Below are 212,673 nucleotides of genomic sequence, written 5' to 3'. Positions count from 1 at the left end.
TTTTTTGAGTTGTTTTGATCGGAATAGAAACTGTCAGTAGATTTTGTTCTAACAAAAAATAAATAGGGTGGCGCAACAGTCCGTTGAGAACTTGGGCCTAGTGACTTACAACTCTCAACCATTCCCGTGTGCGAGTAATGTTGTTAGGAATGGAGGGGATTTACAGTTTATATGCCGAATCCGAACGGCTAATTTGAGAAAGCACTTTTTCGTGACAAGAGTTACTCTTTGGGAATTTGTCAATTAATCGCAAGAGGCAGTACCCGTGAAAAGACTTTTAGATGGCATAGGCAGGGATCGAACCCAAGAACTCTGGCAGGACAGTCCAACGCACTAACTATCATGCCGCGGGTACTACAGATTATGTTCTTGATTCATATAAAACTCTAAGAGTTGTCGACAAAAGATTCCAATCATTTCAAAAGAAAGGTCTCGATGTGTAAAACAAAGACCACCAAATCTGTCTGCCTGTATCCGTGGAGAAGATGGTAACAATTGCACTGAGAGGAGTGAGAAAATTGACCCTAGTCAAGTCATTTGCAAACATTTCATACTTTGCACGTAGATAGATCTTGGTTATCTCATGTCAAATGTCGAACAGACAGTTGTTTTGGACTGTACAAAAGTAGTGACAGAAGCATTCAAAGATTTGAAGAAATGACCCAGTTCAATTTATTTGATAAACATTAAGACTGCCACGTTAACGTCTTAAGACCCGTTTGCGTTTTCAAATCCAAGAAGATAGAAGTTTGTCAATTGACGAAACCATTGGCAGGTAAAAGTTTACTTGTTACGATTAGTATGCCAGCATTTGCCAAACGTGGTAGAATTGGTTGTACTGTACCATTCTTGGCGAGTTCATCTGCTTTACAATTTCCTGGAATGTCTCTTTCGACCGGCAGGTGAATATTAAACTGTGTGCCGCCTCCATTAGAGGTGATCGATAGTTATGGACTATTATAGAGATTGTAGAGCAAGAGTCCAGAGATTTGATTAAGCCAAGACAATACTTTTTTATCGCCAAAAGTTCCACCTGGAACAATGATTGGAAAGGTGGAATGAGAGACTTAATTTCAGTCGTTCAGAGTACACACCTCTATTAATACGCATCTAAAAGGCATAAAAGTCGGCACCTAGAGGGCAATTTTTGAACTCCAATATTTCTTGATCTAGACACCTAGATGGCTGAAATTTCAAGATTGTGATCTAGGAATCATTCCCTTTCCATTGGTGTGCATATCTTTGAATAAGACCAACTCTACAACAAGTTATGGGCAAAAATCCATGTTCAAACTTTAAATGCGAATATCTCGCTTAATACGCATCTAAAAGGCATAAAAGTCGGCACCTAGAGGACAATTTTTAAACTCCAATATTCAAAAAGAAAAAGAAAAGAATAAAATATTAACCCCTTCTTTTATTTTTGATCTATCTACACAAAAGTAGACTGACTCGTCTTCCAGGAATGCGAAGCGATCAGCTTTGATGAACGTTGGACTTTATTAATTTTGTCGAGGTTAATAGCTTTTGCTAAAGCAGTCCACCATACTGCCACACCATAAATTGAAATCGGCTTGATTACGGATGTGTGTAACCAATGCTTGATTCGGGATTATAAGCCCCATTTATTACCATTAGCATTTTTGCAAGTAAAGAGAGTTAAAATAGCTATTTTGAATTTTATATTATAGTATTTAGGATTATGTCTAAATAATTGTTCCAAATATTATATTATTTTTATAAAACATTTCTTTTACGACATTTCATTAAATATTGTCACATTTGTATTTTTGCAAATAATTGATCAAAATACTGAGCCACATACCATGGCAGAATTATGTTAAGCTTTTATTCAAAAGTGAATGCGTTCTGCTTAACATTTATTAAATTTAAATAGGAAGTTATTATAATGGGTCCGATTTGTCAAAGTGAACATTTTGACATTTCTCGACGTTAAGGTAGAAATAAAAGATTTTTTAGAAAGATGTCTGTGCGTACCAGAAGATATATCTACTTCAAATACATTTTGTAATACAGATAAAGAGGCAGAAAGATCCAGAAAGGGCTCTCCAGAAAATTGTGTTGGTGGTTTCTTACCAAAGCAGTTTAAAAAAAGGTGAACATTATGGTTTAACCTAAATACCTCAGGAACCAATGACGCTAGAGTATTGAATTAAATTCTGTATTATATATTGTAACGTGATACTAAACACGTATTTTTTTGAAAAAAACCCAATTAACGATTTTTTTTTATAAATCAAAAAACTGAAAAAAACAAATTTGTCACCTCCAAAAATTAAAATAAAACATTGAGAAAAATCGAATTGACAGTTTTTTTTACAAAAAAGAAACCTTAACAAAAAAATTAATAAAAGTTGGTAAAAGTTTACTTACGATTCAAATAGCTTTTCTAAACTTTGAGATATTGGCTTTAGTCTATTTTTATTTTTTAATATTGTTGTCAACATTCAGTAAAATTTTGAGAAAAATCGAATCAATAGTTTCTTTTACAAAAAAAACTAAAAAACTTAAAAGAAGATTTAACAAATGTTAACAAAAATTAAATGTATAAATTGATTTTTGACTCAAATTTTTTTTAAAAATTTGATATTATGGCTTCCAACTAATTTTTACTCCTACAAAATATTGTTTTCACCATTGGGAAAATTAAAAAAAATCAAATTGGCAGTTTTTTTTACAAAAAAAATAAAAACCTAAACAAAAAAATTAATAAAAGTTGGGAAAAATTGATTTTCGACTCATATATCTCTATGTAACTTTGAAATATTGGTTTTAATCTACTTTTATCTCCGAAGAAATATTGTTTTCAACATTCAGTAAATTTTTGAAAAAAAATCTAATTTACGATTCTGTTTACAAAAAATAAAAACCTCACAAAAAACAATACAAAAACTTGGTAAAGTTTCACTTCAAAATTAAAAATATTGTCTTCAAATTCTTTTTACGTCAGAAAAAATATTGTTTTCGATATTCAGTAGTTTTTTTTTTAAATCCAACAGCCCGGTTTTCCATAAAAAAATAAAACCTACAAAAAATATTACAAAATTTGGTAAAAATTGATTGCGGTTCTTGATGTCTCTCAAATCAATTTCATTCATCCAATTTGTAAAAATTTAAGAAATGCTATTTAACAAACTAAAATATTTCTTTATATGAAAAATACTGTTGGTAATTTTAAAATGTTAAGAATAATCTAACTAACAACTTTTTTAACCCGACACGAAAACCTACAAACTTTTAGGCAAGACAAATCGACAGACGGGATGAGAAGTTATCAGTGTGGGTCGCATACCAGCCTCTTTTTTAAATATAGATTAGTTTGGTATACTATCACAAGTATGACTGCCAAAAGCCATACTTATATGAAATGACGCTAACATTGAAAAACCTATTGAGTGCAATTTTTCAAGGTACAGGTAGTCTTTCTTCAAAACCTCGAGGCTTTGATTTTGATATGGCTTAGAAGAGTTTGAAAATCACTGCATTATTTTGTCACTATCTTTCAGTCTTTAAGTTTTATATAGCATTATAGTTTTGTGCAATAAAGTTAAGTTTAGATTTTAACAAATATTTTTAAGTTCAACCACTACTATTTTTTGAAAATGTTTTCTGTTTATTTTCTGTAAAACAAAGTCTATATGAAGTCAATTCCTTTCTTGTTTTTGGGATGTGAAAAAGGTTTTACTTTCCATTATAGTTTTGAATCTATGGACATTTAAACGTCGAGAAATGTCAAAATTTTAAAATGTCAAAATGTAACAGAATACAAATATCGCAATTAAAAAACTGACAATCGCAAGTTGATAATGCTTAGATTCTCATTCAGAAAGCGTTTTTTGTATATTGTGCAAGTTATAATAAAAACCTTACACTGATTTCCCAAATAGGGTACTGCATTAACATTTCACAACATTTCATAGCTCCATCGTGTTTACGTCAACTTTGTCAGTTAAATATAATTTACTTTTTCTCTTTAATATTCAAAATCTGCAACATTTTCCAAAGTCAATGATTGACTTTGGAATAAAAATCGTAACTAGGTCTCTTGGTATTTCTTTTTCAATTTTTTTTTTAAACAAAAAAAAATCAAATAAAAGAATTGTTTATTCCGTTTTTTTCTGTGTTTCTATTGCTATTTTTTTATTGTTATTCCAAAACTCAATCCATCTCTAATCTGAAGTAGTTTTGTGTGCAGCTAGTAAACTGTTTACAAAAGCACCATCCATCCATCGATTTTATTCAAGGAGGGAAGAATTTGGAATACAACAACAAAAAATGGAAAAAATTGGTAAATTAACTTATTTGGTATGCAAGAGCTTTGCTCTGTCATTGCTGTCGCTCGTTGTGGCCAAGCCAATAGAACTAAATATATGAGCGCTAGTGAGTTGGTTGGTGAAATGGTGAGTGACTGCGAGACGCAGCAGTGAGTCAGTCGGTGAATAGGTTTTTGGCGAGGCGCACTCCCAAGCCCAAGTTTCAAACAGCATTACGTGGTTTTATTTGCATTTTGCGTTTCACGGATGTAAAAATACACCGCACTATGCCCTAACACCATCACTAACCCAGGGAAGAGACGAAGCGACGACACGGTGACGGAACCGACTCACGGGGAGAAAAGCATAGACGAGCGTGTAGCAGATATGTTGTGGATGTGATATGTTGTGTTGTGTTGCAGGGAGAACACTTTCCACTTTTTTTTCATTTAAATATATTTATTTTGTGGAACACTTCTTGTCGACGAAAAATTTCAATTTCCCAATACCGTATGTGCTGCATACTGAGTAACGAGCGCTGAAACACATTTCCTGCAACGTTTTTCAATTTCACTTATGTGTGTTGGGATTGGGATGGTTGTGGGTTGGTTGTTCCGTGTTGGGTGAAGTGAAAAGCGAGGATGAAAAATGAAATCCGCAAACGAGAAAGAGAGGGGCAACAGCAAGAGTGTGTGTATATGATGCCTTTTACCCTTAAGCATTCAAAAGCCAGATCGCACCAAATTGGCTCTGGGTCAGTGAAATGATATTAAATGTTGTCAACGTAAACAAAGCTCTTATGCCAAAAAAGAAAATCGGAAAAAATAAAACGAAACAATGACAATACCATAGTTGGTTGTTGAAAAATGGAAGAGATAGTTTTAACCTTCGCTTTCAGGCAAAAATTGGCTTAAGCTCTTTGGTGCTTTCTGGCGTAATTCAGTGAAATTATTGAAAGTGGTTTATTTATTGAAATAACTGTGAAGCTGATGATCTCTGATATGGTCCATAGGTCCTATATGCACAACACATATTATATTTAAGTGCACTAGGAGTATTCAATGTTTTTCTTTTTTTTTGTTCAAGGAATTTTCCGTTAAAAAATAAATACAAATTTTATAGAGTTTACTTTCATAAGTGAATTAATTTCTACGTATTGATTTTTTAATTTGTTTTTCACTTCAATTTTGAGGTCACGTTGTAATCCGCTATGTTGTTCTTACTTTGTGGGTTGTATAATAACCTATGATATAATTTATTCAGAAACCTGAAAGTGAAGTTTTTTAAAGCTTCACTTACTAAATTTACACAAGGCTTGGGCTTGCCACGAGGCTGGACTACAAACTACTCTACAAAATTAAAAATATCAGTCATAACTTAATCTCATGTAACCGAGACTCGTCTTGGGCTCATGGTTTTTTTTTTTGAAAAATAGTTAAATTTTTCGCATTTTTTGCTTTATTATTAAACTGCTAAATTTCTTTTATAAGCATTTTTTATAATGGGGTTCTTGAATACCCTTCTTATGCCAAATACACAGTGAAAGCCTTAAAAGAGGATTTATAGGATGTGTCTTAATACATTTATTGTTTCGATTTTTCTTTGTTATGAAAGAGTGTGTTACTGTATTCCACATTCACGTAGTACGGCTAAAGATCCATTCTCTGTTGACAGTACGAATGAAAATGGTCCGGAGAGTATAGTGGTGAGCATTCTTGGGAGCACTAATATTTTTATTTGTTAAGTAGAGAAATGTGGCTATTTCACTAGAGCACAATCAGTTAAAATAATCCTAAGATTGGCGAAGAGACATAACGATGCTGCTTAAGAAACAATCCCGTCCTCCCGACTTAGACGAAGTAAAGATTGCCATATCTAAGCTGAAGTCTACCAAAGACGCTGGAGCAGATGGCTAGATTGCCATGCTCTTTAAAGCAGCTGGAGATAAGTTGGTTAGGAGCATGCACCAACTTATCTATTAGATATGGTCGGAAGAAAGCATGTCCGATGAATGGAACTTCAGTATTGTTTTCCCGATCCTGAAAAAAGGAGACCCTCTAAACTGCACCAACTATAGATGAATCAGTCTACTTAACATCGCCTATAAAATCTTCTCTGCCGTAATATGTGAACGTCTAAAGCCCATCGTCAACAACCTGATAGGTCCTTATCAGTGTGGTTTGAGACCAGGAAAGTCCACAGCCGGTCAATTATTCACATTATGGCGGATCCTGGAAAAATCCCAAGAACACCAAATCGTCACCCACCATCTTTTCATCGATTTCAAGGCCTCATATGACAGCATCTACAGGGACGAGCTGTAAAGAACCATGTCTAGTCTTAGCGTCCCTGCCGAACTCGTCCGTTTGTGAAGGATGACCGGACCATGAAGAATTCACGCTGCTCGATAAAGGTTGGAAATAATAGAACCTTTCGATGTTAAAAAAGGTTTTAGACAAGGTGATACGCTGTCACGCGATTTTTTTCTTTGGGCTTAGAAAGCAATTGAGTCATAAAGTCATTTCTCGAAAGACCAAAGTGTCGATATAAAAGACACTTAACATTCCCGTCCTGCTATACGGTGCAAAAGCATGGACTATGACAAAAGTGGATGAAAGCACCTTAGGTCGGTTCGAGAGAAGAGAGTTCTTCGTGTCATCTACGGTTCCGTATGCATCGTAGGGGAGTGGAGGAGAAGGTGGAACGACGAGCTGTACGGGCTGTACATTGACCGACGTAGACTTAGCCAGAAGGTAAAAGTCCAACGACTAAGATGGCTGGGTCACGTAGAGCGCATGGAAACCAATGCTCCGGCCCGGAAAGTCTTCGAATCCACAACCACAGGACAGCGCGGACAAGTGGACCTCACCCAACTTGGCGCGAAACTAGAGACATCTAGCTAGGGACCGAGTTAGGTGGAGAAGTTTTTTGGGTTAGGCCCTAGTTCACACAGGACTGTAGACCCACCTTAATGTTTTAAGCAATCGCGGTTATAAAACAGTTTTCAATTGAAAAATGTCAAAAGATAACTTTTTTTAAAGTGACAGTAGGACAAACAGCTAGCTATTCAAAATGAAACCTCTTATTGGTTTATTTAATTGGTAGCCTGGTCTGATCTATGTTTCTTTTCGTTAATTGTGTTTAAGAATTTATGTTTTAAACATTATGTTAATTTTTTAAAAAATTTAAGAAATTGTAAATAAACAGGATTGCCATTGTTTTTTTGTAAAAATTTCACATTTTATAATTTGGAGTATGAAATACAGACATCACACAGAATATTAATAGTACTCAGAAGCCCACAAATATTACAACGAGCCTAACTTCGGCCGTACTATCAGATGCAGAGATTTGTTCTTTTGCGGAACTATTTCAATGTTGAGTGCATTAGTGTATTTCCTGTTATATTTAGTTATTCAAAACCAATGTTCATCGACATCTCCTTTTAAAACTCCCTTTTTATTTCCAAATGTTCCCAATGTGTCTGGGGAATATGCAAGGCCTTGACCATATAAAGGGCTATTACCATATAATGTAACTAAAATTTAAAAAAATGATGTGTTGAATCTTAAAAAACGAATAGAATCACGACCGTTCTTTCGAGTAGAGACTGAGAAAATACCGAAACGATACCTAGGCACTTCCCATCTCTAGCTCTATATAATTATATTTCTTCAAAATATAAAGTACGTTAGGTTTTTAAATTGTATACTTTATCAAATACCTTGTTAAATACGCACATTATTCAAGAGCCAATATGTACTACGAAATACCATTTCAAAGCCATGTGAGATGTGTAAGCCGCCGCCGTACCGTAACAGTTGGAGTGCACACTCTTTTGTGGATTTAAGGAAATCGACCACAGACATCATTCACCTGACGTAATGTGTCTTGGAACCGTTTTGTTGATTGTTTTGTTATTTCAATAGAGAATCAAAAGATTAACAGTTAAAGCCCTCATCTCATCAGTAACGGCTTTTGAGGCTCCACGCAACGAAAAGTGCGCTTCAAATTGCATCATTCTACGAGTATGAATGTTCTTTGTACGGGCATTGAAAGAAAGTCGATTGAATCAGAATTTGTTATCCGATTGGCAGCCTCCAGACTATTCAGAGGAAGGCATAGCTGCGTTTGAACAATAAACAATTGAGAGAAAACTATTCGCTTCGACCTCTGGAATGAGTGTCGGTGATATACCTAGCATACCACTAGTTCGGCCCATCATTCTCACATTATACACGCATTAACCCTGCCTTCCCTTTTTTTTCTTACACCAAAAAGTTCAAGTGTGCGCAACTCCATTAAACCTATACCTAGAGAAGATGCAATGTTAAGAAAAGAACGACTCTGACACCACTCTTCCTATTTTCAAGGCGCGTTTCCATAGAATGGCGATCTTCAGAATAAACACACAACGTGTATTCGGTCTTTCGTGTCGTGATGATGGATGCATTTTTAAAGCCGCTATAAGTTAATCTTGGGTGTGATGCTGCACTGAGCGGCTGGCGGCAAGGCGTCGATGTGCTTTTAGTTCATTTAACACGTTTCAGACTGGCCATATAGTATGTTGTACCTACTTCAAGTGTCTGGAGTCTGGATGTGCTCTGTGCAATTGAAGTGGAGATTTATTTATTTATTTCCATTAAATGTCGACTTGGAGTCTTGTATGGTGATACTGCGAGCTCTTGGTCATCGTCATCGTTGATGTACAGGAAGACGGCAAGATGCTGGTTGATTGAGAATGTGGATTCTTCGAGAACAAGTACGAAGATATGTAAATACCGATGTAAGAGTTTTTTTTTTATCAAGGTGACCATATTTGAAAAATGCGTACATTGATTTTGTTCAACGAAAACAGTCTAAAAAAGTCGTTTATAATGTAAACAGAATAAAAAGCCCTTGTTAAGTCTATTAAAAGGCAATCCATTAATGGTTCTGAATTGACTGGCTAAAAAATGTTGGAAGGGATTGCTTGGATTTCTAAGAACATTGTATAAGTCTGTAAGGATCTGTTAAGCAGCTTTTTAAAAGTAGCTGGTAAGGCAGTTTGAAACCGATAATAAAGCGACTTAGAGCCGCTGACAATGAAGTTAGAGGAATAAAAAAAAGTTAAAAAGATGGTTAAAATTCGTTTATAAGCCGGCTAAAAGAAGTGGATAATCCTGAATATTGTTGCACCCAATTCCTCTTGCAAAAAAAAAAAGTAATTTGATTCGTACATTTTATCAAATAAACATTTTATTTAGACCGAAGCTAATAAATTAGTATATTTTGGCGTTCAAAATCATGTCAAGTATACTGGATGGGAACTTCAGTGGTTACTTGAGCTACATCTCTAAACCAAAGTATTTTCAGTTTCAAAATATAGCAGGTATTGACTTTGGTGAACATACGTTTGTTGGAAAACAGGGAAGTCCTGTCACTGATTATTAACTTGCTGGAGAGAAATGGAATTCTGTGATTACTGATTTCGAGGTGGAGCAAGTACCTTTTTGGGATCATATGCCAATTGTCATCCATTTTAGCATTGAGGGAACGGATAGTGAGTGAACAGGAACCTAAAATTGATGCCCAAACTACATTGGAATCATTCAAATGCAATTAAGTACAAGAATTGGTTAGATATAAATCTGATTAGAGACGAAAATTGTAATTTGGGAAAAATTGAAGATTGCATAAAGAAAGCGGCTCTAATACCAAAACACTACGATGGAAGGAGAATATTTAAACAACCTTGGTTTGATTCGGAGTGCATGAAGGCAAGAAAATTAACTAATACTTGGCTAAATAGCTATAGAAAAGACAACAATGAGTCTACTAGACTACGCGACCTCCAACTAAACAGAGAAAATGGAAAGTACTATGTAAGGAGAAAAAAATAATCTGCTATGAAAACGAGGCAAAAAGTTTAGTAAGTTGTAAGAGCATGAGTGGATTTTGGAAAAAAATACATAAAATAAATGGCAAGGTATATGTTATTAATAATAATCTACATTGTGAGGCGTTAAGAATACACTTTACCGAGCTTGGAAATCATTTACCTACCTCCACTGATATGATACAATTTGCGCAGCAGGAGGAAATATATGCAGCTCTCAATGGACTCAAGGATGGAAAGGCCGCTAGATCAGATAGAATACCTGCAGAATTCTATAAATATGGAACAGAGAATATGTTAAACAAAATAATGGTAATCTACAATTACATCATAGATACCAGCCTTATACCGCAAGAATTCAAAGAATTTTTCCAATCCATAAAAAAAGGTAATACAATGGACCTTGCAAACTATAGAGAAATTATTTTCTTAAATACATCCTGCAAAATATTAACATCAATTTTGCATAGTGGACTTAAAATGTGGATAGACGAACACAAGCTCTTGAAGGAATTTCAAGCTGCTTCGGACAAGGATATTCCAATATTGATAACATCTTTGTATTACGAAGTATCGCTGACTTCTATTTGGAAAGAAACAAAAAGCTGTAAGTTTTCTTTGTCTATTTTAAGGCAGCTTTCGATACGATTCACGGCAATGGATTGATATACAAAATGCTTGGATTAGGAATGTCATAAAAGTTCGGACGGGTGCTTCAGAATCTTTAACTGGAAACAAAGGATGCAGTATGGGATGGAGAAAATATTTTGACAAGGTTTGAAACGAAGACAGGGGTAAGGCAAGGTTGTATGCTGAGTCCAAGCTTATTTGCACTCTTAATTGATTATATAACGGATTGTCTTTCAGGAGGAGTAGAATATGCTGGTATTCTCATGAAGGCTCTCCTTTTTGCGGATGACTTAGTGTTGTTTGCGTACTCAGCAGAATCGCTACAACTCATGACTAATAAACTAGGTATCTATTGTAAAACTTGGAGATTAGTCGAAGATAATGGTTTTTCGAAAAGGTAGAGGAAGAGAAAGCAATCATGAACGGTGGACTCACAATAATGAAAAAATAGAGGTGGTTAAAGAATATCAATATATTGGCATCAATATAAACAATAAAAACAGCATTAAAAAACATTTTACCGATAAATTGAAAAAATCGAAAACAACGTAAAATGTTGCATGGAAAAACATCTTCAGTAATAAGCATATAGCTCACAGCAGTAAATACGAAGTATTTGAATCGTTAGCAGAGTCAAGATTAATGTATGCAAGTGTGGGATAGCACAAAATATAAAAGGATATTACGATTACCACCAAATGCCCCGAACTACTTGTTATACTGGTAACAGGAATTTCTCCATTGTTTATTAAAACAATGAAATTGAATGTGGACTACATATGTAAGGACCTTCTGATTTCAGATGTGCGTCTCCTAAAAGAAAGAGATAGAGTGGCTAGAGCTAGCTGAAGTAGAAGGTATAAATCTGGCACCGGAAGACTTTCTTAGAAACCCCTTCTGTACCAATTAATTGCTGCAGTAGAAGATCGATATAGACTGAGGTTCACATCCGAATCAAAAGAATCCATCTACAGAATGTTTACAGCAGTCTGGACTACAATCAAAAGAATTACTTCCGAGATGCCCTATCAACGGATTTAGAGGAAAACTGCTCAATCTAAATATCATTCCCCATAGAGATAGTTTACCTTTGGATTATGCAATATGGGTGAGAAGGAAAACATTTTTCATTTCATGGGTAGATGTCCAGTGTTACGAGAAACAAGTAGACATGTCTTTGGAAGCGATGTTTTATCGGAAGAGCTGATCACACATCAACTAAATGAAGTAGATGCTCCCTTGTTATATAAATATTGTAAAATCGCATTAGAATATAGAAACAGAATTATAAACGAACATTTTTAAAGATTGTTAAAAGACATATGCATATGTTTAACATTTGAAAAATAAATGTAATCTTAATCTATTGCATTTGTTCAAAATTTCTAACAAGAGATTAGAATCAAACGCGACATTTCGATAGTAAAGAACATGACAAAAGACAAAAAGTTGGACCGATTCCGACAGTCCGCTTTTCTGTTCTAGCTTTTACCATTCTTTGAAAGATCACAAATAACTGGGGCCCTACTATGCAACTCGATTCTACTTTTGATTCTATTCGAAAGTCATTTCCGATTCTACTTTCGAGTGGTACTATCTATGAAAATAGAATCGGATGCCGGTAATACCAAGTATTTCCCACAAAATCTTCTGTGAATAAAAGTCAATTAAGATTCGTGAACAAAATCAATCAAAACAATAATAAAAACAAATACAATTGGACAGTGTCGCAATTTGGTTAGATTCTGAAGAAAATCCGGAACGAATTGAACAAATAGAAAAAAGCGAATTAGAGACAATTCCAACATAATGGAGCTTAGCGAGAAAAGGTTTACCCATATTGAGCATCTATTTGAACGCATTTTTAATTCAATCTACATTATTTCAGCTTTGTTAAAAATTACCGCCTTTCAAAAGATGCATTCATGTTTTTATTGAACCAAATTCCAACGTACCTTAGTATACGCCAAAGGCAAACTTCTGTTCCCAATATGATCAAGGTATCAGCTACACTGAAGTTTTTGGCAACAGGAGGTTACCAAAATCAAATCGGTGGAGACAAGCGTGCGGGACTTTCTCAACAGACCATGTCCAAAGTCATATCTGAGGTTTTAACTTCAATCGAAAGAGTAATTTGTCCTCTGCTTATCAACTTTAAAATGACAGAGGAAGGGAAAAGGAAGTCAAAACGCCATTTTTGGGAAAAATCGCAAATTCCTGGTGTGATTGGTGTTGTCGATGGAACGCATATACAATATATAATTGACCATTATCTCAAACTGCGACACTTTAGTGTTTCGAATTTTAGATGATGCCCTGGAACAAAAAACATATAAATTATACATACATATTACTTTGTTTATGAAATATTTGAGAATTATTAATTTAAAACTTTTATTTACTTACATTCTGAAAAAAAAACTTGCTCGATCGACCTTTTCGCAAGCACATTTGATGCAGAACGATTATTTCCGAATTCTCAAGATTTTGACATTAACTTTAGCCAAACGTAGTACCAAATTTGTTCTAAAAAAAAACGACTTGGCACTACTAGAGCTGTTCGAGTTTCGTTTTCAGAACTTGCTTATAGAATGACAGAGTTCCGATTTTGCGAATTCGAACAGTTTTACTTTACAATGAGAATTTGAATTATGAGAATTCTATGCCACAACGTTAATACGTTTAAAATAACAATTTTTAATTTTATTTTTAATCCATACTTCTCTTTTATTTTATACCGATTTTACCATCAGAAAAAGTTATTAAATTTAAAAGTGACTTAGTCTTGAATTTATTGCTTCCTATTATTTTAAAGTCAAGGAAAGGGAAGAGAAACTTAAAGAAATAAGCAAGAGATGTGTGACCTTCAAACAGTTTTTTTTTTTTAATAAAATCTGACTTTGCATAGCTAAGTTCATTGTACAACTTAACGAAAAGATGCATTGACAAACGTGATAAAATTTAACGTTAATATTTTATTCAATTATTTTTGAAATGGCGAATTTCCACTAGCACAGTCACACTATCCCATCAAATAAACTAGAAATGCGTAATCTCACGTTATAAAACGAAGAATCCAGAATCAATTTGTCTGTACAGGTATAGTTGAAGGCATAGCTATAACAAGGCTTACAGTATCTCTACTTCCACTTCTCTTCTTTTCACGTCGCGTCGCACGTCGTCGTCGTGGTACATAGTAGATGTATCTTTAAATTATTGTGGTTGAAGATAACTATCATTAATTCTATGCTGTTACACACCGCAAATTCGAACGTGATATACACCATAAGCTAAATTGCTGCCGAGTGTTAAGTGTTAAATAAATCCCATCTGTAAAATCGATTGCGCTATGACGTTAATGGTAAAATAGAAAGAAAAGCAACAACAAAAAACTAACTAGCAGCTAAATCTTTAGAGAAAAAAAAACCACCACATTCAGATGCATCAGGCATCTGAAAATCTATATCTGAGGCATCAGGAAGCACATCTTCTTGAGTCATTGCTTCTTATTTTTATTGAATCTTATGGACAATGTATTGGTTTGTTGAATTTTTCAAAGAAGACTAATAGCTGAAGTAGAAGGCTAATAGCTGTTGAAAGTTCGAAAATCAACTATTATGATCGAATTTCAGATGAAAGGTCAATTGGAATGGAGCTAAAGGTCACGCCAATATTTAAAATAAAAAAGAGGCTGGGATGCGACCCACACTGATAACTTCCCATCCCGTCTGTCGATTTGTCTTGCTTAAAAGTTTGTCTTTATGTACTCGTATCAATTTTTACCAAATTTGCGTACTCTTTTTGTAGATTTTATTTTTTATATGAAAAAACGGACTGTTGGATTTTTATATTAAAATTACTGAATATCGAAAACAATATTATCTGTGAAATAAAATAAGTTTCAAGCCAATATTTATAAGTTTTGAAAAGCTATTTGAGCCGAAAGTAATTTTTTACCAAGTTTTAGTATTGTTTTTATTTTAGAGTTTTATTTTTTGTAAAAAAACTGTTAATTCGATTTTTTAAAAATTTTACCAACAATATTTCTTATGAGATAAAATTACTTTAAAGCCAATACTTAAAATTTTTAAAGAGATATTTGAGTCGAAAATCAATTTTTACCAACTTTTATACATTTTTTTTAGGTTTTTATTTTTTGTAAAAAAACTGTCAATTCGATTTTTTCAAACTTTAATTGAATGTTGAAAGCAAGATTTTTTGAAAGATAAAAGTAAATTAAAGCCAATATCTCAAAGTTTTGAAGAGATATTTGAGTCGAAAATCAATTTTTACCAACTTTTATAATTTTTTTTTTAGGTTTTTATTTTTTGTAAGAAAACTGTCAATTCGATTTTTTTCAAACTTTAACTGAATGTTGACAACAAGATTTTTTAAAAGATAAAAGTAAATAAAAGCCAATATCTCAAAGTTTTGAAAAGATATTTGAGTCGAAAATCAATTTTTACCAACTTTTATAAATTTTTTTTTTTAGGTTTTTATTTTATGTAAAAAAACTGTCAATTCGATTTTTTTCAAACTTTAACTGAATGTTGACAACAAGATTTTTTGAAAGATAAAAGTAAATTAAAGCCAATATCTCAAAGTTTTGAAAAGATATTTGAGTCGAAAATGAATTTTTACCAACTTTTATAAATTTTTTGTTAAGGTTTTTTATTTTTTGTAAAAAAAACCGTCAATTCGATTTTTTTCAAACTTTAATTGTATGTTGACAACAATATTTTTTGCAAGATAAAAGTAAATCAAAGCCAATATCTCAAAGTTTTGAAAAGATATTCGAGTCGAAAATCAATTTTTACCAACTTTTATAAATTTTTTTTTTAGGTTTTTATTTTTTGTAAAAAAAACTGTCAATTAGATTTTTCTCAAAATTTTATCAGATGTCAAAAACATTATTCTTCGTTGCACAAAATTGTTTTAGAGATAAAATCATATTTTAGTCGTAAAATTTTGGAGGTGACAAATTTTTTTTTTCAGTTTTATTGATTTAAAAAAAAACCGTTATATTGATTTTTTTCAAAAAATATACCTTTTAGGTATCACGTTACAATCTATTATATAAAATTTAATTCAAGTCTCTAGCGTTTTTGGTTCGTAAGATATTTAGGGTTAACCAAAATTTTCATCATTTTTTCAAACTGCTATAGTAAAAAAACCACCCACGCAATTTTCTTGAGAGCCCTTTCTGCATCTTTCTGCCTTATTATCTGTATAACAAAATTTATTTGAAGTCGATATCTCTTCTGGTTCTTGAGCTATGGACAACGAAAAAAACGTCGCGAACGTACGGACGTACGGACGTACGGACGTACGGACGTACAAACGTACGTACACACGCACGCACAGACATCTTTCTAAAAATCTTTTATTTCGACTCTAGGGACCTTGAAACGTCGAGAAATGTCAAAATTTTCAATTTGACAAATCGGACCCATTACAATAACTTCCTATGGGAAGTTAATAAATCATGTGTCGAAATAGTCAGTAGAGAACTAGGGCCTATTAGTGACTTTAAACTCTCATTCATTCCTGTCAACGAGTCATTTCAAAAATGGAGGCGACCTACAGTTTTATGCCAAATCCAAACGGCAAATTGGAGGAGGCACGTTTCATGAACCAAATACCTCTGGTTTAACAGTCCTACGCACTAACTACCACGCCCTTCTTACAAACTTTTTTTAGCTCTCGGTCAATTGACAAGCTGCTCAGGAACATCTCTTGTCATGGAAGAAGAACTTACATCAGTATAGTTAAGTAATTTGAGTGTGGCAAACATTTGTAGGTCCCCTATAATTGAACTCAAAATTAAAAAGTTCCCATTATGAACAAGATCGTAAGACTCCTAACTATTAAACATCATCATTTTTATCTTTTAAACATTAAATTCATAGATGTGGCGAGCGAGTGAACAGCCAGCGTCATTGGTGAACGATATTGTTTTGCATGCGGTTAAAGCTTAGTGATGATGATGATGATGATGGTCGTCATCGGTTTGGATTTGGTCTGAAAATCTTGAACTGTTTAACCTTGTTTCGGATTTGTTCTTTCTTCTTCTCTCGTTTTTTTCTGTGTCTTCTTTTCTTCCTCCTTTTTTTTTGAAATGGGAACAGTGTTGTTGAAGAGAGGTAAAAGTTTGGTTGGATAAAGTGATAACAACCAAATCTGGGTAATTGTGGATTTTAGTTTCTGATATTTTGTGGTCGGACGTGATAGGAATTTCCCTTGAATTGGATTAAATTACAAACACGACACAATTAGTGATTTTCTATACAAATAAGTATGTCAAATAATACTATTGATTTATTTATACAACTAGCATAGCTGAATAAGGAATTTTTGGTGGAAGTTGTATTTTGATGTTTTTTAAAGGTCATTTGGATGTCATTTAAATTTCAGATTGAATTCAATTTAGTTGGAATTGGTTAAATTTTGAAAGGAAAAGAATGTTACACGAGTATCCCAGATGTTTTGTTTTATTTGAAAGAGCATTTACAAAATTCAGGAAAAATAAATTAAAATCACGAATAAAAATAATTGTTACATATAATTTTGGTATTTTTAGTATAAATTGTGTAATTGAAGCATGAAGAAATGCTACAGCTTTATTTTTACCAGGAATTTTAAATTTACTAGTTTTGTATTTCATGCATAAAATTTCATAGGAAGCATGATATTTTCATCGACATTTTTGAAATAGTATTCACGTCGTTTATTCTTGAAACCTTTTTAAGGTATTCTTTGAAAAACCTCTATTTTGTATATCGTTACATTTGACAAAATATAAAAGTATGAATTGTGGCCCTATTGTGTTTGGGTTTGGTGTAATAGTTTCATGATATGCATTTTAGTTCGGTTCTGAAATTTTCTAATAAACAAAAGCATTCAAAATTGTATCCAAATTGATTATTTTTTTAATTAATGTTAGAAATTTTAATTATTTCATTAATTGTTTTAGAGACAAAACCACTCTGAAAATTATGTAAAAAATGTACAGATTATAAAGTACCACAAAGGCTAGTGACTAACAACTCTTAACCAATACTGTGTTCGAGTATCGTTAGGAATAAAATTCCTCAGGGTGCGGACAATTCATTTGAGAAGCACTTTTAAGTGATAAGAATGATTATTATTGCGAATTCTCAAAAAGGGATTAAACCCAGAACCCTTGCATGATAGTTCTACGCTCTTGCTATTATATCAATGAAAAAATAGATATAGAGGAATTGAAAACAAAATTTCCTCAACAACTGAAACATATTCTGAATTGTTTAACCAAATTTTCAATATAATCAATATTAACTTAAGGTGTTCGTAGAGTTGGGGGGGGGGGATTTAATTTAAATAAGTTTCTAATATCACTTCATATTTGTTACACGATGCTAAGCTTTTCAACAATATGTACAGTGACGAACAAAGTGGACACATGTTTGGAGTCATTTAAAAATCTGGCTCAAATGTGCAAAAATTAAACCACTTTTTCCCTTTATATCATTTATTTTTAACTGACTAACTTTATTTTTTTATTAATATCCGAATCTTAGAAAACTAGACAGCGTTAAAAAGAAGAATTTTAGTTCTTTTTAAAATTTAAAACTAATATTAAAATAAAAAAAGAAGCTGGGATGCGACCCACACTGATAACTTCCCATCCCGTCTGTCGATTTGTCTTGCTTAAAAGTTTGTCTATATGTGCTAGTATCGATTTTACCAAATTTGCATACTATTTTTTATAGATTTTATTTTTATGAAAAAACGAACTGTTGGGTTTTTATATAAAAATCACTGTATATTGACAAGAAAATTTTCTGTCAAATTAAAATAAGTTTGAAGCCATTATTTTGAATTTTTGAAAAGCTATTTGAGTCGAAAGTAAATGTTTACCAAGTTTTAGTATTGTTTTTTTTTAGAGTTTTATTTTTTGTAAAAAAACCGTCAATTCGATTTTCTTCAAAATTCTATCGAATGTTGAAAACAATATTTTCTATAAGATAAAATTAGTTTGAAGCCAATATTTTATAGATTTGAAAAGATATTTGAGTCGAAAATCAATTTTTACCAACTTTTGTTAATTTTTTTTTAGGTATTTAATTTTTTGTACAAAAACTATCAATTCGATTTTTTTCAAAATTTTACTAAATGTTAACAACAATATTTTTTGAAAGATAAAAGTAGTAAAAAGCCAATATCTACAATTTTTGAAAAGATATTTGAGTCGAAAATCAATTTTTACCAACTTTTGTAAATTTTTTTTAAGGTTTTTATTTTTTGTAAAAAAACTGTCAATTCGATTTTTCTCAACATCTTTCAGAATGCTTAAAACAATATTTCTTATAAGATAAAATAAGTTTAAAGTCTAACTTTCAAGTTTTTGAATAGATATTTGAATCCATATTCAATTTTTACCAAATTTTGTTAATTTTTGTTCGGTTTTTAATTTTTTATAAAAAAAACTGTGAATTCGATTTTGTTCAAAATTTTACTGAATGTTGACAACAATATTTTTTGAAAGACAAAAGTAAATTAAAGCCAATATCTCAAAGTTTTGAAAAGATATTTGAGTCGAAAATCAATTTTTACCAACTTTTATTAATTTTTTTTTAGGTTTTTATTTTTTTAAAAAAAAACTGTCAATTCGATTTTTCTCAAAATTTTATTGAATGTTGAAAACAATATTTCTTATAAGATAAAATAAGCTGGAAACCTTAATTTTAAGTTTTTTAAAAGATATTTGAATCGATATTTAATTTTTACGAACTTTGAGTAATGTTTTTTTTAGATTTTTATTTTTTATAAAAAAAACTGTCAATTCGATTTTTCTGAAAATTTTATCACATTTTTAAAACATTATTCTCCGTTGCTCAAAATTGTTTTGGAGATGACATCATATGTTAGTCGTTAAATTTAGGAGGTGACAAATTTTTTTTTTCAGTTTTTTTGATTTAGAAAAAAAACCGTTAGATAGATTTTTTTCAAAAAATATACTTCTTTGAGATCACGTTACAGTCTATTATATAAAATTTAATTCAAGTCTCTAGCGTTTTTGGTTCATAAGATATTAAGGGTTAACCAAAATTTTCACCTTTTTTTTAAACTGCTATGGTAAACGCAATTTTCTTGAGAGCCCTTTCTGCATCTTTCTGCCTTATTATCTGTATAACAAAATTTATTTGAAGTCGTTATCTCTTCTGGTTCTTGAGCTATGGACGACGAAAAAAACGTCGCGAACGTACGGACGTGAGGACGTACGGACGTACGAACGTACGTACACACGCACGCACAGACATCTTTCTAAAAAATTTTTATTTCGACTCTAGGGACTCTGAAACGTCAAAAAATGTCAAAATTTTCAATTTGACAAATCGGACCCATTACAATAACTTCCTATGGGAAGTTAAAAAGAGGCTAGGATGCAACCTCCACTGATAACTTGTCATCATGTCTGTCGATTTGTCTTGCTTAAAAGTTTGTAGGTTTCCGCGTTAGGTTAAAAAAGTTGTCAGTCGAGTTTTTCTTAAAAAAAATTAAAATTACCAACAATATTTTTCATATACCTAATGAAATAGTTTGATTTCGAAATTATTATTTTGTTAACGAGATTTTTAGTCAAAAACGAATTTTTAAAAATTTAAGTAGCATTTTTAAAATTTTTACAAATTGGATAAATGAAATTAATTTGAGAGATAAAAAAATCTGAACATTAATTTTTAGAAAAGGTACTTACTATTTTTACCAACATTTTTTATTTTTTGTTTAGTTTTTATTTTTTTTTTTGGTAAAAACTGGCAATTCGATTTTTCTCAAAATTGACCGAATGTCGTTTTCTAACTTTAAAAGACGTTTAAGACAGTGTTTGGAATTCAGATTGTTTTAAATACTTTGAATTGTAATCTTTGTTATGTACTGAATAAATTGAGTTAACATTCACAAAATTTTGGAAGCTTTGAATGGTTTAAAAGATCTTCTCCAGATTGATATTTTGTACATATTATCAACCTAAATTTATTAGCGCAATTTTTTAAACATTTAAAATAACCGCTCTCAGTCATTTTTAAAATCGCAATCGATTATAAAAATGGATTTTACAATGATGGTTGATCTTTATACTATAACGTCTCTATCTTTTTTAAAGTATGATTTACTTATTTGAAGTCTGCTATTTTCCAAGAAAAAATTAAAGACAAATGTTTTTTGAAATTGAAAAGATGATTTTGAGCTATCACGAAAACTGTCATAGCTTGAATTTCTGGTGCTTGCTTCAAATTACTTTTACCACCAACAAAAAATCCACACTCTCTGATTCAATAGACCGACAATGAGCTATATACATGGTTATCTATTTTGCGGTTTTAAAAGTAAACGTAAATAAAACACTTACAAAATATATTTTTTCTTTTTTATTGTATAACTTGAATGTGACATTACGAATGAAATACTGCATCAAATAAATGACCACCGCGTGAATTGTGGCAAGAATGGATTCTTTTTAGATAATTTTTGACAACTTTTTGATAAATATTAATCAAAACTTGTCGAATGTTGGTTTTTAAGTGCTCAAGGTTTACCTGCAATCTTTCTTTTTCAATCGCATGATCTTCTTTTTGCCAGTTGATATCGCCACGACGAGATATTGCAATAAATCCATATTCAATCAAGTTTTGTGGCATGGGGCACCGTCTTGTTGAAACAACTTATTCTTCAAGTCGTATTATTCAATAGCAGGCAAAAAAAAGTCCGTCATCATATGACCTATGCATATATGCTTCGAATTGACGTTGAGAGTCGTTCCATCGTTGTTTTCGAAGAAGTAAAGTGAGGCACCAAACAGTGACTTTTTATGGATATAATGGATTCTCTTAAATTACTTGAAGATTTAACCCTAAATACGAACATTTTTATTATTAATATACCCACCGAGTGAGAAATTTGCTTTATCGCTGAAGAAAACTTTTTTAGAAAAACCACCGTCCGCCGCCTGTTTTTCAAGCACCTATTCGAAGTATCTACGAAAGTTTTGAATGGTCAGCTGACTTCAGTTAATGTGCGAGCTGGACTTTATATGGATGTAGTTGTAGATCAAAATGCAAAATACACCATAATGTGTCGAAGGACAGTCCTAATTCCTGAGCACGATTCGCGCGCGACGACGGGGAATCGACAAATTCAGGTCTTCGGCATCACTTTCACTTACAGCAGCAATATTTTCAGTTGTTTCGTGAATATCAAACTTTCAATTGACAAAATAAAAATTTGTCTAACAACTTAATTTGACAGATGTCGAATTACAGCCCTATATTTTTAAAAGCGGAAAATAGATTACCCGGAACAATATTTGGACAAACTTGCGTTCAGCCGACAAAAACAAAATGTTGGACTTCTATTTTGTGCTAAATCACCGGCTGATATGAACCGGATACCTCTCGATCTGCAATGAATTGCTCTATTACAGCTCACAAAGACCCATAGAAATACTCTAAGCCATGTTAAGAACATTTATTAGCAAAATGAGCTGTACAAAGTGTTTAAAATTAAAACCTTTTCAAAAAAGACTTTTTAAAAACGAGGCTGGGTGCGACCCACACTGATAACTTCCCGTTCCGTCCGCCGATTTGTCTTACTTAAAAGTTTTTAGGTTTTCGTGTCGGGTTAAAAAAGTTATCAGTTGAATTATTCTTAAATATTTTAAAATTACCAACAATATTTTGTATTTAAAGAAATAGTTTAGTTTGAAAATCTAGTTTTGTTAAATAGAATTTTAGTCGAAAACAAATTTTTACCAATTTTAGTAGCATTTCTTAAATTATTACAAATTGGATGAATGAAATTAATTTGAAAGATATCAAAAACCGACCATCAATTTTTACCAAAATTGCGTACTATTTTTTGTAGATTTTATTTTTTATGAAAAACGGACTGTTGGATTTTTGAAACAACTACTGAATAACGAAAACAATATTTTCTGTGAAATAAAAAAAGCTTGAAGACAATATTTTTAATTCTTGAAAAGCTGTTTGAGTCGAAAGTAAATATTTACCACGTTTTAGAACTGTTTTTTTTGTTAGGTTTTATTTTTTGTAAAAAAACTGTAAATTCGATTTTTCTTTCAAAATATTACTGAATATTGACAACAATATTTTTTAGAAGCAAAAATTAGTTGGAAGCCAGTATATCAAATTTTTGAAAAGATATTTGAGTCGAAATCTCTTCTGCTTCTTGAGGTATGGACGACGGAAAAAGCTGTTTCAACGTACGAACGTGCGTACACACGCATGCAGAGACATCTTTCTAAAAATCTTTTATTTCGATACTAGGGAGCTAGGAACGTCGAGAAATGTCAAAATTTTTAATTCGACAAATCAGCACCCATTAATATAACTTCCTATGGGAAGTTAATAACGAAGCAAGTCATTACTCTAAAAATTATATGAGAAACAAAGTTTAATTTGAAAGTTAAAATTTTGTTAAGTTTATTATTTTAAATTAAATATTGAAGAAATCAAAAGTTTTTATAAATCAGTCTACGACTAACTGAAATTGAAAATGAGTTTTTATATTAAATGAAAATCTAAGTAAATCAACATTTCTTTTCAACTTCATGGGGAAATTTGGTGGTAGAATATCTCTTTATCTGTTTTAATTAAAATCATATCAAATCTATTTTTTCAGCATGATACAGATGTCTTCCACAAAAGACTAGACTACAAAATAAAAACTAGATAGGTTTCACTGATTGATGACTTTGAACCCAACATATTTGGCTTTCAGGTTAAGGTACGTACTACATATATTTGTATATTAAAAATTTCTTATGAGATTTTAATTATATTATTATTATCTTTCTGTCTTCAAAAAAAAAAATAACTTAATAAAAGTAGGTAAATATGCTATGGACATAGACACCAATTATTATATTTTTTTCTCAACTTTATTATACCTTCATGTGTGTGTATTATAGAATATAGACAAAGATATATATATGTTTGTGGTTATTTTAAATTTCACCTAATTACCTACTCTATAATTAGAAAGGGACTTAGCCTTTATTCCCGTGCATCATAATATCTATACAAAAGAATAGTGTCATGAATCATGATGCAAGTTGATATGCATGCATATATTTTAATGCTGGTTAGAAGTTATAATCACGACGCATATATGCCTTCTAGCCATACCTACTTTGAGATTGTATGCCTTATACTTAGTGGCTGCATTTATATACATTATGTTTTATTTTGTATAAGATTAATAATATAGGTAGTTAGCAACTTCCTTCTAGAGGCTAATATTTGTAGGAAATCGTCTTTTTGATCACTTTCGAAAATTAAATTCAAATGCAAAATATGAATTTGGCTCTGGGAAGTGTTGCACTAGATGAGAAAAAAGAGGCTAAAAACAAGAACCTGATATATTAAGCTGTTTTCTGTTGTGATGTTCAAGACGGTGATATTTGTGTTAAACATGGTTTTCAGCCTTATTTTAGATGAAAAATAGTCAAATTGTGCCACTTCATAGGTTACAACGAACTATAACTCTCTGTGGTCATTAACGTGGGAGTTTTCTGAACCCCATAAGTATTTGTTTGCGTAGTCGTCGAGATAGGAATGTGCTTCGTCAGAAAATATGATGTTTCTTCCAAAATCGTTGTGAAACTCAAGCAAAAATATTCAACAAAAAATATAGCATTCCTATTTTGCATTCAGATATAAGAAGATTTAACTCAATTAAGTAAAAATCGGGTAAAAATAACCAAGCATACGATTAAGAATCTTACCTCTTTAAAATGTACTAGTAAATAAGTAAATAAGAAAAAGCAAACTCTGCAATAATCAACCAATTCAATTTGCCAATTTTACACAATTTAATTATTTGATTTTAGCCAATCGTCTTGTTGATATCAACCAATGAGCTTGTATAATTTTTAAGCTTTCGGAGATAAAATAACAAACATATTTGCAAAATTAGCTGATCAACTAACTTGAATTTCAACAACCTACTCTGCTGTATTTAAACAACAAAAAATGTTAAAATAAGACAACGTGCCTTTTTTAATCTATTCGGTTTAATTTAACCATTAATCTCTGTTGAAATTAGCCAACCTGATTACTTAATATTAACCAACCTCAACGGTTTATTTTTTTAGTACCCGTGGTATGATGGTTAGAGCGTAGGACTGTCCTGGCAGAGATCTTGAGTTCAATCTCTGCTATACCATCTACAGTTTTTGTCAAGGGTACTGCCACTAGCGAGGAATTGACAAAAATCCTCTAAGAGCATTTCTTGTCATGAAAACGGCATTCTCAAACTAGCCGTTCGGATTCGGCTCAAAACTGTAGGTGCCTTTTATCTCTGCAAACAGTACTCGCACACAGGAATGGTTGGGAGTGGTAAGTCACTAAGAACTATTGCGCCAACAAATGTTTTTATTTTTAATCGGGTTTATTTAAACATACTAATTATTTACTATGTAAGATATGGTCGGAAGAAAAAATGCCTGATGAATGGAACCTCAGTATTGTCTGCCCTATCCTGAATAAAGGAGACCCTCTGAACTGCACCAACTATAGAGGAATCAGTCTACTTAGCATCGCTTACAAAATCTTCTCAGCCGTAATATGTGAACGTCTAAAGCCCATCGTCAACAACCTAATAGGTCTTTATCAGTGGGGTTTTAGTCCAGGAAAGCCCACAGTCGATCAAATATTCACATTACGGCAGATCCTGGAAAAAAATCCAAGAACACCAAATCGACCCCCACCATCTTTTCATCGATTTCAAGGCCGCATATGACAGCATCTACAGGGACGAGCTATATAGAGCCATGTCTAGTTTTGGCATTCCTGCAAAGCTCGTGCAGGATGACCATGGAGATGTCAAAAAAGGTTTTAGACAAGGTGATGCGCTGTCATGTGATTTTTTTAACATGTTACTTGAAAAAATAGTGCAGAGCTCACACGTCAACACTAGAGGCACTATCTTTCAAAAGTCTGTCCTCAATCTTCCACCTTCTAAACTCAACATCACTTTGGCCAAAAAGGATCATAATACACGAACTCGAGAATAAACAAAATAATGATATAAAGTCGTCATCCTTTAACCCTTTTCAAGAGACCCGGACAATGCATTATTATCGAAGAGGCAGATTCAACAAGTTTTGATTTATTACCAAAACGTCAATGGCCTAAGGACAAAGATCAATTGATTAAAAATTAAAATAATTAACAATCTACAACATGACATAATTACTCTTACAGAAACATGGCTAAATAATTCCTTCATAGATACCGAACTCTTTGACTCAACTTACCAAGTTTTTAGACGAGATAGGCACCAATCGAGCGACTCGGAGACAGTCGGTGGTGGAATACTATTAGCGGTAAAAAACTAAATTGTATGCACTTTGGTTGCTACTTTTGATCTTTCTGACGTCGAAATGCTATGTATTGAAATAAATTTGGAAACAGGTTATCTCTTTATCATCTCAGTATACATACCTCCAAGATCTACCAGTTTAGTCTATGAAAATTGCATGCATTTAACCTAATGATGAACTGCTCATCGTAGATGATTTCAATCTTCCGAACCTCAGCTGGACAAAATCATCAGATTTCAACTATTTTACACCTATCAGTCCAACGAGCACCAATAAGTTCACAATTATTGATGGTTAAGCTTCTTGTGGACTTGTTCAATTTAATGGGGTTGCCAATCAATACAACAAATATTTGAACCTAATATTTTTCTCCGACACGATAAATACTGACGTAGCTGTATCTCCAGCCGATGTTAAACTAGTAGAAGAAGACCGTCACCATCCAGCTTTAAATATATCACTGAATATAAATGTGTGCAATATCCCTAATACATCAAATGAAAAACTTGAATTCAATTTTAAAAAATGTAACTTTAATGAACTAACTAACTTATTGTGTAATGTTAACTGGAATCAACTGCTCCTAAATCGTAATATTGATTACATGTGTCTAAATTTGCATAGTATTATTTTTAACTGTTTTTATGAAACTACGTCAAAACGGAAATCTCGCTATAAATCTAAAACTCCACGATGGTTTGACACTCAATTAAAAAACTTAAAAAATAAAAGAAATAAGGCATGGCTAACATTTAGTAAGACTAGAGTAGAAGAAGACTTCAGGTTTTACTCCGAACTTAAAAATATTTGTATTGACTACTCCAATATTCTATACTCTGACTATATTATAAAAATTGAAAATGAATTGAAACAGACCCCAAAAAACTTCAGGGATTTCGTTAAAAGTAAAAGAAAAACTGACGGCTACCCAAACTCTATGTCTTTTAATATCACAACAAGTCATGACTCCCAAATAATTTCAAATATGTTTGCTAATTTCTTCAAATATGCTTTCGACGTGCCTCGTTCTTTTCAAATTCCCGATTCGTTCTTTCCAGCCCAAAATTATCCACACCTTAACTCAATTGACTTGACAATATGTGAGGATTCAATTGTTCGTTGTGTTTCAGAACTTGATGGCTGTTTTCACCCTGGCCCTGATGGAGTACCATCATGTGTTTTAAAAAAATGTGTGTCTCATTTATCGTACCCTCTGTTTGTTTTGTTCAACGAATCTCTTAGAAGCTCAATTTTTCCACTATTATGGAAAAGTGCATTTATAACTCTGAATAATTAAAAAGGGTCTAAGATTGAAATAACGAATTACCGGCCAATTACCAAACTTTCCGTTATTTCCAAACTATTTCAGTCCATTATCTGTAAGATGTTATCCTTTAATTGTAATTCAATTCTATTTGAAAATCAACATAGTTTCGTCCAGAACAAATCAACAATTACAAAACTACTTCATGTCACTTCTTTCTGCCTTGACTCCTTCGAAGATTGTAAGCAAGTAGATTGCGTATTCACAGATTTCAGTAAAGCCTTTGAGAAATTGTGGCACAAGACTTTAGTCCATAAACTTAAGGCCTTAGGGTTTAACGACAAATTCTTGAAGTGGATCTCGTCTTATCTTAAGAACAGAAGTTATAGCGTTATATTCAGAAATGAACTCTCCAACCAATTTTACGTCAACTCTGGTGTTCCACAGGGTAGCCATTTAGGTCCTTTATTATTTATATTATATATAAATGACATAACATCCGTTATAAAAAACTCCTCCGTTTTAATATACGCTGATGACATTAAAATGTTCAAATCTATTAGTTCAATTAATGACTGCTCACAGCTTCAAGAAGATCTTCATAGTTTTAGGGAATGGTGCAATACAAACCGACGTTTATTGAATATTGATAAATGTAAAACTATGTGTTTTACACGCAAAAAAAAAAAACAATTATAGATTAAAACAATTTATTAGATTCTTTCTCCCTTTGTAAGGTTTCCGTTTTCTCTGATTTATGTGTTATTCTTGACAGTATATTAACGTTCTGTGACCATTATAACTTTACAGTTTAAAAAGCTAACAAGATTCTAGGTTTTATTAAACGTTTTTCTCGTGACTTTCATGACCCCTACGTCTTAAAACTTCTTTATGTATCATTTGTCAGGCCAATACTTGAATACTTGTTATATGTCCATATTTACAGACTTGAAAGTATCCAAAAAAGATTTATGCGTTTTTGTCTTCGTTTTCTTCCGTTTTCCCAAATATTCACACCACCTCCTTATTCTCAGAGACTTTTGCTAATAAACCTCCCTACACTTTCACAACATAGACAATATCTCCAATTTTGTTTTATTTTAAAATTAATTAATGGTTCTATTATATCCGCAACAGCTCTGAATCGTCTAAATTTTAGCTATAGCCCAACTAGCATAAGAAGACAGATACCTTTATGTCCGATCTTTAGCAGAACTAACTATGGTATGAATAGCCCTTTAAATCAATTGATTTCAGTCTTTAATAAATTTTATAATTTAATTTTATCTGTTAATGACAATGTTAAAAGTAAACAATTTAAAGAAAGCTTTTTTAATATGTTATAGTATTTATTTATGTCTATATTAATTTAAATTTTAAATTAAAAATTATGTAAATAGCTATAAGTTTATATTAACGTTAGATAATTAACGGATTAAATAAATAGTTATCTTTCAAAAGTCTGTCCAATTCCAAGCATATGCTGATTGACATAATCAGAAGAATTCAGCGTGATGTCAATGGAGCTTTTGTGAGTATTGAGGCAGGGGCTGCAAAAATCGGTTTTGTGTTCACTTAACGGAGCACAGTGTCGCTATATAAGGCCCTTATCATCCCCGTCCTGCTATACGGTGCAGAAGCATGGACCATGACAAAAGCGGATGAAAGCACCTTGATTCCTTTCGAGAGAAAAGTTTTTCGTGTGATGTACGGTCACGTATGCATCGAAGGGAAGTGGAGGAAAAGATGGAACGACGAGCTGTAAGAGCTTTACAGCGACGTAGACTTAGCCAGAAAGGTAAAAGTCCAACGACTTAGATAGCTGGGTCACTAAGAGCGCATTAAACCAACGTAGTAGAAGAACATCTGGTGTGGGCACAAGTGGAAAGTGACCTCATTCCACTTAAAGCGCGAAACTGCAGATATCTAGCTGAGGACCGAGCTAGATGGAGAAGTTAGTTTGGTGAGGCGCTACTTCACACAGGACTGTAACGCCACCTTAACCAAACCTTACTTATTTAATACTATCCAACCTAATTGTTTTAATTTCAAAAAACATATTTGTTGATATTAGAAAATCTTTTAACCAACGTTCATTTTTGAAATTACCTAAATTAATCATTTTCATATTAACAAACCTATAAAATAAATTGTGTGGCGCAACAGTCCGTTTAAGAACTAGGGCCTATTGACTGACGTGTACGAGTACTGTTGTCAGGGATGGAAGGGACCTATAATTTAAAGCCGAATCCGAACGGCAAATTTGAAAAAGCACTTTTTATGACAAGAATTGCTCTTGGAGAATTTGTCAATTCCACGCAAGAGGCAGTACCCGTGAAAAAAAACTTTAGGTGGCATAGGCAGGGATCGAACGCAAGACCTCTCGCATGACAGACCAATGCACATAACCACGGGTACTACAAACCTACTCGGTTTAATTTAACCAACTTTCTCTGTTAAAGTTAGCCAACCTAATTACAAGCTCCTCTAGGTTTTAACTGTTAAGTGATTTTAATTGGATAATACGAGTGCTTAAAACAGAATTTACTTAAGGCTAGTACGTGGAATATTGACGTTTAGTTAGTGTTCGTAAATTAATACCCTTTTCTATTTACACGGTACTATACCAAGATGGGAATCAAGAGTGTTGTCCACCAGAATACCAGTTTTATGACCTTTTGACTGCAGTAACAGTAAGAGCTTTGTTATGGCCAAAATATCTTTAAAAAAAACGCACTGTTCGGGACACACAGCATAGTGTTACGATCCTGTATAAAAGAATATAGATACATTAGAAAAGGGACTTTTACCCTTTTGTTTTTATTTTCTTCCCTTTTTCTTTCTATTGTCTTGGCGATAAAACAATAAAAGCTACTATAATATAAATAAAAATATCATAATGCAAAAAGAAAGAGGTTTGTTATACTATGAAATATTAATGGCCATATCTCCTTTACCCTTTTCTTGGGTCTTCCTGAATTCCTTATACTTTATATTAATTAGGAAAAGAATTAAACGAAGCAAAAATGCTTTTTTTCTAAAAAATCAAAAAAAAATCAAACTTTTTGTCTTAAATAATTGAAATAACTGAGTTTTTAAGTCCTCCTTTTTTATCCTCTCTCTCTTTTTCTTTAAAAACATCGTAGTTAAATTTTTAAGTAATAAATTCCAATGAATCTTTTTTTCATTTAAGTTATAAAAGGATAAAACATTCTTTTCCAAAATTAATGCAAAAGTTTGTTTAATATAATTGCTTAAGTATTTAAGATGAAATTATTAAAACTTTTCCAATAACTATAAACAAATCGTTCTTTTCTTTTGTGCTGTGTTTATGCTATAATCAAAATAGGAATGCAATAAAATAAGTAAAGTACCTAATTTTGGATTTCATTCGAAATCAAAATCATTTCCAAAATAATTACTTTCGCGCTTGAATTCTTTTATGCATCATAAAATCATTTAACGCCATCGATGTCACATCAAAATTTATCGTTATCGTGGTCTATATACATATAATAAAAACATCCGGAACTTTAATCATTAGACTGACAACTTTATGCGCAACATTCAAGATGGATAGTTTTATAACTAACTAAACACGATTTACTCGTATGTATAGTGTTAGGTAGTTTGTCAATCTTTTTTGAAGATAAAATCTGAAAGCCTCTTAGGATAGAATTTTGTGCCATCAAAAGAGACGTATTTCTGTCTTTTGCTATAACTATTTTGTGTTGCCAAAGTCATTTACTTGGAATGGAAATTGCTAAAGTGACTAAAAGTCATTTAAGCAGCTTAAGTCATATAAAGCTTTTCTTTCTTTGCCTTCATCTGTTCTTATAGACATGGACAGTGCTAGACTAACTGACCTACAAAAATGAAGAATAATTTAGCGAAATTATGACAGTGACGTCAATATTTTGTGTGTGAAATGATAATAAAAGTAGTGTTTAGTATCAAGGCCTCATGTTAGGTTGGGGTAAATAAAAAAAATCCATATGAGGAACTTAAGTGGTATAAGTTCATAAAATTAAACAATAACCAAATAAAAAAAGAAAAGTTATAGTTGCAATCAGGGTTGCCAAAGAAAAATTGTAGGAAAGCATTCAAAGAAGTTTAGTATGTGTTTTTTTTTTTAAGTTCTGATTCATGTTGTAAGTCTTCAAAAATAAGTCTATGACTACATTTTTCAATTCTAAAGGAAGATAAAAAGAAAGGAATGAGAGAAAAAAGTAATTGAATTTTTAAGAATTTGGCCCAAATTTAATTGCAACTGAATTACTAAAAATTTCGTAAGCAGCCTTGTTACTGAACTCAATGCATTTTGTGGTTTTAAGACAAATATTAGGGGTTTGGTTTTTCTTATCAAGTTTGTGGAATGGAAAATGTTTGTCGGATATCTTGAGAACGAAAAACGACACTGACTTCGAACAGTTTTCTTGTTCAGGATGAAGACTGGTGTTCGATAGCTTAGTAGAAAAAAAAATATTAGAAATTTATTTAAAATTATTTTAATATAACAAAAAGTTAGAAAATATGTATAAATATATGTAATTATGAGGAAGAGAACTTATCCCGATGCGGTACGCAGCCAAAGTGAAAGAGATTAAGGACAACTTGCTCTTGGGTTAAGCTAGAGGCAGTGCCATTAGTTTCGTTAAGATTTACAATATTAGTTTTGGAAATAATTGTAATAGATTTTAAACAACTGGGATGCGACTCATCTTTTTTTTAAGCTATTTTCATTTAAAAAAAAGTAACAATAGAAATTAAGGTCGTTTTCTTTTTAAATATTGGTCACAAATAAAAAAGAGTGCTTTTTCGAAGAAGTATTCAGTTTTGAAATGAAATAAACTAAAAAATGATTTTTAACTTCCAATAGAAAGTTATTGTAATGGGTCCGATTTGTCAAATTGTTGACGTTTCAAGCTCCCTAGAGTCGAAATAAAAGATTTTTAGAAAGATGTCTGTGCGTGCGTGTTCGCGACGTTTTTTTCGTCTTCCATAGCTCAAGAACCAAAAGAGATATCGACTTCAAATAAATTTTGTTACACAGGTAATAAGGCAGAAAGATGCAGAAAGGGCTGTCAAGAAAATTGCGTGGGTGGTTTTTTTTACCATAGCAGTTTGAAAAAAAGGTGACAATTTTGGTTAATCCTAAATATCTTACGAACCAAAAACGCTAGAGACTTGAATTAAATTTTAAATAAAAAATATTGTAACGTGATATCAAAGAAATATATTTTTTGAAAAAAAACCATCTAACGGTTTTTTTATAAATCAAAAAAAATGAAAAAAAAAATTTGTCACCACCAAAATGTACGACTTAAATATGATTTCATCTCCAAAACAATTTTGTGCAACGAAGAATAATGTTTTTGACATCTGATAAAATTTTGAGAAAAATCGAATTGACAGTTTTTTTAATACAAAATAAAAATCTAAAAAAACATTACTCAAAGTTGGTAAATATTGAATATCGATTCAAATATCTTTTCAAAAATTTGGGATAGTAGCTTCTTACTAATTTTTACTTATAAAAAATATTGATTTCAACATTAGGACAAATTTTGAGGAAAATCGAATTGATGGTTTTTTTACAAAAAATAAAAACCTAAAAAAAGATGTACAATAGTTGGTAAAAATTGATTTTCGACTCAAATATCTTTTCAAAACTTTGAAATATTGGCTTCAAACTTATTTTATTTCACAGAAAATATTGTTTTCGATATTCAGTAATTTTTATATAAAAATCCATCAGGCCGTTTTTTCATAAAAAATAAAATCTAGACAAACTTTTAAACATGACAAATCGACAGACGGGATGAGAAGTTATCAGTGTGGGTCGCATCCCAGCCTCTTTTTTAAATTGAAGTGGAATTTACTTTATTTGAAAGTTTATCTTCTGGTATTATAATTGAAATACGATATCTTTCAAAGGAGAGATAGGCGTTGGCTCTGACATAGTCCTTTCTGGAAGTATAATTTTTAAAATTTGTCTTTCAACATTTTTGGTCGTATAATGCATTGAATTTTGTCCTTAAAATAGTCACTCGTTTTGTGCTTCTTGACGTACATTACCAATTTTACATATCCCCACAAAAAAATATAGCGGCGCTAATTCGCACGATCTTGGAGGCCAATTCATAGGTCTGTAACAAAAAACTATGAGGCTAAGAAAGTGTTCCTGCTATAAATAAATTGTGGAACAAGCTGTGTGTGTATTGTAAAACAACAAATCTTGCATATAATGATTGTTCATTTGATAAAAAAAAGTCAGCATTAATAATTTACGATTGCAATTATTTTTATCATTCATTGAATTCCACTTAAAGATTGCATTTATTAACTTTCTTCCCATAGGAAGTAATTATAATGGGTCCAATTTGTCGAATTACAAATTTTGACATTTCTCGACGTTTTCCTAGAGTCTTACAAAGTAGGACATAAGTCTTATAAAGTTTTGCAGCCTTTAAATAAATTAATTTTAAATAAAATTTGAATTTTTAATAGAAAAAAAAAGAGAAAAACAAAAAAAGATAAAAAAAGAGAGGGTCTATTTACAAATATATAATTTAAATATGAAAATGTAAAAAAGAAAAAGAAAAATGAGAAAGATAAGGTCTTACTTAATAAATATTATCAAAGATTTCCCGAATAATTGAAAACTAATGATTTAAACCTATTCGCGATTCTTGTACTTCTCAACGCAGTGGGCAGGGAGTTCCAAAGGCATGTAACATGGACAAAAAATTGAAGCTTAGTAGTGAGATATTTAAATCGAATTTGTATAAGGACAAAAGGCCTTTAGGAACTAGGGAAGTTCAGCCTGTTATGTAGATAATCTGGTTGCTGAGTTTGAATGATTTCATGCAGATATCTCACTGATTGGACGTTTAGTAAACTGTCAAGACTACAGCCAGATACACTCGTACGTTGTGCAAAGTTCGATATGTGATCATATCGTCTCAGATTATAGACGTAGCGGTTAATGTTATTATATGCAACATTTAATTTGCGGCTAGTGGCAGAGTCCAGGTAGTAAAAGAGTTTTGGCAAGTAGCAAATTAGTTTAAGTAGGGATGAAACTTCGAATGAACTGAAGAGCACGAAGACAACCATAGACTTTTCCAATTGAACTATTGAGGTGGTCGTTCCATGTAAGGGTAAGATTGAAAATTATCAATAAATTTCTGGCAGTACTGACATAGTCAATGACTTCGCCTTCAAGCTTTGAGGGGTTTAGGACCGAAAAATCAAAGGTTTTGCGATAATCGAAAGAGCTGTTGATTTGAGAGGATTTAAGGATTTTTGGACCATTGTAGAATGAGGAGCTGGTCCTCATTCATTAAATCTACGGCATACATTTTTTGCTACAAAAGGTCGACATATAAGAAGCTGTACATTATCAGCATAAAGATGAATCAGATAATTTTTAACAACATGTGGAAGCTCGTTTACATAAAATGAGAAGAGGATTGGTCCGAGGATATTTCCCTGAGGAACTCCAACTAAGACATTGAGAAAGGAAGAAGAATGTTCACTTGTCACCACGCATTGTTGTCTTCCGCTAATGTACGAATGAACAAGTTTACAGGTTTCGAAGGAAAAACAAAATTTTCACCGCAGCCTTTTACAAAGAATTGGATGGCTAACAGCCTTTAAAAAGTCTAAAAGCGGTAGCAGGGTCATATAATCATTGTCTATTGCGATTCTTATTTCATCAGTCACGAAGGCTGATTTGCACAGCTGCGCTTTGAACGAAAACCAGATTGGAAGGAACTTAACATGTTGTTAATTGTTAGATATTTTTGTATCAGCTTCAAAATAGTCTTTACGAACGCCTTTGAAAGAAACAGAAGAATAGCAATTGGCCGATATTTTGTAGAAGAAACTGTTTGCTATTTAGGGACGGGAATAATTTTGGCCTTCTTCCATTCTAATGGAAACTTGGAGGTGGTTAGTATACTATAAAATAAATTACTTATATAGCAGAGTAAATATGGTAGTAACAGTCTAAAGAACTTAGTTTCCATTAAATCCAGGCCTGTAGCGTTTGATTTGATGTATAATATTGCCTCCACAATATCTTCTTCTTGTATTCCAATAAAGTTGACCAGTTAATTCCTGCTCAATAGGAGAATCAATAGCTGAAATTATATCCAGGGACGGAGGTGAGTTGGCGAATTTTGAATTAAGAGCATCACAATCAATGTCGTCAGCTAACCACTTACATGATTTCCCTATGCAGAGTCGAAATAAAATATTTTTAGATGGATGACTGTGCGTGCGTGTGAACGTACGTTCGTACTACCGTACGTTCGCGATGTTTTTTTCGTCGCCCAAAGCTCAAGAACTGAAGAGATATCTACTTCAAATAAATTTAGTTATAAGGATAATAAAGTGATAATAAGTGCAGAAAGATGCAAAAAGGGCTCTCAAAAATTTGAGTGGGTGGTTTTTTTTACAATAGCAGTTTTAAAAAAAGATGAACATTTTGGTTAACCCTAAATATCTCATAAGCCAATGACCCTCTAGACTTGAATACTATTTTATATAATATATTGTAACGTGATACCAAACAAGTATATTATTGGAAAAACTCCAATTAACGATTTTTGTATATATCACAAACACTGAAAAAAAATGTTTCATACGAATACAAACTGATTTTATCTCAAAACAATTTTGTGCAACGAAAAATAAAGTTTTTAACATCTGGTAAGATTTTGAGAAAAATCGAATTTTCAGTTTTTTTTATAAAAAATAAAAACCAAAACCATTACTCAAAGTTGGTAAAAATTGATTTTCGACTGAAATATCTTTTCAAAAATTTGAGATTATTGCTTCCAACTTATTTTAACTTATAAGAAATATTGTTTTCAACTTTCAGAAAAAAATTTTTTTTAAAAAATCGAATTGACAGTGTTCTTACAAAAAATAAAAACCTAAACAAACAAATTATTAAAAATTGGTAAAAATTGATTTTCGACTTAAATATCTTTTCAAAACTTTGAAATATTGGCTCAAAAGAAATTTGATCTTATAAGAAATATTGTTGTCAACATTTAATTTAATTTTTAGAAAAATCGAATTGACAGTTTCTTAACAAAAAATAAATGCCTAAAAACAATTTACAAAAGTTGGTTAACATTGATTTCTCAAATATGTTTCCAAAACTTTAAGATATAAGCTTCAAATAATTTTATTTTATAAAAAGAATTGTTTTCAACATTCAGTAATTTGTTTAATAAAAATCTAACAGTCAGTTTTTTCACACAAAATTAAAATATACAAAAAATAGTACGCAGAGTTGGTAAAAATTGATGTTCAGTATCTTTCTCTCGATATTTCGTGAATAATAGAAAACATTGGTGTCAAATTAATTTCATTCATTCAATTTGTATTTGTTTATATTAGATATAAAAACTTTAAAGAAATGCTCCTAAATATGTTAAAAATTGGTTTTCGAATAAAAATCTCGTTAACCAAAATAGATTTTGAAATCAAACTATTTCATTGCATGCAAGCATTTTTAATTTTTCTAAGCAAGATAAATCGACAGAAGGGACGGGAAGTTATCAGTGTGGATCGCATCACAGCCTATTTTTTTTAAAATGGTTTAACTTCAAATTGAGTAATCGAAAATTCTTTCTTAAGAAACTGTTTGTTAAATTGTTTCTCAGATCGTAAAAACGTTCTTAATCGTATTTCCAACAAAATATTTTAAAGCTTGCACGGTTCCATTTTATGAAAAGAAGAATGTTTTAATTATCAAATTTTAAATGATGAGAGCTGCCAAAATAGCTGTTTTTTAAAAGTGAATCCCTTTATTGGAATACCCTTTTTGAAAATTATGAGTTGTCAAATGTAAGCGCAAGTTATGTTGTTACTATTAATCAAGCCACTGTGACTTATTCGTTTGCAATTTCGAAAGTATAGAGGTCTTGAAATTATTAACCATACACCATAACTGGGCATTCAATATTAGACCTTGTACCTACCTATCTTAGCCATTGCACTTAATATCATTGATCAAATCCAGTTTCACGTTATTTGCACTAAACTTGCCATAGTTAATACAAAACTTAATATTGATCATTGCTATAGTCCATAATAACCCGTTCTTAATAACTACATTATTTATTTATTTTATTTTTATTTGTAAAATGAATAAGCAACTATTCTCCCGTTAATCTAGTGCACCTACAGAATAAGTTCGACAACAAGAAACCCACACAAATTCAACACCTAAAAGTACCATACCCATACCTTACCTACCAACCTACCAACCTAACCTTCCTAAATGCAGAGACACTCTAAGCTCAAGAAGTCCGAATCTTAAGTTAAGTCAAAATAAAAGAAAACAAAATGCCACCGGAATGCTAACAATCATAACAATCTTGTCATCGTATAACCTCCAGCTCGAACCAAACCATAATAACTAAAGTATGGCTGTGGGACGGACAAAAAGTCGAGAACACACAGATTATGTGGCACGCCAAAAGCAACAAGTCCATAATAATTTTTGTAACCTACTGTTTTGAGTGGAATTAATTGACTTGAGTCATGTGGTGTCGTTGAGGTACAATATCTTTTACTCAAATCAGCTTTTCTTTGAGTGTGATTTCTACGACGATCGTAGCCGGCAAAATTAATGTTACAACAGGTTGAAGATACCGACTTCCATCAGATGAATGGAATCTTCTGCTTCGTGTGGCGGCTTACAGCTATAAGCCCCTTCCTCTGCTGTTCATCCAGAAGGTGCACACTTCAAGCAAATCAGCTCACAAAGAGGAAGGCAAAAAGAGAAAGAAGCCATCAGTTCAGAAGTCCATTGAGACCCTCTTGCCCGATGGTAACGCGGCATAATGGACTTTTTGGCCGAAGACGAAGAAAAAAAACGAAGAAAAATATAGCGCACTGACTGAGGTGTAGTGTAGACTATAGACTGTTTTGGTGGCAACGAGCGGAGCGGTGCGGAGGTAGATGTTGGCGTCTTCTGGTTGTAGATCTTGTAGCCACCAGCGCAGAGTAACGAAGTACGCAGCACTTGGTTATTTCTATCAAGCAGCAAGCCACACTCCAAACAGCGAACGGAACGACACTTTCTTGAGGAAAAGACGGTTTAAGTCTTTAAAGTTACAAGAACTCTGATTCAGTTTAAGATTGTCTCTCAAAAGAAAAGGTAGATACTTATAGATGCATTAAGTTGCTTCCCAAAAGATACTTTTTATTCAACTTACAAGTTTTTTTTGGTAACATTATATCCTTCTTAAAAAATACAAAAAGAATAATAACGCCAGGAAAGGAATAAGGAAGTGAGTAGGTTTTTTTTTTGGTACAAGCTTAAGGAAAAAATAAGTTCCTAGTTTGTTTTCTTTGATGCAAAAGATACGTCAACGACAAATATCGCGTATGTAAGATCAATCGAGTGAAGAAAAACAAATTTTCCATTTTTAAGCAGATAGACGTGAAGCGGGTGAAGTGAATTTTAAATCGAGTACCATACTACCAACATCTTCAGCCAGACTTCGACTGTGTTCGAATTCGCTAAGGACGAACGTAACGTCGAACAAGAAAAAATGTCCTGATTCGACTTTTGCCATTATCTTCAGTGTGTGGAATCGATTTCTTGTTTGTTCTCATTTCTTTTTTTTTTAAAAAAGTTCTTTTTGGTGTGTTTATTTTTGTTTCACTCGGGTGAATATTTTCGAAAAGAGTGCGAAGTGAAAAGAAGTGCAGAACAGCACATGCATGGTTTCAAGTGCAATTTTTCTTCAGCACGCACGATTTTATGAATAAAGAATATTGTAATTGAATTCGAGAACGTAAAAGGCAAAGAATAAAAGTGTTCAAAGTGATTTTTTAAGTCTTTTTTTGTTTTTGTTTTTTCGTTGGAGTGTTTACAAAGTACCTGTAAGGAGTTGAAGATTTACAAAGAGTTCCCTTATTTGGATCGCTGGTTTTTGCACAAAGTGGTAAGTTGAGACTTAATTTTTTTGTGTTATTGTTGGTTTTGGTTGGGCTAATGGCTATGGGTTAGGGACTGTCATAAGTTCGTCTTGATTTTAAAAGGAGGAGGAGAATGATTGAATTTATGATGATTGGTTTTATGGGGAAGTGTTAATTATTTCGCTGCGTGATATATGGAATTTGTGTAAGGTATAATTTTATTTTTTAAATCGAAGTAATTGGCTTGATTTTTTTTCTTGATGAAGAATCAAATGATATAAGAAAATCAATCCGATAAGTAAATACCGATGGCAAAGGAGTCAGAAAATGTTCAAATTTAGGAATTGTATTCCTTTGGTAGGTGATTTTAATGGGGTTTATTATTTTGTTCATAACCATTTTTCTAAAGAATATGTATATAGATTTATTATATAAATGCTTTAATAAAATGAATGGATATAAGCTAGGGAAATCAGTTTTGAGAGTATAAACAGGTACCGTTTTCGACAATTCATTTTAAAAGATCGATTAAAAAATATGTTCGAAATACATATGCATATAAGCATAACAAGTATTTAATAGTTAGACCAGATATTGCCTCGATTTATGTCAAAATTCACGTCAAGCTAGCTGAACTTTCTTTATATTTATCTAGAAATAGTTTTTAGAGCGATCAATGAACAGTCAATTGGTCAATTGATTTTACTTTAAATGTTTGCAATTGGACAGCTTAGTAAATATCTTAAAATATTGTGATTTTAATCCCAAATATTGGATGCATGATTTTGTTTATCCATAAAGGATCGGAGCAGTTTTTTTTTTATGTTTTTGAGTATTAAAAACCAGATCAACATTGAATAATTATTTTTAAAATAGACTAAACAATCTGGTTATTTTTTCGGAATCTTTTTATCAGATTTTTTTTTAATTTTTGATTAGAAAAATTATATATTTTTGAGTTTTCGGATTTAAAAGCATAATTGTTATTTAGATGAATGTTGATTAATTCTAAAAAGCTAAGCAATTAATACTTCATTTTAAAATAAGGGCACATTATAAAGCAACATTTTGAACAGAACAATCTTTTAAAGAAATTTATTGAAAACGCTTGGAAATCAGAAATAAACTTAAGACAAAACTTATAAATTCAGTTAACCAGACAAACAAACCAAATATTTTAATGAATTTTAATATTTAAAAGATGATACAAAATATAAACATAAAAGAGACTCAGGTGTGACAGATACTGATAACTTCAAATCCTGTCTGTCGATTTGTCTTGCTTAAAAGTTTGTAGGTTTTGGTGTTGGGTTAAAAAAGTTGGCAGTTAAATTATTCTTAAAAAAATTTAAAATTACCAACAATAATTTTCATATAAGGAACTAGTTTAGTTTGAAAATCTAGTTTTGTTAAACACATTTTTAGTCTAAAACAAATGTTTACCAATTTTAGTAGCATTTCTTAAATTTTTACAAATTGGATGAATGAAATTAGTTTGAGAGATATCAAGAACCAAATTTCAATTTTTACAAAATTTGCCTACTATTTCTTGTAGATTTAATTTTTTTATGAAAAAACGGACTGTTGGACTTTAATAAAAAACTACTGAATATTGAAAACAATAAAAACCCAACGACAACAAAAAACACTAAAACTTGGTAAAAATTTACATACGACTCAAACAGCTTTTAAAAATTAAAAATATTGTCTTCAAACTCTTTTCATTTCACAGAAAATGATTTTTTTTAAATTTTACTGAATGTTTACAACGATATGTTTTAAAAGATGAAAGCAGTTGACAGCCAATATTTTAAAGTTTTGCAAGATGTTTGAGCTGAAAATCAATGTTTACCAACTTTTGTTAAATTTTCATTTAAATTTTTATTTTCAATAGTAAAACTGTCAATTCGATTTTTATCAAAAATTTTACTGAACGTTGACAACAATACTTTTTAAAAGATAAAAGTAGTTTAAATTCAATATCTCAAAGTTTTAAAAAGATATTTGAGGCGAAAATCAATTTATACCAACTTTAATTAATTTTTTTGTTTAGGTTTCTATATTTTGTAAAAAAAATGCCAATTCGATTGTTGTCAAAATTCGAATTACTGTTGAAAACAATATTTCGTATAAGATGAAATAAGTTTAAAGCCAGAATCTCAAGTTTTTGTAAAGATATTTGAGTCGAGTAGTACCCGTGGCATGATGGTTAGTGTGTTGGACTGTTATGCAAGGGGTCTTGGGTTCAATCCCTGCCTGTGCCACCTTAATTTAAAAAAAAAAAAATAATTTTCGCGGGTACTGCCTCTTGCGAGGAATTGACAAATCCTTCAAGAGTAATATTCTTGTCATGAAAAAGTGCTTTCTCAAACTAGCCGTTCGGATTCGGCATAAAAATTGTAGGTCCCCTCCATTCCTGACAACATTACTCGCACACAGGAATGGTTGAGAGTTGTAAGTCACTAGGCCCTGGTTCACGGACTGTTGCGCCACCCCATTTGATTTGATTTTGATTTGAGTCGAAATTCAATTCAATTTTTACCAACTTTTAGTAATGTTTTTTTAGGATTATATTTTTTATAAAAAAAAAACTGTCAAATCGTTTTTTCTCAAAATTGTCAATTTTCAAAAACATTATTCTTCGTTGCACAATATTGTTTTGGAGATGAAATCATATCTTAGTCGTGAAATTTTCGAGGTGACAATTTTTTGTTCATTTAATTGTATTTTTTTTAAATATACTTGTTTAGTATCACGTTAGAATACATGATATTAAAATTAATTCAAGTCAATAGCGTTTCTGGTTCATGAGATATTTAGAGTCAACCAAAATGTGTGCAATTTTTTTAAACTTATATCGTGAAAAAAACCTCCCATGCACTTTTCTTTCTGCATCTTTCTTCCTTATTATCTGTGTAACAAAATTTGTCTTGTTCTTCAGCTATGGACGACGACAAAAACGTAGCGGACGTACGTACACACGCACGCACAGACATTTTTCTAAAAATCTATTATTTCGACTCTAGGGACCTTGAAACGTCGAGTAATGTCAAAATTTTCAATTTGACAAATCGGATCCATTACAATAATTTCCTATGTGGAAACCGTCACATAAGTTTATAAGGTGATACTTTAAATTTTAAAATTGTATTGAATTGATCTTGTATTCCTATTTTCGAATGGATTTTCAAATGAAACATTTAAAATTAAATCTCAAAAACAAAAACATGTGCACGGTTTCTTTAAAAAAATTGTTAAACTTTACTATACTTAATACTCGGCTATAGGAAAACGTATAAACATCAATACTGAAAAAGTTAAAATAAAATCGTAGGTTCTGAAGTTTTAAGTTCTTTAATTTAGAATGTAACTAAGTTTTATAATCTTTTCACTATTTCTTAAATTATAATAAAAAGTTGAAAGTATGTAAAAGGTTTAGTAAATAAATATTACACAGCATTTCTTAACCGAAATCCAAAGTATGTATATATTTACAGCCCTAGATCACAGAAAAAGGAGGGGTTCTAAAAGTCTTTAAACGCACCTTGTTTTTTCTTACAAAACCTTTTAAGTGTAAAGGTGCAGGTAGGTAGAGTATCTTTAAAAAGAAACTAAATATTAAGTGTTTGCTACACTAAAATCAGTGTAAATTGTATGTAATCTACAAATAAAATACCGTTTAGTCTAATTAAAGAAACTTGTTTACAAATGATACTGGGCACCTATTTACAATTGAAAGCAAAGTTAGATATTTTGGTCATGAAAAGAAACACACACCATTTGTTTAATTGGCTTGAAATACAAATTTAAATTGTGCCTCATAAAACAAAACAAAGAAGGAATAGTATTGAGTATAGGGAAACTTCTGAAGAGCCCAACCATTATATCGGGGAGAAAGGCATATGTGAACACTTTTATGCTGGTTTATATTTATTTTCATTTTCATTATTTTAAATCATATTTATTTAAACTAATCTTACAATAGGAAGTCTTCTTAAATAAAAATATAAAACACAGCTAGATTACAAATCTTTTGGTTTCAAGCTACACAGATAGTGTATCAGAGCATAATGGGCATTTTTTAATTATTGTTTCGACAGTAAAAAAAGAACAAAATTATTATTACATAATTAACGTTTTGAAAGAAATGATTTGAACTTTTTAAAATCTTAAAAAATCAATTTTCAAATTTTACCCAATTTAAAAAAAACTTAGTTAGTCACTTGACTGCAACAATTTGACAAAAATCACAAAAATTACCCTCACAAATTCAATATTGTCAAATTTTGTATTTGATTATCAAAAAATAGTTTTCTATTACTAATTTGAATAACTCAAAAATAGTTTTCAAAAGGCAGCAGTTTCAATATTATACTTATGACCTTTTTTAAGTAAAGTAATTTTTGAAGAGAAAATTTTTTTGAAAAAATCTAATTCATAACTTAAACATAGTCACTAATTGACTTCTGTTTTAACAACAATAATATGAACACTTCTGAACAAAAAATAGAGGGTAGGGAGGGCCTTGTACTGGAAGCCTCACATTTTGTAAAAAAAACATTCAATTGAATTTTTCTTACCAAAAGCTAACATCAACATTTTGCTTCAGTTGAAATTAGTTTAAAGTCAATACCTTTATTTTTTCTCAAGTTATTCGGGTCAAAAATAAATGTCTACTAATTTTTAGTATTTTTCTTTAGGTTTTATATTTTTTGCAATAAAAAAAAACTGACAATTTTATTGTCTTCGAAATTTCACCAGATTTTTAAATTATTATTCTTCGTTTCAAGAAATTATAGTTCAGTTAATAAAGGTTTTCAACTAAAACAAATTCCAACAGTTTTGAAACTTGGAACACTTACTAACTGATGTCTGGTGATAAACCAAAACAAAAGTCCCCAAGAATCCGACGTGAGCTCTAGCGGTGGTTAAGAAATCTCGAAAACTATTTGTCGTATCAAAAATTGTTGTTTAACAAAATTAAAGCTTATTAAATTTTATGAAAAAAAGCTTCGAGCAATTTGTTCGTATCACATATAGTTTATTAAATAACTCCAGCGGCAGTGAAGAGAAACATACGTTTTTTTCCGGTTTTTCGGGTTTATCTTGAAAACTATTTGTCACATTGAAAAATAATCCTCTACAAAATTAAATTTCCTAGAGAAATATGATACTAATTTGTTTGTACGTTTTAGTTCGTAAAATAACTCGATCGGCATTCAAGGAAAACAAACATGTGATGATTTTTTCAAACACGTTTTTGACGATTGTGAACTTAGATAAGACGATAATATTCGGCTATTTATTCCTAACATATGGCCCCATGCGGTAAAAAGTGGGTACAAATTTGGGCTCTAAGGTGGTATTTATAATCATTTTCAAAACATAATGGCAAACGCTTTAACATTATGAAAGGTAAATTTTTCTGTACAACATTAAATTATAGGCGATTTATTAGTTCTTAAAAAACACACACCCAAAAAAAACATCCTATATTTAAAAGTAGTTAAGCACGCTTTTTCATACATTTTCGTTCAAAATCGGTCAATAAGGTTCTTTAATTTCCACCATCATTGGTTTCATAGGTGCATAGGTTTTTTTTGTACCTATGTTCAAGTTTGATATTTCAATGAGGCTATCTGTTAGCTATTCATTCATAAATGCCTGGCGGTAAAAGAAACATTCTCGAAACCAAGCACAAAGTACCTACCTGTATCGCACATAAAAAAGAAGTAACTTTTTTGAAAAGAACTCCTTATTCATATGTCAAATAGAACGTTTTCTGTCAAAGACGATATTCAACTCCATCAATAGTCGTTTGAGAGTATAGTTCTTGAAGAATGTGTTACAGCTACTAATTGAAAAGTCCCTTATGCGAACTTCTCTATACATAAAGAACCTCTCTATATCCAACAACCATTACTGAAGTAGTTCTATAGAGATAGGCAGGCATACAGTATAGGTATATGAATCACTCTGACTCTTTTAAGAACTCAACAAGTAGGGTGCGCTAGTTAGAACCCTGTTTGAAAAAATACAAAAAATATCTATCTGCCATCAGATTTGCTAGAGCAAATATTTTCCTTTCTTCGAACAAAACTTGCCAAAGCCATAAAGGTAAATCCAGAATGGTATGGCGCCCGCCCTCCCCTCCTCAAGCTCTCTGGTTGGTGATGTCGCCTGTGTATAGATGTTCTTCTAGATGGGTTAATATTATTCTAAAAGAAATCAAAATGTGCATCAACAAACAGGTGCTGACTCTAGGTAGGTCTAGATTTGTACCTATCTATGAGAAGAGTATATATAGTAACAAGAAAAGCGGGAACGAAATGAGGAAAGGAAAACAGGAGCCAAGCCGGGTTCTGGTTACTGGTTACAGGTTGGTTACTGGTTGGGTTGTTTCAAGTGGACAGAGAGTCTATTAAGAAAAACATAATCACCTGCGCCAAAGGCAGTTACACCATAGAAATGGAAACGGCTATCGTCGGTCGTCTCGTTGGAGTCAGAGTCAGAATCGTCGTCAAGCCAAGCCAAGCCAAACCAAGCCATGCCAAGACGATGTAAACATCATGACACAGCCATCGGGTTCGGGTTTTGTGTTATGTCGAAGTTGTTGTGTCGTTTTATGTGCAAATGCGGATGAGGAGATGTGGATTTGGAGTTGAGAGTCGGGAAAAGGTATGATGCTGGGAACTGGGATTGGGATTGGGTTTGGGTTCGAGAAAAAAAGTGTGGATTTTCGCTTTGAGCTATTTTTCTATCTTTTTTCAAAACGCTTTTTTTTCTTCTTGTTCTTGCTTTGTGATGATATTTCATGTTGCTCATTCCATTTTTCTCCATCATTCTCCTGGCTTCCTCGTTTGTAATCAAGCGAAACAAGTTTCTGGGTCTTTGCACTTGTTCGTCTCATGCTGAGTTGTTTTTGTTGTTGTTGTTGTTGTTGTTTTGGTGTTAATACTTTAAGCAACAGCAACAGCATTCACAAGCCTCAAAGTCTATTTAAGTTCTCTATGAGGTCACATGCTATTAAATTATTTCAAAGGCAATAAGGAAGTTTTCAGATAAGATTAAACAATTGCAGATTGAAAATTTGTGGTTTTAAATTTAAGGGCTTCAAATATTTTATATACGTACACATATTTAATATATATATATATTTTTCATATTAGAAGACGAAGAAGAAATGTATGTACATACATATAAAGGTTAGACAAGAAAAAGAAGACCTATACAAAAGGTATAATATCTTGATTGAAGTTTAATTGAAATTGGGGTAAAACAATGCGGAAATTCAAATTGATTTTACCTTTTAACCCTCTATCAACCATCAATAACACCAAAGGTTCAGGTAGACAGGTAGGTAAAGGTAGGTAAAGCTAACACATGATATGTTGTTGAGTTTTGGACTTGGTATATGATTGCTTTTCTCTGTATCTCGATATTGACGACTTATTGGTTTGTGTCTGTATAATATAGTTTTGTGTTCAAAAATATGTTTGATAAGAATTCCAAGAACTAGGTGTAGCACTATAAATGCAAAAAGATGCATTTTGTTTGGAAAAAAGGAATACATATATGTTTTCGGAAGAAAATTTGAATTGAAATCAAAATCAGTTTCGAAAATCGAACAAATTTTTGATGTAAGTCAGAAAAGGGGGTTATTGGTTTTAAATTCCTTTTGGCGCCATATTGGTCTCAACTTTGTACTTATACATAAATGTACGCATGGAGAAGAACGGGGGCAGGATTGACTACTTAAACTTCAAATACTCTTAGAATTCTAACAAGAGTAAAATGAACCTCCGAGTTCATTTCACAATGATATAAAACCAAACACTTATAATTAACAAAAAGAATAGAATAGTTTCCCGATTGTTGCCCTTTCCCAAAAAGGGTTAAAAATATGATTTTCCGACGAAAATCGTTGTTTAATTCAAGTTTCCCTAAAACGCCAACAAAAAATATGATTTTTCGAACAAAATGATTGTATATTATTTAATTATTATTATTGTTACTATTCCTTCATTTCATTAAAAAAAATTGCTTACAATCTTCAAGAAAATAACATTTGCTTTAATAAAATAAATATTTTGTAGCTTTGCATTAGATTTCTTGTTTTAAAAATAATATAATTTTTTGTTTTACATTCGCTCAAACAGAAAAAATAAATGATATTTTGATAACTATTGGTTTTTGCCTTTTAATTTACGCATTTGTAAAATCATATTATAAATTGTCTTAGAAATTTGTAAATTAATAATTTTAGGAGAACAAAGTTTAAAAAAAAATAAAGGGGTGAAAAGCTTCATCGATAATTTAAAGCATGGTTACAGAATATGAAGAGATTTGTCCACCCAACAGATCCGTTCATTACAGCAAACATTTGTTCGCTAGAGAGGAAACTATGTTAAAAAGCCTTCGAATTTCTTGTAGTATCGGACAAATAGCTATGAAATGGTAAATATCGTCACGCTCATTTCTGTTACAATAATTGGAATGGAGAGGTAGATCGGACCGATGCGGAATATAATTCAAGTTCAATATTTTAACCCTTGTTCTGAAAATTGTACCTATAGCTCTTTTAGAAAGTCTATTATTGAAATAATTTGTCGCATTAGTATTTAAAGAGTGGCTTAGATTTCTATATATTTCTCTTGTTGACGATGATGATGCTCTATTTAGGTGTTGAAGATATCCATTTTCATAAACTTTTGCGATAACATTCGAAAAGATATCTTGCCAGTTATCTATGTTAAACTAATTCAGTTCAAGAAAAACATTAAGCAATCATCCATTCTTTAAATGGCGCAAAAGAACCTTAATGACAAAAATATGTGAGGATTCGAACTTGGTTTACTCATCACTCTTGTTAAAAAATCTGCCTGCAATTTCCAATTTTTAACATAAAGCGGCGCAATGCCAGACTCAACATGAATTGCATAGGTTCTAGTCAAATTAGGTTACCGAAATAATCTTTTGAAAAAGAGGCGTTGTAACATCTCAAATTCTTCAAAATAGGTGTGACCAAAAACTTGAATACCGTAAGACAAGCAAGTGTTAATGGTTGCTCTTAAAACTCGGTATTTAGATCCTACGTCTATGTTTTTGTTTATTGAAGCCATCGTTAGCAGACATCAACACTCCTTGATATTTGAATTACTGTACTGTTTCAATAGGTTTGTTGTTAAGGAACCACCTTTCTTTTCTCAACCTTTTACAACTCCGTGCCTCAAATATCATTATCTTTCTTTTTTCTGAGTTTATTTTAAGGTCCCAGATATTGCAGTACGTTTGGAACTTATTGATTTGTAGCTGGAGAGAAGATGGGTTATCTGCTAGTATAACCTAGTCATCGACGTAAAGAAGCACTTTTATGCGAATATCAGATAAAACAAGCTCCATCGGGTAAATTATCTAAAATATCATCAATGTAGAGAGCGATCAAGATTGGGCTGAGGATACATCCTTGGGGAACACCTGCAGTCGTTTGAAACCAATTTGAAACTTTGGCTGTATCCTAAAGTGTAGCATAAGTCTTACATACAAAATTTTCGTAGATATTTAGAAACTTTCTAGATATAGGGTATCAAATGCAGCTCTTAAGTCGATAAGGCAACGATACATCTTCTTTTTTCTTTGGATAAATTTGTTAGCAATACTCGATAAAGCAAAACTATGGTCAATCGTTGAAAAACCTTCACGAAACCCAGCTTGAAACATACTTAAGCGATTGTTTGATTCTACTGAATTCACGAGTCTTTTGTATAAGATTCTAGCAAATACTTTTCTAATGGAGTTTAACATTGAAATACCTCTGTTATTCTCAGGTAAGCTAGCATTAGTTTTCCTTAATATTGAAAATATAACAGATTTAAAAGCTCGTGGGAACGTAAACAGAATCGTACAATTTATTGTAAAAAGAAAGAAGATTGATTGAAAAATAATTGCATAATTCAAATTTCTCCAAGACAGTAAGTCCGAAACGACAACGAGGTGGATGTTCGAGCGATTTCAGTTGCTGTGTCTATTGGACATTTTTTTACTGAATAATCCGAGATCTTTGTCCAGAGTTCTCCTTCCTCCAAAAATCGCTATGCATATAGGTTAAAAATGACTCACTTTGAAAATAAGTTTTTAATATTTCCATCAACTCTTTCCCTTAAGGTTTCGAGTAGGCAACAGCTGTCCGTGTAAAATAGAGCTACGATTTAAAAAGATACCACAAATAATCCAAGCACTGTTATTTTCGTAGATCTCGTGTAAACTTTGATCTTCACAAATGAAATTTTTGAAATCTCCATTGCAAGACCTTCCATGAGCTTTGTTATTGAATGTATTTTTTCAAACTTAAGAAACCAAAAAATCTATTTACCTTGATACTCTAATCAAAAAGAATTTCAAAATCTTTGTTCTCACAAAAAAAAACATTATGCCATTTCCGAAAGACTTCGTATGTCTTTTTTTTTTGTAAAGTGGCCTGACACCTGATTCATAATTGATAGATGAATCAAGCTTCTTCTTACTTAAGGTTCCATTAAATTCTTTTCACAATTTTGCATTAGTTCAATTAAAAAAATGTCTCATTCAACAGAGACATCGCATATCTTTGGATTTTTAACACTAAGATACTTTAATATATGTAACTTGTTGGAATATATATTTTCTGCGCGCCATCAGTATTGCAATAAGTAGGTGTAACAGAAGGTATATGTACATATACCTAAGGTAGGCAACTATAATGTCAAAATTGGTTGCATTGTAAGGAAAAGGTGTAATATCTTTACCCGGCTTACCATCTGCCACTTACTAGTTTACCACCCTCAAACTTAATAAGCTGTCGAGCATTATTCAATCATTTATAATTATGTGTGCATTCACTTTACCGAATAAGATGCTGCTTGAGTAAATGGGAGCATACCAAGAGCCTTCTAGGTAGATAGGTTAGGTATACAGAAGTATTCACTGTAACGGCACCAAGAAGCAAAAACAATGGCGGCGCGGTGTCGTCGTTGTCGTCATTATGGCGTTGGCGGGCGCTGCACCGTTCATCGTTTGAAGTACTTCATAAGTCATCGAGGTATTCCATGTTACAGTGAGTGCAAAAGATTCTCCATCTCTATCTCCATCTTCAAGCAGTAAAATGCAGTAACTCTTCAGCTTTCAACAGTCGAAGACGAAAACGAAGATGAAGCGGTAAATGACGGTGATGTTGTATACAAGATGAGAACATTAATTATTTGTTTTGTTTACCTTCTTTGACGAACCAAAGATATGGTAGGCAGGAACAGAGGTCTATTATACTTATCTATCTATCTTTCATCCATCACTTTGGTGCGCTGCGCCATTGTACAGATATTTGTGTGTGCATTTGTGTTTTGCCATATCTATAAAAGTATCTAAGAGTCGAGTACTATGCGCTAACCGTATTACTGCATAAATGTAGGTTGTGCAATAATTATGGATCACTTAATCTTTGCGGTAGCGAAAAAGCAAAGCAGCTCTTCGAAAAGGAATTTTGATTAATTGCTATGCGCCTTTAACAACTATGATTCAATAGTAGGTATGTAGGTAGGTAAGGAGTCTTTTATTTTTTCTACGCTTGGATATACCTTCCCTATACCTAAACTAGTTGTAGCGGTGATTTTGCTTCTGCTATTCTGCAGCAAACTCATCTCATTGACCAAGATTTATATACTTTGACCTCATTTATTAGAGAAGACGAAGAAGTAAGAAAAAAAAATATAAATCAGTCTTTTAGATACTTTGAGATAGTCACGTTTACTTTTTTGAGTAAGTATCTTCTAGATATCTATTGAAAGAAAAAATCTTGTCTCGTAGATTTATAGATTTTTGTGTTCAAAATAAATTTGCCCATTTAGGTAGTTCTTTTTTTCTTTCGTTGGTATTGGTAATGATGTCAATGTTGAAATTTTAGTATAATCCTACCTGTTGTTATAGAATATAAAAACCGTCTGTCAATTTAGAGAAAAGAATCATAATCCTTTGTTGTACGTGACATGGAAAATATTTAAAATACAAAACAAAATATTCCAAGAATGAGTATACGCCACAGTGAACGAAAAACAAACAAAGAAAATAAACTCACTGTGGATGGAAATATATTACTACAAGATACGAGATGATGGGCAAAAAGGTAAAGAAGAGGTTGCTGCTGATAAAAATTTAAGGTAGTTGCGGCTAAAATTCAGTATTTAAAATAAGTCAGAATTCTGTTTACCAAATTTGCCAAAAAGAGGTTTTATTTTGAATAGCGGGCTATTTGAGCAGATGCTACTTTGAAAGGCATCGTTTTTTGACATTCGAGAAGTAAAAACTACGCCGTTAATAAAAATGAAACCACATACTCTTTAAAAACAAATTTGAATTGTTAGAATTCATTAAAAATGTGGGGACATTTTTGCAAGACTAAAGAACTTTTTTTTTCGTAGAAAAAGTACTCAAGCGTGCAGTATTGACAAAAACAATATTGATTTTTGAGAGAATATCAAAATGTCCTTCGGTGAGAAGGATGAGACGTTGTCGCACAGGTCGTGTATTGTCATTCTTGTTTTGTCTAGGCTTTAGCATTCATGGAGGAAGTGTATGAGCTGATATCCAATCTGATAATGTTGAAGCACAATGAGTTATGACCCGGATACATATCATTATGGATAATTGAAACCTGCCACACTCAAAAGGTATTTTGTTTTTCCTTTGGGAATATTTGCCCTTGTGACAATTTGAGAATGGCAAAAAAGGTGCTTTGGTGCTTCAGAAGATGCTTTGAAAGACTCTGCAGTACTTAGAGTGCTTTTTTGAACTTTTCGGGACTGTTCTGTAAATAAAATCGATACATGATTTGTTATTATGATGGTGTTTTAATTCCATATTTAAAAAGTAGGGTTTTTGTAAGGGAAACTAGGTTTAAACCTATTTAAAGCTTTTAATATCCTGTTTGAGTTGCTTGAGACGTGGTGCACTTTTGGACACAAATTCTTTCACGAATATATCAAGTGGGAGGAATTTCTCCGAGGCATCAGTTGGTGTGGTTGTCATGGCACTAGTAGTACTTATTTTATGCTAGTCTCAGAATTTTTGTCATATTTTTAAGATTCGTGTGTCAATATTGGCCTTACAATGGCATAATGTTATTTGGGGCTTTTATTAAACCTCGTGTTTTTAAATTTCAAAATGAAACTGCTTCCTTGAAACACTGTTCATAAATCTTCTCTTTTGTCAAAAAAGCAATATTATTTAATATTTTTATTTATTTCTAATACACAAAACGTTTATTTTTTAGTTTCAATAGTTTTCACATTTTTTCAGTACCATTTTTCGACAGTTTTTAAAAGCAATATTTTCAAAATGTTAAGCTAGAATATCTTAAATATGGTAAAATTAATTTTAAGTAATTTCTTTCTGCGTTAAAATTCGTACAAGTTTGTTTTTTGGAAATAACGGTAGGAACTAATGAACTAAACGGTTAAAGGGTTTTCTGCTGCTAATTTAATTAAATTATTTTGGAGTTATTGTAATAAAACTTGTCGTGTGACTTAATTTGATTTTTTTTGCTTGATTGTTAAGTTCGACGAATAGCAGCCCAATTAAAACATTAATTTTCTAACTGAGTGTCAAATGTGAAATACCTATTGAGAATGCATCCTTTAAATATAAACAACACCTGCTTTGTTTTTAATGATTATTTGAATAAATTTAATTAAAAAATTCATATGATTCCATCGAGCAACAACTTCGTTCGTTTTTTGTCATTGGCGCAATAAATTCGAGTTAAAAGATTATTTTTTTATAAATAATTTCAGCTAAGCTAACGCAAAACAAAATACATTTTATAATAGATTCCACCCCCACCCATTTGTCCATTATTAGAATATTATATTGTTGTCTAGAATTAAAAAAAAAATATAGAAGTAAAATATTCTAAAATCACCATCGTTTGACCCAATCGTGCATTTTATTATTTTATTAACCGGCATCAGCTGCCAGACCACAATATTTGCATCCAAAAATGTATATACGTATATATTTATCTACTTTATATACGTATTGGCAATTTAGATATATAAAGAGTACAAAATGCCATTTATTTAGTCCCATTTGTGTTCTCATAAATTCTAGATTGTGGTTATCAAAAATGTGTGGTCTATTTGATAAATTGATTATAGATAGAAAAAGTTTAAAAGAAAATTTATCTGCATTTTGAAATAAAATGCCATCTATGTATGTTCATATATTCTATATTATGTTCTACATTTGCCCTCTTATAGCATTTTAAAAGAGTGTATATGTATATGTATATGTGTGTCACATAAATTTGTGTGTAATTCAATACATAAAGCTCAAATGGCTGTAATTAGAAGTACATTATCAAATACCAATTTGTTTTTTTATTTTTTTGTGAAAAATAGGCCATAAGTTCAAAAACATAATACCCGTGTTTTTTTGGCATTCCATAAATAGTATAGTAGAAAATTCCCAAAAAAAACCATCGGCAGCAGTGATATTTTTGGATTTAAAAATTGGTACAAGTGAAAGAAGACCTGTCAGAATATTAATAAACAAAACACAAATAGAAGAAAGTTTTGTAAAAATCAAAAGTTAAAATTAATTTCAGAAAAAAAAAAACTAACTAAAACTAATAAAATGGACAAAGAATAAATGTCAAAAAAAACACCTGGAAGTTGAGATTCTATAAAAAAAGTTTAGTTAACAATTGCTTCAAGGAGGGGGTTTGTTCGTAGACTACTACATTCAATTCTTCGTCAGTTCTTTTTATACCTGAATCGAGTTGAAATGAGCTTAAATTTGTAAAGAAAATCCTTTGTAGCTTATTCTTATATGGTGGCGCACTGTTCAGTTCTTCATTGTTTAACACGAATCAAACTACTTCATTTCCACATCATAAGAAACATCGAAACACCATTTGCATTTTAGAAAATGCTGTCAAACTTAATCATTTTTAAATTCTATTGTTCGGTGGGGACACCAAAAAGACTAATTAATTCTAAACTGAGACAAAACTTTGGTGGAAACATAGCAAAACTTGATTATCTTTTCTATCGTATTCTCTTGCAAAATAAGCCCAGTTAGTCTATTTTTACTAACAATACTAAATAATATCAACAGTAACACATTGATTTTTTTTCCCCAATGGAAAACACATGATTCCAAATGCACAGCTACTCAACGAACACAGCCATTGAGATACAAATGCAATATCAATCGTACAAACATTTGAGAACGGACATACATATGTAAAATCCATTCGAGACTCGTGTAAATGTCAAACATACATCCGTAGTTAGATTGTACTTTAACTTTTATCGGTAGTATTCATACTGCAGATATTGTTTTTGTAATTCGTGTAAAATCCTACCTTACTATTGATAGATTTTCCAACAAAACACCGGTAATGACAAACTACTTTAATTTAAGGAAAAGAGTGAAATATTATTTCTGATGATGCTGAATTTTATTTCATCATTTTTCTATAAGATCACGTTTTCTTAAATGTTCCTATTTGAAAATGTCAACTAAATAAAAAAATATGTTTTTAAGGCTAGGCTAAGGTAAGATAGTTCTTAAAAAAGTATGTTACGATGTTTTCACAAAGTACACGTTCTTGTCTTCTAAATATAGTTTAAGTTTTTTTTAGTGTATCACTTAGTTTTGGAAATTTCTCATTAGTTATAACATGATTAATGAGTCTTTATTTGACACTATCTGAATCTTTGAAAAACCTTAATTGTAATTTTTGTATGGTTTTGAATAATTGATCTTAGAATTAATTTTAAATGTTTATTCTGAATCTAGATAGCAGTTGTATGTGCTCAAACTTATCTGTTTTAACACTCGTTTTGTTCAATATATTCCATACACTTGCTCTTATACCGTTTTGCGTTTTGCTGCTAAAAACATTTAAAGCATAAACGCTCAGGGTTTTTCTCAAAACTAATATATAGCAGGTGAAGGCTTACAACATATGAGGTTTATTGTAAAATAAATAAGAGACTGTACATTTTTAAAAGGAATGTTGAAATAAAGGATTGAAAATAAATATGTAAATTTAAATAACCCCAAAAAGCTTCATACAAATGTGTCTAATTATTAAAGGTAGTATCTAAAAACCTTGACATAAGAAATTGATTTTGAAAGATTCAAACTAATCCACCAAAACTTTTCTTGCGAGCTTCTAACCTTTTTGATCGGTTTTATGGAATAAATGTTCTTTTGAAGTCTGAAATACATTTCGAGATAAAACCTCTAATACGAATTTTTCCATGCATACTAAAATTAAAATATTTGAAAAACCATGACACTGAAATAGATAACGTAGATGAAGATATCAACATCGATATTATTTCCGCAGACTAGCAAAAAAAAACTTTTAAGAAATTTAAAAAATTAATATTTCAGTTAGTATTTCAAATATCTTAAGATCAAATAATGCTAATGAGGTGAATTACGTTTTATTCTACACATAGTAAAGTTGGACAGAATTGATAAGCAGCTTAGATTTTATATTTGACTTTCACTGGAAATGCAATGGAAATTGCAATTTTTAAATTCTCTTTTATTGACATCGATTTAATGTTTTTATTCATTTTTAAGTTATCTACATTCAAATGATTTCAATTCGACTGAATTAAGTTGGTGTGATTTTTCAAGGACGACAAATGAAAATTATTTGAGAACAGAAGTAATTTCAGTGATGTAAAATTAAGGTTCACTAATACATATATAAAGTCGACTTAATTTGCGGAAAGTTAAAGCTTCTACTTCATATTTAAAAAATGATGCGACACATACTGATAAATTCCCATCCCGTCTGTCTTGATTCGTCTTGATGAAAAGTTTGTAGGTTTTCGTGTAGGGTTAAAAAAATTGTCAGTTGAATTATTCTTAAATATTTTAAAATTACCAACAATATTTTTTTATATTAAGTAAAAATTTTGGTTAACCCTAAACATCTTACGAACCAAAAACGCTAGAGACTTGAATTAAGTATATTTCTTGAAAAAAATCAAAAAAATGAAAAAAAAAAAATATTTGTCACCACAAAATTTTACGACTAAAACATGATTTCATCTCTAAAAGAATTTTGTGCAACGAAGAATAATGTTTTTGACATTTGATTTAATTTTGAGAAAAATCAAATTGACAGTTTTTTTTATAAAAAATAAAAATCTAAAAAAAATATTACTCAAAGTTGGTAATAATTGAATATCGATTCAAATATCTTATCAAAAACTTGAAATTTAGGTTTCAAACTTATTTTATTTTATAAGAAATATTGTTTTCAACATTCTGAAAAATGTTGCGAAAAATCGAATCGACAGTTAAAAAAAAAAATAAAAACCTAAAAAAGAAATTAATAAAAGTTGGTACAAATTAATTTTCGACTCAAATATGTTTTCAAAAATTTGAATTATTGAAGCCAATTTTATCTTATAAGAAATATTGTTTTTAATATTCAATAAAATTTTGAAAAAAATCTAATTGACAGTATTTTTACAAAAAATAAAAGTCTAATGAAAAACAATACTAAAACTTGGTAAAAATTTACTTTCGACTCAATTAGCTTTTCAAAAATTAAAAATATTGGCTTCAAACTTATTTTATTCACAGAAAATATTGTTTAAGATATTCATCAATTTTTATACAAAAATCCAACAGTCTGTTGTTTCATAAAAAATAAAACCTACAAAAAATAGTACGCAAATTTGGTAAAAATTGATACGAGTACATATAGACAAACTTTTAAGCAAGACAAATCGACAGAAAAGATGGGAAGTTATCAGTGTGGGTCGCATCCCAGCCTCTTTTTAAAAACGTTTTGCTCCGCACACACATCTTTCCAAATTCTTTTATTTCGACTCTAGGGACCTCGAGATATGTTAAAATTTTCAATTTGACAAATCGGCCACATTTTAAAATAACTTCCTATGGGAAGTAGTAAGAGACAAAATACAAAAAATGATTTTAGAACCCTGACGACAATTTCATCCGGTTTTCAATAAAGGTGTCAATTTTATTTCACTCGATTTCGGAAATCTGGCTGATAAATTCGTAAGAAATCAACGGACATTTCATTTTGCCTAACAAACATTTAAAAAAAATATCTTTGCCCGAAAATTTCCAAAATATATTTTTTAATGATAGGTAAAGTGATTTTTTGACATCTGGAAATTCTTAAACTATCAATTGATAGAATTTTTTTACAAAAAAAATGCAAACAAATTGTGGCAAAAATTAGAAAAAAAAACTAATTTTTGAATATAATTTCTTGTGAACGGACAATGATATTGACTCCAAATTTGTCTTTATGTAGAAAAGGGTGTTATAAAAGTTTGGTAAAATTTTTAAACAAAATTAATTGAATATAATTTTCCTACCAAAAAAAGTATAAACCTTTATAAGACACTTTTTATATCTATGAAGAAATAATATTTAAAGTTTTTTTGTTAAATTATTAAATTTCTTCACCAAACGAAACGAAACCATGCGATATAATTTATCGTATGTATTTTGCTGTAATAATTTGAATTAAAAAAAAAAACAAAATTTAAAATAGTATGGTAACCTTCCATAAAAGTAATTTGTGTGTTCAATGAGTGGAAAATCATAATTTTCGTGATGTTTTAAGAGAAGATTTTAACATCACGTTGCCTACATGATATGTTTTTACGAGTATAAGTCTTTCTTTCGTTACAATTAAGGGAATTAATGTTTTCATTGATTTTTGGTTGTTTAATATGTTTGAAGGTCTCTTCAAGTAATTAAAACTGCATTATATGATATACAAATATAATATTTAACCCGTATATGATATGCATATGAGTATAAGTCTAGTGTATGCTTACGTCAGTTTAATTATGATTTTACTTTGTACAAAGTTTTTGACCTCGAGTAAAATATTTTTAATTGTACTTATAATATTTCATTTCCAGATAAATATTTACATATTCATACATTTAAGATGAAAAATTTAAGAGATATAATAGGCAGAGTTAAATTTTGCATTCCATATTCTCAAAATCAATTATATGCATTTTTGTTTTCTAATTTGGGTAAATTGGCTTTTGTTAATTCTGTGCTTATTATTACTCTGAGAAAACTTGGCTTGAAATTTAATTTTTGTCTGCAAGTTTACATCCAAAATGAAAAAAGAATGTCTAAAGGATTAGAAAGATGTAAGATGAACCACCCATAGTTTTCCTCTTACTTCAGAATCGATAGCCTCAGAATATTGAGAATATTAGTATCTTTTTGAGGATATTGTTATATACTGAAGGAATATAAATTTTAACAAATATATTCAATACACAATAAGATCTCGCCATGAGACGAAAAAAATCTTGGTCTCGGCTCATGAAGTCGAGACGAAATTAGTAGATAAATATCTGCAAGATATTTAAGATAGGGCTGAGATGAGATTATTTGGACTTTAACTCAAAGCGCTCAATGTTAATAATAAAATGCGTTTTCAGAACAAACTTTTCCAGATTTAAGTCTTATCTCATATATATTTACAAAGCTTTTATTCGTCCATAACTTGAGTATAACTCTCATATTTGGGCTTGTGCTCCAACTCCAATAACGTACTTGAGTCTTCTGGATAGAATTGAACAAAAAGAGCTCCAAAAATAATTGGAGATCGTTCTCTTACCAAGACATTTGCTTCTCTTGCCTGTCATTGCTTTATCGTTATTTTTATAAAAAATGCGCTATTAAAAAAGTCAGATGTATTGCTCCCATTAACAATTCAACCGTAATACCCGTACTGCTAGGAATGCCCATAACTTTACCCTTGAGCCTAATTTTGGACGTACTGTTAAGTACAGAGAATACTTTACCAGGGTCACTATTTCCAATATTTACAATGTGTAGACATTCAAAACTAATGTGGTTTCGGTTTCTCCTTTCTAATCCTATCCACCTTTCTTAATTGCTCGCACTATGTTTAATTATTACAAGGGTATTCATAACCCCTTTAGTGCGCGCAGTATTATTTAATTGTTGCTTGTAACTGAAAGTTAACACCAATATTTTTTAGGATGAAACAAGTTTGAAATCAGAATCTTTAATTGTTCAAGACATTCGAATCCAAAATCAATTTTAACCAATTTTAAGTTCTATGTCTCTAGGTTTTTATTCTTACTTAAAATTACTCTTATTACTAATACCAGATGAAACTACTATGTCAAACAAGTTAAAAACTGTCATTTTGATAATTTCATTTCTGAGTCAAGAAATGAAAAATCAGTAATACTCAAATTTGTATAAAAAAGCTTGAAATCGACTCATGTTCTCCATAATAATATCAATCTGGGTTACCACAAGAAATGTCAGTTGTTCAAGATTGATCCAAAAAAGGTTTATGTGTATTTAAAGAACGGCAATACAAAACCCGAAATTCTTGTAGTTACTCGTATGTTGATATTTTTGGTTAACAGGAAACATTAAATAAGAACTTTTTTCATAATTTAGAGCTGTTGCGATGTTATTGTTCTAGAAATATTGTTTAAACTAAGCATTCATAAACTTTGAACTTGGAGTGTGTATATGTAATAATTTAAGTTCTCATTACTATGTCATGGCTGCCTACTTTTGAACAAAAGAAAAATTAGATCTGTTTTTAAAATTCTTATAAATGGTTTTGGTGCGATTCCTAATAATTTGTCCCACACCAGGAACTCTTTCAACGATAAATTAAAAATTGTCAATAAAAGACTTAGGACCATAGCTAAACATGGATATAGTTCAATTATATTTAAAGTGGTAAAGATAATTGTTGTATGATTTAGATGACCTTCTTTCATTAATTTTAAAAATAATATTTTTTAACTTTAACTTGCAATTAAATAATTATTTTTAGTACAATGATTAAGAGGTTTTAAGAAAATAGCTCATTTTAATTGAATAAACAAAGAAAAACGAAAACAACAAGGTTATACCAATATCTTTTAAACAGCTTCATTGCAACTTGGTCTTGATTATATTTGTAATCCGAACCTGCTTTAATTTCAATACTGGTGGAGTAAAATGTTAATTTAACCAATTTTTCCGTGTTTCGATTTACCCATTACCAACCTACCTATATCAATAGGTCAACCCACAATCTAGTAGTGGGTGAGTATAAAATATAACACAATAAAAATATCTCACCAAGGTTATCTGTCTCAAGAAGTGAGTATAGAATTTCTGTAACATAATCAAAACTTGCAGCTGGTTCAGGTCTCTAAATATCCAACAAAAAACTTGTATAGTATTGTTAATAGAAACATTGGTATAAATTACAATAGACAATGTGAATTAAATATGGGATTGGCTACAAGAAAAACTAAAATGCTGTCTTTCTTGGTCTTAACTTTTATTTGATTGTTACAAGAAATTGTTTATAACTATTTATAAAGAAAATACTTTAAAAGTAAACCAAGTCAAGTCGATATGGATTAGTATTTTATTAAGTCTCACCTAATGGCTGCCAATTCATATTTTTAATTAATCATGATTGTTAGGTGTATAATATAATTATATTTAAAACTAAATATATATTGGTTGGTCTTTCTAACCTATACCAATTTTGCTCGCTATTTGTTCTGTAAGTCAAGTTGAGTCTCTTTCTATTTTGTCTTTCAAGATATTGATTTTCTATCCTCTGCTTTTTCAAAATCGTTGCGATAAGAAGGTGTTGATTTATGTTTAGTTACATTTAGAATTGAAAGAATACTTTGTAAAAAGTTCTGATTAGCTTAGCAATTTTTAGGCATATAGTAAGTGAAATTTTTCATATCAGCTCTTTGACTGTTCGTAATTCAAGCTGTAAGACGATGTTATAATTTTTAACAAAAGTAAACAATTGGGTTTCGAAAATTGTAAGTAAATGGTCGAGTAGAAAAAACTTTTGACTTGTTCCTTACTTCTGACAGTGATACGTGCACTATTATTGTTCTATCTCCTTAAGTCACATCAGATCACTGTGTTGTTTCAGATAATTTCTAGTGTCAAAACCAGCTAGTTAAAGAAAGAGCTCATAAGAAGCCAAAATACGAGAAATTCAACTGGGATGATCTCGGTAATTATTTCGGGATCTTTAACTTGTCACTATGCTCCCTTGATTTTGACGTTGACTCTAATGCTGGATCATAAAGTTTATTATTTTAGAATTGAGAGTTTCTATCCCAAACGGGGTTAAAAGCATCAGACCTAAGCAAAACGCTTGGTTCAATTGGAGCTTCAAGTTTTGATTGCTTTAAAGCTGAACAAACAGAAGAAAAGCGGAACAAGTTCAACCAAACCATCACAATTTCCTGCAATGCATATATTCGACGCAACAAATTTATACATAATAATAAATAACTAAGGTGGCGCAACAATCCATGAGGAATCATGGTCTAATGACTTAAGACTCTCAACCATTCCTGTGCGCGAGTAATGTTGTCAGAGATGCAAGGGACTTACAGTTTATATGCCGAATCCGAACGGCTAATTTGAGAAAGCACTTTTTCATGACAAGAATTACTAAACTCCTCGCAAGAGACAGTACCCGTGAAAAAAGTTAGGTGGCACAGGCAGGGATTGAACCCAAGATTCCTTGCATGACAGTCCACGCTACGTACATATATGACCAAAATTATGATAAGAAATATTGCAATCTCCCAAAGGCAGTAAATATTTGTGGTTATTTGTAAAAAAAATAAGAGGAATTCTTCTTCTTCTCGGTTCCTTTGCTTTTTGTCAATAACACTAACGTTGTGTTAAGAAAGGTAATCTTTTCACTAGGAAGTTTGTCGTCAGTTCAACGCTGCTGGGGAATTCTGTGACTCCACTTGTACTTAAGGGCGTAAGTTATTGTATTATTAACACTCATTATGCAGCTTGTATCCTAAAAGATTGCGACATTAAACAATCTGCTAAAGAGGTGTTATTGAACGCTGGAAAAACCACAGCGTAAGCTTTTTCATTCATATATTCCCCATGTCTCGGATTCAAAACGGTATTTGTCCAGGCCCAAAAAAGTCAATTCTCCTCCCTCCTCTAATTATCAAATGATTGAACTAAAGTCCCTTCTTTTTCAAAGTCATGGAAATACTGCTTAATTTGCAGCTCAACAAAAATTCGAATATCGAAAGTGTTTTGTGACCGGCAGTAGCATTCGTAGCAATAGGTTCTCTGGTGATCTCACGGATTTGTAGAAAATAAGATTTTTCCGGTTGATATTTCAAAAGCATTTTATAGTGTTTGACATCCAAGCCTCTTATCGAATGTGCATGCATTTGATTTAAATGAATACCTCTATCGTTGGAATATAGATAACCTTTCAGACCGTTCAATATAAGTAGTATTATTTTTTAGAATATACCTGATGTGCCTCAGGGTTCTGCCTTGTCTCCGACACTCTTTTTATTAAAACAGATATCCTTTCTGCAGCTCCATAAACAATTAATTATCTAGCTCTTCATATTCATTTTATGACTCACATTCTTTCTTCTTTTGATGCAGAACTACAGCAACAAAATATAGAAGTTAGGTGTTTCATGCCACTAGCAAAATCATCAGTGAAACTAAATATGTCAACACTCTCAGTATCTACATTAACAACCACTTATTGTAGAACGATCACAAAAGCTATGCCACCAATATTAATAAATAAGATGATAAGAAATTTGTCTTTCCCTTTGAATTGGCTACAATTTAAAAACCCATCTCCCATCTTTGGGATGATTTTGAAGAAAGAAAATGAAGAGCTTTTAAAATGATTGCAGACAGAAATATCATTAAATTCAATAACGTCACTAGAATATAGTCGTAAAGTTTTTTATCTCACCTTTTTTACCGTTATTTTAACGAAGTATACTCTAGTGAAATAGCCGTAATATTCGCGCTTCTAGAGATGCCTATCAATTTACCCTTAGCATTATAAAGAATACAGATTCTTTCATTAGCCGTACTACGCGAATGTGGAATAAATTACTACACTCTATCTTTTCAATGCATTGCAATGTTCAAGAATTCAAAACCAATGTACGCCGACAACTCCTTTCTTCCTATATTCTTAATACTCACACTGTGTCTCTGTTATATTAAAGGTATTTTAAGCCTTTTACATATTATGCGCTAGTTAAAAAAAAAATAGATTGACCTTTTTTTTTCATTTCGATGTCTGCAATATTTCTCGAAAATGTATTGTTTGTTTTCAATTTATTGTTTAATGATATCGTATCACCAACTAAAGTTTTTCAAAATTAGAACTTTTTTGTAAGTTTAAATTACATCTGTCAAAAAGTCTATAGGATCCATCATTTAATTTAATTTCAAAACAGTATCAATATTGATTTATTCTTTGAATTTTACATTTCATTTTCAATTCAAAAATTTACAAAAAAAAAAATTGTGAAAACGTGAAGAGCTAACATAGTTTGTTCAATAATATCATCCACATTGTACCTTTCTCATTTTCAAGTTGGGTTCATTTTCAAAGTAAAATAAAAATAGTGTGAAAAATGAATTACATAAAATGATTTTAATTAAATATTGATGTAACAACACTATTGCTTAAATTGGCAATTAGTATCAAATTTTCTTTTTCGTTTTTTTTTTAACATCACCCTTGCCTTGTTTTTCATATCAATTCATTTACATATAGGAGAAAAGTGGTGGAAAACATTTTTCAATATTGCATGGTTAGAAGTTGAATGACTGAATACGTGTATGATAAATATGAAATTCATTAAAAGGTGTAAAAAAGCACATATGCATATTAGTTTATGATGAATTTTATGAAGTAGTAAAAAGTCAATTGATAGACAATTATTAAAAAATACAATTTTCGGGAAAAATCGCATACGTATTTCAAGAACAATTATTGATTCATATTTATTGACCTTGGTAGACATAGAATATAGGTCAAAAAACAGATTTAATTGAAAGTGTGCAATTTTTAAGTAATTTGATCGAAGTGAAATTTTCAGTAAAAAGCTCTTCCCCTGATTCATTCTTTGTGATTAGTTGTTTGTTCAGGGTATAAGTGTTTTCTCTAATAAATACTTTCAAAATGCCTGTTTTACAAATTCAACCACAATAATAAATATCTATAGCTTTGGAGACATCTTTTGCATATCATTTTGTCAATCAATTCTTTTTGGGTTAACGAACTTTTTTTTTTGTATATACGATGTTCATAGGTAAATTTTGGCAACTTATCAGAAAATGACCATGAAAGTAAAAGAGAAAATTAATTTTTATGTCTTCGAGGCCTTTAAAAACCCAACCCTAAAATTTAATTCTTCATTAGGAAGACGTATATTGATTTCTTTAAAAATACAAAATCTTCAAAAACAAGGCCAATGAAATGGAAATCAAATAATATCAAGTATTGACTGATGAAAGTCCACGCAAATTTAAAATTTGACATGGCTAGCGGGCAGATAAGATCGATTATCATATGAATACCAGAAAGACTTAAATATTACAACTTTTGTTTTGTTTATAATGACATCAACATAAGTTGTCAGTGAAAGTATATTTAACATATTTGAAAACCTCAATTTGGTTGTACATTAGGTCGTGTTCTTATATTAAATGCAAGAGATAGCTTCTAGGTTGATGAATGTATCGTATGGTTTTAAATTTACACGTATTGACCTGACTTTTGTGTTTTATGTCTTAACTAGTTAGATGGTAAAATAATAGATAGTAATTGTAACGCATATGAGAAAAAAAAAAGAAATCACGACTGATTTTTTTTAATTGTATTTTTGTATTTCTTTTTTTTTATTAGTTAAAAGAAAAACGTGATCTTTCTTAACCTTATAACTTACATGCAAGAATTTAAGCCTTGAAAATTGTTTCACTTTCTGGGATTTACCAATCAATCTTGTCTTTGTGCGCGTGTCATTCTGAAATGTCAAGAAAAAAGAAAAAAAAATTATAGATACTAAAAATAGAACAACGTTAAGGTAGGTTAAGTGTTTTTATATGTAAGTTATGAATAGTTAATTTTTTTAAATCAATCTTTTACTGGTTTCAAAATAAAATAAAAATGAGTAGAAAGAGTTCCAAAAAGTAGGGTTTGTGATAAATCCTGTGATGATTTGGGCGTCATAAGATCAACTTATTTGAAGATAAGCTTAGATTTAATATTTTAAAAAGTTTTATATAGCCTTAGGTTAAATTTTATGTAAGATGTTATTACGTTTTAAAAATTTGGTATGAATTTGTAACTGATATTTTTTGTGTAGAATGTCTTCATTCAAAATGTTAAAAAAAAATGACGGTTCTTATCATAAAATAATAAGAAATGAACAAAACATACTTATGTAAAAAATGGTAAAATTAATTTAAACCTCAATCACCTCGAAAAAACCCACTACCGATTATGAAACGATCTCTACCACCAAAACGAAAGTACCGCCTTTCACGCTAACTCGACTTAACATTCAAATCCTATCATTGCCTTCCAGTGCAAAATATTTGGGAGTTATATTCGACTCTAAACTAAACTAGAAACTAAATATTGAAGTACGGGTTTAGAAGGCCTGTGTTGCCTTCTACACCTGCAGCAAAACTTTCGGAAAAAAGTGGGGACTACAGTCGAAGATGATTTTATGGACGTACACAGCCGTAGTACGTCCAATCTTGACATATGGGTCGATTGTGTGGTGGCCTGCTCTTAGCAAAGCCTATAATATTAAGAAGCTAAAGAAGGTTCAGAGAACAGCTTGCGTTTGCACCATAGGGGCCATGCGTACTTGTCCAACAGACGCCTTAAACATAGTTTCCTGCAGCGCTATTAGGCTAAAGGAATCAAACAGCTGGTTGTCAAAACCTTATGGTCACAGCAACATAACGAAATTGATTCCCTCAGATATTATCTCGGTAAACACTGACTACTGCACTCCTACTTTGAGCCTTAAGAGTAAGGGTTTTAAGGTTATTTTCCTATCCAGAGAAGATTGGGAGGATGATATCGTTTCAATAGGTTTCGACACAACCATCTTTACTGACGGCTCAAAGATGGAGTGCGAAGTTGGTTCTGGGATCTTTTCTGAGTCCCTAAATGTAGCTAAATCCTTTAGGCTTCCTGACTTTGCTAGCGTTTTTCAGGCTGAACTGCTGGCAATAAGGGAGGCATGTAAGATACTTAAACAAAACCCAAACCAAAACCGAAATGCGAAAAGCCAATAACTCGGCCACATCCTCATCTTAATTGGTCCAGCAACGTCGCAATGAGCTTGCGAGCCTGAATATTAACCTCAGGGTCACCCTGATCTGGGTTCCGGGCCATAGTGGTATCGTAGGAAATGAACGGGCTGACGAGCTAGCCAGGCAAGGATCGGCCCTTCATAGCTCACTTGCGGAAATGGTTAACATTTCTCTTGGCGCTATGAAGAGTAAAATCTTTTCTTTCTACTAAACTAAATCAAACGGAAGGTTTGCATTATAGCTAGGAAAATATGGCCCACCTATAATAAAACCCGTACAAACTATCTTCTATGCAGGCCAAGGCAAGACATAGCCAGGATTGTTGCGGTTTGTACCGGACATTGGTCTATAGGAGTTCATGCGGAAAAGTTGGGTATCTCTAACTACACCTTTTGCCGTAGTTGTAGTGACCAAAGAGAAAGTGAAACGATAATCCATTTCCTCTGCAAATCTCCTTCTTGGCAAACACTAGAATGAAATATTTTGGAAAAGCATTCTTTCACGAACTTGATGAGCTATCTGAGACAAATATTAGAGACCTAATCTTTTTTCTCAATGCGACAAAATAGCTCTAACATAATCGCTACAAAGCTTCTCTATAAATCTTTTCCTTTCTATTATAGGTCAAACGAGTTTTTGGTATCAAAATGGCGCACTACAGCGCTAATTTGGATTGCCTTGAGATCGCCATTTCTACCTACCTACCTATGAAACGATCTCATAAATTCAAAAATTCTTTCAGATGTTTGGGTTATCTGAGAAGATGCAAGAATTGTTTTTCTCCTTCTGATTTGAATATGTGCATACGTTCAAAACCTGAATAAATTTTCCATCTCTGGGCTGGTGCTCCAGAAACTTACTCACGCATTTTATAGCATTCAACGAAGAACTTTTAAATAGATTGGCAAAATTAACATCATTAAGTCAAACACATCGCTTAAACATTGTCGAAGAGTGTCCTTCTTTGTTCACGTTATTTTTCTGAAATCTAGTTTAACCTTAATACTTCGAGATCTAAGAGAGTTTATGAATTTAAACATGAGCCCAACTTCGGCCGTAGTGTGAAGTAGAGAGATTCAGTTTTTTGCCGTACTTAACGAATTTGAAATGCTTTGCACACTTTATCTTTCCATGTCATTGGAATTTTCAATTCAATTCAAAACGAACTTACACCGAAACCACCTTTCTAACCATTCCTTCTTTTCCTTCTGATTACACTGTATCTTTAGCATATCAAAGTATTCAAACTCCTTGGCAACAAGCTCTCTAATCGAAAATGCGTGCTTTTAGTATTGATGAATCTTTTCTTCGTTAGATTAGAAATTACCTTTCTAACCGTTGTATTGGATGGTTTAATGGATGGATGGTTTAAAGTCTGAAATTTATAAAATAAATGCTGGTGTTCCCCAGGGTTCCGTTTTGTTTCCGACTCTTTTCCTCATATTCATAACGACCTCTAGTCTGCCACTTCTATAGTCCATTGAACTGTTTCGCTGACGACAGTACCCTCAGTTTTCCATATTAGTTGCTAGATTCTCATTCTTGTCCTTCAGATGCGGAACTTCAACGGCAGCCTATGATAAGCTTATTAAAATCTGATCTCGACAGCATTGTACAATGGGGAATACAAAACTTTGAAGAATTTAATGCTTCAAAAACTCAATGCTGTCTTTTGTCGTCAAAGTGTAACCCACCCCCAATGCCACTAAATATGAGTGGCACTTGCATCCAGGAAACTAATCAACTTTCAGTACTTGGTATGTTTATCACATATTCGATATTGCAAAAAATGCTGCCAGGTTCTTAGGATTTCTCCGACGGTGCAAGAAATTGTTCACCACTTCTGATCTGGCTGTAATTTATAAAGCCATTATTTGCCCAAATCTTGGATATAACCCGCATATTTGGGCAGGTGTTCCTAAAACAAGTTTAAGTATTTTGGACAGGATCCAAAAAAAAGCTTTGAAAATGATAGGCGATAAAACTATAACCGAAACAATTACACGTCACTCGAACACCGGTTCAATGCCTTTCGTTGTTCTACCAATATTTTTAAAAACAATGTTCTTTCGAATTAGCCATTTGCATTCCCCCCCTCCAAAAACTCAGATGTAATGCTCGTACTTCTAGGAATGCACATCAGTTTAACCTTGAGTTTAATTTCAGACGAACTGTGTATCGAGGGTCTTTTTTAAGCGCACATCGAGAATGTGAGATGCTTTACCCAACTCTGTTCTTCCCTATCATTTTGATATTCAAAACTTTAAGATTAATGTCCATAGGTATCTGCTTTTTAATCCATTTAATATTTGTCTAAAGCTGGCACTGTGTTTAAACTTTAAACATGTTAAGGGTATTAATAACCCCTTGAGTGGCCGTTCATTAGATATGTATGTATATACATATAAAAAGAGAAAACAACTTAAAATACAAGATTTTTCAAATTAGAGGTTTCATTTTTTATTGATTGAGGTCTTGAATCGATTGTTATAGAAATGTTCGTTCTTGTCGTCGTAAAGAAAAACACTTCTACGTGAATTAACACCGTAAACTTTTTTTTGTAAAGCTGTGACTTATTGAAGATGAAGAGACTGTCAAACGACCTTTTTTTTCGGCCCTTAAATGAAATAATTCTGTTTGTTTCGCTTTATGATAATTTTGCAATAAAAATGAAAAACATTTAAATAAATTTCAAGGAACTCATCAGCAGAGATAAGATTTTTAACTTTAGTAGCCTTAAGACTTAAGTTCTTATGCAAAACAACAATATAAAGCCGTTTGTGAATGGCCTATTGCAAAGATCAACGAAGAATCGATAAACCTTAAACAAAAGCTTTAATTTTTCCATCAGTTTCAATATCACCATTTGACAAGGTGTTTTAAACTTTTATTATAGTGATTTAACTAAATTGACAAGTAACTGAAAGCTTATCACCATTAATGTAGTGAATTTTCATAATTTCAGAGAATTGTTTAAAATGAAATCTCGTATTGAAAACCTTTTATAGTACCTGCTAGAAAATGTTCCACCGTGAACCCTGAATCGCTTAATGCAAAAATGTTGGACACTGTCACAATCTAAACATGTCCAGAGACAAGTTTCATGTTTTATTCGTTCCTTTATTTAACATAATTGTATTCAATAAATTCTAACATTGTTTTGCGTTAGTAAGAAACGAAATTTTTGGAAAAGTTCATTAAATTTGTAACAAGAAATTAAATAATAAGTCTTTGTGTATGATATTCTGTGTTTTGTAGAAGTCATGTGAGCCTGGTGTGTCATTAATATGATTTATGATTGCTAACACTTTGTTTTATAAATTCTTAGAAGGGTTGTGTCTTTCAAGTTTTAAGCTACTCGCATCAAAGATCCTTTGTATATATTTATGACCTATTTTTGTCATTCTCATGTCATACAAGAAATTTTCAAAATTACATAAAACCTTTCTTTTGAATAAATGTATTTTATGATTGGTATCTCTGATTTTTCATATCCTTTTAATAAGTGCCTAGATTTGTTAATTGCCTTTAAGATTTAATTTATCATTGCGCCTGATAGAAGAACCGAGAAGATGTACAGATCTTAAGAAATGATGATAAGAACATATTTATAAAGAAAATTCTCAGGATTTATGTCATATAATATCACAGAGTGACGACGTTAAAGATGTTTACAAAGAAATGGAAAATTACAACACGTTTTGTAGGAAAAATGATTCTTTAATTTAATCAATAACTACAAATTTTACTCCATCTTAAAAAAGCAAACATCATTTAAAAAGGTGTATATAACCACTTTTCCTAGAAACTCCGCTCCTTATTAAGAACTTCGTTAACTGATAATCAATCCATTTTATATCCACCATAAGTCAAGTGAAAATAAGTGAATGTATTTTTCCAGATCTTGTGATGGCTGAAATAATAAAAGTCACTTGTTCGTAAATAAAAATATTTCCTGCCTTCTACTGCTGGTTTGTTTCCCTGTCCCTTTACCATCACCTATCAGGATTTCAATTTTTATTTCGAATACGATATTTTAATTCGATTGTATTTGTGACGGATAAAAATTAAATTTTCCCGTCATTTTCGTATACAGAGAGACAGTCAGACAGATAGACAGACAGACAGATATATAAATACAAAAATATCCTGTTCTTTTTCACAAGCTTTGTTGGCGAGGATGAGCATGAGGACAACGCAACACTAGACCAAAATTCGAATGCATAATATAAAATTAAATGAAAGGTTTAACGGCTCTTTAAAATCTCATTCATCTGCCAATATAAAGTAGGTAGACATTTATATATGTAAAAATTAGACTGATTCAAAAAACTATAGAAAAAATTGATTTTCGGATGGAGCTTGGTTGATAGTATTAAAGTCCAAATTTAAGCTCGATTGAGATAGAGATCGCTCATGGCATTTTTCAATTTTCTAAACAAATGGAAAATTAGCTTTTGACATCTTTCCTCCTTTGTTGCATGATAAAAGAAGTCTATATGCTTTAACCATGAATATTAATTTTTCTTTTTATTTATTTATTTATTCCTCTTTTAAGTAACAATACTTTATGGAGACTACATTAAAATGAAACATTATATTTACAAATTGACAATGGTAAAACATAGTGTTACCATAAATTCAATCAAAAAATCAATTAAAAACTCAAATTCGTCAAAAGCAATACAAGAAGCAATTATTGGATTATGTTTCCCATAATTTCTGCTATTAAAAGGAACATGTAGAAAATTACCATTTCTAAGACGCAAATTCCGAGATGGAACATACGTATTAAACTGATACAACAAAAATGAACAATTTATGTTAGAGTTGAGCACATCGTAAGCAAAGAGTACTGAATCCAATTGTCTTCTAGATACTAAAGGTTTTATGTCAATTAAAGCACATCTAGTCTCATAAGGAGGCATATTTGAATAATTATAAAGCTTTCGTGAAGAACATTTTGTAAATCTGTTCTGAACCTTTTCAATCCTTAAAATTCTTGATTGAGTAAAGGAATTTCATATTATGCAACAATATTCAAGTAAAGGTCTTACAAGGGATACAAAAAGAGTTTTTAAAGTATAAGAATCTCCAAATGTCTTAGAAGTTCTTGAAATAAATCCCTACATGGCGTAAGATTTTGAAATAACATTATCAATTTGGAGAGAAAAATTCATATTCGAGTCAAAAATAACAGCAAGATCTTCTTGATTTGTTAACATCATTAAGAATTGGTTATCAATATTGTAATGAGAACATATCGGATCCTTTATTTCAGCAAAAGTAACATTTATAATACACCACTTGGTAATATTATCAATATCCAATTAAATTTTACTATCATCTAATGAAGAACTTACATAACTAAAAATCTTGAGACCACCAGCACCTAACAGACATCTAAAACTTTTAATACAATTCGGTAAATCATTGATAAAAAAGAGGCTGGGATGCGACCCACACTGATAACTCCCCATCCCGTCTGTCGATTTGTCTTGCTATTTGTACTCGTAACAATTTTTATCAAATTTGCGTACTATTTTTTGTAGATTTTATTTGTTTTTAAAAAAAACGGACTGTTGGATTTTTATATAAAAATTACTGAATATCGAAAACAATATTTTCTGTGACATTAAATAAGTTTGGAGCTTATGTTTTTAATTTTTGAAAAGCCATTTTAGTCGAGAGTAAATTTTTACCAAGTTTTAGTATTGTTTTTTTTTTTTAGAGATTTATTTTTTCAAAAAAACTGTCACTTCGAATTTTTTCAAAATTTTATCGAATGTTGAAAACAATATTTCTTATAAGATAAAATTAGTTTGAAGCAAATATTTTAAATTTTTGAAAAGATTTTTGAGTCGAAAATCAATTTTAACCAACTTTTATACATTTTTTTTAGGTTTGAATTTTTTGTAAAAAAAACTTTCAATTCGATTTTTCTCAAAATTTGCCTTAATGTTAAAAACAATATTTATTTTAAGTAAAAATTAGTTAAAAACTATTATCTCAAATTCTTGAAAAGATATTTGAGTCGAAAATATTTCTTATCAACTTTTGTTAGTTTTTTTTCGGTTTTTAATTTTTTGTAAAAAAAACTTTCAATTCGATTTCTTTTTTTAATTTTAGTGAATGTTGACAACAATATTTTTTGAAAGATAAAAGTAAATCAAAGCCAAAATCTCAAAGTTTTGAAAAGATATTTGAGTCGAAAATCAATTTTTCCCAACTTTTATTATTTTTTTTTTTCTCAAAATTTTATCAGATGTCAAAAACATTATTCTTCGTTGCACAATATTGTTTTGGAGATGAAATCATATTTTAGTCGTAAAATTTTGTAGGTGATTTATAAAAAAACCATTAAATGGATTTTTTTCAAAAAAATATACTTCTTTGATATCACGTTACAATATATTATATAAAATTTAATTCAAGTCTCTAGCGTTTTTGGTTCGTCAGATATTTAGGGTTAACCAAACTTGTCACCTTTTTTTCAAACTGCTATGGTAAAAAACCACCCACGGAATTTTCTTGAGAGCCCTTTCTGCATCTTTCTGCTTTATTATCTGTATAACAAAATTTATTTGAAATCGATATCTCTTCTGGTTCTTGAGCTATGGACATCGAAAAAAACGTAGCAAACATACGGATGTACAGACGTACGGACGTACGAACGTACGTTCACAGGTACGCACAGACATCTTTCTAAAATCTTTTATTTTGACTCTAAGCAAAAGCTTCGTGGGTAACACAACTAATATTGTTAAACTTTTGAAATATGATCAAATAAAAAAAAAAAAAAAAGGACCTTGAAACGTAGAGAAATGTCAAAATTTTCAATTTGACAAATCGAACCCATTACAATAACTTCCTATGGTAAGTTAATAAAATTAAAACGAGTGGACCAAGATGACAACCTTGTGGTACACCGCAAACATTTTGTATTTCATTGGAAAGAACATCACCAATTTTAACATATTGTCTTCGTCCAACCAAATAGCTTCTGATCCATTTTAGAAGATTCGAGTGGAAGCCAAGCAATTCAAGTTTTTGCAAGAGAACATTATGTTGTACTTGTACCCTATCAAACGCCTTGGAAAAATCGGTGTAGATTGCATCCACTTGAGTACGCAAACAACCAAGACAGTAGTTTGTAAAAGTTATTAAATTTGTGAAAAATTTGGTTTTGAACTAAACTGGGAATTTGGGAATTGGCTATATTAGGTCTATAACTTTCCACAGATGCTTTACATCCAGATTTATACAAAGGAGTTATCAGAGAATGTTTCAATGTATCTAAAAATACTTCTTGTTTCAAGGACAAATTAAAAATAAAGCAGAGTGGGGTTTTATGTTTATATTTACAAAATTTCAAAACTAAATGTGGAATATTGTCCGGTGCGTCAGAGAAACTATTATCAAGCGACGATAAGGCATTTAATACAGCAACTGTCGATAAAGAAAGGTCACCAACATTAATGTTAGAATTGAAACTAAGTGCTTCATTATAATAAAAACCTAAATCAGAAACGTTCGATTGGAAAAATAAAGCAAAGTTATTACAAATATCTTCTAAATTTTCAGAAAAAATACCATTGCAAGAAAATACTGGAAGAAATGCCAATTGATTTTCTTTTAGTATTTAGAAATGACCAAAAACACTTTGAATTAGTTTTTACATATTTTCGACTCAAGAGACCAAATTTAAAGGAATAAAATTAGCCCCAACATCATCTAATATGTTGCGAAACATAGCAAAAGCCATCTCTAAATTACTGCATTTATAGATTATTTGGCAATTTACGCTTTCAAAATATTGGTTCATAGAAACAAAATCAGTATTTTTAAGATAATATTCATGAGCTTTAACATTGGATTCAATTAAAACAGAAAAATTAAATTTAATGTCAAGTGATTTATGATGAACACTTTTTTCACCTAAAAGGAAACTAGCCTCATCTAATTGAGCCTCTAAATTCTTATCAATAAAAATTAGATCTTAAATTCCACCAATAATAGACATTTAAATTGACCTAACAAGATGTCTTAAGCAGTTTTCTACTCGTTTGAATGTTTTTAACGTTTTATTTAAAGCTAAGTAATTTTTCAACTTTTTGGATTACCAGTTAGGTAAGTATTTATGTTAAGATCTTTTTTAAAATCAATTCAATTTTCCTTAAAAAAGGTCACCCTATGATTTAAATATAACAAGTTCTTATGTAATGCAACAAAGAACCAAAAAATCCATCCAAGAGCTACCATTAACTTTGCATGGAAAATAGAGAACCGCCATGAGCAACCTCTGAAAGTCGATTTTATAAACTTAAATTTTGACTGGAGGATGATTTTACCATTTAACTAACTTTTACTAAATTTTTGTTTATTTTTGAATCAATCTAATGTACATATGTATTTAAATGTATGTACATTTTACTACGCACATATGTACATACACATAGTATATTACGGTACTTCGCTCACATTCATGACTTAAAGCACAAAAAAAGGGTCTGTTGCCGGTTTATCTATTTATTTTTCTTCTTTCTCATCCGGCCATGTGAATTGAGAATATGGCGTGTGCATATGCTCGGCTTCAGATGTTCGCATTAAGGAACGATGACGATGGAGGCTTGGAGGCTTCGAGCTTGATGGGTACCTTATACCTATTCCGAGGAACAAGAACAAACCATCCGAGCCCGAGCTCGATGCTCGATCCCAACCCATTGCGAGTGAGCGAGCAAGCGAACGAGGTCCTTTGAAATTTAAATTCTTTTATTTATTCAAAATCAAAATGTTTGCGCTTCCTCTTTCCCTTTGGTTTTGATGGTTTTGGTTTAGTTTGGCTTGGATATGAGATATGTATGTACCTACAACGACAAGGACGAAACGACACACTTTGGTTCCTCTCTCGCGACATACAAAACACAGTACACACATCAGCAATTTCCATCCAATTGGCTCCTTATTTATGTACGTATGTCGTCCTTACAAAAAAGCGAGATAAAATTTATTTCTTCGTTGTCGTATTCGTATAGTGTTGTAGTCGTTTGTTGATGGTGTACAAAGGATCCCTTTTGCTTTAAGAACCACACAAACTCGTACTAAAATTAGGCCTTTGATAGAGACCAACCCAACATTATCCTAGAATGAACCTAGAAATAAAAATAAAAACACAAAACGAAACGAAAGCAAACCAACAAGACTAAAAAAGGAGCACAGAAAAAAGAGGATCCATCCTTTTTGAGTGCGTGTACTACACACTTGAATATGAGTTATTATGATAATTCATTGCGGTGTAAGGATTTCATATTATACTCATATGGATGTGTCCTTGTGTATATGCATGTATGTTGTGTAGGTGAGTGGTATATGCTCATTCACACAACATATAGACAGACAAGCAGACAGACGGTTGAAAAGATGATTAAAGCGAATATTTACCATCCCCATACCTCCTTGTGGAACGCAACTTGTCGATATTTTCAACTATAAACCAACCATATAAGGACTCAACAGGAACATACGAAGGTTATATATAGGTTTAGGCTTTGGTATATATACTTTAACAGGATGTGTAATGTGTATTCCTTTCCATTCACCCTAACCCACCACAATCAAAATTAAATTCTAGGAATCTATTTATAATGTCACAGCTGGGCTTGTTAAAGGACATACCATATACATTTATTATAGACGAGATACGAATGATGATGCTCGGAAGATTATGAGTAAATTTTACATGGAAATTAAATTCTGATTTTCCTTCTGTGCCTAGGTCCTATAGGTATAAGTTCATAGGTAGAAAACGTACGGCAGGTATAAATTATATATTAATGTCTGTTGTATGTTATTTAAGTGCATACCTAGTATTTATAATTTTATTGACAAAAAAGAATACAAACAGAATGGAATTATTATTAAAAAGTACCTAATGGGATCTTATTATTATCAATATGCTAATGTATTGTGGAAAAGGTTACAAAATGAGAACAAATATCAGATTTGATGAAATGGAAATGAAAGGACTTAGGACCTGTAGACGTACACATGTGGGTTTAAAAAATTATGAATTTAACTTTTGAATAAGTCTTGGTCTGAAAGGTCAACTGATATAGAGCTTAATTATACTGACATTAAAATTTTTTAATACCACACAATTATTATCACCATTTTTGTATTTCTTTAGTTAATAGTAATTTCTTGCGATTAAATATCCCATGGTTTTTATTTAAAGTTTAAACATCATTCTTAACTTTTTAATTCTAAGAATTTTCTTTTCACTCTCAATTTATTTGGTATACTTTTTGATAGTATTTTGAAATGTTTAGTTTTAAAAGTGGATATTTTTCGAAGACACCAGTTGAGAATATATTTTTTTTTGTTCAAACAAAATTACAAATTTGTTGTAGATTTTTTAATTGAAAAGCTTTTTATGAGACGTTTTAAATTTTTAACTTCCCATAAGAAGTTATTGTAATGGGTCCGATTTGCCAAATTGAAAATTTTGACATTTCTCGACGTTTCAAGGTTCCTAGAGTTAAAATAAATAGTCCGTACGTTCACGACGTTTTTTTTTGTCGTCCATAGCTCAAGAACCAGAAGAGATATCGACTTCAAATAGATGTTGTTATACAGATAATAAGGCAGAAAGACGCAGAAAGGGCTCTCGAAAAAATTGCGTTTAAGGTTTTTTCACATAGCAGTTTAAAAAAAATGAACATTTTGATTTACCCTAAATATCTGAAAACGCTAGAGACTTCAATTAAATTGTAAGTACTATATTGTAACGTGATACCAAACGTAAATGTTTTTTGCAAAAAATCCATTTAACGGTTTTTTTTACAAATCAAAAAAACTGAACAAAATTGTCACCTCGAAAATTTTACGAACACAAAATGATTTGATCTCCGAAAAAAATGTTGTGCAACAAAAAATAAAGTTTTAAACATCTGATAAAATTTTGAAAAAAATAGAATTTACAGTTTTTCTTACAAAAAATGATATTCGACTCAAATATCTTTTCAAAACTTTGAGAAATTGGCTTTAAACTACTTTTATTAAAAAAGATAGAAATTGAATTTCAACTCAATTATCTTTTCAAAAATTTCAGATTATGGCTTAAATTTAATTTCAGCTTATAAGAAATATTGTTTTTAAAATTCGGAAAAATTGTGAGAAAAATAGAATGACAATTTTTTACAAAAAATAAAAACCTAACAAAAAAACAAAACTAAAACTTGGTAAAAATTTACTCTCGACTCAAATAGCTTTTTAAAATTAAAAATATTGTCTTCAAACTTATTTTATTTCACAGAAAATATTGTTTTTGATTTTCAGTAATTTTTTTTTATAAAAATCCAGCAGTCCGTCTTTTTCATAAAAAAATAAAATCTACAAAAAATAGAACGCAAATTCAGTAAAAATTGATGTTCGGTTCTTGATATCCCTGAAATTAATTTCATTAATCCGATTTGTAAAAAATTAAGAAAAGCTACTAAAATTGATAAACATTTGTTTTTGACTTAAAATCTATTTAACAAAACTAGATTTTCAAACTAAACTATTTCCTTATATGAAAAATATTGTTGGTAATTTTGAAATATTTAAGAATAATTCAACTGACAACTTTTTTAAGCAAGACAAATCGACAAACGCAATGGAAAGTTATCAGTGTGGGTCGCATGCCAGTCTTTTTTTTTAATGAAACTCAAATAAATTAACATTAAAATGGTACAAAAATTGTTTTGAGTTAACACAAAACTTCTTAAACATACATTTTTGATTTAATACTTTTCAAAGTTTTTTAAAATGACAATTTAGCTTATAAAACAAAACATCATTTAAGGACACTGATTGGAAATATTAATGATGTTGAAAACATATTTAATTAGTAAATTATGTTGTTTGTTAATGCTCATAACTTCTTCTTAATAGGTCTTAGCGTATTTCGAAAATAACCGTGCTGTATCATAAATATCGGAGAAAATAGGAATAAATTCTTTAAAATGATGAACTGTCGAAAAGCTTGCTGATGGTCTAGAGATTTATAACTTGTCAACTCTGCATTCGAAATTCATGAAACAAGTCTAATTTTTTGACAAAACTGAACTTAATCACCACTCAACACCTTTAAATTAAATTTCCTCGACTTCTTAGTCCTATGAAAGTTTTGAAGGCCATATCAATGAGGCAGTCCAAAATTCAACTTTTTGAACAATTTTCTAAGTGACATTTCCGAAATTTGTTTCCTTAAACGTATTATCGAATTAACTACTCTTGTGAATACTAATCTAATATAAACGTGTACCAACTTTTTACTTGCTAAATAATTATCACCATCTATATCATCAAAGCCAATTTAAAATTAACCTTTACAAAGTTTAAAGCTAATATTTCATTGATATTTTTTGTGTCTTTTCTTTCTAGGTAAGTCCAAATTAATCTACCTAAACTTTATTGTTGTAAGTATAGTGGCTAGTAAAAAGCATAAAATTTAATTCTGTTAAAAAATAGGCAGTGCCGTTTACTTGAAATTAATAAGTACATAAATGTTTTTGTGTAAAAGTTAATACGAAGATTAAAAATAAATTATTTATCAAAAGTTTTGCACAAATTCAATCTAGAGGCATAAAATGGAAATATAATTTTGTATTTAATTTTTAAATCCAATTGCAACCTTTAGTTTAATTTCATCACTATCATTAGTAGACTATCAATATTCAGAATTCTTATTTCTTGTATCCTTCTATTTTTACTGTCAACAAAAAATATTTATGTTTCTTAATCGTTAGTTCTGATTTCTAAATAACCAAAGTTACAAGTTGGGGGAAATTTTCCTACGCTCTCAATGCCCAACTGACTACTCTAACCGCGTTCGAGCTTATCATCGTTTTAACGACCTTTACAATTGTCTCTACTAAGAATATTTACGTTAAACTCAAGGTTACTTTATGAATAATCCCCAAAATATCTTTTAGTTCGTTAATCTCAAAAGAATGTCATATGGGAATGCATCCTTTTTGTCCTTTAATAATAAAACTTTCAATCATAAAATAACTTTGTATAGCTTCACTTTGCATAATTTTTGTTTTTAAAATTCACTCTTCAAGCTTTCTTTTAAACCAGATCCTTCGTATCATCCATGTTTGTCTTGCTAATGGTATCATTGCATAATAAAAAAAAAAACAAATGCCGTCAATTGGAGATTATTTCAGTGTATCCTTTTTATTTTAATAATGTTTCATATGTCTGAAATGTTGTACCACCCGTGACGTGATGGTTAGTGCGTTGGACAGTCATGCCAGAGATCTTGGGTTCGATCCCGGCCTGTGCCATCTTAATTTGCACACAGGAATGGTTGACAGTTGTAAGTCACTAGGCCCTAATTTTCAACGGACTTTATTTTTTATGTGTGAAATGTTATATTTTAATGCATTTTTACTTGTTTGACATTTATCTAAGCTTGCTGGCTTCTGGTAGTTAACACACTTTTTTAAAGTTTAATTACGATGAATTTTGAAAATTAGTGTAAGTTAACTTCATATTATTTCAAGACACTCAGGAACAAAATCGTAACCAGAAAATTGTTCCGAATACTGAAAAACTATCATTAACTTGATAAAATTTCTAACTCTTATTCCCAGAAGAAACCGATTATATGTCTTTTCGGAATTCCAAAAATTTAATGCTGAACGACATCAATTACTTTTCTTATACTCCTCCAAGCAGAATTTTAATTTAATTGTTTTTTCCAAGTAAAACTGAGATTTATTTTCTTGGAAAAACAAGAAGTCTTGGTGCTGTTTCAAGTATATAATATAATGACTCTCGTATTCAAATGAAACATTGTTTCAAAATCAATCAGTAAATGTTTGTAAATCAAAATGAGCTCTGTATCATAAATGTCGGATAAATTTAGACTTAAATTTACACTTATTCTGAACGAAATTAAAAACAAAATCAGTTAACTCTGTCAAGTTAAGAAAATATAAACACTTACAAGTTCTTGCTGCTTCTATAGATTTCCTTAGTGTTTAAATATTGATAAATCAGGAAAAAAGGATACAATACTTGAATACAAAAATCTTTTCAAGTAACTAACGTAATTATTTTATAAAATCAGGAAGACTTAACAATTTATGAAACACTTTCCAAAAAAATTCAATTTATTTATTAAAATCAGTTATAATAAAAAAAAAGGACGACCTTCATGTTATTTTTAGGAGTATCTAACCTATATCGGTGGACGGGTGTGAAAATAAAAAGGGTTCCCATCAAAATGAAAGCGTCCTTCGTTTAGACAATCTGTTATTTTTCTTCTTTTTTTTTTGTATGTGAATTATTAAAATTCTTAATAAACCTTTGGAAAGAGTGCGTCTTTGTGCGAACTTTGAACCCAACACCAGCACGCTAAAATTAAACAGTCCTTTTCTTTATTAAGTGCCAACCTTTTTTTTTTCTTGTGGGTGTATGTGAAAAAAAAGGATTAATTGCACAATGAATTAAAAATACCAACCGTTAGAGGTTTAAGCTTATGGCAGAAGTGGTTAAAACCCAACTACCCAATCCTATTTTTTCGTATTTACTCTTTTCAAAATTGTTATTTGATCAAATACAAAATTCAAAGTAAAATTCCTACTCACAAAAGAGTAAAATGATAGTTACCTAACTCTACCTACCTACCTACCTTTTCGGTTTTAGCTTGTCCTGCCAAATTACAAGCATTTGTGGCTTAAAATGAGCACAGCAGCCGCAGAAAGGTAGTTTAGGTATAACGTATTATACTTATAGCAAGTGGCTCTAAAAGTACCGAGTACCAACCCGACATAGATATAAAAGCCCGTTGAATTGTATTTTTGGATGCAGTATTGTAGGTATACGAATAAAGCTATACCATCTAGGTAATTTCCGTTCACAGTCCGATCCAATTTAACCACAACATTTTAAGCCACTAAACTATCCGCTCCCATCTCATCCCATCCCAGCCCAAGTCCAACTTCCACTTCCACTTCCATCAGTGTAATTTTACTAAACTCCGAAGGGCGACTACGACGCGACCTCTGTGCCAGTTTCAAATTTGAATACCTTTAGCCTGTTCACAAAATAAAGGTAACTCGAACACGATGACGATGCGACGACGATACTAACAGACGGATGAATTCGATGGAAATTCTGTTGATTGCACACATATTTAGCGGAAAATAAAAATAGGAAAAATACAAAACAACATCAACAGAAAAAAAAAAAAGAAAATAGCTGAAAATTCTGGGCGCATAAACGTTTTGGCTTTTGGCCAATAATTTTCAACTCTCTGGATTTTATTGAGGGCGGAATGAATTCAATTCGTATATAACTAGATGGGTATATGGACAAAAAAAAAACTCAAGGAGTTATAGGTTTGTGCTTATTGAATTGAGAGAGGAAGAGAGGGAGCTTTATGTAGCTAGGTATGCATATAAACGAATTATGTTTCCTATGAAGCAACCAGATGAAAGTGGTGGGCATTGTTGACCCTGTTTATAACTTCTTCCTTTTTTTGTTGTTGAAAAAGGTCGTTTATAATGGCAGGAGTTACCCTTTTCCAATAAAAACAAATTATAATATGGAAATTAATTTGTATCAATATTACAAAAAATTTAAATATTGTAAAAATAAAGGGTGTTTTTTAAGAGGACTTCTTTAAGACTTCCAAAAAAATATCTCTCAAATTAGTTAATTTCTCTTTAATTTCAATTTCTCTGAATAAAAATGTTAAAACTTTGCATTCACTCAACATCGCATCGACACAAAATCCTTCAGATGTTCAAGAAGCAGGATTGCATACAACTTGTGTACTTCAATATTTGCCTGCTGCTTTAATGAAGTATTTTTATGAACAATTTTTTACGGCAACAATTTACAACAAATTGTTGTTATAACGATTTTTCTTTCATGTTATTGTTTTTGCTTTACTGCTCTTTTCCTGAAAACAATTCATTCGGGACTTAAAAACCTCAATTTCTTTTCTGATATTTTTGATGTTTCCGAAAACGAAAAAAAGATAGGATTTGTGGGAAAAAATCCGGAGAATATTTTCTTCCTGGATTTTATTTCCAAACAAATATGAAGTAATTTCTTTAGGGGCGAATTAAAGGAGACTTCTTTTTAATACACTTTGGAAAATCCCAAAATAGGGAGCGTTTATTTCCAAAATGTACACTCTGTTCTTCAAAACTTGTAAAAGTTCTTTTATCGTCAAATAATATTTAGCAATGGGGTTCAATTTTGGCTTAAAGCCATATATACAACCAACATTTTTATTCAGAATTTGGGGCCCTGCTCTGTACTATATTCGGAAAATGAAACTTGAACAAAATATTAAGTACTACATCCACTGCAGGTCTAGAATCAACACTCTACCTAAAACTCAAAACTGATCTTTGGAAATCCAGCACCCTTGGTCAAGCGGTGAATCTTCAGAAATAAACGGATAACAAAATATACACTGACTTCTTGACACCCCGTTTAGACTTCTACTCGCTATTTACAACTATCTTTCCCAGTGGAGAGGATTGGCCTATTAACAAACCTCTAAACGCTGAACTGACCAACGGTAGCAGTTTTAACCGACGGCCCCAAGATGGATATAAGTGTTGGTGAAGGTTTTATTTTGCAAGGCATGTGAGTTCCTTATTTCAGCAACGTCTTATAAGCTAAGGATTTGGCAGTTACGAAAGCTTTTAGACAAATCTCAATGACGGCAAAACAACAATAATATATTACCCTGCTCATTGACAGCAAAGAAGCAATAAAAACAATTTCTGACAACGAAATCAAAATCAGTCTTGTAAGTGCCACAAAAAGCTAAGATTTGTAAACAGCATAACTAAAAGCCCTGTTGGGTTTCTGGTCACAATAGTGACCCAACCGTTTAGACACCGCCATGTGATCTAAAACAGGTAATTAAGTGTAAGATTTTGAACCTTGTAAACAAGAGGTGGAACTCATTTGATACCTGTGCTACAACCAGAACACAACGGCCAAAACATAACAAACTTAAAACCAAGAATATTATCCAACTGAGCTAAAAATGGGCCTCTCTTCTCGTGAGCGTTAGCAATTGCGTTTCCATAAGAGGAACATAAGCAGAAACATTTAAAACTTCAACAGAGCTATAAAACGGTTTGACAATTCCTAACCCCTATCGATCCAGTTAACCAACAGTTGGAAAATGTTCCCTTAACAAAACGTCAAATAACGATTGTAACAAAATAACACTGATAGTACGGAAAACATGGCTGATTCTGCGGTGGCAACAGCCAGTGGAGAATGGACACCTTATCTATACACTAGTTTTAGAACAATGGATCTATATTGATCTAAATGTTATGGTACCTTACCTAAACTATCTTGAAAACCTAAGATAAAAGTTTTGACTTAAAGTGCACAAACTAATAAGTAGTTACAAAAAGGACACATGGGCGTATACTCATCCTTTTTGAATTCGAAATTTTGTTTTTGATTTTTTGATAGTTGAACATTTAAATTTGTGTCAATGTTAACATTTTTAATATTTAATAGTTTAAACAATAAATTGTTCGATGGATTGAAATTAACATAAGTTTTTTTTTTCACTTTAATTTAAAAATATCCTACGACAACCCTATTTGTCAAAGACCATTCTCAAAAAGTTTATTTTTTGTCTCCGTTTGTTGGCTGCTTTTCTTTTAAAATCAAATATATAATTTTTTTTTTGTTGGGTTCCTGTTCTATGGCAAAATGGCCAAACAAATTGTGAAAGAAGCGGAAAAAAATTAATAAACGAAAGGAATTGACGTAAACGAGGACATCATGACTACGACTGCCAGTATACCTATACTTACAAATATATATATAGCAAAAATGTCTTTAATTGATTTTAAAAGTTGCCAAAAAGTTTGAAAGTTGTTATTGTTTTTGTTTATTGCATTAAATAGGTACTGAATACAAACTTCTCTATAACCTTTTTGAATAAAAAACAAACAAAAATAATAATAAACGTTATTATTATGGTGAGTTCATATTTAATTTGGCAACTTAAGTAGGTGGTACATATAAATGGATACCATCTTCTGAGGGTGTTATGTAAAAGATATTTCTTGAATATTTTGCTTAACCATAAGATGGAACAGGTCCTTGGCGCAGATCTTTACTTGATATTAAAAACATTAAGGAACTAAAATAAAAATTCTTGTTGTTAGAAATTTAAATCATAACAGACGAGGGGGTTAAAAGGTACTCCATTTATTTCATTTGATTCGGTTCCTTTACTATTTCAAAGTTTAAATTTGGAGCTATAACTTACTCGGGAAGATGTTTTTAAAGTTTTAATTTAACAAGGACTCAAACTTAATTTTCGATGATTTTAAATAGAGGGTTTTTCATTCGTATTTATTTAACAGTCACATTTTTTTCTGATCGAAACTTAAAAAAATTTATATATATAAATTAATAGTTGAGGTTTTCTTTTGCCTTTTTTCCACTTAAAAAATGCACCCTTACTCCATCAGATACTATAGGTATAAACCTACCTTACCTATCTTTGCCATCAGACTCAGACCAGGACCATACTCTGTAAGTAATAATAAGTGAACCAACGAAATCACGATTCAGCAATTTATCGACGGAGATTGTATTGCTTCATTTTTAATTTTGCTGAAACAGAAATGCAGTGTTATAGACCTTTACCACCTCAGTTCTACCTCTGAATCTAGGTAGGTTATGGACTTGTGTATATATAAAGCCATGCACAGTTGTTCTACCGCAAAGTTGACCGTCGTCGTCGTCGTCGTCGTAGTCGTTGGTCATATAGTATTGGAATGGAATGAAATGGAGTGGTGTGGAGATTCTTATTCACATATACATAAAAGCTATGTAACTGATGCAAAGGCGGCAACAGGGAGTACTTCTGAATTTTTATTGGGGTTCAGAGTGCATGAAATTGAACCCAGTTCCAGTTGACTGTAATTCACATCTATACACCAATATACACCATCCTCCAACCTTACACCAGCCTTTACCCAGCTTCATTCTACCACAATATAACTGCTAACGACGACGAACGACTCGACTACGACTATACGACTACAACTGGTCAAGGTAGATGAAACCTTAAATTTATCGCAAAGCTCATATATGTATAAAGGTACCTATGTAGACTCACAGGGTAGATACACAGGTACGTGCACTTGGACCACGGAATGTTTGGTACAGCGAATCTTTTTCCATCAGAGTTGAACTCCCAGATTCTCTACCTCAAAGGTACCTTCGATATAACTATATCAGATTTCTCAGAGGGTTGTTGCATAGAAATAGTTCGTTTACGTATTGTAGCAAATTACCACACTGCTGGTGATAAATCTTTTACGATGAAACTATGGAATTTGAAAATAGTTTATTTTGCACCTTTGCTTTTTTTTCCGATGTTGTTTTTGTTCTTTTGGTGTAGTGTCCCCTGAGATCCATTGAAGTGAAACGAAATTAGGATGTGAGTAATTTATGGTGTCCTTACACTCTCTTGATTAGCTTAAAGTAAAGCTATATATTTTGCCATTTTAATATTAAATCTTGTTCCATGTTATAATATCAATATTTTACTTAGTTAAGGTCATAAACAATATCGGGTATTTTAAATATGAATAAGTTTCGAACATCACATCCATATGCAAAGATTGGAATTGTGAATAATAGAAACCGTCAAAATTTAAGAACCCCTGGTGCTATAAAAAAATCTGTCAGTCTTGAGATCCATACTATTTAATGGAAAGTTTTAAGTACAAATAAAATAAAATATAGAAAAAAAGTAACACCAAAATGTTCGAGTCTTAAAAGAGCTGAGGAATAGTTTTTGGTGTGAAAGAAAACCAGATGATATTGAAGCTGTAGGTCGTCTTAGTGATGGTGATAACAGAAACTATAGTTTGGCAGCATGTAGTGGTAAAAGTAAAGCTTTTCCGAAAATTGAAATAGAGAGAGAAACGATAGTAAAATTATTTTATTACATTTTTGAACAATTTAAAACTCCAAAATTTTTTAAATCTTCTTTTGTAGTAAGACTAAGAATCTCAATAAAATGGTTGTAAATAAGAAATCATTAAAACAGAAAATATTGTGTCTTGAAAGAATATTCAAAATAATCCATAACTAAAAAGGAATATATTCAAAACTGTTTAAAGAACTGAAATTCTATTTGCGTTTAACTTTATTAGTGAATTACTTGCAAGGGGTTTAATTTTCTTATGAATTAAAAAGTTGTTATAACAATAAATTTCTTTCAAGTATTGTTCTTTCCGACATAAATAAAGCTGATTCTAATGTTAAAAAGTAAAATTGTAATAAAAGACCTGTATTAAAGACTTAATTCAATTGAAAAGATTTATTTTTGAAAACTTTTTAGCAAAATCCGAATACGATCCTTTTTTTTGTGATTTGCAGTTTTACTAAAAATGTGGATGAGTAATACAAAAAATATAAAAAAAGTAATGATAGGGTCTTTAAAAAATTTATACTGGTTTAAAGTGTTGGTATTAATTTTATTTAATTATTCTGAACAAGCTCAAAAATTTTGTAATTTGCTAATAAAACACATTTTCCCATACAAAATTAAAAATTAAATAAAAAGACAATCAAGAAAAATGCAATCACACTAACCAATTAAAAAGATAAACATTTTTAGAGAAAAGATTTACACTTTGAAATATTAATTGAAAGGCATTAAAAACTACAGGAGGATGGTAATGAATCAAAACAAGTTAATTTGGGAATGTTTAAATCACGTAACAACTTTAAAACTTCCCCTTAAAAAATATAAGAATGAGTCCAAATCAACATTTTGTAATTCGGTAATGCACAAAGGTAGTATGCATTAGGGCATTACTGCGGTGAATTTAAAAATTTACATAGAAGTATCACAAAATAATAACCGAAAAGTTATTTTAATTAATAATTACATTCAATTTATTGTATAAGATATAATATTATTTTTTATTTACTAAACACTTTTTCTCTTCCTTTTAGGTAAGTACAATGTGGAAACAAATTAATTGATTAAATTGGGAATACAAGTGAGTTGGTTAAAAAAAATGTATTTACTTTTAGATTTTAAACGCAAAGAATAAAAAAAGTATTTAAAACATATTCCTTTAGGTTATAAATAATGCTACCCAAATATAAGTTGAACTTGAGTAAATTTGTTGTTAATTAAAGCTGGTTTTCAAAATCTTTTTATTCGAGAAATAGTAAATACGTAAAATGAAACCATTTGATATTTATTTATTTGTATGTCAGCTGTACATCAAGTTAAACTATAAATAGTACAGGATATAAAACATTGATCTAAGGTACAATTAACAAAAGAAATATTTACAAACGTGTGAGAACAAAATTAACTAAAAGTTAATTAAAATTAATTATACTTTAAAAATGAACTAAAATTAAGAATTAAAGATTTCAGAACAAAAAAAAATCAAAGTCATGTAAATTGAAAGTTATCTGAACCAACACGCAAGGAAAATAAAATTGAAAATGATTCATTTAAAAGTATGTTCAGTTCAAGTTTGAGAAATATTCAAAACAAATTGCTTGAAACTTTCTGTTTTCGATTCTAGACCTCATGTGACTTCTAACAGCATGTACGAAAAATTGCCTGCGCGATGTCAAACACGTAAAGGTGGACGAGTGCAATAAAATGGAATGGCTAGAAACACAAAAATTAAGTCTGTCACATAGATAACTTGGAGTCTTTTAAACAATCAATTTGAAGAGTTAAATACAACAACGATATTTGAAGAAAGCTACCAGATCGCTATTTAAAAGCTGACGAGCTTAAAAAGAGACATGGTCCCTACGTAGGTTAAAAACAAACCGAGCTATTGCATTAAATGCCACCTTTAGTTTGTGAGCTGATTAAAAATCAAGATCAGCAAAAAGCTCACACCGATATGTTATTATAGGTAGGATAAGTGCTTTTAACAGATTTAATTTAATAAAACATTGCAAAATACATATTTTTTTCCTTTTTCACCGAATTGCTAGAAGCCAAAAAATTGTACTAAAAACGAAAAATTAAAAATTTACTGATAATCTTAAAAAGCATTTTGTGTCGAGAGTCAGTGTTGGATGAACCTAAACATTATATTTAAAACAAGTAACATAGCTTTTAGTTTATAGAATTTTAGAATAAAATATTACAAATGCCCTTTGTTTTGACAATGTCTCAATACGCAATGTTGTGTAATTGAATTAAATTTAAGACTTATGATTAAGGTATTTGCTATTTTAGCATTTTACAAATAAACGGTGATTTTTAAGAGCTTGAGAACTTTTTTTTTAAAAAAAACGCATAAAATTTGCAAAATCTCATCGATACTTTATTTGAAACGTTAGATTGGTCCATGACATTTACTTTTTGAAGATAATTTCATTTAAATGTTGACCGCGGCTGCGTCTTAGGTGGTCCATTCGGAAAGTCCAATTTTGGGTTACTTTTTCGAGCATTTCGGCCGGAATATCCCGAATTTCTTCGGAAATGTTGTCTTCCAAAGCTGGAATAGTTGCTGGCTTATTTGTGTAGACTTTAGACTTGACGTAGCCCCACAAAAAATAGTCTAAAGGCGTCAAATCGCATGATCTTGGTGGCCAACTTACCGGTCCATTCCTTGAGATGAATTGTTCTCCGAAGTTTTCCCTCAAAATGGCCATAGAATCGCGAGCTGTGTGGCATGTAGCGCCATCTTGTTGAAACCACATGTCAACCAAGTTCAGTTCTTCCATTTTTGGCAACAAAAAGTTTGTTAGCATTGAACGATAGCGATCGCCATTCACCGTAACGTTGCGTCCAACAGCATCTTTGAAAAAATACGGTCCAATGATTCCACCAGCGTACAAACCACACTAAACAGTGCATTTTTCGGGATGCATGGGCAGTTCTTGAACGGCTTCTGGTTGCTCTTCACTCCAAATGCGGCAATTTTACTTATTTACGTAGCCATTCAACCAGAAACTTGGTCGATTATGTAGACCATAAATCGGACGTAAAGCGCAAAACACATTTCGAACCGAACACTGATTTGATGATGATTTGCAAGCGTTGCTCGTTAGTAAGTCTATTCATGATGAAATGTCAAAGCATACTGAACATCTTTCTCTTTGACACCATGTCTGAAATCCCGCGTGATCTGTCAAATACTTATGCATGAAAATCCTAACCTCAAAAAAATCACCCTTTATTAACATTTTGGGTATAAATTAATCATGTTGTGAAAAATTCCCTTGAGAACTTGAGTCTAGTGACTTACAACTATCACCGATTTCTGTATGCGAGTATTGTTATCAGAGATGAAGAGGACCTTCCGAACGTTCAATTTGAGAAAGAACTTTTCATGACAAGAATTACTCTTGGAGGATTTGTCAATTCCTCGCAAGAGACAGTACTCGTGAAAATTCTCTAGATGGCACAGTTAGGGCTTGAACCCAAGACCTCTGGCATGACAGTCCAACGCACTAACCATTACTCCACGGATACTACAACATTTTCAGCATAATTTAAAAAAAAATTCAGAATCGATAAATTAAACAAATTGGAATAAAAAAAATTGTTGTTGCCGAGTTTTTTTTAAATCAAAAACCAATTTTTAAAAATTATTAGAAGCATTTTTTTAACTACATACATGAATTTAATGGTTTCATCTATTTTCGAGATTTACTAGACGAGTTATTTTTTTGAAAAATTTCGTTAGTTTTAACATTCACCAAATGTCTAAGTGTTAACAACAGTACCCGTGTTTTGTTGGAATATCTATCAATAATATAGTAGGATTTTACACGAATAACAAAAACAATATCCGCAGTATGAATACAACCGATAAAAGTTAATGTCGAATTTTACTACGGATGAGTTTTTCACTGTAAACGAGTCTCGAATGGATGTTATGTGATTCCGTTCTCAAATGTTGTTACGATTGATATTGCATTTGTATCTCGATGGCTGTGTTCGTTAAGTAGTTGTGCATTTGGAATCATGTGGTTTCTATAGGGAAAAAAAAACAATCTGTTATTGCCTATATTATTTAGTATTGTTAATGAAAATGGACTAACTTGGCTTATTTTGCAAGAGAAAACGATGGAAAAGATAATCAAGTTTTGCCATGTTTCCACCAAAGGTTTATCTTACATACACATACACAAACATGCATATAAAGCATTAACGCATTATCTGTAAAACCAACTCCTCCATACGGGTTTTTCTTAACAAATTTTGACCCGACTCGTTTGAAGTCGATTCCAGTATATAAAGAATTGAGGGAACTTCCAGCTCAATTCAACACAACATGTTAATGTGTTATTCTACGAACAAACCCCCTTCTTAAAGTTTTTATTTAATTTCAAACTTTGTTATAAAATCTCAATTTCCAGATATTTTCTTACCATTTCTCCTTAAAAATTGTCCATTTTATGGGCTTTAGTTAGTTTTGTTCGCTGAAGTTAATTTAAACTTTTGATTTTCACAAACATTTCTTCTATTTGTATTTTTTTATTATTATTCTGAGAGGTCTCCTTTCCATTGTACCAATTTTTAAATTTAAAAATCTGGCTACTGCCGATGGGTTTTCTTGGAAATTGTCTACTATACTATTTTTAGAATGCCAAAAAAACACTGCTAATGTTTCTGTATATGAAACAATTAAAAAGAAACAGTTTTTTGGATTGTTGCAAAGGCATTCAGGTCGAAAAAAAATGTTTACCAATTATTAATAATATATTTTTTTGGATTTTTATGTAGTGCAAATTTGTCAATTCGATATTTTTAAAAACTAACTTTGTGTCAAAATCCTTATTCTTCACTTTTCTGTCATATAAAAATTCGAGATGAAAACCTTTCATTTAGTTTGTTATGTTTTATAAGAAAGCCTTAAGTAGACTTTTTCGAGTCTGTACAAAGTTAGAATCAAATATAAATCCAATAGAAGTTTCTGTCTATACTGGTTCATAAAATATTTTTGTTTAACCAATTTTTAACTTTGTTGTAATTGGTACGATTTGTCGAATTAAAAATGTTGACATTACTCGACGTTGCAAGGTCCCTAGAGTCGAAATAAAAGATTTTTGGAAAGATGTCTGTGCTTGCGTGTGTATGTACGTTCGCGACGATTTTCTCATCGTCCATAGATCAAGAACCAGAAGAGATATCGACTTAAAATAATTTTTTTTATACCGATAATAATGCAGAAACGGCACTAAAGAAAATTGCGTGGGTGGTTTTTTTATTATATAAAATTAATTTTTTTTTATAAATCAAAAAAAAAATTAAAACTGAATTTGTCACCTCGAGAATCTTACGACAAATTGGCAGAAGGTGTGGGTCGCATCCCAGCCTTTTTTTATTATTATTCTAAGAGGTCTTCTTACAGTTGTAACAATTTTTAAATACAAAAATCTGGCTACTGCCAATGGGTTTTCTTGGAAATTTTTTACTATTTATAGAATGCAAAAAAAGCACAGGTAATGTTTTTGTATATGAAACAACAAGTTTAAAGTGACTATTTTTTTATTCGAGGTGAAAATGTTTTGTTTAGTTTGTTTGATTTATTATTAAATTGAATAGACATCTGTCGTTACTAGTTCATAAAATATTTTTACGGAACCACTTTTTTCGACTTCTCTACCAACATATGTCATGTTTCATTAAAATCTCCAGTTCAAAGTTTTTAACACATACGATACTTGCTATATACGTTCTATGTGTCGCAAGTAAAAATGATTGTAGTGCACAAATGCGGATTAACAAATACAGCGATTAATTTACAGTAAGGCTAATATTGCAGATATAAATCTGCACAATTTTTTTGATGTTTTTATTTGAAATACCTTCACAAAGAAATTTATTTAATACATAAAGGTTTTTTTTTTTCTTCAAAAAGTTAATCTTTTTTTGATGAGATTTTAGGTCATAGCTAAATGTTGGTACTTAGAGCCACTTAATTTTATATGCGTGAGTCTTATTTCACTTTCTTGCTTTTTACGACTATACTTACCTAGCTAACTAATTTGTACCTATTTACTACTTGCTATATCTTTGTAGACTATTAAACTTATAATCCCCGTATAATTGCTATAGCTGGTAAAGTTTATGACTCAATTAATCCATCCCATATAACCATACTCAAGACATAAACATGATTATTCTTAATCTCTCTCCATTCATAAAAAAAACGAATGTAGGTAGATTGGTCATTGAAAAGCAAAAACTAAATATATTACAAACCAAACAACATCAGACTTACTTGACAACTTATATTTGGCCCAAAACTAAGAGGCAATAAAAAACGAAAAAAAAAACATCTTCGTTCTAAATGAGTGACTAAAAAGTTTAAAAAAAAAGCCACAAAAAGTTCAGAAGTGGGTCAGTGGACATAAGAATTCAGCAATCTGGTATATGTACCTATTTCTTAAGCCGAAACTTACCATACCTAAATGTGGTCGTCTTTCACTTTCCCATTCCTATTTATTTTGTTCTTTTATTTTTTGAAAAAAAAAAATAAAACTTAAATGGGACATTCACAGCTTTGTCTGATATTATAGCACAAAATATGAATATGAAAGCCCTAAGATTCAAAAAATATATAAATAAAAACTTTGAATAGCATAAATTACTTTTATTTTTTGATTCTTTTCTGTTTCACTTGTAACTCAAAGATATTCTTTCTTTATTTCTTTTGGTCAAATGCTTGACAAAGCAGAACCAATTTGTACTACAAAATGAGATCAAAGCAACAAACACCGCACCTGAAAGATATTATTCTGTATAAGATGAATCTTATACCTTAACTACAGTGCTACAAGGCTACAGGGCTACATTTGCTTCTAGTTCCAGTTAGTATAGTATTTTGTTTTGGTTTTGTTTGTTATGAAATAGATCAAGCGTGAATTAGAAAATGAAATTCAGAAAAAAAATATTTATAATAACAAAACGGTACAATGGTTATCAAAGCTAAACAATGGTGTGAATTTCCTAACTAATGTATCTTTTCATACATATCGAACGCCTTGATAGGTTCAGTATTTGAAATTTCTGAATGGTTAAAGGTTTTTTTGGAGAATAAAAGTTAATAAAAGTCTATTCAAAAATCAATAGGGAAAAGTTTAGACAAGCAAATTAATTTCTGAAGAAATGCAAGTAATCAAAGACAAACGTATATTTTTTTAGAATTTAAGAATGGGCTGGTTTGAAAGTTACAAATGATCTTGGTATCGAAAGATTTTCCAATAAGAGATTTAATTTTCAATAGCCCGCTGTTTCCTCAACAAACAAGATAAAAGCTTCACCATTATAAAAAATGGAAAGATATATGATTCAAAACCACATTGTTGCATTGTTAAAATTAACTTTCAAAACTATTGTAAATTTCGCCGTTGTCGGGTCATAGTGTAGCATTTTCTTTTTTGGGCACTGATGAAAGTAAAGTAAGACAAGGAAGTGATAGAAAGAATCTTAAAAGCATGTGTGTCAGTCAAGAACAACTTAGAATATTCCGTTGTAGCCGTAGTATTAACGATAACGCAGGTTTATCGATTACGCACTAATACCTGTAATGGGTATTTCAAAAAGAAAGAAACATTCGTGCAGTACGCCTTAAGAACGAATCTCTGTACTTTAAATTACGACCGAAGTTGGGCTCGAGGGTATAGTGATAAGCATTCCTAGAAGCGAAGAAGAAGTATTACGGTTGAACTGTTTAAAGTGAAGAATGAAACATTCTTTTTACCTAGACATCTAGAGCATAAACCGTTAAAATAACGGTAAAAGAGTGTGAGACAAGAAACACTTCGACTATGTTCAAGCGACATAAATGATCTTATGATGGTAATATTACCAATCAATCTGAATGCTCCACGTTCAATACTTTCCAAGAGACTTAAGTAAATTGCAGGAGCACCAGCCCAGATATGGGAATTATACTCAAGCTTTGGGCATATACAAGTCTTGTATATCAGAGGGGGAGAACAACTTATTGCATCGCATTAGAAAACCCAAACATCTCGCGGCATTTTAGGCGACATCGCGTATATGATCGTTCCACAAAAGGTGGTTGGTGATACACATACCGAAAATATAGAGATGTTTAGTCTCCTCGATGCAAGTAACCTACGGATAATGGCAAGGGGGTATATCTCACTTTAACGATACAAGACAGCATTGGGATACTTTTTTTTTAATTCTCACCATGATAAAGATGGAATTCTTGATGTTAAAAGGACCATGCAGCAGCAATTATGCAAATTCTTCATGAAAAATTTCATGGAGAAAACTTTGTTAATAATGTTATCAATTGCTCATGGCATCAAAATGAAACCTTTCATTGAAAAACTCAATAGTTTGCTTCTGTTTTACGTCTCACAATGCATGCATTCAGATTTTTATTTTTAATTTATCATCAATCAATTTGTGGTGTTATTTTTAAATAGTGGTTCGTCACCATTATGGGCTTTAATTTTCACTCATGGTATTAAAAAAGGATACATTTTGCAAGGCCTAGTGAATTTCATCTATAACAAGAGTGACTTTGCTTCTTTTTTATCTACCCCATTTTAATTCTCAAAACTTTTATTGCTACGATTAAACTGAAGATCATACCTTACTTTAGGTGGAGAATAGGATACAATTGAAACAAAAAACTTTAATTTACTATAAGGTAGCGAAAGACAAATAACATATTGTTGATATGGGATTCCACATTCGTGTAGTACGGTTAAGGAACAAATCTCTTGAATATAAGAAGAAAGATGGGGTCGAAAAACTACGAGTATAAACACTTTTTGCATCGCGTCAGGACACTGACAGATCTTCATAGCAGTCTCCTACATCACACGTTAATACTTACTTTACTTTCGTTGGCGCTACAGCGCATTCTGCTCCTGGGCCTTAAGTTATAACTTATAATTTTCGCCAGCTTACTCGATCTATAGCTTGCTGCCTACAGTTTCCAATACCAAGTGCGTCGGCCTCAACTTGGTCACTCTACCGGAGATGATCTTAAGCGTTGTACACGCAGTTTTTTGACCAGTGGCAAGTCACTGTACAGCTCGTATAACTCCTGATTAACTCTTCTCCGCCAGATGTAACTTTGCCTGTCGACACAAACCGGACCATATATCCTACGCAGAACCATCCTGGGAGAGGGTTCATGCTTCTGCACCATACAGCAAGATTGGGATGATTGAAGTTTTGTACTGTGCCTCTTTGGTATTCCTCAACTGCCAAAGAAACAGCGATTATCAAGTCTAATTCTGCGTTTGATCTCTTCGCTGATGTCATTTGCAGAACCAACAGCAGTGCCCAGATAAACAAATTCGTTTACCACCTCGAAGTTTTAGCTGACAATTGTCACATTTTGACCAAGTCCACGGTGTGAACCAACTCTATTTGACGACAATAAATACTTCGTTTTTTCCTCGTTAATGTCAAGACCCTTTTTCTTCGCCCTAGACTCGACATTAGAAAAGGACCCGTCACTACTCCTTTGGTTCTTCTCATAATGTGGATGTCATCTGCATATCCAAGATGTTGTGAGGATTTTTGCAAGATGGTGCCACTTGTATTGGCGTTGGTGTTGCGCACCACTCTTTCAAGAACAATATTGAAGCGGCTACATGACAGCCCATCAGCTTGTCGAAGTCCTCTGGTGGTTTCCAAGGTTTCGGTCGAGTCTCTTCCAATTTGGATGCAGCAACGAGCATTTTCCAGCGTCATCCTGATAAGTCGTATCAGTTTGGTAGGGATACCAAAACTTAACATGGCACGGTATAGTTCGTTCCTGTCTACACTGTCATAAGCTGCTTTAAAATCAATGAAAAGATGGTGTGTTTCGATGTTATGTTCTTGGGTCTTTTCCAGGATTTGGCGTAGAGTGAGAATTTTGAAATTGGTAAGGGCCAATTAGTTCGTCAATAAATGGCTTCAGGCGTTCCCATAATACGCTGCACAAGATCTTGTACGCTACGTTTAAAAGGCTAATGCCTCTTTAGTTGGCGCAGAGAAGGCGGTCACTTTTTATAGATCGGGTAGATCGTGCTTCAGTTCCACTCGTCGGGCATGCTTTCTTCCGACCAAATTTTAGTAACTAGCTGACGCATGCTCCTTACCAGTTCTGCTCCAGCGTACTTAAAAAGCTCCACCTGCAGACCTTCATCTACGGCCGCTTTGTTCGACTTCAGCCTGGTAATAGCTAGTTTGATCTCATTCTGGTCGGGAGGGTATAACTCCAGATCCAAACCAAATGAAATGAAATGATGATGAATGAATGAATGGTTGAAATAATCTCTCCAGATTTGTAGTATTGTCTGCGTCTCGACTACGGTATTCCCCTAATTATTTTTACAGGCTCCAGGGCGGCTAGTGATTTCCGTTGTTTTCTTTTTGACTTTTCTATAAAAGCTCTGCACCGGCTTCCTGTTAAAACATTACTGGATCCCCTCGACTTCACGCTGCTCATGGGCTGTTTTCTTTCTTCTGAGCAAGCAGTTCTCATCCCTTTGTTTGTCGAAGTAGAACTGGCGGGAAGATCGTGTCCTCCTTTGCTGCCACAACCTGTATGCCTCCACATCACACGTTAAAAGGCAGTTAAATAAACTGAATAGTTTTACTAAAAAATATTTGTTTAGTTTTCATTCTTCAATATTTCTGTTTTTCTTTATTTTTAAAACATTCCTGCTGTCTTTAATCAATTTGCAAACTTTGACATATTTTCCATCTAAACATTTTGAAAAATACGATTCTAAGGAATTAAAGTATTATCCAATAATAATTTTCAGAATATTATATAAAAAAAAATCTACAATTTTACAATTTTTATACCTTCCTAGAATTTAATTCATTTTTACATGAAATTTGATTCCTCTTGGAACCATTTCTATATTCCTAGCCTTAATGTTTTTGTTGCTGATGACTTTTTCTGGGATTTGTGTACGACAAAAAACAAAAACTGAATTTCTTAGGAACTTTCAAATTATTATTCCCATCAAATCCCTAAAAACCGGAGTTGTATTTGTTTTCAGTTTATTTTGTGGTGGCTATTTTCTGTTGAAAACTATGAGCATCCCGTAGTGATTGTTTTGGATTAAAATTTGAACAACAGTTAACAAAATAAATAAAAACTAACATATGGATTCCGTCAAGTCTCGTTCTTGACTTTTTTTGAGTATTGAGTTTCCTGAATTGATTTAGTAATGGAATTGAAATTCCCATAAAGAGATGAGCTTCTATTTTGGTATTAAATTTCAAAGAATATACAAATCGTACATTTATTCGATCAGTTTGAGTTTTTTGAAAATGTTTTAAGTCTAATGCTTTAAGTCTAAAAGCTTGATTTTCCATGAACAATATGACTTCCGGGTTAATACAATACGATGAGACTTCTTTCTTCTTTATGGTACTTTTTTTCTTACCCAAACAAAAGGTCAGGAATCATATCATGATTTTAGAGACATGGAACTCTTTCAATTTACTCGAACATATTCAAGTTCCAAGTAAAAACAGGAAATCATATTAATGTTACTTTTCTATGGGTCTTCCTCTTCATATATATGTATATTTGTACTTACTCGCAGAACCATAAAAGTGTCATGCGAATCTCACCCCCAATTTTATCTCAGAGTTTATACAAAACTTGAAAAGTTAATAAATTTCCCATTCAAAAGAATTCAAATCCAAATCTCAACAAAATGATAAACTTCCTTTTATACTAATAAATTCCCTTCACCCCCAATGCCCTTCCCCATTCTGTTGCCCTTCTATGATTATCATCATCAGCTAACCCGTTTTAAGTTGACCAAAAAAAAAAACGAGGTATAAAGCAGACTTTTGATAACGAGGATGATGATGATGATGAAAGGAAAACCCATCTTCTGACAACTTACCATATAAGGCTTCTTCATACATACATATATATTGTATATGGTATTTTTAATATAAATTCCATCCAAAGGCTATAGATATGGGATTACATATGTATGTACATAAAGGAAAATTGAAGGTGCTTGAACTAACTGAAAAAGAGTCTACAAGCCCTCATATTTTTTTTGTTGGTTGTTGTTGTTGGTGGAGAAGGCTTCTTTCTTTATCCAGCTATATTAAATATAAATATGTTCCCACAGGAGCTGCTATGTTGCGGGTGTATATGTTTAAGAGTTAATGAAAGCTTCTTCGCCTTTATTTTTGGCCCAACACAACCCTTTTTTGTAGGGGTGAAGATAAAGAGTCTGGTGTTGGGTATTGGTTAGGTGGGTCTTAGAATGGTTATAGGGGCGGATACGGATATGCAATAGTGTGGTATTTTTTGACGAAGGGTTTTTGTTTTTTCATGAAGTGCCAGCGTTTCAGGAATAAATGAATGAAATTTTTCGGTAGGAACTGGGTAATAATTTTTTGTACTCATACTTCAGTTGCTTCTGGTAGGTACTCTACTCTTGGCTACGACGACGAAGATGACGGTTTTCGGGTGTAATGAATTAACATGAGGAATTTTATTTTTCGTTTGGATATTACATTTGGAAGTCTGGATGCCAAGTATGAATACATGAATAACTTAGTGTGGTTATTCAACATTTTGAACAGTTTTTTGTTATTTTTTTTTTTTTTCATTCCTTCATTCATTTTGCTGGGCTCATTTCTAAGAAGAAGTAATATGTGCGGAGAACGAGTTATATTTAGAGAAAGTCTTTTCCTAAAATTTGCTGTTTTTTTGGGGTATATTTGCCAAAATTGTATACCCCGGTTGTTTTGAGAAGAGTTTGTCTTTACATATCGTTTCTATATTCTATAGTACTCGTTTGCGAGTATGTATTTGTTTGCCCAAAAAGTATAAGTTGAATTTATTTTAAAGAATAACATTAAACTATACACAACATGCTGAGTATGATGTTGCAAGCCAATTAGATTGCTTAGTTTAGTAGGAAGGTTTATATACATACATATACATAAACCGAACCATCATCATTTCGTGTTGAGTTTTGTGGAAATTTTTGTGAACGAGGTCATGATAGTTTTGGGTCTGATATGCGGCATAAGACCAAAAAGGATAGCTGTTTGAATTTGAAAAACCAAATTAATAAGGACATTTAAGTTGGTTCAACACAAAAAAAAATACAAAACTTTTGAACCTAATTAAATGAAGGTTCTCTGTCAATAATTTATATAATTTATTCATTAAAACAAAAAAAGGTTTTCAAGGAACAAAAATAACTTTTATGATTTTTTTTTCTTTTTGTAATGAATAAGTTTAACATATATAAATTTTAGGGCAACTTAATAGTAGTATGACACTTGGGAATTATTAACCCTAGAAATTTTAAACAAGTCCTTTTCAAAATTGTAGTACTTAAATCTCGGAGTACTTATGCGAGTAAAACTTTCGTCTATAAGGTCGTTAGTTGTTTCTGTATTTCGTAGTTTGGGATTAGTTAAAAGTCAAATGAAATTAATCGAGCAATATTTCGATGTATGTAAGAATAGGAGCTTTGGCAATTCGAAGTGAGAGCATATGATTCTCAGTCTAGGATGAAATGCAGCAAACCTCGAGCAGAAATTTTATTTTATTTTTGTTCATTGCGAAACCAAAAAAATAGAGTTTTGATTGGGGAATTCAATTTAAAATGCTTTTAGAATAGGAAAAGTGCGTATACGTCGTGGTCAACATTTGTATCTAGTGTAATTTAAATCAATATTTAAGAACATTTAAGATTTTAGGGAACCTAATAATGTTTATATGACTAGAACGGTTTGCTTCCCAAACAAATTTTTAAATTTTTAAAGACCTAGTTTTTGGTTTATAGGCTTGAATGATATTTGTCTTAAGTGCTTTAATTTTTTAATGATGGTTGACATACAATTTGTGTTTTACTATTTACCACAAAAAATACAAATTGCATCTTCGTGACGGGCGACTTTGTGGCATGATGTGCTATCCTGGATGAACCAGAGGTAGACCGAATCCATGTCTTCAACCCCAGGTGGTTAAAATGGCTCTGTAATAACCACCGTTGACCGAAATGTGGTTTCCAGCCTTTTTTTTCGGTTGGAAAAATGGTTTTATAATTTCAAAAAAATCCGCACTAAACTGGCAACGTTTTTATGGTTGCAACCAACGGATTCTCAATAACAATAATGTTGGCAATTATAGAGTAGTACACAAGATGAAAATATGACCCGACGGAAAAAATGTTTTTTCGTCCAAGATTTTTGTCCAATTCAGGCTGTTCTAAGGTCTGAGCGTGATAACTAAATAAATAAAATAAATTGAGTGGCGGAACAGTCCGTTTGAGAACAAGGGCCTAGTGACTGACAACTCTCAACCATTCATGTGTGCGATTACTATTGTCAGGGATGGAAAAGACCTACAGTTTTAAGCCGAATCCGAACGGCAAATTTGAGAATGCACTTTTCATGACAAGAAATGAGGTGTTAAAATCTACGGAGAGTTCATAAAGGTGTTTACAAAAGTCTCGATAACCGATTTATTTTGCTTAAATCTTCTTTTTCAAAAGCACTGTAGGGTTCCCAAAGTTCTATTTATAAATAAGTTTTGAATATTTGTGAACGTGGTTCAATCGTAAGGCGAAGGATAGAAACTGAATTTATGTTAATATTAAAATTGGAAAATAGATGTCAATGCCAAAGAACCATTAGATGCAACATCATGTGTTTTTTTTACAATTTATTAAGCTTCCTATAAAAATAAGTTGCAAAAGGCGGCCGCGACAATAATGAAGTACGTGTAAATTTCACTTGCGACACATGGGAACTATATGGCAAGTTTTGCATTCGTACAAAATTTCGACCTCGAGATTTTAATCAAACATGATATTACGATGGTAGAGTAGATGAAAAAAGTGGTTCCCGCGATTCCGTCCGTCTGTACTGTCTGTCTGCCCACGCTTCTTTATGGGTCGATTGAGTTCAAACTTGGAAGTTAAGGTTTTGAGCAGACTCGCGTTAAGCGTTTTTTTTTTTCATTTTTTTAGGATTAAAATTAACAATGGCCCCCATACAACAAATAGAAAATTCGAATTTTTGACCACTTCCTTCAATCGCTTATGGAAGGAAGTGGTCCTGGAAGCTCTCTCAAAATGCTCAAAAAGCCACCCGAGAGCTTAACCCTGACCAACTGCCAATGATCAGCCGATATTGTGCCATCATCATCGCTCCTGTCAATGACAACAACCACGACTTTGCCCTTCGCGACGTCACTGAAACTGGATTGTTGGGGGTGCTGTTGTTATGCAACCGAGGCCGTTTTGGTGTCGGTGCGGCCCCTCAAGAGACCTTTCTTTTTTGGACGTAGAGTCCTTATTGGATCTTGTTGTAGTAAGTATGCTTTTGGCCCATTCGACGCGACGCTAGCGGTTTGCTGTGGTATCTTTTTAGCCCCCGATGATGCACCAGAAGCCTTTAAGATTTTCGCCGCTTGCCACCTTTGTCTATAAAGGCCTTTTTAGAGTTTTGCATTTCTGGAAGTATTCTCTCTAGTAGTGGTAGGGCCATTTTTCACAACCCTGCCACTACTGAAATTAGGTATCGCTACCTTTTTATTTTGTTGCTACCAACAGCAGAGGAGGGTCCATGGTTAGCCACTACTCCCTTCTCTGTGTTGGCCGCAAGAGATACCACAGCAGGCTTTGACACCAAGCTGCCGCCCGGTCCTGAAGAGATACCGGTCTCACATGTGTTTTTATTTTTGTTTTTGTTGTTTGTTCTGTTCATTTTTTGTCCCACGAGACGTGAAGAAAAAAGGTCCATCTGCACAGAGATTCGCATGTACAGATAAGGCTAGTTAATCCGGAGGTCGCCAGGTTTTCGGATACTCCGTTAGGGGCTGGGCTATTTTGAATTGGGCCCCCATCCAGGCTGATCATCGGCATGGGTCGTTTAACACCTTAGATCCAGCCCAATAAAGATGAGAGGTGGTTGGGGAGGAAGAGAAAGGGTGAGGAGTCAGTTGATGTTAATTCATCATTCTGACGTGTAAGGAAAAGATTGGGATTCGGTAACAGCAATTCAGCTAGGTTACCAAGAGTGAGAAGGAGTATAGGAGATAGGACCGTTGCTTTTTCGCCATTACAAACGTGGGAGGTGGGATGGGAGTTGGTGACATAAACGTAGGCTGGAATGCCTTGTTTATGTAGGAATGGATGATTATTTTGGGAAGGTAGAGGGATAAGAACGTCCTTTAGTTTCAGGACTCATCTGGAGAAAATTCTCGAGAATCATTGACCTTACTCAGCTTCTACAACTCGACAAGTTCGACGTTCAGAGTAAAAGACACCTACCTAACTACACAACCAATAAGCAATCGCTTTACAATTTAAACATACACATTTTGCCTCTTTCTTACCTTCAGATAATTTATTTTCCATCCTGGTTTTTCTAATATGAAATTAAAAAAAAGCTTTCAAAAGTAAAAAGCTTTGAATAAACTAGTTGAATGCACACACAATTGTTTTCGTTAAGTATGCTTACAAGTATTTTTCATTTCCGGGATGAATTATGTCTTGGGATGAAACTAGCTTATCGACAAAAATAGTGTGTATTCAATAAGTTCGTTCAAATACACAAACCATTTCTCTTAACATACTATTTTTATAGTATTTCATATTTTTATTATAATAAAAATAAAGTTTTTTCAACAAATTATAAATTAATATTCAAGAAAATGCATTTTTCATAATCTGCCGAAAATTCTCTTTGTTTTGACACCTTATTTGTTAAAATTAGTTCAGTATGAGAGCCGAAAAAGGTATTTGTTGAAATTTCGTATGAGAGCCGAAAAAGGTAGACATGCTAACGAAATAATATACATGATGATGATTCGTCCAGACTAAATTTGTATTCAATAACTTAATAACTGCATAACAGAAATATTTTAAGAAAAAATATAAAATTTGTATATAAAAAAAAATAATTTAAATAAAACCGGTCTTACGATTTTTCAAGAAATCAAATTGCATTTATATCTTTGAAGACAAACTTATTTTAGAAGGAATATTTTTTAATATTATATATTTTTTTAAACAGACTCTTTGCATAAATTAACAAGTTCGTGCGATTGCATTGAAAAACCATTAAAAATCATCATTGTTAAAAACCCATAGACACCTTCTAAAAGAGTACTACTAAATACTGAAATGTAATACCACGACCAAGTTCTTAACAGTACGGTATGTCCAAACTCAATTGGAACTAATGAAAATTGGAGCCAAAACTGTCAAATCTCTTGAATTGACTTTGGGAGCAAAGCTTAAATGGAAAAAACACATACGAAACACAAGAGACGAGCTAAACTTTAAAAACACACTAATTTACTATTTAAAAGGAAAGGACTTTGAACTCTCTATCCAAAAGAAACTAGTATTTTAAACCTGTGAAAATTCCAAAACAGAGTCCCTTGTGAAATAATGATTTAAAAAAAGAAAGAAGTGATTGATTGGTTGGACTCCCATACCACTTGGAACTGATTCTTAACAATTGTTTTTTGAAAATCTCAATCGTATTCGAAAAAAGAAACAAATGTTATAAAAAACAAATCTACACCTTGTTTTCAATTTTTTCAAAAAAACCTTAACAGTAGTATTCTATTTCTCAACAAACACTAACAATTGTGTGTTGACTTGATTGATTAAAACATTAAGAGATTTTTATCGGAAAAACCAGCTCAAAATTAAACATTTCGTTAAAGCCTTTCGAAGCTCTTTTGCAAAGTTTAACCCCATTTAATCTTAACTGAATTCCCATAAAACTTATCTACCTCTTCTCTACCTACCAAATGCAAATCAACCTTATCCGCACGCACCGCACATAAAAAAGACTTTCTTTTTGTTGTTTTTTTCTCATTGTCAATGGTCAATTCAGTCAATTCAGGCTATACGAAGTCATTGGTCTCTCTGTCAAAATACATTAACGAAACGATATCATCTGTGACAGTGACCCTGAATATTGGATGATTTTCTTTTATGGTAAATTTTGCAGCTCATATACTTTTTTCTGAACTTTCATTTAATTTATAAATGCACCTCACATACTCATAATAACGTACTTCAACTTCAATCGTGCTTCGTGCGTCGTTTCGAGTCAACGTCGTCGTCGGTCGTTGAATATGTCTGGCTCTAGATGCGTTAAATTCATTTCAGACATTTTTATGTTGTTGATTTCTTCGTCTGCAACAATAATCACACACGCACTATATTTTTCCCTTCTGCCCCTTGGGCACATCGTACGTACTTAATTTTTCATTCGCATGCAAATATGTTGCGTCACGTAGAGAGAAGAACATTAAAAATGTTCCAATAGCAAGACGTGAAAACAAAAATAATTAACCAAAAGTATGATTGTACGTTTGTTTGACATGTGATGAAATTTAGTAGGTATGACATCGACTATAAATTTTTATTGATTGCCCAAAAAAGGTTTCGAGAAATAATTGCTGTGGTATAATATTTCAAAAAAGGGTAGAAAGGTGATGACTGATGACTTGATGAGAAATCAAAAGTGGCGTCTCACCTTTTTAAATCAGAAGATATAGATACAACACATGTCTGAAGCGAAAGTATTTTTGCCAAATCCAATATAACGAAAATATAAAATACAACACGATAAGATATCATGTAAAATGTTAATGTTCTCAGAAAATGAAAATGTGGGTGAAAATGTTTGTGGATTGCTTGTTGAATAAGAAATTAAAATTAATTGGCTTGTCATTTAAGATTTAGATTGATGTGTATTGTTTTATTGTGAATGTCTCTTTTTCTGCTTTTGCGTGCGTGAGAGTCAAATAATGAAAAACGTACTGGAATCCACCGAAATTGTATTTATGCATTTTGTTTGGAATTTTAATTACGCAAAATTACGCATTATGTCCATTCCCGATATTATAATTTCAAGAAGTTTTAGAGTTTGGTTACAATCACTCTGAGCATCTGAGGCCATTTAACTATTTGAACTTCCAGTACAAAATACGAACGGTCTTTTATCATTACCTTTTCTATGAAACACAATGTTCCCAATAAACCAAAGACAAAAGTGGTCTGATCCAAATCGAATTTTATTTGTTTTGCAAAACAATTAGTCCATTTGTCCAATTTTCTACTCAAATTTGAAATAGAATTCTTTCCTTTTAAAACAATATTACAACCTAAAAAGTTCTTGGAAGTTTTCTAATAAGTTTTTTTAAGCAGTCTGACTATTTTATTCAAAAATTCAGAATCAATTCGGTAAAATGCTGCTGTTAATCTCTTAACTCAAAGCAATTGAACTTGTATTTTATGTAAAACTTGGTTTATTTCAAACAACTAATTGAAAGTTATTTGCTTGAAAAAATTTGAAATGTTTAAATCAAACAAAACTAATACAAATTCAGAAATTTCATTTAATTTAAGTTTATGCATTATCAAACATTTTAACAGAAATTAAACGAAAATGCAAAATAATTATTTTAAAAAAATTTGAAGATATTAATCAAACATGACGAAATTATGGTAGAATAGTGGGAAAAATTGGTCCTGCGATTACCTTCACCTGCCGGTCCGTCCTCGTTCATACAGCCTAAGCCATTAGGTCGATTTAGTTCAAACTTGGTAGTTATTGTTGCTAGCATTTTCCCGAACGATGTTTATATCATACAAATGTTGCTGCAAGAAATGGAAAATTCGACTTTTATCAAAAACGACACAATTGATTTTAGATTTCTCAAATTTTGTTTGATACGATTTTTTCAACATACAAATTATATTTTTGTATTACTCCAAAATTGTACATTCCAAAGAAGCGCTATTTTGTTTTTGAATTTTCTTGTTAACTAAATCCATATCATTTTTTTTTTCTGAACAAGATCTTAAATAGTCTTATTTTTATCGTCTTTTTAAGAAATATAATTTCTCTTAAATTTAGATATCTCAAAAACGGTTAACATTTTACAAAACAGCACTAAATTATTTCTATGAAAAATTTTATAGACACAAAATTAATGGACATCAAAAAAATTAATTAATTTAAAATGAAAATTAATGAAATATTTTATGTTAAAAATATTCGGAAAAGAAAAGTGAAAAAAGAGGCTGTGATACGACCCACACTTATAACTTCAAATCCCGTCTGTCGATTTGTCTTGCTTAAAAGTACTTGTATCAAATTTGCGTAATATTTTTTGTAGATTTTATTTTTTATGAAAAAACGGACTGTTGGATTCTTATATAAAAATTACGGAATATCGAAAACAATATTTTCTGTGAAATAAAATAAGTTTGAAGCCAATATTTTTGATTTTTGAAAAGCTATTTGAGTTGAAAGTAAATTTTTACCAAGTTTTAGTATTGTTTTTTTTTGAGTTTTATTTTATGTAAAAAAACTGTCAATTCGATTTTTTTCAAAATTTTAACGAATGTTGAAAACAATATTTATTATAAGATAAAATTAGCTTGAAGACAGTATTTCAAAAATTTGAAAAGATAATTGAGTCGAAAATCAATTTTTAACCAACTTTTGTTAAATTTTTTTTAGGTTTTTAATTTTTTTTTACAAAAACTGTCAATTCGTTTTTTTTTTTTTAAATTTTAACGAATGTTGACAACAATATTTTTTGAAAGATAAAAGTAAATTAAAGCCAATATCTCAAAGTTTGGAAAAGATATTTGAGTCGAAAATTAATTTTTACCAACTTTTATTAATTTTTTCTTAGGTTTTTATTTTTTGTAAAAAACTGCCTATTCGATTTTTCTCAACATTTTTCAGAATGTTTAAAACAATATTTCTTAAACGATGAAATAAGTTTAAAGCCAAAATTTCAAGTTTTTGATAAGATATTTGAATAGATATTTTTTTAGATTTTTATTTTTTATAAAGAAATCTGTCAATTCAGAGTCTGTTTAAAAAAGTTCCTACCTATATAAGATTTAAGAACATACTTGAAAAATAAGTTTGTCTACAGAGATATAAATGCCATTTGATTTGTTTAAAAATCGTAAGACCGGTTTTATTTAAATTTAAAATTTGTTAAAAAAATAGTATGTTAAGGGAAATAGTTTGTGTATTTGAACGAGCTTATCCAATACACACTATTATTGTCGGTAAGCTAGTTTCATCCCAAGACAACTCATCATAGGACAACTCATCCCGAAATGAAAAATACTTGTAAGCATACTTAACGAAAACAATTGTTTGTGTATTCAACAAGTTTATTCAAAGCTTTTTACTTTTGAAAGCTTTATTTTAATTTCATATTAGAAAAAACAGGATGGAAAATAAATAATCTGAAGGTAAGAAAGAGTCAAAATGTGTATGTTTAAATTGTAAAGCGATTGCTTATTGGTTGTGTTAAGTAGGTGTCTAAAACGAATAAATAATAGGTAATTGGCGTGGTCAGATTTATGCAGATAGATAGATAAAGACATGATTACGATGATAATGAAGGAATATTATTGGTAGGTAGGCAATAACATTCCTTCTTTCTTACAGGTTTTCAGCGCAAACAAGGAGTTTTAAAGTTCAGTTTATTTTTTTTGTAAAATTTAAAAAAAGCAAGCATTTTTGATAATCTAATATTGTTAAGGCAAGTTCCTTCAAAAAAATTATTGAAATCGGTTCATACGTTGCGGCGAACATTAAAAAATACAAAAACGGTTCTATGAGTGGTATCTTTCCGGAGCATTACAAAAGTATGTTTTTCTTACTAAAAGAAGCCAAGTTAGAAATAAAATTTTAGAGTTATTTTAAAAAAATCTATAGTTTTTGAGAAAATTCGAACTTTCGTTTTGATCTCACATTGATCTTGATCGCCTTACGTGAATCTGCTGAAAACCTTAACTTTCAAGTTTGAACTCAATCGACCCAATGGTAAAGGCTGTAGAAGCGTGGATAGACAGACGGACGGAATAGCGGGACCCACATTTTTTAACTTCTCTACCATCACAATAAAATGTTTGATTAAAATCTCAATTCAAAATTTTGCACGAATGCAAAACTTGCCATATAAGCAGTTCCTATATTTCGCTCAATCCAAAACATTTTTTTTTAATTTTGTAATTATTATAAATATTTTTTTGAAAAAGTTAGATTTTAGAAAAAATTTACCAAAACAAAAAACAAATACAAAATTGAAGTTAAAAGACACAATTTTTTTTAAAAAATTCAATTACATTTTAAGAGTACCATGAAATAATTTGAACTACTTGGTCACTTCAAAAGTTAGTTTTCACTTTATGACAGTTTTTTTTTATAATTTTGGTGTTTAGATATTAACAATAGCTTGTTTTTTTTAACTCAGTAAACTTGACCATTTAAATTAAAAAAATCTAAAAACGTTTTTTAAAATAGTAAGCCTGCATTTTTTTAAATAATCAAAGACTAAAGTTTGTCAAATTAATCAACTCCAGTTGCTTTAAAAAGGGATCTTAATTCTATTCTATTATAGTCAACAAAAGTTTGAAAAAAACTGAAACTTTTTATTATGTTAACGATTTAAATGCTCAATTCTTAAAAAGGATAAGCTCATATTTGAGTAATCGCACCCAGTTTGTCAAAATAGATTGATTTAAATCTAAAGTTATTAAAGTAACCTAAGGCGTTCTACCAGAGAGTCAAGTACATTTTGATATTGTGGTGTAATAGAAGTTTACTATTTAAAATATCTCTATTAGGATGAACTCGAACGGATGATTACTCGATTAATGATATTGTTTTGGAAAAAAGTTGTTTAAAGAAGATTTAGGAATTACATGTGATCAAAATCTTTTTTCTTTTTTAAAGTAAACAAAGCGTATAAGATTATAGGTTATGGGCGAAGGTTATGCAATATCACCTCTATTCACCCTTTTTAAGGTCGAATATGGAGTATTGTAGTTGTTTTTGGAGTGCGTATTACAGAAATCTTTAACTAGATACGCCTTAAATTATTGGAATTGAAATATTAATATACCCTCATATTTTTTTAAGTTGTAATCTCTTTGTTAAGTTAGTTGGGAAGAATATACTTTTCAATACTGATAGTACAAGGAATCCTAAATTATCACAATAATTGTTCTAATTTGCTTGAATGTAAGCATAGTTAATAAATTAATTAACACTAAGCAAACCTTTTTTTCTTGAAGTAAATCAAGTTCACCCTCAACCCACACATTTTTAACAACAAATATATTTATATTTAACTGCTTAACTTCAATTCTCTAAACTCATAAATCTGCTTAAATCAAACAAAAAAAAACTGCGCTAAATACCAAATACAATATTCCCATTTTAGGCTTAAATGAAAAGAAAAATCCCACACAACCCAAACGTCAATGTTAGGCGTTCAATTAAATCCAAAGGAAAGAAAAAATCACCCATTTATTTAATGTAAAAGAAACAAAAACCCAACAACAAAAAAAGGTTTCTCCAAGGAAATCCATATACGAGATCACAGATAATTTCAATAAGGTATATAAAAAGGTCGTGAACCCTTAACAGATAAATAGATATAATAAAACCAATCATGCCGAAACTGCTTTTCCGATTTTCGATTTCAACTTTTTTTTTCTTCTTTTTTTTTATTTTATAAAAAAAAATAGCTGATGATGCTCTATATAGCAAGTTAACAATGGATTCAAATCAATTGAAACAAAACGAATACAACAACAAAAAAACATCTAAAATTGATACTTTTGAATTTAGGAAAATACGAAACAATCCTTTTAAAATTAATTCGCAGAACAAAAGGAACAAAAAAAAACAAGAAGAATTCTTTTGCGGAGCTATAAATAAATTTGCGTCTATAGGGATTTGCTATAAGAGAGTTGAATAAAACAATACACAAAATAACAAGGACGATGAAAAAAAAGGCTTAAACGGTCACATTTGGTCCTGGAGGAAAGTGAGTGACTTCCGGAAACTAAGCACGTTTGGGTAGACTAAACAACATTATACATATTATATCCTCTTACCTTTATAACGTGCACTTAAATTTAAAGCTTATTCATTTGTTTTGTTCCTAAAATTCAAGAAGTTAGAGGGTATAGAGGATCAACACAAAAACAGACTCACATGCTTTGAAAATAAATCGTTTTATGTTTATCTTGTCACCTTAAACGTCTTCGTCTTGTCAGTGTCACCCGAAAACACATCCAATTTCCTACCGAATTCATCACAAACATATGTGACATTTAAATTGAAATGGAATGAAAATGAATTCCTCTGAATTGGATTCTTCTTCATTTTTTAAAACAGAAGGGGATACATATATACTCGTTTATAAGAGATATAAAGTAGGGACATATTATGCAGTACTTAGATAATTTTATTCCCTTTTTGCGAGAGGGGATTATTGGAAGTGCCAAAACATCACCGCATTTAATAAATGACTTATGGGTTGTTCTAGTTCTATAAAAAAAAATAAATGTATTCCATTTCGCATTTCAAGGAATTAAGGATAACTCTTTTCTTTTCTCATGGTACAATCAGGTTTATAAACGAACACAATACTCCTAATGTTAATGGTGTCGTTTAATGGCCGAACACAAGAGTTTCTCGCACAATGCCTTAGCGTACCATCATCATCATGACAATCATCATCATCATAACAATCATATCCGCAAGAGCAATGAACTCTAAATGTCCATTCGCGACTCCATTGAGGAAACGTGTCGTCACACACTAATGCGGCATCTGAATTGTGAAGTGAAATGGGGACACTCAACGGTGAGTGCTCTGTCGAGGCCGACATCAATTCTTCGGACAATAAACATTAATGTACGCTTATTGCACTTGCTATATAGGAGTACGTCGTCGTCGTCGTTGGGTTCTAGCCCATAAGGCCCATCATCAGGCCAAGTCATGCGGATGTCGAATCTGAAGCCGAAGCTGAATCAACTATGACGATGCCGATGCCGATGCTGATGCCGGCCGGCAACATCAGCACACTTCAACAGTGTAACCATTAAGAGATGACCCATAATTTTGTGAGGTTAAATGTTGGAATACTTCTCTGTTTTCTTTGTTCAAGTTATGAATCCTGATGATGGGGAGTATAGTTCCAGGGAGGTGGAACTATACTATATATAGCCTTTGGGTGTTATAGCTGAACTCTATTCTTCTTCGTGAAAGGGTGTTTCTGGTGTGGCTTGGCCATGTACTTATTTACAATACGCATCTGTGTTTAATAGTTTGAATGGAGTATGAAATTTTAGTTGTTCCTACAAAACTTTCTGGACATAAAGGCACGGCCATAGTTTTCCTTAATCGCATAGATAATGTTAGAAATACGTGATATGTACTTTTAGTTGTGATTGTGGTATGGGATTTCAAAGGTATATAGACGCAAGGACCTAACGATTTGTAAATACACCACAAAAAGTGAGAAGCGTGTGTATCCGTACAGAGCCATCAAAATCCTGAAGAAAAAGACGTTTTTTTTCAATCTGGAGCAGTTCACTCTTATTTAAATATGATTCAATTTTGAACCCATAGTTAGAAGAGTGTTTATGAATGACATTTACACTCCACTTTAAGTTATGAACGTGTTAATATGCCTTTGTATGTCTTGTATTTAAAAACTGATTTTAAACTTAAAGACTTTGTTGTTATCGATGAGGAAATGTTAAATTTCAATTAAGGTCAGAATGATGAATACGCAGGTTCAGAGGTCTTGCGTTTGATCCCTGCCTGTGCCAACTAAAGTTTTTTTTCACGAGTACTGCCTCTACCTACAAATATCAATCAAGTTTGATGGTTCTTTTCAGAAACGTTTGGAACCAACGAAAAAAAATAAAGTGCTGTCATCCGATAGCTCAGTTTTGGCGTTTTGGTTAGATAATTCTAGGATTTTATTACACAAAAAGGTAAATTTTCACATTTCAAAAAAGCGCCAAGATGCTCCTTCTGATGTTGAGGTAGGAAAGTACACCATAAAATTGTTGAACCGGTATGAAGGATGTTGTGACCAAATTGATATCCAAAACAGACGCTTTGCTGTCAGTGCCGATTACTGCGTTTCTATTTTGGTTTGAGTTTGATTTGAATATTTTGTATGCTTCTCTGATTGCTAGTAATTCAGTTTAAATTACACTGGCAAAATCAAGTAGCAGAAAAGGCTTAGAGACATTTAAAGATTTTAAAAGATTGACGACCTAGTTCCATACTCCATCTTTGAGTACTTTTTCTTATTATTATAAATTGTCTTTTGTTTGAATCTTCTAACCCACTTAAATGTTTCAGCTTCTTATATTTGTTTTAAGAATCTCATCCTTGTTCTTCGGATGTGGATTACCAACGGCAGCGTATGATAAGCTCATTAAATTCTGATCTTTACAGCATTGTTCGATGGGAAATGAAGAACCGTGTAAAATGTAATGCTTCGAAAACTCAATGCTGTCTACTGTCGCAAAAGCGTAACCCTCCACCAATGCCACTATCCATGAGTGGTACTTACATCGAGGAGACTAAACAGCTATCAGTCCTAGGTATGTGCATTTCAAAGCACTTGTTGTGGAGTGATCACATATATTCACATGGCCAAAAATGCTGCTAAGTGTTTAGGTTTTCTCCGACGATGTAAGAAGTTTTTAACCCTTCTGATCTCCCTATAATTTATAAAACCTATATTCGCCCAAAACTTGAGTACGATTCCCGTATTTTGGCAAGGGCTCCTATAACCCACTTAAGTCTCTTGGACAGAATTCAAAAGAGAGCTCTTAAAATGATAGATGACCGTTGTCTTACTGAAACTTTTGCATCTCTCGAGTAACTTCGTAAGATTTCATGTCCCTTATTATTTTATTATTTATATTCCGTAAGCAATGCTCTAATAAAATAGCCAGTTGCATTCCTCCCCTCAAACAATTCAAGCGTAATACTCGTTCTTTTAGGAATGCCCATCAGTTTACCCTTGAGCCCAATTTCGATCGTACTGTTCAGTACAGAGATTCTTATTCTTATTTAAACGGACACATTAAGGCTAGTTTAATGGCCCATTGTGATATCACATGAATCTTGAGCTTCCTCCTAAGCTCAATGGATCCAGTTTAAGTCCCTTACGAAACGCGAGAGGCTGATCATGCTGATATGGTCTAGATCGTTAAAGAAGAACTCTGCTAGGTAATTCTTGCGTTTTTGAGCCAGAGCAAAGCACGTACAGAGAAAATGAAGAATTTTTTCCTCCTCTTTCTTGCCCATACAGCTTCTGCAAAACACAGTTGAGAATACGCCTAGTTGTTTAGCGTGTTTGCCTATTAGACAGTGGCCGGTTATGACACCTATTATCGAACTTATATGCGATCTGCTTAGAGCCAGATGTTTTTTGTGACCTGACACGGGGTGATGTTGTTCCACCTGGTGTTTGCCTTCTTCATAGCGTCTTGCATTAACAGTTTACAAGCAGCGATTGGTATGCTTTTTGTGAGCCAAACGTGGTAGGATGGGCTGCACTGGTGGTTAAACCTATTTTAATCAATTAATTGCTTTTCTTTTCCTTCCAAAGATGAAGAAAATAAAAAAAATAAGGCAGTCTCAGTTATTTCTATTAATTTATTTCAATTTGAAAAACAAGTTTATGTAAGCATTCAATTCAAACACCCTGTATAACGCTATGCTATGCGTAAACGTTGTTTATAAAAGTTAGCTATTATGTGAACTTTTAAATTTTGAAACTCATAACTTATAATATCCTACGGACCTTCCGATGTTTCGGCCAATTTAAGCCAATGGCATTGCAAGAAATTGCCATTCGCATATGATATTTTTTAGGCAGACTTTGCGATCTCAGTTCTAGAAATTCTCGGCCTTTAAGTATAGTTTTCTTTATTTGACCTATTCTCATAGAAGAAAAAAAAAAACTTTCAATTGCGATACAATTTTTCAGATGCTGATGCTGCCTTGGTCTAAATGCATGTATGATGTTGACCCTAATGATGATAAAAAAAGGAAAACCTACAACATTCACAAATGTTTCGGAAAGCAAATGACAGAAAAATAAGTGACTCGAGTGTATCTTTCTTAAAGTTTCTTCTTATTTTTCGACAAAGAAAAAATAATATTTCTAAACATCTCGACATGACACTAAATTGTATGCAACCCGCCTAGAAAAATCTCTTAGACGTGGCATGGGCGATATTTCATCAAAAGTTGTCTTGAGAATATGCTTGCGGTCGTTTGGCATGAGAATTTCTTCGACCATTAAGGACCTCCACTTCATTATTATTCAACAGCAGCAAAAGCATTAGTGGTCGGGCGGAGAAAGTACCTACCTCCCAAAAAAAAAACATCCTACAAGAGCAATTTATCGAGCTCTTCCCCATAGGGACTGTTTAAATGTGTTACAATTTTTCGCCACTCTCAGCTCGAGATTGATGTATTAATCTTCCCGAAGGAGTAATGTTGGCCTGGGAAAAATGTCTTTCTTGCTACGCCATTTATTTTGGTGATGGCTAAGGACTTCTATATGTACTCCTATAAGATCCCCATATAGAGATACAATAGTAATTGTTTTATAAATTACAATGTCAAAATCTTTTATTTACCGATTTTGGCGACAATAATTTTAACTTTAAAAGCCTTTATCACAGGGATAAAGGTAAACAAGATTGAATATAGTTTCATTTTAATTATTAAAACAAAAAATTGTTTGTTTTTTATAATTTCAAAATCAAAACAAAGAAAGCTTTCATATAAAATCATTATCAATGGTTAGTATGTATATGACAGCGAATTAGTTTTATGCCTCTGGAATATATGCACGCAATAAAAAATGGAAAAAAGAGGCTATTGTTATCATCAAAATGATAAGCGGATTAAATAAAAATACCCCTTTCGCATGAATTGTGGCAGTTTGAGCGAGTTTAATCTGATAAACAAACTGAAACACACACACACATACACTCAAGAACCATACCTGCATGAATTCCTTTTTTTGTTGTTTTTTGATACCGATGCTGGCATTAAGATAGGATAGGAAAAATATGAATTTTAACATTTTTTGTGTGTGTATAGGTAGTTTTATATTTTTTTTTTCGTGCTGATGGAAAACTTTATATTTGAATTTTTTTTTTTTTTAACAGCACACCTTACAGAGTTTTATTTGAAAGAACAGTAGATGACGGTTATAAGGAAGTCTCATAATCACAAGATTTATGTACCTACGTTTTTAGATTAGTAATTTAAATGTAAGCACAGGCTTTTCAAATAAGAGTTTTTATCTTAATATTTTTGAGAAAACCAAGTATTTATTTTAATGGAAAATAGAGGACTAAAAAGTGGAGACGATGAACCAAACTCCGGTGTTAGGCAGGATGAAAATAGACAACAAAAGCCAACAATCCCGAAATAAAGATTGTCATATCTTTTTGCAGCTTTTCAGAGCAGCAGGAAATAATTTGGTTAGGAGCATGCACAAACTTATCTTTAAAATATCTTTGGAAGAAATGTCAGATTGATAAAACCTTACTATTGATTCCTTGAAAACGAAAAAAGGAGACCTTTTCAACTGCACCAACTATAGATGAATCAGACTCTTTAAGGACCAGTTTAAGCTATCATTGAAATCGATCCCGAAAAAATGATTGGATATTTGACTGTGTTTCCCTTTGATTAGAAACGAGCATTATATACTGATCGATTGGAAATAACACAAATAATTTCTTTTGAGAAAAAAAAGTTGAATTGCGTAGTTATTTTTCGCTAGAAATGTATTTTTCTATTTTCATCTTTTCAACAATTTAAAGGCCAAATATGACAGCTCCTATAGAGATAAAGTATGGAGCCATCTCTTGTTTTTTCATCTCTATCAAAATCGAACTTTTGTACAGGATGACCTTGAAGAATTCGTTCTGTATCATTAAAATTAAAAACAGCTTCGGCAAACCTTTTGATTGTAAAAAGGTTGTATACAAGATGACGTGCTGTTTTGTAATTTCTTTAACATATGCCTTGAAATAAAACTAGTGTCACTATCTCTTAAAAGTCTATTCAACTACTGACATATGCTGATGACATTAACATAATCAGAAGAAACAAGCTTGATGTCAATTGTTTTTTTTTGTAAGTATAAAAAAAAAGGTTTTGAAAATGAGTCAAGCGCCACCTAAAGTCCGTTAGATAGAAGAAGATTTTATATTTGCAATGTTTTCCAAATTGGCTTCAATGCTACAGAACAATTTCCTTTTCACGTCATTGTCTGTGTTAAAAGCTGTTCATTGTGACGTTTTGTCCAAGACGTCGTTGATCAATGTCTTTTTTGAAGACAGCATATACTTGGTCTTGCCCTCATTGACCACTAAACCCATTTTCTTCGCTTCCGTCGCAATGCTCAAAAACGCTCCACTGACATCACGCTTTGAACTTCCAATTATGTCAATATCATCTGCGTATCCGAGTAATTGGATGGACCTTTGGAAGATTGTGTCTTTAGTGTTGACGGTTGAGTTTTGCAGAATTCTTTCCAGAACAATGAAGAAGTCGCATGACAATGCATCGCCTTGTCTAAAACCTTTTTTGACTTCAAATGCATCGGTGAGATCTTTTCCGACCTTGATTGCATTCTCCATCGTCATTCTGCACAAGCAGATAAGTTTGACAGGGATGCCAAAACTAGACATTGATCTGTAAAGCTCTTCCCTATAGATGATGTCATACTCGGCTTTAAAATCGATAAAGTGGTGGTGGGTATCGATTTAAAGTTCCTGGGTTCTTTCCAAGATCTGCCGTAGTGTGAATATTGGGTCGATAGTGGACTTTCCTGGTCTGAAGCCACTCTGATAAATACCTATCAGGTCGTTGATGAACGGCAGCGATGCCGTCAGCTCCAGCAGCTTTGTTTGACTTAAGTTTATATATAGCTAACTTCACTTCGTCAAGGTCGGGTAGGTGGAATTGTTGATCTGCGTCGCCTAGCTTGAGCGGTTCTATCTCCCTTACAGCGGAATTCGGTTCGTCATCGCCGTTATATAATTTGGATAAGTGGTCTTTCCATATTCTCAACAAAGACTGCGGTTCTACTACGATGTTCCCCTGATCGCCTTAACAGGCTTTGGTTCGAGGCTGGTATCATTGGGAGATTTGTTTACCTTTTGGTAAAATTTACGAACGTCATTCCTGTTGCGACATCCCTCTATCAACTCGATCGCACGCTTCTCATGCTCTCTTTTTTTTCATCTAAGAAGCCAGTGTTCCTCCCTCCTCTTCTGCTCGTAGAGCTCGCGAGCAGCTCTTGTTTTGAAGCGTGCGCTTGCGGCATTCTTCGTCAATCCAGGGGTTTCACTGTGGTGGCCGTGTAAAACCTAGCACTTCAGAGGCGGCATCTCTGATGGCTGCAACGCAATGTTGCCACAGGTTTTCAATGCTTAATGCAAGCAGCATAGGACTCCTTAAGACGTTATTAGAGACTCGATCGGAAAAGGATATGGCAGTCTCTTGCGAATGTAGCCGTCTAACGTTGAATCTTCTCACAGTACTTCCTTGTTTTGGCTTGGATCGGGATATCCGTAGCCGTACCTTGGCTACAACGAGATAGTGGTCCGAGTAAATGTTGGCCTCTCGGAATGTTCGGATATCCTGTATACAGGAGAAGTGTCGTGCGTCGATCTCAATGTGGTCAATCTGGTTCACAGTTGAGTGATCAGGAGATTTCCATGTTCCCTTCAGGATATTGAGATGTGTGAACTGCGTACTAGCTACCAGAACGTCTGCACCCGTTGTCGGAGGTTGTGTCGTGCAGGCTGTATCTCCCGATTATGCCACCAAATATGTCGTCTCTTTGTTTGTTAAATACCAAATTATAAAGATAGACGAATTATCAACAAACCTTTGCGTCCCCACTACAGAGGGAACCATACTTTTCAGTTCTTTATAACAGCTTTGTGTCAATATATGACACTTTTCTAACAGTTTCAATATTTCGCCAGCCAAGAAAGTGCTGAATCAGAATCTATAAGGACTTCAGTCTTGCGAAATGTGACTACCAATTTTTGAAAATATTAACTATTTCACTGTTTCTAAACATATATCGTAGATTTTTTAATGAAATCATTCTTGTTAATCCTAAAGTTTCAAAAGATGATATTTTACAATAGCCACGAGATATTCAAAATGAAACCAGTTATTGGAAATACCTTTATATGTTGACCAATTAAGAAAACAACAAAATATTTACCAGACTTGTTCAATTTCTCAAGTATCATAATATCAGCAGATAATACTTTAAAATTATGACGTATTTTTTTGTTTGTTTTTATGGGACGGGGGCTGTGGTGTGGTCTCTTTTCCAGCCTCTCTTTATACTAATTTTCCAATTCTAAAACTTACATCCGTCATCTACTGTAGGTCATATTTCTATCAGTGACACGGGCACAGGTTAATATTTTAATGAAAAAGATAAACAAAATTCAGTTTTGTTCGTTTTTTTGTTCTGTTTTGCAATTCATCTATGACAACCACAATTTATTGCTTTTTTGGGTTTTTTAAATAAAAGTGCAATACCAACATTAAAGGTAGATTTTGAGTTGAATACCGATAGCTTTTTGGGGGTCATTTTTGATGTAAACTGATTTATTCACTACCTTTTCATAATATTTTTTTTACACAATTTTTTAATTTAAAATTTTGTTTTCCTTACAGGATTTCAAATAACGAAACAGAAATTCAAACAAAAGTAAGTACCTATGAATGAAACGAGAAGTTTTATTTTATATAAAATTCATTGTTTTTGAAAAGTCGATTTGTTTAAAAAATAGCATCTGTTTTTTATTTCTCAGAAAAATTTTAAAAGCTATGAGTTTAGTTTGATTAAACAAAAATTTTAACCTTTATTCTATATAATGTCAATAGTGTCATTAGTAAAATAAAATAAAATATATATATATATTTATATATATAAAATAAGTCCGATAAGTCCTGGTTTTTAAATCACTTTTGTGTTTGTTACTTTGATATAAAAATAGCTGTGCGTACAAAACGACATATTTTCCCCTTAAAACGAGATGAAGACGGTGTCTGAGACTTCCATTGGTTCCTGTTTAAGTAAATCTTCTCTTAGTCCTGATATATCTACACGTAAACAAAAAGACACATTACCAACAAAAAAAACTTGCCATGTGATAAAAAAGAAATACATAATCTTCCTTGGATCATGGACTTAATCTGTTTTTATGTTTTTGATTTGAAAAACGTCAACATTTTGATGGGTTACTAAAATAAATACAAAAAAATGAATGCAATGCGGGATAAGCAAAAGAAAAATACCAATTCCGGCCTCCATATAGTGAAAATAGAAAAGTTATTCCCAAAGACATATACGTGACAATGTCAACTAGGATTTTTATCTCTGATGAAACAAAAAGAAAATATATAACGGTATTCATTCCATATTTGACATCAATCCCTCACAATAATTGGCATATAGTAAGTTAATCAAAAACAAATATACTCTATAGACACACGCACTCTATAGGCCTATATAACCGGCTAAAATGAATGTGTCGCATTATACATATGAACGTGCCACAAGAGAATTCACAGTGGCAAACACAATTCTCAAACTATTATCTACAAACATACGGCTCGAAGGTTAGGTATAGGAACTGCGATTTACGATTTTCCCACATCAAAGAAAAAAGTCAACCAAAATAAGGTACATTCATATAACTTCGTGTATAAGTCCACTTTCGCTTTGACTTGGCCATAACTTGATATACTTTCCGTAAAAGACAACTTCTTCCCAATTAGGCCTTGACTTTACTAAGCCGAAATTGTCGGACGTGTTTTGACTTTTTATTTTTCAGAAAGAACAAAAAAAAAATTCCAACCAGAAAAAGGAAAACTTCTCAAGCCTCTCGTGCCTGTCCATGTGTGTGAAATGTCTAAAATCTCAACACAACAACTAAAATCCTCACTATGAAACTTATGTGCCCCGCGTGTATCATGCGTCTTCTTCGTTTGAGTATTAAAAAAAAAAAAAAACAGAACAAAACAAAACTAAAAAAAGACAAATGGATACATTTATAAGGTCGAACAAAATAAATGTAGGTCGGTATATATATCTGCCCGCTTTTTTGCTGGCCCAAAACTTCACACACTGACTGAAATACCCGCAGACGTGATTGGAATCCATCGAATACTTTATCAAACTCGCATTGAGACCTATGTGAGAATCTGCACTGCCGTAAATATGAAAACAGAATAAAATGACCAAGACAGGGTGTAAGAACTTGCTCAAATTGAATGTGATTGAGGAAGGTTCTATATTTTTGGAGAATCACAAAAATAGGAAAGAAGTTTTGAAAAAAAACTCTTATTTCTGGTATAAGCTTTAAACAAGTTTGACATTAGTCAAATGTGATGAAGGTAGGAAAAAAAACCGAAGTAAGTGACTTTTTTTGAAATATGTGATGTGACACAAGACTGAAAAATTTCTGTTTTTCAAAACTGTCCAGTCCTTAAATTGATTTTCATCATATATTTTTAAGGGTATGCATTTTTAATAATGTGAATAAAATTAAAAATTCTTTCATGAATCCAATACACGTCATGCCTCACACGGTGGTGGCGATGTGTGAAATATAAACATAGTACCTCACAGAAACTCATCATGGGTTCTTCGAGAAATTTCTTTAATGGATTGTGCCACCGCGAAGTCGGTATATAGACTCTTCATCGTCATCGTTGTGTTTTTGTATTCGGAACGACTTATCTTTTAGCACCTCAGTCTAGAAATACTTGTGTTTGCCCGCAGTTTAACCAAAAGGAACATCAGCCAAAGAACACAAACAAAAAAAAGAAGAATATCTCTGATACTTTTGTATCTTCATAAACACTTTGTTATACACCGATGGTTCCGTGCATTGCTGCCCGCCCCAGAAAAAAAATCCAAATAAAAACCAGAAGAAGGCTTACGAACCAGATCCTCGCGCTATACCTAACGAATACCACACTTTTTCGATACAAATCTTCTGCGGTTGCGATTTTCTGGTAAATTTGTGTGGCAACATTCAGCTGATTCCTTCCGCAGGAGTTATTTCAACTAACGTTTCTCTTGTTCGTATAATATATATACTTTTTCTTTTTCTTCTTCTTCTATATACTTTTTCTTTGATGTTCTTTAGTTTCGACTTTTCCGGGATTTACAATTTGCAGAGAGGTTCGGTGTTGGATTTGGATGTTTAACCGTTTCCGGCAAATGGTGATGGATGAGTTGGTATCTTTTGGTATCCCTTTATTCTACTTTTATTTGCTTTTTTGTATTGTATTTTATAAAGCTCATACCTTGGAGCGTGCAATAAAATGGTTTTGGTTTTGTTTTTTTTTTTTTTTTATTCTTGTTTTGTGTTTTATCTTTTTATTTATTTTAAATGCCATTGCTGGTGTGCGAATCGATGGATTAATTATCAAATTAATTCAATTTGTCTTGCAGCTACCACTTTGTTGAATTGCTATTTCTAGAAATGTTTTTGGGGGTTATGGTGAGTTATGTTATTTTGTTGTTGTTCTTCTTCTTCTTCGTTTTTCTGACTTTCCACATTGCTTTGGGGGATGTTAGAACACTATATATTAAAGGTTAGACAGAAAAAATACGGAATAAGGAAGAAAGTGAAGTAATGAAAAAAATTCCTACGTTATATAGTTGGAATATAAATACAAAATAAAAGAAAACACACCATTAACTCTTTGGCGTTGAATTGTAGATGAGTATTGATTTTTATAAACTTGAGGCTAAATTCCTTGTTTATTTGATTGATAGTGAGTAGTTTTAGTGATAAGTTAGAAAAAAACTAGATACTTATAGCTAAGAAATAATAAATCGAAACTATCAGTTTCTATAAACAAAAGAGCTGAGCAACGAACTTTAGTTTGTAATTTATGTAAGAGATTCATCTTTTGTCAAATATTGTCATCAATTTTTTGAATACTCTGGTTAAGAGTGAACTGAAATAATAATTTAACTAGAAATATATAACACTCCTAACATTCTTGATTATAAAGTTAATAAGAAAAATACATACATACTGTATATTTTTTATATTATGATGAAATTCAAAAATATACTTTCACTTTTTAAAAAATGTTGAAGACGTCAAATATCTGAAAAATATTTTTCTTTGATTTATGGTCAATTCACGAATACGTGAGGAGTGTGGATGGTAAAAGTGTGTTTAGTAAACTGAACTTTTGTGCTTATGTGAATATAATGGAAACTGAATAGACTAGCAAGAAAGTAAATAAAAACAAATTGAATGTCTTTTATCCAATAATCCCTTTTTTGTTACATACGTACGCACTTATGTGTATAAGAAAAGGGTCATCTGACATCTGTTAGAGGTATAAAGAATAAAATGGAACCAAATAATGGCAGATTTTTTCAGGTTAATAGGAACAATAAGTAAATGTATATGATGGATGTTCTTTCTCGCCTTACCAAAAGGTTCATGAAAAGTTTTTCTGCCTGCCATTATCAAAATCTGCAGATAATACAAACAAAGATATAGAAAAAGAATATCAATCATAAGTTCAGGGATTGTTAATCGTATTTCAGTTTATAAAAACTAAAAACTTCAATAGGCTTGGTGGAACAGACACGTGTCAAGTTTTTTTTAGAAGTTATTAAATTTTAACTCATGTAGGAGATGAAAGAAAAAGTTTTGCAGAGTTTAAAGCGACTTTTTTGATTTTTGTCATGAAGAGAACAGTCAAAATGCAGACCTCTTGAAATAGTTTTTTCATTTCTTCGGACATAGAATTTTTCCATTGACAGTTTTTATTAAGAGTTGCTGGCCAAATTTTAAACGTGGTCTCATTATGTCAATGTTTCGTCAAATGTTAGTTGCTGAAAGGTCAATTATTCCTAGTTTATAAACTAGACGTTAGCAAAAAGTTTTTCATCCAAAGGTGTTAATTCACATTAGTGAGATGGCAAATTGGTAGCTCCATTTCTTGAGAAGTTTCGATCACCTTTTTTAACTATTCGTATCGATGCTTTGACATTTGATTATTTAATATTTAATTAAAACTGTTTCAAAATAGTAAAGTGAAAGAAAGATCTGTGTAAATATCTATCAACAGTTTATATTTGCAAAATACAAAATAACAAGGCTTACAAAATGTTTCACAGGTAACATAAAACATTTTTCCGCATATCTTCCACTTAAAAAAACACGTCTTTTCGGCAAAAAATCAACTAGTCACAATTTATTTCCTTAATTGTACAACTTTCAGTTTTTATTCCTTCCATAAAATAATGCCATGTTTACCAGTTACTGCTCCATGAGAAAAATCCAACACAAATATGTTAACAATTTCGTATGAAAATCAATATTATGCATATTTTGCATAATGGCAAAAACAACACTCTACACATTTTTATGCAACATTTTATTTGTATAATTAAAACAAATAATGTTTTTTCGGTTATTTTTGCTTGCAAATATCATAATAACAAGATTCAAAACTTTGCTGAAAATTTACGTAATCTCTCATCAAATTCCCATAATAAACTTTGTAAATTTTTATATGAGGGTAAATACTAAAGTTTCTATTGCTAACCTCTGAACTGTATATATTCAATAATTGATATCACTTTAGCGCATGCAAACGTCATGAAGCATTTTGCGATAACATTTAATACATCGCGCCATCGCCTATTACCCGGTTAGTATAAATAAAATATGAATGTTTATTCAAAACCAAATTCACCAGCGTCGGATTTGGATGATGATGCACTAACCATGTTAACCTCAAGTAAACCCAAAGTACATAATCTAATACAACGACGGATGACGACGACATCGGCGGCGAGGCGGTGAGGTGGCGGAAGACCAATGGACACGGCCGGTAGACATCAAATAAACGAGCCTCATTAAAATGCTGTCCGGGTATATATTGAGTTTACGATTGAGCATTATCACTATCAGTGCGCATCATTACCGTCATAGTGGTACCCGCTTAAGGCTATAATCTCTCACGTTATGTGCAGAGATGACCACAAATGTTATATAGATTAGATATACATATGTATGCATGGTTGTACTTGCCTACATTTGTAAGTATGTCTGTATGTCGGTCGACTACATAACGCCAAGTGAGATTAAATTGTTATTCGGTATAATTTATTTATTTAATGATGGTGCCTTTTGTGGTAGGTTATGGTGAATTTCAGTAGTTTTGTATTTTGAAACGGCTTCTGAAGTACAAGAGCCTAGTAAATCACAGTTCTGTACCATTTTTTTGTGAGAGTATTGTCAGGACTTATTTTAAATCAAAATTTTAAATTGAGAACCAATTATCGCTTTAAGACTTTGGAGTAATAGTTAATGTCAGCCCCCCTTTATACTTTGGGTAGATATTGAAGGATTTAACCAAGACCTCTGGCATGAAAGCCCCATCAATCCACGGATATTGAGAATGATTATGTGTTTCTTTTTTCCTTTTACTAATGTCGTACTTAAAAAATTGGATCGTAAAAGTATCGACACAAAAGTATTAAAAATGTTAAGCTTTGTATGTAGTTCGAGAATTAAGAACCCCTTCTCCTATTTTCTTAACAATCTTCTACTACAAGCCGATTGAAATTCATTTCCATCAGATAAAGAAGATTGTGTCTTGTGGTGAAAACGTATTTAGTGTTGAACAACATGATTCCTAACTCTAGTTCTGATGATTGAACTGAGAGAACAAAATTAGTTTTCTCCCTCGCCTGCGCTACCACCTTTTTTCATAAGAAAATACACCGTTTACCAATGTGCGTGATTGAAGACTTTGAATCAAAACCAAAGACGGTGTGGCCGGCGCGGCGGTGTTGACGGTAGCAGCGGCCGGTTAGCATTGCAATAGATTACATTGCGTGCTGTGGTTCGAGTTCGAACTTCATCTCGTTTACTCATTGATTAACATAAGCGTATTAATAAAATATTATTCTATATGTAAAAACCTCACTCTTATATACCTATTTAGTCACCTATACCTACCGTACTACTCGAACCGTCATCATCATAAACCGAAAATTAGATCGACCATGACAGGCCAGTGGCCGGATGATGGCGTTTTCGAAAGGTCAATAAACTTGTTTCATTACCCACAGGTTGCGTAATCAATTAGTGGTCTTTTATTGAATGGATTCATCCGACAAGAGTATAAAGATATTTACATATCTATAAATGAATATGTATGTTAGATATTGATGAGTCGGAATATCGATAGGTTTTTGATGCGGTGGAACGGGATTTCAAAGTAACATAGTGTATATCTATAGGATTGGTATAAATTCATTGGTATTTTATTGATAAAGTTTGTTTTTCTACCCCCCCCCCCCCCCCCTTCCACCACTCTCCGTCTTTTTTGATTATGAATTGCTAATAAATTAGCTAATTAGCATCATATATAGGTTAGTGAGGTTTTATTTTGAAATTGAATTGTGGTGTTGTTGTTTGAGAATTTAATTTTTTTCTTGATAAAGAATGTGATGTATGGATTGAGGATTAATTTGTATTTTGTGCATTGAGTAGAAAATTCATAATTTTACGTAATTATGTATTTTATTTGATTGACAAAGTACAAAATTAGTAAATTTGTATAGGTATTTCTAGTTTGAAATTTTTTTTTAAGGAATTGATTCCAAAATTTGCAATAAAGCTTTGCATTGCAATTTATTGATCACGCAATTAAATTGGATAAAACAATTTTTAAAATATTTCAAACAAAAACCATTGAAATCTAATGGATCAACGCAGTTTTTAAAAAGATTGGTATGTTAGAAGCTAATGCGACTTTATTCAATTTCGAATGTGGTTGAAGAAAGTATCACTGGAAAAGAAAATTTAAAAAAGAATGATATTGAAGTCTCAAGGCTGGTGGTCAGTGTTATAGACTGAATTCTCTTAGAATATTTTTTTGAGCTTTTCTACACTTATGTAAAATTTACAACACGTTTTTTTTTTGAAATGTCGTTAAGTTATTTTGCATATCCAATTTTCTTTCTTCTCATCGCTTAAATTGAACATATTCAGCAATAGTTATAGAGCTCTAAATTATTCAAATTTTGTATCTTCTCAGTCTTAAGTATCGGTAACAGTTTTATTCAAAGGTGTCATGCAAATGCAAAGTAATCGATTTTTTCTTTTGTGCTATATATTTTTTTAGTGAGCTATTTAAACAGCATACATATCTTCTATTAAATTTTTATATGGTTTAAGATTTAACGAAAAATAAATAGAACTAAAAAAATTGTTAAATAATCTCAGTCAAATTTATTTGACTTGGATTCTAGGTCAGACAAATTATTAGCAAAAATGTCATTGATTTAAACAAAAATTCCTACCATGATGAATTCCGATGGACAACTCCATTTATAAGTCGCATCTGTTGAAACTTAAAATGTATAATAAATTTGAGGTATAACAAAAATTAAAAAGGTATTAACTCAATTCAACTATATGGTCATTTTGCCTATTCATAAGAAAGGAAGTTTGGCCGAGGTGTCTAATTATAGAGGGATATAATTTCTAAAATGTTCACTCTGGTTTTGCAAAAACGTATTAATAGATGGATAGAAGACAACAAGCTCTTAAAGGAGTTTCAAGCAGGCTTTAGAACAGGTCTTTTGACGGTTGACTACATTTTTACCCTGAAAAGTATCGCAGAAACATTCCTGAATAAGGACATCTACAAGCTTTATAGTAACGGAACGTCATGGAAGTTCAGGAGAGCTATTCGGAATCTATATGCAGATACAATTGCTAAGGTATGGAATGGAGAAGAGTTGTCGAGAGGGTTTAAAACACAATCTGGAGTCAGACAAGACTGTACATTGAGTCCGAGTATGTTTGCCTTGTTGATTGAAGATCTCACAGACCTCTTACTAGGTGGCATAGCCTTCGCCGGAAAAATACAAAAAAGCATTGTTGTTCGCAGACGACATTGTTTTTTTGGCAGGATCACCTCAAACTTTGCAGTTAATGATATACCGCCTGTATCAATATTGTCAGCTTTGGAGTTTAAAGGTGAATCTTATTAAGTCCAAAATTAAACGAGGGAGAGGCCGTAATTTAGTAAAAGAAAAATGGTTCTATAATGGAGAGGTCATTGAAGTTGTACAAAAATTTGAGCATGGAAATTCATCTAAGAGAGAAACTATTTAAGGCGCAATTAGTGCAACCTGGAAAAGATGTTTTTCTAACAAAAGCATATCACATAGCAGCAAGTTCAAGATATTTGAAACCTATCTGGTAAGGTTAGGTTATAGTGGCTGTCCAAGATGGAAACGGACACACTTAGGCCAGTTTAATGACCCATTGTGATACCATATGAATCTTGAGGCTTCCTAGTAAGCTCAATGGAACCAGTTTAAGTCCCTTACGAAACGTGAGAGGCTGATTATACTGATATGATTTAGATCGTTTAGATCGTTAAGAAGAATTCCCATAGGTAATTCTTGCGTTTTTGAGCTAGAGCAGAGCATGTGCAGAGAAGATGAAGAACTGTTTCTTTCTCTTCCTCGTCATAAAGCTTCTGCTTTTTTATTAGACAGTGTCCGGTTATGACACCCGTTATCGGGCTTATATACGAACTGCTTAGAGAGAGCACGCACCTTGAACGTTTTTAATCCATTGTTGGTCAGATGTTTTTTGTGGCTTGACACGTGGTGATGTTGTTCCACCTGCGCTCCTCACAGCGTCTTGCATCAGCAACAGTTTACAAGTAGCGATTGGTATGCCAGTATGGGAAAAACGTGGTAGGATGGGCTGTACTGTACCGTTCCTGGCGAGTTCATCTGCCTTACATTTACCAGGAATGTTTCTATAGCACGGCACCCAGCAAAGGTGAATATCAAACTGTTGTGCCATCTCCATTTGAGATGATCGACAGTTATGGACTGTTATAGAGTTTGTAGAGACAGAGTCAAGAGATTTATATATGAGAAAATACAGATATCATATTTTGATATATAGTTTTTTTTAAGCCAGAACAAAACTTCTTTTATGGCCAAAAGTTCCGCCTGGAACAATGGTTGGAGAGGCGGAATGAGAGACTTAATTTCAGTCGTTCAGAGTATACACCTCCACCAACTTCTTCTTTTGTTTTTGAACCATCTGTATAAAAATGGATTGACTGGTCTTATAGGAATGCCCTATCCTCGCAAAAAGATATAGGAGGTATAAAAATGCAGATGAGGTCGTGCGAAGCGATCCGTTTATACATGGGCAAGCTTAACGTTGGACTTTATTTAACTTATCCCTGTTTATACCTTTTTTTAAAGCAGTCTACCATACTGCCACACCGTACATTAAAACCGTTCTGATTACCGATGTGTATAGCCAATGCGTGATTCAGGGTTATAAGCCCCATTTATTACCAATACCTATTTTGCAAGAAAAGAGATCTGCAGTATCTTTTTTGACTCTTTCCTGTACGCTGCGTTTCCAATTTAGTTTTTTCTCTTAGACAAGACCCGGGTATTTACACTCGTCTGAGAATTTTAATTGGATTCCTTTAATGTAGGGAAGGTTGACAAATGGAATTTTGTATCTCCACGAAAATAAGACTACATTGTTTTTATGTGGGTTAACACCCAGTCCACACCGATCAGCCCAAAGTATTAGTCTGTCCAAGGCATTTTGCAAGAGTTCTTTTAGGATATTAAGATGCTTTCCCGAAACTGCTAAAGCAACGTCGTCCGCATAGGCGATTGCCCTGAAACCCTCCTCATTCATACTAGTTTGGATTTCCAGAGGTTCCAGAGGAGAGGGGATAAAACACCACCTTAAGGTGTCCCTCTACTAACGAATCGTCTGCCAGAAGAGTTACCCAGTTTTGAGTTAATTATTCTGCTAGCCAGCATTAAATATATTAACTCCCGAAGCGAACTCTCTACGTTTAGAGATGTTGGTGCAGATGTGCCCACGTTGTTAAAGGCACCTTCGTTGTCAAAGAAAGCAACCATAGTGAGCTCTTTATGATGGAAGGAATCTGGTCCTGCAGATATAAATGGTTTGAAGCTGTTGACAGCCCATTGTAGCTTGTCCCTTGTCATCAGATCTTGTGGATATGTTGTATTGGAACTTGAACGAATATGATTGTTGCAAGTTTCGGTTAGAGAACTACCAGGAAAGTGAGTATCCAGTAGTAAGTTCAGTTTTTCATTACTTAAATTTGTCCAGAAGCCGTCTTCATTTTTGAAGCAGCTTGGCATCACTGGATTAATTGAAAGAATTTCCCGTAACATAGAGGCTTCAGAAGTTTCTTTTATCTTCTATTGACTTGGGTGTTAGGCCAGACAAATTATTAACAACAATTTCATTGATTTATTTATCCTTATCACTCAATTCAACTATGGTATTTTTTTTAAGGCAGTAAACATTTCTAAAGCATAAATTAATTTTCCTAAACACTTGATAAATTATACTTGCGATTTTTGAAGTCAAAAATTATCACGAAATTTTTTCAAAATTGTATTTAGAACAAAATTTTTAGATTCCAAATTTATTATTTACGACTCCATGAAAAAATAGAAATAACTAACCTTAAAAAAAACTAAAGTACAAATAAGATAATTATAATTCAAAACATAGTATTTTTTAGGATTTAAAATATAAATGCAAAATAATCTTATCTTCAAAAATTTTAAAACTTTTGAATTTTCAAAAAACAATGCTTTAAAAAATGTTCCAATTTTGTTTGAAAAAATGTTTGGTATGCAGTTATTTCATACTTATATTTAGTATAAGTTTTGGATATAAATTTAGTTTAACAATGTTGGCCCGTTTTTAATACATCGAATTAAAAAAATAACTACAACAATTTTTCGAAATTTAAAAGAAAAAAATTAGACATTTTTGATCATAAAACATTATTTAATACAAAATAAAATAAAGTTTTAATAACAACAAAAAATAAATTTTTAAATTAAAAAAAGATGAATTAAGAAAAAAATTAAGCCATTTCGATTTTTGATCAACAAATTTGTGTAAGTGCCTACCGTGAATCTTCTTGATACCATAATTTAGAAGTATCGGCTCAATCCGCCCAATGATTTAGGCTTTGGGATAAAGGACAGATAGAGTTTGGAATAATGTACGAATAAAATTCTTGCACTATAGTTTCTATGTGTCCCAAGTAAGAAAAAGTAATGCATCATTGATCATCCCTACAAAATGGAATTATGAACCTTAACATAAAAAACACATTTTCTGAATTTAAAAATGGTCACTCAAAAACTAAATTCTACAGAAACAATTTAAAGCTAAGAAATCGTATTATTTCCTTATTTTCAAAATCTCTTATTCCAGCATTTCAAAATACTATTCCAAAACATCAAATGCTCCTCTTATAAATTTAACATTTCTGTTTGAAATATCAAAAGAAGTGGAAAACTTCAATATTTTATTTATTTTCAACAACTAACGTGTTCCTTTCCCGTGACCAAGAAATGTCAAATACTTTTTTCACACATCAGGAAATATAACAAGTGTCAGCGAGGGTTAGGGTATAAAATGTTTATTGAAATGAAGGGATTTGAATTCTGAGTGAGGAAGTGTTAAAATATGCTATGTATAGAACTACGTAAATTTAGATGTCGTAGCTATTTAATAAACAAAAGTTGATTTTTTACTGAAATATGAAAACAATATTAAAAAACTGAGCATTATAAAAACAAATCCATGAACAAATTATTCAAAACAAAATTTGGAAAAAATCTCAAAAAATGTTCTTTTGAGTTACTGACAGACTGACATATACACTTACCGACAGGAAGAAAATTGCACGAATTACTTTTCCTTGGTGCTCTCCTTTGTTGATGTCAGGTTTGATACAAACAGAGTTTTTGATTATATTTATGAATTCAAAATCTATAACATTCCACCATTGTAAAGATTAAAAAACAAGAAAAAATGGCTTGTTGATTGAAGTGTTTTTTGTTTGATTGGGACCAAAGAGGATAAATCGGATAAAAAGTAGAAATCCAAGAGTAAGACATGTGAAGTCTGATTTAATCCAAAATTCAATTATATACATCAATTTCAATTTACTTCCTGGCATTACTGTCGCAAAGTTAATAATATTTGTTAAAAATAGAAATTTGAGAATAACAAAGAATTAGTTAACAAAAGATCTTTTGAAAAACAAAACCTCTTTTAAAAAGAATTATTTTCAATATTAAAATCGAATAAACAAACAACGTTTTGAAATAATCTATATTCAGGATAGAGGTTTCGCTTCTGAAAATATGCACACCTGCAAAATTTACAAATTTTTGGATTTGTTTGTGATTTTCAAAGTGGTGCATCTTAATAAAAAATTGATACATTCATATACATTTTTTTTATTATTATTACTATTATAATTTTATTGAAATATAAATAAATTACACTATCAATAATTAAAAACTAGATAGAGCGATAGCTACCAGGACTTTTCGCAAGACCTGTTACTAATAGAATATTAATTATTCATAGTCCATTTTTTTGCTGAGATATTCAACTATCGAAATTTGCTTATAAGAAGATAAATTTGTATAAACGTCAAAAGCGTTTCACAATACATGTGGGAAAAAGTAGAGAAACATTTTTTTTCACAAGAAATGAAGACCTACAAAAATAAGTCGAATATTTTGTCAAAATTTAAAACTTACTTCGTAAGGTTGGAGAGAACTGATATTCAATTCAAATGCATGTTCCTATTAAAACCCTTCTCGTTAGGCATACGGCTCCACTTTGGCTGAATAGCGAAATCTCTGCTCGGATATCACGACGAGATGCTGCCTACAGTGAAGTGAGACGTTTCAAACTAGAGCACTTCCACAAATTGTATTGCAGAGTGCGTAATCAAATTGTCGTAATGGTCAGAACGGCAAAAAGAATTTATTATGAAAATGAACCTTTAGCAAAAAATTATGGAAAAACCTGAGTGAAATCGGTATTTGCAAACAATCCAGAAAGCCTGTTAGTGACGTCGATTGTGATGCTCTCAACAAAAAGTTTACGTCCATGCCCATAAATGATACTTCACCCGTTCATTCCCTTACTGAGGAGGAACTAACTGCTTTTAACAGCTCCCTGAGTCTTATAAGAATACACGAGAAAGACATTGTTGAGGCAACAATATCGATTAAATATAATGCTACTGCCCTGGGCCAAATAGACCAGAGACTACTGCGAAGAAGGCGAAGATTATTCCTATACCCAAAAAGCAAAAAAGTACTGCTACAGAATTTCGGCCGATTGCCATTTTTCCGTTTCTTGCGAAGGTGTTTGAAAAAACTAAATCCAAAAATATCTTACAATCAACTACCTGTTAAGTCAGTCTAGTTTTCTACCTAAGCTCAGCTACCAATCCGCCTTACTTTTTGTAACTGATAAAATAAGAATGGCAATGGACAGTGATTATGTTACAGTTTTAACACTGTTAGATTATTTAAAGGCTTTTGATACTGTTAAGCACTCAATTTTTTGTAGAAAGCTGCGAGTTACTTTGGGTTTTCTATAAAGTCCTAAAGTCAACACATTTCAATTTTGAGTGGAGTGCCACAGGAATCTATCCTTGGACCAATACTCTTCTCACTTTACATAAATGGGTTACCACAAGTTTGGTAAACATTGTTGAATTCATCTTTATGCTGATGATGTGCAGCTCCTGATGCGTCAACCTTTTGAGGCTAAAATGATGCCGTAGCTTTAATGAACGAGGATCTGCTCCGCATTTCACAATGGTAAAAAAACGATCTCCGCCTTAACGATGTTAAATCAACATCCCTCCACATCTATCGCAAAAACTTCGACCTAACGGGTTTAAACCTTTTGAAACTTTACGACGAAACCATTTAATATGTTAGCACTGCTAGAAACCTAGGAGTAGTATTCAATCGCACTCTCACTTGGGATGACCACATTAATAGTGGAATTGGTAAGGCCTATGGAAGTCTCCCCCTTCTTCAAGTCTTTGTATAAATATGTAAATAGAAGTATATAATTTGTATTCAAATTCTGAAATTAATGTAAAGGCTTGCAACACTTTATAAGACTTATGTCCTACCTTGTAAGCGATTTTTGAAATATATAAAATACAAATAAATAAATATTTTGAGAATGAACTTCAAAATAATTTCATTCTAAAATTCAGTTATTTTATTCATAAAAGATAAAACCTTTTAAAATACTTCTAAAATGTGTGAACAAAAACACATATTGAAATTATAATTATTATATTTTCGTATGAAAAACATTGTTGCTACCTTTTATTATATGGAGCAACATTTGTCTGTGAAGCTATTGCCGATCAAATACTTTTTGATTTGAAGCTTTTTCAATTATCGAAGGTAAAAGAAAATTGAAAAGTTGTGAAAAATATTTGACTCATGCTGATTCCTTAAATTACAGAAATCATTTTTGATCTGACATTTTCAGATCATCATTTTGTTTCGGCATGGATTTAAACATTTTTACTCAGATACAGCATTTTGAAAAATCAATAAAAATGTATTAAAATTATAAGAATTTTAGTTTTCTCTAACAATTTACCGGCTTTTCATTTTATTATCTGATTTTGATTTTAATAAAAGAGGACCTAAAAAGTTAGCATTTTATAATAATATTTTCAATTTGTCGGACAAAGTATATTTATAAAATGTAAAACGTAACATACAAATTTTAGGCTTTTGCAGATTAAATACTTTGACGTTAACAACGCACGAAGTATTAATAATGTAGGCCCCTTTAAATAATTTTATTCAGAAACCTTGTTTTCCATTTTATCCTAACAACATTTTTCGTATGATATTGTTAACACAGCAAGAAGTTTTAAGTTAGCTAAGATTTTATTAGAGATGTTTCTCAATCCAGAATATAAACATACATAGTATATAATTGGAAACCATTTTTCCAAAATTTCAACCCCAAATCATTGTGTGGAAACACAGATCTATATCCAAGAAGTCAAAAATAATGATTCGTAAAAACACCCACCGCCAGATAAAAAAACTTAATAAAAATTGTTAGCGTAAGCCAATTACATGATTGTTAGCCAATATACACGTTCAGTTTTCGGATTCCGATAAAAACTTACACTAGGTACACCAAAGAAATGTTATCAAAAACGAACTATCCGATTTTAATGTAAATTCATTGAATTGCTGATGATAACATTGTCATACAATTTATTTTATCCAATTTTTTCCATTTATTTTTCAACGCTATCTACCAACCTGTATTTGTACATTTGAGAAAGGTAAACTTATAGACGAAAAAGCACAATCTCTTCCACAACTTTATATAAGATATTTAAGTATAAGGGTACCTACATATGTGAATGTTTAACAGACAAAAAAAAATAAAACATTAAATCTTGTTTTCCCATCCGATTTTCCATAAAATCCCCAACAATATCCCCCAATGACAATCTCTGGGACATTATTTGATATCCTTATAAACATTCAAATGCATGTTCTTTGAAAAGCTTATAAAAATAGAAAAAATTAAGTTGGCATTGTGTTTTGGTGGCAGTTTCTAGTCTCAATCTCAGTATCATTCGCTGGCTGGCTTGCTGGCATGACAACTACTTCTTCCTTAATTCCGTAAACGATTTTCCAATTCCAATTTCTTCGCTCTTAAGATTCTGACAATTGCATAAGTTGATCTTAAAAACGACCTCCCTCTTAACTTTCTATGTACATTCATATATTTGTATCGTGTATATAGTATTGACCCAATTTGAATCGTGTCGGTCCTTTTATATAATACCTTAAATATATATGTATACCAGTATAAAAACAACGATTGGCTGGCTCTAGTTCTGGCTCACACAACTCCGACCATTTGATACCGCGAAGCAAAGAAAGAGAACTCAAACGTTGTCTTGGTATAGATAAGAAAAGTTTTCCTTTGTCAAAATTGCATAGATATCCTTACAGAAGAATATTTGCTTCATATTCCTTTTTTGAGTCCTGATGTTGTGAAGGTGAGGTAGTCGTCGTCTTGTTGGTGATGGCAGTCAAAGGTATAGGAAATGTGGTTTGGATGGTATGGTATGGCATCGTCTCATATTAAAATGTGTGAAAAATTTCTACGGCCCTCTTTTTATAGCCCCAGGCAGGTTAGACACCATTGACGATATAATCAGTTTAAGCACCTGAGTTCGAAATTAAATGCAAATCACCCAATGAACATTTGCATGCGACAACACAAAAAGATGGCAAAACCTGAAGCCATCAGCAGGGGGTAAGCTTAAAAGGACCTACGTCATTCTAACAAAGGACTTAATATGAAGAAAAAAAATCAAAATAAAAAATGTAGAAAATCGGAAGAAATGTCTTGTTAAGTCAAGCGATTCAAAGAATATTCTATGTATGTGGGAAACAATCTATGGGAGAGAAGAATGGTGGCAGAATCAAAGCAAGGATTTCTGATGTCAGTCTCCAAGTTGACACATATTAGACGACCATTTTAGCAGACAAGGCATTCTGTTCATTATTTTGCTGAAATATCAACGAAACGAAACGAAGACGACGAGACGAGCGCGATGCGACGATTGAAAAAGCGAAAATCAACCGACCCTACGAAAACGATGACAATGATTCAAAGAAGGGAAAATAAGAAGCATTGAGGGTGTATGAGAAGGATGGGGAATCATTGTTTTCTTAAATTTAAAGGATAACAATGAAGGGAACTGATGTTTTTTTTTCTTTTAATTTGAAAAAGCAGAAGAGGAATGTGTTGTATTGAGGATACACAGATTTTGAGTTAAAAAACTTTCGATTAGGAATAAGGTTACATAGAAATCTGCAGCATTTAAGAAGATTTGATATTAAAGTATCCAAAAATACGTTAATAACCCTTAAATGATTTTTAAAAACGTTTTGTTATTAGTTCGATAAGCATTTAAGACTTTCTTCATTTTTAATAAATATGTAGACTTTTAGACATTTTTGTTTGATACAAATTTTCAAATTATCATGATTAGATTTAATAGATTTTTATTGCTCGTCTTAAAAAATTTACATATTTTACAAAAATCAAAAAAAGCATTTCATTCTGCAGTCTGCCTAGTTGACGAAACATAAATTGGAAACTTATTTCTTATGAAATATAATTTATAAATGATTATTGATTCTCCCCCTATAATTAAGAGCTAGTTTGCAGTACATATACAGTTTTTTAACGTCGACTTCGTTCAACAATGATACAATTTCATTTTCGTTCCTAGAACATTTCCCCTGATGTCTTTGAGAATTGGACATATACAAATGCAGTGAAATATTTCTTCTCTCAATTGCAGATTACATAAGGAGCAAAATATTGGAAAATCCTCCCTATGTGAAATGAAGTTAAGAGGTACGAGTTCACCACGCAAATTTACCATCATCGAAATCTCATCTACGCTGTATTCATCCCGGAAATAGTTCTTCTCCTCCAAAATTTTGATTGAGTTGACTGTAACTTGCTCTATGCAGAGACCCAGTTGCTTCATTAAGGCATTTGTCCCATAACATATCATCCACAATTAGGTTATACCGTGATTCTTTCCATTGATTGAAATCAAAGTTATTTATGTTAAGATCCATGTCACCCTCCCTGGTAAATTTCATCCATTCTGCATAGCATCCCGACCTCTCGAAATAGTTCGTCTTATTTGGTAGCAGCCAGTAGATCTTTTTGAAGTAGAAGCGTAAAAATTTGTCCACATCTTCATATTGCTCCCTACACTTCAGCTGCATAGAATGAGATTGATTCTGCTGCTACCATAAAAACAGTGTACTTACTGCTGTGTGCGATATTCATGTTTCAGAAACACCTACTCCAAGATACGCTGATGGCGGCTTCTCCACTTGTAAGCTTTTCTCGCAGAAACCTTTCCATATTAAAATTTTTTGTCAATTTCACTACAAGTTATTTGAGCTCTTTGACAATCTCTATATTTTTACCATTGTAGTTCCATTTTTCATTAAGGCAGTTTCTAATTCATCTGTTCTTGAAAATCATGATCTTGGAATTTTCCATGTTTACTATTTACAGTACTCAAAAATCCGGTTTATCTTAAGCTGCAGTGATTCTGGAGAAGACGCGAGAGCCACAATATCATCCGCAAAACAAGAGTGCTATAATTAATTCTCCCGCGTGTTCGATACCAGCAGGTAAAAAATCGACTAAGTCTTCGATAAATAGAGCTAGACTCATCGTTCAACCTTGTTTAACGCCTGATTCAGTTCTAAACCAATCCGAACTTTCTGTAACATTCCAAACTGCTACATAAGTATCCATATACAGGCTTTGCAGGACTCTTCCAAATTTCAACGACATTCCATAACCAAAGTGCTTATAGAAAAGAGCTTGCCTATTCACCGTGTCAAATGCAGACTTTAAATCCACGAAAAACGCGTATAACTTCATCCTTCTTCTTATAAACGAATCGGCAATGCTTTTCAGATCAAAGATATGATCGATTGTTGAGTAACCGGATCTAAAGCCTGCCTGAGATTACCATGATAGAAATTATTTCAGTATAAAGTTCAAAAATTGTCAAAATTTTCGTATTGATTTGATATTCATATTCGATGATGTTCAATTTTTAAAAATGTTTTTAAGGCGTCCACACAAAAAAAAACACAAACTTTTCTGCAGTTTCTCTAAAACTATTTTTTTACATATAGGAAATTTTTTTCTAAAATGTAGAATTAACTTCTGGAGCAACACAATAATAAAAAAGATTTTTATATAAAAATTACTAAATAACGAAAACAATTTTTTCTGTGAAATACAAAAAGTTTGAAGCCAATATTTTTAATTTTTGAAAAGCTATTTGAGTCGAAAGTAATTTTTTACCAAGTTTTAGTAGCTACTGTTTTCTTTAGAGTTTTATTTTTTTTCAAAATTTTATCGAATGTTGGAAACAATATTTCTTATAAGATAAAATTAGTTTGAAGCCAATATTTCCATTTTTTGAAAAGATTTTTGAGTCGAAAATCAATTTTTACCAACATTTAAACAATTTTTTAGGTTTTTATTTTCAAATATCAAATCGATTTTTCACAACATTTTTCAAAATGTTAAAAAACAAAAATAAGAAAAATTCTTACAAAATAAAATAAGCTTGAAGCCTAAATTTCAAGTTTTTGAAAAGATATTTGAATCGATATTCAATTTTTAGCAATGAGTAATGTTTTTTTTTTTTCAGATTTTTGTTTTTTTTTATAAAAAAAAACTGTCCATTCGATTTTTCTTAAAATTTTATCAGATGTCAAAAACATTATTCTTCGTTGCACAAAATTGTTTTGGAGATCAAATCATATTTTAGTCGTAAAATTTTGGAGGTTACAATTTTTTTCCAGTTTTTTTGATTTATAAAAAAAACGTTAAATGGATTTTTTTCAAAAAATATACTTCTTTGATATCACCTTACAATATATTATATAAAGTTTAATTCAAGTCTCTAGCGTTTTTGGTTCGTAAGGTATTTAGGGTTTACCAAAATGTTCACCTTTTTTCAAACTGCTATGGTAAAAAAAGCACCCACGCGATTTTCTTGAGAGCCCTTTCTGCCTTATTATCTGTAAAACAAAATTTATTTGAAATCGATATCTCTTCTGGTTTGTGAGCTATGGACGGCGAAAAAAACGTCGTGAACGTAAGGACTGTTTATTTTAAGTCTAGGAACCTTGAAACGTCGAGAAATGTCAATATTTTCAATTTGACAAATCGGACCCATTACAATAACTTCCTATTGGAAGTTAATAAATAAATAAATTTTATATAAAAAATGCCAAGTTAAAAATACTAATTTTAGAGAAAATTGTATAAAAATCTATCGTGTAGTTTTTCGTGTTTCCATATATTTAGTTCCTTAAAGTTGCAAGTATAAATCCCAGTCGGATGAGGTTTGTTTGCCGAAGGAGCTATAACTCATTGGCTCTTAGATCTGAAACTGATGCCAACATTGCAAAACATTGAAAATGGCAAATGCTAAACAATTAATTCCACAATATTTGTATTCCTTTTAGAGAGTTTAACTATTAACTTAAACGTTGGCGATCAAATAAGTTCATAAAATTCCTGGGAATAATTTTATTAGTCTCTGGTTTATGATGATAAAGCAGTAAGTATTAGAAATCTACCACTCGAAGCATTAATGAATAAATAAGGCTGGGTATGCTCAAAAAAGTGGTATAAGATTGGACCTTCTGTTGGAAATTATTAACTTCCCTAAAGAAAAATAAAAACCTAACAAATACCACTTACTTAAAGTTGACATGAATACCTTGAGAGCAATAATTCATATTGGCTTCAAACAAATGTTACGCTGCCCTTCTTAGAGCCCTGCAATCTACGAATAAAATATTGGTACGTTGAAAGTAATATATATTACAAAAACTTGTGTTTACAAAAAAAAATCGAATTTGAAAATCATCAAGCCTTAACATTAGGTCGAACACAAAACTCGAAAGAATTCTGGAAAATTGCGAGGGAAATCAATGGAATGAGTTTTAAGATTGGCGTAGGTGTATCTGCTGAAGATCTTGCAGCGCGTTTTAGACTTCTTCTCTCCAACGATGATAATTTGACATTCTTCTATGCTGAACCACTAACTCTTGATGAAATTTTAGACGTTGAAAAGCTCCAGGGGAAGACGGTATCCCATACGAACTCTTAAAAAATGCAACACCTACTTTTTGGAATAACCTTCAAATTATCTTTAACAAAATCTTCTCTACAGCCGAAATAACCTCCTCATTCAAAAAATCTGTGATATTTCCCATACACAAATAGGGCTCTTTTGACGTTGTGGAAAATTATAGAGGGATTTCTTTCATGAATGTGATATCAAAAATATTTTGCGGTGTTTTGGTAAAAAGGCTGGAAAAGTGGGTAGAAATGAAAAGTATTCTAACAGAGCTACAAGCTGGCTTTAGAAAGAATTATTCAACGACTGATCAGATTTTTAAACTTTCATCCATTGTCAAAGCGTTTCATGCTAGGAACAAAAAAATATATTAATTTTTTGTCGACTTCAAAGCAGCTTTTAACCTTGTTAATAGAAATGCGCTTTTCTAAAAGCTCTCTCAAATTGGCATATCCTCAAAATTTATTAATGTGGTTAAAAATATATACACGGATACAACTGCAGCAGTTTGGAATGGCACTTCTAATTCTGAATGGTTTGGCATAAATACAGGTGTGAAGGAAGGATGTCTTCTCAGTGGACTGTTGTTTTTCTTATTTATAAACGACATAGTAGATGAACTGCCTGGAGGTTTAAGGATTGCGAATGTCACAATAAATTTGTTGCTCTTTGTAGATGACCTAGTCATACTCTCTAATCTAATGATTAATCAATTGTCATGTTACTGCAAAAGATGGGGACTGACAATCAATACAGAAGAGTCAAAGATAATGGTTTTTGCACGATCCGGAAAATTTCACACTGAAAGACAATGGAAGTATGATGAGCATTCTCTGGAATCAGTTAAAGATGTTAGATACTTGGGAGTTAAACTGAACTCAAACTTAAATTTCAAACAACATCTAACTGAAAAAGCCAAAAGCTCTCAAAGTTTGCTCAACTTTTCATGAAAAAATGTGTTTTCAAACAAAAGAATAAGTTTATCTGCGAAATATGAAATATTTGATGCAGTGGTTAAATCAACTCTTTGTTACGCTTCACAAATTTGAGGAGCGTATGAGTATAAAGAAATTGAAAAATTTAATAGGAACTTCATAAAAAAGCTTTTTAACCTGACCAAAATACACCTAGTTATGCTATTTACCTAGAAACCAGACTGCCAAAAATCTTAACATATACACTTAAATCACAAGCCGACTTCATAATTAAGGTATGCAGTCAATATGGTTAATCCAGACTTTCAAAGAAACTCTTTTTGTGTGAGATGAGAAATAAAGACTGGTGGTATGTAAGCTGGCAAACTCTTGGTTACACTTGTGGAGAAACCTTTCAAATTGATTTATGCAACATAGGTTATCTGTAAGATCAACTATACCGCATTATTCAAAAACATGACATGAAGACATCACTCGTGATACGTTCATCAGAATGGCTCGTGAGTCTGAAAGCAGGATACTATACAGCCAACTTAATTTCAACTTGAACAAAAGAAACTACTTTCATGACTCACTAAACTATAGTGAAATATTATTGATATTTAAAGCAAGGTGTGAGGATCTCTCTTTTAATGGCAACCCTTACAATGGAAGCTTCATCCAATTTTGGTCCTTGTGTAATCTACACGCGAAAGAGGATTGCTTTCACTTTATAAGGTTATGCCCAATACTCAGACCAGAAAGGTTGATTTTCTTTGGAAAACATTCATTATCCATGAAAGAGCCTATTGATCTAATAAGAACCTGCGAGTGGAAAAAAAAGTAATTATTTAAAATCTATTTATAAATATAGAATGTTATTAATTTCAGAATACGTTTATATATTTATTGTTTTTCTAAATTTTTGTTTTGAAAATTTATTTTTATATTCAAATACACATTTAAAAATTTGATAACCTGGCTGACGGCTTAGCCATAGCTTTTAAATTCATTTTTGTAATTTAATTGTTAGTTAATGTGTAAATAAAATAAATTACTTACTTACTTACTTACTTATAAGACACCAAAACTTTCAAAAAATGCTCCTAAAAATTGGTTTTCTACTAAAATATCTCGAGAACAGGTACGGATATTAAAATCAAACTAGTGTTATTATATGCAAAATATTTAACTTTTAACAAATTTTTTAGAAAAATCCATTCTAAAGTTCTATATGCCCTTTGGTTTTGGCATACAATTTGTAGTTTGTTTGTCCATTTCTGACACTTCTCCCAAAAAGGAATGGAATGACCTGTTTCGCCATCAAAATTCACTTTAATCCCATGGATTTGTAACGTGAGAAGCTGCATTATTTTGGTCAATGAACAAATTGCTAATTTAAAAATCTTTTTGAATGAATAATAATTCTCTTAAGATAAGAAAGCTCTAATGCCTTAACATTTTCTAAAATTCAGTAATAAGAACAAGGGTTTTCCGGACTTTTCGTTTCTTTGAATTAAAAAAAAAAATAGAATTTTGATTCTGAGATAATCCCTCAAATTGAGGCAAATTGTGGTTAATTTGCAAAAATCTCCATTTAATTGGTATAACTTAACAGTTTGTTCTCTACGTGAAATTGCAACAATTTAGCCAAACTATTTCAAAGCTTAAGACATACAATAAAAATGATACCACATGCAATTATATTCACTTAGAATAAACTAACTGAGCTACATACCCTACATAACTTAGGTGTTAATCATTAAAAACAATCTACACACCTGCCATCATTATTACACCTATTCTCGTATACCTATACTAATTTAATTTATGCCCAAGAAGTAACATTGTAATAAATCATACATACTTCAACTTCATAAAACTGATGTTAAGTTGCTTCCTTTTCTGCGTCTTCTTCTTTTTGTTCTTCCTATGAACCACTTAACTTAAGACTATTTCATGTAAGCATACCTTAACTACCTACAAGACACACAAAAATAGCTACATTTTAAGATGGTTTACTTCTTTTACGCAGCATAATAAATGATAATTAGCGTCACATTGTTTCACACTGTGTGCATCAGCAAAGTATATTGGCTGAGCTGACGAATGGTCTTGACGAGACACAAAGCCATTTTTATACGCAGCCTTACTTCTTTTTCCATTACATTCATTCCATGAAACTCGCCAAACAAAAAAAAGTATAAATCTTCTGGGATTTTTCTATCCAAACGTATGAAGGTAGGTATTGGTATATTTCTAGGAAAAGCTAGAAGTCTACTTTGTATTTTATTCTTTCGTATACACTCACTATTCGGGAAGTCACAATCCTCAAGAGTGATGAAGAAAAAATAAAACCATTTTGCCTTTGCTTCTTCCAAATAACTAACAATTTTTTTCTTTCTCTTTTTTACAGGCCTTAATTCCGGTAATCAAATAACCAACAAAGGACTACACAGAGAAGAACTTTATAAGCCAAAACCATAAAGCAGGACAAACGACATCAAACGACAACGCATTTGGTCGTGTGGACACAAAGGCGGCAAACCACAAACGAAAATGCGAATTCGCATTACACTCGTACTACTGGCCCTGATAGTGCATCAGTGCTGGACCCATCCATCCTTTGGGGAGACAGATGCATCATCAGACAAAGCAAAGCTACAGCAAAATCAAAATCAAAAGCAACAACAGCAGTCACAGCCACAAAAGGACAGTCCCGACCGGGATGGCGAATCATCAAAGAGGATTATCGGTTCTAGGTGAGATTTTTAGAATGAACTAGATAGATGGATTTATAGAGAGGGAGAGGGAGCGAGTTTGTTTCCATTTGCAGGTTTCTAGATTAAGTAACAAGTATCTAACAAACGCACCTCGAACACATTATGCAGAGTTGCAAGTTACAGTCCCTTTGATCACATCACAGTCATATTACATTATAATGGAAGTTGAAGCCTTCGTTAAAAGTATAATAGCATTGAGGGCTCTGTAAATATATTTTACTAATCTAACCGCTGCTTGATTGTGGTGCTATCAGAGTCCTCACAAAACCCGGGGTTCTCTCTTACTCGCTTGATATGAGCTTTAGTTCGTTGCGTCAGTCGTTCTGCATTTCACCAATATACACTCAATAAATAAGTTTAAAGTTGGTTAATCACTAAAGATAATTATGTCGGTATTCGAATAACAAAATAATTTTCAATTTGATGGTGACCAATATCAGAAAAGGATTGAGGATGGATAGGTATAGATTAAATGGTATGAAAATAGTCTTAATCTTAGTCTTAGTCTTAGTCTTAGTCTTAGTCTTAGTCTTAGTCTTAGTCTTAGTCTTAGTCTTAGTCTTAGTCTTAGTCTTAGTCTTAGTCTTAGTCTTAGTCTTAGTCTTAGTCTTAGTCTTAGTCTTAGTCTTAGTCTTAGTCTTAGTCTTAGTCTTAGTCTTAGTCTTAGTCTTAGTCTTAGTCTTAGTCTTAGTCTTAGTCTTAGTCTTAGTCTTAGTCTTAGTCTTAGTCTTAGTCTTAGTCTTAGTCTTAGTCTTAGTCTTAGTCTTAGTCTTAGTCTTAGTCTTAGTCTTAGTCTTAGTCTTAGTCTTAGTCTTAGTCTTAGTCTTAGTCTTAGTCTTAGTCTTAGTCTTAGTCTTAGTCTTAGTCTTAGTCTTAGTCTTAGTCTTAGTCTTAGTCTTAGTCTTAGTCTTAGTCTTAGTCTTAGTCTTAGTCTTAGTCTTAGTCTTAGTCTTAGTCTTAGTCTTAGTCTTAGTCTTAGTCTTAGTCTTAGTCTTAGTCTTAGTCTTAGTCTTAGTCTTAGTCTTAGTCTTAGTCTTAGTCTTAGTCTTAGTCTTAGTCTTAGTCTTAGTCTTAGTCTTAGTCTTAGTCTTAGTCTTAGTCTTAGTCTTAGTCTTAGTCTTAGTCTTAGTCTTAGTCTTAGTCTTAGTCTTAGTCTTAGTCTTAGTCTTAGTCTTAGTCTTAGTCTTAGTCTTAGTCTTAGTCTTAGTCTTAGTCTTAGTCTTAGTCTTAGTCTTAGTCTTAGTCTTAGTCTTAGTCTTAGTCTTAGTCTTAGTCTTAGTCTTAGTCTTAGTCTTAGTCTTAGTCTTAGTCTTAGTCTTAGTCTTAGTCTTAGTCTTAGTCTTAGTCTTAGTCTTAGTCTTAGTCTTAGTCTTAGTCTTAGTCTTAGTCTTAGTCTTAGTCTTAGTCTTAGTCTTAGTCTTAGTCTTAGTCTTAGTCTTAGTCTTAGTCTTAGTCTTAGTCTTAGTCTTAGTCTTAGTCTTAGTCTTAGTCTTAGTCTTAGTCTTAGTCTTAGTCTTAGTCTTAGTCTTAGTCTTAGTCTTAGTCTTAGTCTTAGTCTTAGTCTTAGTCTTAGTCTTAGTCTTAGTCTTAGTCTTAGTCTTAGTCTTAGTCTTAGTCTTAGTCTTAGTCTTAGTCTTAGTCTTAGTCTTAGTCTTAGTCTTAGTCTTAGTCTTAGTCTTAGTCTTAGTCTTAGTCTTAGTCTTAGTCTTAGTCTTAGTCTTAGTCTTAGTCTTAGTCTTAGTCTTAGTCTTAGTCTTAGTCTTAGTCTTAGTCTTAGTCTTAGTCTTAGTCTTAGTCTTAGTCTTAGTCTTAGTCTTAGTCTTAGTCTTAGTCTTAGTCTTAGTCTTAGTCTTAGTCTTAGTCTTAGTCTTAGTCTTAGTCTTAGTCTTAGTCTTAGTCTTAGTCTTAGTCTTAGTCTTAGTCTTAGTCTTAGTCTTAGTCTTAGTCTTAGTCTTAGTCTTAGTCTTAGTCTTAGTCTTAGTCTTAGTCTTAGTCTTAGTCTTAGTCTTAGTCTTAGTCTTAGTCTTAGTCTTAGTCTTAGTCTTAGTCTTAGTCTTAGTCTTAGTCTTAGTCTTAGTCTTAGTCTTAGTCTTAGTCTTAGTCTTAGTCTTAGTCTTAGTCTTAGTCTTAGTCTTAGTCTTAGTCTTAGTCTTAGTCTTAGTCTTAGTCTTAGTCTTAGTCTTAGTCTTAGTCTTAGTCTTAGTCTTAGTCTTAGTCTTAGTCTTAGTCTTAGTCTTAGTCTTAGTCTTAGTCTTAGTCTTAGTCTTAGTCTTAGTCTTAGTCTTAGTCTTAGTCTTAGTCTTAGTCTTAGTCTTAGTCTTAGTCTTAGTCTTAGTCTTAGTCTTAGTCTTAGTCTTAGTCTTAGTCTTAGTCTTAGTCTTAGTCTTAGTCTTAGTCTTAGTCTTAGTCTTAGTCTTAGTCTTAGTCTTAGTCTTAGTCTTAGTCTTAGTCTTAGTCTTAGTCTTAGTCTTAGTCTTAGTCTTAGTCTTAGTCTTAGTCTTAGTCTTAGTCTTAGTCTTAGTCTTAGTCTTAGTCTTAGTCTTAGTCTTAGTCTTAGTCTTAGTCTTAGTCTTAGTCTTAGTCTTAGTCTTAGTCTTAGTCTTAGTCTTAGTCTTAGTCTTAGTCTTAGTCTTAGTCTTAGTCTTAGTCTTAGTCTTAGTCTTAGTCTTAGTCTTAGTCTTAGTCTTAGTCTTAGTCTTAGTCTTAGTCTTAGTCTTAGTCTTAGTCTTAGTCTTAGTCTTAGTCTTAGTCTTAGTCTTAGTCTTAGTCTTAGTCTTAGTCTTAGTCTTAGTCTTAGTCTTAGTCTTAGTCTTAGTCTTAGTCTTAGTCTTAGTCTTAGTCTTAGTCTTAGTCTTAGTCTTAGTCTTAGTCTTAGTCTTAGTCTTAGTCTTAGTCTTAGTCTTAGTCTTAGTCTTAGTCTTAGTCTTAGTCTTAGTCTTAGTCTTAGTCTTAGTCTTAGTCTTAGTCTTAGTCTTAGTCTTAGTCTTAGTCTTAGTCTTAGTCTTAGTCTTAGTCTTAGTCTTAGTCTTAGTCTTAGTCTTAGTCTTAGTCTTAGTCTTAGTCTTAGTCTTAGTCTTAGTCTTAGTCTTAGTCTTAGTCTTAGTCTTAGTCTTAGTCTTAGTCTTAGTCTTAGTCTTAGTCTTAGTCTTAGTCTTAGTCTTAGTCTTAGTCTTAGTCTTAGTCTTAGTCTTAGTCTTAGTCTTAGTCTTAGTCTTAGTCTTAGTCTTAGTCTTAGTCTTAAAATGCATAGAAGAGAAACGAAGAATGTAGAATCTTCAAAGTAGGCGATGCCTGAAATTTTGTACTTCTACTTTTTGTGTTCAAATTAATTCTTGAGTTAAAGTCTTTTGAGTCTCTTATTGAGCTTGGATTTTCAGAAAGGGTTATTTTTATTTTCCTGTTAATATTACTTTTAATATGATCCAAAGATATTAAAACACATTTTCCAAAACTTCGGAAGCGATTTGACTTGTGAAAGAGGTTTTCTTTAAAAGGTATCATAACTTTTACAAAGGAACTAACCTATTTTGAAAGACGAGTTATTTGGGTTGGACAGAACCTTAAAGTTATCCAAGCCCATTGGCCAACAAAACATAAGAACTCGTTTTATTCACCTTAACACAATAATCAGCATCAACTTACCATCATCATCATTCCCATGATTGAGCTTCGGATCATCATTCTCCTAGTATCTGCTCCTTTGATATTGAAATTCTTCCGCAATCGAGGGCAATGCAATGGAGCCAAGCGAAGCAAAAGCATTTCAATGCAGGAAAATCGAGCTTCTAAGCGTTATGTCGGTCGCGTAGTGCGTCGTCGGTCGCCCGTCGTTGTCGTCCAGCATATCGGAAATACACACAGCAATCAAATAGGTGTGTCAATCCCCCAGACAAATGTGAAACATACCTAAGTAGGTATGTAGGAATATTCTATTTGAGAGGATATACTTGCTCATGCTATACACATGTTGACTTCAGATCATCTTGCACCTGCTAGGGGCCTCCATCTCCACAGCAGAAAGATATTCAGTCTCCTATAAATGATGGAGCCAGGCCATATCAGCAAGTAGAGTGCCTATATAGTATATATTCGCCACGCTGTATACGCACTGAGTTGGTAAAGTTGATGCTGATGAAGACTGCTCATCGTTCGACCCACAACGTCGTCATCGTTGCCGACGCCGCCGTTCGTCGTTGCTGCTGATGATGATGATTTTGTAATTTTCAATTGGATTGCCATTCCGGTTTGGCAGGTCCCGGTCCAAGCGGCTGTGATTCTGTTCCCGACCACCGTGCATTGCTTGTAGGCAGGTATGTCCAGTCCAGAGTTTGCCTGCGGCTGACGGTGGCGACTATACGTCGTCGTTTTCATCAGTTATGGTAGCAGGTGTACGTGTCCAATTTCCATCATCTTCCCGGTGGTGGTGGTGGCGCATCGAAGAGACGGCAAACGATGACGATGCCGACGGACATACGACGACGACGAGCGAGGAGCGACGTCGACGACGCGACGGTAGCAATAGGCTTCGGGTCATTGCTACTGGCAACCATTATTGGAATCTCGTTATTAAAGCCCATGGGATTTAGTGGACCATACGCAATGTTGACAGATGTGTGACGGCTGACAAGAGATGCCGATACTGGAAATGTCTGTTGCCCGTGTTGTAGGTTAGGTACGACGGCTACGACGACGACGACGACGCGACGTATACTCAACGTTGTTTTTAGTTGTTTTGGTATTTGTCTCGAATGCAACTACATACTATACTCTCTTGATTCTGGGATCTGGGGGCTGCCTCTGATGGGGAACTAGAACTGGAACATTGATTCGCTGGTTTGAATCTGATGAGAGGAAATCGACATACGTATTATGCAAATCAAATTGGATTCCTATGCGTAAATTCCATTTAAGACAGGATGTTCGATGGTCTTGTATTTTTGATTGGGGACTTAAATAAATTTTCTTGTTCGCGCAATGAGTTCGATTTGGTTCGGATAATTCGATTTGATTCCATTCGATTCGATTCGAATCGAGAAACAACAAAAACTGGCTCGACATACTCGTACGGGAAGATATAGAAACACGTAGAGGATATACGAGTATATGTCGAACATTCGAGAAGGTACCGCTTTTGCTGTAGTGTTGGTTTATTGGTGGAATGATATGGACAGGAAAATTAGGTTACCAGGTTGGCTATCAAACTTTAATGGTATTTTTAATGTGTTTTTAAGATCGTCAGGTCATGATGATGGAATGGGAAATACACTGAATTGAATAGTATTGGTATTATATAGGCCATGTTCTAAGAACGGATGTATGATGTTTTTCTTGAAGAAGGACTTGTTATACGACGACCTATAAAATTTAAGTTTCTGCATTGATCTTCAAGGTGGGATTAGTTTAATTCTATATTCAAATAAAAAGGTTGTTAATTTAAGAGTTTGGTACGTTAAAACTGGTTTTCTGAATTGAATTGGTATATTTTTTTACATTTGACCATTCGACAAGTCATTGAAATCAGTAAATAGGTTGTGATTACAGTTTCCAAAACTAAAGGACCTTTTAGGCCGAATATCGTGAAATTGGTGGACATATTTCAGCTGTTGGCAAAAATTAGAAAAGAATCGGAATCCATCTACGTTATGTTGAAACGCATTCCACAAATTCAACTACACCGGATATTGCATACAAATTAAGACATTTTAAAGATGGCGATCACCATTAACGCCATATTTTCACTGATTGTTTTCTTAAACGCATTCAAATTATCCAAATTTTCATAGACAAATTTATTTAGAGTTACAATTTTACCTCAGAGTCTACGATGATATTCAAAAGAATGATTGTTGAAAAGTCTGTTAAGTGACACTGATCTTTTCGATTTTTGACCCGTGAACCCATTCTCTCCCACTAACCTTTTTAGAGTACAGCAAAATGCAGGTACTTTATGTTCATATAAAAGTAGGCTATGAAATAAAAATTATCTGTTTAAAGGCTTTTTCGGCTTTATTGAGTATTTTTGAATTTTTCCAAACAATTTTAAAATATTCTTAGTTTCGCTTCCATCAAAAAAGTTTGTTTCTTCAAAAAAATTCAATCAACGAGATAACTTGATTGTTTCTGCAGAATTTATTAAAAATAAACATTAGGATCAGTTAAACATTAGTCCCCACATAGTTTTGTATAAACATACGGAGGTAAGCAAAGCTTAAGTTAGATGTATTTTAAAAAGGACAGTGCGTTCATGCATACACTTTTCTTTTAAGTATCCAAAATGGATTTTAGATCTATTTTTACAAAAATATTTTATGGAAAACGTTTCCACAATCTCGATTCCGCCCTTTAAGAAATTGATATTAATACGAAGATAGTCAACGCTGATATCGTCATGATTCCTCCGCCACCGGTGGAATATGTTACGGATGAAGAGGATATCGATGAAGATAACTTAAAGACAATACAGTTACCACAAGGTGTTCCAGGTGAGGTTGAGATTTTTGTGGAATCTTATTAAGCCCAAGACGACGGTGAATTTGACAGCAAAGATGATATTCCATTGTCTGAGCTTAGAAAGTCAATTGCTCCACCGTAATGGACAAAGTCAATTACGTCAACAGATGGATTAAATCCAACAACGAATCATCTGATTTGGTTGGCCTCAACGAAGTTCAAGTCTTTGAAAAACTGTTTGATGTCGAGGTAAGGCAACTTATCGTCAATCAAACAATGTTGTATGCAGGCCAAAAAAATAAACACAGCTTTTCGTGCAATGATGAAGACTTAAAATTTTTTATTGGAATCCTTCTATTTTCGGGCTATCACTCTGAAGCAAGAGAATTCATATACTGGAAACAAGCAGCTCATACACATGTACCTATTATTGCAAACAGTATGTCCAAGAACAGATTTCAAGAAATAAATCGATTCATTAATTTTTATGATAATAATACCCTTGACATGACCGATAAATGGAAAAACTCCGTCAGTAATCTTTTGTGCCAAAAGTTGAAAAAATGGGCATGAGCATTTATCTATAGACGAATCAATGGTGAAGTTTTTCGGTCGACATTTTTCTAAGCAATTTATAAGAGGAAAACCTTTAAGATTTGGTTTCAAAAATTGAATGCTTTGCAGCAAAGATGGCTACATGTATGAATTCGATACATATTGCAGAGCTAAAAAAGTAAGTCCTTCATTGAATCTAGGAATAGGATCTAGAGTGGTTCTCGACCTTCTTAGGAATGTTGACTGTCCATGTGACCATGTTATTTGTTTCGATAGCTTTTTTACTAGTTATTGCCTAATGATTCTTTTTCAAAGAAAAAAAAAAATAGAGCAACCGGAACAGCTCGGGATAATCGGTTAAAAAAATGTCCTCTTCCTTCTAATAAAGAATTTCTAAAGCAGAAAAGGGGAACTTTTGACCAACAATTTGGTAAGAGAAATGAATTGCTTTTTGTCAAATGCAAGGACAATAGCATCCTAACGATGGCCACGAACTACAACCCGATCGAACCTCTTGAAAATGTCAAACGGTGGAGTGGTGGTGGAACCTATTCACAGCCATGATCTCGTCTACTACATTCAATGCATGGAGGCTCCATAAGCTAGCAAACAGCTACAAAGGCGATCTACTAGAAATTACGAGATCAATAACACTACATTACCTTCGGTTTCATACTTTGAACCAAGGACAACCTAGAACAGTCAAGCGAAGCATTGTGGAGAGCCAAGGGTATCATTTTCCCAAAAAACTTTCAAATCAACTAAGATGTCGCCAATGTTCTTTAAAATCGAAAAGGTGTTGTGAAATGACCCCATTGTACTAAAAAAAGGACACCTCCATAACTATTAAATACAATTTTTTTTGAATATATCTTAACTTTCACCTTAATAAACATAAAATACTATAAAAAAACAAATATTTTTTATTTTAAATACCTTTGGGTGTAAATGGGTTAAACAATTTTAAACTTTTTTCATTAGGATCACGTGAAAAATAAAAAATACTGTAAAATCAAAAGGATATGTTTCTTAAACTTTTTACATTGGTGGCCCTTTGGATATTTTTTCTTAAATGTCCCACCCTCTTCTTCACGTCAAAAAATAATTTACATAAATCTTTACTAAAAATATACTATTTTTCTGAATATCAAAATAAAACCTCTTATTGGAAAATCCTTCATTGTAACGAACTGTAGCGACTGATGATGACGGTGCACACCGTGTAATATTGAAATTCCCTAATAAGGCTTTTATTATTCTGCAATATAAAGATACAGCTGACATGATAAAGAAGACTACATTTCAGGAAAGTAAAGAAAGGGAAGGAATATTAATGAAATCGCAAAATGTTACCACATTCACTTGCTTATAATGTCAAAGATAATTTTTATAGTGAAAAAGTATCAAAGTTTCCACTTGAAATGGATTAAAGCTCTCACTTGATAAACAAAATAATGGAATGAAAAAAAGTATTGATTAAATATTTTTATTTCTTAAGAAAAGTATATTTTTTTTGCAATTAAACAAATTAAGAGAAAAGTTGAAATTTCCCTTAAGACATTTTTTTTAAGCATGTATTAAATTTCAAAATTGATTCTTTAAAATTCGGAAGAATTAAATCCAATGCAATTAAGAATTATATTTCCATTTCAATTCGAGTGAAAATACAAATTGTATTGCAATTTCAGAGGAGTAAACATTTAAATTAAAGTTCAGCATTCATCAAAATTAAAAGATTGAAAATTAATTGATTTTAAAAATTCACGTGAAAAATAAAATAATATACAAAACTCACGTTAAGAAAAACATTTCATTCGAGTAAATTACAAACAATTTCATTTATGAAGAATTTCACTTTTAAGTTGAAATTTAATATCTTGAAAAATATTCATTTCATTTAATTTAATGTAATCGGTTTTTCAAATATGTTTAAACTCTCTCCTAATTCGTTAATAATATTTTTCGATTTGATTGATAAAATATTTGTGTCTCATTTTTATTTTCAGTGTTGTGACATCAGTCTCCGTCATTCTAAATGGAAATGAGCCCGAATTTACTGATGCTTTGGGTGTTAAAGTACCTAAACCACAAGTTCCCCATCTCCAAGTTGCAAGTCCCATCAATTTGTTAAATCCGGATCGATATGAATTTTATACATTCGATGATAATGGTGAATTGGTGAAACGTCTGATGACAATGCAAGAAATCCAAAGTATCGTTGCAAACGGAGATGGTGAAGGTCCAACTATTATTCATTCAGCACCAATTAACGAACGTGATCCGGAAAAGAATGTTCAGGATATCGTAAAGAGTGTTCAAAATGTCCTTAATCGAGAGGTGGAATCAAATAAAAACACATCTGATATTCAACCGATTTTGGATACTCCTGATGTTTCATCTTCGTGGTCAATGATTTTGCCTGCTATCTTCGGCAACACCGGTGGTGATATATTCCCTCAGAATAAACCACAACAAGTTGTGATGACTCCAGATTCGGATGTTCTAGAAGCAACAACAAAGTCGAATAAGACAAAACCAACTGGAAAACCCAAGCCTCAAAAGAAAAAGAATGGAAACAGGCGGAAAACAACAACCAAGCGAATTTCAACTACCACAATGGTACCAGATCTTGAAGCTGAGGGAGCCGAAATTATTGATTCAACCACAAGAAAAGTATTCATAAATAACCAAGAAGTCTTCCAATCAACTGAAATGAGTGATTTGCAGCAAGGTGAAGATCTGGGGAAAAGACGCCCAGTTGCTCACGCTAGACCAGCATCGACTAAAAGGCCCCATGGAAGCAAGTTGAAGAATAGAACAAAACGACCATCTACAACAAGTACTACCAAGGAACCAACTACATCAACTGAATCAATTACACCAGCCGCAGAACCTACTAAACCGAAACCAACAGAAGCACCTTCTTCGACTGTACCAGCACTAACTACATTGGCACCCACAACGATTTCCGAAGCTCCGTCAACAACAATCGCAACGCCTGTGATAATTGCAGAACATGTTAATAAGGAAAAACCTCCACAGAAAAAACGTAAGAAGCCTACACGTAAGCCCAGCTCTCCTGATTCGGAAATTGAAGTTTCAACGGAAAAACACTTTAGCAACTTCCACAGACGAAAGCATTCCACAGCACGCCCGTATATCCATGACAACAACAATAACCAACAACACACAACTCACGATAAGGTTCCTACATCAACTCAAATTCCAACAGTTATAACCTCAACTGAACTTCCAACTACTTCAACAACTCCTGTTCCTAGTACCAGTACAACAACAACCACAACAACAACAACTACAACTCCTATTCCAACTACAACATCAACCACAACCCCTACACCAGAAACATCAACAACTTCAAAACCTATTCATCATCATCCTCATACCAGTAAGAAACCATCTGCAACAACAATTGTTTCTACTACTTCAATCTCACATGAGACACCTTCATCAACTCATCAAACCTTTGAAACATATCAGCCTAAACCTCCAACAACAACTACCGAAGCCCTTCCAACCTATATTCCTCCTACAACTTCAACGAGTTCATACCATCAAACAACTCCAACTTCGAAAAAACCTTACAATTCTCCTCCCAACTTCATCGAACAGGAACATGTCGATGATTTTGACATAGCGTCTGATACCTTTGCTCCATCTTTGAAGAAACAAAACATACCTTTGCCAGGTCTGCTAAGCGAAAAAGAAGAAGATCACAACACAAAAATCTCATTCGATCAAATCCTCCAGAGTCTCAAAGAGGAAACTTCTACAGACGATATGATGGAAGCTAGTGAATCCGAGGAAGTACAGATGCCAGCCAGACTTCCTCCAAACAATGAAGACATCTCTGAAACTGAAACTCCCGTTACAATGACTTCCATGAATTTGGAGTCTTTTAAAAAGGAAGAAGAATTCGATATATCCGATTCTGTGGCAATAACGGACTTGATTGAAAATAAGCATGAAGAAGGTCCAGTAGTTGTGATAACCGGTCGACCCCAGATTCATACATCAAACAAGCCAGTAGTTCCTCTGGTTTACATCGCATCCGATAGCACAACAGCTTTTGAAGAACCACAGGAAACCACACTCAGTCTAGAAGATCAAACTGAAGCAACAACTGAGGAAGATAAGGCAACTTTTAAAGAAGAGGGATCAGCAAATGTTGTGAAATTCGAACCTCTCTTTGCTGACGTACAAGACCCTATTGTAACAACTTTCACAACCACAGAACTCCCTCAAACAACATCCATAGATGATTTCTCTACAAATAATCAAGACGAATCCGAATGGACAACACTGCCTCCTCCTCCAATGGAAAGCATTATGCAAAAAATCGACGATATTATCGCAATGAGTCTCAAATCAAATCAATCAACCATTGTCGAAGCAAATACCAGTCAAAACCAACAGGCCATACCTCATATTAGCGCCCTAACCATGAATGACTTCAAAACACAGGCAGCCACATTGGCATCAATTTTGGAGGACCACAATACAAGTGAGTACAGTGAAGCAACCACCCCATCAAACTCAATTGAAACCAAGGACGAAATTGAATTTCTTCTGTCCGATGTAATCAATCAAATGACCCAAAGCCAACCAAAGCCAACATTACCAGCAGCAGCAACAACAACAATATCAACATCAACCACAACAATACCTAACAACATTGTTCGTAAGCAAGACGAAGAAGAAGATGAAGAAAAAGGCGATGGAGATGAAGAAGCAGATGAATCCAAAACCTTAACCATCAACCAAGATGAGACCGCACAACGTTTATCGAATTTCGCACAAATCAACCCAGCACTTCATTTAAGTGTAACTGACATCAAAGAATCCTCCCTTCGACAGCCAGCGGTAAACGAGTCAATTAAAATGGTTCCTTCCATTCCAAAGGACACCGACGACGAACCACATGATGGCGAAACGACTTTGACTCCTGATGCTGAACAAGAATCGAATTATGTCCTCATATCGCAAGGAAACGATGATTATCCGGCAGGACTAGAGAGCTCAGATTCAGATACACTGCCTGAGGAATCTAAGAATGAAGCCACAACCCCTCAAGCTGAAGAAGCTATGGAATTTGAAAAGGAAGAGCCATCAATGGAAGAGAAGTTGGATCAAGATGTTAATACAATGGTAAATAAAGCCGAGAGCGAACAAATAAATACCTCACCTTCGGTCGATACAGCAGAGGAAGAAAGGTCTACTGAAATTCCCGGTGAAACAACAGTAGTTTTCACTGATTCCGACATGGAGTCAAGTTTTGAACCTTTAGAGCATACAACAATCATCCCAAGTCCCCAAATGGAATCGCATTTGCTTCACGGTGAAGATCCGTACATTAAATTAGGGGAAATCGGGGCAAAGCCAACTGTTCAGAGCCTGGCTCAGCTGATTTTCCGAGGAGATTCGGAGAAAACTCAAGCACCCATGGTGTCTGAGAAGATGGAAGAAAACCCAGTGAAAATGATCAACCAGTATCCCTTGGACGAAACTGTTTCAAAGAGTGACGAAGATACCCTCAGAATCTCTGAAGAGAAAGTAGAGACCTCTACTGAGGAAAGAAATGAGGAGTTAAAGATTTTTGAAACCAAGGAGCCACTTCCTACAATCCAATCAATCATTGAGGACGCTACGAACACCGAACCAGAGCTTCCACAGCTTCTTACAGCATCAGTTAGTGATGAAGCACCGGTTGTGGTTGCTGAAGAGCCCACTTCAACCCTAGTTCCACTGACAACGGCTTCAACAAAAAAACCTGTAAACACGCTCAAGCCAGTTTCGTACTTCAACAAGCAACCAGCACTCATGATGAACGATCAGAAGTTCAATGCCTTTCAGGCGGCACAACAACGTCCACTTGTACGACCAGCGTCGCTGAGTAACCTTAAGATGCCTCAATCAGGAGCAACAAGGCCCCCAGTGAAACTCGAACCAACCCCAGCTGATTCAAAAGGTCTCGAAGCCAGTACACTCAGCTTGGACGAAGACCTGCGACAATTTTCGCAGCTCTGTAATGAGCTTGCTTTCACCTATTGGAGGTCAATCACATCGGAGAAAATTAGCTCAGCCCGGAGTTTGGTGATTTCTCCATTTGCCTTGACTTCAATGCTATCTATGGTATTTTTGGGAGCTCGAGGAAGTACCTCTGGCGAGATGAATGAAGTTCTTAAGCTCGATGATATGGTAACATTTAATCCTCATTTGGTTTTCAAAAATGTCACAGAGTCCGTGGAGAGAGCTACTGACAGTGATATCTCATCGAGTGCTTTTGTGAGAGAAGCTTTTAGTGATCGGGCTAATGGTAAGATCTTGCAGTTCTTCAAAGAAAAGACACAACAATTCTACTCGGGACATGTGGAGGAAGTGAATTTCCACGTTGTTAACGATGTCATCCGACGAAGAACCAATTTGCTAGTGAAGAGACACACCATGGGCAAGGTCATGGAGTACCTTCGAACCAACAGTGTCTGGGTGAATGGTCCACTGGCAACCATTTCGGCAAACTTGTTCCAAACTGATTGTAGCCGAGCATCGTTCGCCGATCGAGATGGTGAGATGTTCTTCCAGGTCCATCCATCGATCAGACAACGAAGACTTGTACCAATTCCAGCTGTTCTCTTCCGAACCGGCTTCACCGCAGGCTATGAACCCAATCTTGATGCCACAGTTGTGGCCTTTGGAAGGTATTTTGAAACAGTCAGTACGATCTACGTGATGCCAGGACAGCATGGAACACTTGCACCAGCTGACAGTCTTGATCACCTTGAAAGTAATCTCATGGAGAACGCCCTTACAAAGAATGCTTGGAGAAGTCTTCTCACTTCGCTTATGGAAAGACCTGGCCTAGAGGTACAATTGCCACGATTTTCACACAGATCATTTGTGAATGCTTCCATGGGTCTTCAGAAGATGGGTTTAAAGGGTCTATTTAATTCCGAGCTTGCCGATCTTCGTGGTTTAACTGGTCTCGCTGCTAAGGACATATACCTTTCGGACATGATTCAGATCAACACATTCAGCACATGTGCCGAAGATAAAATCGGCGAGCATCACCACGTGGAGATGTATCCCGCTCCACCGATCCGCAAACGCAACAAGGACGTTCGAGAAAATGAAGATGCCGAAAATGATTCCTCCGAGGCTGCAATCGACTTCGGTTCAATCGTACAAGACACCGGCATGGCAAGAGCATTCTACGATGATTTGCTTGATCCTAAATTCCTGGAATTACCATTGCCACTTCGTCCAAGACAGGCAAGAATTCCAGACGCACCAAGACTCCGCTTCGATAGACCATTCTTGTACTTTGTTCGACACAATCCGACCGGAATGATTCTATTTATGGGCCGTTTCAATCCCAGGCTACTACCTTAGATACCCCAAAAAGGAGTTCTAAAAACAATTGAAGGTCTTCCTTTCCAAGATTTAGATTTTAAGTGATTTTTATTTTTAAATAATTTTAAGCCAAATTTTCTTGTATTTCTATTTATTTTTGGGCGTATCCAACTTTTTTCTTATAGAATAATTTTTTAAACAAATTTTAGCTGACTTATAAATATTTTGAGTGCTTGTGCAAACCCTTAATCTAGGATCAGTAGTAGTGGGAAAAATCATATTTAAAATAAATAATTATTTTTTTATTCATACTCGTACATAGTTTGATCCTGGATTGACGATTGGCGCCCTTAAGTTTCTTGTTCTTCTGAATTTTAAATAAGCAATATATTAAAATAAATAAGAAAATTTAAATATTATATAATATATTATACGTAACATTACAGATTGTATTTTATATCATTAAATTTTTACAAGAATTTATGTATTTATCAATAAAAGAATTTTTTTTATGATTCGAATTAAGTGAATAATTATTTTTATATTAATAAAGAAACACGATATATTTATTAAGAAAAATTGATTTGTTTTTTTGTTTATTTGAAAACAAATAAATTGCCTTGAAGGGAAAAGTTGAGAGAATGGACAGGTGGTTTGGTTTTTGCGTTTTTAAAGCAATAAAGTTTAAAGTCAGACATTTAATACAATTAAATTCCAAATAAATAAAAAGAACTGACAATGTATGCCTTAAAGGAATTGACAATTAAAAAAGAAGTTAAATTGGTTTACTTTTGAAGTATTAAGGGTATTCCAATCAAATTAATAATTTTGAAGGGGTTGCTACTTGGGGAACTGTTACTCTTGTAGTTGTCGTATTTTGACATATGTCAAGTTTAAATGACGCCAATACTAAATTACGATATGCACTTCAACAAATCATTGAAATTAGTAAAATTCACTGAAAAACAAAATTTTTCAATCATAAGTTTTTGAAATATTGTTTCCGACTTAATTTAGTAACTAAAGCTTAAGAACCCAATCAGGAACTCGGCGGACTAAGGATCCAAAAAAAGATCTAAAAACATCAAACTTTCCTTTTTTAATTTTGAGTCTTAATGTGTGGTATTTCCAACTGAAGGATATGTGAATGACCCGAATTGTATAATGTTTGGTTTAGAATCTAATCTAAGAATCGTTGTTGTAAGGACTCTCTCCATTGTTTGGTGAGGCTCTTGTCATTGCGGATAGTGAGATAGGACATTACTTATTCGAAGAGGGGCTTCTGCAACTGTAATGGGTAATGGATTATGCTACCAAACGCAAGAAAATAAGTTTTGTAATCTCTTGAGCTTTATGAGTAAAGTTACCAAATTTCGCAAAAGGGCGGTAAATAGGTTTGGCTAAAGAGTAAACACTAAACACACATCTCGGCAAACCGAATAATAATAGAAAACGACGTCATAAGAGCTCTCCACTATCAATTGGCTTAAACCAAAAACAAAAAATAATGCAAATTTTACCCTTCTAAAAAAATATTGTAATAATAGAAAAAGCTCGAAAAGAAAATTGCAATAAAATAATCAATTCTTAATTACTCTTCTCTTAGATTTTTTCTTTATAATAATTGAATGAAGCTACACTGAAAATTCACAAAATATTTGTTAATTAAAGAAAAATATAAAAAATGTTACGTTTTTCTTTAAAGAACAAGGTTATTTGTGAAATTTGTCATTGTTTGTTATTGAGTGCTGTTATGATAAATTAATTGCATAAGTTTTGGATGCTTTGGAAATTCAATTCAGAAATAATTGATTTGATTTTTGTAGCATAGTTTTAGGCGATTTTATAAATTTTGTTTGTAAGGGAGATGTAAATAAAGGGTGTATAATTTTCAAACTAACAAAGTGTCTTTGATTTTTTAGTACATTTTTTCAAATCTTCTGCGAATTTTCGTCAAATTTATGATCAATTCTAATAAAAAAAAAACAAAGTTTGGTAATTTAGAAGATAATTTTGAAGGCACTACATAAAAAATAAGCGATGAAAAAAAAGAACTGTACATTTTAAAAAATAACCTTTATAAACCAAAGTCAAGGGAAATGTGTATTTCTAATATTAAAAATAGCTTCAACTGTTTTCAATAAGACGAAAATTATAAATTTTTACAGTTGAAGTTTTTAGAAAATTGGAGAAAAGAGGCAGAAATGCGACCCACACTGATAACTTCCCATCCCATCTGTCGATTTGTATTGCCTAAAAGTTTGTAGGTTTTCGTGTTGGGTTAAAAAAGTTGTCAGTTGCATTATTTTTACAAATTTTAAAATTACCAACAATATATTTCATATAAAGAAATAGATTAGTTTCAAAATCTAGTTTTGTTTAACATATTTTTAGTCGAAAATAAATTTTTAACAGTTTTAGTAGCAATTCTTAAATTTTTACAAATTGGATAAATGAAATTAATTTGAGAGTTATCAAGAACCGAACATCAATTTTTACCAAACTTGTAGATTTTGTTTTTTTTTTATGAAAAAACGGACTGTTGGATTTTTAGAAATAAAAACTAGAGACTATCGAAAACAATATTTTCTGTGAAATAAAAAAAGTTTGAAGACAAAATTGTAAATTTTTGAAAAGCTATTTGAGTCGAAAATCAATTTTTACCAACTTTTGTTAAATTTTCTTTAAATTTTAATTTTTGGTAAAAAAAATAACTGTCACTTCGGTTTCTATCAAAATTTTACAAAATAAAACAAAAAAATATTTCTTATAAGATAAAATAAGTTTGAAGCCATAACCAGTCAATTCGATTTTTCTCAAAATTTTACCAGATGTTAAAAACGTTGTTTTTCGTTGCACAAAATTGTTTTGGAGATGAAATCATTTTCTGTTCGTAGAGTTTTCTAATTGACAAATTTTTGTTCTTCAGTTTTTTCACATGCCTGCAGTGCATATCGAAAGCATGCCTTAAAATCTTGCTGTTCCTCTTTTCGACAACCCCATCACGGTCAACGAATTAAATGAATTTCTTTAAAATACAAAAAGGAATAAAGCGCCAGGTCAAGACCGAGTGCCAAAAGAGTTCCTTACCAAAAGCCCCATAATCAGCAATAAATATATTAGCTAAACTTTTCAATCGAATTCTTGAATGTGGAAAAATGGAATCAGATTTCAAAAAAACTATATTTTCCCAATTTTCAAAAAAGGTGATCAGAACACTGTTCAAAACTATAGAGGGATATCGTTTATGTACACTATTGCAAATAGCTTTGGCGGAGTTCTATTAACAAGGCTACAGAACTGCTAATAATTTGTTTAACCTCTTCAATATCATGAAACTTCAAATGAATGACAACAAGAAAGTTTATTGTTTCTCTATTGACTTTAAAGCGGCGTTTGACATTGAATTGCAAATCTTAGGGATTTCTGAGAAACTCATCCGAATTATAATTATATACAAGGTTGCTTGCTGAGTCCACTATTTTTTGCACGCTATATAAATGATATCCATGAGTTCATAGGAGGGGGTATTTCGCTCAATGGAATGCAAATTTGATTGCTAATGTATGCGGATGACATTGTGCTAATAGCTGATAAGCCAGACATACTGCAAGGCATGATAAATGAGATGGCAGAATACCGTCAACGGTGAAATATTGTTATAAATCTGGAGAAATCGAAAGTGATGGTATTTAGAAAAAGAGGTGGTAGACTTAGCCAACATGAAATTCGAAGCTCAACTGAACAACCATTGAAGTTGTTAGCAAATACAAGTACCTTGGTATATGGCTAACTTTCGGACTAAGCCTAATAGAGCACTTCAAAGAACGAGCTAATCAAGGTAGACAGAGCTTAAATTTTTCGTGGAATCGGTTTATCACTAATAAAGATGTCAAATTAATTTCTAAGATCGATATCTTCAACGCGGTTACCAGGGCTATTCTCGGTTATGGAGCACAAGTATGGCGTGACTTACAACAGGATTAAGTGGAAAAGATGCAAAGATACTTCTAAAAAAAAGTACTGGGTCTGCCAAGTTTGACGCCTTACTATGTCTTGAACCTTGAATGCCAGTTGAAACCTGTCTTTGAGTACACGATGAGATGTCATACGTACTATGTGGGAAGAGTTCAGTGCTTACGCAAATAACAGGTTACCAAAATTTTTAGCCAAGCTGATAATTGAAAAGAAGATTTTCTGGTTAAGGAGTTGGGAAAATAGCCTCAATCGGGAAGATGTAGAACAGTTGGATGATATCGTGACCAACAAAACTATGTTTAAGCTGGTTGTGGATAGCGTAGCAGTTAAAATAATCGAGCGCGAGCACTTAGAGTCTCTGCAAAGAGCACAACAAACAAGAGCACACAGCTTATACCATTTGCTTGATTAAACTGCTGGTGAAGTTTACGTCTCGGATGACTGGGATGTCTCCAAAATTCGCTGGATACTGAAAACGAGAGCAGGGCTTATTATGCTCAATGGAACACGAAGGACAGAAACTGAAAATCTAAACTGTACTCTCTGAAATTCAAACGAAGAAGAGACCCTAGCACATTTTGTGGCTACTTGCCCAATTATAAGAAGTATTCGCCGAGAGACATTAGGAAGTGGTTCACTTGATATGAAGACTATAATAAATTTCTTAAATGGAATAAAGGATTGGAACTGCATTATTAAATACTTACAAATAGCACTGAATTATCGCCAACAACTCATAAATGAATTTAACAACTAGAATTTGAAACGAATCTTAATTATGTTTTTGCCTTAAAAATAATTATAAATCTAAGGAAGTTTTCAGAAAAAATTGTATTGATTGCGACAGACGACAAAACTCATTGTTGAACCTTTTTTTAAAGAAATAATAACACATTTGTTAAATTATTACTAATTCTATAAGAACTGAATCAAATTATGAGAGCCCTTTCTGCATCTTTCTGCATTGTTATCTGTATAAAAAAAATTAATTTGAAATCGATGTCTCTTCTGGTTCTTGAGATATGGACGAAGAAAAAAGGTCGCGAACGTACGGACGAACACCTAAAAATCTTTTATTTCGACTCTTAGGACCTTGAAATGTCATAATTTTCAATTCGACAAATCGGAATAATTACAATAACTTCTTATGGAAAGTTAAAAATCAGGTTTGGAAAAGTTTACAATGCATCTTCAAACGGTTCCTAGCATAAAAATACAAAGCGGTAGGAAGACATATTTGTTTTAATAACTAATTGGTCTTCAAGTTTTTGAAAAATATAGGGACAATAATATAAAAAAACTAAAAATTTGGAAAGGGGACAAGATTAATAACGATATCCCGATGCTCAAAATGCATACAGTTTTCAGTTAGGCAACGGTAACATTTTATTTTAAGAGCTCTCTTTTGAATTCTGGTCAAAAGAATCAATTGGAGCATCCTGCCCAAATATGTGAATTGTACTTTAGTTTCAGGAAAATAAGGGCTTTATTTTCAGAAGGATCAGATGGGGTAAAAAACTTCTTGCTTCACATTCTTGAATTATCACTCCACAAGAGATGGTTTCTGGTAATGTTGAATATCTGATCATTCCATAAGATGTGATCTTTGATACACATCGATGCAAGTATTGCCAATGAGTAGTGGTATTGGGGGATAGTTACGCTTTTGCCATATTTGTTCGAACCATTCAATTCTGCACGGTGTTTTATTCCTCATTTTACAATACTACTATGATCAGCTATTAAGTTGTCATTGGCAGTGAAAATCAAGGATGAGAATCAAAGAACTAATATGAGAAGCTGCGAAGGTGTTGTAGTGAACGAAACAATTAGTGGATTAGAAGTCTCCGTTCATATGAAACTTCTTAATTTATATAAACAAGGAATAGAATTGAATACAGTATTGAGCCTCTGGGCTAACCAACGTTTATTTGGTGAATATCAGATTGAAACCAGACTAAGCCAACAAAGAAGAGAAGTATTAATGCTAGACGTAGACCTCAAGGGTCCATTGTGATACCACTAATGAGTTTACTCATGGGAGAGTAATGAACTTAAACAAACTATATCCTCTTCCACCTCGTCCATGCAGCTTCTACAGAAGTCATTTGTGTAGACCCCTAGCCTCAGAGCATGTCTTCCTATGAGGCAGTGTCCTGCTTTGTCTGCTCAAGGATATCAAGCCTTTTAACCGTTTTAAGTCTATGCTTGGCCATATTTGATTGGTTGCTAGGCAGGTGGTGACCATCTAGCATTTGTTAATTCTAGAGCATATTGTTTGAGAAGATATTTGCATGTAGCAAGTGGTGTTCCTATGTTATGTTTTTGTCTAACATTAGGTAGAAGTGTTCCGTTTTTGGAGAGCTCATCGGCTTTGCAATTTTCCGGAATGTCTCTGTGGCCCGGCACCCAAAGGAGGTGAATGTTAAACTGTTCCGTCATCTCATTCAGAGATGATCGACAATCGTGGACTGTTTGAGAGTTTGTGGAGACAGACGCGAGAGATTTAAGAGCGGCTTGGCTGTCCGAGAAGATTCGTATATCCTTACAAGATATAACGATTTCTTTGAGCCAGGATAGTGCTTCTTTAATCGTCTTTACTTCTGCCTGGAATACACTACATTGATTGGGAAGTCTATAGAATAGACTGAGATTCAGTTGTTCCGAATAGATACCACTTCCAAGAAGTGTACCGCATCGTCTTCCAGGGGTCTCTCTTCTTCCCAGGAGGATCTTGAAGGAATGGACACGTGGAAGCTTTTACCGAATACCATTTTTGGGTGGTGTATTCTAAGCGATCTGGGATAGATCTGAAACTGTCTAGAATAGTAGTATGTCCAGTATTGTTACTATTCCATTGAGAGGTGGCTCTAAGCCTCTCACATGATTTGGCAGCCACCATTTTAGAGAATAGGTCAAGGGGTGTAAGGATTAAAAGCACTTCCGAAGTGCTCCTGTGATGCACATACCTGATGACCGCTGGACTCTGATGAGCTTATTTAGATTTAACATCTTGTCCAGTGCGGACCACCATATGACAGCTCCATAAATGAGTATCGGTCTGATTACCGAAGTGTATAGCCAGTGGGTTATTTTTGGGGAGAAGTCCCAATTTGATCCTATGGCCTTTTACAAGTAAAAAGCTCTACAGTAGCCTTTTTTGACTCTTTCATCAATACTTGCCTTCCAATTTAGTTTTTTTTCTAAAATGAGGCCTAAATATTTAGCTTGGTCGGAAAAGCTTAATGGTATTCCTCTAATCTTAAGTGGGCTAATCTGAGGAATTTTACATCTTCTCGAAAAGAGTATTAATTCAGTTTTATGTGGATTGACGTCCAAGCCACATTGCTAAGCCAATTTTGTTAGCCTATTAAAGGCATTTTGTAGGAGTTCCAGGAGAGCATGGAGGTGTTTCCCAGATACAGATATTACAACGTCGTCAGCATAGGCAATCACCCTCTGCTTTCAATGATGATGTATCAATGCTAAAAGAATGCATTTTCAATAAGAGAATTTGATGCCAAACTATGTCAAATACCTTCAGAATATCAGTTGGAATAATATTACTTTCTACAAAACGATGTACAATCTTGTTTTTCTATTCGGTGAGGTAAACCATTCGTTATTAAGCTTTTGTTCTTCAAGATATTTCTTAATCTGTCATTTTATCAGCGTTTCCATGACCTTCCAAAGAAGAGACGTTCGTTAACTTAGATGATATTCAAAGAGGGAGGAGGATCTCCTTTTTTAGGGATAGTCTGTGCAAATGCTGTTTTCCAACCACTCGGGCAGATATCTGTAGAGAAGAACAGATGGAAAAGCTTATGCGCAGTTCTTTTTCCAGCACAGCAAAAATCTAAGTTCGGATTCGGAATCAACACATAAAACCATTTTCAAAATGAATTATTCAAAACCATTAAGTAATTAAATTAAATGTTTTAGAAAATGTTTGAGTTTTAAGAGAGGTGTATTTAAAAAAAGGTGATGTATAGTAACAAAATTATTAGATGAGATTCCAATTCAGGTCTAATTCTTTTGAAAAAAGTGTTTTGTGGAAACAGCAATACACAGAAAAACTTAATTTTGATAACTAGTGTAATCCACTTTAACTTTAGAGACTAAGTTTATCGAGAAGTTACTTTATGTAATATTTTCTATTTAATTTAATTTCTATATTTTACATAGTCTCGAAGTCAACACTGTTGTTTTATGTACGATTTTATACTACTATAAAAGATTACATTTTTTAAAACTTCATTACTCTATATGCTTTTATCAAAATATTCTGCTCTGATTGTTTCGGTATTTTTAAGCTTCTATTTTATTTTTGTTTTGTTATTTTAATTTTTTTTTATTTAATTTTATATTTAAAGCAAAATTTTTGGAAAACCATATTTCCAATTGGTATTTTGTGTGGTGTGTGGAACGAACGTTGCAATTATGAAGTGACGTAACATTTTATAAACATACACACATGCATATAGTTCATATGACAATGTTAAAATTCACGGCTTATCCTCTATAGCATGTATAGCATGGCCTTAATTTTGTCAACTGTATCCTGGTTCCTGGCGCTTTTCCACATACACACTACACACAGATGTACATAGAATATAAGGAATTTTGTGTCTAGGTTTTTAGTTGTTGCACAAATTAGTATTTTGGAGCATCCAAATTAAATCTTTATTACCACAATTGCAGTTTGTTGCTAAAACAGCCACCGAACGTTTGAAATTTTGTTGTTGTTGTCGAGGCACCATCAGTGGCATTGTATACTATATGTAGGACGAATATTTTTGTATCCTTTTCTCATACCCTACAATAAGACTACTTTACCATCCAAATGCCAGTATTTGTCCCCTTTTATTTTACCACAAACAATATAGCAAGGCTGGAGTGGTGGTGGCGGAGGCGAGGTGGGAAAGGAAAGGAACTCTCTTGCAATTGCAATTACTGGCACATAACGAAAGTGGTGAGCGTTATTGCGAATACTTTTAGAATAACGCTCATGTTCTTGCTAAATATTAATTAAAACTGAATTAATAATATATCCTTTTGCATGGTATAGTGGATGGTACCCTCTGTTCTGGAAAATTCTTTCCTTGAACACAATATTCCTGGTTCTTCTTTCGATAGTGTGTTAAACACTTTCACACAAGACCATATTACTAAACCAATACATTTAAACAATATATTTATATCTCTACTAACTCAACATACATTCGTACGAAATGTATGTATGTATGTATATATAAAACAGAGGAAAAACAGGAGGCGAATACGTGATGTTTAAAGTTCTCACATTTTATTCGACTTATTTCGTTGTAACTGTATATAAGGACATTATAATTCAGTATCCTGTTGGGTGTTAGGCAAAGCTGCATATAAATACATTAAGGAAATTCTCACAGGACATAGAACAACTTATGCTATAGTAATATGCAGAATTCCTATTGTTTGGGATAATCCGAATTTTAGTTGCGGTGCAACGGTTTTCGGATTGCAAAGTATTAAAGTCTTCTTATTCATGCTACACGAACAACTTACAAAAAAATTAAATTAAAAGTCATAAAGTTAATAGAAAGACGATTCTATCAACTCGGTATGAATTTATTTGTATTAAGCTTAAATTTAAGAAATCAAGCTCCTGGTTCCCTATTTTTTGACTGCGTTTACTCATGTAAAAAAGATTGAATTACTTATCAACATTGCTTCACATAATAATAAACGTATGCTTATCTCTATAGCTACGAATACGTAAATCATTGTATATTAACCGAAATAAATTGTCATAATGTGCTTAAAATTCTTAATATTTTATTATGAGGATTCGCTGAAGAGAAAAAACAAACAGTGTGTATTTTTTCTACGAGTCTAAAGTTGAAGATAAAATTTTGTTTTATGAAAACAAATTTGAAATAAAGTTTTAATTGAATTTTATTTTAACATGTAGTCCTGTGATGACAACAGTACCTATTATAAACAGGTGTATGATGACACGAGTTTTGAGGGAAGCTTAAATAAGACTCCATTCCTTATCGTAGAGAACTTTTTTTTTGTCTCCACATTAAATTGCTCTCAGTTAAACCTGAGAGACCTAAAAATGTGAATTTAAGACCAATTCAATCCACATTGTGAAGCACAAGGATGAGATTATAAAAAAACTAATATAAGAATCTGAGGGTACTGTCATCAGCGAAACAATTAAGTGGGTTAGAAGATTCAGACAAAATATAATTTATAAAAATAAAGAAAAGTATCGGAGACAAAACGGAGCCCTGGGGCACACCAGCGTTTATTTTGTGAATATCAGATTTGAACCCGTCCAATACTTCTTGAATTGAACAGTCCGAAAGGTTATTTCTAACCCAGCGAAGAAGAGATTCATCAATACTAAATGCACGCATTTTCGATAAGAGAGCTCAGTGCCAAATTTTTTCAAGTGCAATAATCTTACCTTCTCCAAAAGGATTTAAAAATTTTTTCCACTGTTCGGTGAGATAAACTATGAGATCACCAGTGGACCTACTGCAACGAAAGCCATACTGCCAGTCATTAAGAAGCTTTCGTTCTTTAAGATATTTCTAAACTAAAAATTGATCGCCATTTTCATAATCTTGGAAAGAAGGGACGTAAGTGCAATTGGACGATAGTTAGATGGTGAGCAGGATTGGCCTTCTTTAGGGACAAGCTGGACAAATGCAGTTTTCCATCCACTCGGGAAGAGACCTGTAAAATAAGACAGATGGAAAGCTTACGAAGTGGTTTTGCCAGGCATTGCTCTAAAATAACACTAGTGAACAAAGCTGATTTTTTTCTCTGTTGTGGTTTACACAACACTTTTTTAAGGATTTTGTGTTCTGAACCGAAATCTCACCTGTTTTTAAACATAACGTTAAACCATGAGACCAGTCAATGACAACTCATTAGCAGCTCCATGTATTGAAGAAGTTAAGAATACCATCCATTTGTTTAAAAACAACAAATCTTCCGTCTCCGATGACCTCACTGATCTTCAAATATGGAATGATATGCATATATGCATGCGCTAGCAGAGAAGTCTGCCCTATGACTGGTTAAATAGCTCAATATGCCCAATCAACAAAAAAGAGGATCCTTTGTCCTGCAAATGTAACAGAGGCTTCTTGTTGCTTAAAAAATCCAATCCGACTTACTTTGTTAGCATTTTAAACGTTTTTGCAATACTATCAGCACGTAGGCCAGGCAGATGAACGATAGGCCAAATATTCACATTGAGGCAATTTCTGCAAAGAACCAACGAATTTCAACTTCAAGCCGCAAAGATGTCTAAACTCGGGATCCCAAAAAAATGGTTAAGCTCTACTGCATGAAATTCAAATGGGTAACAGCTCATTGGAGCAATGCTAGACATGTTGCGGAACACATTACACTTGATATGTACGAGTATATCAGGCTCTCTTAGCGAACATACGTGCTTTCGGTTTCGTGAATCCCTCCTTTATTGGATAAGTAATTACCTCTTGAGTCGTTCAATACAAATTTTATTGGATGGATTAAAGTCTGAAAACCATAAAATAAATGCTGGTGTAGCCCAGGGCTCTGTTCTATCTCCAACACTCTTTCTCCTTTTTATTAATGATCTCCTGTCTGCAACTTCTAATCCGATACATTGTTTCGTTGACGATAGTACTCTTAGCTTTTCAGATTCACGATCACATACGCGATATTGCCAAAAATGTCGCAAGATGTTTGGGGTTTCTAAGGCGATGCAAGAAGTTTTTATGCAACCAAAATTTGAGTATAACTCACGTATCTGGGCTGGTGCTCCTGCAACTTATTTAAACTTCTTGGACAGTATTGAACGTAGAGCATTTAGATTGATTGGTGATATTACCATCATAAGATCCTTTACGTCCCTTGAATATCGTTGAAATGTTTGTGGTTTCACCCTCTTTTATCGTTATTTTAACGGTTTATGCTTTAGAGAAATAACTGGTTATATTTCTCCCCTTAAACAGTTCAATCGTAATACTCGCGCTTCTAGGAATGTTCATCAATTTACCCTCGAACCCATTTTCGGTCGTACTACAAAGTACAGAGATTCGTTCTTTAACAGTACTACGCGAATATGGAATGTGCCACACCTTGTCTTTCCCACCCATTGCAATATTCAGGAATTTAAGCCCAATGTGCACACCTCGTTTTAACCCTTCTCTCCCCTTCCTAGTACTCACACTGCGTCTACATAATAAGGGTAGTATTATCACCTTGAGCGTAGGCTTATAATAAAAAAAAAATAAGGACAACATCGGTATCATCGGCCCAGCGAGGTGTTCTAGAGGCATTTACAACTATAGATAAAGAGGCAAAACGTGTTGGCTTTGAAGTGAATGAGACAAAACACATTTTAAAGAAGTCATGGAGTTCAGCTACCTCGAATTTAATTCCACGAATGACTCCTTTGTGAAAATCCGAAGAGGAATTACCCTAGCGAACCGCTGATACTTTAGTTTGGCCAAACAAATGGGTTCAAAAGTAATTTCGAAAATTACAAAGTTCACGTTGTACAAAACTATAATTCTACCAGTTCTAATGTATGGCACCGAAATTAATACTGGGGCACTTTGGATTGATTAATCCTGCGGCGGATATAAATGGAGCAGTATCAATATGCAGATGAAGTACAAAGAATCAAAAAACTCCGACTACAGGCTTGACTCTATCGGATGTTGAGACAGTAACGTTTCCCAGCAAAGAAAAAATCTTTAAATCCCAGTCTCTAGGTTCTCAACGCCGAGGAAGACCGAACATCCGCTACAAAAACAAGGCAGTTACTGACGCTAAAACACTTTGTCTCGCCGGCTAGAAGAAGCTGGCAAGGGACCCAAAACGATATAAAACCGCATTATCACAGACAATAAGAGTAATTAGTAAAACGTAAAGTTGTCCTTCACAAATAAAAGTCTTTACTTTCTAGGCAGTGCTTAATTCATTTTAGTATTACAAATATTTTTAAAAATTATTTATTACTTATTAGATTACTAAGAATATAACTTGGTAGCGTTCCTAGATATTGAAGGAGCTTTCAACAACGTCAGTTACCAGGCGATCACAACAGCACTGGATAAGCTGAAATTAGAGAAGTCACTCCTAGATCTTAAAAGTCTCATGCTTAAAAGCAGGACAATAATTTCTAACATGAGAAGTTTTACTACCACCAGATCGGTGAATCGCGGCACTCCCCAAGGTGGAGTCATTTTGCCTCTTTTATGGAACATGGTAGTAAACGACCTACTTACATCATTGGAAGCAGAGGGTTTCAAGGTGATTGCCTATGCTGACGACGTTGCGATATCCGTATCTGTGGAAGCACCCCCAAGTTCTCTCGGAACTCCTACAAATTGCTCTAAACAGGCTTAAAAATGGGCTAAGCAATGTGGATTGGACGTCAACCCACACAAAACAGAATTAATACTCTTTTCGAAAAGATGTAAAATTCCTTCGATTAGCCCACCCAAGATTAGAGGAATACCATTAAGCTTTTCCGATAAAGCTAAATATATGGGCCTCATTTTAGACAAAAAACTAAATTGGAGAAAATATTGATGAAACAGTCAAAAAGGCTACTGTAGCGCTTTTTACTTGTAAAAAAGCCATAGTAACGAAATGGGGTTTCTCCCCAAAAATAACTCACTGGCCATACACTTGGAAATCAGGCCGATACTCATTTATGGAGCCGTCGTATGGTGGATCGCACTGGACAAGATGGTAAATCTAAATAAGATCATCAAAGTCCAGCGGTCAGCAGGTATGTGCATCACAGGAGCACTTCGCTCAACACCAACCGCAGCACTGGAAGTGCTTTTAAACCTAACACCACTTGACATCTTCTCTAAAAAGGTGGCTGACAACTCATGTGTAAGGCTTAGAGCCACCTCTGAATGGACCAGTAACAATATTGGACTCACTACTATTTTTTTTTTTTACACTTCAGAATTTCAGAAAGTAGTAAGATTATAGCAAGCGTCAAACTACGATCAGAAAATTTCAGATCTAAAAAAGATCTCAAAAATGGTATTTGGTAAAAGCTTCCATGTGTCCATCCCCTCAAGATCCTCCTGGGAAAAAGAGAAACCCCTGGAAGATGATGCGGTACACTTCTATACAGACGGTTCAAAGACCGATCCCGGAGTTGGAAGTGGTATCTTCTCAGAACAACTGAATCTCAGTCTATCCTATAGACTTCCCAATCAATGTAGAGTATTCCAGGCATAAGTAGTGGCGATTAAAGAAGCACTATCCTGGCTCAAAGAAAACGTTATATCTTGTAAGGATATACGAATCTTCTCAGACAGCCAAGCCGCTCTTAAATCTCTCGAGTCGGTCTCCACAAACTCTCAAACAGTCAACGATTGTCGATCATCTCTGAATGAGATGACGGAACAGTTTAACATTCATCTCATTTGGGTGCCGGGCCACAGAGACATTCCGGGAAATTGCAAAGCCGAAGCTCGCCAAAAATGGAACACTTCTGCCTCATGTTAGACAAAAACATAACATAAGAACACCACTTGCTACATGCAAATATCTTCTCAAGCAATATGCTCTAGAAACAACAAATGCTAGATGGTCACAAAGTACCACTAAGCAAATATGGCCAAGTATTGAACTAAAACGGTCAAAAGGCTTGATATCACTGAGCAGACAAAGTATAAGCTCTACAATTGAAGTAATAACGGGACACTGCCTCATAGGAAGACATGCTCTGAGGCCAGGGGTCTACACAAATGACTTCTATAGAAGCTGAATGGACGAGAAGGAAGAGGAAACGGTCCAACACCTTCTATGTACATGTTCAGCACTCTCCATTAGAAGGAATAAGTTTCTCGGTTATCCCTTTTTCGATAATACCAGTGAACTGGCAACGATTGACATAAAATGTCTCTCTAACTTTATTAAAAGTTAAAACAAAATGGTTTGTTTAAGTTCATTGCTCTCCCATGAGTAACCTCATTATAGTGGTATCACAATGGACCCTTGAGGTCTACGTGCCTCAATGACCTCTGGACAGCCACTCCAACCTAACCAAACCTATTAGATTATTTATATGTCTTCATTTAACTGTATCTGAAATTTTGAAATGAATTCCTTTATGTTTTAGAATATTTCGTTTTAGCGATATTTTTAAGTGCTGATTCTGAATCCGAACTTCGATTTTAAATATATAATTATAAACTAAGAAATACCCTTTTTCAAAACTATTTGTATACCCTTTACAATATATTCCAAAAACTTTAGGTTAAAAACAACCAATTCGTAATAACGACAAGAGTTGTCTTTATAGTATTTTGCGGTTTTTCTGTTAAGTACCATTAAAGCTTAAATGCCTCAGCATTGTTTTAAGATTTATGTATAGCAGCTTAAGACTTACAACTAATGAGTCGTTTTTGAAAAATAAGATATTCAACATTTATAAAAACAATTTTTAGGTAAAGGATTGTTGGCTTGGAAAACCATATAGAATGTTATTAAAAAGAACTACTTTATGAATTGACATAGCCTCATGAAGCCTTATATAAAGTTTTTTTTCGAATTATAAAAGGTGTTATCTCAAAAACTTGACGTGATATATGGATTTTGAAGTCGGGTTATATTAAAGCCATCTTTAAACTTTAAAAGCGTATAATTTGATTGCCAGCTACATAACCTTGTTGACCACAGTCAGGTTGATAATCTATATTAAGATAGAAGAATTATTTTGAATGTATTTTTTGAGTACTTACCAACTTGAAGCATTAAAATTCTAAAGCTCAAAATTGAAGTTTAGTGAAATTTTTCGAATTCGGATCATAGTCACGATGGCTGTAAATAAAAAAAAAGACAAATTACCAACAAATCTTTAAGCTTGAGAAAAATATATATTTTTAACCTTTAAAAAAAAGCAAATATCAAGGAACTAGTTCATTTGTTCCATTAACTAGAAACTGAAAATGAAATGGCAAGAGTATTAAGTAAATTCTGTTCTGTGACTGAAGTTATCGGAAGGTTAAAGGTAACAATCTTTCATGACCTCATTGCAAATAGATTCAAGTTTGAACAAACAACTACCAGAATCTCAATACAACGTATCCAAAATCACACAAATCTTAATTTTAACTTAAAATTACTATTTATAAATAAATATAAGGTTAATTTATGAACTCTAATAAGAAGGTGACTGACTAGAAGTATATTCATTTTTCTTCTCTTCATCAAAAATCTTGATTTATGCTCTTCCAACAAAAATTTCCATGTAATATTGATTAATAGCCTTTTTTCTTTCTCTTCTAATAATAGCATAAAGTTAAAACCCGTAATTCTGATGCAGATTTGTTCAAGTTCAACAATTTCAAGCTTCTAATTTTTGATATATGTACGTATAATTGTATATAAGTGTTTTAATTATTCTTTTCATGAGTTCCTCAATTAATACTATACACACCCTCACCCTATCAAATACTCGTATAATCCTCCACAATTTCACGTGCAAAATGAAAAAGAAAAAAAGTTGACCTCTACATTTCCGACAAGAATCCATAAATTACATCAAAATTTATTCAAAGCAAATCCGCTCCACTAGTAACCTATACTTGGGCAGAAGAAGTGATGTAAAAAGTTTTATCATGAATAAGCGGATAGCGTTTCGGTATATACCTATGAAGGGTAGGTAGCTAGCTAGGTTCATATCCCTAACGCAATATTCTATTCATTAAGAGTATACGTGGTTGAATGTGTACTTTTTTTTAGATTAAGCAAACCACCGAAACAGGGTGGATTCGGATTCCTTTCCATCATCAGGTACGGTACCAACCGGTACCCCCAACCCAAGTATCCTTATTAAAAATCCAAGGTAAAAAAAAAAGTTTCTACCTTTTTTTTTAAGCTAAGGCGTAGGTCCATAGGTAGTATATTCATTTATGGTGGTTGATGGGGTTCCATATGGGATAAGAAGGGAGGGTATTCGTGTTCCTCGGTGTCAATAATGCCATCGCCCATCGATCCAAGTAATTCCCATTCCATCGAGATGACGCCAACCAAAACATAAGGCAAGGGGTGGTTAAAGTTGAAATCTATATCTTCACTTGCTTATTGCTCTGGTGGATCAAGAGGATCTGGATAGGAAGATTCTCGTATTGGTTAGGTACAGACATTCCTATGTTGTTGTTCTTAGTTTTATGTTTTTTTTTTTTTAATGATTAACTTCGGTTTCCCTTTTTCAATCGTTCCCCAGGGTATAGTTCAATCAATTGGAATGTTCATCTAAAAACTTTTTATCCGAATTATTTTCTTTTTTTGCTGTTTGTATGCTTCGTTCATCCCTCCGAGGGATGATTTTGCTGATTTCTCTTCACAACCTGATTCCTTTTAACCCCAAATCGTTTATTTAAATTACTCCCCAAAGGTGATCCCTGCGAGAGGGGGAGACAGAAGGGGATTGAATGCGGGAAGGAGAACTGGAGCTGGAGCTGGAGCTTGAGCAAGAGCAAGAGCAATGAGAAAAGGCATGATGATGTTGCACAATTCAGTCCTTATAGTATATATTTTTATCCTGATTATTTCAGCACAGGAAAATGCAATTCCTTCGAAAACAACCTTACAACTTGTGTATAGTGTATATAGGTTGAGATAGGGAGTCCTGGTGGAGGATATGCGAAACTATTTTTGGTCTCTCTGTGTGTTTCTTGAACTGAAACCAGTTTCTTGTATAACTTAATTAAAATCCAGCAAGAAGACAATTTGTTGAACCGAGAAAGCTATAAGACGTTGAAATAGGGGCATGTCCCTTGACATAACCTTTGACAACCTTTCGAAGATGTTCTTCCTTTCTTCTGGGTTAGAGAACAAAAAATATACATATATAATAGTATTATGTTGGTCAGCTACACCTTGTGCAGTATACGCTAGATTGGTTAGACTGAGACAAAAAAAGTTTTCTTCATTAGCTTAAATAAACGAATCCGTATAATTGACAATGATGCTTAAAGACAATGATTCGCTTCCTAAACTAAACATAATGAGTCCTTATTAAAAAGGATTTCCACATCAAGTGTTTCCATGAAAACCGTCAGCCCCTATAGCAACGAACGAAACGAACGAATTTTTGAATTTTTCCTTCCGTTCTTTATAATCCGTATATTTTCCGTATATAAGATGAAATGAGATGACCTTCGAGCGAATGTCCTTGATTTCATGAAAGCATCCATTTCAAAGGCTAAGGCTCTAAGTCTAAATTGTTGGCATTGTCTTTTATTTCAAAATTAAATTGGTAACACAAAATGAATGACAAATGTGGGGTTTTAATATTTTCTTCTTTTCTTTTTTTTTGTGCTGTTTTGTTTTGCTTGCCTTTTACCTTTTCAAGAATTTCCTCCTTTCCGGTGGCACTTGATTAGCCTTGACTTGTGTTGTGTATCTCTGCCTATAATATGTGTCTATGTATGTTGCTAGTTAAGGAATATATAGGTAGGTACATTATAATGGTTATTTTTTCTTTCCTCTCTACAAAATAGAAGCCATTAGGCTTAAGGATAGAAACAAAAATAAGAACAAAATATATTACACACAATCGAAGGGCGTGTTGTCCTTTTGTTTTGTTAAGTTCTTTTTTTTGTATGTTCTTCTTCTTTGAACTTATAGAGGTGGAACGCACTGGTAATGGCGGATACCTATTTTTTAGATGTTTAAGATTGAGGAAAAGTTGTAACGTTAAATTCGAATGTCCTTGAAAAAAAATACACACAAACAACAACAACGATTAGGGATTGAATTTAAAGAAATTTAACAATACCAATGTTTGGTTAAGGTAAAAGCATTGTCAATTTTTATAGATTTTTGTTTGATAATAAAATTTAGGAATTTATTTGGAAATTGCTTCTTAAAAGTTTTCTTCAGGATGTGTTTATTTAAGACTTTTGAACTCATTTTTTTTTTCTATCTTGTTAAATTAACCAATTAATGAATTCAAATTTAGCACCTGATGGTTGTTGTTAAAATAATCACCATTATTCCTGTTTCAGATTTTGGGAACTACTATTTTGCTAGGAAACAACATAATTTGTTTATGTACTCAGTAATTTAACATGAATAATTAAGTTATTACTGTTTTTTTTTACTTTCATGGAAAAAGAAATAACATAAAACCTTTGATTTATCACCTGTTCAAATATCGCTGTAATAAATAAATAAACACGTTCATAATTAAAAGCGAAAGAAAAAGGATACTCATACGCCCCGGATGACATTAATGCACTAAATTATGTATAATGAATTCTCGTTTTGGTCGCATTTTTACATAGAAATAGATTTTACATTAATTATAGATATTTTATTTCGAAAACAATGATTTCAAATGATTTTGAATGAATGCTTTGGAATACACTAAAAATCCTGTGAATCCAAATTAATAAGTTTTAAGCTCATTTTATTATGCTGTCAATTTAAATTTTTACTCATTTTATTTTTTTCCATCTTTTATAGGAATTCAAATACTTTTCTTTATGAAACACAAGATTAACTTTGTGATTTGATCCACTTTATTTCAAAATGTTTTAGAATTGTTTTCCCTCTTTGTTTTTTTTTTTTGGAAATTCTTTGAAAAACCTTTTGTTAAAGTGTCAAACTTGAAAAATTGTATTAATTAGTTCTTGGAAGATATTTACATGCATCTACACTTTGGAATTTCATACATACCTAAAAACTCATCCATGCTAAAAATTTTTTTTTTGCTTCGTTATATTTTTAAGGGTGGTCCTGAAAAAACATAAATAATTCTTTCTATCGATTTTTAGTACACAACAAGAAGGAAGTAATATGAGATGAGTCTACATCAAGACGATTTAGTAATATTATTGTGTCTTTTTCTAAATTTTCACCAAACATTGGGCGGTATCTCAACCAAGGTTAAAGGTTTGTTTATGCATAAACACAGTCCCCAGTTGATCTTGGTGGCCACTTGATATCGCCATGAAGAAAAATTTTTTTTTTTTCACTTCAGAATTTTCAGAAAGAATTAAAACAAGCGTTAAACTACGATTAAAGCCTTATCATTTTTATTTTATTTTTTTTTATTTTTATTATTTATTTACATCATTTAGAGATTTTAAATCTACAGTTAGACTACCGAATACATGCTAAAACATCAAGATGGACTTATAGCGTATTACACACAATAAAATATTTTTAATAAAATAAAAATAAACATTAACAATATGACAACAGTAAAATTATATTGTAAAATTAAAAAATCAATTAAAATGAAAATACAATAACAATCTATTTTTAAAGAAGATCTAAAGAAATGGGCACTTAATATGGTACGATAAAATATCACTTATAAACATAACTGAATACATTTTTCGTCTATTTACAAGTGATTGCATACCTAAAAGTTGACATCTGGTAGTATATGATTGAGTTTCTACCTAATTTCCTAATAGGTGCATGAATTGGTTGTTAGTAAAAAATAATAAATAATAAATCTATCGATGAACAGTTTAAGTTACATAAAACTTAAAGCTTTATTCTTCAAATAGTTTGTTCTATTTAAGTCAATACGTATAAAATCAAATATACGCAGGTGATGAGTTCCGTCATAATTCAAATGTACACAATATAGCAAATAGGGAGCATCAATTTCACCATCAATGAATTGATGAAAAAACGCTAAGTCAGAATACGACTTCATTATTTTAAAATTCTTCATGTCGTCAGCAAAAATGAGAAGTTCACTTGAGCGTACACATGACGATACTTAGCTAATAGACATAATGAACAGAAAAGGGCCAAGATGGCTTCCCTGGGGAACACCAGATTGAGCAACAAAAGGTTCAGAATGACACTTTCTTAATTTTACCCCATAGGATCTGTTTTCAAGGTATGATTCAATCCAAGCTAAGAAAAATGGTGGAAAACAAAGAGCTTTAAGTTTAAATAAAATAATTCCTGGGATAAGTTGGTCATAGGCTTTAGAAAAGTCGGTGTATACACAGTCAATTTCATAACGTTGTTCTAAAGCGTTTGAACATATGATTGATAATGTGAGGAGATCTGTAACGGTTGATCTTTTTCGCACAAGTTGTTGTTCGTAAATGCGAATTTTACTTAAAAATGCTAAACTTTTACAATTAACTTGTTAAAACAATTTAGGAATACAAGAAAGCTTTGCAATGGGCATGTAGTTGCTTATATCGGCCTTGTTACCTTTCTTGAAAATTGGTGTTAGAAATGACTTCTTCCATATACTGGGAAATTGGAATGTTTTTTAAAGAAAGTTTAAATAAGGACGTAAGGGGTTCAACTAAGGCATTACTAAACTTTTATAATACTATCGGGGGGATACCATCGGGACCGGCTGAACACTCATCATTCAACGTAGATAAAAGATCAAGGACCGTACTCTGTAGCACAGGTAAGTGACTACAGCTAGTTTGCGAAAAGAAGTGAAGATAATGAAAATATAATCCATAATTCTTGAGGGCTATTAACAAATGACTCACGGAAATTTTTTTAAAAATGTCAACAATTAACTCTAACGAAAGGTTCTTGTAAGTGAAGCTAACTGGAAAGCCATCTGATTTTTTTTAGTTTACAAAATTCAAGCATTTTCAGCTACATAACAAGCATATTAAAAATTAGAGAGAGACTTAAATTGGTTGAAGTTTTTATAATTCTAGATATCTTTAAAGGCACATTTTTTTTAAAAACAATAATTAAGGATCTTATACAAAGTTGAAACTACTTCGTCCAATTCCAGAAATGGTTAAATCTTCAGACGACTGCTGGAAATTGGCTCTTCTGAAATCAAAATTATATAAGCAATCATTTCAGTAAGGTGATTACTTAAGTAAAAAAAATGTCCAAAGGGTTGTGCTATTTATCAATATTAGTAATTCCTGTTCTAGATTCTAAAGCAAGAGTACTTATAGCTTCAGAAGAAAAGACTAAATCGAGAATTCAGTAAGAAGGACTTTATCGGGAAGAGATAGTTCCATTTGTGAAAAGGAGGAGAGGCTTCAAGGCAGGATTCGTCTTCGGATGGAATCCAGCCAATGCGAGGTAAATTAAAATCACCAAGAAGTAAATTATTGGTGTCAGAGCTGGACAAATTTATAAGAAAGTCTAATGCCAAATAGAGATCGTTATGAAGAGACTCCAAACTTTTTGGAGTAATGTCACCGTGTACAATGAAAATAGTCTTAGTTTGTTCCATTATCTTAACACATACCAGTTCAATTGATAATTAAAATGGAAAAGATACAGAAGAAAGGAAATATGTATTTTTTACTGCTATTAGACCACCACCACCTAAATCCTTTGCATTAGCAACATGACGATAATTTCTGTAAACTTCGAACTCTTGACTGAAAAGTTCTGTGTCGGCAAACTTACTACGAAGTCCTCTTACGTTTTCGTAGAAGAGCGCAGGTCTGTTAACTTTTTTGACGTGGTTTTCAAAGAAACATTTTGATTTTGTATTTGAGTATATTCTTTGACTAAAGTTTCTGCGGGCCATATATTTGTGTTGCAAATAGAATCAAAGAAAGTGGGTTTCGTTATTAATTTAAAAGAGGAAACAAAGCTATTTGGTTTACTGATCTAGTACACCTGATGGATGAGCTGGTTTCTTGTTGAAACCACATATTCTCCAAGTCGTATTCTTCAATATCAGCAAAGCGTCGGTTATCATATGACCATAACGCTCCCAATTGCCGGTTTCCACCGAGTGAGAAATGTGCTTTGTCGCTGAAGAAAATTTTTTTCGAAAAATCGCACCACTGCCTGTTGTTCAAGCACCTATTCAACGAAAATACGACGTTGTTAAAGTAACAACTGGTTTCAGTTGTTGTGTGAGATGGACTTTCTAAGAATATCCAAAATAGCAGGTCATATCTCGGCATCGATTTGAAAGATTCCAAAAGCACTTTCAAGATAATTGAGTGACTATTTTTTTACTTGAATAATTTAAAAAAACCAGGCTATGGGGTACATGGTTGTTCTTCCGAGTGGCAGCTATCAATTCCGCGTGGCCCATAAGAACTTGGCTTGTTGCACACCACAAAATGACATAGTGACTTGAACCTGCATGTATAGAAAATCCAAAGGACCCAGGAGCTGAAACTAACAGATCATAAGCTGCGTTGTATGTACGCTGACTGGATTCTGAAGCAGTTGGAAGTTGATCCAGATTTAAGTCAAAATATCATCTTTAGCAATCAGGCACATATTTGGTTGAACGATTCTGGACGTTAACGGTAATCTATATAGGTTGATGATCACCAACTTCTTGTAGCAATAATTTGGATGATATGAGCACCGAAGACAAATGGTTTCAACAGGATGGCCATACGTGATACACAGCCTATCTTAAACAGATGAGACAGAAATTAGCTGACAAAAATCATGTGATTTGACCTCCTTACACTTTTTTGTGGGAGTTTTTTTAAGTCTCAGTTCTTTGTGAATAAGCTGCAAACCACAGCGACACTAAAAGACACAAAAAGCGATGCCTTTGGTCAAATTCAGGCTGATTTATGCGCCTAAGTTATCGAAAACTGGACCATTCCAATGCGTTCCACCAAGCAAAGCCACGATGGCCATTTAAAAGATGTTATATTTTTTAAAACAAAATTTGATTGATAGGGCTCTCGAATGAGGATCAAACCTCATTGATACAACTTGTTATAGTAAAAAATCGACACTTTTTAAATTGGTATAAATTCGAGAAAAAAAATCTTCTGATGGGTTTTTATAAAATAATGAAACTAAATACCAATATTTTTCAGCTCGAATATTTTCAAATCGAACAATTTATAACATCCACAATAATTGTTTTATCAAAAATAAAGTTTTTGGCACATGGTATAATTTTTAGAACAATTGAAGTAAGTTTTTTACAAAAAAAAAGAATGAGAACCTAAAAAAAAACTATTTAAAGTATTTAACAATTGATTTTCGACTCAAATGTCCTTGAAATATACAAAGATCCTGAAATTAAACTTATTTTACCATAAATGCAAAACAATGTTTTAACAATTTTTTACAAAATTTTAAAAATTAAAAACACAACTAAAAACTTTTAAAAAATTGACGTTGACTTTTCGGGTCAACTATCTTGAGAAAAAATAAAGATAATGACCTCAAAATTGTCTTCGTTATAAACCTTTAGAAATATCGACAGACAGGCACGAAAGTTATCAATGTGGTCGCTTTTAAGCCTCTTTTTTGTTTAAACTCCCCCACTGAAAACCTTCATGGACGAATTCAACAGAAACAATAAAATTTCAAAATTTGATAAAAAAACCAACAGATCTTTTTTTAGAACAAACTTTTATCATTTTATTATATAAAATAAACGTCTTGAAAAAAAGTATCAATAAGTCCTAAAAAACTTAAATTTTTAATCTGAAGACTTTATTTCGAACTCATTTTCAAAAAATATTCAAATACGAATCACCTTAATATAACAGAGTAACACTTTCAACACCAATTATGTGATGTGTGTTTGCTTAACTGGAAATACCCTAACCCCTTACCTTGTTTTTTTTGATTTGTTTTTTGCAATATGAGTGACATGTTAACAACAAATAAATTGGATGTGTTATTAATAAGAAGCGACAGCACGGCCACCTATGTATTTGGTAATGGAAAGTGGTGTTGAAAAAAAGAAAAAAAGAGGAATAAAGGTTAAAAAACGATTTTGAAGCTGTTCTAGTATTAAAGTGCTTCAATGGATTTTAATTGATTTTTTGTCATAGTAATTTTCTTTTTTTTTTTGCTTGGGTGAAGAAATAAAAAAAATATACGAAAAACCAAATGGATTCCAATTTTTATAGTGGACAAAAATCTATTATTCTAAAATCAGCTTAAAAAAATACTATCAATATACTCATAGGGTTTTAACTGCCTTTTGTAATGTGTGATTGATTGGAAATTGATTTTTCGGTTTAATAAAATCAATCGACAATCCCTGAATGAAAGGCTTACAATGATCAAAAAGAAAAGAAGACTTTGTTACAAATTCATGAAATTAGCGTTTAACAGCAGCATTTTTGATTTTCATCTTTTTATTGTTCCTGGCTTTTAGTCAGTCAGTTTTGGTTTTACTACATTTCAAGGGATTCATCTCAGATACTATGATAAAGGTGATATTTTATGAGGTGAAAGGTCTCAAGTATATTTGAAGCTTCAAGAATTTAAGAGGTTTTTTTTGTTTAATTGATACACGCATATGAAAATAAAGGGAATCGACATTTTTTGTTTCAAAAGCTCTTTGAATAAACTAAAAGCTTTTTATGTTAAATAATTTCTAAAAAATAGTTTGAATTAATTTTAATGATTCCTAAACAGATGCAATTTTTATTCCAAGAATATTCCCTATTTTTGTTACTTATTTTGATTTGTTCTATAATACCAACATAAATCTTAAAATCTTGTTTTAATATTATAATAAAGTCCTAATCCAAAGCTTAAAAAAGCTCCATAGTATAGTGCAGAAATAAGTTCAAATAATTTTAAATATTTCAATGGTTTATTCGAGCCGCTTACAAAATCAAGTTAAAATTTCAACACAAATAATCTCAAATTCTTCAAAAATGTTATTTGTTCATCATTTCCATAAAAATGCCTGCCATGGTCATAACCTTTTCTTCAAAGGATTCGCATATCAATTTATAATCCAATTAAGTCCAAGCTGAGACATTACTACTCTCCCTTTTCCCCTTTTTATCTAACACCCTCTCTTTGAATATATTATAGATAGGAAGGCACTCCGCTTGAAGGTGTATACAATACCTTCCCGTCATAAGGACTCACACTCCTTCTTATATTCTCGATTGAAAATTCTTAAAGTCGCGTGCAAAAACATTTTAGAAATGAATACCTTATGGGTGTTAAATTTGCGTAAAAGATTTGTTTGCCAACGAATTTCACAAGCAATTTATTTCCTACCACCTCAACTCTTCCTTCCCTTTCAAAAAATATATTCACCAGCATATCGTAGGTAGGTGGTAGAAGAGTAAATCCCTGTTGGGCTGAGTCCTTGCCCATATTTTTAAGCCATTTTGAACAAGACTTTGCTGCTTCTGTTTTCAAATAATAAGACAATGATGACTCGACGTCGTCGTCGTCGTAGTCGGTCGGTCCGTCGACAGGTTTAGCTTAACGTCTCCGTTATCGTTTCCAAAAGCAATGCAAAGAAGTACAAGATGCTGTTAAGAGTGGAATAGAAGTCAATTTCATTTCTGTATATACCTTACCCTACCCACCAACCTGAATAAGAACAACCCAAACCCTTAACTATATTCAACCTGGGTTAGAAGTTAGATGTATCGCAACTGGTATCATCATCATCATCACTTCTTCACTAATGTCCTGTCTTAGCATTTCTTACGGAGATAAATACGAACAGACACGGAGGATCTGTGAGTGTGCCGTGCTGCGTTCGTTATAATCTTTCTTTGGAACTAATGCGTATACGTGACACGTGAGCATTACAAAAGCTAACCAATTCTAATGCCTTGGCATTAACGGTGCACATAATTTTATTGATGGGGTGTTATGATGTTCATTTACAAAATTTAACTCAGTTATCATCGTTGTCTTGTCTTGTTTTCTTTTTTTTATTTTTATGAAGCACATCCAACTTTGTAACGTGATTTTTACATGGTTCAGACAGAAAAATATTAATTTTCACATAAAAAAAGAAAAAATAACAATATAAAATTATATCTATACGAAGGAGAAATGTCTTTTTTACTTAACCACATACATTTGTCATTTTTACTTTTAATAAAGCTTAATGGAGACTCTGTGTGTTACATGTTTCGGATTTTGGATAAATGTAAGGATATCATCTTTATAACATCAGGAGTATTCGTTAGGAGAGAAACGAATTTGTATGGCCTAAGGATTTCGAGCAATAAAACATTTCTATTAAAATGTGCGTATAAGACGAACGAATCGCATCTGATGACCGAATGTGGAATACTAATGAAGAACTTTTAAGCGCACCTGTTGATATTGGAAGGATTTATGGCCAACAATAGAGAGTGAGTTACGTATATCTTCATTTATGTCCTTAGCAAAGAAAATGATGGTGACCAGTCGAGTTTGTATGTGTAACTTTCTTTTTACAGAATTAAACTTTGCTAGTTTTTGACCATACTGTAACTTCAAAATTAGTTTAGTTACAAAAGTTTGAATTCTTCATGTTTTTTTTCCAGTTAATAACAAACTTTTTACAAAATTTCAACTTCATAGTAGTTTTTTTTTTTAACACAGAAATGTATAAGTTGTAAAAATTGTAACTCACTAAAAGATCTTCAAATAACGAAGTAACGAAGGATTTCCAATAAAAGCTTTTATAAAAAAAAAAACTTCTTTTGGAAGATTTACATTTAAAGCTGTTAGCTTAGAAAGTTTGACAACAAAAATATCTTCATTTTGCATTTTAATACTCTTAAACCCTGCTACAATTTTTTTCTTGGAATGTTTGGAGTAAGAAAAATGCTAGACTTTGGCATAGTGTCTTCACTTAAAAGGTTAATCCAAAGTCCATTTTTGACATGTTTTAAAAGAATCTTTGAAATGAATTTAAGTTAACAGGTTAACTATTAAAAGGGTTTTCGAAAAATCATACACTAAAATTTTATTAGAAGTTTCAATTAGTAGAAATATTTTGGGTTTATAGGTTGACTGATGTTCAAATGGTAGACATGTGCATTCAAGAGGACACAAGCGACCACAGGTTTTTCTCAAAACCAACCTCTGTCTATTAACTCCTATTCTCACCTCCCCATGGTGAACATCGGGTGCCTAGTATCTCAACTGAAAATTGGGTTCCAACCCCAGTGGAAAGTTGTTGGGGGCAGCAAACGAGAGAGGGGGGGAGAGGTGTTTCCACTAAGGCACCTCTCCTTATACAAACGGCAGCGGAGGAATTCCCGAGATGGAATCAATGGTGGCGTCTACAGTTCCAGTAAGGTTGAACTACTTAGTGAACACCTTATAGGGCTTCTTCGACTTATTCGAAGCCCAGACCTATAAGGAGCGGTTTTATCCGGCTCCCCATCCTTGGAGTTATACTTAGGATCTCGCCCTCCACGTAAAAGCTTTCATAGTTGCGAAGCACCAACAAGCCTCGGATACGGACGGATTTACTGTTGACAACCAACGTAAACGAATTAAGGACAACGAACTCCGGATATGCATGTGGAATGTAAGGTCCCTTAACAGACTACGTGTGGGTATACCGCTGTAAAGCAGATATCACTGCCATCCAGGAAATACGATGGGATGGGCCGGGCAAGAAGATGATGAAAAACTGCGATATTTACTATGGTGACAGCTACCACGAAAACCAACAGCGCTTATTTGGATGCGGCTTCGTCATTGGAGCCAGACTTAAGCAAGAAGTCTTGAGCTATAGGTACATCAATGAGCGCCTTATGACTATACGCATCAAGGCTAAATTTGGCAACATAAGCCTGATATGCGCGCACGCCCCCATAGAAGAAAAAGACGACAACACCAAAGATATGTTCTTCGAGCTCCTAGACAAAACATATGAGCAGTGCCCTAGCTACGATATTAAAATAGTCCTGGGCAATTTTAGTGCCAAGCTAGGAAGGGAAGACATCTTTGGTGGAATAATGGGGAAGAACAGCCTGCACGACAACACTTCCGACAGTGGATTCAGGCTCATAGATTTTGCTGCGGGGCGAAACGTAATAGTAGCCAGTACGCGTTTTCCACACCTCAACATCCACAAAGGAACTTGGACTTCTCCAGATCAATCTATCGTCAACCAGATATACAATATTGCGATGGAGACCAGACACGCTTCCAGTCTCATGGATGTCCGAACATTCCGAGAAGCTTACATTGACTCGGACCACTACCTCGTTGTAGCCAAGGTAGCACCTTGGGTTTCCAGACCCAAGGCAAAACAGGGAGGTGCTGGAAGAAGGTACAACGTCGAACGGCTACAATCGCCAGAGATCGTCAAATCCTTTTCCAACCGAGTTACAAGTAACCTCTCTCGAAGTTCTCTGACGCCAACACAATGTATCGAAAACCAGTCGCAACATTGCCAAGATGAAATCAGAGAAATCGCCTTTGATGTACTGGGTTTCAAACAGTCACCAACAAGGAACCCCAGGTTTGATAAGGAATGTCGGCAGGCAAATGCAGCCAAACAACAGGCACGCAAAGCAGAGCTTTATAAAAGGACGAGAGCTGCCCATGAGCTCTATGAGCAGCAGAGGTGGGAGAAACATCGATGTGCGGACGAAGATGTTGAGAGGTTTAAAAGCAGGAATGAAGTTCGAAAGTTTTATGAACAGAGGTGAAACGAAATTCTCATCAGGTACATAAACCTAGAATCGAAGGGTGCAAAGAAGAAAGTGGAAACATCATAGTGCAACCGCAGTAAATACTGATTATATGGAAGGACCACTTCTGCAGACTGTATAGAGGCGATGACGAACCAATTTCCGCTGTCAGGCAGGATGATTCATTCATCATAGACGACGAAAGCCAACAATCCCGTTCTAACGACTTAGAAAAAAGTAAAGATTGCCATATCTAAGCAGAAGTCTATAAAGCCGCTGGAGCGGATGGGTTGAATGGCGAGCTTTTTAAAGCAGCTGGAGGTAAGTTGGTTAGGAGCATGCACCAACTTATCTATAAGATATGGTCGGAAAAAGCAGGCCCGATGAATTGAACTTCAGTATTGTTTGCCCGATAATGAAAAAGGAGACAGTCTAAACTGCACGAACTATACTTTACTTAATATCGCCTATAAAATCTTCTCTGTCGTAATATGTGAACGTCTAAAGCCCATCGTTAACAACCTGATAGGTCCTTATCAGTGTGGTTTTAGACCAGGAAAGTCCACAGTCGATCAAATATTCACATTATGGCAGATCCTGGAAAAAAAACTAAGAACACCAAATCGACACCCACCATCTTTTCATCGATTTCAAGGCCACATATGAAAGCATCTACAAGGACGAGCTTTATTGAGCCATGTCTTTTGTGCAGGATGACCATGGAGAATTCACGCTGCTCCATAAAAGTTGGAAACAACTTAACAGAACCTTTCAATGTCAAAAAGGTTTTAGACAAGGTGATGCGCTGTCATGTGATTTTTTTAACATCGTGCTTGAAATAATAGTGCAGAGCTCACACGTCAACACTAAAAGCACTATCTTTCAAAAGTCTGTCCAATTACTGGCATATGCTGATGACATTGACATAATGGGAAGAACTCAGCGTGATGTCAATGGGACTTTTATGAGTATTGAGGCGACAAAAATGGGTTTAAAGGTTAATGAGGTCGTTATCGACAGACGTAACTTTGAGGTAGTCAAGGACTTCGTCTACCTAGGCTCCGCTGTAAACGCAGAAAACAACACCAGCGCTGAGATCAAACGCAGAATAACTCTTGCTAACCGCTGTTTCTTTTTACTAAGAAATCAGTTGAGTGGTAAAGTCCTCTCTCGAGGGACCAAAGTGTTGCTATATAAGACCCTTATAATCCCCGTCCTGCCATACGGTGCAGAAGAATGGACTATTACAAAAGCGGATGAAAGCACCTTGGGTCGGTTCGAGAGGAAAGTTTTTCGTGTGATCTACGATCCCGTATGCATCGAAGTCGAGTGGAGTAGAAGATGGAGCGACAAGCTGTATTTTCTGTACAGCGACGTAGACTTAGCCAGAAGGTCAAAAGTCCAACGGCTAAAATTTCTGTGTCACGTAGAGCGCATGGAAACCAATGCTCCGGCCCGGAAAGTCTTCGAATCCGCACCCACAGGACAGCGCAGTAGAGGAAGACCGCGGATCAAGGTGGCGCGCACAAGTGGAAGGTGACTCACCCAACTTGGAGCGCGAAACTGGAGACATCTAGCTAGGGACCGAGCTAGATGGAGAAGTTTGTTGGGTGAGGCCCTAGTTCACACAGGACTGTAGCGCCACCTTAAGTAAGTAAGTAAGAAACAAAAAATAAAGTTTAACAAAAATTTGTAAAAATTGTTTTTCGGCGTAAATATCTTTTCAAAACTTTAAGACATTGGGTTTAAACTACTTTTATCTTTTTAAAAATATTGTTGTCAACATTCGGATAAATTTTGAGAAAAATCGAATTGACAGTTTTTTTTACAAGAAATAAAAACAAAAAAAAAATAATACTAAAACTTTTTAAAAATATATATATTGTATTAAAGCTTTTTTTATTTCACAGATAATATTGTTTTTGATGTTCAGTCCGTTATTTCTTAAAAGAAATAAAATCTACACAAAATTTGAGCGCTAAAATTTTGATCTGAAGATATCGTTGTGCCCAAAAAGAACAACCATTTTTTCAGAATGCCCAAATGTTGACACTGATTTTTTAGGTGATATGTCTATTTGTTATTTGAGAACATTTTGTCTGGGCGATAGAGCCACGATATGACTTTTTTAATACATTAGCGTTGTTTTATTGGTCAATAAGACCGAGCGCTTCTTTTTATTTTAAATTTCATAAAACGTAAAACAGTTTTAACACTCAAAGGTTTTTTAATATTGTCGAATTCGTACACTATGACAGCTATTAAAAAGACCAACTCCGAAAAAATGTTTGCTAGATAGAAAACCACACGTCTAAAAAAAAAACACAGATACATTTGTAAAATCAGATTGATCTTATTTTCAAGAGTCTTTTAGCAATAGCTCAAAAAAATGAGGATTCAGACTAAAATAATCTGTTCGCATAACACTCTTAACAATTTTTTTAAATCCTTGCATCAGCATAATGCCTTTATCGTTTTCTTTGGAAAAATTTTTCAGAGTAAGCCTAGTAAACTTAATATAAATATTTCTCGCCAATAAAATCGACCCGCAATGTCTTAATTTTATTTTATTTGATTGGACATAACGTCTTTTGTGAACCTAAGATATTTTAGATTAGATTTACATTCCATACTTTGCAATAAAACGAAACAATTCATGAGTCAACATCATAAGTACGAAAATCGGTTTGTTTTAAAAACAGACAGCATTTTCATGGAAAGGAGTGATTGTCCTTTCGAAAGATGGTCATTTGATAACCCTTAATGTCCTCCACATCACACATACGTATATTCTCTTTATTTTTGTTTACTTTTGATGTTGAGTATTTATTTCTAATTTAAATATTATGTCCAAATGCTTTCATATCTCCCAAAAGATACGCGAGCTCATTACTTTCGAAATACAGTACACTTTTATTACTTAATACAAAAGGAATATTTGCACTAAATACACTTAGGAACTAATGCATCATATACATATCCCTGACTTCAATTAATTCCATATCGTGGACAGGACATCGTGTTTTCGTAACGATAACTTGACATGCAATCGCGAAAAGCAATCTGTTGCTTGTGTTTGACGCAGCAGGTCACCATTTACCACACAACCACTCGGTGTCCTCAGATCAGGGCTAAAGTAGATGATAATTTTTCTGAACGAACACCATTCACCAGGCCAAGCCAGGACACCTCACATCAAGTCCACATTATACCTACGAGTATGCAAGGTAAGGTACCTACTTCTATAGTATACGAATAGAACAGAGCAGACCTCTTGTATAACCGAACCTTAATGACCCTGGCCCGTAATGAGTTCTGCTGTGATGTCCATGTCCATATCCTCATATACTTACATATATATAAACCTTCCTAAAGAGCTTTCAATGTAGCGTGAGTTTTAATTTTTTTGCATTTAATTTAATTTTAATACTCTCGTTTATAGTGAGATATACATCCGGTTGCCACCAACGCCCTTCTTGCTGAACTAATGGTCTGTTTTGTTTTAAATTTTTATATTTTTTGTTGTTTTTTATAGGTACATGTGAGTATAGTTTGGGGTTACTATAATACAACTTATACACGATGGTGGCGAGAAGGGTAAACCACACTGGCTTGCTGACAATAGCCCCATCTTTTTCCAGAACCAAACCAAACTGAACCAAATCGAGGATGTAAGGTAAGAGTAGATTTGGTTTATGCTGTGGCAATGTGTATGCACAACACACATACATACATACATATAAATGTATCTAGATATAATGAGATTCGTTGTGTTGGAAAAAAGAGTGCATTATGTTACCCCGCCAGGTACAACAATGGATTATCCCTGCATTTTAATTACTTTCCAGCGTTCGACGTTGGCGAAAGAAATAATAATAATAATCATCATCATAATAACACACATATTGTAGAGATGGTATTGTTCCTAAGAGGATACTAAATAAAAATGAACGTACCTTACCTATGCTTCAGTGTATACGCAGTACGATGCATGCTGTACGCTGCGCTGGGACTTTTTGTGTTGAGGGAAATTTGAAACTTTATTTTTTATGAAGGGAAAAAATGGGGTGCTGCCGATTAAGGCTTAATGGAATTATAACTGAGGAGGTCATGGGTCCATGCATTAATTATAAATCCTGCGGGGCATGTTTTTTGTTTTGTCTCCTAAATTAGATAAAAGAAAATTCTATTATTCTGTTTAAAAAAATAGTTGAGGAAAATTAGATGAAAACCTCGAAAATGTTCAGAAAAAGCTGAACTAAGTTGGAGAGCTTCTTTTAAACAATTTTAATAATAAATTTGGGGTGAAGCTACAGATATAATGAATATTTTCCAAAACATAATTTAAAGATGCATTTTTGGGTTAGATGTAGAAAACCCCAATTTGTCTTCCACTTTTCATCAAATTTATAAACTGTATGAAGAAAATTTAGAATGACCTGAACTAAAATATGTACCCACAGTTTTTGGATATGAATTTTTTGGTACTCTTCTTTATTGAGGGAACACTTATAGTCCATTTTAATAATTTTAGTAACATTTTCTACCAGCAAGCGTAAAGAAGTAACCAAAATGCCCAATATCCAAAATTTTTTTGGAAATCTACTTTCTTTGTTTTTATTTCATGGTACCGATTTAGGAAATATTCGTTTTCATCAAATTCGGTCGAAAATCTAAAATAAGTCGTAAAAATGTTGGTCGCCCACCTACTTTCGAGTTGGACAAATCTGATAATTGCAATCGTTCGTATAATTTCATAGAATGTTTAAAAAATGTGTACATTCACCATTGTTCTTTTATTAGTTATAAAAAAAAGTGTTCGGTAGTTGGCCGACCAACTTTCAAATATGAAAATTCAAAAAAGCAGTTGGAATGATAATCGTTTGTACAAGTTTATACACCCAAGCGTTTAATTTATAGATTTGGGACAAAAAACTTTTTGAAGTTTTTAAAAAAAAGTGAAATCGTTTGTGCATTTGTATGCAATGGTTCATAGTATTAGTTTTAAAAAAGGCAAATTACTTGTATTTTTAATTGATTTTTGTATAGTTGGTTCTATTTTGGGACATATAGTTTCCCCACTAATATCTTAAACCACCATATAAAAGTATGTACAATGAGTTGCATGTTTTTAAAAAAACGTCAACAAAAATTGACAACAAAAGTTTCTTGTCCCAAATGATTAGACGTTCAAACGATTATTAGTCGAACTGCGATCTTAAAATTGGTACCTACTCGTATGTTTAAACACATTTCTTTTAGAAACGAATAAATTATACTTCATTTTATGAACATACTAAAATATATGACTACTGTTCAAAATAAGTGTTTTAAATTATTTCATAATTCTACTATTTGGCATTTAGTTCGAACCCCAAGTTTCGATTTTTCAAGGTTTGATTTTGGTACTAAATGATTTTTTTTCTATAGTGCAGGGTTTAAATAAAAAAAAACCTATTATTTAAAATCATCGTATAGAAGGCAATATAAAACACATGTTTATTACAAGATCTTGAACAAAGAGAAAGCGATATGAAATATTTTGATACTAAGCTCATTGTTAAATATACAAAATATAAAATAGCCTTCAATTGAACGGAGCGCAAATTGAGTGGAAGTCAAGTGCTAAGTATCTATGGTACACCTGGATAAAACATTGACGTTTAACTTGAACATTCAGCAAACATTAAATAAGCTAAATATTGTTATAAGAACACTTTATCCTTTTATATATCTCAAGTTAAAAATAAGGGCAGAAAACAAATAAGTGATATTTAAATCTATTTCCCAAAGTATAATTTTCTATGGTTCCCCTATCTGGGGAAAATGCACCAAAACTCATATACAAAAATTACAAATAATGCCAAAAAATATTCAAAATTATGCTTAGGTTAGATTTATTTATTTGTAGCTTAATATACAATATCTTTTACATTTTACATTATTTAATTAGCAATCTTTAATTCAAATATATATAATAAAGAGAAGTGTTATTTAAAATTAATTTATGGTTCAAGGGAAAACGATACCAAGAAAAACCATTATTAGAATCTTAAAAACTAGTATTGCTTAGGCCCCATTATCAACAAAATGCAGAAGTTGACTGTAATTTTAGGTGTTATTTTGGTTAGATACGTTTCTGATAAGATTTTTGTCCTAACTGTGTAAGCATTAGCCTTATCATGGAGTCTTTAAGTTGAGTAATGCCATGGCAATCCGAGCATCATTTTCAAAACTTTATTTTAACTAACTTGAAGTTTTTGAATGTGCGAGTGAGCACAGTCAAACCAAACAGGTGCGCCATAAAGTAGAGTATTGGTTGGAAAATAGTTTAAATATTATTAATTTATTTTGCTTGCTTAGACTTGAGTTCTTGTGATAAGGGAATGAAAGGATATAAAATCTTTATTGGTTAGTTGATTTTGTTAATTGCATTAGATATGTGTGTTTTGAAAGTAAGCTTTTTATCTAAAAGTATGCCGAGGTATTTGCAGTTGTCTGACCATTCATTGGCACATATTTTTAGTTTATTGTCCGGTAAGTAACAAGAATTTCTTCGACGTGGAAACCATGTTGCTATTTTCTTCGTACGGTTGACTTTAATTTTGCATTTGTGAAAATATTTCTCAATAAGAACTATGGCTTCTTGCAATTCAGTGAAGACATTTTGAAATAAAATACCAGAGGCCAATAAAACGGTATCGTCAGCAAACATTGCTAAGCTAACATTTGGGTTGGGAATCGGGAAATCAGAAAAAAAATATTGAATAAAATTAGGCCCAAAACAGATCCTTGCGGGAACTTCATACATTGAGGATCTTACGTTTCCCAAATGGACTGCAAATTTTCTGTCTCACAGAAAACTTTTTATAAATTTTATGATTAGGATAGTACCCGTGGCATGATGGTTAGCCTGTGCCAACTTAATTTACAAAAAAAAAATATTTTTCCGAGGAATTAACAAATCCTTCAAGAGTAATTCTTGTCATGAAAAAATGCTTTCTCAAATTAGCATTTATTATTAAGATAGTTCATTCGTGTTTGATTAATTGTTATTTATTTATTTTTATTTATTTATTTATTTATTAATTTATTACTTATTTATTAATTTATTATTTATTTGTTCTTTTTAAATTATTTGTTATTCACTTGTTGGTTTATTTATTTTTTTTTAAATTATTTATAAATTTATTTATTATTATTTATTAAAATACTTTTTTTCTGTGATACATTAATGTAAACAACATCTTAAGACAGCCCCACTTCTCTCTTCCTATGAAAAAATTTCTAGTGTCTAAAGAAGGTTTTTCAGTAATTTTTCCTTCAAAATGTAATTAATCGGTCGGTGATGTGAATTGAATGCTAATTATAATATTTTCAGTAGTATGGTTAAACGTAAGACACCATATCTCTGTAAATTGTGCAATCTAGGTTTAAATGAAAAAAAAGATTGTAAGAATTTCAGTTACAATAAAGATCTTTTTATCTATCTATCTCTACATTTAATAATATCGACACATCTGAATAAAAATATTATTATTAACATATCCAATTTTAAGAAAAACTATATTACTTTAGCCCAACATTTTAAATATTTAGATTTTAAGCAAAAAAAAAAAAATAATAAAATAAATTGAATAATAATTGTATTTATTTATTTATTATTATTGTTTTTTTATTATTTAATTATTACAAGAAAAACCTATACACATTAAGACATATTATTTTATAGTTATGTGTTCCCCATTAGGATTTTTGTAAACCTTACCTAATATTAATGTTCTAAGCTTTTGTACCATTTTTCATTATTATTTGAATTTTTTCCTCAGCAAAATTTGGTTGCTGCGTTATATTAAAAAAAATATATGAAAATTAAAGTTGAATTCCAGAGAGTTAATTATTTATGCTTAAATCAATAGCATGTATTCGCTAAGTCATATTTTTTAATGTTAAAAGAGCTAAAATATTGAAAATAGTACACATACGCCTGAGTAAACCATAACAAAAATTTTCTTTATATGAAGTGACCTTACTTATTAACTGACAGAATTTTTAAAAACATCCAAAACTCATAAAAAAAGTAATCTTTCTTATAGAGAAACAGTAAAACTACATTTAATTACCGAATTTTTTTAGTTATAAAGTGACTTTTAGCCACAATACACGAAAAATCGATATTTTCGTCATTTGACATTTTTTAAAAACAACTAGATTTATAAAAGTTTGGTCGTAGACATTTTTTTAAAATTGTTTTGTATTGAATTATATGATTTCTAAAGTCTACCAGAAAAACTTTAAAATGGACGTTTTTGACAAAAAAACCTTAATAACTTTAAATTAATTTTAAATGGACTTTGAACGAAACATTGAGATATAATAAATAATTAGCAAAAGAAAAAAATTAGAAAAAAAGTAGAATTTTTTTGAAAAAAAAGTTTTTATGTTTACTTAACTACGTTTATATTTTAAACTTATTACTTAACAAAATTTGTTTTTGAAAAAAAATCATACGTCTTCAGTTTGTTTTCACAATGGCTGCATTAAAAATAATTTGTATTCCGTAAGAACCATATTTCTTCTCGTATAATATGTGAAAAATTTTTAAATATACAGCTCCATCAAAAATAAGATTATAACAAAAATACGTGTGATTTTACTAAGCTCATTAAACTAGCTTAAACTTAAAAACTGTATAAGGCTTAAAATTACGAAGCTTTCAAGTCGATTCTTTTAAATATACATATATATCTTTATCCATAGATACATTTAAAAATCTGTTTTTGTAAACATTTCAAAATAAATTCATCCGCAATTTCATACCATAGATTCGGATATGAATGATAAACCATATTCCATTTCCATTGAGAACAATTTACTAAAAGAATAAAGAGGATATTATATGATGGAGCTAAAGGACACTTCCTTTTACCATTTCATAGATAATATCATTTCAATGGGAAATGTCCCTTTTCTTCCATGTCATCAATCCATATATGTATACATTCCTTTCCTTTACTACTTCAGTGTCACTCTTGTCTATGGGGGTTTCAGAACTATGTTGGAATAGGAAGGAATATACTCGTACAACTAGATAACTATGTCTGTCAAATTTTTCAATACATTTTTGAATAGAAACGAAAGGCCGCACTGTTGCTTTTATATATATGTATACTGGAAGGGTGTCAAAACCAGATTCCTCAAAAAGATACCCAAATGACATACACACATACACACATACATAGTAAAGAACAAAAACCATATACATCCAATAATATATCAAGAAAAGGAAACAAGGATAGGAATGTTATACATATATAAATTTAGGTTCATACGAGTATTTACAATTCAACTTTATTTGATCTGGTCCAATACCTACATAATACATCTCCCTTCACGAACCGGACGACCATCCATAACATAGATAGATGAGAAGAAGAAGAATTTCTATTCAAGTTGAAGGTAATTTAAGTATCAACTTTTGTAAAACTGCCCGCATCAAAGTTTTTTTAGAAATTCAAGATAAAAGAGAACAAATAAAAACTAATTTGAAAAATTGAGAATAAGAAATATAATTTCAAAACTGAATGAAATAGAATAATAGTTTATAAAATTACATCATAGCTGCATTTGACTTTTAATCACATATTTCTCTTTAAGAGGGATCACACTATCACTTGATAAGATCACAATTGCTCAGAACTTTTTATCTAAGAACATGTAAGAATAGCTTTGACAATTACATCAGTTAACAGACATTGGTAGCAGTTTTGACCTTGAAACCTTTGAGCTAAGTAGTGATAAGAAATTGTGTCTTTTGCCAAAATGAATACTTAAATATCATATCTTTTCATAGATAAGTCAATCGAGTGTCATTAAAATCTCACATTTCGAGCAACAACTTAGTTCTAAGTAAGTGATAAGTAAAGGATAACATCTTCTATGTTTTGTATAACTTATGGTAAGACAACTTAATAAATACAAAAATCTAAAATAGGACTCGCCAAATTTTAATTTAGCGGTAATGGTATCTGTTATAATAATTTACCAAAATTGGTTATTGAATTATTGAACATGATTTCTGGAACTTTTGCATAAAATGTTTTTGAAATTGTGCATTAAATATCACTGGTCAAAAAGGTAATAAATTACGCAATAAAATTATACTATTTTTAAGATTTTTGATGATCTTCGTTTGAAATTGATTTAAATATCAATATAACACATTAAGTTTTTGAAATACAAGCTATTGTAATTTTACAACTTCTTATATTAGACTTTTAAGGCTGTTTAAATTATTTCGTAGTTTATTTTTCTTTAATAAAATTGTGAATGTTTTGCAAATCTACAATCCCTTACTTTTTAAATATAGAAGCAATTTATGGAAACATTGTCTTAAGATTCATCAAACATCAAACTTTTGGCATGTGTTGAAAAATATAAAAATAATATTAAAAACTGGTAATTCGTATATGTAAAATCGGATTTGAAATTTAATTCAAATAATTCAAAACATAAAGCAATTCAATTCATTCAAGGTATTTTTTAAAACTTCAGATAGGATCAAGGGAAGACCTTTAAGTCATCTCATAATTATCGAAAAATTACGAATACCAAGTGAGATACTAAAATAATTTGAAATGTACTAAGAAGATAAAGATTTGTAGTTTTAAAACCCTTGTTTTGGTTTTTTGAGCATTTTTAAAAATCTGAAGTTATAGAAAATTTCGAGTTCAGGACGTTTAAGACATTTAAGAAGGAATTGCTTAGTTTGTGAACCGGAAAAAAATTCTAATTTTGTCGACCAGTGTACGTAAAGACATTTTTTTTAAAACGACAATTTTGTATCAACGAATTCCACCAAATATTGCTTTAAAGTTTTTAACTTCCCGTATTAAGCTTTGTAATCGGTTCAATTTGTCGGATTGAAAATATTGGCATTTTCCGACGTTTTATGGTTTCAGAATAACCAAAGTTCTTAGAGAGATTTATGTGTGTGATTGTGCACGTACATTGAAACGTTCGAACGCCTACACATTCGCCATACATTTTTTTCGTTTGTCAAATCGCAAGTAGAGTCATTCATTGTAAGAACAATCGAAGTGAATAATTTGTTATAAAAACTAAAGTTGGTACAAATTGATATAGAATAAATAAGTATTTAATAAAGGGTGTCCCAAAATTAACGCAAGACTTGAATTTGCCGCCATTTGTGCAATGAAGTGTTGGCAACACTGAAAAAAAGCAATTTGACAGCTAACAGTATAGGGTTATTAAAAATGGAGTGTTAAACAATAGAACAACGTGTCTTCATTATTAAAGAATATTTCAAAAATAGTGAAAGCTTGGCGGCTGCAGTTCGAAAATTTCATACAAAATATGGTCGGAGTAGTGTTTTAACTTCGTCAACTATGAAGAGATTAATTGAAAAATTCATGGAGACTGGATCCGCTGGAGACGCCAAACACACTGGTCGTCCAAAAACAAGCCGTTCAAATGTGAATGTCGAAGCAGTGTGTGAGAGTGTTGCTGACAATCCAGGAACCTCAATTCGACGTCGTGGACAAGAATTGCAAATTTCATGAACCTCTCTACAGCGTATACTCAAAAAAGATCTGTGTCTTCATGCTTACAAAATTCAATTAATACAACAATTATAGCCTTATGACCATGGACAGAGAAGAGAGTTCGTTGAATGGATTATTGAACATCAAAAAATGGACCCTGATTTTTCGAGCAAAATCAATTTAAGCGATGAAGCACATTTTCTTCTTGATGGCTTTGTCAATCGCCAAAATTGCCGCATTTGGGGTTCGGAGAACCCACATGTGATTGTCGAAAAACAAATGCATCCACAACGCGTGACTGTATGGTGTGGATTTTGGTCTGGAGGCATAATTGGGCCATATTTTTTTGAAAATGATGCTTATCAAGCAGTGACAGTGATTACACAGTTCTTTCTGCCAAAATTGGATGATATTGATGTGTCCAATATGTGGTTTCAACAAGACGGTGCCACATGTCATACAGCCCGTGAAACAATTCAATTACTGCATGAGACATTTTCAGGTCGTGTACTCTATCGTTTCGGTGATCAAAATTGGCCTCCTAGATCGTGTGATTTAACACCGTTACACTTCTTTTTATGGGGTTATTTGAAATCACAAGTCTATGTCAACAAGCCCACAACCACCCGTGCATTAAGGGAGGAGATTAAACGCTGCATCAACGAAATTCAGCCAAATATATGCAGAATGGTCATGGAAAATTTCGACAAAAGAGTGCGCATGTCCATGCCAAGCCGTAGAGGCCATTTGTCCGATGTGTTATTCCATACATAACCCTATCCTATGTAAACGGTGATTTTTTAAGAGCTTGAGAAAAAAAAACGCATAAAATTTGCAAAATCTCATCGATTCATTATTTGAAACGTTAGATTGGTCCATGACATTTACTTTTTGAAGATAATTTCATTTAAATGTTGACCGCGGCTGCGTCTTAGGTGGTCCATTCAGAAAGTCCAATTTTGGGTAACTTTTTCGAGCATTTCGGCCGAAATAGCCCGAATTTCTTCGGAAATGTTGTCTTCCAAAGCTGGAATAGTTCCTGGCTTATTTGTGTAGACTTTAGACTTGACGTAGCCTCACAAAAAATAGTCTAAAGGCGTCAAATCGCATGATCTTGGTGGCCAACTTACCGGTCCATTCCTTGAGATGAATTGTTCTCCGAAGGTTTCCTTCAAAATGGCCATAGTATCGAGAGTTGTGTGGCATGTAGCGCCATCTTGTTGAAACCACATGTCAACCAAGTTCAGTTCTTCCATTTTTGGCAACAAAAAGTTTGTTAGCATTGAACGATAGCGATCGCCATTCACCGTAACGTTGCGTCCAACAGCATCTTTGAAAAAATGCGGTCCAATGATTCCACCAGCGTACAAACCACACCAAACAGTGCATTTTTCGGGATGCATGGACAGTTCTTGAACGGCTTCTGGTTGCACTTCACTCCAAATGCGGCAATTTTGCTTATTTACGTAGCCATTCAACCAGAAATGAGATTCATCGCTGAACAAAATTACTCGGACGTAAAGCGTGAAACACATTTCGAACCGAACACTGATTTTGGTAATAAAATTCAATGATTTACAAGCGTTGCTCGTTAGTAAGTCTATTCATGATAAAATGTCAAAGCATACTGAGCATCTTTCTCTTTGACACCATGTCTGAAATCCCGCGTGATCTGTCAAATACTAATGCATGAAAATCCTAACCTCAAAAAAATCACCCTTTACTTAACATCAAGTATTAGGAAAAACTCATATTTAGGTAAAAGATTACACCTGATTTATTTTCATATTATATTTAAGTACATCATAATTTTTTTCATTTTTATTGTAATTTTGTGAGTAAAAGTTAGTAAACAATTGGAAAATAAGCCAGGCAAAATAAAGTTTTTCGCTTAAAATGGAATATCTCACAGGTTAGTCAATGGATTAATTTAATTTTATTTTTTAAATAAAGGTACATACGAGTATATTATCTAAAAAGTAAGCACTTATCTAGTTATCTGTGACAAGTATTTTCGAAGAAATTGTAATTTTTCGGGATCTATCGTCGTCAAAACCGTGTTTTTTAAGACCTGATTCAGGTGAACAAAATTGAACATAAGTCACAGGATTGGATTCAGACGGATTTCATTCTTGTTGTACCAGTAAGATGAATATTGTAGCTTTTAAGTGAATGTAGTCAAAGCGTGTAGGCAAGTGTAGCTAAAATTGTAGCTCTAAGGAAAAAACATAAACATTTTTATGTTAGAGCTCTCTGCTCAGATTTATCTAAAATATACATTATACATATTCAGTCTTATTTAATAGAATTCGCTAAACAGATGAATAGTTATACAGTGAATAAGGATTTATGTAGGGTCTATGTAACGTTGCAAAAATTCCTATTTATAAAAAAATCTGCTATAAATTTTAGTTATACAATGCTTATATCAAAAAAAGTAACAAAAGTACTATAAAATCTGCTAGTTGTCATAACAACTAAAATATAACAAAATAATTCCAATTATTTGTATGATATTCTCTTTCGAAAATCTATATTATTTTTAGATTCTTCGTTTCTTCGGCTCACGAGCTAAACTCGAGAGGCATTATTGTTTTTATTTTAATTTCAAAAAGAGAGGAGAGAAATCAAAATGACATTTACGAAATAATAATAACAATAATTTCCTTATGTAGGCTCTATTCAACCTCAAAACGCGTTTAGCTTATTATGGGACTATGCAACCTTGTATAAGTTTTATAAATAGCATTTTTGCGTTTAGAGGCATTATAGAGATAACATAACTTTATGTAGGCTCTATACAGCGTTTTTAAATAAGACTGATTGTATACAGGAATATGTTTTTTTTAAGCTTAAAGTACATGTTTTTGAAATAAAAATTAAAATTCTGGCTTAAAGTTTTATAAACGCTATTTTTCGTGCCAAGAAGTTAGTACAAGAAAATATAGGAATTTCAAAATAAAAAACAAGGGTAACTTTGGAGCCCTGCATCTTTAATACTTTTGAACAAAAATTGCTCAAATTTTCAAAAATCATAGACCAACTATTTAACTATAATAAAATAAAAAAAATCATACTAACACTTTCTTTTTTTTAATTTTTTTTCCGCATTTAAACCACTGTGCAACGTCAAGACAGTTACGTCACAGAAACAAATTTTACTTTTGTGTTGATCCAATTAGTTTTTGAGATAAACCATTATCCTCGATTTATCTGCAGTGTTTATCGTAAGTGCTCAATTTTTGCGGTATAAAATCTAATGATTTATCATAACTATATTTTTGAGAGTTTCATAAAAAACCAATAATATAATAATTTAACTGTAGGGAAAATGCTGCTTCCGATATTTGTTGAAATTTAAAAAAAAAATCAATCAACAGTGCTTTCACATCCCATACTTCAATTTGTATAGCACAGTTTTTGAAGATTTTTTATACATTAGGTTGATTGAAAAACAAATATAAAGCACACGCATTTATTTCTTCTTTATTATTGTAAACGCCAAATATCTTATTAGAAACCCAAGCCTAATTATTTTCCAATCAACCTTACCCAAAATTAAAAGAAATAAAGGAAGTAACTAATTTGAGTATCTACTGTGTTAGCTGTAAGAAATCTCGACGATATAATCTCAAAAGGTTGTTATTGCAAATTGCATTCTGCGCTGATCTTGTTTGCTCAAAAAATCATACATCAACTGGAATACATTAAAAATGTACCTTCAACTAAGTCTTATTTATTTACTATAAATTCAAACACAAATAGGGTTGGGGTTTGCAGAAGATGATATATCCCTTGAAAATCCCTTGGACGAAAACATTTACCCACATATGGATGTATGTATGTATACATCAGCAGAATATCTATCTACATCTTTAAGGTACATCTATAGCTTTTCTACAAAGTTCATGACACACAAGTTGTCTATCTTTATCTCTGTGTTTATATATCGTCTTACAGTTGTTCTAACTCTGCGAACTGCGATGTGGATGTCTCATTGTTTGCCACATTTACCATAGAAGTGGCTATTTCGTATTTTCTATGTGTTTGTGCAATGCATACAATTGTGTTGGTATAAGTGTATATTTGTATTTGTTGTCTTTTGCTCCTGTGCTAATGCAATTTGATTTATAATTACTGCAGCAATTTAGTGTGTCATTCCATAACTTTAATTCAGCCATTTATCACAATCGTATTAATTGAGTGCGCTCTATCCCCCCTCACTCTTTTCTTTCCTTCCTTTCCACTGTATACACGTTGTGGATGTAGACAATGGAAGGGGAGGTGCAAGTAGTTTGAAGAGGTAGGTCAGACAGCCTAGCATACCATTCTACCAAATGGGCACAGGAGCTTCAAGGATGAGACACATAAGAGTGCACATTGTTAGCTTGAAGTACCATAACGTAGTAGGCATAACGACACGGCAGCTGTATGCCTGCGTTGTGCAGTCAGGATAATTAGAATGCGAAAGAGAGGAGCAAAACAAGCAAAAAAAGAACTCATAGAATTTGCTTTCAAAAGAAAGTAAAAAAAAGATAGAAAATTTGCCACAATTATTATCTAAAAGAACGTCATAATTATTTTTGTTTCTTCAGTTTTATATTCAAACAACACAAAGTAGAACCACTTACAGTTAGTTGAGTCGTGCAGAATAAAAAAGGTACAAACCAACTGCTATTGCGTTTGTGGTGAGAAAAAGAACTTATCTTATGTATATAAAAGTGGTGATGGGTATGGGAGGGTTTGGTAAACGGCTTATTCATTAAACAGACATTTTATACCTGCCTACTGTGAAAAAAAAAATTATTAACCAAGTTGGACAATTAACTGTGGCGGAAACTATACTTATACCTTTTTTTTAGCAAACTCAAAAGAAAAAGAAAAACGAACAAAATAATGATTAAAATAAGAAGATCCTTAACCGGTTAATTATACCTTTGCACACAATTACGTCTTTTATTGTGAAAAAGAATACGAAGGATGACCAGAATGTAAAAATAGTTGCGTAGCTTCAATGAATTTGAGAATAATTGAAAACTTTCTGAATAAGGCAGAACCCATTTGAGCATAAAACATGCACACAGATGCATCGTTGAGAGAGTTGAATTAATAGACACTTGGATAGACATAAGCTCTCCTTGAAATGGACCTTATCCTTCTGCAAAATATTTAGTTTGAAAATATATAAAATCTTTTATTTTTTTGAAATGTTGCAATGATAAAAAAGAATAATTTAATATGAGACATTTTTTCGGTTTAAAATAATTAAAATTTCCACAATCTTTTATTGTAGACTTCGTTTTTGAAATTTTTTTAAATATTTTAATTTTAATTTCAAGATTGTTCCGACGACCAGGTCGGTCAAGAAAACTGATTTTTTTTCGATCGTCGTGGTGAATAATTTGTTTGTTTCTGAGTTAACTTTTGGTACTGATTCGAAATATCTACTTCTATTTTCAAACTATGCATACGCATTCAGATTCACAAATATGCGTTATCGGCACTGTTTTTGTAGTATTTTCAATACATTTCAAAAACTTGATGTTAAGAGCTGTTTTGAAACAAATGCTTTAAGGTTGTTTGGCGTTTATGTATGGCAGATGAGGACTTGCAACTACTGAAAAATAAATGAGATGCTGAAAATATTTCAACAGAGTAGTTAAGTAAAAAATAATAGATTTGGAAAATAATTGCGTATTTTATTATCTCAATAATAAAGGAGGCTGGGATGCGACCCACACTAATAAAATCCCATCCTGTCTGTTGATTTGTTTTTCTTTAAAGTTTGTAGGTTTTCGTGTTCTGTTAAAAAAGTTGTCAGTTGATTTATTATTAATAATTTTAGAATTACCAATAATATTTTGCATAAAATAAAAATAGTTCGATTTCGAAATTATTTTTTTGTTAACGATATTTTTAGTTGAAAACTAAATTTTACCAATTTTAGTAGCATTTCTTAAAAAAGGGATTTCTTATATAAACAAATACAAATTGGACGAATGAAATTATTTTTGAAGTCAATGTCTTCTATTCTTCAGGAGATATCAAAAACCGAACATCAATTTTTACATATTTTGCGAACTATTCTTTGCAGATTTTAATTTTTTATCATTTTTTTTATGATAATTTAAAAACTGTTGGTTGAATTTTTATAAAAATGTTCTGAATGTCGAAAACAATATTTTATGTGAGAAAAAATAAGTTTAAAGCCCATAATTTTAAGTTATGAAAAGATATTTGGGTCGGAAGTAAATTTTTACTAAGTTTTTTAGTAATGTTTTTTAGGTTTTAATTTTTGGGTAAAAAACTGTCAATTCCATTTTTCTCGAAATTGTACTGAATGTTGACAATACTATATTCTTAAATATAAAATTAATTTAAAGCCAAAATTAAAAATAATTGAAAAGATATTTGAGTCGAAAATACATTTTTAACAACTTTTATTAATATTTTTTGCAGGTTTTTATTTTTTTGTATAAAAACAGTCAATTCGTTTGTCGAAATCAATTTTTACCAACTTTGAGAAATGTTTTTTAATGGTTTTCATTTTTAATAAAAAAAGTATTGATTCGAGTCTTCTCAAAATTTTGCCAGATGTTAAAAACGCTATTTTTCGTTGCACAAAATTGTTCTGGAGATAAAATCATTGTTATTCGTAAGATCTTTGAGGTGATACATTTTTTTTCAGTTTTTTTTTTATTACAAAAAATCTTTTTCCAAAAATATATTTGTTTGGTATTACGTTACAATATATAATATAAAATTTAATTGAAGTCTCTAGCGATATAGGTTCGTGAGATAATGGTTAAAAAAAAAAAACCCACGCAATTTCCTTTCTACTTCTTTCTGCCTTATTATCTGGATAACAAAATTTATTTGAAGTCGATATCTCTTCTAGTTCTTGAACTATAGACGTACGGACTTACGTGCATACGCACGCGCAGACATCTTTCTAAAAATCTTTTATTTCGACTCTAGGGTCCTTGGAACGTCGAAAAATGTCAAAATTTTCAATTCGAAAAATCGTCTCCATTACAATAAGGGCCCCCGCAGACAGCAGACTTTTTATCGCCCGATAGTTTGGTCGGCTTCTTAATAAGTATAGAGGGGGATGCATATGCACACACTACATCGAAGCAGTATCGGCAATAAAAAAGTTTTATGGGCTACCCGATTACATTCAAACTAATCTGTCGGCCAACTATCGGCCGACTGTTTAATCAGTATATGTATGAGTATATTTACACGCGTGCGCATACATGACAACTGTTAAGTAGTTTAGGTCGATAGTTCAGTTTGCTCCTCGATTTGGTGTCGTGTGCATGTATTGTGCGACCGCTAGTTACAAACTAGTTTGAGAATAGTCGGCCGGCTGTTGGATACCCTGCGCCCTGTTCAACAACCAAATTGCTTAGTTGGTTCGGTGTGCGCACTTTCAGCCCAACCCAACTAAACTATCGGCCGATTAAAAGTCTGTAGGTTGCGGGGGCCCTAACTTCCTATGGGAAGTTAAAAAGGCGACATGATTTTGTACAGCCTCAAACACAGGGTCCGGCAAAAATTGTATTGAATTTTTTAAATCGGAACCAGACTTCTATCTTGGGGGAAGGTCACAATCATGTGACAGTAGCGATCCGCATTAACTGTAACTTTTTGCCCATTTGTTGTAAATTTTTCCACCTTAATACCGACCCAACGGACTGAATACGATTATTTTTAAAGAATACTGAATTTTCGAATCCGCAATAAAATTCCTTTTTTTTAATTATTTAAAATTAAACAAAATCGAAATTGCACACCGCTGATGTGCCACGAGAGTTATTATGACACTTTACGAGAAACGTCAGTCGATATGATAAGCAGGTGAAAGAATTCATAAAAGGTAGCAATAAAATTATTACAAATTGATATCAAAATGATATTGAAATACGACGAGGTGAATATCTCTAAGTCGTATTGATTATAGTGGGCACCAGGAAACTTTTTACTGGAAGTTTACCAAATTCAGCAGCTGAAAAATTAGTCTTCAAATCAACTTACGAAATAAAAGAAAGCTTTTATTTTTCAGAAAGGACATTTAAATTATGTTTTTTTGCCTGGAAAACCTTGGTCGAAGCCGGGATTAATAACCAGGATCTTTTATAAAAGAGAAAGATACAAATTAATTTATTGAGATTGACGCAAGGTCAACTCTCGATAAATGTTTTGCAAAAGAAAATGGTGGATATAATGATAAAAACCGATAAAAGAAATCACTCGAAGAAAATTATTTCGATAAGAAAAAAAATCAAAAAGCGGTAAGCGCGTCCCGTAATATCAGGAAATTAATACTTAGACTCGAAGGTCAAAAGGACGAATTTGAAACAAATGAAGAACACCAGAAAAAGTAATGTTCTTAGGATTAACAGAAAACACTATACTTAGCTTCTTTTTTACTTCCTCCCAAAAGCTATCGTAGTCCTTCCTCAACTTTTCTCCACGGCCGGCAGAACAAAACAAAATCTTAAACTCAATAGAAACTTAAAGAAAAACTATTGTACGAAACAAAATTACTTTATGTAGGTCTTTTTAAACAAAATTCCTTCACACAATTTTTCATTCGTCAAAAGGTTTTGGGTGCAATTCAAAAAGTGGCCATCATCATGGCGAGCTTGACCCTTCCGTCTACTTGCCCTCAGGCATTCCTCTCGGATCTTTTGCGTGGTGATCGATCTGTCTCGGTCCCGCAACTTCTTACATCCATAAGATTGGGGTGTGCGACCGAGAAGCCAGGTATCTTTCATCGCACGCGATCTCTTTAAAGAGGTGATGCGATCACCCAGTAGCTCAATGAGTTAGTTCAGCTCTTCACTTTCGAACCTATTCCAGCCAAGACTTTCTGGAAAAATTGTGTGGAATTCCTCGCATTACCGAGTATCTACACGCGATAGATTTTGGTTGAGGAAAAACTACTTATGTCGTTTTGAGGGAAGTCGGTAGACAAGGATATAATTAAAATAAAAGTTATTAAGATATTCTTGGAGTGATTTTCTATCGGTAATACTTTATGATGGGCTCTCGGCCATACTAAGTTACAGATGGTGTGACACATTGTTGGGCATGGGTATCGTCTTCATGCCTTGATGATCTTATTCAACCAATACGTGGGCCAACCGTCGTACAGTTCGTTGGTGGAATGCTTTCGCACACTTTAATGAGACCTGTTAAACTCTTCTAGAATTTTGGGGCCGCAGTAAGAATTTGTTAAGGGTTGTTAGCTGCAATGGAGGTGAAACTTGTTGTGGTAAAATTTGCCGCAACTAATTTTCTTCGAAAAAATACGGGCCTAATACAACAAATTCAGCAACAGCACACCAAACTGTCACATAAGGGCCACGTCATTATGATTACTAAAAATGGCACGTAGACCTCTATCTATCTTTACCCGGAATACCATTTTATCTTTAAATAGCTTTAAATATAAACGTCTAAAAACACGGGAGGGTTTTTTGCCGGACCTTGTATATAATTTTTTGTTCGAACTATAAATGGTTATATCTTAATAACCTGACGTGGTAGATCGATGTTGAAGCCAGATTTAAAATATGTCTATCAAAATCCTTAGAAAAAGTTTAATTTAATATAAGCTTCTTGATCAGTGTAGTTTTTTTTAAAACCGGAAGAACAAAGAATAGACATATTAAGGTTTATTGAATGCATTTCGACTATTTACGATCAGAATTTTAACATTAACATTATACCAACAACACCCAGAAGCGATACTGCCATTCCATAAACCTGAAAACCAGCTTAAAAACGCATTTTATAATATTTCAAAAAATCAAGATGTTTCAATAATAATTTTTGAAGAAAAAGGCGTTGTGCCTAATTTTCGAGTCGATGAAAAAGATGGTAAAGTTCTTTTTGTAACTTAACGGCGAAGGGTCTCCCATGCGTACTTAGTATACCATTTTTTCATACAAGTGCATTCTAGCTGGACGCTTTTCTGATTCATTGCAGTTGAGGGTAACTTATTTGGAACAAATAGCTATGCGTTTCTATCGTCTTATTATTGGTAGTGTTTTGGGTTACTTTTAGTTTGATGTTCTATGAAACTTTTTGTTGGAAAGTATTTTAAAAATTTATAAGAAATATTAAGCAAGCTAAGGCTTTGCAAATAAAAAAAGAAACGTTTCCATAGATCTTATACTGTTTCTTCCAGTTTAAGAGGAATAGAGATGTTTTTAATATTTCTTATTTTCCTGCCCATTTAAACGTTTTCTTGTCCCTATCACTTAACCATAATTAGATTCATTCCACTCGTACATTGTTACATAATTCCAAAAACTAAGATATTTTGTGTTATGACACTATAAACCGGAAAACACTGTTGACAAGAGTTCCCTTAAATTCTTGTCCAAAAATCTTGTGCTTCAGAGACCTTTTAGTAAGTCAGCATAACCTCTTTTCACGAAACCTAGACAGAATCGAAATTTTTTTCATCTCATTGCTCGCTCATGTGGGTAAGGGTGTACTCAGTAAAGCAAGACCCAGCTAACTGTTTTTTATTTTCAGTTCAAAAAGAATGTAAGTAAGTCTGTAGGTAACACATGTGGATTTAATTAAAAATCAATACTCCCCGATTTAACCCCCAATCCTTATTCAATCACAGTTTTACTGTTTTTTAATTCTATTTTATTTCATCCATATATGTACACAGGTATAGGTATACAGATCAATTAACTACATCAACTTTTCATTTTAAGTCTCTTAACACTCTAAATCATTTTTAAGCGCACATCAAAGTTGATTTCACTATAAAATATAAAAGCTTTAAGGACAAACAAAATGCTCCAATAAAAACTATACTTATAAAAAGTTTTCTATGTACGAGTAAACGAGTATATCCTCTGATAAGGACGATAAAAGAGGAACATTTGCTCCCTCCTCAAAAGAAAAGTAAAGAACATGGGAAAAAAACATACAAATCTTGTGGTTGCACATTTGTGCGCATTCATATTGAAATGTCGATAAGTTGGTTTCTTACACAACACACTCGCGCGCACACACGACACAAAGCCATAAGGATTCGTTTCTTTTCATCCTCAAACACGAATTATTACAAGGATGAGTCTTATCTATATTTTTACATCTACACTTACACACATTCAAATATTTCCTATATAGACATACATCATCATACTCAAATGTATATACATACATGTATATATAAAAGGACATTCAATAAATCTATATATAGAATAGAAGGTACCTTACCTATTCGATATTTTGCCATGAGTTAAAAAAGGTTAGTTGAATTGTGGCAGAGAGCAATGGTATGTATGTAGATAGATACATCATTTAAAGAGAGGTGGTAGATAGGCAGCCCACTTCCACCCCCTCCCCCATCAGCTAGGGCAAAATTCTCAAAGGATAAATCGCACTCTTTTAGAAAATGTTCACACCCCAAATAGATTCCGTTCGATTGAATTGAAAATCGATTTTTATTATGTTCACAGCGACTTCTACACGAATCCCTCTAGAGAATGAATATTTTTTATTTTTTGGTTTTACTCTACAAAATCGGTGAGGTCTTTTTTGACTTTTAATAATTTTTTTTTCCTAAATGTATTTTTATTTTTTAGTGTGGGTTGGGCTGGGATGGGCATTGCATTCGACAAAAACGTACACTCAAATCATCGTTTAAGGTTTTTTTTTTATTTTATTTTGGAGCTTCAAATTTTCTTTGAATTATTTTTATTTTTACTTGATGAGTTATAAATGCACCTCCTTTATCGATACACTACGAATAAGTTATTTCGATTCATTAGATTCGTAGCTTAAGTTTATGAAAGTCATGAAAATCTTATTAGATGAGATGAGATAAGACGAGATGCCCTAAAGCTGTCTGAAAATTTTAAGTTCAAAGAAACTTTTCAAGAAAAGAAAAAACTTAACCCAAGCTGAACTTAGTTATTCGAGCCGGAGTCAGGTCTGGGCTACTCACGAAATAACCAACGAATGGATGCTATATTGCTGGTTGACATCGTTTTAATCTACATTTACATTGCACTGTTGGTAAGAGATAACTACCCTTGTTGTTTTTTCTTAGGAATATAAAAGGGGACCGGGTCATAAATTATATTAAAAATAAGTCTTTTTAAGTTTTTTCAGGTGTCACAGCATTCCTATTTGAAACAGCCACTTACATTCTGTTGTGAGAACAATAGAAAAAAATCACTCCAGGAGTATAGTATCTAGTATACACTAGCCGCGTTTTTAGACAAAGTTTAGTTAAAAGAGCCCACACAGGTCCTGAAATAGAACAGTCGATCATAAACTCGATCATGCGTATGCTACATAAACCATATACAGGTAAGCAGTAAACTAGACAGTAGGGAGATTAAAGTAACATCATCTAGGGAAACGTCTCAAAGAATACCCTTCTTCGGATGCTTGTCATGAATCAAATTTATATTAATCATGAATTTATTGATGTCAAAAAAGTTGCTTACAACGATGACGTAGCTCTACTGGCAACAGGTACTTTTCTAACAACTATAAGGAAATATTGAACCAAGTATAAACCGAGATTTGTATCTGGATAAAGAACTATCCCTTACCGGTTAACCCCTTGAAAAGAGACTTAGTAATTTTTCCAAATAGGATAAATATAAGTCACTATTCCTATGATAATCTCTAGCATCGATGGAACCCCACTGTTGAGTTCGGACCCAAATACCCTAAAGAGATCCGAAAAATCTCAGATCGTATACTACTCATGTGATAAGATCTTCAGTAGAAACTCGGGACCAAATTCTAAAATCATATTGTGGATGTATAGGTACTGGAATATTAAGGCCAGTGGTCACTTATGTTGACATGGTACGGTGGAAGAGGCTTTGGAAAAAGCTACAAATCTTAAAACTCTTATAAATGTACAAAGAATTCGGAATGCATAGGTACAATAGAGGAGATGATGACTACACTAACTGCACAATTGGAAGCAATACTCAATCTGTTACACTTGTACCTATGAACAGGAAACCCCGTCAAACATCGCCCTACTGCTCAGTCAACCTTACTACTGGACAAACAAATGAGGCGACAATATCTATAAATACAGCAAACCGCGATTTGGGTAGGTGCAGGTTTCTTCTTGGAAACACTCGTTCTCGATAACTCCTTCAGACTCCCTAACCAAATTAGCATCTTTCAAGCTGACCTATTGGCAGTAACAAAGGCTGCGAAATAGTTCTCGATGAAGCTATGGCCCAAATTTAACAAAACAAGATCCGATTCGATTATGTACTTGAAAAAAAAAAAATATAAACCGGCCCTAACCTGTTTGGATAGGTAGAAATGGCGATCTCAAGGCAACCTAGTGTGAGATCCAATTAGCGCTGTAGTGCGCCGTTTTGATACCAAAAACTCTTTTGACCTTTGTATGAAAGGGATAGATTTATAGAGAAGCTTCATAGCGGTTATGTAAGAGCCATTTTGTCCCATTGAGAAAAAAGAT

At 32.5% G+C, this 212,673-nt stretch overlaps 1 protein-coding gene and 1 long non-coding RNA gene across 2 annotated transcripts; both read left to right on the top strand.

Moving 5' to 3' along the window:
• Positions 1–38,551: 38,551 nt before the first annotated feature.
• LOC129951119 (uncharacterized) lies at positions 38,552–143,603 on the top strand. The gene is made up of 3 exons (XR_008782132.1): positions 38,552–39,409; positions 119,239–119,272; positions 143,542–143,603. It is a non-coding gene; the product is annotated as an uncharacterized LOC129951119 (long non-coding RNA).
• A 5-nt stretch (positions 143,604–143,608) lies between these two features.
• On the top strand, positions 143,609–158,839 carry LOC129951117 (mucin-2). The gene is made up of 2 exons (XM_056063132.1): positions 143,609–143,887; positions 152,920–158,839. Exons 1-2 carry the CDS (start codon positions 143,685–143,687, stop codon positions 158,318–158,320), a joined length of 5,604 nt encoding a protein of 1,867 aa, XP_055919107.1. The 5' UTR covers positions 143,609–143,684; the 3' UTR covers positions 158,321–158,839.
• The last annotated feature ends 53,834 nt before the right edge of the window (positions 158,840–212,673 follow it).

The sequence above is a fragment of the Eupeodes corollae genome, chromosome 3 (assembly GCF_945859685.1).
Source record: "Eupeodes corollae chromosome 3, idEupCoro1.1, whole genome shotgun sequence".
Taxonomy (NCBI): Eukaryota; Metazoa; Arthropoda; class Insecta; order Diptera; family Syrphidae; genus Eupeodes; species Eupeodes corollae.
This window is presented reverse-complemented; position numbering and strand designations above follow the sequence as displayed.

Bases quoted from the DNA above. Each gene is read 5' to 3' on its own strand.
- LOC129951117 (XM_056063132.1), top strand. From the start codon at position 143,685: ATGCGAATTCGCATTACACTCGTACTACTGGCCCTGATAGTGCATCAG. The intron at 143,888-152,919 runs GTGAGATTTTTA...TTTTATTTTCAG, and splicing joins AAGAGGATTATCGGTTCTAG to TGTTGTGACATCAGTCTCCG.